General features: G+C 38.3%; 4 protein-coding genes and 1 long non-coding RNA gene across 15 annotated transcripts; 2 read left to right on the top strand and 3 right to left on the bottom strand.

The window, feature by feature from the left end:
• NOX3 (NADPH oxidase 3) lies at positions 89804–132558 on the top strand. 4 transcript variants are annotated; one of them, XR_002437100.1, is made up of 14 exons: positions 89804–90119; positions 90787–90882; positions 91089–91199; positions 92961–93045; positions 101643–101788; positions 104739–104920; positions 107152–107281; positions 110390–110482; positions 111669–111922; positions 115126–115288; positions 122594–122740; positions 123879–124027; positions 124303–124427; positions 126666–126682. XR_002437100.1 is itself a non-coding variant. In XM_021392349.1 (14 exons), exons 1-13 carry the CDS (start codon positions 90075–90077, stop codon positions 126790–126792), a joined length of 1704 nt encoding a protein of 567 aa, XP_021248024.1. In that variant the 5' UTR covers positions 89804–90074; the 3' UTR covers positions 126793–126817; positions 130725–132558. The 4 variants fall into 4 exon arrangements, 3 of the variants coding, with proteins under 3 accessions (XP_021248024.1, XP_021248023.1, XP_021248025.1); XM_021392349.1 differs by lacking the exon at positions 123879–124027 and adding an exon at positions 130725–132558 and having other exon boundaries at positions 126666–126817; XM_021392348.1 differs by lacking the exon at positions 123879–124027 and adding an exon at positions 130720–132558 and having other exon boundaries at positions 126666–126817.
• Positions 107289–111886, bottom strand: LOC110396610. The gene is made up of 3 exons (XR_002437101.1): positions 111800–111886; positions 111652–111698; positions 107289–108957 (listed from the first exon to the last, which is right to left on the bottom strand). It is a non-coding gene; the product is annotated as an uncharacterized LOC110396610 (long non-coding RNA).
• Positions 147108–172203, top strand: TFB1M (transcription factor B1, mitochondrial). Of its 6 annotated transcripts, none has more exons than XM_021391231.1 (8): positions 147108–147176; positions 148245–148386; positions 149826–149977; positions 152138–152246; positions 153931–154082; positions 158091–158210; positions 168893–169020; positions 171314–172203. In XM_021391231.1, the coding sequence occupies exons 2-8, from the start codon at positions 148254–148256 to the stop codon at positions 171570–171572; spliced, it is 1053 nt and encodes a 350-aa protein (XP_021246906.1). In that variant the 5' UTR covers positions 147108–147176; positions 148245–148253; the 3' UTR covers positions 171573–172203. The 6 variants fall into 6 exon arrangements, with proteins under 6 accessions (XP_021246906.1, XP_021246903.1, XP_021246904.1 ...); XM_021391228.1 differs by having other exon boundaries at positions 147169–147195; XM_021391229.1 differs by lacking the exon at positions 147108–147176 and adding an exon at positions 147181–147228.
• Positions 158220–167043, bottom strand: CLDN20 (claudin 20). The gene is made up of 2 exons (XM_021391235.1): positions 164592–167043; positions 158220–162669 (listed from the first exon to the last, which is right to left on the bottom strand). Exons 1-2 carry the CDS (start codon positions 164701–164703, stop codon positions 161921–161923), a joined length of 861 nt encoding a protein of 286 aa, XP_021246910.1. The 5' UTR covers positions 164704–167043; the 3' UTR covers positions 158220–161920.
• On the bottom strand, positions 172142–265058 carry TIAM2 (T-cell lymphoma invasion and metastasis 2). Of its 3 annotated transcripts, XM_021391217.1 has the most exons (26): positions 264938–265058; positions 262711–263913; positions 256749–257184; positions 251771–251943; positions 250487–250711; positions 235388–235573; positions 234077–234223; positions 231020–231082; positions 226253–226420; positions 223315–223419; positions 222765–222843; positions 221635–221727; positions 220414–220677; positions 203877–203980; positions 186875–187054; positions 185071–185139; positions 184569–184694; positions 182603–182711; positions 181810–181989; positions 180307–180425; positions 178498–178606; positions 176702–176760; positions 175768–175873; positions 174903–174990; positions 174205–174359; positions 172142–173397 (listed from the first exon to the last, which is right to left on the bottom strand). In XM_021391217.1, the coding sequence occupies exons 2-26, from the start codon at positions 263905–263907 to the stop codon at positions 172760–172762; spliced, it is 5178 nt and encodes a 1725-aa protein (XP_021246892.1). In that variant the 5' UTR covers positions 263908–263913; positions 264938–265058; the 3' UTR covers positions 172142–172759. The 3 variants fall into 3 exon arrangements, with proteins under 3 accessions (XP_021246892.1, XP_021246893.1, XP_021246894.1); XM_021391218.1 differs by lacking the exon at positions 264938–265058 and having other exon boundaries at positions 226253–226417; positions 262711–263909; XM_021391219.1 differs by lacking the exons at positions 203877–203980; positions 220414–220677; positions 221635–221727; ... (9 more) ...; positions 262711–263913; positions 264938–265058 and adding an exon at positions 201201–201349.

Below are 288358 nucleotides of genomic sequence, written 5' to 3'. Positions count from 1 at the left end.
GTTGCCACACTTGATTTTTTGTTTAAAAGTTCAGGTTTTTAGGCTATAGATTTCACTCATTTAATTGGAAGCTAGTCATCATAATATCATTATTTTCTTGCTAATGGTTTCAAAAACACTTAATGTATATTTACAAATGACTATACATTAAGATCATATGTCTACAGTATTTTTCTCCTCTTATTAGGTGAACATTAAGTCCAGTGCACATTGTAGGATGCCAGCTGTTGTGGTATTCCCTTTTTTAACATTTTGCACTCATCACTTCTCTCTGACCCAGTAGATCCGTGTGGAAGAGAAAATAATGGATTTGATGGAAGCTGCATGTTGAGTAAGTATTTTCAGGGAATGATTTTCTGCTTGACAAGTTTGCCATCTTACAATATTAGCTTTAAATTGTACTATTCTGTCCTGCCGAGCAGCATTTTAAAGAATTAGTAAAAAGAGAAAAGAATGAGTACTAGTCCAGTGATTTGCCTTGATTTTGATTAATTCTTGAGTAGACTTCAGGCACAACATATAAAAAACTTGTTGCTACAACACATCTGCTTCCACTGCGCTGTTGATTATGTTCCTGGTACCAGCGTGGCTACATAGCTAAATAAAACTCAACAAGACTTAGTGAAAAACAAAACCAGTACAGACATATGTCCAGAGGTCTGTTTAAGTGAGCTTTAATTATTTAGTTTTCAGAAGCATGTTGTCTTTTAAAATGGAAGAATCAATAGAGAAAAAAAATAGAGTGATAACAGAGTGGTGATCTCATAAAATGTGAGAAAATAGGTGGGTGACCTCAGTGGTGACAGATTATGACCCTGGAAATGAGTCAAGAAGGGAAAGGCAGTAATGCTAATGGCAAAAATTGTAATGATATAAAATAATTGTTGGCAAATACTTTGTGAGCGGAAAAAATGTTGACACAAGAATAAAATGTAGAGAGGGTGGTATTATGACAGAGGGATCCTTGATCCTGGTGATGTATGCCAGAGCTGGAGTGTACCATTAGTTTCATCCAAGGCTTTTCTTCTACTTTGATGATGAAAATTTTTGCTCTATAGTATGATGAAATCCAGGAGTTTCTAAGAATGCATGGATGTTGCTGCTGTCGTATTTTTTTATAAAATTCTGCATGTGTTTTAGATGGCTTTTCTTACAAAATTGCACTTCAGTTTTGACTAAGACCATTTAACCTATTTTATTACCCAATTAAGTTTTGTTAATGGAGCAGAAATGGTGTAGAAGTCTTCAACTCCCTGGGCAGTACTGACATGATGATTTGACACGGTTTTACATCTGTTGTGAGCACTTCAAACAAACATTAGATTCCTTACTTTTTATTTTACCTTTTCTTTTACCAAAGTTTGACATGAATATGTCTAACCATGTTGTAAAATATTAGGCCCATCAACACATGAAAAGCTTTGATCAAATGCTTCTCTATTCATACAAAGACCTCTCTTTTTTGTGCCGTGTTTTGAGGAAATTGAAAAGTCTGATAGGATAGTAGGAGAGGCTGTTCCAATATGGAAGAGTAGATGCTTTATATAATAATTTTGGGCTGCGGAGCACAGCATTATAATTTTCCTCTGGGTGAATTTCCCTCTAGTGATAAAGAACCAGAATCATAAGCTTTGTGATTCACAAACTATACCCAGAATCTCGTATAAAAATAGCTTAATTAGGAGGGCTGTCTGACAGATATGCTAGACAATAGTATCTCCAGAAGAACTTGTCAGGAATTTTGTGACAAATGGCTTTTCATCATAGAAAATGATTCATCAAACCTAAACTTTCAGAGGAAACTTTCTCTTTTATCCTACCTTTCAGAGAAAGATTTTGCAGGCTTAGAATAGGAATACTGACAAAAGTCAGGAAGCTAGTCAACAGAGCCATGGACAAGGAGCTCAGCAAAAGCACTTTTCCTGATTCAGGCTGGAGACCCACTCCTGACCCACTCCTCCTCCATGTCCTGACTATTAGATACTGACTTTCTTCAGGAGGAGTTTCTCTCTGCTGGAGGGGAGGTGATCATTGTTATGCCAATTAACATGCGAAGTAGCAGAAAACTGAGCCTTGGTCTTCTATGCTCCTGGCAACTTCTACACTGCAATATACAGCAGTTTCACCTTGTGATGGCATACTGGCTGCTGAACTGCTTTACAGGGAGAAGCTCCAGAAAGGGAGACTGATAAATAAGAACTTGTGCGTTCGTCTGCACCCAGAGCAGGAGTTCCTATGACCAAGATGAACCCAACAGCTTCCATTCCATCTTCTTTCTCCCTTCCTACTGAAAAGACTGAGATTGGAATTTCCCATCCACTGCTAATCTTCAGTGTATTTTCCAGGATCTGGTTAACAAATAGTTCTTCACTCCTAAGCTCTAACATGAAGCATGTTCTCTGATAAACCTGGATGCACTGTGTTACCATAACTGAGAGGAAATAGTTCAGGTAACTAATAATCTGTTGCAACTTGTACCACAAAGGAAATACTTCTTTCTGAAAGCTGTTTTATTCCCTTGGATGATACTGTTCTCGGAGGAAGAAATAGGCATTTGAGTGCTCCCAAGACAGCTCAGTTCTTCAATGAGCATCAGTGTTGGGAAGCCTGCATAAAGCAGTTCTAGATTGGATGCATTTTAATTTAGGATTTGCCTGCACTCCGTTCATACAGCTGTCTTTTAATTAAAAAAGCTTTCTTTTTTGTTTCTTCTTTTAGCTCCTGAAAAACTTATTTTCTCTCTTAATATACTGATATCACTTATCTCTTTGGAAAATCTTTTTCCTTTTGTCCAGATCACTGCTGCTTCTTTCTGATCTGAAAGGGTCTCATAACTTCAGCAAGAAAAAAATAACTTTAAAAAGTCTTTTCAAATGCAGTTGAATTTTGCAGATTCTGTTAAATCTAGTATGTATTTAAATGGACATTGCTACTCTTGTAGTCTCCTCTGTCCTTCGGTCTGATTTTAGAACTGAATTGTAACACAAAATTTCTCATCACAGTAATTTGGGGATAAGGAGATGGAAAGTGTATCCAAAGCAGAATTTTGCCTTGCTTGAAGGCCAAATAGATTTGATTAAACCTGTGTCTAACTAGGCACTGTGTCATGAGCTAGATCTTTTTCCACTTGTTCTTTTATAAGCTTTTCCCCATGGTAGGCCCACAAAACACAATAAGTAGTAAACCATACAACTAGAGAATATATTGGACTACCTAAAAATGGGCTGTAACATGCACAGTTTTGCTAATGAGGGCAAGCAGCAAAATCTATGTTTAATAAAAAATAGTGTGTTATAGAACTAGTGCAACTTCACCTCCCTGGAAGTGCTTCTTATGGTTTGAGCCCAATCTGTAAGAAGTTATCCTACTAAGACTTTTCTGTTTTGCTGAGGGAAATGTAACCGAACGCAGGCAACCCTCTGTATTTCGTCCTCATGCGCTGAGACCAAAAGTCTGGTCCAGGCCAAATACTGCATACAGGCACCAATATGATGTACAGCAAAATGGCGTTTATTGGTAAAAGTTACAGAACTATATAGTATTTCTTATCTTTTACTAGACTGTTCCAGAAGCTCACGCGGGCCCCTGGCTAATCATATTGAATATCCCGCTCTGTCCACTCACTTCCGAAAAGCCAGATACGGGGTAGTTATACTCCTTGTTATGAAAACAAAGAAGTACAGCGTCCCCGTCTTACGACATGGGTTCAAGTAAGTAGGACAGCCAATAGAAAGCAAAATGGGGAAGGGCCTTCTGCGTTACAACCAGAGTGCTCCATTATTCACCTAATACAACAGGGAAAGAAAGGGTAATTCCAAGGGAAAGCAGTTAGGACTCTTTATCAGTTCCCGCCAAATACTTTAGAACAATATATTTGTATTACTTTGTATTCATCTATTTTTGTAAGTAATGATTTGAGCTTAAGGCATTTTGAATGTCAGTAAAGATAAGACAGTTGTTTAAAAAAAAAAGAGAGAGAGAAAGAAAACAGAAATTTTCACATAATATCTTACATTCAGAAGCCGAGATCTAGGAAAGCTATTACATAGCACAAAGCTCCCAATAAAAATCAAGAAATGACAAAGCAGCCTCCAAATTACCATTTTTTTTTAACTGTGGGTTTCTGTCCTGATAAAAGAACATCCAGAGTTCAAAACCAGCATACAGAATAGTGACAATTTGTCTCCATTGAATGCGTGAGATCTCTCCTAACTTAGTATTCCTAAAAGAATAAGATTTATTATCTCTTTCAGTTGCACTTCCGTATTTGCAAAATATGACACTTAAATTCATTGTTAAGAACACAATAAACAGTCTCTCCATGACTATACTTGGTCTACAATAGTAACTTTTGCTTAAGAAAAACAGATGCTGTTCGGAATATGTTCAGCAGCTCCACAGACATTTCAGAGTATAGCTGTCAGAGGAAGATTCATGGAGAGGCTGTTAAAATTTAATATTTCAAAAGTGAACGCTATTGTATGCTTAGCAGGTATTTTTAGATTCCAAAACAATTTTTATTGTTTCTCTAAGATTAAATAATACATATTCTATTGGAAAAATTTTTCTTTTGCTTATCACTGAGTGAATTCACAAGAACTCATTTCTCTTGAACAGCATAACTTCAGCAAAAATTCAGGCAGGATTAGGTTCTGTATGTCTTTTAGTTCATTGTGTTTCTGCATGTATACTACTGTACTTCACAATTTGCGAAGTGTTAGTTAATAAAGTATATGTGTTTTTTTTTTCTCTGTTTTGGGCAACTCTTTTCTCTTGGTTTCTCTTTCTTCTGCAGGTATTTCATAGAATACCCTCTTAGCATATATTTACTCATCTCTGCAATATTTCTAGGTGTGATCTAGAGATATTTTATTGTCTTCTTAGTTGCTAAAGTATTTCTCAGTTATTGCAATGCTGTATATATAGAGTAAAGAGGTATTTCACACCTCCATGTTTGGTTGGGCATATTCTTCCATTCAACAGCAATATTTCATTGCAGCGTAAAGTTCCAAAATTGATTTTTCAGCCTATAATGTGTTCCATACAAAACTTTCTTAATATTGATTTTACTGTATTGTTCCATCTAAATTTTTTGTACTTTCCAATTTTCTTTAGTATTATCTTTGGGTATAAAAGGAAGTGTTAGTCTTGCTCTTTGATGTAACTTGGACTTTCTAAGTCTCCTTTCCCAGCAACATTAACACAGTCTTAAATTGGCTTAAAAGCTGGAAGACCTTCTGATTGTCAAAACAAACAAACAAACAAAACAACCCACCAAAAAACAAAATTCAGTTTACCCATCAGCTACTCTCCTCAATAGATCTATGAGTTGGCATTTTATTCCTCTCTCATCCTCCTACATTCCAATTTTCAACTCTCCTTGATCCCAGTTTTCTGTTTCTTACTTATTCAGTTCATCCTTATCCTCCAGTACCTTTTTCACAAGTTGTAGTTCCTTATTTTTTTTCCCATGGCACTTTACCCAATTACTCTGTTCTTTGCTTCTAGCCTGTGTATTCTAGCCTGCTTTTCTGCTCTATTTCCTACCACTGATACATTTTAAGGAATACAGAAACAAAAGTTAATTTTTTTTTACACACAGCCATTTAATATATGCCTGCAAAGACTTTACAAGGGTAGTAGCCATATTCATAGAAAGTATTCAAACTACAGCTGTATTTGGAGCAATGGGGAAAAAAATGTCATTTGGGGGAAAACCTTACAGATTATTTCAGGAGGTAAGAGCTAAGTAAACAAACACAGTTTCAAGGATACTCCTGTAAGCACTAGGAACCCAGCTTCTAATCTTCTGCCCTGAAAAATGTCTTTTTCTCCTATTCTCAATTTATGCAGATGGTAAAGTAGAGGTGGGGAAAAGGAATGAACAGCGAGGAGGGAAAAGGATGTATGAACCACAGAAGGAGGTGCAAGATGTAGCTTTTGTTTAGGGAGAAAATACTCATCTGGTTCTTTATGCTATTTATTCAATGCAGTTAATCTAACATTAAGGTAAAGAAAATGTAATAAATACTGAATTATTTTGCACATTAGTAAAAATTTCCAAAATGTTAGAAACAGCTTCTATTTCTTAAATGTCACTTTTCTTAATATTTTCTTCTCAGTTGTGACATGCTGTAGTGAATGTAGAGGGAAGAGCATGACAGAATAAGAAGGAAAATTAGGGGTTGTAAATTACAGATATGGGACTACAGTTAAATTGTCCTTGAATTATCAAAATTATTTTGTCCAATTCTATACTGGGCCTTAACATGTTAAGGAATGCTCAATTTTCTTCTCGCAACTACCTATGAGCACATTATGGTGTATTTCTTACGACAGTTCAGTTATTCATGTAGGTACTCTTGAGTTTCATTTTGAAGATTTTTGTGAGTCTGAAGCAAGGACTAGATGCAATTGATGGGGACCTATGTGATTTTGTTCTTGTTGTGGTACTCAAATACGTTGCACTATACTTACTGTGAGGGTGCATTCCCTACATCTGATAGTATTTAAACTCCACATTTATAAGGTGGAGGCTACAGACAATGGATGCTGAACTTTCATTGATCCATACAAGTTTTAAATATACCTATGGGGAACATTAAATTTTATGAATTAAATATATATATTTGAGTCCTTATTTTGTGAAGACTAAAGCATCTGTTTAATTTGTTCCAGGTCACTGCATGCTATTCAGATAATTTACCTGAAGCTTATTCAAGTATTTTTGCTAGATTGGGGTCCCTGCTTATATTGTGCAGGAATTTTTTTAAAGTATTTTTCTAGTGTTCAGAAGTAGCTGAGAAATTTCTCAGTGCACAGGATGGGTAAAAAAGAAAACAGAACAGTTTGACTATGACTGTCAATACACTTTTAAAAGTATGTAATGGGAAGCGATGCAGAAATCTTATTTGCTCACCTCTCATAATGATAAGAATAAAAGATTTTATCTGCAAATTATCAGATAGCAGAAAAGGATTGGTTGGACTGGATGATCTTGTAGGTCTTTTCCAACCTAGCTAATTCTATGATTCCATGATTCTATGATTATGTGCCAACTAGCTTTAATATGAATTGAAGTTATGAAAAGACACAAAGTAGTGTCACTATAATTGATGCTATGTACACTGGAGAATAAAACTTGCATGGAGTATGTTTGGCTAAATAAAGTAGGTATCAGCAAATATATTTCTTAACCGGCACTGTGCGGTGAAGATTTAAGTGAATTAACCAAATTAGTTATGATGTAGAATTTAGTCTGGAATTAACCCAGTGATGATGCTATGCACAGGAAAAGTATCAAAGAGAAAAGTTATTTTATCAGCTCTAGCATTCCTACGGCAGAAGATTCCATATTATACAAGAAAATTAGAATATGGGATTCCATTGAGTGAAAACTGCTTTAAGTACTGCAAGATTTTTTGACAAAATTCCAGATAGTCTGGTAGGAAGAGCTACTGACCTGCATAGGAAACCTTTTGGATGTAGATAGAGGACAAATGTAAACAGAATATTTAGTTGGCCAGTTTGTTTCTGAAGGCTTTAGACAAAAGGGACTAAAGACAAAAGTCTGCAGATGTTTGTTCTGATCTTACAGGTTGAAATATACACATATGCATGCATACAAACATATATACCCATACTCAGCAGCAGAACCTGTATAGCTGAAATCCAGGAAACAAAAATGCATATACCTCTGGAAATGGTTGTAGCTATCTTCTGTTCAACGGTAGTAGTGGAAAAATTATTCAATAATCTTTTTACAGAAAAGGTGGGTTTTAGGAAGAAGAATTTTCATTTACTAATTCTGTCTTCATAATGGAGCATATTCATCATAACTGTAATTAACTGAAGTCATTCAAGATTATTTATGCCCCTATTAATTTGACTAGAAAGAGGATCCTGTGAAGGATTTGAGGACATTTTGCAGTGACCTGAAAGAGGACTTGTGCTTTTCTTCAGGTCAAATGTTCACCAGTTTCATCGTTTCCTTCTGCAGTACATTACTTTTCATATACAGCAGAGCTGTTACTCACTGGTTGTTACTCAGCAAGACAGTATTTTAAATTGCATCTTTACTGTATCTGAAAGCATGCAACTGCCTCAAAATGAAATGTAGTGCACTGACATGGAGAGTCCGCACTCTGGGATGGAATCTGTCAGCACCTCCTAGGAAATGCCATGTGATCCTGTTGAAATAAAGTCCTTTGTGATCTAATGCAAGAGTTAAAAATAAACATATGAAACAAGCAATGGAGATTTGTAACAATGATTTGTATCATCCTATTAATGAATTAAAAGGAAATAAGATAAATGAAAATAAGGCAAACTTCTGCCAACTTCAGAAAAAAAATCAGCATTTTTCTGAGTTGTTTCTCGTTTATTAACATTACTCCATTACTAATATAGAAAAAATCTTAGGAAGAAACGAGATCTCTGTATAAGCATAGGATGGTGCATCCAGATTTATGATCAGAGCAACATAGGTTCTGAAAACTTAATATTTTCCTGTTAACTCAATTCTTTTTCCTGTTTAACATTAGAACAAAAAAAGCTGACTTGTAATTTGTTTGAATGAGACCTTAAAAAAAAGGAACAACAACAGACTGTATTGAAGGGACATAGAAGCACTGTTCTTTAGCACACTGAAACTTGACTGTCAGACTGACTCACAGAAAATGTTCACACCTATGTCAGCATTCCCTTTGTTACATTTTTTTATTTTAGTTTGCATTCCAGTTAAAACTTTACAAATATGGAAGAAAGCAAAATCAGCATTCTGGATGGCTCACCGTCTTCGCTGGGATGTGAACAAGTGCAACTCTGATATAAGACACGGAGGTTTGGAAGTCAAAGAGCAGATAAATACTGTACAAACTACAATTTTTGTGGATGATAAAAAAAGGCAACGCATTTAACAAACAATGAGAATGGAGTTGTTGCGAGAAGGGGGACAGAATGACTTTTCATCTGAAAAGCAAAATTAAATCTAAAGCAAAATAAATAAAAAGGCACTGTTCTCTTACAAAAGGTATATTACTGTATCATAAATGATAGATGAAAACAGCTGGAAGCTGATAAAGACCAACATTAATTTAGGACATACAAAAACATGCAAAATCTGAGAAGGAGGATTTACCTTACATGTGCCTATTACAGTTACAAGACAGACGCTGTGAAATACTCAGTTCCAGCAGAGGCAAAGTTGGTGGGAGGAACAGTACACTTCATCCCCTTATGATAAGAGGAAAAAATGAAATGACCTCTCAAACACCTAAGTACTTAATCAGGACTGAAATACAAGCTTAAAACAATAGCTTTCAATAACAAATGGGTGGTTTGTGTTAAAAATGTTAATCCCCAAAAAGGCATATTGGCTCAAGCTTGCTTTAAAAGTAGCTGAAATCATACCAAACCTTGGCATGGTTGTTGCAGAACAGGTACTGCTGCTTTTATAAATAAAATGAAAGCAACAAAATACTTTTCATTATGAACTGGCAGACTTTCTTTTCCTTATGCTTTCATCTTTGGTTTAGGATTTTTTTTTTATTTTGAATCATTTTCCTTATTTTAAGGAAGAGGAAATGCATTAGACATCATGGCCAAAAAAAGATTTTATTTCCTTATAAAATAATAAAGTTGGGAGACCTTTTTAAAATGACTCGTGTTACTTTTGTGGTCCTTCCTGTAAATATTCCAAAGTGGTGGATAATCTTAATGTATCTACCCTGACTATGGTTGCCTGGCAGATGCTTTTATGGTGCTCTTGTTCCACTGAGGTTACTAGGCTTTCAGGCTCCTGCTCAGATTCTGTAGAGAATTAGAAAAATGTTACATACATTGTTTCACTGCTGTACTCATAATGTGCAATGCAGAATATCACTTATAATTTAAGGGTCCATAAAACAGAAAGCTTATTTAACTCCTTTGCTTCAGTGGGTACTGAACTTGCAGCACCCAGTGATATTGCATTTTATAATTCTTCACACTAAAATACGGGAAACCTCAATATATCCCCTGAGACATTAGAACATTTTTTTCATGAGGATACTAGATGTTAGATAGCAATGTTAAGGTGTTGTCACAGTACCCAATTGCAAGACCATGTCAAATGTTGAAAGTAAATGTAGAGCAAAATCTACTCTTCTAAATAGTTTTTTTTACAAGCAAACAATCAAAACCTCCACAGTACTGTTGAATTAAAATCCTCCATTTTTTGCTAGAATTGCTACATTACATGTTGCAAAAAATGCCAAGAAGTCATCTTAATTTTCAGATATGGGCACCTTAATAGGACATCCAAATTGCACATTTGGTTACTTACATAGACACTTAGATGTGTAAATGCCCACTCCATGGATTTAAGTACTAATTTGAGCATTCCTGTCTCAGATTTAGACATACTATTAAAGCATCCATATTTGATATTGGACTCACAGTGCATATCTGTATTATTGATGCTTAAATAGAGTAAGAGCATATGAGCCAACTATATATTTTATATAATACTGGGTAGCTGAGTGCATTTCTATGGTGTAGACATCGGATATGATAAAACAACAATGCTGAAATTCCCAGTATATGTAGAGAAAATACCCTCAACATACCTTGGATACAGAGAATGAAATCTCTGCATTTTCAAATAAAAAATAAGAACTTTCAGGAATATCCTTTATTTCTAAATGCACTCACTGTAACAATGTTAGTACAGATATATCCACTGAACCTTATTTTCACTCCACACCGTTCTACTAGAATCTGTACAAAGATTGCTTATTGTAACAAAGATATTTATGGTTTCAGATGTTTCCCTAAGCAGCAGTTGCCCAGTGTATTGGATATTAAGCATTCCAGACATACCAGACACATAGACTCATTCAGTCAGGAATTCATGTCTCCACCAAGCTTTTTCATGCCCTCCCTTCTTGCTCATTGAACAATCTTCTTTTATGTTTCTGTGGGGCTTTCCAAGCATTCTTCCATGTACTCTAGCTTAAACATAATCTTCTCTGTTAGAAGTACTCCAGGCATAAAGAAAACATGATTAGACAAGGAAAAAATTGCAATCAACTCAGCCTTCCATGGAACTCCTCTGAGAGGCTTAAGAGCATTCTGAGAACCTTTCTATATTCTTTTAATGCGCAGAAGCACTTGATGTTAAGCTTGGAGGGGCAGTGTAAGTATCAAAATACTGCGATAGACTTGACTAGGCATTTAAAAGAAAAAAAGACAAATAAATAAAAATATTTGCATACTGACCTCTCTCAGTGAAGGAGGAACTTGAAAGCACTAGCACAGATATATGACACTGTATTTCTAAGGAAGCACTGGAGAACACAGAGCTCAGGAACAGCTCAGTGGCCCTTTTAATGGTGACGCTGCTTGAGGACCGAGTATATTGGTTGTTCCACTTCAACTACTTCATGCAAGAATGGAGTTGAAAATAGTTCCATCAGCTTTGCTATGTGCAGGTGCAGGACTCCTCCAAATGATTCCTTCTCATCACGAAAGGTGGAGCTGTACCAAGCTTTTTCCTGAGGATGTTCATTGCAGATACTACCTCAGTGAACAGTGACTTCCTTGGCTCTTGTTTTTGCAGAGTTGGAGCAAGATCTAAAATATGCATCAGGATGAAAAAAATAGAAAGTAACTTATAAAAATGAATGTGGAGAATGAAAGGATAAGGGAGCATGTTGGGAAACACACAGGTCTTGTCATCAGTTTGCAAAGAAAATAAATGGAAGTCTGAAACTAAAGTACAGGATAAGTTAGACAACCATTTTTTCACTGTAAGAAATCTTATTTTAGTCAAACGCAGCTCAAATTACAACAGAGAGAAATAATTTTAGAAGACTCAGTTTACAATTATCTTAATCAGGCAAATATAATTTAGTTAACACTCCAGTATTTGAATTAATGAACTCTAACTGTAGTTGATTTTCAGACCGTTCAGTTTGAAGTAACTGGGAATAAACAATGATTTTTAATATTTTGAAATACACAAGAGGTTGCCTAAAATACACTTCAACTAATTTCAGGCAATAGTTTTTTAAAGCAGGCAGCTAGCTTTTCTATTCTCCATAGCTTGTAGGATATTTTAATACCATTAGTTACCATGGTAAAATATATTGCAAAGCCATTTTCAGTTCTGATGCTAAAGAATACAAGTTGTGAGTTGTTTTGCTTGTAAAGGGTCTGATAGGTTATGTCCATTTTCTTCCCTGTATTTGAAGATAATAAACATTTATTTTATCACTGAAGAAATTGCCTTCATTCATTGTGCATAAAAGCAAGAGTGAACTCAATAGTGAATGTTATTCTTGATTAATAAAACTTCTAAATTTGTTTGAGAAACACTGACTTAACAAGTAACAGCTGTGGTTAAAGAAATATGTTTTATCAATAAAAACAGATTACCCTTACATTAAATATAAAGAATGTAATGATAAGCATCTAACTTTCTCAGGTAGAACAAGTCCCCAGAAAGTAATTCTTCCTTAAGTGGAAATTTGGGATCACAGAGTCTGTATGTTTTAAAAATAAATGCTTGACGTTAAGAAAGCATTTAATCAATGACATGAACATGAGAGCAGTTCTCCAGCAATAGAAATGTTGTATAGTAAAAAAGAAGATTTAATGAAAAAAATGAAGATTTTTACTCATCTATATTTTTCTGTTTTTATTTTTTTTTTTTAGTCTATGGGCCTCACTGCAGCTTTGATAATGCTGCCAAAGGTTACTTGTTCTATTTAATAGTAGCAATCCAAAATTAAATGCTTGAGTGCAAGCCTTAGCATATTTCACACATTCATAAACAACGCACATCCATAGGTGTTGGAATAAGCCTCTCTTGGCCAGCTGGAAGTTCATGTATCAGTCTGGTACTGCATTATTTCACCAGCAGGCAATAGAGAAAGCCAAACTCTTGTTCCCATGCAGACCTAAATCTTGAAGTATGTAGTTCCACAATTGTAGACACTTTTTCTTTTTAGTGGAAAGACAACACAAAAGAAAAAACTTACGTTTCATTGAGTACTGAAGAAGGTATAAAGCTTCAGTGCAAGTCTCTTGCAATTAGAATTGTAACAATTATTTGACAGTCCTTCAAAAAACTTTTAATTTTTAACCAATTTAAGCAAACTGAAGAAAAACAAACCTGTTATCAGATCAAATAAAATATTTCATTATGATTAGTGTGGTTTTTATTACTTTTTAGGGAAATTAAAGGATTTCTAGCACCAAATAGTTTACCTAAATGCTATCTGCAAAACGGAAGGGATTATTACGGTGAGCTTGGACACCTTTTAAACCAGCCCTCAAGTCCAACTGCAACCTAACCACACCACCCTAACAACCCACCACTAAATCATGTCCCTGAGCACCGTATCCAAATGGTTTCTAAACACATTCAGAGATGGTGACTCAACCACTTTTCTGGGGAGCCTATTCCAGTGCTTAACAACCCTTTCTGTAAAGAAGTTTTTCCTGATATCCAACCTAAACCTCCCCTGGTGCAGCTTGAGGCCATTTCCGCTTGTCCTGTCACCTGTCACCAGTGAGAAGAGACCAACCCCACTCTCACTGCAATCACCTTTCAGGTATTTGAAGAGAGCAAGAAGGTCTCCCCTCAGCCTCCTCTTCCCCAGACTAAACAGCTCCAGTTCCTTCAGTCTCTCCTCATGGGGCATATTCTCCAAGCCCTTCACAAGCCTTGTTGCCCTTCTTTGGACCTGCTCCAGCACCTCTATGTCCTTTCTGTACTGAGGAGCCCAAAATTGAACACAGTACTCGAGGTGGGGCCTCAACAATGCTGGGTACAGGGGCAGGATCACTGCTCTAGTCCTGCTCACCACACCATTCCTGATACAAGCCAGGATGCCACCGGCCTTCTTGGCCACCTGGGCACACTGCTGGCTCATATTCAGCCAACTGTCCATCAGCACACCAAGGTCCCTTTTGGTCAGGCAGCTTTCCAGCCACTCCTCCCCAAGCCTGTAGGGTTGCCTGGGGTTGCTGTGACCAAAATGCAGGGCCCAACACTTGGCCCTATTGAAACTCATATGGTTTACCTTGGCCCATCGATGCAGTCTATCCAGGTCTCTCTGTAGAGCCTTTCTACTCTCTGGCAGATCAACACTTCCTCCCAACTTAGTGTCGTCTGCAAACTTACTGAGGGTGCACTCAATCCCCTCATCAAGATCACTGAAAGATGTTGAATAGGAGTGGCCCCAGTTCCGAGCCCCGGGGGATGCTGCTTGTGACTGGCCGTTAACTGGATTTTACTCTATTGACCACAACTCTTTGGGCCCTGCTATCCAGCCAGTGTTTCACCCAGCAGAGCATATGCCCATCCAAACCATGGGCAGCCAGCTTGTCCACGAGGATGTTGTGGGAACACCAAGGTGAGACTGATAGGCCTGTAGCTAGCCATATTCCTGTAGAAATGTGTTCTTTTATTTAATGGAGTGCAAAGAAAATGTCTTTTGGGTTTCCTTCTTGGCACCAAAATACTTGGCCCTTGAATCCAAAGGTTTTAAAAATTTAAGAAATGTCAGGATGAACCGTTCTGACACAGGAATGTGGTTTCTTGTTTTCTTTTGATTTAAACTATTAATTAATATGACTCATATTTGTGTGTGGCTCAGACCCAGAAAATGGATAAATTCCTTTATCCAAAATATAAATAAATTACCCTATTCTATTTGTATCGTACAGGTTGCTAATTGCCAATGTCTTTTCTAAATGTGATAAACTGTCTACTCATAGAATTCAGTTAAATACAGTTCATTTTTCCTGTGTCTGTCTTCCTTGAAATAGAGATTGTCTGCTCCCTGTTTCCTTTTTCCTGACTGCTAAAGACAGGCGGTTGTCACTAAAAAAATTGTATTTTTTAAAGAAGATTATTACAGTTATAAAATGCAAGCAGGGTAAAACAGAATATATTTCAATCAGGTTTCAATCTGAAAATATCCAATTTATTAGGTATTTTTCAAAGCAAACCAAGTTTTATGACAATTTTTTTTACTGATGTTTTGGTCTTTGGAATTTGAAAATAGAGATTATTTTTTCCATGTATGGCATTAAATGTGTCTGTGTTTATCTCTGAAACAAATACTTTATTAACAGTTTGATTTGAACAGAAGAAAATGTAGGCATTGATCATCCATATATCACTCTTCTGTTTCATTCATTACGCTAGAAACTGTTTTGCAGTTGGCAAACATTCTCTCCTGACTCTGCAAAGTTTCTTTTAAGATATTAAATGCAGCTAACAAGAGAAAAACAGCTTCCTTAAACTTCTAGTCACTTTATAAAAACCTGGAAAATCCTTTGAAATGTCAGTAGTCCAGCTTAATGCTGTGTGAACAACCAAGGTTGTATAAGTGTTAAAACTCAATGAATATTAATCCAAGTCAAGTACCATGCATAGAAACATCCTTTTTCTACCTGAGACGTTTTTTTCATCAAAATACTTCATTATAATGAAAAATTAATGCTTTTAAACATGGATCTGGGAGAACAGAGAAGTAAACATACATTTTTTAATTGCAGACTGGTCTTTATTTTTTATAAAGCTCATTGTTAGTGAGGCAGTGGCTTGAGTGTATGGCATACTCAGATGCTGTCAATCAGCTAATTAATTATTAGGCATATTTCACCTTCCCTTTTCAGATTCTTTTTTCCTCTTTTTTTCTTTTTTTTTTTTCTTTTGCTTTCATTCAGGTCATGAAATTGGCAGAGCATTTTGTTTATTCACATTTCAGCAACAGATTTGGATTTCAGAAATTAATGTCTCATCTCTAATTTTATCCTTACAAGGTGTTGGTTCCTTCTGGAAGATTGTATCCAAAGCTTCTTCCAACTGAAATCTTTCATGCACAGTTGTACTCCTACTCTTCTATGGCTTATCTTCAAAACAATATGAAAAAAATAATGGTTATTAACCTAGTGGTAGTCATTTCTTTCCCCTGGCATCTTCCAGATATTACCTTTGGCTGAATTTTGAATTGTGATCACATTTTGGCAAGATAGGATTACTTGATTGCAGTCTATTTAATAAGCTACCGGAGACAATTTTCCTCCTTCAACTAATTTCATTATTGCATGAATTATTTAATAGAAGCTATATCTTCTGTTGATTTACAATAATAATTCAACTGTATTGACATTTTCTGATTCTTAAATGCTCTGTCTTGTTTCTCAATGTTCTTTGAAGGTGGTGCATTTGTATGGAACATACTATGTAAATCTGTGTGTAGATATACCTGATGGTTACCTTCAGATCTTTTCAGTCTGAGATTGAGGTTATGACAGAAACATTTCTATATTCAGAGAACTTTGATCATTCCTTCACCCAGCTCAAAGAGTATTTTTTTCACACTTTCATCTGTGCTTGAAAGTTTTGAAGCTCTTGTATTGGTGAAGCATATGATTTTTCACATTTTAGAGGAAGATTTCTGTGTTATATTGTCACCAGAATGGCATGAGTGTCTTTTTGCAAACATAAGGTGTTTCCACATTGTGAGATTTTCTTGCAACAGCTAAATAGGTAAGTAGGCACGTCCAAAATCTCAGTCATCTGCATATTAAGAGCACTTTCAAAACCTAATATGAGTTGCTACATCGAAGTTTTACAGTGCTGACAGGCTATGCCAGACATGGGAAAAGGATACTTTAGATGTAAATATTGATTTTTCTGAGATACAGACCATGATGTTCCATAACCTTTGGACTGTATACAGATTTGATGATACTGCTCCGTTTACCTGAAAATGACTGACTCTTCACTATACCTCTCCTGTTGTGCTGCCGTTTACTATTACACTTGTTGCCTCTAATTTAGCTCCTCTTTTCTTCACCATAATGATAAGCAGATGGAAAGTGCATTTGCCTCTGTGGATTTGAAACAACACTGTCTGTCTTGCTTAACGCAGAGAAAAAGCTAAAGCAAGAAGGAGAGAAGAGTACATGCTGAGTGAAAGTGCCCCAAATCAAATCTGACAATTGGATATCTCTGGCTGATAGAAGGTCCCAGGGAATGTCCTGTCATCTTGGATTAGATCAGGCCTGCAGACAGAGGCAGGATTAAAATCTGGAAAAATGCTGTTTCTTTTTTTTCCACCCCTCCCTTTCAAAAAACAATGATAAACTCTTGGCTATAGTCCTTATCACTGGGAAGGACTGCGTGTTGTTTTGACTGAAGACAAGAGTTAGGGATGTAGCTGATCATCTCAGTGGCTGAGGGCCCAGCTACTCTGATTTCCAAGGCTGCTTCTATTCCTAATCTTCCTGATTGCATCATGCTTTCTGATTTATTGTTGTGCCACAACTGCCTTCCCAAAGTTGGTGAAGGAATGAGCAGCAGGCTGTTGGGCAGCAGACTGGAAGCTAAGAGGAAAAGACTGGGTAAAAAGGGAAAGCAGGTAATGGATGGCTCAAAGAAAGATAGAACCAAAAGAAGATGCAACAACTGCAAGAAAACCTAGGATTCAGCTGAAAAACTAAAATAGCAATTGATTGGCACTCTCGTTAGATATACTGCTAGGTATTAAGTTTTGTTTTAATACTGTTTTAAACATACCACTTATCAATAACTGTAACCAGCAAGGAGCTTGAGGAAACGGGAAAACAAGGCTGGAGAACTCCAGGCTGCCTTGAGACACTGTACCAGTTGGTAAGAACTCCTAGTTTTCCACCTTGTTTCAACAAGTCACAAAGCACTTTAAAGGAGATTTGGAGGAGCGCACAGCATGACTAAGTTATATCAAGGCATACGAGTGAAAATTATCCCTACTTGTGCCAGAAAGGAGGTATAATTTGATTGCTGAAGGGAAATTTCTCAAAGCTGAATTGCAGGAGGTAGTAGCTTTAAAATCTGCTACAACTGTTTGGAGAAGCCTGTGGTATATTTTAGTGGTCTAAAGTAGCTGTATAGGAGATGTTTTATTGCTTCTTTGGAGACATTTCCTTTACACTCTACATTTCTATTTCATACTCTTTGCTAGACAGGACTTGAAAAGAATTGTGAGCTCTTCTTAGTTAAAGAGCTGCCCTTTGAGAAAAAAATAAAATAAAATAAAAAAGAAGCTTATGAGGTAAAAGCTGTAACCTGGGGAAAAAAAGATTTTTAGAAGAGATATTCTGGTTTCTGATCTGAATTTCACCACAGATACATAACAAATTTATTTATATGTCAGTTCTATATCTTTAATACAGAAGTAGGTTTTTTTTTTGTTGTTTCTGTAATGCAGAAAATTGCTGAGTTTTGTCTTCATAGAGGAGAATGGTGGAAGAAGTGGCATTGCTAATGGAAGTCTTGTTACACATTATAATGAATGGCAGGAAGGATTAATGACAGAAGAAGTAATATAGGACAGCAGAGAGATGTAAAAGAGAACTTTTGAAAGTTTTGTGGGGTTTTTTTTAAGTAAAGAAAAGATAGAAGGCTATTTACTGTTTTATGAAGATCTATAAGTCTGTTAATGTCTAAGTCAAATACCTTTCATTTTGCGGGATTTTCAGCTGCTCAAATAAAGTAGTTGGAATTTAAAACAAGCAGTTATAAAATGTTTTCATACTCAATATTAAGGAAAACTCTGAGTCTGCTGGATGTGTCTGGTATCCTGTTATTCTTTTGCACTCCTTAGCCCTAACATGTTTCACAGAGTACTGAATTAACACACTAACTCAAAATGGTGAAATTTTAGCCTCTATATATTTTTTTTTTTCAGTCTGTCTCTATTCCTGATGAGCTGGGGTACCCACAGCACAGCTGATCACACTCTTAAAATATCATCTTCCTTGATCTCTTTAATCTGTCATGGTTGCTCTGCTACCTCTCTAAGCTTTGTCTCCCAAAGATCTGCCAAAAGGATTTCTTATTCATCCCTTGATTGGTTTTTCCTTCTCTGCTAAAGAAAACAAAGATGATTCCTTTGCCTCTAATCTTTTTGTGTCCTGGCTCTTCTCCCTTACAGTCTTTTGGATCTGTGCTTGGCCAGGGCCTCACTCTCTGGGAAACTAATCCTCCACTGGATTTTCTAGGTGATTTGGTAATGCAATGGATTAATAAAAATCTTAAGTCCAAGGTCTTTTCCAGTCCACAGTGAGGGTAAGTGAATACAAACAATCAGCTGAAAATGAGATAACACTCCTGAGTAACAAGGAAGTGACAAAAAATGTATTACTGTGTAATTGCAAGTAGAACGTGGCAAAAGTAGTGCCTTCAGAATATACTGTAGAATATAACTATTGACTTCATCTTTATACAGACCTTAGAAGGCCCTGATACCCAATTAATTCTTTATGATAAAGAAGATAGTGTGATTTATATAAATCATTAAGAAAACGTGTTACCTTTTATCTGAAGTACTTACAGCTCTAACAAAAAGTGGAATGCAGAGATATCCCAGGGTTTTCCCAAAGTTCTACTTCCCCCTCCTTTTTTTTGTTTTTAATTTTTTTGCTTCTTTCCCTTCTTCAATACTTAAAAAAGACTATATCTGAGGAGCTATGTTTATAAGGTGAGGCATTCTGTTTTGCAGATTTTGCTCTACAGGACACTTTATGGATCAGTGACTTGCTCAAAAGAGTTTGTATGCATATTTACAAAGCCATATACTGCCTGTTGCTGCAACTCAAATGCAGAACATACTGTATAAGTGAAAGAAATGCAAGCCTTGAGTACAAATTAAGGTTTGATGTAGTTGAAGCACTGTCATGTTGGAAACAGATCACCAAACCAGCCATTCAACTGAACATGCCACCTCTTCTCTAACAAAATATCATTGTGAAATTAAACTGGTGAATCCCTGAGTGACAGGAAAAATTATGAGCCAAAACGATTAATTAAGTAGTTGATATCAATCTCGTTTCAAATGTTTGCAATAAGCAATATGACTGAGTGCATAGAAGCAGCATTGCATTTAAACTCCAGATACTTATCGATACCAGTAGAAAGCACTTCAAGAAATTGGATGTTGTTTGCAGTGAATCATTTCAGCAGTGATTCATCAAATGCTATCGTACATATCTGACAGAACTCAAAACCAGCAAATGTTCTAATGGAACATAATAACAATGATGACTCGTACATTTGTAGCACTTACTAAAAAGAATTCCAGGATTGACAAATTGGAGCGGCAATGTTGGCAGACTTAAAATGAAGCATTTGTACAGTATATACAGTACTCAGAGATGTGGAATAGATTCCAATATGAAATGCAGAGAGGTTTCTTAACATCTTTCTGAAGCTCCATGCCAAGATGGTGCCTAATTTTCATCCTGTCACTCACAAAACCCTTTGCATCTGTTGTTTCAACATGTGAACAGTGACCCGGTTCAAGCTGCTGCTAAAACTTGAGCATTAATTAATAAGGGAAAAGCTGGCTGATGGATAATTAAGAGCAGGGTAGCAAATTCTAGACAATGGATTTGCAAAATTGCGCTTAGAAGAAGGATGTAGGGTAATTTAAGAAAAATGAATCAATTTTGAAATAACATGTTTATGGAAAACTATTTGCAGAAAGAATCACACAGTTTAAATAGCATGGAAGGCCCCAACCTTTTACCTTCCTGAGAAAATGCACAGTAATCCTCCCAAGCTGTTGTACTGGCCTTACTCTTAAACCAGAACTCTATCTCTTCACTCAAGAGTAGAGAACCAAAAAATCAAGTGTTAAATGGCTTTTACTCATCAGTGCTACTGGTGGTGGCAGATCTAATACAGAGATAACTGCTAATCTGCCCCACCAGGTGGACATCCGTACTGAGGAATTAACAGAAGGGTTCCCTTACAGCAGTCTGTCTGGAGCCCCCTATGAATATTATGTCTGTATTTTAGGAAAGCCCACTTCATCACCAAGAATAGCTTGAGGAAGAAGTCCTTCTGCATCTCTGTGTGGACATTTTAACTTAGTTTATGAACAATTTCTGAAGCATCATGCAGTTTTCTGAGGCCTTTCTGTTCTAACTATGGTGGCCATACATTTGTCTGGAACCTGTCTTAAATCTTTTTGTCCAGTATATTTATGATTTATTTCTCTGTGATGACAAGAGGCAGTTCTCAGCATTGGCTCATCTTCAGTTACATCTGTGCTGTGGATTTGCTGTAACACTACCATAGATTTTATAAATTACCTCCAGTTTTCTAAGAAGACACATTATGTTGTGCTAATCCAGCGTACTTTGCAATCATGTGCTTATTAAAAATTCTTTTGAAATTGTTATCTATTATTTACCTTCACTTTTCTTATTTTGCTATAGCTGAACGTGATAGGGCAGTAATTCAGATCAGAGCTTTCCACAAAATAAATAAACACAATCTCATGCATAGCTCTACAGAAAACGTTTTGTGTGTCTCTGGAGAGTCTTTTCATCTACTATTTAATACACTTTAAAATATTTTAAAATACAGTATCACCAATCTGGTAATTTTTTTTTTACTAGTTGAAGGTGGTCAAGTTAAGTGGAAAAGCAGTAGCTAGGTGCCCACAGAAAGCCACCCATCCTAGTTTTGACTGCCATGTAGGATCATGTTAAACAGATCTAAACAGATTTTATTCAACAGTATTTACCACAGTTAAACTACCAATCTCAAATATTCTATGTGTAAAAGCTTGTACTGCTACACATGCAGATGCAGTTATCAGAAGACACAACAAGGACTCTGAGATGATGAAAAAAGTCAACCATATTTACTTGGCCATGTGGTGCTAGGATAGGCACAGACCTGTACAGCGGGAATTTGAGAATCATCTCTGAATCTTCTGTTGTTATGAAAACCATCTCTTAAACCACAGCTGATGTTTCTTTCATAGATTTCAGATCTTAAAGAAATTGGAAAAAAAGATCTGAGCTAATGAGTCAAAAACTGTACAATAAAATTCAGTGAGTCCCTTTATGGCACATGCCTTGGTTAAGATCACACACAAATGTCCATACACAAGTTTTTACACACACTATAAAAATGCATTTCAGCAGTTAAAGGTGTTATCAGTAATAAAGATCTTATGTGCTTGAACAGAATTTTCTTCATTTACTTTCTTCTAAGTACTAACATTTCATTTTCAAAATTTGCATTCAACAAAGCTGCCCTGTCCCTGGAGACTTTCTGTGTGAGTCTGGATCAGGCCCTGGGCAACCTGATGTAGCTGTGGATGTCCCTGTTCACTGCAGGGGAATTGGGCTGGATGACCTTTAAAGGTCCCTTCCAACTCTAAGGATTCCATGATTCTATGAAGGATGCCTTAGTGGTCATTAAATATTGAATCCCTTCTGTAAGGAGGATGGCTTCTTTATCTTCAGAAGATGAGATTTAACAGATCTAATTCTGCCAATCACATAAATGTGATCTCAGACATTCCAGCTATCTTTCACTGTGAAATATCTTGTTTTGTTTTTGTATTTGCAAGCCTCATTTCCAAAAGGTAAGTGAGACATAATTAGTTTTTAAATTCTGCTTATTTGAGAAAAATACAATTGTTATTTCCTTTTTTTCTTTTTTTTTTTTTTTACTTTTTTTTTCCTTAGTTAAACACCAGTGCTTTCTTCTGTATAGCAGAGTGCTTGCCATAGGGTGGAGGCAGCCTGGCTCCATTTTGGCCAAAGGTGCTGTGTTCCTGCTGAACTCAGCAGAGACAAGCAGCCAGGAGCTGCTGCCTCCGCAGAGATATAAATCCCATCCGAGAGGCTCTGGTTTGCAGATGGGGCTGGATTTTCTCTCTGATGACAGGCAGAGGTTGCTGGGTGACTGTTCCTGCCATAACCTTGCTACAGCTGAGAGGCAGAGACTTGGCTGGCAGCAGCAGGCTGCTGAGCTCAGCAGGGTGCAGTGGGCCCTGGAGCAGGCTGGGTGAGGAGCATACCTGGATCCTGCTGCTTCGCAATGCCTGCAGAAACACAACAGGGAAGTGGTTCCCACTGGGCTCCTCCAGGCACCCTGTGTAGAGTCCCCTGCAAGGAGAAGCAGAATCATCAAAATGTGGTGGTTAAGCAGCCTGCCTCTTTGCTAGCTGCTCTGGCCAACAGTGTGCTGTATGTACAAAAACATCACTCTTTCCAAGGTTTGAGTAGACACACAGCACGTTAACATTGCCTTCCCAGGGCTGAGAGAGTTTCCATTTTCCTCTCCTTTCCTTGAGCAACAAGGTTAGAGCCGAAAGAGCATCATTCATTTTATTTACGCTTCTGTAACTCGGGAGTAACTCCTTTGCGGTCAATAGTGGTACATCAGGATGAAAACCGAGAGCACCAATTCCTGAGGCAGTTATAAGGCTAAAAGAATAAAAAAACAATCTGCAAATTGTTCTGCCTCTTAAGAAGATGTTTTTTTCATAGTAGACATGAATTGCAAATTTAATTATTTACACCGTTCTTGTACAAACTCCATTTGAAACAAAGATCACTTCATATTTACAATATTGTCAGATACTTTATTTTGTAATTTGCTTTAGAAACAAATGCTCTTGGTATATGTCATGTGAAAGCTGTTCCTTTTTAATAATACTTTATAATCCAAGAAAAGTAAGATAATATTGCTTGATAACTCATTTATTTCTTTTTTTTAATATTTCAATTTACAATGCCAAAACACTACAGTTACTAGTATCAACATCTTTATGCACTTGACTGAAAGGTGCTGATGATACAAAGCAGAAAGCCTTAAAAGGCTATGAAAAAAATATTCTAGCATTTGTGTTCTGGAAGTCTGCAGGATGGGCTGGGAGGTGAGGGTAAAAACAGAATGTATTGAAAAATATACACTTTCATTCAAATAACTGTAATTAACTAAGTTTATAATGACATGTAATCAAAATATGATTTGGGAGAGGTGTCTTTGCAACTGTAAAATCTTTTCTCACTGAAAAAGCATAATAATAAGTGCAGTTAATGACAATCAGGATGCAGCTGGTTAATGAGTTGATGTGTTCTTTCATAACTATTTCAAGGTGTCAGCACATCTGAATATCATACTTTTCTTGAGAAGCTATTCTGCTTTAACTTCACTGATGTTAATGTGAAGGTTTTTAGCTTATTGTGCTAGGTTAAGATCCAAAGGATGTTTGTGTCCAGCATCTGCTGGAAATGAAAGGCCTGTACATTGCTGGCGGGTGCTGCTGACAGCACAATGAGACATAGGAAGATAGGACTGCAGATGACTGTTCCCTTAATGTCAGAGTAATGGAGGAACAAAGTACTATGTAGTTGGCACTACGTCTCTTCCTAGTCCTGATTGCTCTTCAGTACATATTTTGTTTCCTTCTTTCCCAGGATTTCAGGAACCGAGAAACTTTTTGACATATCTCTGTAAGTCTTGAACTACAGCCTTCCAGAAAAATTGTTCTGCTTGAAGCTGTTCTGGAGTTGATCAATACTCTTAAGGAACACAAAAACTCCAAAGTATTTCATTTAACTCTCCATCCAGAACATTTAATTGTCATTTGAAATTTCCTGGAAACAATAGCAGCTGTTCAGCTTCAGAAACTCAATATCAGCCATGAGAACTGGAAGGGACCTGGGTGAAAGAGGTCATGTAATCACTTACTTCTCAAAGCCCCTGTTAATATCTGAGAACTGGCATGTACAGAAGTAGCTAGAGAAGTGTAGACCACATGCTTATTTTCTCACATTAAGCTTTGTTATGCTTTTCCTTCCTAGCGTCTACAATCTGAATCATATCTGCAAGCCTCAGCTCTCCCATGGCAGTTTGGAGCTGGCCTCTCTGCCCAAAACATTTGGGAAATTTCCCTGTTCCCATGCAGAAGAGATCACAGTAGAGTAGGGGTTAGAAGCAGTCTGTTTTCAAGATTTGTCTCGAAAGATGGAATAGTTCCTACTTATAAATTCATGTGCTGCTAAGAGCCTGGAGTAGGAGCCCCTGCCTTTCTTTCCATACATGACTTTTTATCAAATCAGATATCAGCCTAATATCATATGAGCTCAAGCACGGCACTTATGAGGCATGTTTTTGTTTTGTGCTTTCTATACTATGAACATGGAGGTAAGAGTCTTAAATGTTTGACTGATGCAATGTGCTGCAAAAACTGTGGGTAGTATTTGGTGTATAATGAAGACTTCTTTGTTTATGGTCAGAAAAGTATCTGCCATTATAAAGAAAGGAGCAGTCTGGAAACAGCCTCTAGGAAGAGGAAAGTAAAGAAAGAGAAATGGCTCTCTGGAAACCGTGCACTTCTGAAAATTAGCAGGCAGTTCCCACCTGGCTGCACCTTTGTGGGGGAGAGAGACAGGGAGAGCTCCGGAGAATTAGTGTTTAAATGTGTCTATACAAATACTAAGCAGCATGTCATCCTTCTGCCTAGGCAGTGTCATATGCACACGGAAGGGACTGAAGCACAGCTGAGGTCTGCCAGGGTAAAGATACTGGGAGGGTAATCAGCAGGAGCAGCTCTCTGCCAAACAGACACGTACAGTACTTCTTGCTATTTAGTGCCGGAGCTCTGCATTTCTCCTCTCTCCCTGCTTTGCAGTGGACCATTCCCTGGAGACTTCAACCTGCCAGAGTACCTGCTGACACTAAGGCCTTTCAAGCCTTACATGCCCCCAAAACTGTGTGTGCATGTTGTTCTTAAACTTTAAGTATAAAGTCTGTATTTTTGTACTGTTGTTTAGCCTGTTGTACAGGAATACAGCTCCATGCTACAATCACCAGAGAATAAAAACAAAGTACTTACTCAGCAGTATTAAAGCATAGTAACTTCTGAATATTTTATGACAGTGCTTTAGGTGTAAAATTTTACCAGAGGCCGCTACTAAATAATTGTATAAGGAAATGAAATGAACAAGTGGAATGTGGAATATAGCAGGAGAACGGTAAAAATTCAATCATCCCCTACACTCCTTTTCCTTTATATTTTCTTAGTGCAAAAGAACTCTGTTATAAATTTAGAGCCTATTAACATCAGTGTCCCATTAAAAGTTAATTTTTACAACCTATAAATATATATAAAAATAAAGTTTCTCTATCTGACATGAAATAATTTGCCACAGCGGACTATCTGAAGCAGAAGAACTACAAGATGTCAGAATACGTGGTTGGGTAGATAAATAAAAATAGATTTTCCCCTTAAGCATAAAAATGAGCCAGTTCCCAGACTTTAGTGGCATATTCCCCATAGCTAGAATGGGATTACATTTCATTATTACTATTTATGGCAAATTATTCCCTGTTTCTATATGTATATAACTTGACCTTCTCTATGTTGTAACTTGGACCACAAGAAAATTTGCAGGATGTTGTTACTTAGCAGAATTTTCCCACATGCTCTTCAAACTACTTGGAAAACATGTAGTCAAAATATGTACAATAATTTTAAAGTAAATTCATGCAAAACCAAAACAGAAAAATGTGCAGTAAACTATAAATATGAATAACTGCATTTTAGAATTCTCTCTTACCTACAATGAAAATTATTTGTTGTTAAATGTTTCCTGTACCTTTCTGCTCATCTGAAGTATTTTTTGGTTGTCTTTTCATTATTCAGCCTTTCTTGCCTGTTCATCAAAGGTCTTTTTGACTCTTGAATCTTCTCTTCCCCTCTGATTTCATGAAGATAAGGAATAAGAAATCTCAAAGCTTAATTAGTTTGCCAACTGGATGTTCTTTTTCAGAATTATTGGATCAATAATAAAATTCATTAGCAAAGCCTTTGCACTATAATTTGTTTATCATATATTTATTTGTTATTTGTTATTTATTTTAAGCTTCAGAGCTAACAACCAGAGAAAATGAGACAGAGAGAACAACTTTTTCAAGCGTTGTGCATGCAGAAACAAACTTCACATTAGTATAATTCTCTGTCTGCAGAGACGTGACAATCACGTTTTGATTTTTTTAGCCAAAACCAATGAAAATATTCACAGTGTATAGCAACCTTAAGAGCTATTCTTTACCCGTGAGAGTAGCTCATGTAGTGTGTATCAGCCTGGTCCACCATTTCACCACCCTTTCAATAATCATTTACTCTACTTGATAAAAAATAAGATCTGAAACAGCTACCAAGATCTCACTCAGGTGATGCAGGCCTTTCACCTTCATGTATTGCCTCCAAGTTGCCTGCATTGTACAGAAGTAAACTCTGCAGATGATTTCACACATAGATAAAATATTTATCATAATGTGCCATTAAGTGAATGGTAATTAATGTGTGGTAACATATCAGCACTGAAAAAATCGCTCTGGTTTGAACATACCTTTATTGCCTACATGAAAAGTTTGCTTCAACCTGCTAAAATCTATCACCCACCTCTACCTCATCAGCACTGTTACCTTATAAGCATTTGCAACCACACAATTCTAAAAAATAAAAAAAAACAACCAACCAAACAAAAAAAAAACAAAAAAACCCACCACAAATATTCTCTTCCTTGAGTTGATGACCAGGAAGGTAGGAGCTGTGCTTACTTGTGGTTATCTTCTGTCTCTCATCTGGCCTGTTCTGCCCTATCACACACTCTTGTTAAGGATCAGCTGGTCTCGCAGCATGTCACCTCACCACAACATCAGGGCTTCATCAGGGCAGTAATTTAGGGAGGATAGTTCCATAAGTTGAAAGGAGTCTTTGATGACACCTTTGATTTCCTTCCCCACCCTTGGGAGTCCTTAAGCAAGGGACTCTCTGAGGTATGGCTGTGCTCTTGGATAACTCCACAGTTATTTTGGAGTGTGATAAAAGTCGATTTAATTTCTACTTCTTCAGGCTTCACAGCCTGCTGGCTAATCTGCTAATTGGGTTGGAGAAAAGGGGGAGGAAGTGGAAGAAAAGGGGGGTAGTGATGAGAGGGAGTGAAAACACATTGCTGTCAGAATTAGTAACAAGGTCACAGAGGAACAGGTCTTTCAAAAGGTTTCTGAAAGATCAAGGATTGTTCAGACCTGTTTTAACCACATAAAAAATGATCTTTCCTAATAACTTGCGGTTGCTCTCTGTACTTCAAAATAGCCAAAATAAACTTTCACATGCACCAAAAATATGCTGCTCCTCTGTCAGAAGTTATGTAATCATCTAGATCAGTTCTCCGGTTGCTCCTATTTCCAAATCACCATTTTATTATAATTAATGTGCTATTGTAATTTAAAGATCATTTATAAATATGTATAAACTGAAATAATCTGTAGCAGAGAGGTATTGGGAGTAAAAACATTATGAAGCCTATGCCTCTCCAATATAAAATATTATAATGTAAACATATTGCACATAATTACATATAATAACTAATGTGTTTCTGTGTGGTATGATTAGTACTGCTGTAACAAAAGAGTATAGGAGGAAAAGATATCAGTCTAGCTGTCAGTTATGTCAGAAAATAAATATAGATGGAGCACCTCTCTCTCAATGGTATTCTATTTACTCATTAAATGATCATTATAAACCAACCAACAACTAGTATTCAACTATAGGGTTACACAAATTAAAGAAGGGAATATAAAAAATGATCAGCTTTGTCCCTTGACTGGGGGACATGCACAAAATGACTCATTAAATTCAAAAAAACAAGAGGGGCCTGGCTGGAGTTATTTAGAAAACAAATGACAAATTATGATCTGACCATACCTTTAAAAGATTATTATTCTATGCAAAGATCTAGAAAATGGTTGGGCAAACATAAAATCTAAACCATAGTAAGCAAATACAAGATCTCATATAGATCTAGGAAACTTTCTTCAAAATTTTCCATGAGAGACCACCTCATTTTTCTGAGAATATACATGTATGGTATATATATATATATATATATATATATATATTTTTTTTTTTTAAGAAATTTCTAAACATCTCATTCTTATCTAAAAATGAAACAAAACAGGCATCGAAAGCTTGGAGTTTTTCATGAAATACAATTCTTGTTTTCCAGCCAACTTGGACACAGAGCATCTATTCCCAAAGGCTGAATCCAACTGTCCTGGAAATAGGATTATAAAAAGTCACATGCATATCCAGTTCTAGTTACAATTCAGGCCTTTCAGTCTGTTCAGGAGTGTTTGTGAAGTATAAGCATTAGAGCTGTGGCCAGCTATGCACAGACACGCCGTGGAAGAGGAAAAAATACTCCATGTTCCTGTCCACATAAAACAACTCCTGTGACAGTATAAACCAGTAAATGGTAAACAGAAATATAAAGGTAAGCCCTATTTATCTTGGCACACATAAAAGTAATTCAAGTAAATGTATAACCTGCTTAGAAGTCTTAGTCTGTTGCTGACTAAATATCCACAATAATTTTCTTCAGACATGAAAAATGTACAGTCTTTTTGAAACTGTAGACTGAAGAAGACTGCTTCCGTAATTGCTAACACAGTAATAGACATTTCCTTGCTGTCCACACCACTGGACTGTGGAAAAGAAATAGCAAACTATGAAATATTTTGTGGGAATTATACAATATATCTCTCCTCTCCCTCTACCTTCCTTTTATTTTTTTTGAAAAAAATTAACTCATGTAGGACCAAATGAATATCAATGAAGAACACACACACTTCTGTGTTTCTTTCTGCATGCAAAAGATAAAAGATCAGAAAGCAGTATTTGTTACGGTGCTTTCCTTCCATAAGAGCCGTTAATTTTGCCAGAAATGAAAAATTCCTATCATCTGCTTACAAAATCACATTTTTAAGGTGAAACAAAAATATCACAGTAGTGACACAGCTCCTGCAAGCAGAGGGCTCTGGCACAGTCTTGCAATGAGGCCTGGGGGTGAGGGAGAGAGGGGAATTTCAGTTGTGTAGAAAGACCTGCCCAGAAAGGGATCATCTCTTAACCTCTGGATGGTGGTGACTCTCCTTTGAGCTCCCATTAGCCTTTCCCCTGCTCTCCACTTAACAAAGTAACCTTCTCCTGATCTTCTTGCATGTGATTCTCCGAAGGAAGGGAAGCAGTAAGGCCTGGCAGAAGGGAGGACAATGAATTCATCAGCCTTCAGTAACGTCTCATTTCCTTCCTTGTTTCTGCTGAGTGCTCTTCCTGCCCATGTGCTACCCAAACCTACAAAAAAACTTATTCACTGTCTGAGCTATAGCAGGAACTTGTGGTGAAACCACTGGTCTGCCATCTTTAAGTCTGTCAGAGAAACGCAGCACACTTGAGATGTTCAACTGCTGCCACTGGAGAAGGATTGGAGGATCTTGGGAAACAGAAACCTGTTCTGCAATGATATTTCTTTTTTTTTGCAGTAAGGCAGAAAGTGGGCATGAGTCTTTGTTCTAATAAAACAACTTGGGAGTGTAGCCTCAGGTAATTCAAGGTTAAAAGAAAAAAAAGGAAAAAGTAAGTGTCAGAAGAAACTAAATCAGCCCAATTGATTTTTGGTCAGTTTGCCACTTCTTTGAAAGCAGAGCAGCCTGGAACACCACATCCCTCCTCATAGCCGAGGATTCAGAATTACTCTGCAAGCAGCAAAGAATGCTTTGATAGAAGAGTCAGAAACCTTTTCTGTTCAAGCACTAACAGGAGTGCATCCCCTGACTGGGAAGGTGGAAGAACCATTGCAGTCACAGCCACTTTTCCCACTACTTTGTGATAAACTGCTGGCTTCTGATAACAGCTACAGCAACTGAGTACACATTCATCTTGTGATTACAAATGCTCAGAGGAGATGCAGGGCCACATTCTGAAAAGATTTTGTTACTTGTAAGTTAGACTCAGCTCTAGGGCCTACAGCAATATCAGACTTCTGGGATTCTTTCTTTATTCTTAATTGGCTTTTAAGTTCTGAAAGAGCAATTTCAGAATGTCACATTTAGTCAACATGAGGCTCACATTTCTCAGCCCCTGTTGGAAGTGTCAAGATCTTTGAATTTTTTAGTAAATTGCATTTTGAACTGCAAATTTAAAGTGGTCATTTTGGAAAATTCGATTTCAATATTTTATTTTAAATATACTGTGAAAAATAGTATATTTGCAAAGGCATTTTTTGTAGCCAGGTTTTCCTGAAGCAAAGTTTCTAGTAGGAAATTTCAGACATCTAATTTTACTACTGACTTAAAATGTTATGTTAAATCACTTTTAGACACATCTGAAAATGAAATATGAGCCCCAGTAAAGCCACCTATGAGGAGACCTGTAACAGAAGAGGCTGCAACATCAGAGCATACAAGTCTCTCAACCTGGTATCCCATCTCATCTGCATTTGAGTTTTATTGTTAGAGGAAGAAGCTGGAAACTCAGCAGTATATGGGGGGATATTAAGGTGAATTTCTCCCTCTAATCCATTCGCTTAGGTTGCCAAATCCTACCAGACATATGAATTTAATCACTTTCAAAACTATTAGCTTTAAATCTTTTACCAGCATAACAGTGGGTATTTTTGTCACTTCTTAATGCTGCTTGTTTCTGGCTTGTTATGTTTGGTGTTTGCAGAGCTTTCATAATTTATTGCCTGATTATGCCACTGAATAGCATACACAACTCTTATTGACTTCAACGGGAGTTTCACACAGAGAACATGGCAATATAATGCAACACTTCTGAAGTACTTCCTATAACTATTCATGACTTTGTCTACATTGGCATTAAGATGTAAACTGAAGAATGGAAAATTATTCCCAGTAATTCCTTTTGTCATACTCTCCTTTAGTGCCTGTTATGAAAACAATAAGAACTTGCAACATTGTGGAAGAAAGCAAACAATTTGCCAGTTAAGGCGACCACAGAAGCAGACTAAATACAAAAAAGTTTCTGGTACACAAGAAATTCTGCAATAACTGACCTGGAGTGGTCTATAAAAGGGAAATTGTAATCATTAAGAAACCTCCCATCAGAAGAAGAGGAATCGCAAAGCAATTTTTCTGGTATTATATTGCAAATAGGTAAATTTGTAGTGAAATATTCTCACTTCCCTTCTGAACACAGGAAGATGGGTGCAATCAGAGCACTGGACAGCCATTCTGACTGTTGAGATTCCCTCTGTTCACAAAGGTAATTATTGTTCGTTTTGTTCATTTGCTGCATTCGGGAACAGATATGTTAGATTGTTGAACTAGCTTCAATACAGGCTGTCTACCAGAATACGTGAATGTACAAATCCTGAAGAGAATCAACTTCAGGTTTCAACAGATATCCCAGATGAACTCATCTGCCTGGCAAGTTAGAGCCTGTACTGTCAAAGATGGGATCAGGAGAAAAACAGAAGTTTAGTTCCAAAATAATGCAAAATAAATGGAACCTCCAAATCAGAGGCTTCCGAATTCTCTTACTATACTTTTTGATTCCCTGTTTTCCCTGAAGAACAAAATTGTGTTTTACAAGATATCTGTTGAAGAATGAAGAACTATTGACTAGCTCCCAAAAATAGGCCATAAGGAGCCTGTGAAAATGATCTTTTGCCAATAAACTGAAAGAGACAAAGTTCAAGTTGTATGAACTGTGGGTGAGAAAATCTGAATGCTTCTTACCATTTGCAAGAAAATAATTGCACTGTGTTGTGAGACTAAAGTAGTGTCTGCATTATCCCAGTGTGATTACTTTTGTTTATTGTAATGTTTGGTGTCACAGATTTCAGATATTCAATCAGAATCAAAAAGGAGCAATTTAGACAAGAAATCTCAAGGGAAAATATCCTCCTCAACATGATCGTGGAGAATGACAAAGCAAGAACATCTGACTCAATATCAGAGCAACTATATCTTGAGATTTCTTCAAATGGAAGATTTTCTTTGCAAGTCCTCCTACTGAAGAGAAATGCATTCAGAATAAGAAGGAAGTCTGACTTTGCAAGGACAAAAGAAAATGCTGGGCGTATAAATTCTTCTTAGGAACATTAAAGTTATCTTTTTGATTCGGGAGATCTGATTCTATGTGCAGAAAAAGGGAATTTCAGCAGAAATTAGATAAGACTCTGGAGACAATTCTCTATGCATGAGTTGTCAAGTCAGGAAAATCATGTGCTTAATTTATTATTTTCTTAGGTTATCAAAACAGAGCTTTTCAGGAAGGATAGCAGAGAGATGCACAATAAAGTGTGGAATGCAAGAGACATTCAGAAAGAAATAACATCAACCTGGCAAATGATGTTTACTTGTGAGAGAAGGGAAGAAAAAAATAATTAATTCTCCTGGCTCTTTCTTTTCACCTGTGCTAAATGAAGACTATGGTGAGCTTGCACAAAGGAAGAACCGCACTGAAGATTTACATTATATTCATGGAGTTTTCAAGGTTCCCTCTCAAGATACTGGCAAGCGGAGATATTTTTACTTCCCTGCTGATATTGCCTCTGTGCCATTTGAGTGCACTTAATGTAGGAGAGAAACATCCACATACCCCAAAGGCTTCCTATAGATGTGGAAGGAAAGTGAAAGGCAGTCATTGTTGAGACGTAATCATGACTGCCAAGGGCTTGTCACTTGCTTAGCTTATAAATGGATGAAGGAGGAGAAAGCCACACTTCAGTCCATGGTAAGGCAGGTCTACTGTTTGAAAAGTTCAAAACCTCAGGGAGTTAATATCCTTAGCTGCAGCTGCAAAATGCCTGACATGGGGGAAGAAATTCCGGTGAGAGATTTTGACCAGACACCCTCAGAGGCATGAAATGAGAGAGTCATCCAGCTGGCTACTGAAAGAAGTGGGACTGAATGGTGATACCAATATGCTGTTCTAAAGCGAAGACAAGAAGCCATTTATCTGATTTAACAATTTCAGGCAAACTCATCGTCAAAGACCAGAGAGATTTTAGGTAGCTCCTTTTTTTCCCACTGAACCATAACTTCTAATGTGCCAAAGAGGACAGCCAACCTGAGTTATGATCTTGTATGGGTCTTTCTCTCATTGGCTCCTTTTTTTGACTCTTCTTTCTGTTTCCTTTTTCTGATTCTCCTACAACACCCTTCTCTGTCTCATTTAGGGATGAAGTCAGACATCTACTGCATGAACAATAGTCAACACAGCAAAAGGAAAAAAAGAGAAAACACAGTGAGAAAGGGGAGCTGCTGTAGCTATAGAAAAAAATGGATATTTTATTATCATGTACATAAAGAAAGAATAATGTCTTCAGACAGCAGATGCTACCAAAACATAATATAAACACACCTGTTGTTAGCGGTATTTGAGCACAAAAGGTGCTGGTTGTGAAGTATCTCACTACATTGCCAGTGAAGTGAATAGGTGAAATTCACCATTATACTGTTGAAATCTGTGAAATTTTCACTGCTGCTGCATGTACCTGGGGGAAAAAAATGATTCAAGATGTAAAGTGTATTCTTGAGGATGGTCTGAATATGTTACAAGCTGAATTTAATTTTTAACTGTAACTCAGATGTAAAAAAAGGTCACATTTTTCTTTGTTTTATTAAACAAACAGTGCATTGAAACTGCACTGTTCCACTGATCAGCTGAATGATAACATAGGAGGAATAGTTAAAATTCAAATTCTAAACAGTAGCTTTTGGGGGCTGAAAGAATTACTGGATTATGCTAATGTTCAGCAAGTATTATAGCACCAGAACTTTCCATAAATGCAGAACAATCCTTAGGGTCTTTCAAATCACTAGTGTCATAAAGATCATTTTCAAAACAAAAAATGTATATTCACAAAAAACTCAAACATACACAGCTGTAACACCATCAAACTTATCAAGCAAAGCAGTCAAAGAGGAAAGAGCTCTTTTCTTCATTTAGCAAATTATCTAAATATGCTACCTGCGCTATACAAAATCATGTACTACAAAAGCAAATTAAATGCAGTTACATCCAGACCCTTCTTTGCCACCTTGTCTTTTGTTATTGTAAATTGGTGAACAAAATTAAACACCTAAAAGTAGCAGCAATCTCCTCACTAAGCAGGAGCTTAGTTTAAAAAAATAAATAAATTCATTTTAAAGTTATCTGCTGTCTCATTTTTAATGCCTGGCTTCTTTATTTGCATTCCAGAAAGGCTGTGCCAAAGAGGTCCCCAAAATTTGTCAGAGTTAACTATTTCACTAAACTTAAAGCTGCCACCTCTGGTGATTAATCAAATTTTGCTCTAAATAGGATTAATTCGGCTGTATCTGTGAAGGAGATTGTCAGAGTGCACATCCCTCTTCTCATCTGTCCTCGGGTCTTTTTTTTTTGCTGAATTTAAAATGAAGCTTGAGCTATAATCTTGCATGGCAGATACTGGATCGTTCCTTTGATAAACATCTAAAATGCTAATGAATGTGGGCTGCAGTTCTGAAACAGCAAAGCAAACGATTTGACAAGAATCTGGAGGGGAAAAGAAAAAAAAGGGAACTTTCTCACTTGAAAGAAAAACTCTTTTTGTTCACATAGAGTATTGTTTCCTCAAGAAAAAATTTTCTGCTCTGCAGAAAACAGAAGAAATCCTACTACATCAAAATGCAGAAGCATGAAAAACTGATGAGCTTTCAGATTGTCCTCTTTTGCATGCAAATCATATCAGAAGTTCTCATTAGCATAAATGCATGAGCAACTCTAAATGCTTTTAATTTCCAATCTCAGCCAGCACAGGAGTAATTTGTCACTGTCAGGGTGAAAATCTAAAAAGAAAAAAAAAAGAGAGAAGGACTCCATGCTAAATTGGAATCATATAAATTTTTGATTTGCTAATTGACTGATGCTGCAGTTCAATCAGCTGCCTTGAAGGTGTAAATAATTCAGTGTACAGTCAGAAATAAAAGCATAATGTGCTTCCACTGAAGGCATATTAGCATTCACTGCACCAGGACACACCTGACCATGTCTTTTTCATAGATACCCTTTAGTCATGTTCAAACTCTATGCTGCTAATTGCACTACACTGACAAACAAAACTACCACTGGAAATACCACTTTCATATTAAGAAGCATGCTACAAGAGATAGTTTAAAATATTTTCATTGCAAGTAATCCAGTGAGCCAATCCTAATATTTTCTGGAATGGTGGAATATATTTCTATGACACTAATGCAATTACAAAACACAGAAAGTGCACAAATGGAAATCCAACACTTTTATCAACTTTTAATTATCTCTTTCCCTTAATCAACTGCTTTAAATGTCATATGCAAAGTGAATTTATTGCAAAAATGCTTCTCATTAGTGTGCATATACTAAAGGTGTGTTTGTATCTGTGTCGGTAGTTGCAATAGTGTGTGGTTTGCAATGTAGGAATGATATTTGGATTGCTTTGTAGTACTTGTTTTAATAAAAAATGATATTTTTTTTGCAAGATGCTGCTTAAGTAAAACCTACATTCAACAGAATAGCTGTTTTCTCCTTACCTAAATCAAATAAGATTAATAGCCATCTCATATATTTTTAATGTAATTACTCTTCCAAAGACATAAATGAATAAATAACAAAAAGTACCCCAAATATACAAAAACCCTCCTATGGAACACAGATAAAGAAAAGATCCAGTTTATAGTTTACCAGACACATTAAGTTAATCATTAATGTCTTGTCTCATGGACTGCTGGATATGAAAATCAAGCATGGCTACACTGACTCACAAAATGAATGCTTAGTTGTGAATTATATTTTGCACAAAATTTAATTGTACTATTTTGTTGATATAGCACAAAAATCAGCAGAACAACTCATCTGATCTTCAGATATGTCATCAAACCTGTTTTCCCTGTCCACATCCTTCCAAATACATATTTAAAACATAGCGTTCTTAAAAGGTTTGGTTTATACAGTTAGTATGAACTCCTCATCCCAGGTGAAGAACAGATTTAATTTTCAGTAGAAGTCTTGCAATGTTTTTTTCCAATGGAAGTCTGGATTTCTGATAATGATAGGCTTATACCAAGTCCCCCAGTGTTTTCAATGGAGACTTAATCTGAATAGGCTGGAGGATTAAGTTCCAAGGTGTTCAGTTTGATTCAGCATTTGATTCTGCTTTCAGTGAAATCAGTGACAGCCTCAATTCAGTCATTTACACCTTTTATTTGCCACAAATGGCACATATCCTTTTAAGACAGTGTTAAAATATGAACAACAATAGCCAAGTAGTGGGAATACATGAAATATAATGAACAGAACAGAAGCAGTAATAATTCAGTTTTCAAAAGAACAGTTTCTGCTTAGTCTGATAGCTAAGGAAAGGGATAAATCCATTTTGTTTGCCTCGAACTAGAAAAAAAATATCTGAAAATCAGATTTATGAGTATAGACAAGAGTGATTTCAGATTTTAAAAGAGGGTGGCAGAACGGGCAATGGAACTGGAACCTCCGGCACCATCCCCATGGCTGCAGTGGGCTGGCTGTGCCACAGGGCCTGGGGGGCTGTGCTGCCTGCTCCTCCGTGCCACTGCCCAGCTGGGGAACTGGGGAGAGCTGAGGGAAGGAGCACTTTCTGCAGGACTGCTCCTCCTGCTGGCAGGCTCTTTCACACCCTGGGGTCCCAGTAAAAGGGGAGTTAGGGGAGGAAAGGTTTGCTGAATTACGGACATCATATTTCACTGCTTGGCTTGCCACTCAAGAGACGAGTGATCTCCTTCACAGGATTAAACAATGGGTTTAATGGGTCTTCCAGTCTCATTTAAACTGTGAGAAAGCAATTAAAATTTTGTTCTAAATGATGAAAGCACAAAATATATAAAAAAATGCTTCTTCCTTTTTAATAGCTTTTGCAGTTCTCTTTAAATATTTGTGTTTTGGTCTTTATAATTTCTTCCTGTGCATGTGCCTCGTGTTCTCCTGAGACCTATGCATGATTCTGGCAACAATGGCGGCAGCCGGCTAGATGTAGTGGAAGGGAGATTAGTGCAACAAGCAAAGTGCAGGCTTGCTCTACCCAATTGTTCCTATGTATATTTTATTAGTTCATCTGGTGTACAACTATCAGCTCTGACAACAGCATCGCAAATAATCACAATTATAGTATTGCAGTAGTTTAATACCTGCAATAATACATTTTCTTATCTTTTTACAAAGCTTTATAAGGAATATAAGAAAGAGTGGTAAATTTGGAAATACATTTTATGAGCAGAATCTTTTTCCTGCTTGGAGACCAGGGGCTCAGGCTATTCAGCCATAAATCCCTGGCCAGGCTACTGCCTACCACTGGTACAGGTCCAAGGGTGAAGCAGATTTCACAGCCTCCACACTCCTAATGACGAGCAATGCCAGATGGATGTAGGTGCAGTCATGGTATGGCAGTGTTATAGCTGCCAGGACATACACCCTTTTTGCCCCATTTCTCAAATGAGCAGACAGGGGGTATCTTCATCTGCTTTTTAAAATCCATATGTGAAATGCTGTAACTTTCCCCAGGCTGCTAGATCCTTTGCTTTCTCTCCCTCCCTTTCTTCAGTGACTTTTACTGCAACTCGCTGCATACACCTTTAGATTAAAAGCAAACTGAGCCCAGGCTCTGTTCTTCTGAATGCCCAGAAACAAAATCATGGTTCTAAACCTGGCAGGAGATGAGGGGTGTGGTGGTGGCTCTCTGCTGCCTGTCATAATGCTGTCAGTATGGCATGAGGAGGGCTTGCTCCTGCCTCACAGGGCTCGTATGGTAGCAAAGGGGTCTGACTGAGGTGCCACGCTCCAGGACAAGGAGGGCAGCTGACTCCAGCCCATATCTAGTTTTGGAAGGAGGAGATCTTCCAAAGCTATTTTCCAAGCTATTTCTTTCAAGTATTTGCTGCTGCATTGCTTGTCTGATCTCAGTAAATCCACAGGCCAGGCTGTGCTGGACAGGGAGCCTGGGGACAGCACTGGGGACATCACCAGCCAAAGGGAATCACGTTCTCAGCTCAGTAGTGAGTTGAGCTCATTGTTTTCATTTAGCCACCAGACACTGTTGTGATGACCAGGCACTCAAAATAGGACCCTTGCTTATTATCAGAAGAAAGACAATTCTTTTTTCAGTATAAAGCCTTGAGTCTGAAATGTGTTGTATGACTGTACTTAACCTTAATTTTCATCTTTCATTTTTCTTTTTTTTTCATGTATGGTAAATTCTCTCTCTTTCAGAACACTCTCAGAGCTTTTTTCCCATAGTAACATGGTTCACTCTTGCAGAAATGTATGCAAATTAACTTTTTATGAAAAATGGGGGCAGAAATAAAATATTATGCTGCTCTTGCAAAATAAAAAATCATTAGCGATTGCCAAAAGCAACAAAGTTGATCTCTTGGCAGCTTATTGTATATAATTACAAATTTTCTATTCTACTTCAGTTCTGTGAACAGTAGAAGAATAGCCCTATCACAGGACACAAAATAATTCTGACACTAAGGTAACTCACTCGTCTGCCTCATTCTGACGAACTTCACATAAGCATTGTTTCAGACAAGCCACATTTTCAGTGGTACTTTGACAAGAAAGGAGAGAGCAAACACTTTTTTATTACTTGAAAACTGCCAAGAATGCTATAAGCATACCTCAGGCAGATTTAATTGTAATATTAATTAACTGGTTCACTTACTCACTAATTAATCTGCTGCCCCCTCTTTTTCACACTGCTGTATTTCGGAAGCAGATTCAGAAGAAATGTTTTAAAGTTTCTTTTAACAAACTCTGAACTGAAAATTTGCAAAGTTATAGAAAAATTGCATTAAGATTAGAGTGGCAATGTTTAACATTCAACCTTTATTAGATCTAGTAGTTTAAAAGTAGGAGTAGTCAGCTATTTATTATCTGGATAACATGATTAGAAACAATCAAAGTATATCTTAAGAAGCAACCCTTACAACGGCTACATGCTAATAAAGGTATGCCTTAGTGATATCCATGTAACAGGTCATGCAGTCCTGTCTTCTACTGCAAGTTTTTCACAACTACAGAGAAATACAAAACCGATATTAATATTCAATTACTATTATAAAACACAGAGAAAACTCCACACAGGCTGTATCCTGCATACTGCCTTATTACTCATCTCTCCTTTAAATTCTTCTGCTGCTCTGTGCAAATAACTGCTCACACTTCTACAAAAGCCAAACTGCAATAAAAATTTTCCCCCATTAGTTGCATTCCAGTCTTGTTGATTTGGAAAAAAGACATTTCTGTCATAAGAAAGAGGAGACTGCCAGTCTGCTGGTGAAATGCACAGTATTGTTTCTTGCTCTGCAAGGTCTGATAATACTGGAGTTTGACCTAAGCCATTCTCATGCACAGAACAGGTTTAGTAGCATTTTCAATGTATCGGTTATAATTTCTTATCCCTTTGACAGAAAAGCTTTCTTAAGAGAGTTTCAATTTATAAGCAACTGGACAAAAAAAGTATTTCTTATTTTTCTTCCTGCTTTCTTGGTATGAAGATTGACCCCTACAGAGAGCATCTAAAGGAGGAGCAGGAGGAGAAGAGCATATTCACTTTTTAGTTTTTGGTAAGTGTATAACTCCAGTGCTAGTTTAGTTTAAGGGTCAAGCTAAGGTTTACAAGACAAGGTGGCTGGGCATGACATGCAAACAGTTTTAAACATAATCTTATATTCATAAGTTGATAAAAAGTATAAAAGTGCCCCTGCCTGATTTCTAATCACTTAATGTAAATGTCTTTCATCACTCTTGGCGCTTAGGATCTGTTAAAGATGGAAGATCAAACCACACATTCTAAATGACTGCCCCAAGATCTGACAACAGAATTGTATCAAAAAAGGAAGCAAGTCAATGTCTTTAAGGAGCACATAGCTGTGAGCTACCTTTTCTGCCTTTAAAATGCATTAAGAGAGAGCAAAAGTCACTATCATACATAGAATGAATGATGGAATAACATAGCTTAATGGCTTATTGGCAATCTCTTGGGACAGGCTGCATCATTTTCTCATTCAGCACAGCAAGGGTAACTTATTTCCTTAAAATCTTATACGACATACTTGCCAAGCCATGATATATTTCTTCCTCACTGGAGCTACTTAGTTAAAGAGACAAAATAAGTCTTTCTAATAAGCATTGTTAAACAGCTTCACATGGATATTTAAGTGTTTTGGCTTAGCTCTTACTCTAACGATTCATTCAAGCTTATGTGTCCAACGGTGATGAAATCAGTGTTCATTCTTCAAGTGAACCAACTCTGAGATAGCAATAAAGTTAAAACACTTAAATCTATTTTTCTGATAGTTTTTTTTTCCCTATCAGAACTGAATAAAAGTTATTTGCTTTATGGCTAAATATATTACTTTTATTAAACAAAAGGTGCTAAGCATCTTTCTGTGGGCAGTATAAAACACTGTCAGTGACCTAATTTATACTTTTAACTAAGAGAAATTACCAGAGGTTAACATTTCAGACAGAATGGGATTGAAGTGGGTCTAAAAATGTTAATGAATAATTCTTTGAGACTTCTGGGCTTCTGGTCAGATGAAGGCCTTATTCCATTGTATTCATATACTTTTGCAAGAGTTGTGGCCAAGCAAGACGTGCAAACACTATTAAATGTAACCTCATAATCACAAGTTGATAAAAAGGAAGCTAATTTTGAAATCTCACAAATTATTGATTCAAAGAGAAAAGCACCATGAAAATAAGTCCTGTAAGTTATATTTCTCCTTTTTTTTTTTTTAATACTGACTAGGAATTTAACTGTGCTGTCACAAGCCTACCACGATGATATAGTTCATCCAAAGCTTGGCCAAGAAGACCATTTCCCATTCCATTAAAAATCTGCCTGGGAATATATATTTGCGATCTGAATTCTTAACATGCAGTGCAGTAAATGGTCACAGCCATAAATCAATATGCATTTTAAGGCAAAAACTATTTATGAAAAAGATACTAGTTGATTCTTGAAATTGAATTTCAAAACAAATACATTTATATCAACTGTTTCTAGAAGTTCTTCATCTATTCTGGGGTTTGATTTCTTGCACACATTAATGGAGAAGAAGAAGGAGACTTCTTTGTAACAACCTTCCAGAAGGTCTACATCTATCTGTAAATGCCTGCATCTGTGAATGATCTAATTAATTCATTTTCTGTTCTGCTGCAGTAGCTGAATCGTTTCAGTAAAATAAATTTTTCATCGGCTATAAACAGACTTTTTTTCTAAGTGAGGTGATAGGTTTTTGTTTGTATCATTTTTTGATCTGTTTACAGAAGAAAAATTTTGTGGCAATTTCTAAATCTTTCAGATTACTCAAGATTTTTGGTAATTTGTATAGATTTGGATGTATTCAGCATCCTGCAATGCCTTGTGTTCACCTGGAAAAACAAACAAGAAGGAAGTTAGCCCACATAACCAAGAGCTAATATAGCATACCTCAGTGTATCACTCTCTCATTAAAACCTAGCCTTCATTGCAACAAGAAATTTTTGAGTGCATGAAAGTCTGAGAAAATATGATTTTCCGAATATTGCCAGACATCTTCCTTGCTTTTGGGATTAGAATTCACCATGCATTTCTACTCCTAATAACTGTCTCATTTTAAAATAGTCCATTTTTATTTTTGCAGTTTTAGAGATGCTAGTGGTAGGTATTCTTGTGAAGCAGTAGCAGCTCCCTTTCAAACTGCTAGTGAAAGTCCACTTTAACTCAGTGAAATAAGAAATGTTGCATGTGTGAGAGGGAGTTTGTCCTAAGAATTGTATCTGTCCAGGTACCCATCTGTATTGCTTTCTGGGCTGGAGAGTCTAGACATGTTAAAACATAACTTTTTGATTCAGCTGGGTATTTTTACCTCTTTTCGATCATACTATGAACATCTTCTGCTCACTGAAAAATGCATCCCAAGGCTATGAAACAGTTTAGCTATTGAAGGCTGAGTGAAGTGAGAGTATTTGCAACCATCTGGTTCAGAATCCTATAGAGAAGCTACTGACGGACCTGCTTGCTATTTAAATGGTGTCCATACCCACATTGGTGTCTCAATTAGGAAAAAAAAAGTTATTTAATTGGAAAGACAAGTTCACACATTTCCAAATTTTATGGCAGGACCAGATGAGACCAAAAAAAAAAAAAAAAAAAGAAGAAGAAGAAAGAAAAATCCTGGTTATGTCAAAACTGGAATTTTTTTTTTTCAAATTGGCACAGAAGAGACCATATTTTACTCAACGAAATTGTGAACTATCTTGAACAGAGTGGGGGAGGGAAGATAAATATTTAATTATTTTGCTGATATAAAGAAGGAAGAAAAAGCATGTGGACTCCAAAATGGCACCTTTCCAGGAACCTGATGAAAAATCTGTTATGTTTAGAAAAATAAATTCTGTGGTTTCTAAAATGCACAATGGAAGTTATAAATTCTGTCAGTGTTATTCAGATTTTTTCTCTACATTTTGGGAGAACTCCTGTTGTCTTAGCTTAAAAAGTAGCATTTATTAACTGGACCTGAATATGTCATCTGTAGCAAAGGCATAACTCCTTTCTAATCTGATTCAGAGATCACTAACTGATTTCTTTCAATTTTACTGCATGCAAATCTCTTTTCCTAAAGTAACCAATGCACATATTCTTACAAACCTTTACCCCTGTACAGACCAGATTCAATTACATTTTTAATAACTCAATGTTTAGCCATTTTCCTGCAAAAGTGCACGCTACTGTAATTCTCATAAGCATTAGGTATATGGTTACTTGAAGTTCTTAAGACAGTAACAAACTATTAGGCCAGTGTTAGAGCTAAGGGAATCTGTACTTAACAGATTACATATTAAAATAATTTCATTTTTAAATTATCCCATTATTTTTAAGCTAAAACAACAGGAAAAAGATCCTTATTCTCCAGTAATATTATAATTGGCAAAAGGATTAAAACACCATCACAGCTTCAGTTTGAGTTTTGTTCCACCAGTGCAAGATAATGTCTATTGAACATTAAAAATAATAATAAAATTTCAATTAACATCTTTCATGTGTGCTGAATTGCCAGCAGCTAGAATGGCCCACTCAGTTTGCTTGTAAAACCAAAGCCACTTTATTTCCACATATATCAGTGAATCAGTGGCTTCTTTGGCTTCTTAGAATTAAAAGGTGGACTTGCGTTGCAGTTTTTGTTTTTTTTCTTGCTGTGGATAGATGAGACAAATTATACTGAGATCTACCAGCCAGGTTTCTCCTTCTCTCACCTGCATGTTAATGGAGGAAATCTTATATTCTCTGTATTTTATATTCAATAATAAGGACAGTTAGTTGCTGTAAAATGGGATCAAAATCCTTATTGTCTTGAATATACCAAGTTAAGTTGCTATTTTCTCAAGGAAACAATCAAAAGTGTTTTTTCGGAACTGGATGAGCAACAGAATTGAATTTAAACCAATAAATGCAAAGCATGACACTAGTTCTGCAGAAAAAAAAAGAGAACATAAAAGGGAAATACATTCTGAATTATTAAGTTGCTGAATAGATGTGTACATATTATCAATTTGTTTACATAACTCTGTGTCTTTTAAGGATCTTTCCTTAGGAAACTGGGCAGCACTTCAGGCAAAAAAAGCACAATTCTCAAAGTGTTTTTTTTTCCAAGAGACATTATCTGAAGACATGTGGTAATTGCTTGTTAAATACGCACAGGGTGCAAACCTGGAATCAGACTCCTAGGCTTAGATTTATGGCAACATGTATCAGAGTTAATAAATCTCTAAATGAATGCAGTGTAGCAATGGGAGAAATCCGAAAATTTACCAGTCCTAGCATAATACCCTAGAAATAAACCAACACCTTGCTCCTGTGGCCAAGCAACATATTACCTGCTACGCTGTCTTGTCCCTGGGCTCTGCAAAGGTTCAGAGCACCAGAGAAGTGACCAGGGGCTGCTATTAATGCAGTTGTAAAATCATAGAATCATTTAGATTGGAAAAGACCTCAAAGTCATCAAGATCGTTAACCTAGAACTGCTGAATCTACCACTAAATCATGCTTCTAAGTACTACATCTACACATCTTTTGAATACCTCCAGGGATGATGACTCAATGACTTCCGTTCTTCCCTACCACCTCTTCCAAAAAAAGATTCAAGAGGCAACTGAAATGTAAGCATGGCTCTGAATTGCAGTCTGATCTGCTCATGGGATGTTATAGCTATGTGCTACTTACAGAATTGGACCAAAAAAATATTTTGTAGGCAATAGTCTATATCTCATGTTTTCAGTGTAACATCCAAGTCCATAAGGTACAATTTTTTCATCCAGTTTTGGATTCATATATGTAATATCTGTTAGCAATATGGATGGGAATGTCAGGAAATATCCAGTGAAGTTTCATATCCATAATTTCATTGTGAATTTTGGTAAATTGTCTCCTGTGTACATGAGAAAATTGCATGTGCAGATTTTGTGTTCTGAGACAGATTAAAATATTTGAAATATCACAATAGGGATTGGTAAAATTCTATTTTATATTTGAAAAACCTATATATATTTTTAGATAGAGATAGTCTGAAAAGGCACTAAGAGATAAATGAATGAAAAAATAACATTCTTCAAACCTGCAATCTATGTTTGCCTGGCTCTACAAATTCTCCGATGGTTTATGTCCTTTCCTATATTAATTTATAAAATCTAACTTTTAACATTCTGACCACTGCCTTTGCACATGCTATGAAATAATCACTAACGAATTTTCTCATGACAGTTGCTCTAATCAAAGTGGTGTTCAATTTTTTTTTCTACCCTCAGTAGGGTAGTGCCCTCACTTTTTTTTCTTCTCCTCAGTAGGAGACACAGTTGTACTACAAGATCTGTAAATTGAGTGTCCAAAAAAAACATATGCTCCAGCAGCTAGGTCATTTTTGCTTCTCTTTAAACCAAAAGAAGAAGAATGACAGCAATGAGATGAACACAGAGGCAGCAGCTTCTGTTTGCCAGTAGGGCAGCGTCCTCCGTTACATTTCCTAGCAGTTGGTTAAGGGGGCCCCTTATCAAAGGTCTGACATCTTTATACCTTGTGTTTAGGTGTCACAAAAGGGTCAGTAGGTGCTGTAGTACTAGACGATTTTATAGGGTCGAATTACACTTCTTAGACATTATTACTACCCTATATACCTATAGTGTTCATCTTACAAGATTAAGATAGACTCATAGTTCTATGTGACTTAAATGAGCATGATCTAAAAGCTTTGGGCTTCAATAGGTTCTAAAAAATCACACACACAAACATGAGATTCATGTACATACAGACATACAAAGAGAGAGTTCAGAATAAACTCTGTCCATGAATTTAAATTAATTCTGGACAGGACCTTAATGTTTTCCCAAACTAAAAGTGTGCAAAAATGAAATTACTAAGCAGATCAATCAAAGTGCCTCATTTCTGAACTTCATAGTTTTTGGTCATTGGTCATTAATCTTTTGTGTCATATTTAAATCATTCACATGTTGTGATAATATTTCTGTGAAGACTGAGAAGCATTCCTAAATAATAATTTAAAAAAAGACGTTAAGAAAACAATTAGTTAAAAACCCAAACCAAGCCAAAATTTGCATGGGAACAAACAGGGAATGTCTTACTGGCAGAAGTTTTTGTGTCTAGGCTGGACTAACTGGTCAAGAGCATACAGAGATAAAAATCCCATGCAAGTGAAGAATGTAACAAAGAACAATGTTTTATGGACTATGGGAGTATGAGAAAAGCAATTGAGGATCTTCATCTTGGCTGTCAGCATCTTGAGCAAGTGCCATAAATACAGGCTATGCCTCCCCCTAATAGCCTGAAGAAAACTTTTGTGAGTCCAGGGTCTGACAAGTATAGAGCAGCAGAAGAAATCTTGAAAAAATCACAGTTCAGTGGCACAAAAACATTGTTTCCTGCCTGGTTCTATTCATTAGTTGTTGGTCACTGGATACAGAAAAAGAAAATGAAATCTGATGCTTTGACATGGTTTGCTACAAGTTATTTAGCTGGACAATTTACAAAAATTAAATTATTTGTAAAATAATCCTTCAACATTAAGTTCCCATTGAATTTCATGTGTAAAACACATGGACTTCTGTCTGATCTAGGAGAGCATTTCCTATTTAATACTGCATCCTATTTCTAACAGTTACAGAGGCAGCTATAAAACTGGAAAACAAAGAAACAAAAAACCAATTCCCACAGACATATGTGGACCTTTAGCACTCTATATTTATTACATTATTACATTAGATAAAAATCTTTTTTTATTATTAAAAAAGCACATTTTTTTTTCCCATTTCAGTCTAAGACATATTTGATTTAAACAACATAGGCTCATACTTCATACATGACTAATTTTTTTCTCACAAAGGAAGGAGAGTCTTCCAAAAGTTTTCTTCTTACAAAATGTGCTTTTATTTCTATGGAGCAAAATACATCTACTGCTATTTTATTCAATAATGATCTGTGCATGCTCAGCCCTCACCAGCTGGCCATGTGATTAGTTCTTCCAGACAAATAGGATTGTTTCTCCACTCCTGTAATTGATTCTGATGTGCAGGTCTGGACATTGTTTCTGTGTTGTGCCACTTTGATTCGTCTATTTAATTGAAAATGCGTTATGTTTACAGAACATCAGAGGGAGTATATAATCTGTTCGTAAAAGTCTGTTCAAGCAACTTTTAGCCACAAGATGGCAATGGTGCTTATATTTTTTATTAACGCTTAGATGATGTTCTGTTATATAAAGTGTAATTTGGTTTATGCTAAAAAAAAAATGATTAAGATTTCTCTCCTGAGTAGTTTCTATGAATCTCCAGTGATATGCCTAAATATTTAGTGATGGCCTTGAGACCGCCACACAGTGAGTTACACTTTGGAAGCCATCCAGTTACCTCTGCTCGTCACCTTTCCTAGGCCAAAGGAAGTCATAGTGGCACAGTGAATGCAGAGACACAAAAGTTATCTCATTGTGAGACACAGTGAGTCCAAGAGCCACAATTCATCCACTTTGGACTACATCTGAGCTACTACAGTTCTGCTAGTCTGCTTGGCACTATGCTTTGTCATGCAGATAGACTTTGCAACCCAGGTGGTCCTGCCAAACATATCTGCACCTCACTCTTTATGTTGGATAGACATAAACTGGCTGCCTTGCAGAAAGTAAAGCCAAGAAACACCTGGGAGAAGCTCTGTGATGGCATATAACATATTTTCAGGTGCCCAGAGCTGTTCCCTGGTCCCCTGCACCATGTCCCTTACCATTCCACTTCTCCCAACCTTGGGCAAAGCAGTTCCAGCTTTAACTGTCTCTGACAGTTTAAACATCCATGTCCTTTACATTTGCTGCCAACTGACTGGCTCAGTTGGTTAGAAGATTTTCTGTCCCAAGGTACTTGCCTCATTCTTTTCAGACATGATCTAAAGCCTACTGAAGTGAGCAGAACAGGTACCAGCTTTCAGCAGGATTTGAAACTGATCAGTGCTTCTGACATTTAGTTTCCTCCCTATTCCATTACCTACAGTTCATTCTTCAGCCACCATGATTAATTAATCTAAAAATACATATTAAAACACAAAATAAAAAATGAAACATCAGAGCAAACAGAGGATTGTAAAAACAGACTCTTAAACCTGCAACCACAACTGCTTTACATTCCTCAGCAAGGGTTTTATAAGTTAGTTTATTTAATGACTTGTTTCAGTTTTGAGTATACAATTTTAGGCGAGGAAAGACATGCTCTTATTTTTTGCCTAAAACATGCCTACAGTACAGCTCTGGGAAGAAGTTAGCAATACAATATAAAAACACTAGAACATAATGAACATCCTTGCAATGGTCAACACTGGTGGACATAATCTTGTCTTGTCTGTTTTATTTATGACCTCTTAAGGTCATTAAGTACAGTATGAAATGTCTTCAGACTGAGAATGCACCCATTGTGTGACTTAGGAACATGAAAACGCCCTTCACAGACAGAAACAAAGAGGACAAAATGGGATCATAAGAAAGAAGTCTTGGTTCAATTTTGGCCATTAAAAAATCAAACTAACAATAGGAACTCACAATGATGTATGAGTGAATCTGACACTTGCATAGGGCAGAAAGAAACAGGATAGGAGTGGAGACAGATATCTTAAAAGATGAAATACTAAGAGGTATTGTACAGAGTGGTGGGGTATTGATTCCAAAGGTAAGAATGGTAAAGAGAAACATCCAAACCAGAGCTGCTTGGGCTCTGGTTCAGAAAGGCATCATTACTCTATACATTATTTAAGCATATGAACATATAGTTCATTGTTGCACTGAACAGAAATGTGTTTAATCACAGTTTTCTGAATAAAGTCCTAAATAAATATTCAGAGGTAGGAGATGAGACAGCAGAGGCCTGAGCATTGAAAACAAAGGTAAAGTAGTATTTCAAGGCAGTAACTGCAATGCTGAAATCCAAGGAGAAGTCAAGGAGAATGAAGAAGACAACTGATTACAAGCATGGCATTAGTTACCTAAGTATGAGCAGTGTTAGCATTATGGAAAAGGTCTGATGAAGGTCTTTTAAGAAGTAGAGGAAGAACAAAGGGCAACAACAGCTTAGAGAGAGGTAGGTGTTGAGCAGAGGGTTGGGAACAACAGTGCAAAGGAAGTTAGCCTGTATTGCAAAGTGGTGGCTGAAATGGGAACGGGAAGGAAAAACAGAGAGAGAGACACTGGAAATAGAGTTGTTGAAAAGGGGGAGAGAGGTGAAGGGATACCTTGCAGCCTAGCTGGCAGCCAATAGGACCAATCTGGGACGCGCAATGTTTCAGTCCAGTTCATGGCACCCTGTGCTGGTGCTTGCAGAAAAGCAATGCCTCCTCTTTGATCTGCTGCTGCCACAACTGATGGTGCTGAGGGACAATGATTGGGGATGGAGAAGAGGCTTCCTGAGAGCCACTGCATCCTCTTGCTTTTTACACAGCAGCCTTGCTCCATGTATAGCCCATCACCTTCCTCTCCTTCTGCCTTCCTTTGTGCTCCTATGAGGTAAAAGATTCAGTGAGGTTCTGAATAAGTTGACTTACAGTTTAAGCAAGATTGTTTATTAACATTATTTATCAGAAAACTTCTCGCGTTATCTAAAGACAGGAAGCAATAGATGTGCTCTGCAGTGCTGGTTCTTGTTCACTCAGTCAAAGGCAGCTGGCAGTCTACCTCAGTACAGGCTGCAGACTCCAGCTACATGAAAGAAAGATTGCAGCATCTCACTCTAAGCCTGAAGAATCAAGAATGGATTTTCAATCTTATTTCGCACCCCAGCTAGTTCAGTGACCTAAAGTAGCACATTTTATACTACAGCCTTCAAAATGACTGGTAATTTTGGTGCCACACAGCCTGATCTTAAGAGATGTTCAGCTCCAATTTCCAGCTTAAAAATTGAAGACTATATTTGAAAATTGCCTCTGGCCCAATAGCTATGTTTGTAATAAGGAGTTAGCTTATTTCCCAAGAATGCTGAGAATTTAATTACATAATGTCTGTAAAGCAATTGAAAGAAAAGCACTATATAAGTGTTAAGCATTATAATTGTATTAAATGTGTATGCCCAGTATTGCAGAGAAGGGATGTGATTATCTAATAAGCAATGACCTCTCATCACCAGCAATAAGAGACCACAGCGTTGTACTGGAATAGGCTGAATGAAATGTCAAGTATATCAAGCAGCAATTTCTAAGTTTTCATTGCACAGGAGGTTAAAAGAATTTCTGTTAAAACATGCATTGTACAATCAGAATATTCTCAGTACTAATGGTTTTACAAATAGTGATACAGATATTAACTGGAAGAGCTAATTGAAGGCTATCTACTGTCACCAGTGCAGCTTTAGATGAATGAATTTTAATCTGACCCTCAAAAGTCAGTCTAGCCGAATAATAACAATGAAAAATGCATGAGAACAGCAATTTCAACATGGCTGTTTCACAGACAAGCTTATTTTATGCATCAATAGGAAATAAATCAAGAAATTGGATGGTCTTTCTGAATGTCTTTCACTCTTCTAAGTAAATCCATCTAGCTAGCGTAACCATCAGTTCTAAAGACTGGAGAATAAACAGAGAAAGAATATTGATTGATTGCTTTATTTGGGATGGAATTCTTAACATCATCTTTTCTAGCAATTTGGCTTACGGGGGTGAAGCATACTATCTTGATGCTATGAGCTTAACTGTAATATATATTAATTGCTAGCATTTGGATTTCACTGATTATCTAGCCAAAACCTCCATCTTAAAAGAATACTCGTGCAAACTTTACTTAAATACCATGGCCCAGGAAATAACAATTGATTAACAGCAGTTTGTTGTACAGCTTTTCTAGAAGGGGGTAATGAAGTGTTTTTAAGAGACTTGTACGAAATGTACTATAAAGTATGCATCTTAATTAGTAACAATGGGAATTATGTGTTGTCACAGAAAAAAAACATAGAAAATATGATTCAAGTTTAGGTGCCTAAAAGGTAATTCCACCTATTCTGTCACTTCTTCTCTAAAACAATTTTCCAGTGAGTACATAGAGTGTGTAACTATTAGATAAATAAAAACAACATTGTTTTTGTTGTGACATTTGTCTACTCCTCGTAATATTAGGAATCCAGGTTTACATTTTGGGCCCAGTTTCCAGCACATATTTCATCTACTTTTGAGGATGGCCCAGATCTTTTTATTAACACAGAGCAGAAAGGTTCTTATACCAGTTTTTACCAGTGGATTTAAATGGAGTTCAAATAGCCAAACTTTCATTAAAATCGCAAAGCCCTAAACAGTAGCTTATCAAAACCTGCAGATCATACTTTGTATTTAAAAAGAAGTTTGACAGATTATACTTGAAGAGAGTTAAGTTTTGTTATAGGAGAACTGATGGAGCCTCAGAATCAGTCTTTAACACAAATTAATATATATATTTCTGTGTCAGAAAATCTATAAAATTGAGATAGTGAAATCATTCAGATTTATCAATGATTTTCACTGGAATCCTCAAGTATGCATATACACACTGAACTTCATGGTGATTCCCCTTCTACTGAATGAAATGTTGTAATTGTTCTATTAAGCATAGGCATGTTAGATAATTGAAGCATTATACCTCAACAGATGCACAGGAAATGACTCCTGGATGTTACTACTTCGCATGAATGTGTGCCTGTACATATACGGAACTGCATGGCTGAGACTGAAGATTATTTTTGAGTAGTCTTATAAACGAAAGACCTGTCTCATTTGCCCCATCTTGCGTGTTTCTCCATTCATGTGGGTAGTTTAAACATAACATCAGAATGACAATGGAAATAACTTACTGTCCATGGAGTTTGAATTGAATTGTCGAGAACAGATCTAGGCAATAATAAAACTGTTATTTTCCAAATCTTTGGCTGAAGGCTGATCTGAAACCCTCCTGGGTTTTAACTCCTAATATCTCTCTCTCTTCTGGCCTGATATTTGCAGATTGATACAGATGAGAAAGAAATCCTCACAAGCTATTTGAGATAGCTGAGCCCACTGTTTTCTGAGTAAATTCCTCCACGAAACTGAATGTGTGTGTGATAAATCAAGAACCCACCAAGAGAATGTACTAACCAGGAGAATGGTTGGAGGAAGTAGTCAATGACACTTGGCAACAAAAAAGTGTGATTTCAAAGACAGCAATAACAAGTGGACAGATAGGTTTGTCCTTAATGGAACAAAATTGAAAATAAACATATAAAGTTACTATTGCAATAAAAACATTTGAAAAAGCCTTGCCTTGGAATTGCATAAATTTAGAAGAAAACCAGAATAAAACTCCACAAAATCCATCTTACAGGTCATGCCATTAAGTTGCATCTAAGAGAAAAGACAAAGTTGTATGCCGCGTGTTCATATCGTATCATGCCACTAACATCACTTTCATCAAAGAGAGTAGGTGTCAATATTAGACCTCTCCACTGAATGGAGAAATGTATTTTTGAGTACAAACATCCTCTATGAAAAGCCTTGTCCCAATGTATTAAGCAAAAGTAACACTGGAAATTGAAATAATGATATTTGTAGAAAATCTACTGACAGATTTGTACAGCTGATACAATTCAGAAGCATATCTGGGTTTTGTCTTGGTACATATCTATTTCTAAACATAGTACCATGGCATGTGAGACAGAGTAACTGCTATCGACAGGAAAATCTTTGTCATTGGAAGAAATCACTTGGAAGGTCATGGAAAAGATGATTATAAAGATGTTGAATATTAGCATGTGGGCCTTGCTTGCTGCTGTAACGAGGGTCCAACGTTGCAAAAGATTGAAAATCCTTATTCTCAGTTTCATTAAGAATATTTTCAGAGCAAATATAGTTAGCATAGTAGATCTTCAGTCCTACATTAACAGATTAGATTGAACGATTGCACTGGACTTTCATTTCAATACTTTTTGTGTTTGGAAAAGGGAAGATCAAAATATGATAGCTATCTTAAAAAAAAAATCAACACAACAGGAAATGGCAAACATGCCCATACATACCCTCCAATCAAAAAAGAATGCTACAATGAAAATATTGTAAGTAAGTAATTAATGGGTGTTATTGGAATTCCCCTTGGTGGCCATGCGTCCCATCTTGTCGAACTCAAACTCATATACCACAACTGACTATTGTCTTGAGAAAATCTTCCTAGTAGAAATACCTCTCAGCCATTCTCCATATTTTATCTCCACATGGAAAGCAAATTTAAACTAGCTGAACATTAACAGATAAAACACATCTTTCTTGAGAAAACAATTTCCAACCCACTGAGATTGTCTTAAGGTTTTAAAATTACACAGAACAACTGAAATGGAAAAACAAACATGAAATAGTGTTCTCTAGCAGATCTTTTCCCACGAGTTTCATTGGAAGACAAGATTTTTGGAAAAGTTGAGGAAGACTTAGGAGAAAGAAGGTCACATTATACTACAAAGTGTTTGTGTATCTATGCATAAACCTGCAGCATAAATGACAGAATTGTAAATAAACAGAAAATCAGGAAGGAATAAAATGTTGATTCTCTTTGAAGAGCACACATTGTTTGCATAACCATGCCTCTCTTCCCTCAAATGGGTTCAAATGGCATTTAAAACACATTCAAATGAAAAACGGGTTTACTGAGTAAAAGATTATTACTGAATCAAGATTAAATAATGATCTCCATGAAAACGTCTTGGGAGATTGAGGAAGATTCTTGAGGAATCTCTGTGCATGCTGCTAGGTAAAAAAAAGTGGGAAAGAAAAACTTCTTACTGGCAGCATGAATATACAGTCAGAAGAACAAGCCATAGATTGTTTCATCTATGTAAAACAAAACTACAAGGGACTTTAGGCAGTAATCAATCCAGCAGAGCCTGGCATCAAACAACCATAGAGTGACGTGCACTTGAAACTAATATTACTGCTAGTCAGTTATTGGAAAATGATTTTTGAAGTAATTTAATGGTGTTACTCAGCACTGTGATAAATCATACCATGGCAATGGGCACCAGATTTGATCTTCGAGATGAGTTTATTTCAGTTAATGGCTCAGCATATGTAATCAAGGAACTATGTTGATTTGCAAAGATCTGGGATTTCATGCTCTCGTCTAGCAGCCTGGACAACACAAGCCAAAGCAAAGGAAGATAGTTAAGAAACTTACCTTAGCTTGCCACATCAATTACATCAATGGAACCACAGGCTTCACTTACACAGGTATATAAGCAGAAGACCTAAATCATTAAACTCCACTTGCCTAATGCTCAAAGCTATGCAACCTGTGATTAAGTAAATAAACAAACAAACCTTCAAAAATGTATAAAGGATACAAATGCCACTAAATCATAAATGTCTAAACACTGAAGTTCTCCAATATAACAAAAATGTTGGATGATCTTCAACATCGTGACCTGATAACTGAAACTGGCATAGTCTAGAACAACCAAAGTCTATTAGATTCATAGCTTAACAAACTCACCTATATATATAAAGAGGGAGATAATTTGGCAGAGGTGAGAGCAGAGTAAATTTGACATCACTAGGTGGTTTGTTCAGTTTGTTGATCCTTCATTCCACTGAGCTTCTTGAAACAAATAATCCAGTGCTGTAACTTACATTTTAAATCAGTGTGTTTTGATGCTTACTGTTTCTTTCCTTGTTTACTTTTTTTTTTTTTTTTTAAACTGCGAAAGACTCAAATACTTAAGCTGGATTCACTGCAATTCCTAGAAGGATAAACACAGCCAAAAATATATTGTTCTTAAAATACTCTACCTTCTAAAGAATGGTACTTTTTCCCCCTCTGCTTCTGACAAAGGTGAGCTCTTGAAAAATGAGAAACATAATGCATATAGTTTGTTAATGACTAGCAGTTATGAAATTTCTTCTTTCACGTATCTCCATCTGGACATGAGGAAGTAAAAAGAAAGAAGAAAATATAAAACATAATAGAAATAGTACAAACCGTTTTTGTTTAAACATTAAGCAGGAGACATTAAGAAGAGACATTATTTTTCAAAGAGTGCTTTGGCTTCCTTGATTTATGGAGAAGATTCTCCTGGAGCCTGGAGAGAGCCACAGGGCAAAATTACTCTTGACTTCCCACTTGTGAGGAGCCAGCCCCTCTGCCTAACTTTAAATAAAGTTGCTGTAAACACTCTGCCAGTGCATTTACAAAGGATGTATGAATTTCTGATGGGACAAGCACATTGTAGAATTCCTAGAAACATCACTAGCATGATTCTTCAGAAGAATGCAAGGTGGTGTCTACACACATTCTTATGTACGGTAATCTCCTTCTTTCCTTGAGGGCACACACAGAAGAAGCTACCTTACTCAGTGCAGATGGTTTATTATACCGCAACATCCTTTGTTTAACTGCAAGAGACCTGGGGAAATAATAAACATGGAACAGTTATTTTCCACTTACTACTGAATCTTTAAACTGAAGACAAATTTATGTCACCACATTTACAAATTTTCAGCATCATGAGCTCATCACCCTTCACACCTTTTATAATAAGTATTAATTTGGAAGTCCATCTAAGAAAAGTCATATTTTAAAAATGTCTCTGTTGATTGTCTATAAAATAAGTTTAGAGGATCCCCTCAAAATTAGACCAACATAATTGCATGTTCAATAATCCACTAAAGTTTTAATTTTTTTGAAATTGTTGACACATAACCAACATCTTGTTCCCGTCAAGTCAGTATTGTGAGAAAAACCTGACTGACTCGATACTCTTATTTTGATTTTAATGTCGAAGTCTGTTAACTACATTTGTCTTTTTGCTGTACAATTTCTGCACTTTGCAAGTTCTTTATATTTCTCTAGAAAAATAAAGGGTGGAGTTCAGGTATTAACATGCCAATTTTGGAAATATTTCCAATGGACTAGTATTTTTATCTTCAAATCAGCTAAACAGTCTACTCTTTAGTTAAGTATATATCTTACACATGACTCCATAACAAACTGTGTTGCAGTGTTGCATTGGTAAGGCTCAGCTTCATTTTGCTTATTCAGCATGGTATCATTAAAATCACAGTATTAACTCTGTTGAACATCATGCTTCTCTATCAGACATATTAGATTCAAAAGACTTTACCTCATATTTTGTCAGTGTCAAAGCAGTATTTTTGACTTTGTCCAAACACGCTCGAGTTCTACCTAACAAATCAATGCATCATAATGCTGATTAACAAGAGAAGGTGGCTTTTATGTCTATCATCTTTATTCTATTCCATCCCACAGTGCTAGTTTATCCCAAAGATTTTAATTTGCCTAAAAAAATAAGGTCTTTGACAATCTGATGTCCATTCTTCTCTTACTAGCCTTAATAAAACTGCTAAAACCAAAACCTTCACACAGAAATGAATCCCACTCAAGAAGAAATACATTCTTCAGAAACAATAGCATGTGTTCATGAATATAAAAAAATATAGTAGATTTAAGACAGAGTGGAGGATCTTGACTTACATTTTCAGGAATATCAGAACTGTAGTGTGGCTTCTACCGAGCAATCTTATTGTGTTTCCATATATGAATAAAGATTCTCTGTGGTCTAAGATCTGAAGATCTGATTAGCAAACCTCATGAAGATGTTCACAGTTTAATACAAGTGACACTTACTTGCCTACAGCGATTTCTCTAGTAGGTGAAGTAACTTAATGAATAATTGAAACAGTGTTATTTGATACCTGCTCAATTATTCAATGCTAAAGAATATAATTTTTTGTGTAAACATTGCTATCCTGAATTTGTTTAGCTGTACTGCTAAGATCACAGTGATATCTTTACCTGCAGTGACAGTGAAGAAGCCAAGACTGTTTTCTGATGGCTACTCTATGTTTTAGCAGAGGAGAAGTATTATTTTCAGAGATATTAAAAATGGGAGTGCTCATGATTGTGGATCTGGGGTGTGTTCAAGAATGCATAAAGAAGGTCAGAGATTTAACAGTGTACAGTAAGAAATTTTTTGCCCTTGGCATTGCCAGTTGTATCTTACAGAAAATTTCTAATTCATCACAGAGCACTGGAGCTCAGCATTCCACTCAGTTATTGGTGACTGGATTAAATTTCCAGCAAAACTGTAAGAAAGGTAAGATGCAATAATTAGACTGAGGATTTGAAGCAACGACCAATGTACAGTTTTGAAGAAAAATGTATTTGAATGTTGTAGGTTACACAGGCAAACTGATGAACTAAATATTATCTACCGAAATACAGTTTGCACATTTATATAAAGGGAGAAAAAGCTTTCAGGCTTTCAGCTAAAACTGAGAGGTTGTCATTTCACATCAGGTGTTTTTATTCAATCCAGCAAAATGCACACACTTAAGAAATAGTTTTGGCAACTGAAAGTTCAGATATGCAAACAGAAATATGTTATCATTTGTATAGGGTCCTGCAAGAATGTTTGAACATTTGAAGGCAGGTGATCTGAAAGGTCTTTACATCTTTTATGATTCTCATCCATTAAAAGACAACTTCCTCTGAGATAGAGCAAAATGTGAAAAAGCTTGACTTAAAGAGATGAAAACCAAACTTACCGCTTCAACAGTTACCACTCACCACGTGACACTTTAAATGAAAGGTCTGATATTTTTCCAAATATGTATTTTAAATACTTTGCTTTGTTTTTCTGGAATAAGCTTTTCTTAATTCCAACAGGAAACCCAGGCCTTCACTCTTCTGCAGCAGATAAATTAAGTTTTCTCATCTTTACACTGTGTATAGCAATCAGACTCTAAAGTGGAAGTCCCCATTGCTTAGTGTGCACCCTAATGATTCTGCAACTCTTTTCAAGGAGTTTCCGGCACTAACTTGGCTAAGTGCTCCCTTCTGAGAAGTACTTTTTGACACTATTTGCTCTGTTGAAGTTAAATACATGAGTTGTTTTATATACATAGCTGACACGTATTTAATAGACACAAAGTTATGATGTCACAAACTTTTATATGTTTAGGCTTAACTTTTGAGTTAGCTCCAAGAACCTGAGGTTCTAGCAAAACAGATTTGCTTACAGTTCATCAGAACATGCTGTTTAAACTTTGAGATTTCTTGCAAAGATTGCGGACTAGCCCTATCATTGCTTCTCATAAAAAGGACAAAATATTGCAAGGAGAAGCACAATAGGACAGTTTCCTAAAATAATTGGATTGTCTCTGATGCTTTCCTAAGTTTGACAACAGCAGAAGAAGAAACAGCGTACTGCTTCCACAACTTAATCATAATGCCTTAATCCAGGACAGCAATAATTGAGTTTTAATGTCCTGCACTGTTGCTTGTCATAAGTTCTCTTTGTGTGAAACTGTGACCTCTGCTAGGCAAGATTAATGGTTAACAGTGTATATAATATTTATTAAACCTCTTTTTATATTGCTTGGCAATCTGTGCTGCCATCAAACAACTTAAAATAATTGACATTTAGCGCTTCAACCTTCTTTTGACTAAGAAGCATGACATTCATGTAGATAGCAAACATTTGGCAATTGCTGTAAATGTCTCCAAATTTAACACCATGACCTTTTCTCAGGTAAATGTTTTGGGATAAAATGTAAATAGTGATTTGCTGTATGTCAAATATCATGGAACGTCAAGTTCACTGTCTTGTTATTCTTGAGAGGTTTGCAAGGTTGATCTTGACCTGTTGTTTCATCTTTTAAACTTTCCAGTGCAATACATCCTTGATTTTTTTTCGTTTTTTTTTTCTCTCTTTTTTTCCACTCTATTTTTGTTATTTGAACACTTGGATAATTTAATTGTATATATCTTTTTTATTTATTTATTTTTAGTTTTATAGTTCTGTTGACAAGAACCCAGTATAATTGCCATAGTAAAATTGCCCAGTAAAATGAGACATCAGTTTTAGAAAGGTAACCTTGGTAATGCTGCATATTTTTAAATGAGTGTTTTTTAAAAGGATTATTTTATTCTTCGCTTGTCTTGTTACATACTCTGTACTACAGAAACAATAAAACAAAATTCAAACTAGGATAACTGGATGAAGAAAAAATGACTAGAAAAACACTAAATGTTGATTTATTTGGGGTCAAAAAGTCACTATTGCTTCATGACTGAATTTGCTCCAGAATGACCGCAGGAGGTGTCTGATTGTATTTAAGGTGAGCAGGTATAAGTACACAAATGATTATTTGTGTACTTAACCACTTTGGAGTTTCTAACATGGAGTTATCACAAGGATAGTCACAAAACAGAGTACATATTTGCTATGATATGCCAGTTATTGCTGTTCACTGTTATCAGTGTCCTGTTGTCACCTTTCTTTTCCACAGGGTAATCCTGTTCCTCTCTCTCATTTAATGTTCTGCTTTCTGAATATCAGTTTGCACAAAAAAAATCCAAATAAGGCACATAAAACCTCAGTGAGAGCTGCACATGTAAAAGTCATCATTGTTTCTAAGATCCTTTGCAGTTCCTTCCCCTCATACCTCCACAGAGGGCTGTGGGATGCATGAGGAACTTTGGTTTTCATTCAAGGGCCAATATTTCTTCAGAAAATTGCACACCCCTTATCTCCTACAGTTTCTGTCAGAAGAACACTGTCAGCCTCTATTCCTAATCGTTCACCCTGCTGAATATGGTATGTGCCAAGAAGAAACTCTTTGCCAACCAACACAGTTCCTACCGGTTGCCAGCAAAACTTCCTGTTCTGTCATTATAAGACAGCAAAATTCTCTGCATAGGAAGCCAGCAGTAGCCTTCCCTGTTTCCAGATGTGTTTGTTATGATAATTAAGCTTGCAAGCATCTATTCAACTCTCTGTTGTCAATGTAATATTAATGAACATTAATTAAATAAAGAAACAGTGCAAAATAAGGAAACTGTTTAAGTGAATAGCTGTAAGAAAATGCAAAGAATGGACTACCAAGACTTACTTAAATGGGAATATATTTGCATTTGTGTTGATGAAAAAGGTATAAATAAAAGTCATCATACTGAGAAAAGCACAGAGCAAAAGCCATTCAAACTAGCCATCACATCATACATTTTTAACAGGTGGCCAAGTGGTGGATGTGTGATAGCAGCTAGAAGAAGTAATTCATGTTGTCATGAAACACGGTGTAACCTGAGAACAGTAACAGTCTGCCAGAATAGAAGTTGAACACATCTGCAGAGTAGAAAGGAGCAAAAGCCCCACCCTAAGAAACTCGCAACTCAAAAGATAGAGTGCAGAGTGCTGATTTATTGCACGACTCACATGACAGCTGATGGGACATTAAGGATGAAACATATTCTGCCAGTCTGTCTGTATCGACAGACTATCAAATAACATGTGTGGATACGTTTTTTAAACAGTAAGAAATTAGCTTTGTGTTCTAAGTGACATATTCAGTGACTGAAGATGTCTATCAGCTAACTGCAGATTTGCAGAACAGGCAGTGTAAAAATCATTATCTCTTGACTCAAACAACATTCAAAGACACTGATGAGCAAAAGAGTTAACTCCATCAAGTCACCAGTAGTTATGATCAATAACCAGAGCCATAGGACTCGCTCTCAAATTGTAAGTGGCAAGAGAAGATAAAAGCAGCCATATGCTACAGTAATAATGACCCAATAGTCAATAATAAGGTTTCAAACATATAAAAGTCTAGTTGGATTTCACCAGCCTCCCATTTCCTTAGATACTTTGTTTCTAGATCACATTTAGAAATTTTGACCTTCCCTATTGATTAAATGGCAATTTCATATGGCCAATGATTAGATAATCCAATCTTATCTGACAAAAGTGATCAACTGTATATGAAATAAAGGGCAGAAGTTGTGTAATTTACAATACAAATGAGATGGTTCCTGTGGTTCTGATTAAATAAAACAAAAAAATCAAATTAAACAGTGATCAAATTACAGGGGTGGCACTGTAACAATATTAATTTTTCATGATTCATTTAATTTAAGACAGCACTTAGCTAAAAAATAAATAAGAAAGAAAACCCTTTTTACTCCTTCCTTCTTTGAAGTTAATTAGCCTTGCTTAAAACTATTTCTTAAAGTAACGTGGTGCAAAACACTGAGAGATCTTTTCAAAGTCATCCATAAAGTGATGACAACATTCTCAGTGATGAATTTAACTTTAGAATAATGCTTCTCTGTTCAAAAAAGATTTTTCCCAGACTTGTTCTGCCTTTTCCAGAGAAACAGCTTTCCAGTACAATACAAAAAAGGTATCTTCAAAGGATCATCCATCTCAGTTTACCGTGTCCTAAAACTCACCAGACAATTAATCCTGGAGAATTTACAGATGAGGCAGCTCTTTCCGAGCATCCATTTGATCTCTGTGTCCATGAGCAGGAGGGTGAGGGGACAGAGGTGGTTCCTCCAGGACGCACCCCTCCTGCAAACCTGGAGGACAGATACCAGTGATCCCTGATGTGCTTCAGGCACTAGAGGCAGCAGATACAGCTGTAGGTAGGTATGTAAAACATTACGGAAGCCTTGGTTGCACTAACAGAGCTATTTCTGGAGATAGATGGGCTACAGCTGTGCCTGTCAATGTATGGGAGGGAAATACCACGAAGCTACCTCTGAGGAGGAGGCATCATTAGGCAGCTTTGTGTGATGTAGTCATTTGCCACTAATATGTAAATGAAAGTTCTATGACTGGAGAATTCACCTCAAGCTTGTACCTAAAATGACTGCCCATTTTTAATAAACAGTTCCATGCTAAAAGGTAACAAGATTGTCAATGTGTCTCTGATATCCTGATCAGGAGGTCAGTTGTGCACAAGGATTCACTTTTGACTGTTTGGAGTCAGAAATGAAGAAATAAAAGGATTAAGTATGTGGTTCAAAGCTACACTATGGATAAGATGGTAGATGGATTATTTCTAGAAATAATACAGGTGCAAGTCTGATAGTGGAAGACAGGATGAAATAAAAAGTGGTTAATATATTTTTTTGCATCCTTTATTAGTATAGAGACAAAAACAATACTGTAGAACAAAAGAGTGGTTTAAAAGATAAATGAAAGTGGTGAAAGTCTGATGATATGGCTTTAGTAACTGGCTTCCATTTCTGAGAAATGTGAAATGCACTAATTAGATATAAGGAATACAAGGTTTTCAGAGGTCGCTTTCTAGCTATTTTACCAATAGTTTTCTTCATATCTCTATGTCAAATACTCTTCAACTGTTTGGCATCTGAATAATCCATTACTCCTAATTATAACTTTTTGCCCTGTACTAAGAGGGTATTCTCCTCTCTTATACTCTAAGCTGGTTTCTAGTTGTCTGGGAAGTTCTGTAGGTTGTGCAAATATTTGTCTTGACAGTGGAAGAGAGAAATAATGATTCACATACAAACAACGTGGAATCACTTTGACATACTACACGAATGTCATTTCCCTTCCTTTTCATTGTTTTCTGCTATGAGCTGCTGCCTCCCAGGCAATAGGAGGGAAGGCAATAAGGTGAATAAAGATTAATCATTAAAATAATCAGTTAACACTAAAGATTCCGTAACTATTATTTACTTCATGAGTGATAAAATGTATGTGCTTTTGAGCACAGAGTTGAAATTCAGGACGAGGATATTATTCAAGTAAGAGACTAGATTTTTTGGGTGACACCTGTAAGAAGCTATGTAATTTAGTGAACTGAAATACTTATGAAATTCCGAAGGCCCTGAAGATCCATGAATGTAGATGGCCTGAGTAAATTGGGTAGTGGTCTGTGGGCTTCAATACAGTTGCCTATAATAGAATTTGTTTTCATAATGACTGCAAATAACATACAAAAGGAAGAAAATTACAGTTGCAAATTCAAGCACATCAAAGTTGACACAGTCTTAAATCAGCTCCCATTTATTATATGTCATGATACATCCTTTAATGACATGATAACATACCCCTAACTCATTAAATGTGCAGAATGTTCTGTGATTAAAGGAAGAATGTTTTACAGAAGGGAAAAAAAGCACCCTCTGTTTCAACATAGGATGAAAGCCCAGGAAAGATGGCTGTACCTGTGGTTCTGTCACAGACTGCATTTGTGATGCCTATTAGAATGTAGATAAAAAAGGATTTGAATATGACTGCACGACCAAACCTGTATTTGCTAATTTTTGAATACATTGTATTTTCAGAAGTATCTTTCAGAAGTATCTTTCAGAACCTTTTCTGCATGAAATATGAGTTATATGCAAGAAAACTACATCAAGGTTATGAGATCCTCAAGTATTCATCTACTGGTGGTAAACGCTTTCTTATTTCAGTAACGCTGAAACAGGTAACAGTTCTTAGGAACAGTAAGCTAGCAAGAGTTGCTTTACCACAAAACAAAATCAGCTCTTACAAAGAAGTGCAGACCAATCAGGAAATGGAAAGATTCTTGCCATTTGAGCTCATCCAATGCTGGTTTAATGACTCAGTTATGAAACGATATAAACTTACAGAATTCAAAATACAAGCATACTTAAATGTTTGATCTTTCCTGATAATACTTTTCTGTACAAGGCTTTTTGTTGTCAGACAGCCCCTGTCTACGTAAATTCTAATTCTAGATTTAAAAATACCTTACTGCAAACTAAACAGTGCCTTGGGTAGTTAAGCCATTGTGGATATTTCTTTTTAAAGTGCTTTCTTTCTTGTTTGTTTCCTAAGTATTTGCAGAGCCTGTGCCTGAAAGCCAGGAAGAAAACACTGTTTCAGTTGTAAAAGATACTTTTTATACATGAGACACTAGATAAACATGCTAGAGTAATTGGTACACTGAATAATGTTAAAATGCATAGAAACATGGATTTGAATTCTCTAACTACCATCTCATTTTATACAGAAACTTATTATACAGTTTTCAAAATGTTATTTAAATTGTAATTGGCACTTGAATAAAAAGTTTAGTGACAGTAAAAATTTTCATCAACTGTTAGTGAGGTTTAAATGAGCATTGAAGTAAGTAGACATTACAATAAAACACTATGAGTTCAGAAATTATAAAACAGAAAAATCTGTTTTGATAAGAATTATTTTTTCTCCAAGAAACTCTTTTACTTCCTGAAGCTTAATGTTATTGCACAATGTCATCTCTATTTTGTTCTGTGAGCCAGAATGTAAAGAAATGCACACAGGTATTGTTTACAAATATGAAAAACAGATGTTTTTAAACAAGAATACCATGGTGGGTTTTTTTTTGTTTTTGTTTTTTGTTTTTTGAATGTTGAATAGATCTTCTTTCTTAGTACTGCAAAAAGCAAAACATTCATCATGGAAGAAAATTATAAAAACACATATGATCACAATTCTGATTTGACAGCTATTCTGGAATAATATAACATACAAACTGCAATTTGCAATTATTAACACCCAAAGAAACTGATCTACCAGTTTCGTTTTTTTGTTTTTTTTTTTGTTCCACTCAAAGTATCCTGGCTCTTATAGAGTTTAATATCAGATTTTAAAACTCATTTTAGAGTAGTGCTGTCTATTTAACTTATTTAAGACTTATTTTATATCTCTAACTTCCTCTCATTATCTTATGATTGTAATTCTATCTAAATTCATTATTTAAGTCAACAGAAAAGAGTGAAAGGGCATTGAAATGTGGAAAAGAATACAAAGGCAGCACTCTGCAAACACAATAACTGCAGGCTGTCTATTGTTAATCTTAGTTAATGTGATCTTGGTTAATGTGGACTTACCAGGATTAGCAATTGCAGCTTGAATGTTGAGTTTTCAGTATTGCTGCAAAATACAAAAAAGATTTAGCACACGCTGGAATATGGATTTGAAAGTAAGAAGCACAGGTAAGTTATTCAGTAGCAGTTTATGGAAGATTTCAAGTGAAAAAAAATGGTTCATCTATGTTATTATTTCCACAGAATGGGTTGTTTCCCCACTATAAAATGTTAGCAAGAGCAGCTGAGGTTTTCTATGGTTGCACTAATAATATACCAATTTTATCTTTTTTTTTTCTTGGTTTACAGCGAGTTCAAATTAGGCTTCATAAGTCATAACTTCCTAAGATGAATGAAGATCCTTGACGTTATATTTCTAGTGAAATTGGTATTCAGAACACTTTCACAGCTGAGGGTTGCTTGTGTGTAGACAAAAAGCTTTTCATTTTCTGAGGATGGCTGAAAATGGACCAGAGATTCTGAAAACAATTTGCAATTTATACCTGAAGGGACTAGTTCATATTAAGTGCATTTAATTTATGGATTGGAAATTGGGCTTCATGAAGCTGTTTCTGGTACTTCCCTAGCTGCTTGCTCTCCTCTTACAAAAAGCAGCCAGCTGTAGCCAGTGACTACAAGGAATGCTTTTGAAGGCCACTGCAATGGATGTTTCCAGGAGAAAGCTATGCTGCTGGATGAAGCAATATTTGTTTCAGGGTTGTGGGCACAGCAGAAAAGGGATATTTCCATCCCACCTGCTTCACTCTGGACCACCTGCAGCTGAACCATGTCAAAGAATACAAATCTACACTGCCAGCATCTATCTTGAACTCGGGTAGTGTAACACAGATTGCAAAAATAGCATAGATAAATATTGCAGATTTATACGTAGAAAAATGAGACTTCAGGAACTCTGTTAGCTAAAAAAATGCTTTCAGTGAGAGATTGCTAAAAGCATATATCTTTTAATTGGGGAGCACAAACTGCTTCCGAAATGGCAGGGGGGACTCATTGTTCCTGTCCCAACCCCAGAGAACATTCTCTGCATCGAACAGCTCGTAGTCTGAGCTTACTACACAGTAAAAACCATTCAGTGTTTGGTAGGTGGGTGGGGATCTTGATATTTTTTCCATCCCAGGCTTCCTCTGGTACTGAACTGAACGTCTGCCAACCTTTGGCTGAGCACCTGCAGGACAGAATGTGTTTATTCAAGTGCTGAAACTATTCTTAGACAGTGTTTGTTTTTAGTAGACTTTCTGGTTGCTCTTGATTGCTAAATTAGTTTACATATTGATTTGCCACCCAGTTTACCTGCAAAAATTCTCTTACTCTTGGACCTCAATGAGTTTGAAGATAAATCATGATATATATACGTATATTTTCACTAAATGTGTTTAATTTAAATTTGAGAAAAGCTTGAAATACCCTTCTTAAATTCATGTCCCTATTCAACTTAATCAAGTGAAGGAGTCCTGATATCAAGAAGTTAACCCACTGTATCTCCTGGAGGCATGATGAAACACGCAGCAATGTCCTTCATTAAATAAGGTGGGGCCAGGAAACTCTCATACCACTTTCCTTTAAAGCCACAAAACTTTTTCCTTATATCCACTCGTGTCTCTGTAAATGCTGGAATACATATAGAAATTTGTAGTCCAAGGGCATCCAGGTATTATGTAATCACTAGATCTTCAAGGATATCAAGCTCCTGAAACTCTGTTGAATCCCAGTAGCTTTAGTGACCTAAATAGCTTTGAAGATATCAGCGGTTTACGGGTGTTCGGCCTGGTTCCGTGACAAAGGGGACGGGGGACCCACTGGCCCATGCCCCGGGAAAAGGGAAAAGGGAAAAAGGGTAAGGAGATGGCCCTGAGAGCAAAGAACAGCGGCAACAATCTGAGGAGAAACAAACTAATTTACTAAATAAAATATCGGAATGCAAAACAACACACTATAATACAATATAATTACAATTTAAGCGGATAAATCCAATACAGAGAGAGAGAATGTTCCAAAATCAAGGTAGGCCTTACTCTACTACCGATGATAAGACGGCTGGAGAGCGAGGTGCTGCCAAACGAGAGACGGCGGGAAAAAGGGCCGAGGTCTCGTGATCTGCAAGTTTTTATACTGCGAGCTTTTATCTTTTCCCTCCGGCTGGAAAATGGTAACAGAGGAGCAAAGTACCGTGGGGAATGCAGTAGTCCTTCTCTTCTGAGAACCAGGTACATTCACTACATGATGTTATGATGTGGAATACCAATAACCGAAAATCATAAAACCATGACAGAAGATATGGTTAGAGAGACTTCCTATTTTTCTTCCATCCTCACATGACAAAAGTCTCCATTCCCTATGAGAAAGTGAGTATTACTGTGCAATGTTACTAAAAAGGAGACTCCTGAGTATAAAATCTCTTGGGAAAGCAATGGAGGAAGAACCTTGCAGGAAGGGTGTCCCAGATCATAATTGGTCTCTGAGCCCTCAGACGGCAGTGGAGAGACACTGCAGGAGGCCAACACTGGATCTTTTTGTCGGAACTAAATCTATATACATTGTACACCTCCTTGTGCAAGTGACACAAGGAGGCTCTCAGTGTATGCAGAAGACATGAAGTTCTTGATGCCTCAGTGCTTCCTTATTAAAGTAAATATTCCCAGAATAGGGAATGAACATGATTTCCTGATGGGCAGCCATACGTGATTCAATAAAACCGCATTTTACCAGAGTTTTGTTCTGACAGAAATTCTCAGTGTAAAAGAAAAAAAAAATCAGAGTAATCAATCTATTTTTCTACAAAGCACAGAAATGGTATTCTAGCGCCTTCAGTGTATTCTGTGTAGAGATGTCATGATAACTCCAAAATAAAATAACCAATAGACCTATGCAGACATTCTAGACAGGCTAAAAAGCTAGTCATAATGAGCTCACTAATAGATGTAACAAATGTTTGTATATTTTCCCATGCAGTGCAGCTACATGCGTGGAACTGCCTTACTCTGAGGTACCAGATATCTTTTGCTCTTGACCAGCACCAGAACAGCATTCCAAGCTGAACACTCAGACAAAATACCACATTTCATAAACTACTGGGAAAAATATTTAGCGAATAAATAAAGTTATGAATATATATTTATAAATAGAGCTTAGAACATTTTACTTTTAGCTCCTTTTCAGCGATCAAGCAAAGCAGTTATTAAGTGCAAAGAAATTACTAGTTTTAAAATGTGGTTATTTTGAGCACACTTACCCAGTAATAACTGTACTATTTAAGTTAAAACACATGCTAGTGAAATGACTCTGAATTGCTAATAATTAACAGGAAAAATATAAAAGTAATCTTTTACCTTCGATAGCAAGCTGAAGATAACTAGTTTTTATCATATTCTAAATACATATGTTTATTATTAAAAAGTCAAGCAAATGTTCGACAAATAAGATTACAGACAAACACTGAAAATCAGAAAGATGTATCCATTTACTTTTTCATTGAACCAACGTTGGAATTTGTTTTCAAATTAAACATTTTACAGTGTACTGCATTCAAGAATATAAAGAATTAAGTGCCAAAAGATGATGGCTAACAATTTAACTTCTAGTATGTGATCTGCATTAAATAAAACTGACAGCAACATCACTAGCAGCTTCAAAAGGAACAAAATCAAGCTGCTAGCTGGCAGAATCAGATTTCTTCCAGCTGCCAGGAAAATTAAGGTCTAAAGCCTCATCCATACTGGTCAGCATTTGTATAGAGAAAGCCCTAATCATGCACTGTCTATACAGACAGGTGCACAAAGCTTGGTTCAAAGCACTGGATTATCTCCCAGGTCTCAAAGACAGTATCTTCTTTTTACAGCAGTTAGGAAGTAATGACTGGACGAATGTGGGAGCTCTGAAAATCTAAACAGATGAGACTACTTAGGAGCAGAATACTTCACTACCGTATTTCACCTTTCATGAAACACAAGGAAAATGTAAATTATTGGAAAGATGCATTTCCTTTTCCCAATAAAAGCAATATTACGGCATTTAGCACTAGCTTTCAGTGAAATCTGAACAGCTCCCCAATGCAAAGTACACATTTCATTATTCCAAAGATTTCTCAAGAGCACTTCTTTCCTTAAAGATCCTAGCAGTGACCCTAGTAGATTTTTTGCCAGTAAAAATACTTTGTTATCCTTACTAATCTCACAGTAGAATGGCTTAGTAATTCACTCTTTGCTACTATAGCCTATTACTACGTTAAGTACTTGAATTATTTTCCCCCACTGAAACAAAAAAACAGAGATAAATCTACTATAGATTTTCACTGCATTCAAGTGTTTCTTAAGGACAGAAACATCCCTCTGTCCTCTTCTCTGTGCAATCCTTACTTAGAAGCACCAAGAGTTTTGATAGAATTGTTTCTTCTCTCTCTCTCCTTTTTCCCCTCACATCTTTCCATGCAGAAAATTTACAGACATGGAGGATTCCAGCTTACAAATTTTGCAGTTAAATGTCTTGCTGTGAATGCATGGTCAGTAGATGGATTTGATTTATGACAAATCTGAAATGATAGCATGACAATGTTGTTATGGAAATGCCTAACATATGAAGCCATTTAACATGGTAATTTTAAACATATCTTCTCTGAGAACTATGGATCAATTCTCAGTTGCATCACCAACAGACATATGGTCTGAAATCTGTTCTGTGAATGTGAAATTTTGCCAATGGAATTTATAATTTTTTACAGATTGGATTATTTGTTAAGGCATTATATATAATTTGTTCTTACTGACTTTAAATACTAGCAAAAAAACCCACACCTTTCAGCCTCTAAAGAAATTTATGGGACTTTCGCAAATTAGCAAAGGTATTAGAGGTTCATTCTACCTCCAGTTTAAGCAAATAAGTTGTTATTAATGAGAGTCTGTGATTGCAGCTGTTGATTGAAAAATCTATGGGATGTAGACTGGCCATTACTGAGGCAGAAGTTACTTTGTGGAAGCCAAGCCAAGTGATTTAAATAGTTCAATAGATGTAGGTCATCAGTGGGAGATATGTTTCCAGTCCACACACTGTTTTATTTATTTATTTTTTTGGAGTAGAGAAGAGGATGGGTTAGAAGAAGATGATAGTGGCAACTCTTTCTGAGCTATCAGTAGAAATAGTGAATCTGATCTGATATGGGGACATTCATATATACATTCCCTAAAGTGGATGAAGTTAGAGGCAGAGGAGGTAGAGGCTGTGACTCAACTTTCAAGTATTAAGGATTTTTTTAATACCCACTCATCTATTGAAATTACTGCCTGGAACTACTTGAAAAAAGTAAGAAGCCATAATAGAGCTCTCTGCAAAACTCTGCACGATTCTCAGTCATAACCTGATGTTTCAGAAGACCTACTTCTGAAGTAGGAGAAGCAGATGAAGTGTCTTCTCCCTTCTGAAATCCTCTGCATAGGGCTTATGCTCTTGATCTTTTGTTCTGAAGACACTTGAGAGGTAAAACATTTATTTCTAAATGACTGCATGTATAAATATAGAGCCCTAAAGTCAGATATTTTTTTCAAGAAGCAAGATGTCTCAAGAAGTGCCCTTTGCCACAGAAGTTAAACTGCATGTACCACAGTTGTCTCTTTTTCTAGATACTAGTAATACAGAAATTCATAATACTTTCTCATTATATTTGGCATTGATCTTATCCTTAATTTGAAGCATGTGGTGCAAGCCAGAGATGTACTTCTGCAATAAGTTGCCCTTTAAACAAATAGACTTCAAGTTTATAGAAGACACAATATGAGTAAAAACAACCACTTAATTCCATTTCGCTTAGACTTACTCTTAGGGGCAGCTTATCATAGTGAATATCAACTTTCTGAGTCAGAGGAAGTGTACATTCTCCAACAAGAATGATTTCTCCTCCAGTGGACAAGCTGTGACCGGCAGATGTCTCCTTCACAGTCTACGAGCTGCAATTCAGAGGAAGACCAAGGTAGGCAAAGAGGTGCTTTATTCTTCTGATCTGCACATTTCTAGGCATCTGTAATGATTCTTAATACCTCCTGCGTTTTACAAGTCAATGAGGCTATATGCAAAGTACTGTAAGTTTGTACTCTTTACTTACACTTTCTTGAGCACAGCCTACAGTCTGGTGTTAACAATTTCTGAAATGCACTGATACCACTCACCTAAGCGAACAGCTAAAGGAGGTGAGGCTCATGAAAAGCAAAAGGTGTCAGAGTTTGGTATCTTCTGCTGGTATGTAGTTTTTGTTTTCAACGGATTTACTTTCATGGGGGAAAAGATCTTTGAGGTTCCCACATAAAACATTTGTTTACAGACCTCAGCTGTATTATGGCATCTGGCTCACACCCTAGGGCTGAGGAGGTCAGTGGAACACTTGCTTTACAGCCCCAGCCTGAGAACTTTTCCGTCTCAAATTGGTGAATACTCTTCTGCTGATGTAAGTCTTAAACTTCCTCTCTTTTCTTCTCTTTTCCTTCCACAAAAAAGGGAAACCTCCATGAACATTTTTAGCACCCTCAAATTTTTTCAGGTAAAACAATCTGCTTTTGGAGTCTTTCTCAAGCAGCGCACAACCTGGCTATTTCTCTAGACACAACAGTGTATACAGGGGACTCCCAAAATACTTCTGTTATTACAAGAAAAAAAAAATCTGTGATCACATTTATGCACACCAGGAGGAAAACGTGTGACTGGATAAATTTGATTTCCTACTGCTCAGTTCATGTAAGCTGACAAGACAGCAGGCCTGTACATTTAGGCAAACAGCACATGTAGAACTAATTTCAAACTAAATATCTGAATACTATCTTAACTGATGAACATCAGTTACATGTTTGTACAGATTAACTTCACCATAATACTAATATGAAGTAAAAAAAAAAAAGCATACAAAATACAAAAATGCTCAGCAATGAGCTCAGTAGTGGTTCAAATATGTCTACATGTTGCATTAGAGGAAGTGTTGAAAGGAAATGTATATAGATACATGTGTTTTATTTGGGGGGATTCTTAACTAATATTTTCTTTTCATATCAAAACAACATCATTTGATCAATCATACCTCTTCAATGAACAGAAATGCCAGAGACAAAACATAACATGTTGCACATAGTATGAAAAAAAAGAAGATAGGCATAGCCTTATTCACCAGACCTATTCTGTGAAACAGGGTGCACTTGAATTACTTAACTACCAGATTTCAAGAAAAGCTGTCAAGTAGCTTTTCATCTTACTAAGACTATCCATGTCCTTGAAGGTATTAGCAATTCAGAAATTAAGAGGCTTAGAACATCATGTCTTATATTTTACCTTTACTTTACTTTTATTTTTTATAATGGACAGTGACATATTTGATGTTCTAAATGCCAATTCTTCACTCGCTTCATATAATTCTATTTCGTCTTAAAGTACAAATGCCTTCACAGTGAGCTGAATGTCGCTGATAATAACTTTGCTCTGCTTAAGTCAAAGATAAAGTTACCAGAATTCAATCACAACACTCTAGGAGCGCGCTTCTGAATTCTATGTTAATACTGAGTAATTAACAGAACTCATAAACTGACTTACTGATGGAATATAAGTCACAGCGACAATGATACAATACCACATGTCAATGCAGAGTCTTGAAGGCCCACCTACACAATTAAATTGCTGAAAGTTTGTGAGACATGTTTATGATCATTTATACCAACAGAAATAACTTCTTAACTCCAGATTAGAGTAAACCCCGTACTCTTTCAAATATAAGATACCTCATAAAAACTATTGGTATTAAAAATAAATAGAAACAAATACCTGGGCAGCCTGCTGTAGGTGGCCCCACATGAGCAAGAAGGTTGAACCAGAAGACCTTTCGAGGTCCATTCCAGCCTCAGCTGCTCTTAAATCCTAAGGAAAAATTTATTGACTGGTAGCTATTTCTGATCTCTTGAGGAATTGGTCTTATATGTAGATTTGTAGTTTTGAACCTAATAATTTAATTCCAGCATTGACCCATCCTTAAATACAGATCTCTCCCTAACCACTTCACAATGTAGTTAAGATGCAAATGAAAAAGTAATTTCAAAAGTCTCACGTTTAAAGCTATCTTAATGAAATCACTTTTTATTAATTCACTACCCAAACTAGATAAAGTATTGTGACAGGATGCTAAACTGTATAAGCTATTCAAGTTTGATCTGGCAGGTTATATTGCTACTTTTGTTTTTGTTTTTGCTTTTCCCCATAATTTAGAAATTACATCCTCTTTTTCCTACCAGATAAGAGGTGAGGATTATTCTATCTGATCTATGCTGTATTGATTAACAAACACAACTAAAACTTACTTTCTTGACTTTGCTGTTTATCATGTTTAGTGGACTTATACTGCTCTATATTGGCACTCAGATGGTACCAGAAATCAACAAAGTCAGGAGTGTGTACTTCTGATTTGACTTTGAATCTTGCATATTGTTATGTAATCAGAGAACGAATATTTTACTATGTGCTCTTAATTGTAATTTACAAAGAATGAGAGATCCTTCTATGACTACAAAACTAGATGATATCACTGGACAGAAAACTCTCCAAATTACATTTAGTGGTAGAAATCATATGTATGTTCTTTCCCATCTGATATTAGCCATCAAAGGATTACGTACTTGTTTCATGAAGAGAAAAATATCTTTGTATATCTAAACTTCTGAATTTAGATTAGTACTTACAGTGATTTAAGATCACTTTAGACAATTAAATTCAGGCAAAATGAGCCCTGTGGCTAGTGTAGGACTAACTTGTGAGCTGTGAACAAAACTGTTACAAAAAAAACCTCTCGTGGACATCTTCCTTGTGCAGCTGTAGTGGACATCTGTGTGCAATAGAAAATAAATTCTGTAAGAGTCTTTGCAAAATTTCAGTACTGTAGGTTTTATGCTTTTAGCAGCCTGAGCACAAGATGCACCTCAGAGTTACCAGATATTTGCCTAACATTGAGAACTACGTATCCTACTTCTACTTTGTAAAATCTTGAATAAATGGGTGAAATTACTAATGAATTTACTAAGACACCAAACACTACATGTGGAAATTCTGTTTTGATAAAAATAATTTATGAGTTCATATATTATCTATAGATAGTGACAACTGGCCATGAACTAAGGAATGAGATACAGAAATGCCTATTATTACTCATCTGAATGGACAAAGATAAGATATTGTACTTCTAGAGAGATTCACCAAATTAAGATTTCCTTATCATTATATCCAATTGAAAAATGTATGTGCACTTTGACTCAGGTAGAATGAATAATCATATAAAAGCCTTCTGGATAATTTGATAGTAAGCAGAACTAAAAAAATCAGTGTTCCTGTTAGAATTCATTGGAAAGAAGAGTTCCAGTAGCATTCTCAAGCATTAGGAGTTCTAGAATATTCTCCTAGGAAACAGAAAAGTGCATTTAATTGTCTTAAAACAGCTTTAGAGCAGTTGCATTGGAGATACTAATTAGAAGACAACTTAGATACTTTTCCACCTTCTGGTCTACAGGTGCCTCTTTGCAAGGTGACAGTTTCAGCCTCAGTTGCTGTTAACAGCTGAGACACACACAGAAGTGTCTATAGGCCATCACAGAATTTAGGGGGGAAAAGTGGGTGGAGCAACAGCTATTTTTAGCAGTTCAAGAGGCTGACACAGATTAGTTTCATTAACTACTTATTGGTGGGTGGGCTGAATCATTGTGTAAATAACTTAGAGAAAAATACTGACATTCCCTATCAATATTGCTCTGATAAGCAGTTCAAGATGTCACCTGACATTAGCAGCTAGATGATTTCCTATAGCTCTTACTACATATTTCTAGAAATAAACTCAAAGAGGGCTCACTTGTAATTATCGCTCCTCTTGCTTTTTTCTAAGACACCTGAGATTTATGCTGAGATTAGAACTCGGCAGTCTCAGCGTCAGTGATATTTACTGAGTGTTACAGTGATTCAGCTTTCATTTCTAATCAATAGAAGTTCACTGGAGATCTTGTGCCAACCCAGTGCTAATTCCCCCGTCACACGCACTGTCAGTAGGCAGTGTTTGTACTTTGTCCTCTAATTGTGCCTAGGAGACAGCCCTAAGGATGGACTGACAGAGAAATTACACAAAAACTTGAGTGGAGGAGGAGGAACAGCTTCTCAAACTCATCCCTGCATGTGCAAAATGACGCAGGCTGGGCAAACGAAATCATATATTGTTTAACCTTCTTTTTCAAGCCTCAGGTGCCTTCAGGATGGAGTTTTTCCTGGTTGTTTTTTTTTTCCCCCTCCTTTTGTGTCCAGGACCATGAATAAGAAAGATGCAGTTTAGGGTAAGAAAAACAAACAAACGTGGTGAGGAGGACAAGACAAAAAGATCTGACAATCCTTGGATAGTTAGCAGTTTCCTGTAGTGCTAGCTATTATTAAAGAAACAAGAGCAAAATAACTAAAAAGAGCTAGGACACTCAAACAAGAAAATGACTGTACATCAATTTAATGACATTCTTTTATGGGTTACATGAGAATACTAAAGATATATCATGGGAAATATTCGTGAAACATAGCTCCATTTATGCCCACAGCACGGGTAGTTTTTTGAAATAATTCTTTTGACCAGCTTTAAATGTAGTAGAAAAATTTAATTTCAAGAGCATCTTGGCAAGTAGAGCAAGGCTTCCAGAACAGACCACAACAATACTAATGTGGGACAGGCTATCAATTTTTCTGCATTAAGCTGCATTGGTTGCAACTAAATTAGGAGAGAGCTTTAAAAGCATGTTTATTGTATTAAGAACTTATGGAAGCCATTAGTAAAAAGTATTTTCCAAAAGCAATATTTTCAGGATTTTTTTCTGTTAATGTTTTTATTAAAAAAAAAAAAAACTCATACGAAAATTTCTGTTGCTTAGGAGTACATTTTTTTTCCACAGGGATTTTGATTTCAAGTCAGGAAAAAGCAGCAGTCGGAGATAGGTTCCTATGTGTGCATTTTAATGCAAATATATCTAGTAATCAATAGGGAAAAGTGATAAAAAAACATATATGCGCTAGAAACAGAATTATTTCTATATAAAATGTTCTCAGAATTTCCCGTGAGAAGACGGTAGTTTTAAAAAGTAAGTTGCAAATGCCATCCCTAATCAGGAAAAAAAAGTATGGCGAATTTTTCACAGTGTATTTATGTATTTATGAAAGGCATAGAAAATAAAGATTTAAGGATGCATACACTGTCAGCTTTGGAAATAGTTCACATTAATTAAATATGTGCACATATTTCAGCAATGACGCTGAAAATGCCTCCATGAGAGCCTCTGTTGAGCGTTCCTTGTCATGTGGTTACCAGGGGCTACAGCATCACCCCAAAATCGTAATCCTCAGGAGCTTCAAGAGAGCCCAAGCACTGTTTCATGCCCCTGCTCACTCAGAGGATGCCTCTGTGCTGGTTAGGTTCTTCCATCGAGTTTCCTCTCCAGAGACACTTTGCCTTCCTATCTTGTTCTTATCACCTCACTTTTTTATCGCTCTTTCACTGTAATACAAATTTGCCCTTTCCTATTATTGCTGTCAAACCTGAGAGTTGTCTGGTTTCCACTTCAGCTCTCTAGAAGGCACACCGTAAACATGCAGTGAATAGGGAAATGAAGTTAGAGGTAGATACAGATGCACCATAGATTGACATAATGCATTACATTCACTTACATCCTTACTTTCAACTCAGAAAAATGAAGCCGCCAAGTCACCCAAACACAAACTTCCAGAAAACAGCTCTGCTCAGGCTGTTTTAGCCTTCTCAGTTTAGCATTTATAGCTAAGGATACATGCAAAAAGATCATGGTTTGTCCACTTTGCCTTTGAAAATGCTTGTAGCTTAACAAACTCACATAAAAGAAAGGTCAAACTCCTCCTGCATGACTTGTTCTTCTGCTGTTCTTCAACACCCTCCTTCTCCTTTCAGCCAGAGACTATTTTTCCCACTATTGCACTTAGTCCTGTTTTTCAGTCCAGTCCTTTTGATGCACTTTTTTCCAGATTAGATGCAAAAGCACTGTTGTTTTTTTCCCATTGCAGGAAGCCAGTACAATGTACCCAGCTTTACCTAAGGTGTGATGGAGCACTTCCATCTTGTAGAAGATACAAAGAAATGGGTATTCATTTGCACAAGAACTCTAAGACTATCAGATGCATACTTTTTTTGTTTAAAGACAAGACCATTTGAATCTAAAGCAATCCTCTCCTTCCAAAGAGCAGAAGTCATGAACAAAAAATACATCAAAAACTGAAACTGTGCCACTGCATATCCCATTGTCCCTGTAGTCTGTCTCCACCCCCTGTTCTTCTCCAGGAGGTAGATGCAGGGCAAGTAGGAGGCTAAAGGATGTTCATATAACTTGAGCTCCTCCTCTGATTGTGATATTTTGGCTCTTAGAGGAGATGCAGAAAACAGCCTTAGATTGTCATCCACAAAAACAGGCAAAAGGAAAGATACAAGTAGTATCTTTCAAATCTTAATGACCCAGGCAAAAAAAAAATTGGCTTTACGTTCAAGATAATATGTTGAAAAATCTTAGTATCAGCCTTAGCTTCCAAACCATATAAATAAGTTCCTTAAATCACCCCCCCAGCCAACCACTGACAGGTCAGGGCAAGGGCAGATTCACAGGCCTGTGGGTGAAGGATAGATCAGGTACAAAACAGGTCACCCTCAGTCCTTCTCTAGCAACAATAAAATCCCTTCATTTTATAGTCCTTTTGGTACGTACCTAGCTAAACGTGTTTATCTAAAATTACTCACATCAAATCTATGAAATACATGGAAAGTTACAGAATCTTTCAAAACAAGAAAATTTTAGGAAGAAATTCAAAGACCACTTCAATGTCAATAAGAAAGTGATTAACCTTGAGTGCAGATAACTTTTTATCTTGACTTCTCATGCCCTCTCTTCATATAATAAGGAAAATTAAAGTTTTTGTAAACTCACAAGCAAACACACAGTCACAACTACAGAATATTTACCAGGCAGGTATACGTACAGTTGCAGAGAGATGTCTCACATTTATCAAACTTAATTATACAGTGAAAAATTCAGATTATGAACTGTTTTCTTTTCAAATTCAGGGTGAAGACACAGTGATAAAAACATAAAAATTAAAAACCACTCAGGACAGCTAAGCTGTTTTATCTATTTTATTTAAGCCCTGATAACTTTTCTTTTCAAAGCTAAAATCAAGAATTTAAAAAAAGACATTTTAATATGTTTTAAATGTAAAATGCAAATATAAACCACTATTGCCAGATTTAGTATCACATTTTTTACCAATACGAACTGGACCAAACAGTATTCTGAAATAGAAAAATGAGTATCAACAAATTTTCTGTTGGCTTTGAGGATAAGCAAATGGATGAAACAGAATAGAAGAAAAAAAAATAGACAAATTGACATTCAGTGGATGTTCAGACAGTGTAATTTACATGTATAGGAGACAGAGGGGAGTCATTAAAGGAAAAGCAAATTATGGGATAGTGTAAGTCAAAATCTGTTCTCTTAGAACTTTAATTAGCCACCCTCATCATGGTTTTTCTCTTACAGGCACTTCTGCCCCACTGCATTCAAACTACACCAGTCTTGTGCGGCATCTAAATTCAGGGATAAATTACATGTTTTAATAAATACACCCGTCTTCTGACAGGCTCATTCTGCAGCTTGTCACTCTTTATGATGTTGCTAAAGTTAGGGCAGCTTTGATGGAAGATTCGCTCACTTACTGCAGCCCGGATTTATCTGCCTTGGAAGCATGATCTGAGTCAAGTTCCTTACATTTTGTGAAACTGCAGTGGAAATTTTATGGCAGTAAATATTAATTTTTAAGGATTATTTCATTTGATGAAATACACCAATGCATACTGTTGTGCGCAGCATGATTTATATAGTGTGTCTGATATTGCATTTATTTCATACTGCTTGGGCTGCTTCAGAATCCAATGTGCCATAGGCTGTCATTTTTAGGTTTGAATTAACAGTTCATTAATATGTGTGGGACACTTCATGTTCGTCAGCAATCATTCTGTGATGCCTTTAAGGTCTGGAAAGCATCACTAGATCAATTTACACTTGATTTATGTTTTCAAGGCTGTCACCACAACATATTGTTTATTTATTTGTAAACTGAAAACTGAGACTCTTGAGTGCTGTTCTCGTGCAAAGGATAAAAAATATTTTGAGACTGACTTTGCACAAAGGTTTTTCAAAGGACAACATTGTTTTCATTCCTGATCTTTGTGGCCATTTTCTTTATCATTCCCAATTTTTGCACATCATTTTTTACTACAGTCTCCAGGTGCATTTTCTTAAATTGGTTATAACAATGCTATAAAGCACTCCATATTCCTACTCCCAGCCAGGACTCTCACAACAATACAGCCAATGTCTCACTGCCAACTCATGGTAATAGGAATTCAGAATGAATCAGGTTTCTGCTCAAAACCACGAACCTTTCTGAAGCCACTACTTTCCAGGAAACAAACCTCCATTCTGTACATAAAAGTTTATTGCTAACTACATAGCTCGGCATACAGTCTATTTTCTTTGCCATGGCCAAGGCTGCAGGGTGAACCAACCCAGCACCAGAGCCAGCACCAGCCACAATGTCAGGGATGCTAGAGCAGGTCTCACCACAAAGTACGGCAGCAGTTTCCCATTTAGCAATTACTAGTAATGGCAGGTGGGTGGTGGGGACAGAGATATTAGAAGACAAATAATGAATTATGCAGTAAGTCTGTTATCATGTTTCTTTTAGTTTCTCACTGCCATTTTCAAGTTGTCTATCAAAACACAGTAAACAAACGTCATCATTTTCTCCACTGGAATAACAATTAACAGTGCTTATTTTACATTGTAGACAAAATAGCAAATTGTGAATTGCTTATGAGACAGGTGTCTGAAAATTCTGTTTTAGTCGCGGCTTACTAGTAATCACCGTGTCTCCTTTGGCAAGTGACATCATCTTCCCATTCTGATTTTTCTTTTAGTGATAACAAATCTTTGTCACGCAGTGTCTAATGTAAAGACTAAAAGGAAATGTTTATACAGTACTTTAAGTGTGACAAGAGCTACCAAAAAAAACTGAGTGCATATTTTGAATGAAAAATACATTATTTCCCACCTATCAATTGAGTAACGATGCAAATGAAACGGAACATTTTAACTGAATTTCTGTTAAAACAATTTAAAAATTGGTGTGATTTGTAAATAGACTTCCCTCAAGGTTTTGTTTCTAAAAAAAAAGTTCATCCAATTTTAAATTAATAACATTTAACTGATAGTCCTTTAAGTGTCTTTTAATTTCTCTATTCTCAAAGCATAGTCTGTTCTCAGAATTTTTACGAGAACTGAAATGAGCAATATTTGAATATAAACTCACTTTAATTTCTTCTGTTTTAAAACACTATATTGGGAAAACCTTTAATAAAATTGAATTCATTAGATTAAGCTGTAACTACAATATAAACAGGCATACATTAAAGACTTTAATCACCCCATCCTTGCAGTTACCTTTATGTTCATACTGAAAATAAGGCGAATTTACAGCTCCACAGAAACTGCTGGCAATTCAAATGTAGAAAACACACACAGTGCTCATATAAGCGTGGAGAGAAGTGATGTAGGAACTGACTTTCCAAGGCCCTGGTAGTGGGGCAAGGGCCATGGAAAGAAGGTACAGCTGGGCTATGTTTGTGGGGCTGGGGTGGCAGAGTGGTAACAAGTCATAAGGGACATTGCTGGTCACTGCCTGGCTGGAGCAAAGCAGCAAGCTCATGCTGCTTGCATTGCATTTTCAAGAAGGCACCATGGTTGGAGAACAGCATGCACACAGTGGGGAGAGGAGGAGAAGTCCCCCCACCTTTGCCCAGATTTGAGGAGAGGTGAGAGAGGTGCAGGAGCTAGCTGGTCTGTTGCTTTCTTTTCCACGTTCAGCTTTTGATCCCTGTTGATTGGAAACCTCCACTGCAGGTGAGAAAGAATGAGCTTGAGGTCTTATCTGAAAGGAAGTGCTAAAAAATTTCAACTTTGAGTGTCAAATTATGAGATGTGTTAAAAAACTGCAGTGACCTGGCCCTTTGAGATGGATCTGATGTCCTAATACTTCAGTGCTTTGTCCATAACACATTAAATCAAACATGTCACTGACTGTAAGTAAAATACTTTTTGCCTATGCACACTGTTGCCATGAGATGTTGGAGAAGTCTGACATAAAACTAGTTTTAGTTACTAAAAATTGCAGGACTTTTAGAAAAAGAATGGAGTTTGATAAAGATGTGAGGAGAAAATGTTGAGAGGAGAACAAACGTCTGTCCCTGGAGGTGTTCAAGAAACATTTGGATATAGCATTGAGAGACATGGTTTAGTGGGGTTATTGGTGGTAAGTGGATGGTTGGACTGGATGATCTTATAGGTCTTTTCCAACCTAGCTAATTCTATGATTCTATGAAATAGCTAGAATCAGGCATCACTTGGAATCTTTTGTGCACAAGTATTTTATTGCTTAGACCATGAAAATATTGTTTAAATGTCTGCGTCACCTTCACACTTTGTTTTATATGTTGTTTCTTCTCCTCTTGGTGTTCTTTATTTTCTTCAGTACCTATGCCACTTCATGGCTTGTTCTCACAACGGAGAGATACTTTATAGACAGTGCCACTGGCTTATTTGAATTTAAGGTAATGGAAGCAAATAACATTTTAGTGGCTGAGAAATGAGTCCAGAATACTTACAGCTTATGCTTTTATATATTGCTATACTGCAGTGTTAAAAATGATGTCCTGAAATTACTTTAAAATACAATTTCCACTTTGAACATGCTAGGAAATACTGTCTGCTATATGAACTCTTAGCACTTGACCTTTGCTCTTGTGAGCAGTAGTGAATAGCCGTCTGGAACTGCTGTAAGTATTCCTACTCTTCCTGCAAGAGCATATGACAACTGACACCAAGGAGAACATTGGAATGGCCCATTAATGTTCCTATGTTGGGCAAACTGTATTTTATTTTTAATTTAATATGGAATAGGATTTAATGCTAGACTCAGAATTAATTTGGGAAGGAATATAAAGTCCAAATGAGAAGTCATTCACAGACTTAAAATCATTCAGATAGCATACAATTTATCAACTCTGGTAATTTTAATGCTATGCAAGTGAGAAATTTGCATGCTGATGTGTTGTTTTTTTTTTTTTGTTTTGTGTTTTTTTTTTTAAAGTATCATTTCTGGCAAACAGTCTTTAAACATACCTATATACAAGTCTTTATATTAATTTAGTGAAAGTCTTTATTCATGTCATTGGTACTCATTTTAAGGGTATATGAAGTCTCTCAAGGATCTAGGTTTCCTCCTTATCATTGCTTTCAACGTCTCCATTGAAAGAATCTGCCTAATCAAAAACTGCCATAAAATATTCCACTGAAAATATTCAATCCAGCACTTGAAAACATTTCATCCTCATAAAAACTGGCTGCTAATGGGATCACAAAGTTCTGAGTAAGAGCCAGAAATAAAATCAGACTAATCTAATAGCTTCTTCATGAAAATTTTAACAAAAGAAAAATTAATTTAGTTAAATTAAGTAGCCTTATAGCCTAGGATAAGAAACTTCAGAATACTCCAGTCACTTTGTTCTGGTAAACTAAGTAGAGATCACATATACCGCAAAATGGCTGAGGTGGGATGGTCCCTCTGGAGACTGTCCAACTCAACCCCACTGTTCAGAGCTGGGTCACCTGCAGCAGGTTGCTCAGGGATGTGTCCAGATGGGTTTTGTGTATCTCCAAGGATGAAAACTCTCTGACCAGCCTGTGACAGTGCCCAGACACCCACAAGGTAAAAAAGTGTCTCCTGATGTTCAGAGGGGACCTCCTGTGTTTCATTTTGTCCCCACTGCCTCTTGTCCTGTCTGGTTACCATGGAGAATAGCTTGTCTCTGTCTTATTTGCATCTTCCCTTCACACATTTTTTACACATTGAAAAGACCCTCCTGAACATTTTCTTCTCCAGGCTGAACAGTCCCACCTCTCCCAGACTGTCCTCTCATGAAAGCTGCTTCAGTTTCTTGAACATCTTTGTGGCTCATCATTGGACTTGCTCCAATAAATCCATATTCTTCTTGTACTGGGCAGTCCAGCACTGGACCCATCACTCCAGATATGACCTCACCAATGCTGAGCAGAGGAAGGAACATCTCTGTAAACGTGCTGGACCCCAGATTGTCCTGACACATGAAGTTGTTACTCCCTAGATACAGAACTTGACATTTCCCCTTTTTGAACTTCCCAGATTATTGTCAGTTCGTTTTTCTCCACCTCCTAGGCACCAAACTTGCTATCACGGAAGTCTATCAGGATGGTTAGCCACAATTTCCCCATGCTGACTCCTCCTAACCACCTTACAGTCCTGTAGGTGACTGGAAATCATTTCCAGATAAATTTACTCCATCACCTTCACAGTAATTGAGCAGAAGTTGAACCGATTACAGTTCCCCAGCTCCTTATTCTTACCATGCTTGAAGATAGGAGTGATGTCTGCTCTCTTCCAGTCCCCCAGTTATGATGAACTTCCAAAGACAATTGAGAATTGCCTTGTAGTTATCCCAGCCTGCTCCCTCAAAACTCATAAATGTTGTCCAGTCAGGTCAATTGCATCTGTAAAGATAAATAAATGTTACTACAACTCCAAAGAAAGCAATTTTCAGCTTTTAGTGCTTGTGCTCAGAATATTTTACACTGCTACTTTTCAATTCTCTCAGCAAAACCTGAATTACTGCCTATGTAAAAATGAAGCCCGAACCCTGCTGCATTGGAGAAGTACTGCTAATAGCAGGATGTACAAACAAATAACTAGGGTGCTTGAACTAAGTATGAGGCTCACCTTTGACAGACAAATTTCTTCACATTTGCTTCTTAGAAGCAAGAGTATATGCACATTTTGCCATTTTAGCTGGAATGAGAATTTGGATGTAGAAAGTGTAAATAAGGGTTAGCATTACTGCTGTGGTATGATTAAGGTATGTGAGAGGAAAATACATGCATGAGAAGTCACTGTTTGCTGCAAGCTGAGTATTCTGATCAGCACTGCAGAATACGAAGAAGCTTTCAAGGCTAGGCTGCATGGGGCTTTGAGCAACCTGATGTAGAGAGAGGTGTCCCTGCCCCCAGCAGGGGGCTGGAACTAGATGATCTTAAAGGTCCCTTCCAACCCAAACCATTCTATGATCCTATGATTCTATGATCTGCTTGCAGCTACTGTGAGCTGTGGTGAGCACAAATGTCTCTGCCCTGCTTTTTAATCATGGGAGAAATGCCCTCATGCCACGCTCTGATGATATCTCATTAATTTCTGTCCCACTCTCTCTCCAGTCACCATCACCTTGTTTAGGATATGCTGCACAACTGATCACTCAACAGGGAAATATGTGTCTGTGTGTGTTTGGGAGGACAACTATCTTCCCCCTCTGTAACCTCACATGCCAGAGCAGAGCCCTTGCTCTTACCTTGGATTATCCCCAGCCTGGCAGAGCCAGCTTCTGTAAGGGAAAATGCTGTGCATGTGTTCCTGCAAAACTGTCACAAACTGCAGATTGACTGACTTAGATGCTGTGCCTGGTGCAGGAGATGAAGAGCTGGAGGAAGGTAGGCTGACGTACAACCTACACGTGCTCTATTGAGAACAGAGCTCTATGAAAAATACATCTTCTATTATGGGATTTTTCAGGTCTGCTGATACTAGAGAAAACATGGGTTGTACTGGCATCCCCTTGTTCCTCCTGCTCCTTGTTCTTCCCAAGTCTTGCTTCACCTTTAATCTGTGTTCCACATCTTGCTATCTTCAAAACCAGTAAAAGATAAATCCATCTGGATAACTCATGGACACATCTTGTGTGTTGATTTTCTTGTTGTTGCTTTGGTTTTATTTTGTTTTTACAAGATTTCTGCTGCTTTGGGGGGCTTGTTTTGTTTTATTAAACTGAAAAACATCTCATGTGGGAAAACCAGCATTTTACACAAGTAATTAGGAAGGTATGCTGCTCTGCTTCTGGAGATGCATCATCAAGAGCAGGGAGATTTTGGCACTTATTGAAACAAATAGCTTTTGAACATCTGAAATTGCTCCTGAATATATTTTGATTACCATGTAAGCATGGTAATAAAGGAGTCTTTTGTGAGATAAAAGATTTGGACTCAAGTATTAATATTGCTAGGCTGTGAGCTTATTATATCCCAAGCTGAACCTCTTAAACACTTTCTCACTGATAAACCCCTTCTACCAGCTTGTGGAAAGACTCTGAGTAGGAGTTGCCCTGCACAATGGGGTAATGAGTCCTGCTGCAGGCAGAACAAATAGCGGATCCCACAGTGATCACTGGTAATCTCCCTTCTAGTCTCCAACAAGGTCTTTGATTTTGATCCCAGACTGCATGTGTTTGGCTGATGCTTAATTTCCTTTACTTGACTGTGCTAGGTGTAGATGGCATCAGCTACAGTTCCCAGTCCTGGTACTGCCTATCATTTGAGGTAGCCTTGACACTAATGCAAACACAGGGAAAGAAATCTGACCTGTGTGTCTGTTTTATTCCACTGGTTTGTGGAGTTCAAGAGGAGTAAGACCTAGCAACAAAATATGTTTATTCTTTCTAAAGGACTTCTAAAACTTAATTCCTGTTTTCTACACAGACATAGAAGTCTTTCTCCATTTTCTTCATTGTAAACAATGACTGTGCTTATAGACACAGTCCTTGCATATAGATTTTGTCTGCAAAATCAAGTTCCAGAAATTAAGAAAATATTGGGGTCGTGCTCCAGGCAACTGATCATAAGCAGAGTATAGAGGAGACCAGAAGTCAATTCCTGTTATCCTATTGCTAATTCTGGCACCCGTGTCACAAGAGTTTTGTTAACTGCATAATTATTTTTGTTCAAGCCTACTTCTGTGGCCAAGATTTTTAAGAGAATTCATATATTTGGTTAAAAAATAAGCGTGCAGTTACCAAAATATGCTGTAAATAAGGAGCCAGATGCCCTTGAATTCTCCATATTCAGTCAATGCTCTCCCCAAAGTCCTCACTCTTTTTTTTGTAATTTCATGAATTTTAGAACAATCTGATGATTTTTAAATCTTTGACACTGATGAGGCTAATATTACTACAGTCTTTTAGAGCTTTAGAGATTTCTTGAATGTTCTCAAACCGCAAAACAGTTCCCTCATCTGTAATGTGAGTACAGTTCATCAAAAAAAATCTATTAACATTAATGAGACACTTAAAAAAACTATAAGAAAATCTCTAAAAATGATTTAGCTTTTTTTCTGCTACCAGTTATTCAGGCACTGTTTATAGATATTCAATAAGTTTCTTTACAAAACTGGAATTAGGGTGTTGAAGAACAACCAAAGCTGAACCTTGGCCTCTGTTCATCCAAACTGTCTTCAAAAGAAAAAAGAAAAAAAAAAATAAATTCCACTGCATTTAGCACCAGCAGCTTCTCTCTCTCCACAAAAGCTGAACGGTTCATCAATTAGATTTTGTTGCTCCTTCATCCATTCCAGACAAATATTCCTCTCATTTCTTAGACATTATAAGGATTTTTTAACTAAAAATAATATAAAAATTAGGGAACCCAACTCCTCCATTTGATATAGTCTAATACAGAGTGTACACTCTGATACAGCCAGCATGAGAATGGCTGTTAGATGGTCTGCATAACTGAAGTACCCTGAACCTCTGCGTTACTTGTTCACCTACATCCACCTCTTTATGTAGCGTAGTGAAGTTTACTGAATTAATTGAGGTTACAGAAGTAAAGCCAGGCACACAGAAAAACTATGAACAGCATAGGGCAGAGTTCAGAATCAACTGAAATTATTTTGCTTTTGAAAAACAAGGCATGCATATCTAATAGTAAAATTAGGATAGCCAGGCAAAATGAAATACATATAGGTACATGTAGTCTCATGTTAATAATCAATTTGTTTTGTAAAGGGCAAGCACTGTTCAAAGTACTTTACAAAATTGCTAACAACCTCAGACAGAGATTGCTGTCAAACAGAACTAACTGCAATAGAGATCTGTAGCAGTAATTGATATAAACATTGACATTAAAGCTGAGTTACTTACATGGAGGAATTCAGCACCTCATAAACCTCTTTCCATGCAAAAACTGACCTTTCAAGCTAATGACAGACTTGCTTGTCTCTTGCACGGAAACTCAGCATGCCCAACACTGCTTTTGTCCAATCTGCCAGAACAAACCCATTTTCATCCTTGTCCTGTTTAGGACATTTGCATCTCATGATAACAATAAAATAATAAAAAAAATAAAACACGGTTAGTTCTATAATCAACAAAATATCCTTCCTTGAGTCTTGTCTGAATAGTTTGCACTAGAAATTGGCTGAGATCACTGCAAATCAGTATAATAAAATGATGATGATCTGTTCCTTTTTAGAAAATGTAGCAATAAAGAGCTTTTGTGTTAGCATTACGTTTTTATTGATAGATACCATATAGAAGACCACACACATTATCATTGTGTATGAGAAAAAGCATAGCTGTTTCAACAGACAAAAAACAAAGTGCAGTTGATTCATCGGCTCCTTTAAGAGCGCTGGCATCTGGACCACAAGCACTTCAAAGTCTAATGCTGTACTGAGATGTGCTGCTTTGAAGTACAGCTGCTGATCTAGACAAATTTTGGAGCCTAAACCAGCATATGAATCTGCTGTACTCAGAAAAAAAAATCTATTTCAGATGCCAGTTTTGACTCATTTTAGAAAATTGCTGTCTGGATCGGCTGTACTTCAAAGCAGAGCATCGCAGTGCAGCATTTCCCTTTGAAGTGCAGCTAATCCAGATAGTGGGTTTTCTCCCTCCCCCTCTTTTAAAGTAGTTAAAATTGGCATCTGACCTTACCAGTATTTCTCCTCATCCTCTGTGTACTCTTCTTCCCCTCTTCCTTCTTTTCTTTTCCTTTGCCCTCTGAAAAATACAGCAATAATTTCTATCATCATAGCTCCTGAATTATCAGAGCTACCATAAAGAGGTGGTTTTGGGAATAACCTCTATCAACTCACGTAGTAAACAGTGGCCAAATCCTGCACATGGCTTGTCATAACGTTTGTTAATAAATAATTCCTCATTGTACCATCTAAGAAAAATAAAGCTCAAAACAAATCTCTTGTAAATGTTTGTATTCAGAATATTCATAATCACGTTTCTATAGCAACTCTTTGTTAACGGTCATTAGTACTGGAACAAAAAGAAGCTGAGCTTAATAACAATTGACCTTTTAAAAACAAAATTTTAAGCTGTTTTGTAACTGAAAGTCTTTGGGGCCAAGTCAGGGAGTCCTGATGGAAAGGGTTTTACTGGGGAGGATGGAGATCACCACGGGCAGAGTTTGCACAGCTATGGTATGATCATAGAGTCACAGAATCACAGAATGGCTCAGGCTGGAAGGGACCTTAAAATCCACCCAGTCCCAACCCCCTCCCATGGGCAGGGTTCCCACCACCAGCTCAGGCTGCCCAGGGCCCATCCAACCTGGCCTTCAGTGCCTCCAGGGGTGGAGCACCCACAGCTTCTCTGGGCAGCCTGTGCCGCTGCAAATGGATGCATGGGCAAATGCAGAGCGTTCGTGAGAGCAGGGCAAGAGAGAAGCTAAGACCTGTTCAGGACCTCCTGCAGAAGCTGCTGACCACATCTAACAGCAGCCTGGGTGAGCAGCATCAGTTTCCTTTCCCCAAGAGGACCAGCTACTGTCAGTTACACAATGTACCAAGAAGGGATTTCCCTCTTGAGATGTGCAGGAAAGGCAATGAATTATTCTTCTTTCTTCTCAAGAAAACTTGTTCTTCACACTGACTATAATTATGGTGCCAGCCATTCAAATAACCACTCACTAAAGAGTCCTGGATAGGCCAACCTCATTCTCTGATAAACCTGTCAAAAGGTTTTGATCTTGCTGAGAGGTACTGAGTCCTGCTGACTCATACTTGCAGGTGGCTCATTATATCCTCACTGGAGCAAACCTCTGAGGAGAAGGAAATATGTTGAACATCCTCTAGACAAACTTGGATGAATAGGAACATCTGGTTTTGTAAATAAAAACAAATCCTGGAAAAAATTTATAAGCTTCAGCCCTGGACAGTGTTTGTGCATTGCATTTGGAAAAACATTTTATTTCCTGAGCATCTTAATTGTTGCCAAAGCCATCACTTTGCAGACAAAAAGTGGGAGCAGGGTCAGGAGCACAAGAGAGCCAAGAGGGAAGCTGCTCTAGCTGTGTGTGCAGGGAAGGGATCCCGTTTCTCCCTAACCCCTCTGTGCTAAGAACTCCTGAATAAGCATTCCCACCTCACCTCACAGATAATGGATGAAGGCAGCTTATGTTTGTGAGGCTTGACAGGGAAGCCCGGAAGGAAAGTACTTGCTGCCTTTCTCTTTCTAGCAGGAAGGGAAGGAGTGTTACACACCCAGTTACACCAAACTCTCTAAACAGAACAATAACTGCTTATTTTATCCTTGCAATCAGCTGAATGAAAAACAGTCATGCATTTTAACATTATCATAGTTGCAAGAAATCCAAAAGAATGTTACAGGGTAACCCTTTATTCTGACATTTCTGGCTCCTGACTGAATGACTTTGACAGTTCCTATAGGCTTTTTAGCAATTCTTTCTTATTCACACATAAGGGATGCTCACTTTTGCTACTAAATTAAAAGAAAGATCATGAAGAACCATGACATTCTGGTCAAACAGAGAAGTGAAAGGAAAACAAATAAACAAACAAAAAAAAAAAACCCACCACTACTACTTAAAAAAAAAAAAAAAACACAAGAAATAAATGCTAGTAAAAGAGTGCAGAGAACAATATAATGACAGCATCTCTCATTTGCTGAGAAATAACTTTGAGGAGAGGAATGTCTGGACAATGACCAGCATTTTATTTACACAGGTCATGAGACATGTCACTTGGGTGATATGTTCTTGTCAGGGGGATTTTAATTAGAAAATTCCTGGAGGGCTCCTGCTCCCATTAGGTGCTTATTAACATCTAAAGACAAAAGGAGTTACTAGAAAAGCCTGAGGAATCGACAGAGAACTCAGGTTACACTGGAAGGCAAGACTCAGCTGCTGCTAGCATAGAAGAGACACTCAGGATGGCATGCTGGATTTTGAATGAAAAACTCTCAGTCCTATTATTAGTGAGTATTTTTAGCGTTAAAAAACCTAATTGGATAAATATAAATATTTCAAGCTTGTTGAAGACATTTTATGGTTTGCTTACAGTAATACTCCCAAGCTAAATGTAAAGTTTGCTATAAAATATTCAGCAACCTTTTTATAACTGGTCTTAAAAACAATTTAAAGTCTTACTGTTTTATTTTTAATTATTTCTAAGTCTGTATACATTAGTCCTCATATAAAGGGAACAGAGGATTGGAGTTGTAATTCAAATTATATTACTGATCATTTTCAGAGGCTTTGGTGAGTTGAGTATGAAGGGTAGAGAAAGGAATTTCCTCAGCTTCTAACTCGCTCTGTTTCTGGAATTCTTTAATTTTAAGTTTTATTGCCCTTTTAGACACCAGGCTAAGCCCCGTGTTTAAGATCAAGTTTACCACCACACAGTAAATGTCATCTGTATCCTCTGTTGGGGATGTGGGGATAGGGCAATAATCCTGCATTTGCTAACAGATAGCCTCGTTCCAGCAGGCATTTGTGATTTCTATCATCTGTGATCAAGAGATGCATTGCACACTGATTTTGAAGTATTTCTCAGATACTTTTCAAAACTATAACCATATCTAGTTTTATATGCATTAAAAAATATTCTAAGTTTCACTAATCTGCAGCCTATCTGCTTTGTAGTTGGTGTGGCTGGGCTTGAATTTATATCTATTTATTGATACTTTCCACTGGTATGAAGATGAAGATGCTTACATTTATACACGGATTATGCTGGGAGTAAGTATGAATTTGATTGCTAAAGGCTCCACAAGAAGAATGAATGTGTAATCTGATTTTATTCACATCTTTCCTGATAATATTTTTTTTATGTTTAGCAGTAATTTTCTCATATAAAAGTATTATGTTACTGTAGTGTTTTCTTCCTTTTATTTTCTTCTGTTCCAAACTTGTAATCTAATTTCTTTATACTGTTATATGTACAGTCAACCTTGGCTTGGGCGAGAGCTTCTGCAACGTGCCTTAATTTTAACTGCATGCTAATCCTGTTACCAGTCAGTAGAAATCTTATTTCATTCTTAAGAGGAGCAAGCATTGTAAGTACCATTTCTCAAATAGCCATATTATCCTCTCCTTTTTACTTCTATAGTTCTGCAATATTGTCCATATCAAACATTTTCCAAGTAATCTTAAGTTTTGATAGACAAGTCTGTGCACTATTGCCTAGCTATTACCATTTAAATTGTCAGTACTCACGACTGAGGAGAAACAAATTACTTGTTTAACACAGCACTCAATGCAACACTGATTTTGGCAGCCACTGCATAGCACAGTGTCATGAAGTGAAAAGTGAGGACCGACAAATAGGGGTTGTAAGAATGCAACTCAGCCAAAAGTAGAGAATATTTAAATATCATGAGTATCCTGTATAGTTGAAAAGGGAAAATCAGTGAGAGGAAATGTACAGATAAACAAACATGTCACAAGGATAATAAGGAGTATGTCTAAGCCCTTTTGACTGAGTGGACACCATTTAATTCTTCCCTTCTGGTAAGCTTGTGTCTTCTGTATTTGAGTGGCCGTCTGCTCAGAGACATTTACATTAACCTTGGCATCACACATAGGGAGTACTTATGCCGTTATCTCTACTAGCTATAGCTTCAGCCTACAGTGAATTATGAGAATTATAATTATTAGAATTCCAATATCATGTTTGGATAAAAAATCACTGATGACTTCACAACTCTAAGAATAACTGGAATTTAGAAATCATGGCATTAATTTCTTTTATTGTAATCTAGTTCTTATTTTCAGTTCTGCTTTTTTTTTTTTTCCATCCTTCAAAGTACTGTCACATTTCAGCCAGTCTTTAGACTGGGAATCTCCACTGTTTTTTGACTGTTTGAGTCCAATGGAGCTGCGAATTTAAAAAAAAAATTGTCCTGAATTTCTGAGTTAATTTGTGAATTAATATAAAATATTTGCATCCCCACTTAAATACTGAGTAAGAACTTGGAGAACTGGTACTCTTCTCACAGATGATCAATATTTTGATTTTCTGAACAACATTCTGCACTCAGCAGGGAGCAACTTGGCTGGTTCCATCGTGGCCAGCACAAGACTAGATGCAGCAACCATCAGAGGAAGCTCATGGCACCCTGCAGTGCTCCAGATTTTTGGATGGCTTATTAGTTGGGAAACAACATGGTTACACGCCAGGATCTTTGGCATTGCACTGTTCCAGGCCAAGCAAGTAATCCAGCCAGCCAGCACATATTTCAGAGGCTGAGTTGGGCCTGCAGGTGCTGTTGAGGTTCCTGCAGACAGTGCTGTCTTTGGCTCACTGCAGCCCAGCCCAGCCCCAAGTGGGCTCTGTGCAGAGCCGCTTGCTGGCCAGCAAATCCAATAATGGGAATGTGGCTCAGTACCACACAAGCATGCAAATGTCTGAAACCTAGACAGTCTCACCATCCTAGTGTCTCCTCTTCCTGAAAGCAGTAAAAATGCTCTCACTGCAATTTCTGAGCTTGCAAGCAACAGTGGCCCAATCTGGTTGTGAATATAGCCAGCTCTGGTGTTCTTATGCCAGAAAATTAGTTGTCAGCTCAGATAAGCTGCCCACGTCTCACAGAGGAAAGCAGTTTTGCCCTACCTGAATTTGAGCCCCTATGTAAGCTGAATAGTTTTAAGAAATCTTGGAGTGTTGTTAAACCAAAAACAGTTACTTGAGCCCCAAAGTTAAATTTGAACCAGAACTTCATTTTCAGATATACTGAATTCCTCTATCCTCCTTTCCAAAATGTAAGTTGCAAATAGTAATAGGAATGATATAAAACAACTTTCACTTTTTTACCAAGTGCTGTGGAGGAGCACCAAGGAGACAGCTTGACAAAAACATCGCATTTCACAAGGTGGCTGCCTATGGAATAGCTGTAAATGCAAGTAAGCTTTTTTTGTTGTTGTTGTTCTTTGCCTTTGAACTATTTTGAATTTCACAGTGATTCTGAATAATGCCATCAGCTCTGATATGTGCTATTTATGTACTAGCATTTGATAACTGCATCTTTAAGTAAGTCGAGGAGTCTCATTTGATTAACTATTTGTCATCCTTTCAACTTGGATAGTAACTATTGGTTGCTCATTAGTTGATGTGACCAGCCTGTATATTCTTAAATTTGGTTTCAGTAACTTTCATTGTACATCTGAGAGCAGATGTTTGGAGAAATGAAATAGCATTATAGTCTGATTTCCTAAGGAAATTGTGCTTATGAGTTACACTGTTCATCCATCCACTGTTAAATCTTCTTCAATAAATTTTCAATTGGGTAATAAATTTCATATAACTTTGAGAGAAGTAGTTATCTCAAAGCCATTAAATTCCTACATGTTTTTAAAAATTAGGATGTAGGTACAGGGAAAATCTGCATCTCGAGATCTCAAGTTTTCTTTTCAAGTTTGTTGGTCCCTTTGACTGTTGACCAGATGTTCATTTGCTTGGCTGGGAAGAAGACATGACACCCTCCTATTCCCCAGGTGGTTAAGGATCTGGAGAAGAATGGAGCTTGAAGGAATTTAAAAGACACAAGGGGAACAGGAGATAGTGTGGGAAAGAGCAGTGTGAAGAGAAGGAAGAACAAAAGGCAATATGAAGGACATGAGCGCATAGAGATGGGGAAGTATCTGGGCAAGGTGGTATTGCTCTCTTAGAAAAAGTGATGGAGATGGAGGAGTTAATCAGGATTATTCACAAGCCAAATACATTGGAGGGTAGAAGTATTTCCCCTAAGCTGGCTGTCAGGGTGGATCTTGGTCCCAATATACTTTTCAGTCTGTGTGTAGGAGCCGCTTTCCTTTGTGTGTATGATCACTGTCAGGAGCCAACAGCTAAAATTTGTCCCTTGTATGTAGCATTAAAGAATTCAGAGCAGAAGGGGGGCAGATGAGAATGTGCAACCTATAGTATGTTATGATGATTTACTTATCTGTCATATCCATTTATTTATCAGAGTTCGGTTTCAGCATATAGCAGATTCATATAGAACGCAACATTGCTTCTTTAATTAACAAATCAACCCAGGAATGTAAACTAACCAGCTTCTACTTGGTGTATAATTAGTCATGCTCCAAAAATAAAGCAAAACTGCACAGTCAAAGCTTTTATGTTTTTAGGTTTTAAATTCATATAAAACGTTTCCTAGTGCATTAAGATGGACAATTTGGGAAGTGCAAGTCTATTAGAAAAGCGATTACTTTATGGCCTCAGTATTTCCAAGAAGAAAGACACATATGAAATGATAGAAAGCATCACCATTTAATTCTATAACTCTCTAGAGAGAAAATAAGGGGTTGGTTGGTTTTTCTGTGTGGTTTTTTTCTGTTGTTTGTTTGTTTGTTTGTTTGTTTGTTTGTTTTTGTCTTCGGCTGGTTTGGTTTGGTTTGATTTGCTTTTCCAGAACAAAAAATGGACAAATAGTTGACAAGATAATTGAAGAAGATAACAAAATACAGGGAAATTTGATCAAAAAAAAAACCATGACAACTTAAAGACAAATTCTTCCCTACCACACAAGTGAAAAACAAATATAGCTCTTGAGAAAACACTACATCATTGTGTAGTCAGTCTTAGGTAAAGAATGGCCAGAAACATGGTTGTCTGGAATTAAATTTCAAATACAAAAAAAAAAAAAATTGATCTATAGCACATATAGTGAAAGAAAACAAGCATTCTCTCTTTTCGGAGAAAAAAAAAAGGTGCCCACAAGTATATTGAGTCCCTTGTTAAAAAACCTGACAATGTTAAAATGATGTATAAATAGATGTCATTTTTCTATCTACTGACACATTATTTATCCAAGTACCACCTATATTTCCTTTTGTTACACAGAAGCATAGTCAACTCTTATTAGACTATTGCAATTTAGTAATTCTTAGTTAAGTGAATGTTCTCCCCTGTATGATCAATAGCCTAAATGTGGCAGCAAGAAGTTAAACCAATTTGCAGATCAGATCAGTAATCTTATCCTCACAATATAAAATTGTAGACTCCTTTATTATTAAAATAACATGCATTCATCTCAGCTTGCCAGGTGGTGTTATTCCAGCATATTTATTTAATAGTGTGCTAAAAATATTCAGTGTGACACTAGTATTGTCTGACTTCTCTCAGTCAGACAGCTCAGCTGAGGTGTGCATGGCCTTGAAAAAAGTACATCTGTGTTTTTAATTTTTCATCAACTCTAATACAAATCCAAGAGCAGGCTTTAATTGGTCAGGTCGTAAAGGGATATAATTAGAGACAAGTGGAAGAGGGAAGGTGGAGGGAAGAGAGGGTAAACAATGCTATCTATAATCAAGGGCATCATTGAAAATTCAGTAAAGGGAATTCTGCTTAGTTTGGCTTCCTGCATTCTGCATGCCTGTCTGTGATAAGAGCTGTCTGGGAGTTATTCACCCACTAATAAATCTTCCTTATGGATCTGTAATTCTGCTAGAATAAAACTACTGTTTCATGCACTCTCGGCCTGATCAGTGCAAATCATTCTATACTTTCTAATTCTTAAAGAGACTTTGCAGTTGACAGCTGGTACGCTGAACCTAAAGATATCTACAAGAGATAGTAAATAACATTCTCTACAACACCATTTTCTTACTGTGTTGTCTTTGCTATCATAAGAAAGAACATTCATACCTTTTATAAAGTGGGCAGTGCTAGTGGAACTTTTTTACTTTGGTATGTTTTGAAGAACAACCTATTTGTTGCACTGTTTTGATGCTTGCAGAAAAGTTATACAGATCTATTCCTGCAACAGTGGTTGAATTATGATGTGAATAAAGCTTAAGAAATTAAGGGAAAGTAGGGGAACGACAGCGGGTTTCTTTGTAATTAGTCTGCTTGGAATGGTGCTTTCTGCTCCTCACGAATTCCAGTAGTGCGCTTTTCTTTTAAAATATGCAAAATGCAGACAGAAATACAGAGATGCCAGGTGTGTTTGGCTTCTGACAAGCACTGAAAACAACCTATACTGAAAAAAAAACAGGAAACCTTTTCACTTTCAAACATATTTGAACAGTGTTTGTAGGTGAAGGCCTTTGGTAGTCTGAGTAACTTCTTTGTGTAAACTATCAAGTTTTCAGGAAAGTAGATGTGAATAATCAAAAGGTGTTTACTTGATATATTGGTATAATACTTCCAGAAATTGCAGAAAATCAAATTTCTATTAAACTGCATTATTTCTTTTTCAGTCAAATTGGTTAGTCCCAGACTTAGTGAAAACATTGGGAAGGAAAATGCATTAAGTTAGAGATTATAATCTTCCAGATAAGATAAAAACCAGTCCAAGTCAAGCTCATGTTTGATGTTCATAAACATTCTAAAAAAGTTTTGTTTTAATCTCATTTAACTTTCTGTGTGTCACTCTTGTAATTTTCACATAATCTGTGCATTTTTAATTCACAGAGACAGCACAAAGCTGAACTGAGGGTTCTGTGTAACCAGAAATGGCACAAGGCAGTGGGTTGCAAAAGAATACGGATTTGGTCAGGGGCAGACTTGCCTGTTCCTGGCCTAAGTTCCTACATAGCTGTTCTCCTCACCATGAGTTTGAAGGTCCAGTTTTGACCCTTCAATTTTACTATGATGTGCTGTTTAACCAAAATACTTAACTGCTAGCTGAAAGCTTCAATTTGACTACCATCCTGTACAGGCATGCAGAAAAGGAGAAATCTTGTTCTCAGATAAACACATGCAATTCCTGTTTGGTTCAATGAGAGTTGTGCATGCTTCACTGAAGATACAATTGGCTGAATAAGACGAGCTAAATTGACCAGACTTTCAAGATAATTTAATCACATCTCTTTGTATTTAAGAATATGTACCGTAAACACCATGCTCTAATAGCAGTCCTTTTCCTCCTCCACTTCTTCCAATAAAACATTTATTTGATCTCAGATGTGGACCACATAAAACATCTCAGGGTCAAATACAAATTAATGCATATTAAGTGCTTCAGAGGTTCCAGATGTTGTTAAAAACAACAGTTGAAATCCTTCAGTCTTCATGCACTGATATAAAAAGAGAACTCTGTTTAAATGACTGCATGGTTTATTCTGTACTTTATATTTAGTCATGCAGAATGAGGAAAACATTGAATTGAAAATTCTGTATTGAATACCTGAAACTTTGTTCTCACTGTTAGCTTATCTAAGCGGTGCAGGGGAAAAAAAACAAAAAAAAACAAAAACTGCTACAGCTGTTGTAAATGCAGATTTCAGAAATTTGTACATAAGTTTTGAAATTGCTTGGTAAATTCTATACACTGTAGATGCAAAGAAGCTTCAGAAAATGTACTTTAGGGATGTAAAATATTTTAGCTAATGGGAATGTATCCAGTGTTAGACTTTTTAGTCTGCTACAGTTATTGTACATTAAATGAACTGCATTGAAAATGGAATTAGATCTTTGCATTACTCTTACCAGCCAGCTATAATTCACTTTTAGACTGCATCTTTTTTTCCTGGCAGCACAGAAAAACAACATCAGAAGTATTACTTTAATGACACTCAAGGCAAAATTTAAGATCACGGGAAATTGAGTTAAACTGACATATTCAGTACATTAGCTTGAATGTTAATATTTTTCAGTGTATCATTATATTGTATATGTTAATAGTTACCACAGAATAGCTTGAAAACAAGACCTATCCTGTTCATTCTGGAAGTCTCCCACTCTTGTAATACCTTATACCTGCTAGATGAAAGCTGGAGAGAATATTACCCAGAAGGGAAGATTTCCAAAGAAGATTGTGGGATGATGTTTCCATTGACAGTAACGTTTACAGTAAAGCAGAATAATATACAGTTGGACAAAACAGTGTATTTTAATAGCTTGCAGAAAAAAACTCACTGGGTTAAGTTGAAGAGAACAGATCCCTTCTTCCAGGGAAATTTGGCAACATGATTACCTTCATTAAATCTTAGGCTAGAGATCTTCTTGAGGCATGAAGTCTATTCAACCCACAGGATTTTTTTTGTTTAGGATTACAAATAATTTGCTAAGGAATATGGAAGAAACTACCATCTCATCTCACTTTCAGCACTCAGCGCGTAGCAGATAGTACTAGGTTTCCTGTCACTGCTGACATGACTAGAATTTTTACAAACCATGTGCAATCCTGCACTTTGAGGAAAGTGCAAGATTTCATAGCTTTCTAAACAACAGGAATGTCTTTGTTTTGCATGAAAATTTCCATGTGCCATATACATTTTTTACAAACCCAGGTATTTCAAAGATGAAATAGAGTAAGTTATACTATGAATACAGATTGAAACCTCCAAATCTAGTCATTGTTGCTACTCTAAATGAGCGAGTGTAGTCCAAACTTACAGTTTATGTGTTTCAGGGAACTGTGTTGGTGAAACAAAGCTAAGGATTCCAACTGTGTAAAATACATTTGATCCCAAAGCTGTGGTGAATATACCATATCAGAATTAGAGAATGAAAAAAATGGCTTGGATTGGAAGGTACACTAAAGACCATCCAGTTCCATCCCCATGCCATGGGCAGGTTTGCCACCCATTAGATCAGGCTGCCCAGGACCCGATCCAAACTGGCATTGACCATGTCTGGAGAAGAGGCATCAACAGCTTCTCTGAACAGAGATGGGTGATAAAGCCCATCCTGCAGGTATGGAAAGCCTGAGTTCCATTACTGATTGCACCACTAACCACTTGCAGATGCCGACTATCAGCAATGTAAACCCATTCAGAGATTCACTCTCAAGGTGCTCCAAACTTGGAAACTTTTCTCTCTTCTTCCCCATTTTTGGGGGACCACATGCAGTATGTTGCTCTACAACTTACCGCAGCCAGCTGTCTGGTACCCATCACTCTTGTTCTCCAAGTGAGCTCTGTCAGATGTCAGAGAAATTAGGTCCTCTTCGAGCAATGACTTGGTTCCCTTCCAACTGGTTCTGATAACATCCTTAGCAGGCCAAAACATCTGTTCTGAAGGGAGTCCCATGTAGGAACAACTCCCTCTTTCCCACTCAGCACTTAAAAATGCTGTTACACTTAAATACATAAATGGTGTTTATATACTGCTTCTACATCAGCTGTACTCCAGGGAATAGATTGCCACAACCCACACACAGCTGCCACCTCAACCCTGCAGCTTGGGTCCTCTCAGGCATTCGGGTTCTGACAGCCTGCGCCCGCACATCTCCTGCCCTGTTTGTGGTCTTGTGCGATCTTCCAGCATCATGAGGACAGGGCTGCAGCCAGCACCTTGAGTCTGGCACAGGCCACTCTGCTTCGCATGCAGCACCTAATCTGTAGGGACACAAACAAGATGTGCTGGGTCACCGAGCCCAGCACCCTCTAATGTTGGTGGTCACATCATATATGTAGTTTCATAAAATGGCCAACCTTCAGCCTAAAGCTGCTTAGATTGCTTGATCCTATTATCGTGTTTATTGAAAGGTTATTTTAGAGTCTCATTCCTTTGATGGCCTGAATCCGCCTTCTAATTTCGAGGCTCATTGTATCTTGTGCACTTTATATCCATTTGAATTCAGTCTCCATCCTGCTGAAGCTATTCCAGATTACATAAATTTACTATTCATTGGTCCAAAAATTCAGAAAAAAACATGTCAAAAAATTCTGTAGTGTGGGTGCTCAGGTTATTCTCTTGGGATGCCCTTACCTGATTATTGTCACTAAAGGTTTCATCAGGAAACAGTTCACAAGAGAATAACCAGTCAGCCTGGTGACTTGCACAGGTACTTTGGTTTAAATTTCTACTTTAAGTTACATATGACAAGTATTTAAAAACATGTCTTTCATCTCCCAGTGAGTGCCTAAGCACAGGGAAATGAGATAGAGCAGGTGAAAATAAATGGTGGAAGAGCCCCTAAGCTAACATTATGTTTTGTGTGAAGTGTAACCTGACAGTCAACAAGAGCACATCTGCTGCTCTACAAGGATCACATCAGAACTGAATGGAAATAACCTCTCTCCAGCCTGGACAGATGGGCTAAGCTGCTGTTGGAGGACAGAGTGCGATCTTTCACTTTTTTGCCTGAGCTACTTTAAGCACTTCCATGTTCTGCATTCTTCCTTGATTTGTATTCCCATGACTGCAGCCCTTTCCACATGTTGGTTAGGAACCACACAGGGAATGAGAAAGCTCACTAAGTGGACCCAAAAGACAAAAATCCTTAAACAGTTAAGCCAGTGTTTTTAGCTATAATTATACAATGACTAGTACAGTAAGGCATTATTCTTGTGCAAGGAATAACAATTAAAAAAGGGAAAAGAAGCAAGAGGAAATTAAAAAAAGACAAAGAAAAATAGAAAAAAAGAGAATAAGAAAGAAGAGGAAAAAGAAAAATACAAGAAAAGCAACAAAATGAATGAAATGAAGAAAAGAAAGAATAAGAAAAGAATAAAAGAATCTTCTTTTGAGAGCAGATTGTTCAGGGAAGCAGGTGATATTTGGTTTATTACCAATATTGCTTTTTAAAAGGTTCTTTAAATGGTCAGGGACAGGAACAGATAAAGCTTGAAGGAGAGATGATGATGGGAAGATAATTATAAAATCTTGAAATAGCGTATCCTAATAGCTCTACTGTAAACAACTATCATTGTTGGTTTTCATTCTTCAGTATTTAATGTTTTGCGTTAATTGTATCTTTCCTGTAATGGATTTTAGAATCTGTCATACTGAAAACTGTGAAACTCTGCACCTAGTGTGATTATGATTTTATCTATGTTTACCAATAGTAGAACAAAGGTTTTATTCCCTCTTTTGTCATCTTTCCACTTGGAAAAGGGATTATGAGGAAGTTCTTTCTTCACTTACGCATTTTTCTAAACTCGTCACTTCCTCTCCCTTTGAGGATCAGGCCGGAAGTAGTAGTAATGTTTGCTGCTGAGGGCAAACCAGAGCTAACCCTGTGATTCAGACCTTTTCCTTAAAATTGTAGTTCCTGTGGGATTCCCAGGCTCCACCAGCATACTGTGATGCTATATCCAGTTGTTGATATGGGAATATTTTGAAAGCATCTCTTAAGTCTCCCCAGTGCAAGTCTATGCCTAAAATGGACAAGTTAATATCCTATGTAGCAAAATTAGACCTTGGCATATATTAGAATATTCATGAAAAAAAACCAAAAAACCCACAAACAAATGTGGATTTTAATACATTTACTTTTAACACTTTAAAACCCAAGGTAAATTGCTTTATCTCATTTCTCAAGTGATTTGCCTTGGATGACACTGAAGGCTGCTGGGCACTCAACTGTAAACCTGGGAGGGAGATGACCCTGCAGCTGTTCTTCTCCTCTCTCGTTTGAACCAGTTTCTACACATTGAGCATATATCAGATAAAATTTTCCTTTTATTGACAGCTTACTCTGAGCAAAGCTTTCAGTTTATGCACAGGCTTTTTAAATAGTCTGTAGTGTGGTTTAATGGAGCTCCTTCTGGCACTGAGGATACACAGGAGCATGCCTGTAATTTTGTGCCTCTCTTCTCTCATGCAGCCATCCACATTGTTGCCCACTTGTTCAATATAGAGCGGTATCATAACAGCCAGTCGAAGGAAGCAGGGGGGCTACGGAATAAACTTTCTGGCCTTGGCAAGAGGCCAAATGAAAGCTACTTGAACCCAATCCGGACCTACGAAACGGTAAGCTGTCACTTCTTGGTTTTCTTCATGTAAAAAGTTTTCCTCTGTGAATCTTACTGTCAGGAAAACTATATTTCAAAGCCTTTTAACCAGAGCAAGAAAGTGCTGCCAGAGGTTAACCTCAATTTCAGCTGAAAACACTTACTCAGAGCTGCAATTTCAGGTTACTTAGCTCAAAGAAACTCCTATAGTATTTTAATTGGTTTGCTAGGAGACAGGTAGGGGGAAGGCTAAGGGGCATTATAAATTGTAGACAGTGAAACAAACCTGCAAGGAATTTTAAAAACAAAAATAAACTTTAAATATATGGAGCAAACACAACTTCTTTCTAGAAAGAAATAACAACAATCAAACAGCATTAACACATGACATTTCTTTCACTGTTGGTATCTGTCTCTCCTCATGGGATATCTTTTCAGTTTGAGGGTTGGTTCTGCCCTGTTACGGAGTGGGGCTGCCCTAGGAAGACCACATCCAACAGCACCCAGAGACTTGCTGCCTATGGGATGCAGTGTACTGGGAAGCCAGGGACAGTGTTTGCAGGACAATGCACATTTTTGTCCTGCAAATGAATGGCTCTGCTTACTTTGGGGAAATAATTATACTGTGCATCCTGCTTGCTTCCTAGGTTACCTCACAACAGCATGGCTAGAGATCTTCCTTACAGTACTCACAAGATACAGAAAAACACATCCTTTCTGCAATGCATGCATATAAAACATGCAAAAGTTGCTCAGCTTCATTCCTTACACTATTCATCAGACACCATTTTTTGTGTATAGTGTTGTATGCTGTTGTGTACTCTCAGGCTGCACAAGCCCTAGTAGGATTCCCACATGTATTGTTTCTGCCTTTGAGGAAATTCCCACATACTCAGCTTGCGGTAAAGGCTGTTTAAAGACCACGGAGTGGGCCCTTTTAATCAAACACAAAGTGAGATGATGGCTGGACAATCAACAGTAGGATTTCATTCAACAGTACTTTTCAATTATAAGGCATTTTATCCCATTTTTTTCTCCATTCTTCTCCAGTTTAAATGTGACTTTTGCATCTTTCTAAACAAACAAATAAAGAGTTCTCAAATTTCAAGAAAAACAAGCAAATTAATGGTCTCAATATTATGAATATAGAAGCGTTGATGTTAGTGTTGACAAAGTAGCCAGAGCAGAACAGTGAGCAAGGACTAAGCTGTGTCGCCTCTGAATATCTGGTGCCCACTCTCACCACATGTGTGTGAAATGTTTCCCCAGAACAAAGCAGAGTTCACAGTACTGAATGGCAACCCACTGTCTTCCAGTATGCATTTTTTTTCTCTGCTAAGCCTTCCCATAGTGATATAATTTAAAGGTATGCTTCTAATTAACATTAAAATCCTAAATACCCTTGAGAAAGAAAGCTAGCATTTTCAGAGATTTTTTCCAGATTTCTCAGAGTAATATGCCCCACAATTACTTGCAAATTTACAGCCTAGATTATACTCTAACCTCTAATATTTGTATTTATCTCCCACTTGTGTCTCAGTAGCTATACTCAGAATTAATAAATTATGAAGGAAAGCAAAGCAAAGATTGCTTCTAACTTCAGAGAGGAAAGTTCTGAGAGTAACAACTAAGGTTTCCTTTTCAATTCCATTGTAACCCTGCAGTAGAAATGTACTAAGAGTTTTTGACATTTTTCTGTGTTTCATCTCAACATTCAAACTAGACACTGTAGTGGAAATGTTCAAAATATCACCTAGATCAATCCTGTTAATATGTAGAAAGGTCTAAACACACTCTTCACAGGCACCAATTTGAAAATGTGCTGTGTGCCGTCAAGTGTGAATATTTGAAAGGATGATTTTACTGTAAAAAGTGATGGTAAAAATGACATTGTGGAATTTCATCACCTCTAGGATTTCCATATCAGATGAGTGCAATTTACAAACACAATATGGGTTTTATTTCTACTGTACTAAACTGTAGAACCAACTCATGATCCAGCAGGCATACACAGTTTCCTCCATCCTGCACACCAGCCCTAGAAAAACAGATACATGCTTTGCAGGCCAAGTGGGGGCTTCATTTACACTCTGCTGGCATATTTAGCTTGAGTCTCATCTTGCATGTGAGATTCTTACTGCTGTTCTTCATGATTTGCACTTTACAACTGAGATCAGCATCTGACTGTTGTGTTCAAAATATGTCTTCGTTCTCACTTCAGTTTATTTTGGTGGGTTTAGACAGTTGTAACAGACCTGTGCTGATGTCTGTGAGTCACGAACAAGAAGGAACACGCTCTAGCCCAGAATATTAATGTTTCATTTCTGACGAGCATAAAAATGTGAATATAAATATAAACATATCTTTCAAAAACTAAATATTATCCAATGACTGTACAGGCAAATGTAAGGAACATGCAAATAAGAAATGCTATTTAAGTAAGTGAGAATATGCCATTTTTATACACCACTACAGGACTGCGAAAATCTTTGATGTAAAATAAGCACAAAAGAGACCCACACATTCCAAGTGACTTAGCACCTCACTTTATCATCCTCACATGAATAAGACAATTGGTAGAGCTGTTTTGGTTATTACATCTCTAAGATTAATCTTCTCCTTTTTTCTTCTGAGACACTTTTACATAAGATAAATAGGTAAAAGTACTACTGGGACTGCCTGATTCCCTCCTTTTAATTCCTCAAACAAATCAGTGGCAGTGAACATTTATAAATCTGCCTGGGATAAGCCCAGTTGGAAATAGAACAGGTGGATGATTTTCCATGCTTTTCTGAAGGAAATGGAGGTTTGCCTTGCCTGATTGTAATGTTCTGATTTTGTTCCTATGCTGAAAATGTAACATAGAATTTGACTTCATATATAATAGTAACCACAGTAACAATATTAACAGTAAAAATATTATTAACAACAACAATATTACTAATAGTAATAATGTATGCTTACTCTAGAACACAACGGGAGAGGTACTGACTACCATAGCTGGAGTAACTGGAGTAATGATAACTGTGGCTTTTGTTCTGATCGTGACTTCATCTACAGAGCTCATCAGAAGGTCATGCTATGAGGTGTTCTGGTATACCCACCACTTCTTTGTGGTTTTCTTTATTGGTTTAATAATCCATGGTACAGGGTAAGTATCTGCATGAACTACATGGGGTATGTGTACACAGTCTGCGATGAAACAATCCAAATCTTTCACTCTGTGCCTTTCTATTAACAAACTGTTGAGATCTTTGCTTGAGACAGATTCCAAAATGAAAACCTTTTGCGATTAGTACACATTACTTCTCCAAGGACTTTTCTGTGTTTCAGTTCTTTCAAACACTCTTCTGCTGTCTCCCCATCATAAGACTTGCAGCATCAACACATTCAGACTGAAGGAATTTTCATCTCTAAGATCTGGGGCATTACAGATCAAAATTTTATGGTCTCCAATTAATAAGGAATACTCCTTAACTTCATAGCTCTTGTAAGGCATTTTTCAAGAGAGCTTGTACAAGCTTGCTAAGCTTTCTGCACTTCTTCCTCTCTCTCACGCACTTCCCCTCATTTTCCTTTCTCATCCCTCTTCAATAGTGTTACTGTGAATCTCTAGCAGTGCACATACGCGCTTATTTTAATTCAGATAAGGAGCATGATTTTGAGACAAATCTCACGGTCTTTCTCACTGTCTTTTGGTTCATATTATTGCACAACCTCAGATTGTATAATGTGGAGTGTTTGGAGATGAAACTATACCAGCAGTTTTGTCTCTGTATTCATGAGACCAAAGTAGACCTCATCCTAATGATAACTCCCAAATGCGCACAGTGTAAGGGCCTCAACAAAAAGTGCTCTGCTCTATAAATCTTCTCCTGCTGACTACCTGGTATACACATGGCCTGAAGCTATAGTAATACTTTTCAGATGTAAGGACAGTGCCACAATATCCTTTTCACATCTGTTTCATAAAACATTCAGATGGTGTTGGCCACCTCTAACGTATGTACAGACCGTTATTCTTTGACACATGGGAACTTCTTAGCCCACTGCAAAGTGTGCACGTCTGCTCCAGTTGTTCATGAAGTTATCATGAGGCAGGTAACAGGCTGGCATGATGTTTTGTGCTCTGTTATTTTCCTCACGTCCTTCCTTGTTCTTAGAGATCTGCTACACTTAGTTTGGCCTTGATGGATTCCTGAAATTGGTCTAATTGGTTAGTCCCAACTTTCGGAGGCACAGCTACAAACAGATGCTGTAAAATGTATCCTGGTCTGATTAAAAAGCATTCCTTAATTCTCCCCTTTAAATCTGTAAGGATTCAATTTCAAGCAACTATAAAGAACCCTTCTGAAGTCTTTGGTTTGTGTGCTCCCTCTACCTAGACAGCTGACTGACATTCCTTCAAGGGGACAATTATTTAGCAGTATCTAGTAGGGTTAGATGAATGTAATGCTTTCACCAAGTGGGAAGTGCACTGCCACAGAGCAGCTCCTGCTGCCCCAATATATCTCCACCACCCCATTTACAAAAAGGAGTCAAAAGTCAAGGTTTCATCCACTTCCCATCTCTTCCTCCTTCTCAGGTGACTGGACAAAAGCAACAGCTCACTCAACTCTTTTCTGTCTTTTGTCTAAACTGGTGGCAGCTGGTGATACTGCCACATAAAAGAAGGCAGCGCTTGTCTCTTGTAAGACAAGTAGGCAGGACAGGCTAATGTTATAGATTCAAAGTGAGAATGGAAGGGAAAATTCAGAGAAGCTATGCGAAACAAACAGCGTTTCTCATAAAAACCTTCCTTCTCTACCCACAGTAAACACCAGCTGAAACACATTAAAACTGAGAAGTCAAGACTGATATGTTTAGGAAATTCACATCCTTAGCAATCTCAGAAGTAAAGAACTTAGATTTTAATATGTTTAGAAAGCACACATCTAATTACAGTCCTCCAACTTTATTTGCAGCTTTTAAAAATGCATTTAGAAAGCAGCAAAGGAAAGAGAAGGTCTGTCTCCATTAAAGTTTATTGTTTTTCTAATCAGTACCAGATGCTCATATATAGAGGGGGTCAGTGTGTCTGCTCCAAAGAACTTGGAAATCATTCTGATTTTGACACAGAAAGTTAAACATACATTTTCTTTGCAAGAGCTCTCCACTCTTCATTTGCACTGATATATACCAATACCATCATTAATTTATGGCATGTGCTCAAAAAGTCATGGCAAACATAAAGGAAACATAAAGAGAGCAGAATAGTCTTGAAATGGCCTGTTTTTGAATGTCAGTTGTCTTCATGTCTGCATTCAAGTACTAATACAAAACCTACACATGTCCAGAGACATTGCAAAGAGGTGTGTTGCTGATGAATATTTTTGTTTTAAGTCAGCTAGTCCGGGGTCAGACACCTCACAGTCTGCTGCTTCACAACGTCACTTACTGTAAAGATCACTACTTGGAATGGGAGAAAGCCACTCAGTGTCCTTTGCCACAGTTTTCTGGCAACAAACCTGTGGTAAGAGTGATGTTTGTCTTCTGCTTTTAGGTTAATATCTTTCATTGAGAGGCCATGTGTTTGCCATAGGGAATGAGGGGGCTGCAATGTGTGATGCCAGTGACTGGCACTCAGTGTCATGTTTTGAGTGTAATTGCCCATTTCTGTTCTGTGACCTCCCCCTATGCACTGAGAACACAGTGAGATTTGGAAAAATATGGTGTTAGTAATAATTATTATTATTTCTGGAAGATTCTTTAGTTAGTCACAACTTCTTTTTATTTCAGAATTGGACTCTATTTGTGTTTTGGTTGGTTGGTTGGATTTTGTTGCTTTTTTTTTCCTCTCTTTTTTGTGGGTTTTGTACTGAAAAAACCCCAACAACAAAACAGAACACATTTTGTTTTTATTGTTTAGCTTCAGCAATAGCCTTAATGTGCTCATCTCATTGCACAAATATGGTCTCTAGGTGAAAATCTTTTAAGAGTAGAGATACGGAAAACGCAGTGAAACAGGAGAGCTAGGGATGCAAATTATTATTATTATTTTAACTAATAGTGCTTTAATATTAATAGCCTAATTACCAAGGGAGACTAAACTGAAGATAAGATTATGTCCTTGCTTTGGGGCACATACCTCCTATCCTCCAGCCTTGATGTCTTAAGTTAGGTAAAACGGAGAGAATTTGAAACAATAAATTATGAAAGGCAGGAAAAATGTCCCACAGAAGGGTGGTTTCACTGCAGCAAGATTGCAAATCCACAGGGGGTAATTAAGTAGCAGATTTGTACAGTGTGTCAGATGTCTAGCATCTAAACAAGATCATTTAACATTTACAGTTCAAGATTTAGCTTGCTCATATGCAAGTTTTTGTTGTTTCTTCCAGAAAGAGAAAGCGTATGAAAGGATATCTTAATGTAAAGGAGAAAAATTAGCATTCAGTATCTCGCAGCTCTGTTAATGGCTGACATAGATTTTTCTTAAACTAAACTATTGTTAGCCACTACTCAAACTGAATATTAATGAGAAAATGAATGCCTCTCGAAAAATTTCAGCTACAATGTCACCATAAAAATCAATAGGTGGCTGCACACTGTGAATACAGACACAAACTTGCTTCCAACAGCATGCCTTGACATTCATTATCATAAAGCTAACTGGAGAGAACTTCCATTTCTCCATGTTAAACCTACTTTGCCACACTTTCCTGCATACCCAAGGCCGTGCTTGCAAAGTCACATTACTTTAAATGAATTGTGATAATACCATATGGCACATCGATTGTCTGTAAGAACAGCGCTTTGCTGGATGAGTGCTGTGCTATGGTGTGATGCCTGCAAGCATCAATGGTCACAAATCCATTCAGAGACTCAGAAGCCACGGCAGCACCAGCAAGGCAGGAATACAGAAGTGACGGAGCCAAGGGGACAGCCTTGTGCCTTGTCCCATGCAGCTGGGATTGTGTGAGGTGGCACCGGCGCGCACACTCCTGTGGCCATGGCTCCTGGGGGATGCTGAGGCAGATGAGCCCCCCTCTCAGCCATCTACACTTGCTCATGTCTCTGTTCATCTCCTCCCACTGAGGATGTTTAAGCATTCCTGTTACACCCAGTGCATCTGAACTTTTATCCCCACAGTGTCTTCCATGCCATTGCTATGCTGTGTCAGTCCATTCTCATCACAGGAGGGAACACCACCTGGGTGGGAATACAGATGCTCTGATTAGATGGTCAGGAGCTGTGCTGTCTAGCAGCACAGTCCTCCTGGTGGATGCCTCATTGTCCCAAACCAGCCACTAGATATTTTGGATTGAAAGCTCTGTTGCACAGGAGTGTCACATTTGAAATCTTAGCTTAGCTCTCGCATGAGAGAGCCTGCAGCCTTAACATTCCTGTCACGTGCTTTTATTTACAGGTAGCACAAATGGAATGGAGGAAAAACAGGTCTCATCATTATTGTGCCTTGATGTATGCTAATATATTCAAGACGAGTGAGATTACCCACTGTGCAGAGACACCTGTAGTATTTGGGGACAACGGATGTGTTGAGTTTCTGCTTTAACTCAGAATCTTCTGGCTTATACTAGTTTCTTCCCATTATTAAATCATGTATTTTTTTTTTAATTTAATTTTCAAGACTTAAACTTGGGAAATTGCTGCTCCATCTTCTTACCACTTTCTAAGGAAGCCACATAATTTTATGGCTTGCTTCTCAGAAAAGATACTTTATATTCCCTGTTACTCAGCTTGTGGGGAAAAGTCGATGTTTCAGTCATTGTCATATCATTGAGGAGTCCTCAGATGGCTAAAATGTGTTGTATACGTAATTGAATTGCAAATAAAACTGTATCTCCTAGGGGAAAAAAAAAAAAAAGAGGGGGAAAAAAAACACACATAAAAAACACCTACTTATTTATTATTCCAAAGATTCAATTACATCTAATTATCTGAGCTATTATTGTAGTACAACTCTATAAAATCACCAGCTAGTATTCTTTAATAGCCAAGCAGTTAGGACTGTTCTGGTGGTCCACAACTAGAAGTAGAGCAATCCTCTGCAACATTTAAAGTAAGAGCTGACTAATGGATTAAATGGAATTATAACTCATTCCTCTAATTGAAAATTTGGGATTTAATGTTTTCTCATGTAGTTTCAGAAAAATCACAGCCGACAGTATGATGTACTCCTATCTAACTCTTCTGAAATATTTTAGATTTTGAAGAGAAAAAAAAAAAGTAAGGCTGTGATGGGTGATATTATATCAATATATGCATCTATACTTCTTCAGGTCCAATGATGTTTATATACAACTCCTAAACAGATTAATCCTTTTGCTTCATAGTAGGAATGGATATTAAAGGACTCTTGGCCAGAATACAGATGGATATTAGTAATGTTTCTGGACTGTGTCTGTGACAGAGTCCCATACGTCTGTTCCATGAGAACAACAGAATTGCTATGATAGCAACAGAAATACTCTTTTGAGAAATTGAAACAAATGAAACAAAAATCACAGAAGAGAAAGAAAATACTTACATTTTAGGCTAACTTCAGATTTAATCAAAGAATGCAACATAATTTTGTAGAAGTTGAAAAAAATATTCTTTTTTTATATTCAACTTTCTACAGGCTTGGAAGTGGGTTGTGAGTCCTGTGGTGTTGTATATCTGTGAAAGAATTGTTAGATTCTGGAGATTTCAACAGGAGGTGGTCATTACTAAGGTATGTAACACAGTTGCATTTTTGTGTAAAAAAAAAAAACAAAAAAAAAAACGTTATGCAATGACTTCCTTTGCCTCTTTTATAGACAACTACTCCATACTACGACCTTATTTTTCGCCTCCAGATTCAATAGCTCTTTCATCATTAGTACGGTATCAGCCAAGCACTGATTTTAGTTTTACATTTATTCCAATAGCAAGTCCATAAGAATATTCCATATGGGACCAAATTTGATTAACGAACTACCAGACTCACAAGGCTCCATCATCACAGCATGCACCTCTGCACAGACGCCATCTCTTTCCACAAAACTGAAACCCATCTTCCACTGTAGTAAATGCCACAGAGGCCCTCAACTTCATCAGGATATGGTTTTTACTTTCAAATCTGAAGGCTTCCAAGGAGATTAAGGGCTTTATTATCAGTCAGCACAAATAGTCAAAGCGTCATTGATACCAGTACAACTGTGACAATTTGTCCCGGTTGTAAATATCTTTGTGTGCTAAGGGTCTGTTTAATTCACTGCAGAGTGAATTGGGGCTGTTGGAGCAGCTGAGTCCATGCGTATCGAGCCAGTGATCAGAAGGCTTATCTTGTGTGAAGGAAAAGCATGCAGGGTAAATCATGCTGCTGATTACACAGGGTGGCTGTGATCTGAGCATCTCAGTATGCCATGTGTGACGCAAAACTGCCTGCTAAACTGAGATTACCTCTCAATAAAAGTATACTAGGATTGAACTCCACCAGGCTTATTTCTTTTTGCCAAGCCAACAATAATCCCATACATAAAAGTTAATTGTGTAACAAGTGAGTAAAACTGGAAAAATATTCCAACCTGTTGAGGAGTAATTTTGCACTGGGTAAAGGTTTTTGCAAAGGCTTCTATACTAGGAAAAAGTTGACAAAACATTGATTTGTTACAGACTTTACTCTGCCTCTTAAGACTCATAAAGATAGCTGCCTTGTGTTATACACTGTATACACTTTCAAGTTATTGGACAGCAACAGCACTACAATATGAAGTTTAGATCGTTATCTATAAGATATTTAGAAATTACTGTGTATCCCAATTTTAATTAACTTGTGTCTGAACTCAAGTAGAAATGATTAATAAGTCATTTGTAGCTCAATGGAAATTGTTACTCTTCTCAAAGAAAATTAAGTCATACCTTTTATTATTCTTCAGGTGGTGACACATTCCTCTGGAGTCCTAGAGCTGCACATGAAGAAACATGGCTTTAAAATGGAAGCTGGTCAGTATATCTTTCTGCAGTGCTCATTGATCTCACCACTGGAGTGGCACCCCTTCACCCTCACCTCAGCTCCCGAGGAAGACTTCTTCAGTGTTCACATCAGGGTAGTTGGGGACTGGACTGCAGCCCTCTTCAAGGCTTTTGGAGCAGAGGAGAAAGCTTTCAAGGAGTTGTGGATGTTGCCAAGGTTTGAGTATCAGACAGTATATTTTAAAGTGTTAATTTTACTTTTAAAAATAATTTTTAAGATTTTAATTAATTCTGTGTGTGTTCTTTATGGCACAGCATTAGATCATAGCCTTAGGTTCAGAAATACGCCATTCTGCTAAAACAAAAACAAAACAAAAAAAACCTACAAATAAACCCTGTCATGAACTTAGGGCAATGTCAATCATGAAAACCCAATGAATAATCCAAGTCCAAGTCAATATATATATATATATATGTATATATTGCTATTATTTACATGTCTTGATAGAGGGATACTTGCAAACTGAATTAAAACAACACTAAAAGCTACTTGCTAGCTATTTTTTTCTGGATGTTTCCTTTCTGACAGCACCCATCACCTGCCACCCAAATGCTCAGTTTGTCGCTTCAGGTTACTCAGATAATTCGTGGCTGCAGAAATCTCTGCCTAGCCTTACTTCCTTTCATCAGTCTCCCTTAGCTCAGTCTCTGTCCTAATATATTAAGGTTATCAGCATTCAAGTTCTCTCTTGTAGCATCTTAACCCAAGCAAAATGTTGATCTTTCATTGTTGAAAGTCAGCAGGGCCCAGCTGAAGTTAATACAGCCATTCAAACTTGCACCTGCTAAGTATCTGGCTCCAAACGAGATGGATTCAAACCATTTAGCAACTTGTGGTCATAGGGGGGATTTTCAGCACAGGAAACAGCCCAGTACAGGATCATTTCTATTACAGTGGAATGTGTAGGACTTAACGCTGAAGGAGCTATTTCTACCTCAGAAAATTGCTTTTGATGAGGTGGATCTAGTGAAACCAAATAGCAAAAGGCAAAACTACTTTATGTAATTTAGTGGTACTTGGATGCTAAAGAACATTCCCCTAAAAAGCTTATAGACACCATCAAGCTACAGAGGTGTACTAGACTGTGGAGGCAGAGAAGAAAGTGTTGTGCAGTTCTTGCTTCATGTCAGTTAATAAGAATTAGAAATGAAAGCTGTGCCTTTGTTAAAGGCAACTGGAAAGAGAATTTTGCTGTTTCAGTAGAACTGGAGCAGAAATAACCCACAGTGACTGACATCCAGTGTAAAGAGGGAGAAAGAGGGAAATGTTATCAAATGTTGGTAGCCTCAATGCAGCATTGAAATAAACAGCAATGTCACCTTTAAAACCCTTCTTTATAATTTTGTTAGGCTGCCTAATGCCATCATTGAGTTGCTTTCTTGCAACATAATACAAAGAATATCTCAATAGTTAAGCTAGTGATAAAGAAAAAACAAGTCTCTTTCACAGCTTTGAGTATCTAAAGATAAACACCAAACTGGTGGCTATATTCAGAAATAACATTTAGCAGAAACTAAGCAAAAGACAGAAGATATATAGCAACTGAATGATAAGGTTCTAAAAATAAAATATGCACATTGCAATTAATAAAGGAAGATTAAAGTAAAATATGTGTGTATCCTAAATATACAGGTAATCTAAAGTATATCTAGGAATAGTGTATATCTCTGTTTTTGAATCCTCTTTTGGCATACGAAAATGTAATATTTTTTGTCAATTTTATTTATCTTCCTACATTCCTGCACCCTTTCTAGATCAAATGAATGGGTTATATAGCTTAGTTTCTCTTTCCCTGCTTTCTCTGAGTAATTGTATTAGGCTAATCTCTATAGCTGTGGCACAACAATGCATTCAAACCAATGATGGGATCTCTGACATCTGATGATTTACAAACAGATGGACTAGACAAATATTTCTAAGGAATGATTTCAATATAGTCGAACTTGTTTTATAGCATGCAGAAAGATTAAATAATCTCTTTAAATTCCTTCAAGATCTATTTCTTCTCAGTCAACTAACAATGAGAATTGCTACCAAGGCCACACTGATCTATGTAGAACATTTATCTTAAAATCATTCTTAAACTCTTTACACGTATGCTCTTAATTCTAATTGTGAGTGCACAAAAAGTACAGGGCTGGACAATAATTTTTCTAAGGATATATATTAAAAATAGTTTATTTTGTTTTTATCTGGGGCCAGATTTTCAAAAGTTATCCCTGAGTTGCTGTTTTGCTAACACACTTGCAGAAATTAAAATGAGCCATGTGACAAGTACAAATGAAAGAGAAAACATTTTCTAGGATTTCAGGTACGCTTTGGGAAAGCAACAATTGGGTTTCAGATCCGTTGTGTCCAGATATTTATTTGTACCATTGTTTGGTGATTTTTCTTTCCTTTCCTGTTAAAACACTTCATTGTTCTTATGTCATCATGTTTACTCATACTATTGAAACTGAACTTTTAAGATGATTGCTGAAAAAAAAAAGGCACAAAACAACAGAAATCTGAAAGGAGAAAAAGTCTTCTTCTTCCTGGACTTAGTGTTAGATACCAAAACTATCTTCTGAAGCACTTACGCTATCTAAAGATAGACTGGACAGAGCACTCCAAAGCGTGTATTTATATTCCATGGTGGTAGTAGAATTAATCTGATTATTATTATCTTTTTCATCTCTAATGTTGTTCAAAATGAGTGCTTTAGCATCAGTAATACTTATTATACGGACTAGTAATATAAACAAATGTTTTCCTTTACAATTTCTCCTCTGTGCTAGATACTAAGTACAGTATTACCGCCAAAAATGCATTTCTGAAATACTGATTATTCTGAAAGAGCTGAGAAAATATTAGTTTCTTTGTATATGCTTACCTTTTTCTTGCTTTCTCTTTCATTATTTTAATACATATGGAGAACTTTTCAAAATAATTAAAATAATCGGTTTGTCTTTACTTTGATATATACAATACAGAAAATAAAGCTTTAAAACAGGATGCTTTTCAGTAATTTGTAATTAAATATGCAAATTCCACAGCTAAATTTGGACATGCAATTACATGACTAATCACATTTCAGAAAGCCAGAAAATTGCAATTGCATACTTAAATAGATGGCCAGGCCCCAAACCCACATGGGTGTTCCTGTTCTCTCATTTCAGAGAAAAACAGTTGCTTTGCTATTAAGTGATACCCAATGAAAATTAAATGTGTTTGCATGGGCTATTCATGTGCCGGCTTAGGCGCAGAGTTCTTTCATTTTAACAGAAGATCTGTTTTGAGAACATGTAGCCCAACAAATTTTTAACCTTTCTGCTGCTTTATATGTTGCTGATTGTTGACTAAATGTTTTGTTGCTGTAGATTGGTTGTGGATGGACCATATGGATCTGCAACCACAGATGTTTTTTGCTACGGAGTGAGTGTATGCATTGCAGCAGGGATAGGAGTCACACCATTTGCCTCTATTTTAAAATCCATTTGGTACAAGTGCTGCAATCCTAACACAGTACTGGTGCTGCAGAAGGTAGGTGGGAAAGTTTATCACTCTATTAAAAATTTCCACAAATAAATCTATTTTTCCAGGTTTCAGAGGCATTTCAGAGCTGGAGACTCACTCAAGTGCTTTAACTTGCCCTCAGATGAGCTCATTCACTCTCCAGCTGTCTCAGGAACTGTTCCGTGGTAGGTTCTCCCAACTTCCCTGTTATTTCCTGAGGAATAAGGTAGCTCAAGTCACACTGGTTTTAGTAAAAGCTGAAGAAACAGACTTTCAATTGCAGTAGGAGACAAATGTATAATGTCTTTCATAAGTAGACACATAGAGCTAGAAGACAAAATAGTCCCCTCTCCTATAAAATGATTCCTGCGAGGTCATCTCAGAGAGCCCTGAGGGTAATGCCTGCTCTGTGCCCAGGTGCAGGTTTCATGCAAGCCCTTGCGCTGCCAGTCTTGATCCAGAATTCTGCTTTCAGCACCCATCAGCTGCTTTTCTCACCCTGCAGATGTGAAGGAATGAGAAAAGGCATTTAAGATCTGGATGGGATGCATATATCAAGATGCATATTACTGCCTGTAAACCACTTTAATTATTTTCTTGGAAAAAAATATACCGGAGGCTGTAAGGAATGGATGGCACCAATTAAGCTAACATACTCTTGATGTACTCACCTGTTATACATCTTCTGCTAAGGATGGATGAGGCACAACTGGGAGAGGACAGGTGAAGGAGACATACTCGATGAGGGATAAGAACGTAACAGGGCAAAAAAAAAAAAAAAATAGCTTTGAACATGATCTTCCCTATCCATCATAGCAACTGGTACCTTGCAGACCTTTTCTTTCAGCTTTCTTCAGTTGGTTTTCCAATGTAAAAGCTGAATCAGAAATTGTTCAGCATCACACATTTAAGGACAGATATCTGAGAGGGTCAGTACATATGGAGCTGATTGCAGGACCAAGGGGCTGATCTTTTTAAATGAAAAAGTGTTAAAACTGGCATCTTAATGACAAGCTGCCACTGGGAAAGCATCTGGGACTTTAGTAACTGAGGAGCTGAGGACAGGTTCAAATTGCCAGGGGGGATCTTTGAGGCAGAAAAAACACTGAGAAAGGAGGGAAATTAGGGAAATAAAAACAAAAATATGAGCTAGATGTAAAAAGAGGTGTACTTGCAAACTTTCACGTTGTATCAGAACAATCATTTCTACTGGAAGGAGGGCTACCTGTGTGCATATACATGTTATATATGTGTATTACATATAGTGTATATGCATACATGTAAAAAAATATTACTATTATCATTGTTGTTATCTTAAGGGGAAAAGAAGTGAATTTAACTACACATTGAGTGTATAGTATACCTCAGGATGTATAGCTGCGAGAGAATCTTGGGTAAGTGTGCCTACAAGGAAAAATGCATGGTGGATTCTTCTACAGCTTTTTGCTATAGAGTTTGCTTTTCTCGAATTCATGTGAAATACAAAAGTATAATGATTTCTATATGTCCTTTCTCTATATCTTGATTTCCTTATTGGTGCAGTGGGAATAGTGATGCTTATTTTTCAGAGGTGTTATGAGGCTTAGCTACATTGGTATTTGTAAAGTATTTTGAAAGCCTAGATGAAAGGTACAGGGGAAGTTCACAGCACTCCTTAAAAAATTTAGCAGTCATCTTAGTGAGAGCAATTAATCTCATGGTAGCTCCACGTTTTTTCCCCCATTGGTTAAAACCTTCCACTTGTGGTATAATTACAAATAATTTAATCTTCCACAAAGTATTCAGCACTCTCTTTCTGCCGAGTACCATAGAAATGTCTATTAAGGAAATAAATAAGAGGTTTTTCTTTTTTTTAACTTAGTTTTGATTTGAGTACAGCTATCATTATGCTTATTGAACTAATATTTCTTAGTGTTGCCCACGTACAGTTGAGTTATAAATACTCATAGCTTCCATAATGTCTGCAGCTGTACAATTAAAAAAAAAAAAAGGCAAATCAAAAGGAGTGCACATTTATCTAATTGATTCTTCACAATTAAATAGCCTTAGAGCCTTCATTTCTCCATCATTTTTTTCTGATTAAGAAGGGAACTGCTGCTAGAAAGTTTCTACTGGCTTTAGCTATGCAGAAAATGATCTTTTTTTCATATTACTGATATGATTTTTTGGACCAGTTGCTGCTGAAATCAATAAAATTGTACTGATTCATCAGTTGAAATTGCTAGCAAATACTCACTTCCTCTTCTACTGAAAATAAAGACATTACGAAGAGTCTCACCAAAGACCCACCTAGCCCAATATCCTTTTTTCAATAGTGTATGTTTATAAGCACCATGAGAAAAATATACAGATAGAAAAATCATAGTGATACTTCTTTAGTGCACACTCTTTTTCCTTTGAGCAAGTTCAGTAATGTCTTAATACAAGATCTACCTCATTCTATTTAATAACCCTTAATACATTTTTCTTCCTTGACGTTGCGTCTAATTGCTTTTTAAACCCATGTAGATCTTTGGCAGCCAATGTATATTGTGGCAGTAAGTTCAACAACTGTCCAGCTACTCACCCTCTTCCATTTGCTTTAGACCTACCATCCCTACCTGAAGTAGCCTTCTACATTGAGGTCCACCCCAGACTACAGGTTTCTCAGTACAACATTTTGGCTTAAAGGCCTGAAAAGCTGGCCTATCTTAGCTGTCAAATGCAACCTGAGATGTCTTTGAGAGCAGTTTAGGTCTCTTGCTTCAAATTTAGGGATATGAATTTGAGCCTTGTCCTCCATTTATGGGAAAGGCCACGGACTGCCACCATTAACTGCAAGTCCTGTGCCCTGTTGTACATGCCTCTGCCAGCACTGCTGTGCCATAGCCCTCTGAATGAATTTACATGGCTGAGGGAGATCTCCAAACTTTTTTGATTTGCTACAGCCCATTCGCAGCATGGCATATTCAGGGGCAAGAGAGGTTTTGCAGGGAGGTGTCCAGCTGCAGGTGCAGGAGGGTTTTGCAGTGAGTATCTTAACGTCTAAGGGGGAGCAGCAAGAGCCAGGGATGAGGGTGCCTCTCTGGGCAGCCCTGGCTTCATCACCTTTTACACCTCACTGGTGAAAAGATGGCTTTGCTCAGTCACGGTTCCCTTCTGTCTTCAGAGCAGAGAGATTCAGACAGATGATCATCAACAGGCAATTACTAATTACTTTCTGCATGGTAGAAGATGATTTACAAAGTATATTCTTTCACCTTACAGGAAAGAATTATGAGAGCTCTTGTTTGTTGTACAAAATTCAGAATAGGAGAAAATGAATGATAAATACGTACGTATTGCAAGGTGGTAGAGTACTGTAGAAATAAGCAACAATTCAAGCCCCTGCATTACAGATCTGATTAATAGCAATACTGCATCTAACTCAATTTGTGAAAAGAGCAGTTGGAAAATTTAAGACAGTTTACTTGGGTAAGCCATCAAGCTGATGAATGTAGTTGATGGGGGTAGGGTGGGTGGAGACTAATGATACATAAATCTGAAGCAGATTTTTAAGGGTTCTAAATAAATGCACAGTCAGTTAATATTATTGAGCTTACAATAAAAAAATACTTGATTCAGAATAATTGTTTAATTATAGAAATGCACTGATGCTGGCTTTATTCTACAGTTTTAATAAGGATTAATTTTATTGTGTGTTTATTGTATTTTAATTATACATGTTATATGCTGTGCTGTGCTACAGGCATTCAGTGTAAAGAAAGGAAGACTCCTTCATAAACAGCATTTATTTTAGCTTATTATACTAGAAGTCCTTATTGATCTAAGTTAAGAGGAGACCTTTTATCCATAGGCCAGCCTAATTCACTATCTCTTTTCTTTCTTTCTAAGATTATAATGGTGGTCAAAAATACTTCTTAGAATGACAATCTTTCTTCGTTAGCTAATGCTCTCTACTGCTAACATGAAAACATTAGAGGCAGCACAATGGACACAGCTTCAGCAGAACTGCACCAGTGATGAACTTAAGGAATTTCTGCAGCTTCAGAAAGTGATATCCTTTCTCAAGGGGACTGTGCCAGAGGCAGCTTGACCTAATTCAGTCGAACTGGCTGTTACAGTGACAGCTAGGTCTGTAACCAGCTAAAACCACTCCTTCAAGCTCCATAGTCTATTCTAGAAAATAGTTCTCCATTTTCAGGACCACATTGCCTCAGCTCATCGGCTTGCTTTTCTTCCTCCTTCCCGGAATGTGCTCGGTGCTCAGTTCTGCCTACATGCTCCCAGTTGCTACCCTGAACACAATTCATTATTCTTTTAAGAGCATGTGCATCCTTTTTCACACAAATGTGCTAAATACACATTTCCTTAAAATGAACTGCTAAAAGTACATTAGAAATAAGATGATCAAGCAGAGGCTTTGGGGGAAGATGTTTCTCACTACCAATCAGCATCCACAGTGTGATACAGAATGACAGCATTTGGTGGCCTCATTTTCAAGGTGCTAAGGATGTCGAACAAGCAGCGACTTTAGGATTTGAGCATAAAAAAACTAAATAAACTTTAAGGCTATAAATTATATAATTCTTCTAATTTAAATAACACAGTCACAAAAATGAAATGCTATGAATTCTACAGGCTTGCTTTTTCATCCTAACCTATGCCATTGTAAATCAGGAGCAATCCCCTGCAAAGCAATTTTTTAAGTAAAACATTGAAATAGAATGGGAAAAAGCAAACAACCAAGATGATTCGTACTAAAGTTCTGCAGACAATCCTATTTCTGGATTGCAGATACCCTGCTTAACTCTGAATGCAGTATCTTTTCCTCCTAGGTTCATACTTCATTTATATTGCCTACAGAAACTGCAGATGGATTCTTACAACATATTCAGATCAAAGAAACATCTCAAATCACTGTTAATCTCTTTCACCAAATCTCCAGCGAAGAATAGTTTTACCACATTTTTCTTCCAGCACCTTACCAAAAGTCTGGCAACCTGGTATATGAAAACTTTGGGAAATCTTCATATAGCTTTCTGGTTTCTTCTCCAGTTTTTGCACTTCAGAAGCATCTAATATGCATCTTTATCTCATTGATCCTATGGAAATGGGCTACAATTTCCAAATTTTCAGAGCTCCCCAGAGTGACTTCCTTGAGGACAGACCTTAAAGATTACCTTTTTTACCGAGGTATAATAAAAGACAGAGGAGCCTGGTAAGCACAAATAGAGAAGTAGAAGGAAGTTAAGGGATTTTGCAACAACATAAAAAATCATGGTTACAGTAAAAATAATGTCAATCATCCCTTCATTATAGTTTTATAGCTGATCTCCATGTCATGCTTTTTTCATCTGGAATCATGTATTTTTAAGCTTCCCTCATGCTTGCAAAGTATCCCTTTGGAGGCACTATATAAATAATTACACTCAAAATTACATTGCCCACAGAGACTCATTTTCTATGAGCTGATGAGATGACTGACAGTAGTCCATCACTGTGTCCTTAGCAAAGAAATGCACAGGAAAACAAGCACTTTTTCCAACACTGGTCCTACTTCCTAATTTTCTCGACACTACTTACCTTGTTTAGCTCTTTTCCATGTTGCTTTTGCCTTTTCCTTTTGCCATGCTACCATAATGGCACAAACAGCATCTCACATTCAGTCTTGCTGCTCATCCTCCAGAAGGAGAAACATCCATTTCACCAAAGGAAATATTTACATTAGCTGCATGTCTTTAAGCACATAATGGAGGTGTACATGACAGGGAAGAACTTTTAGGTCTTCAAGTTAGGCTTCACAAATTCTCCACTCAGTATATGCAAACCATGTCTTTTCACAAGATTGGACCTCAGATTTTTTAGAAGGGCATAATGACCTTGAAGATATATGCAGAAGTCTTTTGAATGGGAGAACTTACATTTCTTCCAGATGGTTTTCCCTGTGTGCATCCGTGCCTAGGATACTGGGTGTTTTGAGGTCTGGTTCCCTCTGATCAAACAAAATGTCTGACGGATTGCATGGTAAGAGCTATAGAACTTGAGTAATAAGAACGGTAATCAAATTTTTCCTGTAACTGTAGTGCATCTGAACATCACAGTAGTGCCTAGCAGACTCCAGACACCATACATGGTTAATTAATTAAAAGATGCTTTATTTGTAGTTAAGGTAATTGACCACAGTAGATCACGCGTTTTCTGAAGCGGTCATAGATGTCCCTGGACCACTCGGATATAAGTACTGAGCAGAATAATGGTTTGGGGGAGTGTCATCTGGTCCAGTTGAAGAAGCCATGGCAAGGACTCTTGAAATAGAAACTCATCATCATATGAACAGCAACTGATCATCTGATAATCTCTCATCAAAGATACGATTTCCTATGCAAGCATTTCCCTATACCAAGTTCCCAACAAATAAGAAACACTCTACTTTGTTTGTGACTGTTGGCGCAATAAAGGAACATACAGAAAAAAAAGCCACAGAAATTATTAAGGAATGGAAAAATTAGCCTCTGGGTAACAGATCCCAGGAATCTTTGGTTTGCCATAGATAATATTATAGGACAACTTGATTCCAGCCTCTGATTTCTGTCTGGGGAACAAAGCTTTAATAATAGATTCTCCACTCCAACATACAGCATTAAAAAAATATCCACCATGTGGAAGATGAAGCTAGAGAAGTATGGATGAGAAAAGCTGTGTAAATTTTTCATAGAGATGAGGTCTTTAACCAATACAAAATTACATCATGGGACAGTGGTTCATTAGACCTTCTTGACAACTTTAAAATTACAGTTTAATGTTTTTCTAGATGTTATAAGCTCCAATTTAAACCAGATGTGCTTTAAAAAAGCAGCTAGGTATGCTCTCCAGACTTTTTTCTACAGGGTATTTGACTTGAAATACATAACTAATACCTTTTGACTGCATCAACTATTAACCTATGGAATAAGATATTGAGAAACAAGAATTCCTTTCTTCAGTGCTGAATGAAATTGAAATTCCCTTTTCATTATAACTGAAAATCAATACAAAGTTTCAAAGGATAATCAAGTTATTTGCAAGAAATGCAGGACTAGATATTCTAAGTTAAAGTAAGATATACTAGCAGGGGAAAATAGGAAACTTGTACACTGCCTATCTTCACTAACACATGAATACTCAATCTTGAAGATGAAAATAAAATTTTGTAAATGATAGAACCTCTACATCATTGAAATGATTTGTGATTATGTTTAAATTCAAAGTGGAGTAGAATTGTACATAATGTGTTTAATGATTTGCACTTATTATTAGGAAGTTTCATTGAAAGTTTTCTTCTTTCTAAATCTCTTTACACTTACCTGACAGGTTTATTTTTACTGGATCTGCCGAGACCCATCCACATTTGAGTGGTTTGCTGATCTTCTGCTCCTTTTGGAAACAAAAATGGTTGAAAAAGGGAAAAATGATTTCCTAAGTTATCATATATATCTTACTGGCTGGGACGAAAGTCAGGTAATAATGAAACTCTTATGAGTCTGAGTTAATGTACCTTGCTTTTTCAGTATGGTGACATAAAGAATGGGAACAGCTGAATGAATGATGGATGAAGCAGAGAGACAAAGAACTGTAAATATAAAGTCATCAGGCTGTCTGTTTCCCTCTCACATTTAGAAAAACAGGAACAGAGAAATCAAGCCGGTGATCCCTCCAGTCCAGTATCTTGTCTTGTGTCGCCCTGACTAACAGGTGTTCCAAAATAAAAAAGTGCAGAGTGCCTCTGGAATCTTGTGAATGGTCATATTGTCTTTGGAACTTCCTTTAAATGGATTCTAGCATTTTTTGCACTGAACTATTAAGCACTGGACGTTTTTATTATTATTATTATTTACTATACTATAATTTTGGTTGTTCATGTATACGTCCAGCATAATTTTGAACCCTGCTGTATTCAAAACATATTTGGCAAAAACTATTTACCAATTCATATTGTTTGAAAAGATATTTTCCCTGACTTTAAATTTATCATCTTATAATTTCATTGGATCATCTTACCTCGTGGTACTTAATCCTTAGACTAGGTAGCTTTAATTCAGCTTATTTAGTATTTACCTAGACCTAAACAAATTGATTTTCTCTCTCTGATTTTTTTAAACCAAACACTCAGATCACACTGTGATCAAAGTTAGGCACCTGTCAAAAACCCTCACAGGTAAGACTTTGCTCTACTGTTTTATCTGTTGCTGTCTCTATTGAATGTAAGGACTGCCTAGCTGAGATTAAAAATTAGGGTTTCTGTCAAGTAATGAAGTATGTGCATAAAACTGTATTCAGAAAAATCTCCTATTGTAAAGTATATGGCGGTCATAAAAGTCTGCATTAGCAATATCACAGGATATTACCTAAAACCAGTTTTGAAAGAAGCTATTCATGAACATAATAAAACACAAAGCTGCCGTCATCTTTCAGCTGTCAACATTTTGCCTCCACCTTGAGCAAATGTCAGGCCAAAAGTTAACTAGGCAGACAGCTATTCTTGCTAGGATGTCTGAGTTTCTTCACTCATGTGCTCCACATTTTTCTCAAGTAACTGCTTTCCTTAACACCCCTTTGTCCTGTCAGCACTGCCTTGTTATCCTGTGCTGTTCCTTAGGTGACTCAGGAGCAACCTTAGAGTTGTGCTGCCTGCCCACCTACATCGGTGCTGTTCTTGTTCCTGGAAAGCCCCAGGCCTGGAGTGGAAAAGCAGTGCTTTTGAGTGGCTACTTCTCAGATCAAATTAGGCCCTGGTACTAAAACCAGGTATTTAATCCCAACTCGTATCAAATCAAATTAGTCTCAAGAAACTGAATTCCTTTGAGGTCACAGGCACTTTCTGAAGCGTTTATTAGACTTCCTGAGTACTTCTACACTACTCTCCTCCCCTCCCTCCTCATTGTCTTTTGTTAACTACAATTTTCTTTCATTTATTAATACTTCTGCCTTTCACTGAGAAGCACTATTATTAGTGCTTTCTTCTATTACTTTGAGTATGCGCTGTTGATTTTAAAATGATGACCTTGTAAATTTGCCTTTAGGCTACTCACATTGCCCTGCATTATGATGAGAAGGTGGATGTAATTACTGGTTTGAGACAGAAGACCTTCTATGGAAGGCCAAACTGGGACAATGAGTTCAAGCAGCTAGCTGAAAACCATCCTAGGTAAGGCAGGTTGGCTTCTAACCTTGTTAGGTAACTCGTCTCTCAGCATAAACAGTGGGAGGAGGGGAGGGCAAACCTTTCTAAATGACCCTTTTACAATAATTCAGGTTTTTTTTGCTGTGTGGAAAGAAGATTTATGCTTAATGAAGCTTTTAATGAAGAAATCTCGGAAAGAGAATGCCAATAAAATCTAATTTTTGGACAAGAAAATCTAATATTTAGAAGTATTTCAATATCCTGGCCTTTGTCCAGATATAATTGAAACACACAATCCAATTACTGTTCTGCACAAAGGACAAAGTAGCATTAATTTCCCTTGAAGATGGTTATTAAAGAGATAAACTGTGATTTTTTTCTTATGATGTCAAGGATATGTTTGTTCACTGAACATATTTGGCTACTCTTGCAAGACTATGCTGTTCCGTTATTAGTTCACCTCTGCTGGCAAAGACAGTTCATTTGAACTTGGTGGATTCACTAGTGGCCTGAGAAAAGATTCTTTGTTCCTGAAAGCCTTTGAAGAAAGAATTTGAAATATTTTGTGTTCAGTGGTAGAAGATTGCAGAATCCTTGGGACTCTTTATGATTTCCAAACATTTACCTGCTAAAGCAAAATAAAGGCTTGCACTTGAGAGACAGAGATACAAAAAGAAAAAGAAGAAAGAAAACTTTTTTTTTAAAGATGAAAAAGACTCAAGAAAAAGCTGAAAGGGAGGAGATCAAAGAGAATACAGTAAGCTACAAGAATACCATAAAATTGCAAAAATAACAGTAATAGAGAAACTATTTGATAGAGGTCAAAATAAATACAATCAGGAAATAAGGAAAGATTAAAAATAGAAAGAGGCCAAAGGTAGAAAACATGATTTTTGAAAGACCTTTTATACGGGTTCTGCTGTAAAAACAGAGTTTTTAAAGTTATAGTTGAAACATAATCGTTTTGTTACTTTTTTAAGCACAGATGAGAAAAGTCTGTTTTTCTGATGCTCAGGGAAGGAGATGGGAATTAACTTCCCACACTGGATATCTTGTGATAGTTCCTTAGAAAGCCAGTGCTAAAGTGACAGAAAAATCTGTATTTTCTTCTGAACATGGCTGTATGCATTGCTTGTCAATTTTGATCTCTTAAAGAAAACACTGCATTCCTTGTGCACACTGATTCACAAAAAATACCCTACCTTTCCTTGCTCTGAGTTACAGAAAGCTCAAGAGTTGAAAAAACTCAAGTTTCTACTGTGTGATAGAAAAATTATCTTGTATGAATTTTTTAGTCCCTACATCTAAGTCCACCAAGTTTCCCATAGTACAGCGGTATCTTGCAGATTAGCAGGAATATACCACTCGAGGTTGAACCTAATGTAGTTGAGAACTGGAGCAATATGGGCACTACGTCTGGGGACTATGGCTTTGGCACAAAAATCAGATTTACAGTCACAACTTTAAAGGAGCAAAACCTTTTGAAAATCATAGTCACTTACATTGTGTTTAAGTAGGTTCATCTTCCCCCAGTAGCACAGCATGTGTGCATATCTGTGTCCGCACATGTATGTTTCAAATAAATATGTGCTGTGTACTTATTAGCAAGTTCTTTAAAGCACTCTCCAGCAAGGAATCATGTTTCCAGTTCTTTGTAACACATTTGAGCGCTTATCAACGAAACTGTTTGTTACATTAGTCATGTTCTTGTTGTTTTATGAGAACTATTAACATTTTTTTTTCAAATTTGCCATTTAAAAAAGTTGTCCACAGACAGAAAGTATTAAAATAAATTAAAGAAAAAACCTACAAAGAAACAAAAAACAGAAATACCCAACCAACCAAACAAGCAACAACTTAGAAATAGCTGAGAGATGTATGCATTTTTAAGGGAAAAAACTATTAACTCATCTGGAGAAAAAGCACTGGAAATTTTCAGCCCAAACAGATGTTTATATTTCTGAATAAAAAAGGTATGCCAGTCAAAACCAAAGAACTATGATCTAAAATAATTTGTGACCTCTACTATAGCAATCCAAATAAATAAAACAATATGCCATAATAAACACTGCAGTATTGCAATAATTATACTGTAGTACTTTGCAACAGTAACACAAAATTTTTCAAGTGTATTTCTCAAAAAAAATCATTTCAAAAGAATCATTTCAACAGATACAAAGGCAGTCAAAAGTTGCAGTTTATCTATTCTACTGCTTTTATGTGGTTTTGTTGTTGTTGTTGTTGTTGTTATTGTGATTACAGCAGTAGTATTGGAGTATTCTTCTGCGGACCCAAGAATCTCTCTAAGATCCTTCAAAAGATGTGCAGCTCATATTCATCAGTTGATCCAAGAGGAGTTCAGTTTCACTACAACGAAGAAAGTTTCTAGGCTGTACTTACCAACTGTCTAAAAGGTATTACCAAATTGTACCTTTTTCCTCACATTCTCCTGTACTCTATCCATTCTGTGGCATTCAAGCTGTAAATTGAAGCAGCTACACTGACTTTAGTGGAAAAAAAACATCCAGTGCCAACTAAAGAACTGGATCCAATCCTTAGTCTTTCCTTCAAAGAATGGAAGGGGAGGGCCAATTTTTTATTGCTTAGTCAGTGATGCAGTGAATCCAACCACATCTGTTTGAAAACATACACAAATCACTAAACTTTGAAGAAAAAGGCATGAGAAAAAAAGGAAACGTAGAACTGTACCTCACTGTTGTGTATGATCAAACTACTACTGCAGGCAATACTATCATTCCTGCTGTTTAAATCATGCTTAGCCATTCAAAGCATTTTCCTTCCTGGTGTTCTGATCTTGCACTTCTAGCCTCCAACTGCGCACACATCCACATCACCTCTTGTGTCGTAGCAATACTGTTTAAATATACACTTTCCAGTGAATTCCTTTTGACCTACCAAAGCAGGCAACATTTAAACATGCTGTTTCTGCAGTGGTACTGGCAATGCATATCATAAGCTAATATTTTCTGAAGGTTAAGGAGATTGCAGAAATTTTTGCACTCAGCAAATGCATCTCCTGAGAGAAGTAACTGAAACTGTGGGAAAAAGTTTCACGTATCCTTTAAATGCCACACTGCTTCATGAGCACTGAAGAATGGACTGTAGAAAGATACAGAATCATGTGTATCACAGATCGGCTGGCGTGGAAAAGGATCTGTGGAGGTCATCTGGTCCTGGGTGATGTGTCCCTTCTTTCACTTCTTGTGCACTTCTTTTTTGTGCTTTTTTTTTTCTTTTTTTTTTAATCAGGAGGAACTTGTAGACCTCTGTGCAGGGCTCCTACCACATTTGTCTGCCATCCTCCACAGCAAGATGGATCATCTTTGAGCTTGGAGGAGGTGGTCCTTGAAAATCATCCAATTCTCCTGGATCCCTCTTTTTTCCAGTACCATATTTCACATGATTCTTCCAAGCAGGTCCCTGAACAATCCTAAGTCTGCTCTCCTGAAGTATAAGATTGTGATTTTTCTATTTACCTTGTACCTTTCTTTGTGCATCCTGAACTCCACCATTTCACAGTTACCGCAGCCAAGGCCGCCCTGAACCTTTACATAATTGACCAGTCATTCCTGGTTCATAAGTGTGAGGTCCAGCAGAGTACTTGTCTTAATTGGACCTTTAAACACCTTTGCCTGCCAATCTTGATCAGCTCACAGCTGGCTTCTCATCCACCCATCCACCTCTATGCAGAGCTACACGTATTTCTGCTGTTCTCTCTCATAAAGGGCAACTCTCCACCTCACCATAGCATCCTGTCTTTCCCAAAAAGCCTGTAGCCATCCATTGCAGCTGTACAGTCATACGAGCTATCACACCATGCTCTTATGTTCCCAGGGAGATCATAGACCTTCAACAGCATGCAGACCTCTAATTCTTTCTGTGTTCCCCCTACACCATGTGTGCCATTAGTATACAGCACTTCAGAGAGGTATCTTGCCATATGCATTTTCCAGAAAGGGATAAGAACTTCCTTTATCGTGTTATCTTGTCACAAGTAGCTTGTTCACATGCATATACTTGGGGTGGGTTTGCTTCTGCCCTGTTTTGCACCTCTCCTGTTCACACTGTCTCGCATATTTTGCTTGCTAACTGCGCTTCCTCACTTGGCTGTTGGTCAGCTGCTCTCTCCCATTGTTCCCAGTTCAAAACTCTCCTCACAGACTGGCCAGCATGTAGGCCTTTGCCTCCCCACAGGTAGACTCCAGCTCTTCCTAGGAGCCCTCAGTCCTCAAAGGGAGTTCCATGATTGTGTAAGCCACATCCTTTCTGTCAAGGCCAGATGCACAAACAGCTGTTGACTCCCAGGATCCATCTCCAAATTTGGCATCATACAGAAAAGCCTTTTGATTGGTTCATTGTTCAACAGTCTCTGCAGATGTTGTAGAAATCATATTTGCATGCCATTTCATCATATGCCAAGCTGACAACCTTGAGAATGGTGTATCTAAAATATACCCACATATACAGCACTGCTTAGTGTTTTAAACAAAGTCCAATTCATATCTGCATTTCTTGTTTTTAAGTCTTCCTTGTAACGAATCCAGTCTTTCCTCCTAGGACACAGGCTGCTATTCAGATCAGTTATTCGTTCTCTGATAATGCTGACATAGCTCTGAGAGGTTGATACAAAACTGTGAGTGATCTCTTCACATCTGCAAACCTTCTCAGGCAGCTGCTGGAAGTTCTGAAGTACTTTTCAGGCCAGCTGCTGGGCTGTTGCATATGCTGCTGTCTGACAGCTGTGTGTCAGACACGCCATCCACAGTCCTGTGGTCCCTGCAGCCAGGCACCATCTTCTAACGCTGAGACAAGCACAAAGCTGTGCATGCCACAGTGCAACCAGTGATGCAGTCTCCAGGAGAGATTGATTAGATCAGCAAGCCTTACAGCACATTGTGTGTCAAAGTGATGAAATTATGGCCTTCATGAGATCTCAGTCCTTGCTCTTATCTTCTAGAGGATCTCAGTGACACAAGAGCTGCCATTGTGATTGTTATTTTTCGTAGTAGTCCTTCCCTTGTAGCTTTGCATTGTTCACTCTCCAAGTCCATCTGAGAGTATCATTACTGCTTTTCTAAAACTGATGTTGTCTTGCACCTTCAAGTGCTATTGATACTTATCCCTGTGACTGGAGGGCCAAGACAAGAGAGTGATGATGAATGGAGTTAAATCCATCTGGGTCATGAGTGGTATTCCCCAGGGGTCAGTACTGTGGCCTGTCCTGTTTAATATCTTTATTGATGACCTGGACAAGGGGATTGAGTGCACTCTCAGTAAGTTTGCAGATGACACCAAGTTGGGAGGAAATGTCAATCTGCTTGAGGGTAGGAAGGCCCTCAGAGGGATATGGACAGACAGGTTGCATAGCTGGGCTGAGGTCAATGGGATGGAGTTCAACAAGATTAAGTGTCGAGTCCTGCACTTTGGCCACAACAACCCCAGGCAATGCTACAGGCTTGGGGCAGAGTGTCTGGAAGACTGTGTGGAAGAAGTGGACCTGGGAGTGTTGGTCAATGCCTGGCTGAAGAAGAGCCAGTAGTGTGCCCAGGTAGCCAAGAAGGCCAGTGGTATCCTGGCTTGTATCTGAAATAGTGTTGCCAGCAGGAGCAGGGAGGTGATCATCCTCAGGTACTCAGCTCTGGTGAGACTGCACCTTGAGTACTCTATTCAGTTTTGGGCCCCTCACTGCAAGAAAGACATTGAGGCCCTGGAGCATGTCCAGAGAAGGGCAGTGAAGCTGGGAGGGGTCTGGAGTGCAAGTCTTATGAGGAGCAGGTGAGTGAACTGGGATTGTTCAGCCTGGAGAAGAGGAGGCCCAGGAAGGACCTTATCACTCCCTATAACTGCCTGAAAAGAAAGTTGTGGCAAAGCGGGGGTCAGCCTCTTCTCTCGGGTAACAAGCAATAGGACAATAGAGAATGGCCTCAAGTTGCACCAGGGGAGGTTCAGGTTGTTTATTAGGAAAAAATTGTTCTCTGAAAGAGTGGTCAGACACTGGAATGGGCTGCCCAGGGAGGTGATTGAGTCACCATCCCTAGAGGTGTTCAAGAACTGTGTAGATGTGCTACTAAGGGACATGGCTTAGGGGGGAAATATTGGTGGTAGGCGAACAGTTGGACTAAGTGATCTTGGAGGTCTTTTCTAACCTTGGTAATTCTATGGCTCTGTGATTCAGCACAGTTAAGCATGTGGAGCACCAAATTATTTCAGAACTGGGGAGGAGACAAAATAAAAAATTCATGAGTTATGTAATCTATAAAAACAAGAAACATATTTCCTTACCTCATTCCCCCAGCACAGAAGTTAAAGAAAATCTATACTCAAGTTGGACTGAGGAGTAATGGAGTTCACTAGGATCATGTAACACATTTCTCCAGCCACACAAGAAAAGTGGGAGGTAGAAAACATCCTGTGTATGTCAGCAGTTGAATAAGACAAATGACAACATTATATATGTACACATACACACACGGGAAATGCCCACAGAAGAGGACATGGCTGTACAGACAAAAGGAACAACAATAAAAATTATGTCACAGAGGATTACAAGATTATTCTACATCTCTTCTGTTAGGAGATACAGTATGTGTGAACTGAGCTTGATCTACAAGATACGGTTTTATTAAGTTTAGGGTAAGGCATCTTTATTTTAAATTGCTGAAGTTTTCTTAAATGCCTGCCTATGTGAAATGATTAATGCGGTGCATACTGTGTAGCAGTGGAGTGAGTGGAGAATTAGAGCCTCTGCCAGTTCACCTAGAGGCATTTATCTTTTATTTTTTTCCCTGGTGCCCGTGCTGAGCCTCAGGGTAAGCTGACACATTTTTTAATATAAATTAAGATTCTTTTTTTGTGTGTGTTGAAAATCTTGAAGGAAATGAGAAATGTGTGTAGGCACCAATACCAGCTGCCATTGCATGAAAGAAAGAGGTGACAATTTCCTGCAGATTCTGAATGATTGTTTTAATGGGGTTGGATTGGAAGTAACAAGCACAAAGATATTGTGCTGCCAGAAAAACAGGATATGTTCTACCCCTAGCCTCATGCAACAAGATGCAACATTTAGCTTCTGGCTCAACATGGCATCTCTTCACTCCTTTGATTTATTCTCACTTTTGCAAATCACTGTGGTGTGCTACAGGAGATGCATTTAGAGCCCTTGTTATAGTTCATTGAGTAGTACTGCTGTTATCACCACCAGAGGAAAATTTCACTTGTATCAGGACTGAGTGACCTAGAATAAAAGAAAAATAAAAAAAAAAAAAAAAAAAAAAAAGAAAGAAATGGGGAGGTTTGTTGAACTAGGATGAAACTGCATTTAGGTTGAATGAAAATCTCTTTATTACAAATACAATTTAAATCAAAATGGAAACCAGGAAGATTTGGCTTCCTGCCTTGTTTTGAATAACACTGAGCACACAGCAGCGATGATAATGTGAATGCATGTGTAATGACTCTATTATTATGTTTATATATGGAAACATCATTCACTGTCATGGAAAATGAAAGATATCTTCATGGATTTCTCTGTTCAGCTTCTTCAGCAGGAAGTGTTCAGCACTTTGTAGGACAATATTAGTAAATAAAACATAGTAATATCACCACAGGTTTATCACATCCTGTGCCAGAAAACTAATCATAGACAAGGATCATAAATACACAGATTAATTACTTTGGCTCTAACAATAGAATATTATTATAATAATAAGAGTTGTGTTATGATAATTTAAGTTTATTTACTAGTAAGTGTAAGTCAAAATATATGGTTTTACCTGTTTTGGGCTTCCCTCCTTTCTTCCTCCCCCCAATTTTTACAGGTAGTTGAAATTATTTAAGCAAGTTTGTACCTTATTTTACAATGAAAGATTAAACAGGAACTACCATTTTCAACAGGATGTCCATCATATGGGACACATACCATATCATTACAAAGACATGTTTCTTTCCTGCTTTTAGATATAATAAAAGAGCTAAGAAGAAATGTTAACTGAAAAACTGTGCAAAACTTTTCAAATGTTTGAATACTCCTGATTAGCAGGAGATTTTATAAGAACTGCCTTAAAGGTACCTCAGGCACTCTGGAAAAGTAATAAACTAAGTGACATGGTGGCTTTGTTATTTCTGTTGGTCAACACTTTTAGTGTTGGTTTTTTTCTTTTTCTTTTTTTTAGGGTGGTGGGAATCAATTGCATTTCCTCAGGAACAGTGAAAAGGAAAAGAAACGTGACACTGCTGCAACCCAGCTTGCCCTATGAATATGAAAAGAATAAATAAAACATGCATTTGAAGAATGCAAATTCATGGTGGTCTAAGCAGCATAGCAGGAGGTGGCTTCGGAAGTGCACGACTGTGTGCAGTAGAGATTGATTATCCTCAGGCCACTGGCTCTTCTGACACTTCTCAAGCATTCCAACGCCAGGCATGAATCTGCCTTGGTCTTCAGAGTCAAGAGCACTTACAAGGTGGAGGGGTCTACCAGGGACTGGATAGCCTATAGCCTAAACCTCCTGAGTGCTGAAAACTGGCTGAGCTGAGGCTTTCTCCTATCAGTCGGGTTATCCGTTCTGTAGTGGCAACTCCATTTCCTTGCGTCTGATCATAATTGTCTGAGAAATTCTGTACTTCTTTGTCTATGGAATAAAATTGAGTGTCCATTGCATTTAAGCTGCAGCCATGAACAGAAATATGTACCAGGACTGCCTACTTACATGCTACTTGCATCTGAACATGTTCAAATGAGGGTGAACTGATGATTTGCATTTTAAAAATTGAGCCAGATAAGTCTGTCTAACATGAGCCTTCTTGACCTTCAAAAAATCATCTCTTACACTGAAATAAATTTCATTCACATGATGGTTTTAATACAAGTGAACAAATGTGTTAGTTGACATGGAAACACTTTTCCTCATATCAAAAGCAAGAAAGGTCTGAAAAGCTTAAACTCATTAAAAGATATATATTAATAACCTTTCAGACTACACAGAAACAAACAAAAGTTTTACAGTATAATGAAGCACTCAAACTAGTGTATTTCAAAGGCCAGCTGCTTCAAGTATTTGCAACTATTATTTCTAAACAATAATGATTTCTAATGCAGTAAGACATTTTTATTCATTGAGGATAAAAGCCCTGAGCCTGCCAATCCTTACACATGTGCTTCAAACTTACTTCAAACAATCTTTTTACTGTCCTAGAGGACTAAATATGGTTCCCTTTGATGAACATGCATAGAAGACTAATGTCAAGTTGAAGGTTGGGTCCAGAAGGCCGATCTATCTTATTCAGCTATTAAACTACCGGACTGCCTTCATTCTTGTGTAGACTGTTTCTCTGGTACAGTAATTCTGAATATGAAAAACAAATTACAATCATATTCACCTTAAGATAAGATTTCATTGATGCACTTCAGCAAAAGGTGGTCTTGTAGCACCTTTTAAATAAAAAATGAGCTTTCTTCTCTTTCTTTTTCCCCTCTCTTTTTTCACTATTATTATTTTATTTTATTTTTGCCAAATGATGAGTAACAGAATCCGATCATTGTATTCTGTGGAAATATAAAAATAAGCAGGAGTGAGAGCAGACATGCCCTGTCCTCTGAAATGGCATTCCTGGTCTCCAGCCCACATCTGGCTGTTCCTGGGCACTGCTGCGTGGAACTTCAGAATCTCCTGTTCCACACAATGGCTCATGCCCTGGCTTCTCTGCACAAAAACATCCTTACTTCTGATGCAGTCCAAGGCTGCAAAAACCCACACAGAAATCATTACTGTCAAAATCTGAACTAAGTGGAACTTCATGAACAAAAATAAAGAAGCTCACAAAAGCCCAAATTAACACACAGTAGCTGTGGAATAGATGTATGTAAATTTGCAGAAACCCACATGCTCCAGATCTCAAAGGTGCTGATGTCCATGATTCCCTCTTACTGCAACAAGTACAACGTATTTACTCTTGGATTTACAGGAATCAATCAAGGTTTAAATAAAGAAAGAAAAACTTGAATTATAATGGTCACAGGAATGTGATCAACCTGCAACACTGAACACTCATTAATTGTACATTACTATACAATGTCATTATATTTAGATAAAAATGTTTAGATTGAGAAATGCCTACCATCTGCACAGTAATGTTAATAAAACAGTCATGCAATTTTCTGAGTTTGTGTGCTGCTAAGGAAATTCAGAGGGCTATGCAAAACGCATATCAATGAAGAGTTAGCCATATAAAGATACTCTTTTTTAGATTCCTTACCATGCAAGCAAGAGGAATATAGTTAAGAGGCACAGCTGGACAACTCTGAATGTAATATCAAAGGTCTGAGGATGAAACAAACAAATGTATGCTGTGATTCTGGTCAACACAGAAGTTACTTTAAATAGAAACCATGTGGAGAATAGCAAGATTGGAGTGAACTGGACTTTGGGTAACATGAACATGCTGGAGTACGATTTATCTGGCAGGAATATACATCACCTATTTTATTATTTAATGGAAGCTGCAGTTGTCATTACAAATATGTATCTATAGTACAAGACATCAAGCATAATCACAAATGCTGGCCACCCAAGGCATATTACAGCAGATATGTCATCCTCCTATAACATTGCGCATTCATAAAGAAGCCTGAAACATTTTAAAAATAGCCTGATGCTGGGAGGTGTTGAGTTGCAAGAGCTTTTAGTGAAACCAAAAGAAACTGTAGCTGCTTGGCATTCTGCAGAACCAGACCTTTGGAGCCCAGTCAATGAAATTAACTGGAGTTTTGCCAGAAAGAGGACAGTAGAATTTGGCTCAGATAGTCAATGTCAGTGCAGAATTATGGATTACAAATATTGAATGCTAGACTTTAAAGGAAAAAAAAAACTGAATTCCCTTCAGATGGCCTGTTTTGTTTATAGCAAAATAGCTAGTGCTTTACTACATGCTGACAGTCCTAATGCTATAGGTATAGATAACCAACTTAATGAAGACCATTAAGTGGGAAGACATCTCTTTGGGGAAGGATGCTGTTATATCCAAATATTAATGTTACCGCACTAGCCTCTAGTTCAGCGGAACATTTGTGCTTATGCCTAAAGGCATACAAGATAGATTCTTTGTTCCAAGGGGGTTAGCACATGATCAAAGCTTGGTCTAGATCCTGAAAGCTTTTTTCAAGTGAGATCCCCAAATGATTCCACCAGAAATGCATCCTAAATGAAAGAGACTCTTCTCACAGACTTATTGAAGAAACTAGGAATCTTCTTGGCTTTGCTCTCCAAATAAATCATGTCTTTAAGTAGAGGCATGAAATTGGTCATCCTCTTTTCAGGGGAGCCAGGTAAGACCAATCTAAATTTTTAGATTTGCATTTCCCATAATAACTTGTGTTACTTTGCTTTCTATCTGCCTGTCTGCTGGTTCTCTTTCCTGCCTTTCTCTTTCTCAGCAAATATTATTTAATTTGACAAACAATTTCAACCAAGATATAATGTATACAACATTAACCTTAACTCTTACATACTCTATATCACCAAAATGCTATGAACACAACAAAAGTATAACACGAGCAATGCCACTGAGCAGTCACTGTATCAAAGCCTCTGAACACACTCAACTGGGAAGCTGTACATCTCAGAATACGAAAGGCATGCCAAGCTTAAAATGTAGTGTTGAACCTTGTAAATGAGCAACTGAAATTGAGGCTTTATCAGGCAAACATCTCATCACAGTCATTCAGTAAAGTATTGCACCAAAAGAGATATTTGTCCCTTTATACACAGGGGGGATGAGACTAATAGCAGTATATTACAAACTGTTCTGTTATACATCTTAGGATTTTAAGAAATTAGGGTAGAGAAAAGAGCCACAAACATACTCAAGGACTTCAGAGAACACCGCAACTAAAGGGCTCCATCAGCTCAGCATATGAAAATTTAGATTAAGAGATGACTCTATAATAGTGTACAAGCACCTTCATGTGGAGAAAACCTAGGCAACAGCAGGCTCTTTAATCTAGCAGATTAAAGCATAACAAACAATTTCATATAGAAAATAAGGCAGTCACTTTTAACAGAGGATAGTAGTTACTGAAAAGCCACTGTTGCAGGAATTGCTAAAACCTCTCTGTCTTGCTGTCATCCAGTCAAGTTTGGGTGCAACTTGGGAAGATCCATGGTAGAAGAGTTGATGTCACACCGAGTGACATCATCTGGAGCAGCCACAGGCATGGGTTGATGGTTAGACTAGATAATCTTAGTGGTCTTTCCAAACTTAATGATTCTGTCTGATCCTGTGATCCATACTACCCAGTTACCGGGTAGGCTCAGTTCAGCGGAAGTTACTGCTGCAACTGAGTAGCCAGGTGCAAATTACTGGCTACTGCTAGTTAAATGTCAATGGAAAAAGGTGCAGTGGTTCATTTGGTGTTCAAAATGTATAGTTTCTCACAATATCCTTGTCAGTTGGAAAATTCAGAACTTCAATTTTTAGATGGGGAACTGAGACATAGAAATGCTAAGCAGTTTGCCTCAAGGTCTCAAAAGAATGGCAGAACAATGAGTAAACCACAGCCTTTCAGGACCAAGACTATTGTTTGATCTTCCTCTCCTATAAACTGTATTAAGCGTATTTGACATGGTCCTTAAAAATATCAGAGAGTAAGCTTTCTGAATGAACATGAAACAGAATTGAATAATTTTCTTACTAATGGCAATCATTAACATTGTTATTAAGCAACATGACTTCAAAGGCAAATATTTTGATTCCCACGAGTTGCATGATACATGCTTACTCACTCTTAGAATTCAGTGCAAGATACTTAAGTATTTACATGAGAAGTAGGTTCCCTGTGATCAGATGGGAGGAGGTTTAAAAAATATATTAAAAAAACTATCAGAAAAGAAACAAGATTTGAAGTTTTCTTTTAAGAGGAAGTATCCAAATATCTGAGTACAGATTTTGATGCTGGACTCAAGTCCAATACTACTTTAAGTAAAGAGCACAGGAAAATGCTTGTTACCTCAAGCACAATTACACAATAACAGGATCCAGCTCGACACCATGCAGCACAGCACAGAAATGGGCAGCCAGGAAAGCTAAGGTTTAATTTTCAACTAGGATAGATCAGAAAATTTTAAAGCTCCTCTTTAAATATTTCATGTGAAGAATATATAATAACAAAGAATAAATCTAGGCAAATAAATAACATTCTGCTTCAGTTTCCTGGGATGCACTTATCCCTTTTATGACCATTTGAGGCTATGCTGCATTTATTTGCTTTCTGATATCAGCAACCTTGCTTGTACATAGAGAATTTCCTCAGATTGCAAAGGTGGATCTGTTTATTTCTTACATCTATCCTCCATTAACAGCTTAAAATAAATTCTAGCAGAACCACATATGAAGTCTTCATCCTGACTCTTTATCACCTCTGCATTATTGGCTCTATAGTAATCCAAGATAATAGTATTTGGTTATTGCCCTGCTTAAAGGTACATTAAAGCTGCATCTGCAATAATACTATTTACAAGAGTAAATTCATTCCTTCTTATTCCATTCACTAATATTTTCTATTAAACTAATGCTAGGGGAGGAAGGATTTAGTACACTTCACCTCCTGCAGAAGTAATCAGAAAATATTTATGAACATTTGCAAGTGTGATAGGAGGAACAGAAGGCATTTTATTATGCTGCTTTTATCTTATATCTTTTTCTAGCTGGTGTTAACTACTGTACAAAAATCCAAAGCTCATCTGAGAAAATGGATCTATGAATTTTCAAAATTCTGTGTCTCTAACAAATATGAGGGAAAAAAACTAATTAATATCTTACTAGATAAGTTCAGTTCCACAAAGCACTGGGACACTGTTAAAAAAAGGAATGCAAACCACTTTAAAAGACAATATCAATCTAGAAATTCAGTCATTGGGAGCTTGCTTCATGAGCTGAAGCTAATTAATGCTCTCACGTAGGGTTGAACTCAAACCAACAGAATGCTCCATAGCTGAATTACTTTTTCAGTGTTCTGACACTTAAAATTCCACCTAGTCACTTTAAAAGGATTGCGCACATGATTAAATTGTTCTTTGGAAGGGAAGAGAAGAACAATTCAAATCTCCTAAAAAATAAAGCTGACCTAAGGTATTTAAACACAGAATGACTTGGAAAACACTTTCTACAAAAAACATCCTTTAATTATTTGCACAGTTACTCCGTGCACAGATCTGTTTAGAAGCTCTAGAAAAACACCTTTGTCAGCTCACTCTTACATAGCTGTTTCAGTAAAGAAGTTGAATTTCCTAATTAAAGCACAACAATGAAGCTGATAGCATGAACTATGCAAATTTTTTTAACCAGGATAATTTGTTCATGCTGATACCTGGAAAAATGTGAAAATAAAAACCAAGTGTAAATTGAACAGCTCTCTTTACCTTGGGAATGGGAAATAGCTGAGATCTTTCTTACAAAGGACATAGATCTGGAATATTTGCAAGCTAATTTTACATTTTGCGAAATGACTTTAATGCAGGACATTCTCCATGAATGTGCTTTCATGGTCTTCCAGTTTATATGCATTTCTATCTGCTTTTGTTTGTAATAGACAAGAATGAGATTTCAATGTGTGTTTATGCTGAGAGACATTGATCTGATGAATACAGCCATAAAACCACATCTGCTAATGTCTCTACAGCTGCTTAAAATCATAACATTTGCTCACCTAGGTTATCAACTAACTCAAAATTATGTTTACAACTGGAATTTTCATCAAATACATGAGATTACCAAAGGTAACATTTCAAAAGGAATTGAGTTAGGAGACTAAATCACGTTGACTTTTAATACAGTGCAAGCATCTAGGTGACATAAATACGTGACATATATAGATAAGTATTTTCAGTATTAACCCATGTCAAAGGTATGAAACCTTTCACTGTGTTGGGAAGCATCACATTGAAACTGAGAAAAAGCCAAAGGCCTTAAGCAAAGGAGGGGCAGAGGAAGTGTAATGATGATGATTCAGAGTGATTTATGAGGCACGTAAATGCCACAGGCATATATGTTCTTTCCATGTGACTGGTATGGTGAATGGCACAGGGCATAGCACTGCCATCCATGACTGTAGCAATGCAGTGAAGAAGACTACTGATAATAATTTAGGCAGGAAATATTCTTTTCAGACTCATATTCAGGACAATATCACTGTAGCTCAGGAATTTGTGCAGCTCATCCACAAGCATGTTTCCCTGTTGACACAATGATTTTGTATTAGCTTCTATCTGGCACCATATAAAAAAAAATGTTGCTTCCAGGAATATCTCCAGCCCTGAGGAAATGAAATAACATGCAGAAAACTTCTAGGAATTTTGACTTGGGCTTTAGACAACCAAAAGAGCCAAAATTCTAAGATCTTGAACTCTTAAGTTTGTCAACTCCTCCTGAACCCCTAAACTGGGCCTTTGAGCTGTATCTAGCTTTTTGTGTCCACGTTGACCCCAGAAGTCATGGTTGACCTGAATAACAAGCCTGATGTAAGTTTATGAGAAGCAGCTGTGGACCCTGCCATGTGGCCAAAGAGTCTGCATCATCAGATATATTTAAAAACCAACTGGACACGGTCCCAAGCAACCTGCTCTAGCTGACCCTGTTTGAGCAGAGGGGTTGAACTAAGTTATCTAAAGAAGTTTTTTTCAACCAAAACAATCCTGTAATTCTGTAAAACACTGCTGTATTACTTGTTTAGAATTTAACAAGTTTCAGTGTCATTTATGGACCTTTCTCCTTTACTGTTATATTATATATATATATATGTATTATATATGTATATATATGTTATATTATATATATATATATGGTATATATGGTAGCACCGGGAAATGTTAACCTTGAAAAAAAAAATAATAAAACAGGGATCAGAAGTGAAAATGTGATCTGAAATACTCTCATTCTGAAGGAGAGGGTTATAAAAGACAATCAAGAAATAGTTGCAGAAAATAGTAAATTTAAGCATCTTTGAAAAGTCCTAATTACTCTAGTTAGTAATATCTGCATTTTGTATTGATTTCTGGCCTTCATAAATGCTTCCTTGCCCCACTTGTCAAAACCCTCAAAAATCACACGTACTTCATCATCTTCCTCTCACTTTGGCTAGATGCCTCTTCTCCTTATATCTTCCACTGCTACTCCTTTTATATTGCAACATATGCCATGTATTCTCCCATTCACTCACCCTTTTACAAAGCTTTCTGAGTCTGGTTACCAAAAACGTATTTGTTGTTGAGGGGTCATCTGGTTCATTAGAGCAGCCTATGTTTCAAAGAAGCACCTTGTTGCTTTCTCTCCTCCGCCTCCCTGTAAACATCCACAAAGATCCCTTATCGTGCCCTTCAGATTCTTCTTCTGTGATGCTATAAGAAAAATGTTGCCTTTCTGAGACCACAGCTTGCCACACTGACCATTACTAACTCAGTGCCTCCTTACTCTCTTCATTTGTCAGTGTCTATATTTTCACTGTTCTTTTAGATGTACATGGCAAGGTTTTCCAGACAGAGGTCATATCTTCTGCTTTGCCAGTACAATTTCTGACATGCCAGAGTTCTTCTGGGGTCAAGTGAGTGTAACTACAATATAAAAAAATCCATTCTAAGCTTTGAATACAACACTGAATAATGCCTATTTAATACACAAAGCTGAACAGACACATTCATTAGCACTCTGAATGGAGTTGTGGCTCCAAATTAACTTCAAAAAAGTTATTGAAGTGAAGAAAGAAATCAGTTTACCTCATATTCCTCCATTTTCCAATTACAGTATGACAGTATGTATCTAGAAGTGAGCAAATCACTGCTATATTTTCAAACGTATTAGAATATATTAAAGCCAAATCAAACCAACAAGACATAAAGTAATAAAGTATTCTCACCTGGTGAAAATCAGCCCTGTCACCATGGCTTTAACAAAAATGTAGTAATTTACAACAGGTAAAGTCTGAGCACAATATATTTTAAGAAAACTCACACTGTTGATCAGGAGAGAAATTTCTTGTGTTTGATTTTTAATTTCAGCATAGCACTTCCCTTTTTCTTTTCAGAAAACCATTCCAGTTAGCTTCACTTTTCACTACCCACCACTACAGTAATGGTGGTGGTCAGAACACAGTGTGGTAGCTACAGCACCCAAAGGATATAAGCAAGTCAAGGTTCATGCAGAGGTGCTACGTTTTATTGTACATATTGTACATTACTGTAAAATATGGTATTTATTTATCAGGAAAAAAGCTGATGTAAAAAATCTAACAATAAATGAAATGCTTTCTTTTTCAATCATTCTTCTTACTCTTTTCTTAGCAAAATATGAATTCTGACCTAACCTACTTAGGAGCTTCCAAAGAGCAGAGCCACTGTGATTAACAGCCTACTCTTTCCTGTGGCATACTTAGTAAACCCGAACCTCCAGGTTTTGTAGCTCGGGTTTTGCTAGCTAAATCTTCCTTTCTTGTTTACTGTAATCTTATATCATTTAACTTCTGTTTTTTATTTCTGCTAGGCAGAAAATACTGCACTCATATTCCAGTAGCTTGACTCGACATAAGGATGTACAGCACAATCAGTAAACTTTTTGTTCCTTGGTAGACTGTGCAGCTCACTCATCGTGAAACAAGAGTGGCACCCAGTGGCCAGAGAGTTTGGTCCAAATTCTCATACCCTGAAGTTTCTGTCTCTGCATTTTATAAATGCCTTTCCAGCATTTTGAAGACAGAGATGCTTCCCTGCTCAAGCTCACAGAGCTCTACTTCCTTTCCCACCTATTTGAAAGACAGGCAGAGAACTGAAGCTAAAACATCTCTCTTCTGTATTCTCTCTGAATATCACTTTTTCTTAGAGACTAAATAACCAACTACGGGTATGACACACGCAGACAGGTTAACGCTTATTTCTAGGGCCCAGGCAGAGACTGACTTGCTTGACACAAGTGCAGGAAAAGGAGGAGTGCAAGGACCTTATCTGACTCCCACGAATTGTACGCCATATGAGGTAAGTTTATGTACAGAAACTGACTGGAAGTACACTTTGAAGAAACACTACAATGGGAAAGAAAAACCCAGGCTCACTGCCTGTTTTGTGACCCGCTTCTGTGGGGAGCACAAAGGTTCTGCATTTCTTCCAGCCCATGGCTGCATGTTACGAGACAATACAGTAGATCGTTACACAGAAGGCACAGGCGATGACACAGAGTGGCCATGGACACTGTTAACTTTAACAAGAGTGTGTGCTACTACAAATTTCATGTGCTTCTCAGAGGATCATGTAATTTTGCATTCATTTTTCATGATATGCAGAGTATAAAAAATTTGTTGACGTGGTATGCTATGCTGTACTTTCAATGAAATTCCTTGGGGGAGCTATTGCTAGTAGTGAGGAAGCCATTACTCTCCATCATTTTTCTTGAACTTGTGTGACCTACTGCTTAAAAAAGAAGCATGAAATTTGAAAATTCTCTGTCAGAGAGCCTAATTAAGACACAAACAACCATTATGTTCATGGAAAAATCTCCAAGGAGACTTAATGCTGGGAAGCCTCAACAAGATCAAGCTCACTGCAACACTGGTATTTCAAAATGATGCAAAATTCCAAACACTAAATGGGTGTGGTTTACAGTGCTGAATCTGCTTTTATGTCTTCAGGCTCAACTTGCAGTGTGAAAATCCCCACTTCTACAGAGGCTGGCACATAGGTGAGAATAGTCTCAGTGCTCATCATAACTCCTGGCATTCCTAAAATGGTACCACAAGCTTTGCAATAACTGATTGTCTTTCTGAATGTCCTAGAACTTAGAATGGTATGAGCAAGTGGAAATCAAAACCATCAAGTAAAAATAAACATTTTTAGCATGGAGGGCTATAGCTTGCAGTCGACATTGTAACCCAACCAGATTAAGGAGCTCAGAAATGAAATGGCACATCAGAAGAATAAGCATCAAAAGAAATCCAAATGTTTTAAAGTAAACATAATGTTTTTCAGACATCTGCTGTAGCAATGATGAAAGCCATGGATTTTTCTATTTCCTGAGTTATGTTAGGAAAGGACTCAGCAGGCTGGATAGCATTTTCTGCCAGATTTTCTGCTAATGGGAATTCTTTGTTCCTTCAGTGTTTAGTTTTTACCACACAACATTATTAAAGTGGTAACAGAAAATACTGTTCTTAATCGTACTGCAGCTTGATGATTCCTGAGTGTTACACTGACACAAGGAGGAAGATTTTACTCATAACGGGATAGCTTTGCTTTAGGGCAAAGAATGGATGTAGTAATTCTGTTGTATTTCATATTGTACGTAACCATTACATTTAAAATAACTATTTAGTTCAAAAAAGATACTCTAAATAGCTTTGCCTCCACCATCAAAGAGCAAGAAAGAGCAAGAAACCATTTTATGGATCTTCTCCACAGTTAATACTGAAAATGTTCAAGGCAGTTTTCACTTTTTTTTTTTTTTTTTGCTGCCAGTGGCATCTAAAATTACTGTGACTATGAAAATGTACCTCTCTCTTCTGTTACTTTATGAAAATCTTTTACCATCTGCTGATTTATTTTCTTCAGCATTTTATCTGGGCACAGAGCTCTTTTTCTGAGGGAGGGCAGTCACCATGGTGTTTGTACAGTGCCTGGTGCAACAGGCTCCTGAAGTCTATTTAGAATCCTTACGAGGATTCTAGTGCAATAGAAATAATAAACATTTTATTTCAACAAACAATAGGAAACACCGTAGATGAGAATTAGTTGAAGAATAGAGGTTTTGTGGTATCAAAATCCAGGTGTTCGGGTTTTTTTGTTTTCCATCCAGTGGGATGGAAAACAGAGTATTTTCTGCATCTAACCTCTTCTCTGAGTTACGTTTCTGTAACATCTTTCAATGCACTCCAGCCATTCATAAGCTGTTATCCTATTTACCTCAAGTTGATGTAATATAATTCCCAAATACATGTTTCTGTCTGAGAATTCTAATGGAGTGTGGCAGTTACGGGAGTATGGTGTGAAGCCTGCTTTCTAGAACAAGATGCCATAATGTATAACTAGTAATAATAATCCCCCAAACACAATCATTTTACACCACTGATATCATGCTTCCTTTTACAGAGGGAGTTATTTTTAAGTTGTAACAATTTGAACACAGAACCAGTACACAAATCACTATGAAGGAGCACAGCAAGTCTGTAAAACCAAGAACCGAAATTGCCAGTGAAATTCTAAATTACAGTGAAAACTTTTGATCAGTACACATCGTGTTCTGTAATCGTGGCTGCAACCTTGGCACCAAAGCCTTTAATGCAGGCAAACGAACCTGAATTGAAGCCGCACTCAAGATAAACAATTCCAAGTGATCCCCTATGAGTGTTTTTGCACAACTGATCTCAAAACCTGAATATGAGTTTCTTCAGATGCCTGGTGTACCTTTTCCTGGCATCTGCATAGAACTGTGGAAGATGGAACTGTAGATGGACATCTCCAAGGCAAGGGATGACTTTTCTACCTTTTCTACCAAATTTTTTCTGTAATTAGCATAGATTGTTATATTTCTATAAATATTTGTTATATTTCTATAAATATTACTTAAATATAAAGTTATTATATCTTGTTATTATTACAGTAAGCATTGTGCCCACACAAAATACCTGGAAACTTCTGTACATGCATCCCATCAGTAAGGAGACTCTACTTAAGCTATGGTAGCACTATTTTCCTATAGAAAGATTTGTTAGACTTGAATTTGCAAGATAAAAGTGCTCAGCCTAGGTGACAATCAAGTATGAAGTGCATTATTACAAGAACAGTATGACATATTATTTTTCATGTACTGAGAAAAATTATTAGACTGGCAATTTTTTACTTTAGAGGTAAAACAGCCTGGATGCTTCAGCTGGTCATAAAACTGATTCATTACAAGCTGTTTTCACAGTTGCTCTTCTGGTCCTTATTTCTTCAAATGTCTTCATATTTTAAGTAGAAAAATCATCATTATTATTATTTTCTTCTAAAGCTCTTCTTGGAATTGGGTGAAGTAACAAATGACATCTGAAATCCCACACTTCCACCAACAGGTGGAGCATGTATTTTATTATTTCAATAATAATGACATCAAACTCCCTCAAAATAAAAAGATAAATACATTATAGCTCACAAATTCAAAATTCTAAGTTAAGACTGGGATTGTGACATTTTATTCTAATATTCCACTGTACGTAAACAATAATTACGAATCCAGCTCCTTTTGTTACTGACACTAATTGCAATATTCCATACATTTTAATGACTCCAAAATTAGATCCTTTTTCATTTTTCTTGGCTCCACAAGCGTTCACAACAATTTTATTTTTTTTTTATCTCACACGCACAAGTTCCAACTGTAATAAACTCTGATCTCAAAACAAGATTGAGCCCACATTTGTAAAAGATATTTATGTGGTTACAGTGTACTTACCTTCTTCTACTTAATTCTATACAGGGCATTACAATACGCTACAATGGAGAAGGAATTAGAAAACAAGACAGATGAGGAACAGCTGAGATTGTTTAGTCTGGAGGAGGCTGAGGGTAGACCTCATCTCTCTCTGCAACTACCTGAAAGGAGGATGCAGTAAGGAGGACAACGGTATCATTTGTCAGGTGGTATGTCATAGAACATGAAGAAATGGCCTCAAGTTGTATCAAGGGAGGTTTAGATTGGACTTTAGGAAGAATTTTTTAAAAGAGAGGGTGATCAAGTATTGGAGCGAGCTGCCCAGTGGAAGCAGTGATTTCTCCATCCCTGAAGTTATTTAAGACACATATGGACATGGCACTGAGGGACACAGTTTGGGTGCAACTAGGTAGGTCAGGTTGATGGTTGGACTTGATCTTGAAGGTCTTTTCCAACATATCTGATTCTATGACTTAAGCAAAACACGCTATTAATGGCAAAAACTGTCTAACTTATAGCTACTTTAAATTACATCCATTCTTTGCACTGAGCAAGGAATTACTTTTTGGAACTCCTTGAACGCCTCCATTCTCTCACATCTACCTGATTATCTTTGGCTTTTTAGGAACTGTTTAGCCTTCTGGAAATATCTCCTAAGTGTCCACTTGTTGGAGTAACAGCAAATACTGGAGCAAATTCAAAGGAGGGCCACGAGGATGATTAGAGGGCTGGAGCACCTCTCCTACAAAGACAGGCTAAGAGAGATGGGGTTATTCAGCACTGAGAAGGCTCCAGGGTAGCTTACTGCAGCCTTCCAACACCTAAAAGGGACTTACAAGAAAGCCGCAGAGAGATTCTTTATCAAGGAACATAGTGAACGGACAAAGAGCGATAGCTTTAAAATGAAAGAGCATAGGTTTAAATTAGCTGTTGGGTGGAAATTTACTCAGAGGGCAGTGTGGCATTGGAACAGCTGAGCAGCGCCGGAAAACGTTCAAACAATATACACGCAGACAACAATGCACACACAGCTCCGAAAGCCACAGATCCTGACCCTAATCTGAAATTATTCCGCAGATACACGGAACAGACCAGACCCAAACATTCGTAGACAGCCGCACGACGACCACGCGCACCCAATAGCCACAACAGCTCATCCCCACCCGCACATGCGCACTTGGAACACCTTCGGAACTCGCCCACCGCGGGGCGCATGCGCAGCGCTGCCCTGAGCCGCAGCGCCAACCAGGGCGCTGCGCGAGCACATGCGCTGGCAGGACAGGCCGCAGGGCGGAGAGGCGTTTCCTTTTCCGGGTCAGTTGCCGCGTACGCCGTAAGAAACTGCAGCGCTGCTTGCGTGCTGCTCGTGAGATCTCATTTTTCACTGCAGGAGATGAGGCGTGTGCGGCGCGGCGCAGCGCAGCGCTTATCCGCGCAGCAGCCCCGTGCGGCGCTTAGCTTCCCCCCTCGCTCACCCTTCTCCCTACCCACGCTTGCGGATGGCGCGCGTGGGCAGCCCGGCCTTTGGGGAGAGGGCAGAGGCGTGGCCCCGCGCAGGGCGGGGCGGGGCCTGATGGAGCCCCGCCTGTCTGTGGGACTTTGGGGCTGGTTGGGCCCAAGGGCTGAAAGGATTGGCCTGGGCCGGGGGTGGAGTGGTTTGCCTTGGTGAACGGGGGGGAAAATCTTTTAAAAATTAGTTCGTGTTGTTGCTTACACCTGCAATTCCTGTCTTTAACTCTGCTTAGAGGAGCAGGTGACTTAGCAGTGAATTCTTTTAATGCTTTTTCATGGACAGTAAGATATGTTCTTGCTTTACATAACACCATGAACCAAACAGGCAATCCTTAATTATATGTTAAGTTGAAGGAGGAGAGATTTAGGTTGGATATCAGGGGGAATTTCTTTACCAATAGAATGGTGAGGTGCTGGAACAGGCTGCCCAGAGAGGTTGTGGGGGCCCGGCCCTGGAGGTGTTCAAGGCCAGGTTGGATGGGGCCCTCGGCAGCCTGGTCTAGTATTAGATACAGAGGTTGGCAGCCATGCCTGTGGCAGGGGGGTTGGAGCTTGATGTTCCTTAAGGTCCCTTCCAACCCAAGACATTCTATGATATTGTTAAAAAGTAAGGAAAGATTGAAAGTGAACAGTCATGGGAGGGTTTTGTTTTGTCTGGTGTTTTGGCAAACCTGCCAAATGAATCTCTTGCCCAGCTCCCACAAAGAGATGCTTACTACAAGCATTGTGTCCAACAGTGAAAATGCCAGTGGGTAATATCCAGCATTTGTCTAATGATCTGTAAACCATCTCTTGGTTTGTAAGCTCCATAGAGTTCTGACATGTGAATTCGCTGTGAATGCCAGAACCATCTTGTTGGTGTCTCCCCAGTTCCGTCCGATGGCTGCTGCAGGAAAGGCCACTGCTTTCCATTTGCCTCCTCTGCCAACGGTGGGGGAGATCATTAAGCTTTTTCGTCTTCGAGCACAGAAAGAACTATCCCAGAATTTTTTGCTGGACTTGCGATTGACAGGTTAAATATTTTATTTTATGCTTTTTTAGCTATTATAAAGTATGTATCTTGAGTTTCATCAGAATCTTGTTTCTAGCTAAGGAGATGATGTTTGCATGATGACATCTGTCCAATTTATGACAATCAAGAGACATCTTTGAAAGCTCTTTTAGCTTAGACTGCTTGATTTTGCTTGTAAATTCCTAGAAAAAGTGTTTCTTTATAGAGTAATTTACAGAATAATTTTTAGGTATATTTCTATATAAAGGATCAATATCAAAATATCAGTTCAATGCAAAACTCCAAGCCTGTGTAGTACCATTTCCATTCGAGTACTGTCATTTAAAAAGAAATGTCAAGAATTATCAAAGCGTTGCGAAGTTTTGGTAAGTTACATGTGAGTTGAGTTTATATGTTTGCTTCAAAAATGAAGGATTTCTTTCAGGTTATTATAAATAACAACAAATACTGTTACTCCTGTATTTTAATATAATACATGCTGTATTTAGGAAGGTTGGTTGTATCAGTCTGTCATAAATTTTGTAGCTTTTCAGACCAGTTACAATTCAGTTTTCTGCAGCTTCAACTCAGCAGTGGCTGACAAAGATGGCAGTGTGCAATTTGTAGTGGATTTCTTTATTGTCCAAGTGGTGGCTGGGTTTTGCAGCAGTCAATGCAGTGTAGCTTCATGTACCTGATGATTCTATTCTATGTTGTTATTCAAGCTGATAAAAATTAGGAACGTGAATATAAAACTATTCCGTCTTACAAATAACCAGACTCTTACACTGGAGTAAAAATGTCTGAATGTGTTTAGTAAAACCTTATATTAGACAGATTTTCAGAATCTCTTGTTTTTGTTACATGTTTAGAAGACGTGTAGAGTGAGCAGCATAGTTTCCCTTAGCATTCCACTCCATGCTTCCTACGAATCTCTTTGTTTCATTAGTTATGTTTTTAATCCTTACTTTAAGCCTTTTACAATCTGTTTTCCTGCTAATCTGTAATGACTTCCAATGTCGTATCTTTCTGTTCGTGTACAGTAGTCTTGTTAGAACTTTCCCATATCCTTTTTGCATCTTATTTCCTTAAAACAGGTGTTCTGTAGTGATATACCTTTATAAAGATAAGTACTGAGACCTTAAGTTGTTGAGTGCTTACTTACAGGAGGAGTAACAGTACTGCTGGTTTACAGATAAAAAATAATATTCTCCTTTTATTTGATTCTGTAATGAGCATCAAGGTACGTGAAAGACACTAAACTGGAAATAGCCTTTCTTTAAACACTGGAACAGTAAAGCAGTATCTAGCAGACATGTGATTGTGTAAGTGGGATGTGTCACTGTTTGTGTCTATTCTGAGATAAACTCATTGTTTATTGTTAGAGCGCAAGTGTGCTTATCTTAGTAAGCCGGATCCTTGGGAGAATAAAGGCTTAGTATGTTCTTATTGTCTTGCAGACAAGATAGTGAGACAAGCTGGCAAGCTGAAAAATGCTCATGTATGCGAAGTGGGCCCTGGGCCAGGAGGAATTACCAGGTCTATTCTCAATGCTGGTGTTGAACAACTCCTATTGGTTGAAAAAGATACTCGATTTATTCCAGGATTGCAGGTATCAACTCCAGAATGATTCATGTAAATGTACGTGTGAACATTTTAAGAACATAGAAAGGTTCAAAGTGTCTTTACTTAGATTGGAGCATTGAAAACAGCTTTGGTACTTTAGCTCAAATCAGAGCTATCATTTGCTTGAAATGAAAACATGTGCTATGGCAATTAATTAGTCATAACAAGTACCCCTTGTCTCTTCCTGATCTGATGCTGCAATTGAATAAAGGTTGTCTGTTTCTTTTTTTAATGTTGGGGTGTTTCAGGTGCTTTAAAGAGGCTATCCATGAAATAGTAGTTTGAAAGTTGTTGTCTTTTGATCTTATTTTTCATTTTAATCCTAATAATTTTGCCATAAAGTTTATAAAATTGTGAGCATGTATCTCCAGTTAAAACAGTTCAGCGTAGGTTTACATTCGGATACAGAAGAATAAAACAAGCATTTATTTCACATCTTCAAAAAAAAAAAAAAAGCCCACTTAAATTTATGCTCCTTTCTTTGTAGCTGATGTAAGTTCACAATTCATTGGGGCATTTCTTAAATACCATCTACTTGTATTGCTATTAAAATTTCCTGTTCTAGAATTTGACTGTATAAACCTAGCAAGAAAAACAGTGGCCAAAGTGTCTTCAGGTTTTTTTGTTTTTGTTTTTTAGGGTTTTTTTTTGTCCAAAGAAGATGTATTACAGAATTAGTCTTTCTTTTATGATAATATAGGTCATATTACCTCTTTCTTTTCCCGTTTCCTTATGAAATGCTTTATCAATAATTGAATGCCCATAAAAGTTTTTTGATTTGTTTAACAGAAGATCTCAGAAATTAAGTACAAGTCCCCACTTGTTGTTTTATAAATGTCTTTTTAGGTATTTATAAGACACTGATATGAAGCATGCAGCATTTTTCGTTCACTGTTTTTTCTGCCTGTGATCTTTATCATAAAGCTGAAGTTGGGATCCTCTTTACTGCAAAATGGAAATATAGTGAAGAGCATATGTGTTCAGAGTAACAGTTTACACAAGCTGAGAGTCTGTCAATTGTCTCACTTGTAAAGAATCACAAACACCCTGTGCCATATGCCCTAATACTTGTTAGGCTGGAAAGATTTATGAGGAAAGAGACGGTGCTCTCAGTTGGAGAGTAATTTGAATTACAATTCTTCCAGGAAGACCATTTTCAGTTTTTTTGAACCATGCCCTTTCACTTGTATGTGAAGAGCAAGAGGATCTGCATAACGGAAAATTACTCAGCTCAGGTACTTGATGCATAAGAGCTCCTGGAACCATGTTAGTTGCACACGTTGGCCTTAAAATGAAGAAAGTTTCAGTGACTTCCCTCAATTTCTAATTTCAAATTGCAAGTATAGAATTGTGATTTTTCTGCTGTCAAATGCATTTCTCAATTATGTTAAGTACGATACTAAATAAAACCTGCATTCCTTCTGACATGGAAACTAATATTAAAAAACAGTAGAACATATTTTAATAATCCTTTGTGTAGGTGGCTGCTGGTTTCCTCTTTACTGTTTTCTAAGTTCATTGATCTTACATTATCTTTCATCCTGTTTCAGCACTTGGAATGGCTTCAAAGAAAAATTTGACAAATCACAGCAGATTAGTGAATTTGTATGCAATATAGTTGCTAATGTAATGCTGGAAAACCCATTAAGTGATTTGGAGTTGTGGTTAGGTTTGTTTTTCTTGTTGAAAATAATTGCACTTAAATCACGTGGAATCATAAAACCATAGAATGGCTTGGGTTGGAAGGGAACTTAAAGATCACCCAACCCCCCTGCCGTGGGCAGGAACATGTTATACTGTAATAGATCCAAAAGCTTTCCAAAACTTGTTACTTTCATAATCTGTTAATAGTGTAGAGCTTGTTAATTGTCTTTGTTGAAGAGAATCTTGTCAGTCTTTTCAGGTTTAAACTCCCTATTAGGAATTGTGCAGCTGTGAATAGTAAGGTTTTAGATACATACTGAACTTTTTTCACTAATTCTTGCTTGTTGAAGGTAAACAGTTTTTAAGTGCTCAGTTTTAATTGTTACTGTTTTTGTATATTGAAGAAAAATATATAGCAGAGGTTTTGCTCATGCTGTGGATGATGCTGAAAATCAGGGTGTTTTATATTCACTGTAAATTCTACTTGCTTATATATGAACAGATGCTGTCTGAAGCAGCTCCAGGAAAAGTGCGCATTGTTCATGGAGATATTCTGACGTATAAGATGGAGAAGGCTTTTCCAAATCACTTAAAGAGGAACTGGGAGGATGGTTAGTATTTGGGCTTATTTTGGTATCTTTTTAAGGCTTCTGAGTTAAGTGCAGATGTATAGCTGGAGTTCACTCAGTGCTTGCGTTGCTCTCTTCTGGAGCATTTTGAAGGTAAGGAAACAATTAGAGAATCACCTTTCTCTTTTAAGAAAGAGCGGAATTTGTGTGACATTCACTTCAGTCAACATTATTGAGAAGCTTTGCAGTTATTTGCCTTAGGGTATCATGACTGTATATTAGCAACTCTTGGGAAGTATAAAAGCAAACCAAATTGTATGCTTTCTTCCCAGCTTCTTTCTCCTTGGAAGAAGACAAGCCGCCACTGACATCGTTCCACTGAAGAATTTCTGTAATTTTCTTTGAAGCTTTTAGGAAATGTGTTCTGAAAAAGTGGGCTTTCTTACTGCTTTGATTTCAACTGTATACCTTTGACAAAAGTAGAATCTAATCAGAGATTTCCTTATTTTCAAATCTGATTTCTTGTGACTTAGTTTCACCTTCGTTTTGAAACGTTTAACAGATAAATTGGAAATGACCTCTGAGGTCCTTTTTCCAGATCTCTTTGTTTAAGGTAGAGTCACTGTCTGCAGTGCCTAAAGAACAGTAAACACATCTCTTATTTAGGACATAAAAGACTGCCATTTTATATTCACCTTGAAAATTCTGTGCCATATTTGCTCTGTTGCAAAGATTCACAAAACAGTACTGACCAAATGGGTGTATGAAGGTGTAGTATGGCTTTTAAAAATCTACCTTTCTTGAACATATGTACACATAAGTCACTGTTGTCTTTGCAACTAATTAATTAGACTAAGATACACTTTACTATTGCCATATGAAAATATGAAATACTTGTAGATTTCAGAAATACACTTATCTGTCTCTGGTATTTGAGAAAAATCACGAATATCCTAGAAATATCTCAGCCTCGAAAGTGAATAATAAGTAAACTGTGCCTAAAACCCAGCTTGAATTTGATGTTGTCGTCTGCCATCCGTGTAAATAGATGCTGCAGTATCTAAGAAACGGCAGCACTTTCTTCTGTCCACCTCTACTGCAATACCTGCTTTCTGTTGTATAACGTATACATTGATGCAACGCAGAACTGAACAATACGTATAACTTTGCATGGCTAAGGAGCTATCTTGTACAAGTTACAGCTTTTTGATTTCACATAGAACTCTGCAGACAGAGATCTCTCTTTCTTTTGAGCCAACTTGCAGTTTTGACTCCCCTGAGTCTTCAAAGCCCCTGGGACAAAACATGTTGAACAGCATAATGAGTGTGGCTATTTTCTCTGTATCTGATAGTCATAGTTGAATGGAAATGGAAATGTCTAAATTATGTATTTCTGGTATTCTGGAGTAGCTCAGCTGAAATCTATTGATCAGCTGAAAATCAGCTGAAAGCTACTAATTTATTCTAATGTAAACGTGAACCAAACCTAACCTTTTTTTTTTTTCTGCAGCTAATTACCATGAGCAGTAACAGTTTTGGCAGTGTAAGACGAGTATAAGTGGAAAGGCATAATTTTAATGTGGCACAATAAAAATTGTTTTTATATTTTAAGTTTAGATTGATAGGCTCATATGTTTCTTATGTAAGTATTCTTTCGTGGCAGATCTTATCCAAAACTTTTTGACAGTTGTTTTTTTTTTTTTTTTCCCCCATTAAATGTGAACAGAGCCACCAAATATTCATATCATTGGAAATCTACCCTTCAGTGTTTCAACTCCTCTAATCATCAAATGGCTTGAAAATGTTTCCAAAAGAGATGGACCTTTTATTTATGGAAGGACACAGATGACACTGACTTTTCAGAAGGAAGTGGCAGAGGTAAGATGTTACTGTTTTCCCTAAATTTTAAGGATGGCAAAGATGATACAACATTTTTTTTTTTTAATACAAGGACAATCTTAGTAGCCTGTTTTTTTTTTAAAAAAAAAAAAAAAAAAAAGGAAAATGTTGGTTCAGTTTTCTTTTTATGTACTTGTAAGTTATGAATTTTAATGCTTGGCACATGATTTTTTTTTTTTCTTATGGAGTGATGTATCTCCTGAAGATGCTTAATCTGTTTGTTTTTTAAGTCTGATTTCTTCAGCCTTAGTAGATTCCACAGCGCTCTTCTGTCCTTAACTACCTTCCTTCTCTCACAGTCATTAATGCACCGTTTAATCAGTCTGTTTTTCCTTACATCTCAATAATGTCACGAAACACCCTGGGTGAAAGAGAAATGCCTTCCTTGAAATAAGGAAAAACTGCAAATTTGGAAGACGTTAAGCACAACTGGAAATAATGCTAAACACTTCAAACACAGGGAGTGCTTGGTTGAGGCCATGGAAACTTACTCTGGTTTGATCAAGACTTGATTTCAGAATTATGAATGGATTTCTGCCAGTGTTATGAGAGTAAAAAAAAACGTCATTTGAGTTCTGTCACAGCAAATTCAAGAGCAAATTGAGGTTTTTACCATGTCTCAGTAGTTAGATTATCAAAGAAGGCCAAATTGATTTGCTACGTATTGGTGTTAAAATTAGGTAAATTAATATTAGGAGGACTTAGCCCAGAATGCTTTCAGTTTTAACAGTTTATTTCTTTTGCCTTTGCATGAACCATACCATAAGCATGGAGATTTGTTGTGATTCTGTGATTCTTACCCAGATTCCAGTGGCTGTGGTTTTTTTGTTGTTTGTTTGTTTGTTTTTAAAAAAAAGAGGAACTGTGTGTCAGCCTGAAAACTGCATCAGTACAGCTTAGGAGATGAGCTCTGCAGAAAAGGACCTCATGGTCCCAGTAGACAACAAGTTGGCCATGAGCCAGCACTGTGCTCTTCTGGCCAAGAAGGCCAATGGTATCCAGGGGTACGTTAAAAACAGCGTGGCCAGCAGGTTGAGCGCGGTGATCCTCCCGCTCTGCTCTGTCCTGGTGAGGCCATGTCTGGACTACTGTGTCCAGTTCTGTCTGGGCTCCCCAGTTCAAAAGAGCAGGCATCTCCTAGAAGGAGTCCAGTGGAGGGCCACAATGATTATAAAGGGCCAGGAGCATCTCCCCTATGAGGAAAGGCTGAGTAACCTTCTCTGGAGATATTCAAGACCCTTCTAGACGCCTCCCTGTGTGATCTAATGTAGGGCACCTGCTTTAGCAGTGGGATTAGACTTGATGATCTCTTGAAGTCCATTCCAACCCCTGCAATTCTGTGATTCTATGTGATTGAATTTCCATCTAATCAGCTGGAAATAGGAAATAACAAGTTTCCTCTATGCAACCTAAATGTGTTATGTTGCTTTAATTGTGTTGCTTTAATTTTAAGCTTTTATAATGAAAATTATAAAAGTAAAATTTTACTCTGTTTTTTACTGTACACAAATTAATTATTTATACATGCACGTGGCATGTCTGCTGTCATTTTGAGGTCATAGAAAACCAATCTGTGCTGTTACTGCTTTAGCTCTGCAATTGAGTTTCAAGAAAAGTACTGAAGTTCTTCCAGCAGATGGCTCTAGAGAACACAAGGGACAAACGTTTGTTATGAAATGAGCCGGGTTTTTTAATTCAGTTCTGAGCTCAGACATTTTAAAAAATATCCTGTTCTGTTTTCCAGAAGGACTTCATGTCATCTGAGATTATACCTTGTTGTAAAATATGGCTCATGGACAAAGATAGAAAATGCAAAGTGATGATTAATAATAAACGAAGACTTGTGACAGCAAGTGAAAAAAGTGGCCTAGTGCTGAGATCATAAATGGACTTTGTACTTTATATAGCTGTAACCAGCTGCGTACGCTGATGGTGACTTGCAGATTATAGTGCTTCTGCACCCAACATAGCTCAAATGAGATGCAAAATGCCATGCACTCTTAAATTCTTCGTACTTAGAAAGCTGAGAAGTTAAAAACACTAGGAAGTGGAATGGTATGTTCAAGACTGTATAATTAATCAGTGTTAATTGTTGTTGACTTTACATTCTGGGACATCTTGATTCCTGTTCTAGCGCTTATTCAAACACAGAGCTTCCACTGATGCAAAAATTTCATACTTTATGGTTTGTGTTTTCATAATGAATGCTCTTTTGGGATACGCTATTTTGTTTTATGATTTGGAAGAATGGTAATCAAAACTTTCTTGTGGTACTCTGAAGTAGCTTAGCCATTGATATTTGGCAACTACAGGCATATTCAGTACCCACAAATACGGAACAGTTTAACACAGTAGAAAATAATACATAAAATATCAGTGAATAAGTTTGTTTTTTTTTAATCTGAAAGGAAAATTTCTTAAAAGCTTGATATCCTCACTGATCCTTTGTAAGCTAAGAGCCTAAATACTGTAGAAAGTGTTGGTTGTGTATGCCATGAGTTCTGTGGAAGGGTAACATAATGTAATGGAACAAAGAAAATTGTGAGAGCTAAGGGAGAAAAAACCCAACTACCTGAGTAGCTCAGGTTACAGAAGTAATATTCCTAGCGTTTTTGTGAAGTGCCGTACTCAGGTACGTTCCTGCAGATGTGATTGAAGTTATTTAAGATGTTATTGCCCAGAGGTGGATGTTCTTAAGTTATTCCCTCTGTAAACTGAAAGGCGGGAGCTACGCCTGAGACTTGTTTTCATGGAAAGTAGACTGGCTTGTTTGAATTGGCATTTGAAGAACTCTGAGTGCTGTCCATTTCATTTCCATTGCAGAGTTAAGGAAGTGCGCATCTGATTGCGTTGTTAGACTTTCTAATTGTTTTTTTTCCACATTTTTATTTATTTTTAATAAGTTTCCTCTGAAGCAATAAAAGGTAGTTTTAAATGCTTATGTAGGCTAAAAGAATCACTGAGTTTGCTTTCTGAGAAATTGTTGAAAAATATTTGTTCCAAGCTAATACTTCAGCTGCTGTTTAGACTCCTTGGAAATTAGGAAAAAAAAAGAAAAATTAAAGCAGCGAGTTTAGTTTGTTTTTCTGATATAGTTTGGGCAGGAATTCATCAGCATGGATTTCACATGAAGCCATATAATATATAGATGTTATTAGATATGTAAATTGCTCCTTTTTAAAAAATTAAGGTAGTGATAAATAAGATAAGAAATCTTCAAAATTCTTCAGAATTCATTTGTTGCCTGTAACGTTCTCCACCATGCAAGAGGGGTTTTACTGAGAGCTTTTTGTGTTTAACTCTTGTTTTTGATAGCAAAACAAGCAGAACATGTTTCATGCCAGCTTGTGAAGCGTAGAAAACCTCTTTTGTCTGGTGACTTTTTGATAACCTTTGTGAGAAATTCCTTGGGAAAATCAGAGAACTGCTAACTTGAACTTTAAGTATTAAATGCTTGTATTGTTAGGTATCTAAACTTAAGTAGATTAGACTTCCTTGCATACGTAGTAATCATAGATCAGTTTATAACAAAGACATTTTCTTCAGTATCTCATTTTGAGTTTATGGATCTTTAATTTTGGAAGAAAGGGAAAATAAAAAAAAAAACAGTAGAAGGAAAGGATGTGAAAATAGTATCAGCCAGCACTGTTTTGATTCAAATTCTGCAGTCGCAGTGGTTTAGTCTTCTCATGTTCCCATACAAAACTATGTTGACATTTATTAAGTTCTGCAGAAGTTCAGGGAGCTCCTTTCCATGTGCATTTGATTGAAGGACTGAGGTTGTAAATTAGCATGGTATCATGATGAAATGGTATTATACAGGAGAAAATAATTCTAGACGATTTGGGCATAAACTCTGATGTGAGCTCTTAAGATTTAGTTGGTTTTTTTAATTTATCTTCAATTGTAGTGATAATCAAGCTTTAATGTAATTGACAGTATTGTCCATTCAGTTTCACTGATTCATGTGTTTTGATTTTTCAACAGAGGCTCACAGCTAATACAGGAGGCAAGCAACGTAGCAGACTGTCCATCATGTCTCAGCATCTCTGTACTGTTGAGAACTGTTTTGTAATTCCAGGCCAAGCCTTTGTTCCAAAGCCAGATGTAAGTTTTGTTATGTTCTTCTGATTTTATTATTAATTTTTCAGTTAGGCAATGCATCTGATTTTCAGACAGGAAAGCAGTTGGGTGCTTCAATTCAGCATCTCCATACTACTAAGTATGATGATGTGATACACATGAAATGAAGCATCCATGGCTCAAGAAGATGCTTTTCTTTCTGGTTGCTGAGAACTTGGCTTTGATGTTCAGGTCTATTTGCAAGATCACTGTACTTCTTTGGGTGTTTCGTTTCTGGAGATGTAAATTTAGTGACAGGATAGTCTGCTAGGATTGCAGCATCTTTGAAAAGCTAATTATTTTACAATTTTCTGTTATAGACAGTTTAAGACCGTGCCTGGAAAATTTGTTGGGTCTTCTGAAAGACCCTGATTAATAAAAGCTTTTCAAATGCCACAGATCTCTATTTTTACCACATCTGTAGTCTGTGCATTTCACCTTACTCATCTTCAGCATTTTGAACTCCCTCATATTTGCTGTACCACTTAGTCACATACATCCCACTCCCTGTTTAAAAAAGGAACCATCTTTTTTCTCTCCTGTTTGTTCTTGAGAGAAGAACAGTGTCTTTGCTGTCATTTTATTTCCTGCTACTATTTTTTATTCTTTTAATACATCCTTTAGGGTTACAGGAAACAAGAATGAGTAAATTAAACTGCGTTTTGATTGCAGATCTTTCTTTTTTTTTTCTTTTTCTTTTTGTAAAAACGTTTGCATGACAACAAGTAGGATCTGTTTGCCCCAAGTACACATGGAAATCTATTTGCTGCTTCTGAAAGATTGTCTTAAAATGGTTGGTTTGGCTCTTTATTAAATCATCTTTTCCCTTTGTCACAATCTCTCTGTGGGTCTTGTTACTCCTCAGGCATATCTCTTGAGAACCTATAGAAGGTCATTTGCTTTCTCCTATTACAGTGAATTCTACAGCCTATATCTGTGCATATTCTGATGATGGTATAGAATTCTTTTTTTGAGCAAGTAACTGTCCAGACATGTTGCATTAATATTTGTGACAGCAGTCTGTTGTGAAGAAAAATGACCATTCATATGGCACTTAATTTTTTTGCTTTGCATTTTTGTTTGCATTTGTTTGTATTTGTTTTGCTATTTTCTAGCTGTTTTTTTTTAATATTTTGATGATTTTAATCTGACAGTTAAGTATGTGAAGTAGTGTTCAGTAAGGCCAAAATTCCAATTTTGTGGTTGCTGTACAAGAACATAGAAGAGCTATAGTGAAAAATCTTGTGCCATCCGTGTCTCAGCACTGGGTAGCTATAACTAAAATTTCCATTTTCCTGTATTGAATAGGCCTTAATTGATTGAGAGGGGGAGAGAACTCATGGATGTGTGACAAATGTCTCAGTATGAGCCAATCCTATAATCAGTTGTTGCTTAGTTGAATAAGTACCTCTCAAAAAAGCAGTACCATTAAACTTGAACATGTATTTATTGAATATGTTTCTTTGATTTACAGCAAATATGAATTATATTGCAAAGGCTGATAATACAAGCTTTTCAGGCAGACCTGACACTTTGTTTCCTTCTAACTCCTGTTGTAGCTTGATCTTCTGTTTTGTTCATTTCTTTTTGGGGTGGACTGACATGGTTTGAGGTGTTACTGTTGCTGGTAGAACCTTTGCCTCCTTGGAAAGCTCTTGCAGCTGTTGTGAATAATGCAGTGCTTGATTTTTATTTCATTGGTGTCCAAACAAGTTCAGGTACTTCTGTGTGAAGTTTTAAAAAGAAAAATGTGCTGCTTGTATAACTGAAGAATATTTCATTTTGCTTGGAGTTTACAATTACTACATCTTTCTTATGTAAAAACGTCTTTGGTTCCTGTTTTAGATTTCATTCACATGCGTTAGCAGTGATCGCAGCATAGTGTCATGTCAGGCCCCCATTCAAAAGGTGGAGAAGAATGGTTTCTGGAAACGAGTTGTTTACCTCATTTGCTCAGTGAATGAATAATAGTTTAACAATACCTATGGATGTTGAGTCATAATGGGCTTCTGTCTTAAGGAACAAGATGGTGCTGCACAGCATTCTGTCTTAAGCAAAGGAAAATTGGCTTTTTGCTCAGTTATGTCTCCGCAGTACTAAGTAACTGCTGATAAAAGTTATAGGAATAGTACAAAGGAAGCTCCCTGATGAATAGATAAGAAACTCAGAATGGCTACGTAATAGCTGTAATAAAAGCAAGATGAAGTTTGAAGTTTCTTTCAGAGAATGCAGATGCTAGAACAAAGACTTTTTATGTTATTAGGTATAAAGCGTTTGACTTTCTAAAATGCTGTGACAGAAGATTTATTTTTTCCAACGCATTAATTCCATAGATAATGTTATGATCACTTTATACTGTTCTTGTGAATTTGGAGGTAATAACATGAGAACTGAAAGTTGCATATAAACGTACAAAAGAAATAGCAGTTGCTTTTGTTGAAAGACTTGTCCAGCATTGTAATAGTCCTAAATTTAAGGGCCTGCATCATATCCTCTTACCTGTGCTAACAAATGGGCATCGGTCTGACTCTCATTCAGTGAAATGTTTAAGTAGGACATCTTCTGCCAATGACCAATGAGAAACAAAATCTGTTCGTTGAAAGAAGAGGTTAAAGGGTCTAAGATAAGAGATCAAAATAAAAGAGTTAACAAATACATTTAAGCGTAGTAGCGTTCTCTTTATCACCGTTATATGTTACATTTTATGCTAATAAGATGCCTGGGAGTGGGCCTGAAACATACCTTGGTGGAATAATTAAAAGCACCTAGAAGGTTCTTTTAGAAGGCCGGAAAAATTCAAGGCAGTAAATGGTAGCTGTAAGCCAAATGCTTCCAGATTTTTCATGTAAACAGATGAATAGTTTGTATCCCACATTACAGTTTGCAGACGTTTTCGTAGTCACAGTTACATTTCAGTTGTGTTGCTCCTCGCATCTAACACTGATTGTGTGGTGATAGATGAGCAGCTGGAGAGTGCCCAACCGGCATTTGATTAACAATAATAAATGAAATCCACAGCAGGTGGCGGTTCAGGGGGTGAGAGACATTTTTGGCAACATCTGAATGATACCTTCCTGATAGGCAAATGCTGTGCAGCTAAGGTTGAGAGTACAGTTTTTTATTGTTGGTTTGGTTGTTGGTGTTTTTTTTTTGTATTGGGTGATTTATTTTTTTTTTTGCCCTTTATTGTTGTTGCTTAGGAAATCTAGTTACAACTTAGAACAGAAAATGAAAGGCAGATGTGTCCATTACTTAAAAACTGTTGAATTGGGCTTCTTGGACATAGAACGGTTGGGTCTTTTCCTTACATCATAATTAAAAAGAAAAAGGTAAAATACCATATAGAGCGTTCTGTTACCAGTAGCCTGATTTACTAAATAGAAGCATCTTTGCTGTAACAAGCTGTCAGTACATTACATGTACTGTTGCTTATGCTGCAATAATTTATTTTTCTTCAGTAAACCTTACTAGGAAAGTCAAAGAGAATGGTTTGAAAAGTCAATCAAAAAAGAACTTCTGCAGCAGACTCAAGCATTGTTTCCTATCCTGTTCTTTTTGCTGATACCACTAAGAAAATACATTATGTAAATATAATTACAGCCCAGATGGAAGAAAATTTGTTTTATACATTCTTTAAAGTAATCAGAGTACACTTAGCAATAAAAAAGATCCTCAGTGGATAGAAACAACTGTGTTTACACGTAGTCCTTCAGGTTGTAACCTGCATTGCTCTCGTGCATTGCGGATGGGAGATGCTGCTGCTTTGGAGGATAAATCCGTGCTCCTTGCTGCTTTTTAAAGCAGGAAGTGCAGAAAATCGCACCTGCAACAAGCAGAAACCCTGCTGAAATGAATCCTATATAAACGGCTCCTCCCGGTTCATGTTTGCTGCTCTCTGGAATGGTCTGGTCCAGAAAATTGGAAATGATTTCTCTCGTGTACCAAGATGTTGGTACTAATCCAAAAATTCCTGCGAGAATGAAGCAGACTCCTCCAGCAAAACAAGTGTGACTTTTGCTGTCGGTGTCCCCTCCCAACTTTGTGCATTTCATCCCAACTGTAGTAATGCAGATCCCAAAGGCTGATAGGATGCAAGACAGTACCATGGTGGTTCGTGCAGTCTGGATGTAGACGGGGAGAGACAGAACAGAGTATTTCAGGGTACAGCTGAACATCCCGGTGCTGTACCACGTGCAGTCCATCCACAGTCCTTGCATCTGTGTTATAGCCGTTATGATGTTGGAACCAACATCTGCATTAACCTTCCAGTTCGGTAGCAAGGTGGCTGCGATGTTTCCAAAAACGCCAAACAAAGCCAGCATAAAAGCAAAGAACTGCAGACCAGCTGATGCCATGGTTATCTGCTGTCCCCTTTTGTCTGCCCGCTTCTCTCTTGTAAATGCGTGCAACTGGTTGGTAGCTTCGTAGCCAAGGCTGGAGCTGGCTGTGGGATAGAGAGGAGGGGGAGGAGAAGTGCAGCGAGAAAGAAAAAGAAATCAGCAAACAAAAAAAGCTTGCATTTAAAATCAGAGCTGTGTGAATGAGTAACTGAATGTGACCCTGCAAGCAGATGAGAGCAGCTGAGCAGCTGTATGCAAGGCACTTGACTGTCAGTGATAACAAACGGACAGTGTTTTAGCATTGCCTGTGAGGGGGAGCTGCTCTGTCATACGTGATTGCAAGCCATCAAACAAAACGTAGTTTACCAGAGTGGTGTTCAGTTGTAGTATGCAGATTACAGGCTTACAGGACAACTGCACATTGTAAGTGGAATGCTAGAAACTCGCAGATTATCAGCCATTGTGGAAGAGTATTGCAGTGAAAGATATAGTGTACTCACAGCATGTCTTCTGTAAGTGTGTTCACGGCTGTAGTTGCAACTCCTGTTGACTGTTTTTTAGCAGTGAGCACTGATGATACTACCTGTCAGTTACAGTTCCAAGTAACCCTTTATTTCAGCTCTTTAAATACTGGTGTTCTTTTCTTCAGTAACTGTTAGCAAATTTTTTTTTTTGAAGGTGAGTCAGATGGTGCTTAGTTCTTGCAGTATTTTCACAATTAAGTCACATATGTAACATATCTGAATAATTAATTTACTTTCACTTAGTGATTCTCAGTCCTCAGCATGGACCAGTAGTCTTAGCAAATCTCTCATAGGAGTGAATATGATGTGCTTTTGTCTATAAAATGAAATACTGTTTTTAATACTCGTATGGCACAACTTAGTTGTGTAAGAGCATTTTTTAAAATCAGAAACCTATCTGAAATAATCTGCAAATTTGCCTCACGGTGGCACTTTTTAAAATTTGTTAAAAACAGAAATACTATTCTTGCTTTAAAGGCCAAATTTCATTTAGTGGATTAGAACGTTGGTACACAACGTTCCTATGTTGGTAGGAAGCACCTGTGAAGATAGAATTGTTGCCGTTACATCGCTGGGACCATTGGGATAGTAGAGATAGAAGAAGTTTGGAAGTCCACAGTTTGGAACCTGTGATGAGGATTAGAAAAGTTGTCCTGCCTTTAGAGTGGGGCTGGATTGTAGGCAGTTCTTGTTTTTTTATCGGTGTGGTAAGCAAAGGGCAGACCTTACACTTTCTCAGACATTCTGTCTAAATATGAGCAATAGTGTTGGAATTGATCTTTGGCAATAAACATTTTTGAAAAGCTATAACAGTAGGGGATACAGCTGAAAAGAGTGGAGCACAAAATCACTGTAGCATTGTACACTTATTTCATATTTTTATACATAAGACAGCAAGCTTTTGATCAATGTTGTTAGTGGGGTTACATATCAAGTAATTCTGATTCTGTAGTGCAGGATTAGTAATAAACTAGAACTTATACATTGTACTTAATTCAGGTAATTGTTCAAGTATGTGATTACTCTGTCTAGCATAAATTTATGTGTATATAAAATGATTATAGTTAAGGTGAATATGATAACAGCTAACCTATTTAAAAACCTTATTTCCAAGTCTTGCCTATTTCCAAATCCCTTCAGCTTGTTCAGACTGTAAAGCTGCTTTGACAAATACGTATCGTTTTCTGTATCGGGCCCACGGGAAAGATGGCTTATCTCCTTTTTGCAGAAGGAACTGACATGTTCCTGATAGTTCAAAAGTAATTCAAAAGCTTCTGGGAGAGCTTGTTAGGACCTCGAGCTAGCCTTTTTATTGTTTCCTTTTACGAATTTCAGCTCCAACATGCACACGCAAACCCAAAGCAGTGCAAATGGCAGTTATAATAATAATATTTATAATTAGTGGGGTGAACTGAATTAAAGGCATGATAAATTCAAGTATAAGCATTGTAAGTGTAGTAGAAGATACAGCTATCGTACATTCCTGTTTGTGTAACACTTACTGCTGGATGTGAGGTCTGAGATGCTTTCTTCGCTGTCGATGTCCTGGAAATATAGGGTTTCTCTTGAATGGAACTGACCCTTCTCCTCATATAAAACTGCATTGGCATGCATTAAAAAAATTTCTTGGAGAGTTGTTTTTTCTCTTCTCTACAGCAAGTGCAGTACTGTTGTTTGTTCCCTCTCTTAGTTCCATCTACCAGAGAATAAAGGACTACTTTGTTTAATGAGTTTTGTTTGACAAACACTTAGAAAGGGAAAGCAAAGAGATTATAGAGAAAAATACATGGAGGCTCTTAGTGCTAACCACGTAACGATATCCAAGTGCTATGATTAAAGCTGCCAACAGCGATTAAAAGGGAGGAGAAAAATCATGAGAATCCAGAAACTCCATAGACTTATGAATTTCAGGCTGGATATGATTCATTTAAATTGATCTGAGAGCTGTAGAGGGTTTTTTTCTTCTTGTTTTGTTGTAGGTTTTTTTTTTTTTCATCACATATAATCTCATTATGAGTTTAAACTTCCTAGGAAAGAACTATGCAATGTATTTTAATTTTTAATTGGAACAGCAGCACAATTCATCTACAGGTTTTGCTTATCTGTCCTTGGTAGCTTTAGCCTTCTGTAGGTCATCCTTTATTCTGTTACCTTTCCATTATATATAAAAGAATGAAGGAATAAAGGTGCTCTGAAGCTTACACGGTAATTGCTCCCTATTGGTGAAGTGGCCTTAACAAGTCAGGGTGAGAAGTCACAAAGCTGGGAAAAAAGTCTTTCTGATTGTAGCAGTGACATAACTGAAGGTTCTGGTTTTGAGTTCTGGTTTCCCATGTCCGTGTCTGTGTTTCAAAAGATGGAATAGAATTGTGTTATTTTCATTTGCCAGTGAAGAATATTTTACATCCTCAGGTTTGTCCCTTTAGACGTTGTGACATATAATAGCTTGTCAGTTGTCACATCTGAGAGAAGTTCCTCTGTTCCCAGATAGGCACAAGTGTGATGATTCACTAGCTGCTGAGCTGATGTAATGCGTGCACTCTGGCACAACGTATTCAGTTGTTCTTAAGGATTTTTCTGCTTGTCAAGAGCTTTCTACAATACTGGGCAAACTGGTATAAGCTGCTGTAAAAATGAAAAGTAGTGGATAATATGCAAGCGCTGCAGAAATGCATGCAGTGTCTCATAAATTTGTTTGGAGCTCTTTGGAGCAGAGAATGTGTGGACAATGGTGTGATTTCCTTAGGCTTTTGGAAGGCATCTGTGATGCTCTCACAATGCTCTTGAAAGAATTAAACTGTCACAGAGTAAAGAGGAAAGGTCTCTGCAGGGAGAAATAGTTGGCTGGAAGATTAGGTGTGAGTAGATAGGTAGAAAGAAATGGTCATTGGAATTGTACAGCAAATCTAAGCAAATGCTTGTGCTGTGTAACCTAAACGGTCTGGAAAAAATGTGAAGGTGTAAAACTTTTTGCTCATGAAAATCATGAGAGTAGTAAAGATGAGGTTTAACTTTGAAAAATTGCAAAGGGACCTTTATAGTGCTATTGATTGGATGATAGAATAGCAAATTAAAATGAGGCTTTAATGCATAGCACATGGCAGACGAGGGGAAGAACACTGCTCACGTCACACACGTCTCTGAATTCATTAACCTGAAATGAGGTTGTGTAGGAAAGTTCACTGTGGTGCTTTAAAAAGCCTCATCTGGGTGGCTCTTCGCTCCATCAAAAAGAAGTGGTTAGTAAGGTAGTCAGAAGCCCTAACTTCTATGTGAGAAATTATGAATAATCCAGTGCCTCTTCATCCTGGAGCAGTGCTCCTTGTGAGGAGATCTGTGTTAAAGAACTGAGAACTTCTAAGTATCCTTGGGAAGGAAACTTCCATTTTTTCCAGTACGGTAATAAGAAGTTGTATGTTACTGCTCTTAGTGCAGTGCTACAGTTATTTTTTGCTGAGGGGGAAGCAAAACAAAACCCTCACATCAGAAAAAAAGAGCTGTGAGATCAAGGTACCTGGTGCGAGACCAAATGTTTGTCTGTAGCATGCAGACACAACACTGCTGCTGAACGCTTGGTTCATGGAGTTGCTGCTTTAGAGCTATCTCACTAGAAACTTGGGCAGTCCACTTTAATGAAGTGTAGTATGTATGTTCTGCTTGGGTTTCAGCTCCTTGCAGAAGAAAATTACAGCTAGGAAGAAGATACGTGGGTTTGCTTTTAATACAGGCTTGTTGCAAGATGCATGTATTGCCCATTGTGAGACCTCTGTTGCTAACAGTTAGAATAAGCCTAAAGGAGACAATTTTTACTGATTTAGAGCATTGATTTCATCAGCAAGGCAACAGACAATTATATTGTGCTTTGTCATGTCTTCCTCCTACCTCACTAAACATAAACCTTCTTTGTACTCGTACGCTAAAACAGTAAGAGGAGAATAGCTGTTATACTACGGACCGTACAGGATCTATTGCTAGGATCACTTTCATATTCATTATTTTATTAGAATTGAGCATTGTTTTGTAAATATTGGTGGGTTAAAAAAAGTGTTACAAATAAAATTATCCTGAGATTAATTTGTGTGTTTTAAGTGCTCTTGTGTACTCTGTATTGGTTTTCATAATTCTACTCTCTGTTTGATGCATATGGAAAAGGTTAGTGAAAAATAGCTCGGATAATTTTAAAGGAGTGGCCAATTACAAGTGAAAAGCTTTCCCTGTATCTGTCGCTATAGTGACAGGCAGCTTTCCTGGGGTCCAAAAAAGACAGTGTCTGTAGTGGAACAAACGCTGAGGAGTGCTGTTTTCTTTCAGAAGCAGAAATTATTGCCTCCTGGCCTCGAGATTGCAAGTTGAGCTGTTTTTTTTCTCTTAGAGTTTACACTGTGTTCTTCTTTCTTACCCTTTAGAATTTTCTTCTTAAAAAATGCAGCTCCTGCTCTGAAAATCAAAGGCATCTTCATACCTCACTTACGATGGGTTCTGCAAAATTAAGGGGAAGAGGAGGTCCCAAATGGTCTCCAGTGGTTTTCTTGTACCTAGTTTTGTGGGGCAAATGTATTGTTATATTTCTTGACAAAAACGTAGATAAGCATACATGCATGAAAATAAGCTCTTGATATTTCTGTGCAAGGAGGTGGTTGATCATGCAAAGTATGTATTTACCCTGTTCAGAAAGCTAAAAATGTTCTGACGTTCAGTGTGAACACAAGTTTTCATTGTGTGCTTGTGGTCTTCCTGACAGGTAGAGGCCTGCGGCAACTGTAGAGGCACAGGAGAAATTCAGAAACTACTTTGGAGAAATGTGCATTTCTCCACAGATTCTATATGTCAGGTTTTTACTTGTCATCTCACCTTTAAATAAGCTCTTGTGACTTTTTAACCATTTTTATATTTTAGTCATTAAAGCAATTTTGTCTATCTTAGTCTTATAAAAAAAGTCTTGCTTACCGAAAAAGTGGAAAAGGAAGAAAAAGAAAAAAAAAAAGTATTTCTCAGGACATTTTTACATAATACGATGTCACTATAACTGCATGACATATTGTGTTTTTTGCATGTACATCTGTGTATATTGAAGGCAGGATGTTGTTTCAGTCTGTTTTCAGATACAAGGGAAGAGGCAGGTCTGTGAACCAAGCTGATCTAGGAACTATAAAAGAAAATAACAAATGTAATTTTGGATTAATGGTGATGGTACACCGTGTAAATAGACTCTGAACACAGAGTTCAATTGTCACTTAAATGGAATGCAGACTTATTTTGATCTACCATTCCTTTGAATAGATATGAGTTTTAAAATCTTAATATACTGAAAAGTAATTCCTTGGCTCTCATTTTGTCAAAGCCCTAGAGCAACAGAAAATATATAGGGAATGGCTTTGATTTCTAATTATAATACCAATTTTCTCCAGCTGCCCTTCAGCCTGTATGTCGAATATTGTCTAATTTGTGTATCATGTCAGAATTGTCTTGTGGAAGGATCTGAAGAAAGTGCTAATTACTTTACAGATGATGTGGAAGCTGTGCTGGATGGAGGAAGTGCCATGGGGAAAAAAGTACTAAGTACTAATGGCGTGTGAACTAATTAGAAATATGTAGATAACCAAGAAAGACTAAAATACTCCAGGGCTTTGAAAGTTAAGCCAAATCAAGTGCTGTGACAGTGGTTGTCACACAGCTGTTACCTGTCAGTGTCTTCCTGTGTTCTGCCTGTTTCTTGACACCTAACCTGTAAACTGTACAGAAGTATGATGTCTCAGAGGAATGCATCTGCCCAGATACCTTCATGTTATGTCTTTCCTTGCAGGTGGATGTGGCGGTAGTGCATTTCACGCCATTGGTGCAACCAAAGATACAGCAGCCGTTTGAGCTAGTAGAAAAAGTAGTTCAAAGTGTTTTCCAATTTAGAAGAAAATACTGCTGCCGCGGAGTTGAGTAAGGAACTTGAAGGAAAAATCCTCTATTTGTTTTTATTCGCTCTTATTTAAATGTGCCATTCAGAGTTCATCGCATCTTTCAATTTCAGAACGGAGACAAAATTAGGAGCTGAATGCCTCTCTGTTTTTGTTATATAATAATTACTGTGCATTTTTGTTAGCATAATTGAAGCTGTTAAAATTACTGGGATAAAGTGGTGATCTTTCCAATTTGTGTCTCTCCGATAGGGGAACAAAATAACAACAACAACAGCAACTGAAAATCAATAGCATTTGTCGGATGAGTTAACAAATGAAAGTCTCAGAATTCTGAACTGCCGATTGCAGTCCGTGGAGAGAAAATGGGATCTGTGGGAGATTTTGCTTATTTGGAGGGATAGTGTCAAAAGGTCAAATTCTTACTTGTGTGCTTGCCCTTGTATGGAGATCTTAATGCCTCTTTAAAAAGCCCTGTGTCTCACTGAGAGAATTTACTAGGTTCTCTAACTGGTGCAGGAAAACTTCAGTCTGTTCTCCAGGGATCCTGTTAAAAACTTGAGCATAGATACGTGTCTGACTTGGTATGGGAAAAGCCCTGTGTTGGGTGTTATAGAAGTATGTGACAGAGCTTTTAGGGAACTAGAGGCGTAGAGCTGTAGTTTCGGATAGGTGAAGTTTGCTGGGCATGGTTTTGACACAGTTTGGGATGGCTGCCACCTTACTAAACTACAAGGCCTTTATGTTGCTATTTTGAAGGTGAACATTGAATTTTGCCTTCAGTTTCTCGATGGAGAAGTGCTAGGTTTGTATTTGATTTACAGTCTTCATGAAAAAGTGTCTTCAGTAGAGAGTATAATCAAGAGGCACATGCAATCAGCATGTATGTGTTATGTAGAATATTTTTGCCAGTTTTGTTTTTTTTTAAAGAAAAACAGCTATTTTGTAATGTAAAATAGCTACGAACTGCTGTACTTTCTTTTGTGGCAAGGAGGGCGAATCTGAACTTTTGGACATCACATATTCCGTAACAGATTATCATACTTCAGCTCTAACACGCAGCTAAGAAACAAAATCCTCTTACTCTTTAGCTGACCTGAAAAAAATGAGCAACTTTGGTGCATAATGGGGCTGTTACATTACTTACAAAAGATACTGTGTAAAAACAAGGTAATAGAATGAGTGTACATTTGTGTTTAACTTCTGGGACCAGAGAGAGACATGGCAGTAAGATTAAACCATGACACCCAGGAAGAAAAATGGCATGATTTGAGTTACCGCTCATGTATAAGACCTTTCATAGTCTGTGTATAAAAGGTGATCAAACATTTTTGGCTCTAGGAACGTCTGAAAATAATGGAGACATCTTTAATCAAGGTCTTGAGGCGCATTGCGCCTTAAATCAGGTTGCTCCCAGAGATCCCATCTTCTCTTGTTCTTTTAGACCCCTTTTTAGTTTTGTGCCCTGTGTATCCACCAAGAGCTAACTTTCAGTTATGCCAAGCTTGTTTCCTAGCCTGTCAAAGGCAACCTGCACAGCATTTTTAGGTTTGATGTATGTATGACAAAAGCGGGTAATTTGAAAATTGAGGGATGCAGATCAACCATGTGCCAGTTTTCCACCTTCCTGACCTTTTGCAGGCCCCGTGCTTTCAGTAGTTTGCACTTGGAGTTATGCATTTTTGAGAGACATTAAAAATGACTTGAATTAAGATTTGGGGAATTGTGAAAGAGAGATGCCAACGTATCAGGTCACAGAGTACATGATTTGACTATTTATGAACAGAGATAGAGAAGAAAATGGTATCTAGAGCTTCAGGCACAATTTCCCATATTAAAATGTGAACAATAATTAAATGTTCCTTTCTTCCTCAGCTTTTTTTCTCTGGCATTGGAATTACAGTATTAATGACAAGTTACAATAATATCTGTACCATTGAAATGAAACATCCTGAAAAAAGTTACGAAAAGTTACGTAGTTTGGATCTGATGTGCTTTGCACAAAGTTGACTCTGTTATTGCTCTTTAAATATTAGGCTAAGTCCAAGAAAGCTCTGTGACAGTATCCATACCCAAAGCTCTTTTTTAATGTTATTAATCATGAGCATACATGCACGTGTTTGATGCACTATGTACAAATATAATCTTCCACATTGTTAAAAAATGGCATTTGCAGAAAAATGGCCTTTCTGTGTTTCTATTTGCTTAGACAATGAACTGTCTTAAGATTATGTAAAAGCCCAAGAGAACCTTGTGTCTCTTAATGGAAACTGAATTGTTTGCACTTGTCTGTCTTCTCTTTGCCCTGCCTTTAGGATCTTGTTTCCTGAAAGTGAACGTTTGAAAAAAACAGAACAGTTGATGATGGCAGCGGATGTTGACCCAACTCTGCGTCCTTTTCAGCTCACTATGTCGCACTTTAGAAATCTGTGCAACACATACAGGAAAATGTGTGATGAAGACCCAAGCCTTTTTGCATACAATTACAGAGAAGAGCTACGGCAAAAGAAGAGGAAGCATTCCCCTGAAAGTAGTGAACAGCTAGAACAAACTGAAGAGGAAAATGAGCTGTAATTGCAGTGGACTGAATTGGGATTTAACTTGTTGACCTAGAGGTGTTGATTTATGTATTCTTACATCTGTTCAGGTATGGAAGAAATAACTTCAGAAAAAGTGGGGAAGGGGACTTTCCTATTTTATTTGCTCTGTTCAGCTGTAGACAAAAGTTATAGGACAGTCCACTTACAATGTGCCTACCAGTTCTTCTCACTTCAGGGGACAGAACACGCACCCAGCACAAGGTATGTTGTGAGATACATAATTAAGTTGGAATAATTTTGAAATGATACATTTTGTATGAATGTGAGTGTATTACTGCAACATAAGAAACGCTTTTCATACTCGTAGCATGTAAGATGTTGTCTGGGGTTTTATGCTCTTTTTATCTGGGAAAATCCTCTGTGCAGAGTAATTTAAAAAACAAAAGCCTTGTATAAATATACTCAAGTGACTGGCTTATGGGAGGATAAAGTGCACAGACTGCCTCAAGGTCAGCTAATACTCTTTCTCATATACAACAAAAGCAAAGAACTTGGGAGTTTAAGAGAAAAGCAGCATGATAAAAAGTAGAAAACATGGCTAAGTACAATACTTGTCTTTTACTGTACAGGCTGGTAGAGAAAATAAAAAATACAGTCAAATAAAAGATTACAGGCCAAGCTTTGATTTTGTATTTACACTATATATATAAAGTATAAACAGCATCTGGAAACATACAAAAATGAAATTTCTGCACTGTTGTGCACTAAAACACATTCAAATAACTTAATTCTGCTTTAAATAAAGCAAAAATGAAAACCAAAGAAAATAAATGCCCATGGTATTGAAAAACTCATTTTGTTACACTACTTCCCACTGCATTTCCTTCTGCTGCTCACTAGCACCTTTTCCACATAACTTAAAAGTACTAACAAGGCTGTCCTTCCCCTCCCCAAGAATACTACATAATCCCAATAATTGTTTGAAAGGGATGAACTGACTTACAGACCTTGGCAAACTTAATCTATTTTTGATCCACAATAAATTAAAATAACTTAAGAATCCTTTACAGCTGTATTTGTGGAAAAAAAAATGTACTAGTGCAGAAATTCAGATAGTAGTTTTGCTGTGGCTTCCATGAATTTACTGGTTTTAAAGCAAAATAAGTTTGTTGAATTCTACGTGGACTTCAAATGAACGTTTTAAATAGAGTGCTCAGAAAGCTAGGATTTCCCATGCCTCTCCCCAGCTTCATAAAAACAGTCCTCATTAACTACAGATGTTAAACTCTGGACGCTAAATTCCCTCTCCAAAATAGAGTTCAGGTCCAAGTTTGCAGCATCAGAGTGGCTGTCAAGGGACTGGTGACGTTCCTGCATTGCCATTAAAGTCCCCCTGTTACGCTTTGTGCTGTTTACTTTTCGCTTCACTGGGCAGAAATGGCCACGTACCAGCTTCGGATGTTCTCCCAGCTTGAAATCATCTCCTTCCTCCTTTTCTGCAGCTTGATCTCGTTCGGAGTCAGTATTGGGTTCCTCAGAAATCTTCAGCCGTTGGAACTGAATTTCAATGTCTTTAGTAGGGCTGCCCTTCTTTAGGTTCTGATAGTCGTCATCATCATCACTGAGAATATCAGATTCTTTGACGAGAGCATTGGAGAAGTCAGAGGCACAGCTCTGTACGTGTTGATCAGGAAATGAAGTTTTGGGCTCCTGTATGCTCTCTGTGGTGTTACAGCTGCTGCTCTGGGTGCTGCTGCTCAGGCTGCACTCATCAGAGTCCTGGAAGGTGCCCTTCCCCTGGTCACCATTCCACTCGCTGCTGGGCGAATTCTTCAGTACCTTCAAGGACCTTGTGGAAGCTGTGCAGAAGAAGAAGGCAGTTACCTTCTCATCCAAACATCTGGTTATACTGTCCATCTCAACAACCCCCTTCCAGTCACAGTGTACATAGTCTCATCTGAGGTCAGCTGTGTCAGCATTCTGATACCAACAGTTTAATTAAGCATCAGATTTTTTTACTTTTACCTCATCTGGAGTAATATGCTTGCCTTTATGTGCAGTGTATATACATATGTATATATATATACACATATGTACATATGGGCCAAGTTGGAGACGTGAGTTGAACTGTCCCTGCGATGTAATGGGAATTTTAGTCAACTGAACACATAGAGAACTAGAAACAGTAGTAGCCAACTAGTAGATAAAAGGTCTGAAGCTTGTGCTTAAGTAATTAGGGTATGTGCTGGGATGCAGGTTAAGAACATGGAAAGAAACAGGTGCCCTGTCTTCTGTTATTTGTTTTAGCTTTAAACGTTAGCCGGGATGAGACACTAGAGAGAACCCAGAGGAAAGAACACAATATTCTGCACACCAGAGGGAGTCTGCTTCTAACCACCAAAATTGGGCCTTAGTAAGTCTTCCCTTATGACAGCTAATGACAAATCAAACACGAGAATACAGTGGGAGACAGCAAGCTTGCTTATCTCCTCTAGCCCTTGTCATACACCGAGTTGTGGAGAAACTACTGCAACTGCTCAGCCTGAAAAAGAAATGGAATTTGTGGGTCTGGCACACAGCACCATACAGCCGCTTTAACAGCTGTGAATCATCTGCCAACTCTGGATTCCAGGCTTCATTTTTCCCTTTGAGAACCTGTTTCTTACCCAGTTTAGCTGTTGCGGGCACACGGTTCTTAAGTGGGATGAAGCGATCTTTGCAGGTTTTCTCCAGAGGTAGCTCACATTTTATGTGACGTCTGAAATTCTCCCGCAGGATAGAACGGATCACCTTCACAATGTTAGTCTTGTTCTCACAGTCACTGCAAGTTTAAAGAACAGATAATCTTAATTTTCACATCTAAAGAAAGACAGCTGAAATCAAATTTGACCTCCTGCTTTCTGTTGTGCTTTACAGCAGTGGTTTTTTTCAGTCGCTTTTCTTAGTAGTAGTTTAGCACTAAACGTTGTTCTGTGGTGTTAGGCATTTCACACACTTTTGAGTTTTGAGATCTTTGTTACTTCCTTTAGAAAAACAGCCTGAAAGAAACTTCAGGTCCCAAAGGATCACCCTTTGAGTGGTGTTATCAGAAGGCAATTTCTGCTAACCAACTAAGGGTCTGGTAAAATTAGTCTGCTTCTATCGTACTGGAATTTGTGCACATTTCTGACATTGGATTACTGCATCAAGTTCAGTGTAGTTTCAAACTGTTCTATCTTGTGCAGTTAAATTCAGGCACTCAGTCAGTGTTTAAAGATGGAGAACATTTAGAAGTGCTGATATAAAGGTCACAGGGTAGAGGAGTCTTTTACTTTTTTTTAAAATTTCATTAATGTAATTTGTCCAACTTCCATATGAAGCTTACCTGCTGCATAACTGAAAGATGGTTTCTGGCCTGCCTTCCAGTTCTGACTTTGTGTGTATCAATTCCCAGATACAGCTGTTCTCTGTTCCTGTGCATAGAAGAAAGTGTTATTTTTGTATATACTTCACAAAATCCTCAGCATTAGAAAGACCCACGTAGAGTTCCTCTTCTGAAAGCAGTGTTAAAATAGATATGGGTGGATCCACAGAAGACCTCACCTGCGGTAGAACCCAAAAGAAAGTTCCCTGAACTCTCAAGTTCTAGCAAGCAGCCTTGCAGGGCTACCTTTGAAAACTCTACCTTCTCTCTTGAAGAGTTGCATTCCCCTATTCTTATGCTTCTTGCTGCCTTCCAGCCTTAGAAGGCCTTCTCCCATTTCCTCTAAGACACCACATGACACTTTACACAAGGTTCAGAACTGGATAGGATCATAAAGATCAACTCAGAGAAAACAAAAACACAGCCCTCTGCTACACCAGTTATGCAGTCAGCTTACCACATTTGGAAAAATGCAAGACTCAGCACACTGAAAAGTGTAAGGGCATCACCAGGATGTCAGGCAAGGTAAATCCTCATCCTGTTCATGTTATCTTTTTCATTGGGAATTTCCATTCTGTCATACCTTCGTATCACCCTGCGTCTCCCTGAACTCAGAGAAGAACAGGAATAAAGCCAGCATATGAAATTGAGGAAGTCTGTTTATGAATCAGGTCTGTGTCCTCTGAGGTCAGAGACAACAGTAGATACTACTTTCTCTATGCCTGCCTGTTTCCAGCAGCTCCAAAATGACATATGGAAGAAGCAGTACTGGAGAATCCCAGAAAACTATTCATTCCACAGTATTCAGTACAAGGGAATTAATTACCTGCTGTGTTCCCAAGCCGAACTTGAAGAGCAGATAGAGGAATCAGCCAACGAAACTTAAATGGATCCAAGTCACCAAAATTGTGGGCAGCACGAACATTAGCAGGCTGCAAAAATAAAAACAAGAGGATATTTTTAAGAAGCGGTTCTTTTTTGTTTTAATTTTAGACCCATTACTAAAGAGAAGCTGCAGTTCATTAGACTTTTTCCTTCACCACTCTAATGTGTGCTTGTAAATGTAGCTGAAATGGTGATAGACACAGGCTTAGAATTTGTAGTTGCTTCAGCTTTTAAAAGCACTCGTTTTTAATGGATAAAAGATATAGAAGTGCTACTAGGGAACAAACTTTCCACGAAGAAACAGTCTAGGGACTGTACATTTGCAGAAAACGTTAATCATGTCACTGCTGCTGCTACTATTCTTTAAGTCCCTTCATCTCTTATGATTTGCAGGTTGCGGTACGTTGCCACTGATACTCAGGATATACAGCTTGCTGCTTTAGTATTCCAGTTTTGTAAATGGAGCCAGAGAAAGTTACATTTATAATGCTCCCTTTTCTTTCAAAGTGACCAAGGGTCTATAAACAGACGTCTTCAGCCCTCACAGTGTTAAGGTAGGCCATCATAAAAGCCATCTGGAAGAAAATGATTCCTGTATAGCAATGTTTTGTCCCTGACAGAATGAATGCATTGCTCACATAGAGGAGATGCTGCCACTTAGTAAACAGCATTAACAACAAACAAAAAACCCTACAACTTATTGTTACATGAATACTGAGCGCTTGTTTTATCTGTGCTAGCTAAAATTTCAGCCCAGTGAGAGGAGGTGGCATTTTACCACAGCCACTCCCCCTTCAACATGAATATGATCCATCCTACACTGCAGCAGGATCCTGTGCATAAACATCCACCACCACAACTCACACCAGACTTACCATTTTCTTTTTCAGTTTGCAGTTCTCTTTATACACCAGTATCACAGCCCTCTTAAAAACTAAAAAAAAAATAAAAAGGAAGAAAAAAGAAAACTCTCAATTGCAGATATAATATTCAGTGGAAATAGTATCTTGAAGAAGCTGAATATTAAAAGTCATAAGACGAGATAAGCAAAGTGATTGGGAAGCATCTGCTCTGTATTAAAGCGGTGAGTTTTTCATCCCACATTTGTTCATGCAATAGCAACATTTTTACTTGGGTTTTGTGATGAACATTCAGGATGAAGCCATTCTGTACCCGCATTGCAAAACTACTAGCAGCCTGGCTCCTGCAAGTCTCCACACAAACAAATAAAGCTGATGTAGTTTAGACATAAAGGTTCAGGTTTTCTTTTGGATGGATGCCTTCAAGTGGAGTGAAATGCCAATACTAAGAGAGAACTGTGAGAAAGGATGATAAGTCTTCCTGCAAGTCAGCTTTTGTTCAGTTGGAAACAAACATCTCAACTCCTACATCTGAAGGAATTCTCTGTCTTCCACAGCATCTGACTGGAGTGGCTCACTAATGGTATCTAATCTCTCCACCTCCAAAGAGGCAGGGGCATGTTTTCTCTAATCAATAAGGAGAGAACAGAGAACTAGGGACACTCAAGGTGCATCTGGACTATGGGATAGCTCCACAGAGCAGTCCTGGATCCCAGTTTGGATGAGGGCGGTATAGCTCTAAACTTACTCATGCATCTACATTTCCTTCCAGTGGAAAAGGAGAGAGGGGCAGTGATATGCAGTAGGCTGTCATGCCTACATAGAGCCACGATGCAGCCACAGTGAGCACAGCATTTACTCTAGAGCTGGACGTAGTTTCCTTCAGTTCCATGCACTAAGTGCACTTTTCAATCTGCAGTAGACTTTGAAGCGGGAATAAAACCAGGTTTCCCAAGTGGCAGACGAGCAGTCTAAGCTAGGTATCAGGCCAGAATCCCTTCATTTATTTATGCACATCCTGCTGGGAACTCCCATTTCCTGGACTCAAGTGACTGGCATGTGTGGATCACTGAGAAGCTCATCCAGGTGAACATGGGGAAGTAATTCACGCTTGTTCTTCTGTTTAGAAGCACTCTCTCCCCTAATCTGTCATGCTTAGAGAAACTTGGAAACTTAGGAAAACTTGTCTCTTATGAATCTGGAGTTGTTCTCTGGGTCCAAGGACATTTTAAATAGATGTTTTTTTAAATAAATAGACAAGTGCCTAATATGTTTCACTGGAACTTTTTGATTACTTAGGTAATAAACGATTAATAGTATTAGGTAATAAACGATTAATAGTATGTATACTATTCAGTAAAACTTTTGGTTCTGTGCTCTGATTTCCACTTATATCATCTGAATGAGGACTGGCCTACAACACATTTTGATGCAACAGTTGTAAAACAGGCTAGCCTGTATTCCCAAGAGTGAAATAAATCATCGTTTTCCTACCAGCTTCATTTGAAAGACTTCTTTATCATATTATTCTAGACAACGTTGTCGCTTGAAAATCATTGATTTCCATACTTTACACAGAGAGCAGATGAGGTTGGCTCACAGAACAAACAGTAGCAGCAAGCAAATTAAATGGAAAATTTTCACTTGTTGTATTAGGAAATATAACGGTTCTGCATATGCTTTCAGATGCAAGTCTAGCCTAGATAACGCATGGTTACAGGAAAAGAAGATAGTGGCTTTAATCTTGTGGGAAATTTTAATTTCTTCATCTTTAGATCTGAAAGAGCAGTGTCGTAAAGGAAGACACTTACCAAACACTGTAAGTTCAAGGTCTTTTCTTGCTTTGCCCAGTGATGGGAAAGGATTTAGCCAGGAAACTGTAGAGTGCATCAGAAGTTCTCCCATGGAAAGCTCGGTCACCTGAATTAAATTAAACAATAATCAAGTAACAACAGTTAAAAATTTAAGTAGTATACATCAATGCCGTGATCCATGGGTGGGAGTAAATATTAAAATGAGTACACATTGATAGCATTAAGGATATGATTTCTGTATTTACTGAATGTACACAGTGAGAAAGACAGTGTACTAAGGGAGGAAAGTGTGAGTAGTCCCCCTAGGTTGCTTTGAAAGTAATACCTCCTATTTATTTCAGTGGAAACTACAACAAATACAAAGAGCACAGTAACATGATTTGATAGAGCAAATTCTCAACTACCAAAAACTACTTTTCAACATAGTCAGCTGATTCACATGGATGACCTGATTAATAGGCTCTCTACTTTGTGGTGTGACAGCTGTGCATGGCTGTCTGGACCATGGCTCATCTTTCACATTGCTGTCACCACTGCTGAAACACACCACCCACATCCACTGTTTGTCTCTATCAATGTTTAGCAAGTGTCAGTGAGTGTCAATGAATGTCAATGGGTGCAATGTTTTCCACATGGAGGAATTCAGTGACACACCATTGCTTCATACACACTTCTGGATGCCATTTGTCAGACTGTACCTCTGCTGCCATCTGCTGCAGGGCAACAAAATGTAGCAAAATATTGGTGGGAAGGGTCAACCTGCACACCCATACTACTAGCATCTGCTTCTGACGTTGTGGGCCAACAGAATAAAATAGGAGGCATTACTTTCAGAGCAGCCTTTGCCAAACAGATAATAACCACAGAAGTAACAGTACGAAAGTTATGGAAGCTGCATAGAAGTTCTTAATAGTTTATAAGAATATGAAGTTGACCTAATGATCTGTCATTTACATATAGCCAGTTGTGAACTGGCTGATTTATTAGCTGTAGATGTCTTTATAGAGTTATTAGTATTAACGATACTGCCAGTGGCAGAATTAATGCAGGTCTTGGTCTCCAAGAGTCTTCTTTCTTCAGTGGACTACAATGTGAAACTGAAGAATATCTCAGCCTGTCAAGTTTGTTTCCTATAAATGATGAGGAACTAGGTTGCCAATGGAGGTGATTTGGCTTTAACTGTGAGGAAATAAAACAACTGAGTTGGCATCTTCATATCCAATCTCCACCTTACTGATTTGGTCTGCTTAGTAATTGTTTGATGTAGATGCCTAAGTTGAGACCTCGCTGCCCCAGTTCTGTGAGATGCGTGCACACAGTTCATTCAGCTAATGGCTTTTGCTCTCTCAAATACCCGTGGATGCCTCAGCACTAGAAGCGTAGAGAATGAGAATAACAGACATTAATGTGAAATCCCTAGAATTGCCACTTTCATTTATATGGGTGAAAAAAAAAAATCTTAAGAACTTAAGAACTCTGAAGTATAAAATCTGAATGCCTTTGGGCATGGATAATCTCTGTAGCACTTGAGAAGAGGAAGACGTCTTTATTTTTTCCTACTGAGAATTACGTCTACGCCTGCTTGCAATTCTTGTCAGTCCAGAAGGCTGTCTGAAAATTTTTACTGTAACCTGCTGACAAAAAGAAAACTTCACAGGCAGATACAAAATGGAAGTCAAAATATTAAAGGAGAATGAAGGACGCGCAGCACAAATAAGTTCCCAAAATTACTTCAGGAAGAGATAAAGACCCCCAACAGCTAGAAGGATAATGCTTCAGGAGTTAATAAATTGTTTCTTCTCTTACCTCCTTCTCTGTTCCGCTTTGATCTGCAACCAGCTGATCAAATACAGTGCCATAATCTTCATATATCTTCTGCATCTCATTGATGTGACTTGCTACTTTTTCCATTGCCTTCAGCGCTTCTATAAGGTTTAAAAAATTCAGAGACAGCTATGTAGTTCAATTGCATTTTCTAACCATGACATTTTATGTTGAATTCTACTTGAGGCAGCCAAAATCATGCAGCATTCCCAAAGTTTGTTGATCAGAATTCTAGCTTCAGATCAGTGCTTCTCATAGCAGCTGCAGAAAGTATGCTTCCCGATCAAAGTGAAAAATGCTTATCTGATCTCTTAAGTGCCTGAACAGATAGCAATAAGTGTTCTAGTGATGAATATTCATGTATTTGGGGTTCATAACAACACTAAACACAGTTAGGTTTCGCATCTTGTATAAATGGGGCCATTAGGCTATCCAGAGTCATAAACAGCCATAGTAGAATAAATAATTTATTGAGCTTTAATGGAAAATAATAGAATTTGGCTCATCACAAAATAGATAGATAAATATAGTGCAAGGCTGCACAAATTCATCACTGGTTGTTATCCATGAAATTAAATACTGGTAGTCAGGTTTTATTTACATTTTGTTTTCTAGGCAAAGAATGACACTAGATTTCATTACTTTTTTGTTAATCCACAAAAGAGTTGGATAAGGGCACTTAATTTCCCTAGTTCTGCCAGCTCTTAATGTTGCAGTCTTTCAGCAGTTTGGCATTCACCCTTGACCTGCAAAAAAGTCACCCTCAGCCTGGTTGTAATGGCAAAATATAGTATTAGAAGCTCCCTTTGAAGTCAGTAATGGCCTCATGACTTTTTGCTGACTGTATTTGCCCTGAATCTATTTTGTTAAAATGAAAATAGATCCATGAAATTCATCTCTGGACTTTCATCCTTAAGGTGCTGGCAGACATGAACTGATATTTGTCAGGGTGAAGTCCCAAGCATTTGAGTCTAGAAAAAGAATCTAATATATATATGAGGGTGGTCATTCTCTCTGTGTGTGAAGACTGCAAAGCTTTGACACAGAACTCTTCCACACAAGCAAGAATTACAGTCAAGCCTCAAACAACTAAAATTTCCGTATGCAATGCTGTTAAAATTTGACACATTTCAGGAACTGAATAACAACCACAAGATGGAGCTTTGGGCAGCGTTTCCCAAGTGGAAAAACAACACAATGGCCGGATAAGCTCCTCTCACAAGAACTAAGGAGAAAGACCCCAGTCCTGTTTGTTGTGACAAATTCTGGTTCTATCTATTTCTCAAAGGGACTTGGAGACATACCAAGTGGGATTTTTTTGCTAAAAGCACAATAAAGCTACTTACTTTTTTTAATGAGAGAGAAGGAATTCTAAGTTTTGACGAGTTCTGTGCTATCTAACAGTTTGGTTACCAGCATCTTCAGAAAAGGCTGGAAATCAAACTTAACTCATATTCATTCCTGTAGAAGAATCCAAGAAGTTACCTGTCAAATGATAGTGCTCCTCACTCTCGTTGTCTGTTAGAGACACCAGCTCTTTCAAAAGCAGAGGATATTTCAGCACTCTCTGAACAGGCTTTATGAGATATGACTCCAGCGTAGAGGAGTGTTGCTTTGTGGGATTGCGAGCATCCAGAAAGGCCTTAAAGGCACTGTCTGTTTTGGCTAAATGTAAATGAACAGGTTGGTCAGTTGAACGTGGAAGTCATAGTGTGAAAGCACAGAACTGCAACTTGTAAACAGCATCAAAAACCTCACCTTTTTCAATAGATGCTTTACACTATTCATTTCACTATCATTTCCTGCATTAAATAATGTACAGAAGGGCTAAGAGAGCAATCATCTAAAGGTGACATTATTCCTGCACTGCAGAACTCTGCATCAAATTAAGAAAGTGATAGAGGAAGTAATTCCTCACTTACTCTGCCATTCATTGCAGCTTTGATTGACATCCATCATTTAACATGCGAGCATATACAAACCAAATATAGCTGCTGCTTTTTGGAGTACGAACTAAATCTGCAGACAGCACAAACTTGTGGCAGATGCTTCTGTTGCTATTCAGGCTACCGCTTAGTGGTTACAAAAGAAATCTCATCCCTTCAGTTCTATACCGTACTTTAGCAGAACTGCAGATCTCAGCTATTTCTATTGAAAGATATCCTATTAGTCCTTCCTTTGTACCAGTATTCGCTGCAGGTCAACAGGGTTTGTTACAGTGGTTGACTGAAGTTTGAAGTCATGCAAATGAATTGTAGTGATGAAGACAATTAATTACCTCTCTCAAGAACTTTCTGAACTTTGATGTGGTTGGCACAAAAGCCACTGTACAGTTTAAAGTGGTCAGCATAATACAGAAATGATCCTCCCAGGGAAAACAGCAATTTCTGAAATCAACACAATCAAAATATTTACTTTATTACCAGAATCCTAAACGAACATTCAGGTACATAACACAGAGACTCAATGGTGTGAGTATCTGCTGTCTTTCTGTATATATCCTAGATTATATATATATACACATATATATATATATATACACACCTATGTATATGTGTGTATATATATACACATATATAGATACATGTATGTGTGTGTATATATATATATATATAACATCTATATTACATGAATACATTACTCAGAGTAGCTCCATGATGCTTCTTTGTTTCTGTAGACTTCAGCCTATTTAGGCAAAGCCTGCAATTTTCTCAGTTCTCCCTTAGCAAACACCACCACTGTAGACATTGTCTTACTGTATCTTTGAGACAGCACAGGAAGAAAAAGCTACAGACATGTAAGAGGTACGCTGTGCTGGGAAAACACATGAGCACTTGGAAGTAGGGCATGAAAGCACCAAAAGTGACAGTGTAAAACAATCACAGGGTTGCTTTCCAACTGTTTTCCTTCTTTTGGGCAGGTGATAATTACAGGGCACCTCTGCTTCCCCTGGATGAAGAGGAGGATGGGAAGATGTGGGAGGGACTGAATCACGAGGGAAATCTTTTTAGAAAAATGCTTCTCACAGCAAAGATAAGAAAGACTAGTAGTGAGGGAGGAAGAGGTGGAGGAGGAGGAGGAGGAAGAAGAGAGCAACCCTCTCCCATCTTTTTAATCAATGTTTGCTCCACAGAACACAGCAAGGGTCAGGGAGACCTGCCAGCAGTCTCTCCTAGCTCTGTGACAGCATCAGCATCTCTAGGGAACCTTCTTCCTCAGTTATGTCAGGTACTGAGTGGTGTGACTGGGAGGAAGACAGGACAGCCAAGGCACAATCTACAGTCATCTGCACTTCATAGATGTGGCCCTGTTAGACCTCACAACATGAGAAACTCATGCTGCATTTAAAAGGAAAAGCTCCCAGTCTGCAGCAGGTGAACTGGGCACAGCGGGGAGCACAAGCACATCCCCTCTACTCAGCTCTTGTGAGGCCCCATCTGGAGTACTGCGTCCAGGCCTGGGGCACTCAGTACAAGATATGGAGCTCTTAGATCGAGTTCAGAGGAGGGCCACCAAGATGATCAGAAGGCTGGAGCACCTCTCCTATGAAGAAAGGTTGAGGGAACTGGGCTTGTTTAGTTTGGAGAAGTCTCCAGGGAGACCTCATTGTGGCCTTCCAATACTTGAAGGCAGCGTATAGACAGGAGGGGGAACAACTGTTTACAAGGGTGGACAGTGACAGGACAAGGGGGAATGGTTTTAAGCTCAGATGGAAGATTTAGGTTAGATATTAGGAGAAAGTTTTTGACGCAGAGGGTGATGATGCACTGGAACAGGTTGCCCAGGGGGGTTGTGGATGCCCCGTCCCTGGAGGCATTCAAGGCCAGGCTGGACGTGGCTCTGAGCAGCCTGGTCTAGCGGTTGGCAACCCTACACTCAGCAGGGGGGTTGAAACTAGATGATCTTTATGATCCTTTTCAACCCAGGCCATTCTATGATTCTATGATATGCAAGGCAGAATTCAGCACAGCAACAATAACCTTTCTACAGAGTTATGTGTCGTGTAAGCACTGCTACTTCGTAGCATACTCAAAGTCTGCTCTGCATATTCTGTCTTACATCCTTTGCCATGGTAAAGAGGAAAAACCATGGAAAATAGCAGTTATCTTCCACTACTGATAGGTGTCAGCAATCCAAAGTAATGCTTCAAACATAAAAGCAACCGTATGAAACAGAATTTTAAAGCCAGATTTCCACAAACATTTCCAGACCAGTTTTAAGCTATTAAATAACCACGTATTTACCCGGAACTGAGATGGTGTCTCCAATGTATTAAAATCTGAGGAAGATGATATTCCATCTTCAAGGGTCTCCAAAAACACCTTCTGAAAATCTAGCATTTCCGGCAGACTGCCGAACAAGGACTCCATCTGTGAAAAAACATCAGGCTATGACAAGAGCACTCCATACAACTACCTTTGGTCTTGAGAAAATAGTCCACCAAGGAGATATGACACACCAAAAGAGGTTGCCAGACCAGTAACGTATTCATTAATATTTTTCAAATGCATTTTATTAGAAACTTGTTATAAAAAAGCAGAGATTTCTTAGCAGTTAAATCAGAAGTGCAGCTACCATTTTTAAAAAGTGAGTGACGCATGAACCAGAAAGACACATACAGGTGTAACTCCTATTGTTATATTCATTGTTTTCCTCTTCTGTAGTGCTCTCAGCAGATAAAAAAAAAAAAGCCAAGGTCTTAACTCGTGAAAGAATGGAAAGTGCATATTTCAGTAATTCCCTTACCTCATCTTGTGTAAGGAAGGTTTCATTTTGAAGAGGCTCCAAGTATAGCTCAAAGAGGCAACTTAAGTCCTGCATGAAACAGAATGTATTCACTTTTTACGTAACTGTTTGAATTTGTTCTTTATATGACAACTGTGGGAATACAGGTCATTTCAGGAATAAGTTAGAGATACAATTCCACACCTGTAACAAAGTCACCTGTCTGTTGTTAGCGCTAAAGTGATTGCTAAATTAAAAGCAAATTGATTTCAGTGTAATGTTTCTGTTTCATCCTTCGGGCTTTATAGCTTGATTTTTACAAATTATATTTTAGTATAGCATGAGGAGAAAATGTTACAGATGGTGGCTTTCTGAAGATCTGTGTATGTGAACAGCATCAAATATTTTAGTTGTGCATGTTAGATAAACTGTATAAATAGTCACTCATTTAAACATCAATAATATTTGTCAGGACACACGACATTTTAAAATCCTATTAGATATTAAAGCATTCAGTTATATCGCCAGGTGGTGTGATTAGGGGCTTTTTCAGTCAGTTCTTCAAAGAACTGGTGCCACTTTGGAAGACTTACTATCCCACACCAAAGCATGACAGCAGGGTTGGGGCCCACACTGCAGGGCTCTGTGACCCTGAGAAAAGAAATGGCAGAAATTCTTCTGGAGAAGGAATAACGAGCATCTCCGTGAGAATCCCCATAAAGAGCATTTACAACCAGCGAGGATTTTTGCCTGGTGCTACCATATATTACAGCGACCTCTGTGGTTTCCTTTGTTCAACCGATTTCTCCATAAGAAACACCAGCTGGAATACACAGGGGTTCATGTTCTGTAAAGCTTCCTCAAGCTTCACAGCATATTGTTGTATTAGTGTATGGGTGGATATTTTAAAAACAAGAGACTGGAAGTGTCTATTGTTTCCCATACACATTACTGCAGTGAGTACTGATATCAGCAAGTATGGGTTTTGAGATCAAGTAAAATCTTAGTAAATTAAAAAGTCACACAGAGGGGGGTGATGCATTGGAACAGGTTGTGGATGCCCCATCCCTAGAGGCATTCAAGGCCAGGCTGGACGTGGCTCTGGGCAGCCTGGTCTAGTGGTTGGTGACCCTGCACACAGCGGAGGGGGTTGAAACTCAATGATCTTTGAGGTCCTTTTCAACCCAGGCCATTCTATGATTCTATGATTCTAAAATAAATGATTCTTCCTTGCTGAACGTCAATGAAATCAAGCTTTTCACATTTCTTTTGGCATACATCACACAAATTCTGTGCATATAAAAAGAGGAGAGGCATATCCAAAAATAATGAGCTTATCAGTCAAAAGAGAATTAACTTAGGTATAATGTTAGAACCAACTGGAGTTGCACCATCTAGCTTTGCTGATTCAAAAATAATAATGCACTATTCTCCACAATTAAACTTCTTTATAATTTGTAGGAGATTAATTCTACCAGGATTATTTTTTTTTCCATGTTGAAAACTATGAAAACATCCCCTGGAAGACTCCAGTGTTAAAATCTTGCAGGTAACTACTCCCTGCTAATTACCTCTTTCAAATATAAACACAAATTGAGCAGAACTAAATGACTAGGTCAAATCCTACAGCAAATATTACAGCCTATTGCAAAAAAAACCCCCACAAAAACAAACAAAAAACACAACAGGAACAATTACATAAGCAGACTCTGTATCTTATGACACTAGTTATATAAAGATAAACATGAAATATATTAAGAACATCTACAAGTCATGGTCAGCTTTAAAAAGAAGGCTATAGCTAGCCAGACTTTCTGTTTATTACCTTGACATAAGATTTCTCAGTATCCATAAGTTCTTGGATTACTTTCCTCAATCTATCTGCATCAGAAAGGTGGCGAGCCAGTGGTCGTGGAGGCGGATCCTGGTTGTCCTTCTGCCCTTCCATACTGCTCGGCTGGACCTCTTGGAAGTTCCGGCACAACGCACTGATCTGTTCTGCACTCTGTTAACGAAAAGAGATGAGTGCTGATGTTCTAGAATACAAACTGTACAACAACTATTTTTAAATTCCTCAAATTTTGCTCATCTTCCAAATTCACGAGCCAGCACGCGCTTATTTTTGTCAAATACTTATCCTGGATAGCTCTGAACAGCTTGAATTTGTAACAGATCTAGATCACAACAGTAAAATTAAGTGAAAAATTTCTAGTGCTTTTTCAGTGTAAATCATTTAAAGTCATGGGATACAAACTTGTGAGATGCAAAAGGTGGGACAGCACACAGATAAATCATATGATTTGATTCTTATGATGCCAGCATCACACTGTTTTTCATCTCTCTTGCAACACTCACTGCATCAAAATAGAAAGAATTGGTAGATAAAGATCTTTTAAGCATGCAGAGTCCCTGGATGACCACCACTCGTACCTGAGAGCAGCTTTTGCAGGCAATAATCTTTAATGCTTAGTATGAAAATCATTCCACTGTTTTCTTCAATGTATAACATTTTCCTGAAAACTACAATATTGCCACCGTGACCTACCTCTACCTTAGCATCTGTTGATATCCACCTTTTTGTACCACGTGAAACAATTTCTCTTCAGTGTTTCTCTCACACTCTCCCAGAGATACTGGACAGTCACATATGCTGTGCCACACATTATCTTGTACTTAGTGAATGCATTCAAATGAGGACCAGATGAATGCTGCCTTATTTCAAGTGGAAGAGAGCAGAACTCAAGTGCATTTCAGAACTGTCTTGATGTTCACTGATTTAGTCCAAAAGCTGTTTCAAGTAGTTCTCTGGCTCTCCTGATTTGCTGATTATGCACACAGCTGGGTTCACCAAGGCACTATGTCATCATATGGGCAAATGCAGGAGTTATTCTGAAACTGAACTAAGCTATACTAAACCCTCCGTAATGTAGAGGCTAAATGTACCAGCAAAATTAAACCCCCACCATTCATGTGAGAAAACACAGATACATCCTGCACATCTCTATGATGGAAATTAATGTTAAAATGCCAAAAACTTGCCATTTAGTCCATGTCAGTTTGTAGCTTCCCAGCCCCCCAGTTTGGAACAATGTCACCACCTCTAAAAAGAGTTAAGTTATTCTCATCACTAAGATGTGCAACTATCTTCCACAATCCTACGTAATGACAGTTTTCAGGACTCTGAAATTTACATCTATAGTGTATTTAGAGCATTCATTAGGACCTGACAAAACGCAATGCGAGCATTTGTGGCATTTGGTGGAAATGCAGCTACATACTGATGGAATACATTAAAGAAATCACAGTACTCTTTGCCACTAAAAATAATTCATGTATTGGAAATAAATCATGACTTCATTTAGGGAAATAGAGAGGTATTTAAAAGCAACTTCTAAATAGCTGAATTCCGCAGCAGTTGAGTTTATTTCTTTGTTTCTGATGTCAGAAAGTTTTGTATTTGTATCAGAATGACTCAGATTTGACACTCTCTGCAGCTCAAGGCGTGTGTGGGCAGCTTGATTTACATCAACATGATGCCTGATCAAGGATACTAGATCAAGGATTCAGGATGGCCTATTCAAAGAGAGCCATAAACAGCATCGTCAAGCACAATTTCACAAGTCACTATAGCACAAAGTGATAGGATAGGCAGATGCTGGAGAACATGCTCCATGTTCTCTATCCTGCTTAGTTTTGGGGCTAGAGCTGCATCTACCAAGAACTAAGAACCAGTGGATAAGAATGCATAAGGAAATAGATGATACTCCTCAATATAAACAATATTTGAACAACAAAGCAACGTAACTTCGGTATCAGAAGTCATTCTGTAGAACTTCATAATAAAATGAACAAATGGAAAGGAATAAAAACAATTCTTCCTCTCCGTTTCTTTCCAGAAGTTCCTTATCATCCAGGTTGAGGCTCCCATCCTTTTTTTTTTTATGCTGCTCTAGATGCTGGTTTCCACCTCCCACACAAAACAATGTCCTGCTCTTTATTATTTTTGCTGTTTAAAATAGATCTTTCTAGGAAGGCTCTGAGGACAATCCCTAAGAACCTAAGAACACATCTTTTATATCAGATGGGTGAGCAGGAAGGGCTCAGACTCTGCCCTGTTACTGCTTGCAAGCCAACTTGGCTTTTTGGGTGTCAAAGTAGAGTTTTGCTGTTCTGTGCTATTGAACCAGGAAGCCACAACAGAGCCCCAAGATGGTACTACATCCACCGTAACCATAGAATAATCCAAAATTTGCTCTGATAATGACATTGCAACATCTAACACTGGCAGATTTGACTCTCAGATCCATCTGGTCAACTCCTCAAGCACACAACTTCTTTTATTTGCACAAGGCCATGACTGTCAGTCCTTAGTAAAAAGTTACTTATTTCAAACTTTGACATAAATTGTAGTGCACAACTTGTCAGAATAAAATCATTTTAACTGGTGGAAAGAAAAGCCCAGGTTTTTGACTGTGGCCAAGGCTGAAGTGTAGCTGGGTAAAGAGAAGAGCTGTGGGGAACATATAGTGGAAGCAATAGAGTTTCTCCATAGTCCACCACTTTAGCCGACACATGACACATTCAGCGGCATTTATTGGAGACGACAAGCAGGTTTGGCTTACCTTTGGCACTGGACAAAAACTTAGACTGCCAGTGCTAAATATGAATGAATGGCAGAGGTGGGAAAGAAAACTAGAGCTTATGCAGGGTTTGTGGAAAAACAAGTACTTGCATTCTAGGGTGAATCAAGCCAAGCAGCTCTGCTCTGTTTTACTGGCCCTTTCTACAGATTTTCCAGCAAAGCTGTATAAACTTTCTACCAGACCTAGCAGCTGGGAGAGAAGGCTCTTGCCCCATACTCCCTTCAGCCTCTAAGAAAATGGAAGGATGTGTAGGAAGCAGCCTTGAGAAACTTTGTTTCTTTTCATCCTTGCACGTCTGTGATTCATACTTCAGTCCTGTATCTTTTAGCTTGGAGTGCTCCTTATTAATGAGCATCATTCACAGCAGTCTTAGAAGGGAAAGTTCTAATTCTCTGATTGTCAAAATTGTCAACTTGACCCATAGCTGCCAACAATCACAGTGGTGCACACAGCTTGTAAGATGAAGATGAAGCACGTCCTATTTTCAATAATATTCATGAGAAGAAACGTTAAGGATTTTTCCTTCAAAGTGAACAAAATATACTCTTGCAAGGAATGTCTTACAGATTTTCTTTGCTCCTTGCAGACAGGCATATCATCATCTGAGGCAGTGCTATCCCCACCAGAGTTAAAATCTCCATAAAATTAATTGGTAAGAGGGGAGAAGACATTAATCAGGAGTGGTTAAGCATTAGCACAATGATTTCATGGCTACTGTGTAACTTTCCATTGAATGATACTGATTGAGCATAAATGCTGCACAAGGTCAATTAGTGTTATGGAGTCTCTGCTCACTGCTGTTTCTCATACTCTCACTAATACACCTCGTGTACTCTGTCAGTAGGGTCTGGTGTATTGGCTCATTGCAGTTCAGTGTAGGTTGTGGTTTGGTGTGAGGTGTTTTTGTTGCTTTTTTAAATGATATATTTTTTAAAGTGATGGAAAGGAAAATTTAAGGAGGCTTATAAAACTCTTCAGGCTCAGGAGGATTCCTTGGGAAGGTTACAGTGATGCACGTCCTTTGACTAGTTTCCAGATTCCTGTACCCTTGTGGAGGACGCTGGCCACACTTATGCGGAGATCACTAATCCTTTGAATTCATTATCCAAGAGAAAGCACAAGCTCAGAAAGCATGCTACTGGAACAGATTAGTCTCATGGCTTTTAAAAATGAGAAGATAACAGCTCGGTGCTGTCTGATGTATGTTTTTTTCAGGAAGTACGACTGAATGCTCCAGTCAGCAGAAGAAACACAATTACATGGAATTTTGAGAAAGAACAACCAGCCAAAGACATTTTTACATCTCTCACTTTGTGAAAAAGGAAAGCCTTTGGAGGTGTCCATCACTTTCCTTTTGTATCAGAAGACATTTCTCTCCAGAATAAAGGCAGGCCTAGCATCCAGCCTGTTTCATATACCTATCATTCTACAGACTTCTCTGTCATCCCTAGTCTGGGCAATACTTCGTAACCAAGCAACGTAAAAGGCTAGAAAGTAAGTCTTAGTGGCCCTAAAGACTGCTGAAAAAGACCAGTACAGTACATGCACTCCTCTAAACTGTTTGCTAAGACTGGAAAAAGTACAGCTCAGTTTTACTGAAAATTGCTTTGTGGGTTTTTCACCATAGGTTTCTGGGCGAGGCTGCTGCTCAGCTTTGGGCAATAGAAGCTGAATAGTAGATTCAGTCATCACAATTACTTTCTGGTCCTTCTTTTTTCATAGCTTCATCGCCAACTATTCCTAATGGACACTGCTGAAATTCTGAGAATCTATCTTGATTAGCAGTGTTTCTTGCATACCTTTTAATTACAACACTAAAAACTGCTAAAGGGAAACAGTTAAGGATAAATTATGTCTTTCAGTCAGAATTTCAATTTCAGTGAGATTTACATTAACAAAGTTATCCTGCTCTGGCAATACACAGATGTATCAACAGACTAATGTAGAAATCAGAAGTGCAGTTGGAAGAGGGCTTGGTGTTCAGATAAAGGGTACCTGTCAGGAACGTATGGCTCCTAAGATGCAACCCACTGGACACGGTGCCCAGGCTATAAACAGGAATTGTGTGGTGGGAAGTCTTTGCACTCTCTTGCTTTCTCCTTGGCTGTACAGGAGGAACATCTGGTGACTTTGGTATTCAGTGGCAATGCTAGTTATAAACCAACTCATGCAGAGGGATTTGGGCCCAAGAGTCTGCAGCAACTGGATCCCAAGGACCAGAAGTTCCCACTGAGCTGGACATCAGTCACTAAAGTCATCTGATCCGATGCATATCAAAGCCAAATGCAAAACAGAAGTCACTTCCATCACGGAAGGTTAAATCCTGACCACTCAAAACATAAGGATGAGGGGGAAAAGCATTAAAAAGAGCAAAGAGAGAGGAGCCCTGATGCCCAACTCGCTAAAAGCAGACTCTAGACAAGTAACACGAAAGCACAAAATGCAGAATTTCCCAGACTATGACTCTATGAAAATATCATCATTCTATCCTTCCCCAGGTCCTTATCCTGATGTTGTCAATCTTTAACACGGAAGGCTCATATATTCTTCTACCATCTGTATAATATGTTTACCGCCTTCTTATATTTTCATATTTCCTCAGTCGTTCCTTGATCACAGCTTTTATACTTGCCACCCGTTATCCAAAATTCCAAATCATTTGTCAAAAGCCAGAGAAAGAGTTAAAACATTGCTGCAGATATTTCCAAATTTTACTGAAGAATCATGTTTAAACCATCCCACTCAGCCCTCTCTCTGACAGAGGCAAGAAATAACTATTTGCTGGAGTGTACACAGCCAACCTCCCCCCCCACCTGCACACACCTCAAAATATTCAGAAAGCCCAAATCTTCTCCAGCTTATTGCCGATACGGACTCACCTACTGATTGTACTAATGACCAGGCTGGGACAGCTGCTATTTATGAAGCGCAAGGGACCCCTGCCGCCCAGTCTCTTATTTCAGCCTGCTCACGAACACCCCAGCCCCGGACTCACCATAGAAAACATCCTGTGCAGGGAGCCGTACGCTGCTGCTGCCTGCTGCTGTGTTTTGCGAGCCAACGCTAAACTCTTCGCTCTGGTTTTACTCCTCCTGAAGGCGGGCATTGTGACTTGTCAGTACAAACTTTGCCAAAGGAAAGGCCCCTGGAAAGGAAGGCAGGGATGCCGTGGCCTCCCACGAGCACACCTCTCTGCATTCAGCTGCAGCCTGCCAGCGTGCACAGACACAGTGCAGAAGTTTTCCTTTTGTGCTGATCAACAAAAATGGGAGACACTGTCAATGTCCCGGTTTAACTGGGCTGAGCAGTGCACGAGGCAGCCAGGCCTTCCATTATTGCTACAGAGGCAGTGAAAACCTGCCAGAGGAGAGGGATTTTTATAAATAGCCTGATGTAGCGAATGCTGGACAAAGTGCAGTCATGCCAAGGGAATGTGGGTTTTATCTCCCAGAAAGGTACCTGTCTGTCTCTGCACCCGTGAAATTCACTGCATAAACAAAACATCAGGTGCTGTGGGAAAATTAGCCAAATACCTAAAAATATCTGGAGGGTGCTGACAGCTCTGAAAGTCAGCGTGAATTATCAATGGCACTGACGCCTTGTCAAGGGTATATGCCGCTAAATGATGCGGCATATAAATGCACTTAACAATGATAAAATGAAAAACAAATAGGCAGCTCCATGGAAGATTTGTTCAAATAATTGTGCTTGCCCTTTGTTTGAACTTTCTCGTTCTAATTACACCAATAAAAGGAAATTTAAACTGTGCTCAGTAATAAATTTGAAAGTAGAAGTACCCGTGCTGATAGATTTACACAAAAACAATCAGGTCCACAACCAGACTATTCTAAACACAGCATAACTTTAAATAAAACATGATAGGATATTACACCATGGAGATGAAGAGTTACAAGACTGACAAGAAATTCATTAATAAAAGGAGAAGAGTATCAGCAGCAGAATAAAACACAGCAACTCCCATTTTCCTCCCCTTATGGCGCACTGATACTGAGATGTAAAGCTTTTTTCTGCACTGCCCTTGCCACCTCCTTCCTCTTTGCACACTGGCAAACCCTTTTCTTGCACCCAAATGATACCCTAAGCTTGGGTGCACATATCCTTGGTTATGAGTGTGCTACTTCACACGTTTCAAGGATATTCGCCTTCCTACAAGCAAGGGAATAACACAGCCCTCTCCTTTAATTACTGCAATTAAACTTACATCCATCTCTTTCCAAATCGTTAGTGCAACTTGACAGCTCAGCATTTGCCAAACCATAAAGCTCAGCTGCTGTGTGCACCCTATCACAAGAACAAGGATGCCGGCTCCCTGAAAAAACAAGCTGCTGACAGAGCACTGAATGTATCAAAGGAGTAGGAACTATTTGTTTAAGCACTGGGCTATTTTGGAGAGCGATATCAAATTCAGTGGGCGAGGAGACTGTGTAGCAGAAAACTGAAGGAATGATCTCGGTGGAGTGAGGTTTTCCAGGATGTACAGCCTGGTTTAAAAGTCCAATTACACAGTCAAAGTATAATAGTGCACAAGGTTACTTTTCTTATCCACCATTAGTGGCTGCTTCTGCAGTAGTCCACAGAGACTAGGAATCTACAGACCATATCCAAAAAGAAGACAACATCACTAGTTTTTGGAAATTAAATCCGAAAAAAAATCCCAGAGTTCAGGTCACCAGGTCCACCTTTATCAAGAGCAGAGCTACACTGTATGGAAGGGCATTGTTTCTCCTTTTATTTTTAAAAATCAGCATGAGTTCTAGCAACTTCAAGCACTGTTTTTGTAATAGATATGTGTTAAAAACACAGCACGTCCGCTGGGACCAGAAAAAATGGCTGCTAAACTTCAGGTCCAAGCAATATTGCCAATCTCGATGAAAAACAATGACAGGACTTTTTACTTCCATATTAGGAAATTATTCTTCCCCAGATTTGCTAATTAAGCCTGAGTTATTAGCTAGCCATATGCCAGCTAAAAGATGTTACCAATTAACAGTGGTTTTTTTTAACGTGCATTCATTAGGAAAAAACACAATATTTTAGTAATACTTCCAACTCCCATTGAGGAACTAGGATCGACCCAAAAATTAAAAAACACAAACTAAAACAAACCAAATGAATGAAAGCATCTTCTCTAGCATTTATTCTCCAGAAATAAGCAACAAGCACTCAAGCTCTCCTGAAGGATATGCCTTCTAAGTAAAACTTACATGCAAAATAATCAATCACCTTGAAACACTTTTAAGATGACTGGAAAAATGACGCAGTCCTGTTGTTTGTTCCTGTGTGCTTTGAGTAACACTCTTTCCCTTTGCAGACATCTGTTTTTCATCTTTCCATTTCAGAGGCAGCAGGCTTGATAGTTACCATAACAGTAACATCCTTTGCGATACAGGCTTCCCTCTATTGTCCCAGTGCCTGTAGATGCACTTATCTGCAGGGATTTTGCTTCCCATCCTGCTTTTGCCCTCAATCCACGAAGGTAAAAGGTTAATTTAGCTGGTCTCCAGATCTCTGCAGGGATCTACAGGGACTCTGCTTGTCACTTTTTATAAATGTGGGTGGGTGATTTTTCTGAGTATTTGTCTGTCATTCTTATTATGCAAATAGCATGTTTTAAAATGTCTTTAAAAGATATTTCCAAAACATAATTGACCAAATTGAAGACATTTTCCTTAATTCCAGAAAACAGTTAATGTTCCAAGTGTTTAAAATGAATTCTTATTTAATTTTTCATTTCAAGTATCTCAAATGCTGTTTTTAACATTTTCACTCAAAGTGTTTTGTGCTGAATACAAAAACTTTTTTCAAGTTCTCAATTAGAAACTATGGCAACCAAGACATTATCTTTGCACTTGCATTCATCTTTCACAATAAATTTTTGCAGTGTGCTTTCTTTAGAGTCAGAAAGGGCAACTCTTAACTTTTTAGGCATGTTGAACCTTAAATGTTAAAAGGTGCAATAATCCCACCATAAAGACAGAGACAGACCCTTGAACTCTACATTGATAGTGCTATTGACAGCAGGTAACGAAACATGAAAATCTGTTGTCAGTTCCCTGACTCAACTGATGCCATAATTTCATAACTCCTCCTCCCTCTTCCTCCATTTCAGTTTCTTTATCTTTGATTTTGCACAGTTTCCTGCAGGTAGGGGATTTTTTTTCAGTTTTGGAATTTCAGATCTACCTTTGGCCCTATATGTTCCTGATAGAAGAAAACAGGAATCAAAGCCTAATCAAAATATACGTGTGTACCCAGGATGCAGCTGTTGTCTGAAATACTGTACTGCAACTTTGTGTGACTTTGAAGTGATTTTGCATCCTGTGGTTAAATGCTGGGCACATCACATACCTTGGTATGCGCTAAAATTGTGGTTAAATGCTTCTGAATCACAAAGGGAATAAATGCATGTTATTGTCACCACTGTAATGGAACAGTATCTTGGTCTTAAAAAAAAAGAAGAAAAAAAAAAAGAAAACACATGAATAATCTATATCAGGGAATTTTCCCAGCTCCCTGAGTCTGTGAGAAGTACGATTAGGTATCTCTGCCTTCCATTTCAAAGTGAAATGCTGCCATCACGTCCTGTACTGCAGGCAATCGGGGTTGCCTTTGGAGGCCCAGGGTGGGCAATGCTAATGAAGATTCCTCTCCTTCATCACTGAAGTCAAAAGTATCTCCAGAGGCACTGCTAACCATATCTTGCGGCAACCAGTACTGTTCCTCACATGCTTCTCTTTTCACCTGCAGATAAGTCCCATGGATTTTTCCCAGCAGACCACAAAGACAATCTGCATTTAAAACTCATCTCTCACCAGCTTTTTTCATTTGCAAGCATCAACACAATTTATTTTCCTGATCAAAACCATCTGCACGTTTTACACTGACAACTGTCACAGTACTTTTGAGAGGATGTTTCCTTCGGTCAGAGGAAAAACAACAACCACCACCTTCTCCCCAGGCCCCAGCAGCACGATGTATGCAATAGCACAGAGCACAGCAACACAAGTTTACACCTCTGCATGCAAAAACCGTACAATCCCCTTTGCTTTTATTTCCAGTACGTATGCATACTGGTCTCTATCTGGGAGACTGTGTCTGGGTTACAGGCTCACTCTAGGTATGATGCCTTTCATGCTTAAAGCTTTATGGTTTCAAGGCTCTCTACTACATTAGCCAAGACCTGCATTCAAATCATGGGCCATTCACAGACGTTATGGACATACTGCTGCAGTAAAGAAATGCATGATAAACACAACAAAGTGAGAAACCAGGGCTGGGGTTAAGAACAAGCACTCACTGGTAAGTTTACAGTAAGCCTTCTGCAACCCAGTGCATCAAGTTTGGTGCTTTTACTAAGGCATGGAGTGGAATATTGAAATCTAAGGTAATTAGCATACATCTTACAAGACTTCTAACAGGCTACAATTTCACTCATGTCATTCACTAATACCCCTCTGAAAAGGGTCCTCAATGACAGCAGGGTTTCAGCTCCACATTACTGGAGCCAGCCGTTCTGCTTGGGCTGCCTACAAGCCAGGCTGTCTGCAAGGGAAGTGCAATAATTAAGAGAGCTCTCCACGGGCTTCTGCCTGTTTTCAGTGCAGAACTGTCCCCTCCAGGCAGAAATGAATCAAGGAAAACCAGTGCTGAGGAATTTGCTGTTCTCCCACGCTAGCTCTCAGACTCCCTCAATGCATCTCACAACTGGAAGGAAAATGACACTTGGATTGAACAGGAGTACACGTGATTTTGAATGGAGTACTACGTTCACCATTGTTAAATTCCTTTCATACAAAGAACAGAAAAAGGGATGTTAATTGCCGACTACTCCCCAAGCTTTTGGGTTTCATCAACTGCTAAAGTTCTCATGATTGAAATTAGGGGAAAAACCTTAATGTACCATGGATGTTGAGCAGACCTTCAGGCAGACAGTTCTCTTGCAATTAATGACACACTGTGCAAGCGCAAACTGCCTGGGCACAGCAAAACAGAGCTAGTAAGAAGCTATGGCCATGAACATCATTTACCTGTAATTGCCCCCATGCATAAAATAGGCTTGGGGCCACATGGGGCTGCCAGTAGTTTTTAACTCCTCTTGTTTTACATCTCTCATAGGGACCTCTGTTGAGCTTCTGGTCATTAAGCTTAACTCAACAATTGGTGTTTCCTTGATTAGTAATAACATTTGCCTTCCAAGATTTTTACACTCTTTGCTCAGCAAAATTGCTCCTCACACTCACTTTCTTTTTTCTTTCCTTCTTTCTTTTTTAAATTTCTCTCAGTTTTATTACAATATTAATACTTCTTTGGGGATATTTTGGAGGTAGGGATCACTACCTCACTAGCGAAGAAGGGTTGCCACTTGTTTCTCTAAGTTTAATATATGGCTCTGAAAACCATCAGAGACACACTAAACACACATACACAACCGCATCATCCTAAATGCCATCAAAACACAATTTGTACTTCTCGGTTTTGACATTTTATGCAAAATATTATTGAAAATCTTTCTTCCAACTCAGTATATTTTGGTAAATCTTCAACTTTCCCACTCAAAAATCATATTAGCAAACTGTTTAACTTCAGTGGGGAAAAATAAACACTTCTTGATACTTACCGATTAAGACAATCATCCTCTGCATACAAATACATTCAGACTGATGTGTATCATTTATGAGAGTGAACAGTTCTCATCGCTAGGTCAAAACAAACGAAGCACCACAACTGAATGTATAGGATTACATTCACTGACAGTTCCTACAGAAGGCTATTGGATGTGATGTAAATAAGGGTGTCCTCAACTATCCCATTGCACACATGGAACAGATCACTTCCAGGTAATAAACTAGAGGAAAATATCATTTCTAGCATCCCCTTGCTTTCTTCTGGAAAATGAAATACCATTCAAATCATTCATAAACACTGAACAATTATGTTAATTTTATGTTAAGATGGGACTGTATGAGTTATGATTACTAACTGCTTCAGCCTCCATTATTCCATGGCAGCTGTTGTAGATGCCCTCTTCCTCTCCCTAAAACCAAACCACCCTGTTTTCTTTAACAAATGAGAGTAAAAGCAGACTAGCAATGGGATACACATTCTTACTCTCAAGTTTGAACCCAGTGGACATATATAGTACTTCAACACTTTTACTCTTTTCTGCATAAGAAGTTGATGGTTTTAGTGTTGCTTCTAATAAAGGATTTTCCACACCAGTTTTAGACAGTTTGAAGAGAAAACAATTTTTTTTTCAACTTATGAAGATCATCCCTCTAGTACGTGGCTATACTGCATACTCAAGAGGAAAAACAATATATGCAGTGATTTCTTTACAATACTCAATGATTTTTATTACAGAAACAGCTGTGTTAAATCAGCTAATACAAAAACACAAGGATTTCCTTTTTGAAACCATGACATACATGTTTTGCCTTTGTTGAAAACACCATCCTGGGAAGCTTGCTGTGATAGGTGTTGTCTTCTGACTCAGTCTCAGTCTCCTATTTACACCACTCAGGCACCATCTGACAATCCAGAGGCTCAAACCTTATGGGCATGTTTGCACATCAGCAGTGTGAGCTGAAGTGGCAAGAATTTAATGCCAGCCCAAGAACTGACTGGGTGCAAAGAGGCCAAACTCAGATTTCCCACCATGATACATGATATTCAGAGCTCATGGAAACATCAGCTTCTTACTATACCCGCCGAAGCTCCTCTCCGGCAAATGGAGAACTGTCCAAAACTAGCATCACAATAAAGAGAAAATACAAGCTTCAAAAGCACCAAAAAGGTCATTTGGCATTATATAAAATACTCAAGCATCCTAAAGTAGATTCCGAAATGCACAAGTAGTTGCAACACATTTTTTTCTCCTTTTGTTGTAATGGCAATTTCTTTAAGAGTCTCCATACCCAACTTATTCCCAGATTTTTTTACTTCATTATTTGAAAGCAATATAGCACCGCTTCAGAAATGTTACAAAGTCAAACCTGTTGGGCATTCTGTAGAAAGCAAATTCTTGTTAACATGCAAAGTTTCTCATCACACTAGCTTCTGTTTCTGCATCTGCAATGTTAATTTTTGAAGATGCCAGCATAAAGCCGTTCTGCATTCAATGTCTATTTTTAACATGATTACAAAGTATCACACTAGCTATTTTTACTGGGTTTAAGTGCATGAAGTTATCCATATTTCTTATAAATATAACTCCTTGTATAAATGAGAATATAATAAAGTTATTTCATATATTTGCATAAAATTTACACCAAGTTTTTTTCATGATCTGTAAAATATTTGAAATGAAAACACATCCTCTCCCTCACACAGATGCATTTATAAGAAAATCCTTCTTTCCTTTTGTTAAAATTTAACTTGATGTGGCAAATAGTTGTCTCTGATGACACACAAAATATTTAGAGCAGCCAAAAATAAGAGCACAACTGTCTTACAGCGGACTCCTAGAAGAGGAGTTGCATATACTCTAAAATTTCACCTCTTAGCTACACTTACCTTTCATAAGGAGGTATTTTTAAAATATTGAAGATACAAAGTAAAGATGACTGTATTAGTACAAGATGACTAAACTTCATTTAGAGAAGACCATGGGCTAAAGAAAATATTTCTAACCAATACAATTAGAAATCACAAGGAACTAAAGGAAAAGTTGCATTCATGCTACCCTGGTGCACAGACAGTTTGATTCTTGGCAACTGTCAACATACCAGGATTTAACTGAGCACCAGGAGCAGAGACAAATAGTTCTCAAAATCATTAAACACAGCTAAACCTAATTGCACTGACAGGCATACCGATTTTCTGAGGTCCTCTATTCTTCTGTCAGCAGGACACCTACATACTACAGAACCAACAATTGCAGGGACAACTTGCCACTGCCACATAAACAGTATTTTAACAGAGTTTGTAAATGTACTGCAGCAGAATGTGTTAGAAGTGTAATATCTCTCCTTGGTAAATGAAACAGAAAATAAACTGAAAGGAGGTTTTCAATAAAGGTATAAATGGGGCATCCCAGAGAATACAGAGCTGACAAAACTCATGAGCATCTAGAATGGATAGTTCTTGACATTCATGTCTTTTCAATAAAATTTTATAATTGGAAGAACAGTTTCTATTTCTGGAATGAAATAGTCCTCTACTGTCTTTCTAATTCATTTGTTAACTCTAGGGTGAAAGACAAACATAAAGCTATTCTAAATTCATTCATTTCTTGGACTACAAAAAAAATGAATAAAAGAAAGAATGAGCACAAGTTTGAATGTACTACACATGCAACAAAAGACTTTTTTCTTTGAGATTACTAGGGAAGTGCCTTCCTGTATGTTTCAGTTAAGATGATGTTTAACCCTAGCTTGGTATAAGATAAAGAAAATAATAGCAAAAAACAGACAAAAATGTTCCAAATGAAAACATTAAAATCCAGAAATCACACATGCAAGCATTTAAGATTGTTTTTTATTTACTTACATGTTATGGGACAGAAATCAACCAAACTTCAAAGGAGTCTGCTCCCTCAGAGCCACATAATTACATCTACAGCTGTTGTCAGCTGGGAAATGAGCATGTCTGGCTGTCTCTCCTCTGAAATAATCCCAAGCTGCCTGTTGTTCCAGGCTGTGCTCAGAACCTCTCAGCGCCACCAACGTCCTCTCCACGAAGCTGCGGCTACAGATCTGCACTCCCCCATACTTTGCGTAACACCAAGGTGTCTGCACTACTGCTCTCCCACTGGCATGGATCAAGTTAGCAATGCAGGAAACAGAAGGCAAAGGGGAAGGAAAAAAAAAACAAATCCAGATGCTGTGCTTTTAGAGGCTACACAATTTCCTCAAGCTAGCTTTTATTAGCAATAGCTATTGTTCATCTGGTGAGCAGTCCCAAATTACAGCTATAAAAACAGAAATCATTTTTTTTATACCCAATCACTAAAGCACGTACAGTATATACTACTTCCTAAATTCACTGTGTGGTTTTTAATTCTCCATTTATTGGAGAAATCAGAAGGGTCAGACAAAAGCTCTGACAGTAATAGGCACTCTCCAACAGAAAGGCGGCAGTCAATTACAAACCATTTGCAGAAATTGTAGAGCTGTCACAGACTCGTTTACAGCTGCAGTTCAAGTCAGGCTGCCTTTGATTTGCCAAGCCATTTCTCCTCCCTTGCACCTCAAAAACTAGGACAACTTCAAATAGTTTTTAATGAAATGACACTAGCAGACCTGCACGCCAGCCCAAGGAGTGAACTGCAATATGGTCTGGGCAGTTACTCCAACAAACTGTGAGCAAGCCATTAATGCTGACAGATGCGATGGTTTTTCAGCCGGAGAGAGGACAGGGAGCAGACCTGTCTGTTTTCCCCTCTTTCTTTTCAAACTACAACCACAGCACATAATTCAGAGCATCAGAGCAAATGTAGCACGTTCAGAGCAACAACTACTCTAAAAGAATTGTTCCCTGTGTATTTAAAGCCTGCTGAACACTCCCTAGTTTTCCATCATTTGCTGTATTCAACACAGACAATCAGGGGTGACTGATAAACAAAGCCTTTGTTTCTCTGCTAAAGCAAAGTTGAAGCTTCAGAGCCCCCTCCCCTCCAGCAGGATGGGTGCTCAGTCCCCTATATGCCTGCATGGCATGCTGGGGGTGGCATGCAACACAGGCAAGCAGGGCACCTCACAGCACTAGAGATGCAGGGGGGACCTGGCCAAGCATCAGCCAGCTTACACAGCCAGGTGCTGCCTAGATGTCACCTCTCCTGGGCTCTCACAAAGGTGGCAGGTCCTTTGACTCTGACTGTAACAAAATGTAGATGCCCTAGAACAGAACAGTAGAGAAATCTGCATTGTCACTGGAAGTGCATCCTAAGGGGAGAAAAATCCCCCTAGGATTTATTCTTTACGGTTGCAAAGACGTTTTGGAAGCATAATCACAGTGGAACACAAGATAGAAATTATCTCCATGGGAATCCTCCATGAAAAAAAGAGATGGGCTAAAGGCCCCAAATCACCAAGCTTCTCCTTACTCTCACAGAAAACTGCATAAAGTCATCTATATTTGACTGAAGGAGACCACAAAAGAATTGCAAACAAAAAAGACCATCAGTTCCTCTGGGTACGGTATCGCTAGAGGGAAAATGCATCTTCTTCATTTTGGTCTTCTGAGATTTTACATTTTGCTTTATCTCTAGCTTTCTGCCTTTCCTGTCTTATCTCTGCCCACCTATCTAAATATTCCATACAACCAGTAATGCATTCCTGAACTATATAAACTTATTTTCTGTTATGTAATTGTGTAAGGCAAGTGTTAGCACACATGTGATTTGAGGTACAACCAACTCACTAACAGAAGTAACAAAAACACTTCAGCTGTCAGAATGGCAATGCCTACTAAAGTGCAGAGACATGAAAGCTACCCATGCTAGCAGCTGGGGGGTTCAGAATAATATGCACTTGAGCCGGACACAGAGTGCAATTTAACTGAGATAGAGGAAAAAGGGAAAAAAACTGCTCTCTGAAGACTGATATATTCAAAGGTAGACACTAACTGTGCGGGTTCCTACCTCACTCTCCAAAGCCCTGACTGAGAAAAGGCATGAGCATCCATTATTTCAGCTGAAGTTAAACAGTAATTGTAGACGCATAAAAGGTTCTCCAAATAATATAGCAGGAATCTCGAGGATCCTCAGAACTGCGTCATTTAAAGTCTGCAGTCCAGCCTGAAATTATTCACGTTAAGTAAGTCTGGCTTTGGTCAATGCAATCTTAATAAGCCCTAATAGAATCAGCATAGAAAAAAAAAAAAGGAAAGAATTAACTGAATCAGTTAAAAAGCTGTACTAGTTTCATCACTCTCTGGAGAAGTGGGTTCAAGCAACACAGAAAGAGGAATTTGACAAGTCTCCATCTTTTTGCCATTTGCCCCTATCCTAACACTTTTGGAGATGCAGCAGCTATTCCTGAGATGCTGACCTGTCAGCATGACCTCAAGACAGTAAAACACTAAATACAGCTAATATGCATGCATCTTTTTTCCCAAATTAGTGTCATATATTATTTTTTTTCCCCCCACAAAACACAGAGTGTTAACACTGAGACATCTCTACCTTTCCATTTATAAAGATTCTTATGTCAGGTATGTACTTACCCTGAAAGGTGGATCAGCCTTCTCCCTGTGTGGTACTTGGTCCAGAGTGCCATCAGTACTGCTCCTTTTCAAGCTGGATGTGACATCAGGTACATTAATAAAATCTGCATTTGAGAGAAAACAAATAATTTAGAGGGTTACAGGAGAGGAACAGGAAAAGTATTTGCTTTTATCTGCAGACACTTTCAGTGCCTAGTAGAATCTTTATAGGGTGAGATAAGGAATACAAGATTTGCCACTCACCCCGGCCATATGGAAAATAACAGAAGAGGTCAAAGTAAAGAGAAGCTGTGCCTGAAAATTCTGCTTTCAAAACAATGAGCTGGACATGTAAGACCCTGTGAAGCAACATGCATCTCTGATCTATAAAAACAAGCCTCATATTCTTGCTCAAGTAGCATTATCTATAATCAGCACACTGTGCTAAGACAACCAATGAGGATAATTAAATGCACTCAGTAGTTCTCCTTGGATGAACATGCTATTTGACATGACTTGGTCCTGAATCCCTTGAAGATTTAAAAAGAAAAGAGACTTTTGGCTTGGAACAAGTACTATAGTTGATAATACTGACAAAACCTCTTCCCATTACTAACAGTTTACCAATTTTACTAAATTTGGAGTCCAAGTACAGGGCATCTGGCACAATGAAAAAACAGAGTAGTAGGGAATGTCCTACTCTACCTATTGAGAGGCTGTATCTCATTTATGTGTAAACTCAAGATCCATCAAACAATGCTGAACATTCATATAAAAATAGTCATTTTCTCTTTACATTTCCTCAACTGGCAGCTTAAAATCTGCAGTTTTTTTTTATAAAAAACTATCAGAAGTGAAGCAAATTCCTCAGTTTTTTTTGATCAGCAGTATTATCAACCCGAGTCATTAAAAAACATAAATCAGATACCAAAAGAGTAATGAGGATTTTTAGGTAGATCATACTACCTCATATTACAAAACAGTAATAAAATGAAGGTTTGTGGGGTTTTTTTGTTGTTTTTGTTTTAATGTGCTGCTTTGTTTTCTGTCCTGTAAGCCTCTAAGATATACCTCACACCACATTTTCAAACTTTTCCCTCAACACCCACAAATGCAGGAGATTTATTTTTATACAAAAGCTGAGATTCTCATTTAAATGCTGACTCCAAAAACTAAGTTGATAATGGGCAAAAGTATTATTTATCTTGTAATAAAATCATGAGAGCTAGAAATAATGCAACTGTGAAGGACAACACTCTCTCTCCACTTGGGTGTTTAAACCCTGAAGTGAGGCTTTTTCTGCTGTTTTTATTTTTAATGTGAGGTAGTTGTTGTATCCTCTGCATCCTCTGATTTTGATGGAGAGCAACTGACCAGATTTCCCTTCCCCAGACAGCTCAGCCATGCCTTCGCTTTCTGGCTTCAAATTGGTTGAGGACAGGGACTTGCTGCTGGCCTGTCCCCACCAAGCAGCTCCTGTTAGCAAGGATTCACAAACAAGGACTGAAGCAGAGAGGAAGTGGGAATTTTAGACCTGAAAGAGCACCTTATAGCCCACAAGGAGCTTTCCTGGGAAGACAAAACATGGCAGAGAGACTTCACAGGAAAGTCAGAGAGAAAGATGCAAATGTTGCTTTCTCCTTTGGGGATAGCAGGAGGAAGTAACTCAGTCACCTTGATATGTCCTTTTTCACGTGTTATTGAGGTACCTATGTCAAGTGTGGTGTCAAGACTGACAATTTCCACTCAGATGCCAAACACTTGATTACTCTGTCCTTTCTCTAACCATTTAGGACCAGCGTTCCATCACTTTTCTCCTCTCAGTCTTCTGTACCTTTTGCTTCTGGAGTCAGGTGTAGCTTCTGATGTCTCAGAGCCCCTGAGGCACCCTTGCAGAAACAACACATTTTACACAGCTCCACCAGTCGCACATCTTCATTAAGAAGTTAATAAGAAGCCTACCTTGTCTACTTATTTTATTATGTTTTTACCCTTCTTCCTCAACCATGTGTGAATAATTTTCTTATGCCTTCTGGAGTTCTAAAGTCATATTGAGCCTCCCTTCCGTATATGGGTCCACATGAATGCCCATTGACTTCAGCCACTGTCAGCTCCTGGGTTCACAAAAAGTAAGCCAACTCCTAAAACATTACTTGATTTCATTTGCCATTTGGGCTCTTTTTACTTGTATCCTGTCTTTCAGTGCAATTTTTCCCCCTACTTTCATACAGCATGCGCCTGAGATTGTCTGCTTTTTTTCATTAGAGAGCTACCTGAGGTCATACTCTAGATCTTTTATACCACTGGGAAACTTATATCCTTTCCCTGATTTACAAAGTGAACATTAATCATAGAATCATAGAATGGCTTAGGTTGGAAAAGACCTTAAAGATCACCTAGTTCCAACATCTCTGCCATAAGCAGGCTGCCCAGGGCTCCATTCAGCCTGGCCTTGAGCACCTCCGGGGGTGGGAGGCACCCACAACTTCTCTGGGCCATATGTTCCAGTGCCTCACCATCCTCTGAGTAAAAAATTTCCTCCTAAAATCTATCTCCCCTATTTTAGTTTAAAGCTATTATACCTCGTCCTGACACTACTGGACCATGTAAAAAGTCAGTCTCCCTTCTGCTTATAAGTTCTCTTTAGGTACTGGAAAGTCGCAATGAGGTCTCCCTGGAGCCTTCTCTTCTCCAAGCTGAACAAGCCCAACTCCCTCAGCCTTTCTTCATGGGAGAGGTGCTCCTGCCCCCCTGATCATCTTCATGGACTCCTCTGGACCTGTTCCAACAGCTCTGCATCCTTTCTGTGCTGGGGGCTCCAGACCTGGACACGGTAGTCCAGATGGGGCCCCATGAGTGCAGAATAGAGGGGGATAATCACCTCCCTCACCCTGCTGGCCACAACATATTAGTTCTTTACAAAACAGGAAGTAAGTGAAACTAACCTATGTAAGCAATGAAGCAAAAGCAGAAATGTAAAAAGATGTCAGTAAGGTAAAACAATCAGTAGATACCATGAACAGATCAAATCAGAATAACAACAGCCAAAGCAGGCAGGAAAATATTATCACTTTTTCCATATAATCTATCTTTTCTTTCCTTCACTCTTGTCTTTGTTGTTGCTTTTTTTTTTTCTTCTTGTAGTCTCTTGGACTGCCAGATTTAGATCTATATTGTCTTGACCATTTTTATAGCATTTGCTATTGGCACAATATGTTTCTGATTATAGTTAGAGAAAGCAACATTAAATGTCATTTTAAATAGTAATAAATAAAGAAGTTACATGGAAAGGATCCAAAGTGAAAAAGGACATCCTACTGTACACTATATGCCAAACTAACACAGAGAGGGAAGGAAGGAAGCACGGCTTGTTGATCAGTTTAGCATCCATATCCTGTCTCCCTTTTCTCCTTTTACTCTGGAAGCAGACTTCCTCTGGATTTGTTCATACACATCATTGAACTATTCCCAAAGAGCAGAGAAGCATCAACATCAGCTGCAAAGCTAAAAAACAAGTCAAAGGGTGAAGAAAAATGTACACTGCCTTAAAGAACGTGAAACTTCAAATGCAAAGCCTAAGGACACAAGCAGAATATTGAAATTCTTGTAACTGTGTCTTCTTTAAACTTTTACATTTGGATTTAGCTCTACTACGGGATTCATATAGCAAAGGTCATCAAAAACTGTAATGTAAAACTGTTACTTTGCAGGCTGTGGTAGCCACTATCCTTTCAGGATAGCAACATAACCACAGAGAGCATGTACAACATTCAGAGAAATGTTATAGCCATGCAAGTATAAAAACTGTTTCAGTATATAACATTCTGGATCTTTGCTGAAAATTAGAACAGAAAAGTATGTAAGTAGATACATATTCCTAAAAATTATCTAAACAGAAGGTCAAATTACCATTTCCTGGCAATGGTGTTTTCTTCTTAACCATCTCTAAATTACTTACCTCACTACAATTACACTACTAACTGGTTAGAAAAAAAAACTGACTGCTTTGTTGGAACTACATTGCCTAGGAGACATCCAGCATAGTAATGTGGAGTATCCTATTACTAGTTCTTCCTATACATTACCACTACAGTAAATTTATCCTATTGATACGCTTTTAATAGACCTATCTGGAAGAAGAAAACAACTGGTGATGTTAAGTTAAACAAAACTTGGTTTCAATATTTTAACATACAATTTTTCTTTGCTGCAGCATGTGATGCTGAACTTCCCTTTGTCGTATTTACACACATAGACACTCATGTACAGTGAGTTCAAATGTATACGCCTTCCATCTGAGAAGGACATAAACCTCAGAAGCAGATAACTGCTTCTTATTTAGCAAACAGGAGAATCTCCAGATGCTAAAATACAAGTCAGCTTGCTGTAAGTAAGCTAAGTAGCAGCCTCAGATAAATGATAATATCCTCAGAATAGCACATGGACAAAACGGCATTGTGTGAAAACTACAACATATGACATGTGCAACAAGCCTTTTGCTTGCTTTCTAGTGATGAATGACCAAAGCATTAAGAACTGATGATCATTTTCAACTACCAACATCATCACCAAAGAAGAAAGTGTGGCGTGTGTATGAGGGTTTGGACCAATAAATGCAAATGTTCTAAAGGATCTTCCTCCCCATTGCCATTACTTCTGCAATATTGTGTCTTGCTGGCAGGTGGATACATGACTCTTAATCATTCAAGACAAACAGTGAAGAGAAAGAAATAGTAATGTGACACTAAAAACTGAAAGAAAACATACTTCCTATGTCATGTTTCTCATTACTAATTACTTGGTTTAAAGTGGGCATGGTCTGAACAGATGGGACAATCAGTGAGAAAAATAAACATACAGAACATTCGAGAGCTCTGTACACCTACAGAAATGTCTCTTCAATGTCTCTGTGGTGATACACGTACAAGTGGTCAATATAGAAGACATTCAAATATTTGTGAGTGATGACGTACAACGGAAACATCCTCCAATAGATATGTGAGACAATAATAATCTATGCTACAGTCCTAGTCAAGAAACCAAAGGAAACCAATTGGAAAATATCAACATCCAGCAATTCAGTTACCATAAAGAAGTCATCAACAAATTCAAATGTTACTAATCTCCTTTTTCAGATCAATTAACAAAGAAACCTTAATTACTTTCTAGTCAGTGTTGCTCTTACCACTTCAGCCACTGACTGCAAACAAAGGCAAAATTACCATGGGGAGAAAGTGGGAACTGAGAATCCTGCTTCTTTTATAATCCTTCTTTGTAATACTTTGAAACATGTTCTGTTTTAGATTTTTCTCACCAATTTCAAAAATGTGAAATACTTGTCTTAAGCATGTCAAGTGTTATCAAGAGTCAAGCACTATGTAGGTGGTGTAACCAGCCCCTTTTTCAAACTACAAGATGGTGTGTTTCCATCTGCCACTCTAGTGACAACAATAAATTGATAAAAAAAAATTCTTCTAGATCCACAAGAGAAGGTAACACAGCAAAATTAAATGTACCCATTCTCTCACTCCAAGACATGCTAAGAGTGGTGCAGGGGCATCATTTTCAGCTCTTGGCAGCAGCAGCAGTTTCGAGCATCCCTTTATAACTACCCTCTGCAAGTGAAGAGGCACTCTGACAGGTACAGACAGCCCTGACCTTGATAAAAATAAAGCCACAAAAGTGATTTGGAAAATTGGTTTTCCATTTTGCCATATTCCCAAGATTTCAAAAACCTTTGCTTGGCATCAGAATGAAACTGTGTTCTGTTATTAAATACCACAGAGCAAAAAGAAATAGTTTGACATCAGGATATTAATCCATGATGTAGGACAGAGAGATAAAGTCCCTTGTTCTGTCAGATTCAGGCAGGTATCTGAACCTGGGTCTGTCTCAGCTAAGGTAAGTTGCCTATTAACAGTAGATAATCCTTTGAGTCCTTCCTGGTGTCTTGCTTATGGTAAAAAGCTGGTCTCATAGGATACAAGTGGCCCAGGTTAAAACCTGCCTGTCTTCAGCAGGAAAAAATGAACAGGAAACCAATTACTGAATAGAAATGACCATATCTGAGGTAGACGCAAACTGAGCTGCACTCATGCACAGCAGAATACTAAATTTTCTTTATCCTACAACAGTTAAAACTTGGTGTATAAAATTGAAACACAAGAGGAAGGATTTTCATAATGATCCAGATGCTGATGGGGAAGACAGGATGATGCTACGCATCTGGCGAATAACAAGTAATTCCTATTTTTAAAGGAGTAAAAATGTTGGGGGAATCTATTGTAGGAAGTGATCTTCCTAGTAACCAAAGGCTTTCACAACCAGATGTTTAAGGAATCAAAGCTTTAAAAAAAAAAAAAACCACAACACCCTTACACCTTTATAATATCTCAAGGGATATCATTTCCTAAAATGGAAAAAAATAGGAACTAAAAAATGGCAGTACTGGCTAGCAGAAAGTACAACAGGAATTACTACAATTAAATACACTGATCATTCAAAGATAATACATATCATTAATTAAGAGCATGACAAGAATACCATACAGAAGATGCAAAATGACCTGGAAGATAGAGCCACAGTCCCAGAATGAAATCGTGCAGGACATTTTTAAGGACCAATAAGAACAATTTTTCCTATAAGCCATGGCTCATCAGTTGGAAACATGAAAGAATGAAAAGTGTGGGAGTGTGGAGAAGGGGGTAAAACCACGAAGTTTTAAGTTAAAGCTACCTAAGCAAAGATCAGGCCCACATCAGTTATAACACTGGCCAGGAATTTGCCTATGCAAAGAGTAAGGAGAAGACGGGCATTTAAACATCTCGTGGATCAATCTCTGAAACAGGCTTATCCAGGAACAAAGGATGCTAATAACTATCCTATTTTAAAATATAATAGAACAACTCTATGAACAAGGCTGTTGAAAGCCTCAACTAGCAGAGGACTGGATTCTGTGAGTCTGGAAATTCTGTTCCATTCCTTGTGTCTCTGTCACTAATGTAGCATTAATACAGTTTGTGAAAGTTAAAGCACTAGTATAGTACATGAAAACTAACTACAGCTACACAGGCACATAGAGAGAAGACTGTCTGTCAGTAGAGCACAGAAATATTTTGTTTCATTAGTGCTGGTGTGTAAGGATCCTGGCAAAGAGCATCAAAGACTAAGATAATGCTTATTTCACAAGTGGACATAGGTGATGAAACCCTACTGTCAATGGCCATCCTGCACCTCAGTTGCTTGCTGATTCCAACTTAGATGTTCATTATTAACTCTAGCTTTTTTTTCTGCTGCAGTCTTATCTGGTTGTAGTTCTCTGGCACTGGGGAAGGAAATGGTTCTCCCATTTCCCATTCTCTTAATTGAGGATTTTTATCTACAGTAGATAGATGTTTCAGATGTAAAAAATACATGCACACACAAAGCTTCAACCAATTACAATGGTCTTGGTCTAGTCTGTATAAGACAGATATCCAGATCCCTGATTAGGGCAATTAACAGCATTTTTAAACACTGGTGCTGTCTGGCAGTTTCAGATATATGTTCCAAAACAGCAATAAATTGGATAGCAACTTAGATATAAGAATATCAGTATAAATTTCAAGCTTGAAAAAGTTAGAATTCAAAATTATAAGGAATTATAGAAGGTTCTATCCTCTGGGAAAGACTGTATTCAGTATTTTCACTAATTCTCTAGAAACTGTTAGTGATAAATAATATCTATCTGTAGGGTTCTACTACAAAGAGTTTCTGTTAACATGCCTACACGGTTAGGATGGAAATAAAAAAATATATTTGAGCAATAAACTTAGCTGAGGTATGGAAAGCTGCTTTCTTCATTGCTGCGTGAATGTTACTATCAAGAGAAAAGCAGATTTACAAGAGAAAATAACAAATATTTCTGAAACCCCTGGTGCAATGAATACTAAAGCCCAAGTCAAATCTCAGAGAAGTACAAAGTCTTGGTGGTCTTAATTCCTTCAGACCCACTGAAAAGCAGGGAATGGTGACTGAAGCATTCCAACATTGCCTAGAGTCATGAAATATCAGTGTGCTGAACTCTAAAAATGCTCCCTTGGAGAGTAGTACCCATAACCTCAGTTAAATAACTAGCCTGGCAGGTAGAATGCATGTGCTATTTATCTTGGTCTGATGTTACTAAGTATATTTCAGGTTTTCAACAGTATATTTACTCTTTTGTAGTGAAGTTAAGAGATAGGTATGTAAGCATTTCCTTCTGTTTCCTGTTTCTTTCTGAAATACTCCAACAAATATCTTTCAAAAAGTAACAGTTGGTTCCAAGGAATTATAAAATGGCTTTAAAGAGATGTTCTCACAATCTTTGCTGAAGAAGGCATTCAAATTTTGCAGGAGAGAGTTCTGGGTTCACTAATTCTGTTATGAATAATTCATATGTCTTGCTTATTTCAGGATCAGATCTTTGAGTTCTTTGGTTCACATTATCCCCTAAGACCAGGATGGAAAGAACTTTTGGCAGGCCCTTTATGCTCCCAGGGCACACTGCTGACTTTTGTTCAATTTGCCGCCAACTAGAACCCCTAGATTTCTTTGTGTAGGGATGCTCTCCAGCCCCTCATCTCCACTAGGTAGTAAATGTAAAACAGTAAGGTCAGCATTCCAATAGCATGGATCCAAAGTGTAGATTCTTATTAATCTCCAGTTAAGTTTTACAGAATTATGGAATTATTCATGTTACATAAATTCCAGTTAAAATTACTGAAGAGAGCTAAGTGTTTAGCTACTGCATAGTGCCAGTTCAATTGTTTCCCTGCAGTTGGTACTCACAGGCAAGTATTACTACTTAAGCGCTCAGAATCCACTGCTGGAGTAAATTCAAAACAATTCTGCAGGCAATAACTGTGGTTATTAACTGTGCTTTTCTGCTTTTCTGCTGCTTTAACCAACATTTCAAAAGGTAGTGAAATACTAAATTTATTACCAAATAAAAGCCTCTTCCTCTCCCATTTAGGAAATTTTCAAGTTCCTCAGAAAGCCTCTAGCATATGTTTAGATACTGACTATCTCAAACTCTTGCTAAATTAACACAACTTGACTCTACTAATACTAGTAAATAAAGTTTCTAGAAAATGAAAACTAAACAAATTAGAAAAACACACCAAAAATACACCCAATTTTATCATTCAGAACATTTTCCTTTCTGCAAGATATATTGGCTTCTATCACTTGGTCGTCGTAAGCATTTCATAACTGGCTGGAAGGCATGTTCTCAGTTCAGCTGACTCTTTGGTGTAGCTAGAAACTTCACTCAGTAATACATTCAAGATGTTAAATCTGGAAAGATGATTATAATGCAATTGTCATAACATCAGTCTTCCTAAAAAGTGTTCTTAAAAATGTGATTAAGAGATGCCTGTCACTGACAAGACTGTTACCAAACAAGGTTTGCAGTTACTGGCCAGACAAGAAGGCTCTACTCGCAGCCTCTCTCATCCAGATGTTTTGGTTTCTGCAAGCAAACTGTTGAAACATCAGCAGGTGCTCTGTATGCTTGCCAAAGGACAGCACAACCAGGGTTCTTCTTATTGCAGATCTGATAAAGCCTAGAGAGAGAGAAGCTCATTCTTCAGGCAAGAGTCTGAAATACTCAAGTAGTATATGTCTCCCTTGTTCTCATCCTCCAGCAGGAAAAGAGATGCTTGTTGTTCAACCACTGCACATTTTCATGTTCATAAAAAGCCAGTATGTTTGTGCAAATATTCTTGTACCATACAGCTTTAGCTATGTTGGGCCACATGCTGAACAGTGGCTTAGCTCCAGTCAGCCACCTACTTCTGCAAGTGTGACTTTCTGTAGGCTGCTTTATGTTCTTTTCTTCTTCTACTTCTTTTTTTCCCAAATATCTGCATAAACATCCATTTTGAAATTAGAGCAGAGTCTTTTAGAACCCTTGGGAGTCCCTTTGTTGGTTAACTGTTCACCATGAAACAAAGTAATTTGACTCACGTATCAATTCAGTAATCAATAGGAGATACAAATTAGCAACATAGTAGGAAATAACTGCCTATGTTTCTGAAGCAATGCCTGATTAGCCCCTGAATTTCAATATGTTTTTATGGAGTTATTTAACTTGCTAAACTTTCTCTGTACAAGTATCTGCCAGTCAGACAACTGTTCAGGCTTTCCAGTTTTAATTTTAACACTTTGCACTGGCTTCTCAAATTGCCACCAGAATACATGCATTTCTTAAGTGCACATTTCTAAACATCTTAGAGTCTCACTGAAGGTTGTTGAACATGCAAGGGTGCTGCCAGTGGCTCTCCTCTTGATTGCTGTGCTACTGCTCAGTCGTTATCTGTGCCTAGCAGAGCTGGACAGCAAATGGAGTTGGCCAAGTGAACCACCTTAGAGGAACATTTTCTCCTCCATCTCAGAAATGAAATCAGACAGTAAAAAGCAAAAAAAGAAGAAGTAATTTAACAGTTAAGCAAGAATTTGGGGCTGGCTTAGACAGTTTTTATAATTACCCAATCTATTTTACCTCTATGAAACATACAACACCATCTGCTGTTTGATATGTTTTAAACATGCCAGAGGCATGTGGATGTCTCTATCATTATCAATGCTGTCTGTATTGTCAGTCTACAGGATTCAGTAGGATGGGTAACATCATAATTTATGCCTATGTGTTGCCACGGAGGCAGAAGGTGCAGCTACACAGGGTTTAATGGAGTTTACACCAGGAAAAAAACAACTTTGGGCCACTGACTTCATAGGGATTAAATCATAGCAGCATTTAGCAAAGCAGAACAGAATGCTCTGTCAGTAGAAAAGCACAATGAAGAGCATTTAAGGCTGTCCCATTTTAGAGCATAAACAGTCTTATAATTTGCAGCATGTGCATCTAGGAGGAAGCAAACAGGAGTGTTTGTCAAGTGCTAGTAAGAGCTCATTAAACCACCGTTCTTGGGAAACATTCTGTATTACACAACATGCAGCAGACAAGTGCTCCTGTGAGGAGATAAATGCTTCTTCGAATTAACTGCTACACTGTTAATAGTCTCAGGTGTCGTTCAGAGCTACAAATGTTCTTTTCCCAGTGATAGACCAGAGCACTACTCCAGAATACTTGCATTAACACTGGAAAAGCAGTCGCAGTGAAAGCCACCGTAACATTTTTCCAAGGCAACTTTGAATATACGCCTTATCTCTGAGCTCGCCTTGACACCCAGCCTCAGCATGTCCTCTTGTGCTTGCATAGCTTCCTGCTGAAGTAAATAGGGTAATGAGTGAAAACAGAAACTCAAAGTCATAGATCTTCACACTGATAACCAGTCACGCTGCACAGACAACAGTATGATTGTGCCGTGACACTGTTTTTCTAACATGTTCGCATCATGTAAACCATCAGACGTCTGGTATTGAAATCATCAGGAAAGAGCCAGCAACATTCAGGGACCTGTAAAACTAGCACACCTTCCTCACAGATCATCTAGCAGGGCTGTGGGAGTCCTCAGAAAGCTAAGAAGCAATATTCATCTCAGAGGATATTCATCAAAAGAGCTTCCTGTGACAGAATAAAAATAAACGGCTTTGGTTCCTCACAAGAACAGTCTCACAGCACCAGGAAGACCATGCCCCACAGCAAGTTTAAGAGAATTTAGACAAACAAACAGAAGGTAATTTGCAAAGAACTACATGAATAGGTTATATTGAAAATGTTTTCCAGTGTAGTTTTTACTTTTGTTTGCAAAATGCTTTGAATCTCAGCTTAAAAGAGGCTTACAAAATGCTCTGAAAATGATGGGCAAACTGCAACGTACAAGGCACAAGGAGCTAGTGCTTGTTATTGCAAGCAGCAAGTTACCTTCCCTTTCCTTCTGACTTTCCTTCTTTTCTTAAGGGACATGCAGGTCTTTCAGTCCCGAAAGGGCAGAAAGAACATGCAGGAACTGCTCCTACATTACATGTCAAGGCTCAGACACAAGCACAGATAGCTGGCTGCAGAGCCAGCCCCTGCCTTCTTTCTTCTCCCTAGGCTCAACAGTACCTGAAAGATGCTGAATGGAGAAAAGTTTTCTGGAGGAGTTGTGGTTTTCAAATTAGCTTTACAGAAACATTGAAACTATCCCTTGAAATACAGTTGAAATAGTAAGCACCCTGGGAGTCAAAATTAGACTTGAGGTCAACTGCTGTACTCTGCTTCTGAGTGCACTTGCAAACGTTAAAATCAGAAGTGGATTCTTTCTCGTAAAACAGAAGAGACACTTCTCATATGAGAGTTTAAACCACTGATCCTCCTCCTGAAGCAGTTACATTTTGCATAAATGACTGGTAGATATTTCATAGATGAAGTGCTGACAAAGAGCTTTCCACCACCAAAAGCAACTCTCTTTGCAAGCAGCTCTGCCTCCCATGCCTTCCCTGTTCCCATCCGCAGGTCCTGCTGCTTACCTGGCTCTGACCATGGTCAGACCTCTGTGCCCACCAGTTCAACTCACTGAGTTTGCAAGAAAAAAAAAAAAAAAAAAAAAAAAAAAAAAGGTTTGTCCTAAATTATCTTCGTTGAGGGCTTCTACAAGTGTCACTGCCAGCACAGGGGCAGGACCAGTGCCGGGGGCTGGACAAATGGGCCAAGGCAGTGCGGAGAAGGAGGAGGAGCAAAGCCTTCCCCTTTGCAGCCTTATGTTTTCTAAAAAATAATTATCATCATTTTTAAGATAGTTTCTTTGCCATTTACCTCTCTGATCCTCCCAGACAAGAACTCTTCCTCATGAAAACTTGTTAAAGCATATCCCAAGTGCCATCATCCCCCACTTTGCCCACTTTGTACTTCTTTTATTTTTTTAATCAAAACTATTTACAAATTAAGCCTGATTTCAACAGTGTCAGCTACCCAGAAATGACAGCTTTTTTTGGCAAAAGCCCACTTGCTGGGGAAAAAAAAAAAAATTGCCCAACTCTGACAGCAACTCACACGCTTTAATGGGTTTTCACACCTACTAAAGCTTCTGCCTCCTGCTTCAGCACTCTATAGACATACCGTGAACGCACATGAGGCCATCTTGGAAAACACAGTTTTCAATTCTTGTTCCTTCTCTGCTGTTTATTCCTTAAATATCCATGTCATCTTAAAAAGAGTTAATTTTTCCTCTACAGTCATAAGAATTCTACACCAATTCTCTCTTTTTTTTTTCCTACTATACGAATATTTGTTTACTTTCCTTAACACTGGATCCTGGAGCAAGTTTAGCTGCTCTGTTGTTTGGTTTTCCACATTTATAACTGTATTTTTTTAAAATATTTCAGCTCATTGCTTTTCCAGGATGAGTTTATTGCCAGACAAGTGGCTACGCAGCAACACAGTGTTGCCATGTGGAAGGTCAAATGATGTGACCACAGACAGCTCCAAGATACTGCCACAAGGATTTGGCACCCTCTTGGAAGGAATGAATCAATCCCACAGTAAAATTCCCTGGGAATGATTTTTAGGAGTGGAACAGTCAGTGACTGGAGAAAGTCAATCACTTCCCTTCTGTACAGTAAAATCTGCCAAAGTTTGGCATGAGGTATGGTTGAGTAACCTTTACACAGCAGGGTATGTATGAAAAGGCATTAATCAAGGTTCTGCAAAGCAGTTACAAAACCGCAAATAAATGTGGACAAACTATTTCCACCTGAGTTACATGAAGCCAGAGATTGAAAGTAAAATGTCTTTTGCTTTTGCCTGGTTGTTGTCATCTAGCACCAGACAGGGTACTACCACATGACTCTCAGAGTGCTGAAAATTTCCATTTTCCAAGCACTTTGTTAATTTCAGCTTATCAATCCTCACAATATTCTAGAAATATAAATAGAATTACTAATTTTTTAAAAGCAGGAAGGTGACAGCAGAAACATTAAGGCTTTTAATTCCAGGTATGTACCCTGGGACAAACTGTACTCAATTTTTGAAAAAGGAACCCCTCCACTGGAATTGACTGACTTTCAAAGGCACTGCCTTAGATAACAGACTCAAAATGAACAAACAAATATCAGAAATTATTTCCAAAACTGTGTTCTTAAGAGTGATTAACTCAACGCTATCAAAGGAAATAGAACAATATTAAAAAAAAATGATGAGAACTCGGCCTCCAAATTCCTGCTCAGACTACTAAGTACCCCTCTTCTTATCTAAAATCTTATTCAATTCTTGAGTAAGGAAAAAGAACACAGAACAGTTAAACCCTTTAAGATTATCTATTAATTCAAAGCAATGCCATTTTCTTCTGTTTTCATTTGAACCTCATCAGATGATCAGACACTAAGCTCTGATACTTGGTAATTCAATAAACATGGAAGTCCTTCTCACAAAGCTTAATTTTGAACTACTTTTCCCTTTCAGAATAAAATAAATCTCCCTTTGCTGCTTTTAAACAGAAAAGCAAATATACTGTGTCATTTTATACACTGGTGCTTAGTGTATAATACATACTCCAGTAATTTCCTATTATAATGGACTATTTACACAGGTTGCAAATTTATCCCTGAGGAATGATGAATCTAGTGGATGGACACATACATTTATTATATTGAATACTCCAGGTAATGCTGGCTTATGATATCAAGCCAGAAAACTGAATGATAGCCATGGTATAATTATGTAATTAATTAGCTCTATCATAATTTTTGTTTTATTACACTAACTTTTATGTGCCACCAGTCAATTTAATGGCATTTTAAATTGAACTAAGGCCCCTGAGAGAGATGCTACTTACAATATCGCAAATCTTGTATTCAGATTACTTTTAATTTCAAAAGATGACCTAATAAAATTGCTTTATAATTAAATTCATTCTGACAACTTCTCCTATGCAATTCTTTTCTTCTCTCCCATTTTTAATTATGAAAAAAAAAATCCAATCAGAAAACACTTGCCACCATAATTATATACAAAAAGCAGAGATCCTTTTTTCTACCTCTCCTTGCTATCCCTTGCACAACAGTGCACTCTGGCTAGCTTTCCTGTAGAACTTTACTAGCATCCCCCAGAGCACAGTGAGAAAACTGCACCTTTTTCATTCAAGAAACTGGAGTTGAATTTGCTTGTATATTGTTTGAAAAATAGTCAAGACATAGAAAAGATGGAGAGCAAATCCCCGAACACTTACTGTTTCAGACAGGCATTTACATGTATTCTAACAGTACAAGATGCATTCCTCATGTAAAGTAAGGTCAGTTAAAACAAGCTGGATCACTCCATGGTGCTTCGTAAATACACATCACAAAATCTCTCTTACTGAAGCATGCACACACCTGAAGCATGTCTCACCTGAGACATGGCAAACCCCCCAGAAGGGTTTCCCGCACAGCACACTCCCTGTGTACATCTGTCTGCCGCAGACCGGTGACACAGAGGACTGCACACTGCAACAGTGAGCTTGAATGGAAAGGATGCAAAGGTTTCTCTCCAGTTAACCTCTTACAGCAATTCCATGGCAGTGGGTCATCTTCTGTTCGTTGCTGAGACTTGCTTAAGGAAACTGATGGAGTTTTGCACGCTACCAATCCCTAGGGCCCTTCTGGCTCAGAGACACAGATATGAAGGCCCCTGGAAGTGACCAGTTTTACCCACAGCCTATCACGCAACTCCTCACAGCACTCCTGGGTGTTCCCTTCTGCAGACGCCTCATGCCAGAGACAACCAAGTGGCCTTGCACAAATCCAGGAGTGTTCACACTCAGGTCTGAGCCAGTTCTCTAACAGTGGGCTCCTTTGTAGGACTCTCTGCCCTAGGGAGGGGAAGGGTGACCATGCCCCTCCATGTGCCACCTATTTCCATCTGGAAAGGCAATCCAGGAGTGAGCACTAGCACCTTCTTTGGGGTTGGCAGGGCTGTGACATCTTCAAGGGGCAGTCCCTACCACAGAGGCTTTTGGTACCTTCATTGTCTAGTGCTCCTCATATGGAAACCCATTACATTCTGTCCCTGACACAGTACCGTTAGGATACAACTGAACTTCATTGAATGTTTAGTACAGCAGTACTGTACTGAATAAGAAATCCAAGCGGGTATGGTAGCAAAACAGTCTCTGTGAAAACTGTTTTCCTCTATGCAGAAATTGGCTATAGTCAACTGGAATACACTAGAGGTAGTATCTTAGGGTGGGAGCAGAGCTAAATGACTCATTTCTGAGGTGTTAATGATTATCACATTCGGGGTACCCTTAATTTAATGTACATAGTATTTCAGAATTTATAAAGCATGTTAAACACAGCAATAGATCTGCCTCTGAAAATCATCACATCACTTCAACCACCCATGCCTCGGAAATGGACGTACCGGAGACACGCAACATCACAGAGAATCGTGCCCAGCAATAGGGAATGGTGTGGCCAAGCAGATTAAAACAATGTAATCTTCCTGCAGAAATGCTCATATCTCATTTTATTTCTACTTTCTAGAAAATAATGAAATAACAGACCATATATGAAGCATAAATCGAATGTCAATGGTTTGCATTTGGGTTTCTCACTGAGGCACAAGCAGAAACAAGAACATAAATGAGTTCTTAAAAAATTGCTCTCAACTTCTTACCATTTGCTGTGTTCTTTCTGAAGTTATCTAGAAACTCTTCCAGGAGCTGTGACTGGTTTGGAGGAGGCAACAAACTTTTTGGATATCTGGAAATGTCACCATCTGATGACCAGGATGCACACAAAGGTTGCTGAGTCCCACAATGGCTCATTCTCAAAGTGAGCATTACACTTCTCTCTGAAAACAATAGCTCCATCTGCCTGAGGTCAAGATCAGACACAGACTCTCCATTTATGCTCAGGATTTCATTGCCTACTCGTAGCCCTGGGAACATGTGAAAGGAAAAGAAAAGGAGAAAAACAAGGATGGAATATAAAACAGAAAAGTCACAAACCAAACCTTATGCTGTTTCACCTTTTATTTTTATTTTCCACAAGTCTGTTAGAAGTGATGGAAGTTCTATATGTGCCATAAAAACACAGCTTGATCTTGTGTCTACTTTGATACAAGTTGCTTATTCCTAAAGATGCTAGAGAATTCAGAGTGGGAGGTGAGTGCAACTTTTGAAAAGATTAGAATCGAGTCACTTCTCATGACTCAGATATCCTGAACTCATTAAAAAAGATGGCCCATCAGCATACAGCACAATAATACGTATAACATTACTCCAGTCTGAAAGAACAAGAAACTAGTCACATAGATCCAATCATTCATGTAAAACTGGAATAACAGCAGATGGAGTCTTTACTAAGCTTTTGTATAAATTTAAACAGCAGCAACTGCTGTCTTTCAAGATTTGCAGCAATTAAGTGGTCATTATTCTCAGGTAGCTATTAAAACTTTGTTTTCCCCTCTCTGTTTTCCAGAGAACCAGAATTAACATGATCCTGCTGAGCTCAGAGAAATGTATAAAGAAAACTATTATCACGAGGGAGGCTACTTTTCACTGTTAGCAACAGTGTAAGTCTTGGGTCTTGGAGACTGTCAAAGCCCATGAGGTTCCCAGTGTGAGAAAATCTCTTCCTCCAGCCTGTTCCTTCATGCAAAAGCACTTGGTCGGATCGATGAATGCAAAATTTGTTTCAAAGGGTGAATTCTCCTAATTATATTGGAAGGATAATTCAGTTATTCTGTGTACATTATCTTTCCTACTATTACATATTTTCCATGGTCATCAGGAAAGAAAACTATGAATAGTAAAATCCAAGAGCCATTTCAGATAGCACTAGTAAATGAGTTATGATAATGGAGTGCAGTGTTAAATGTCAATATAGTACATACCTTCCCTGTATGCAAGTCCATCAGGGAGAACATCACTTACAAATATATGTGTGAGATGCTGATTTTCATCAACTTGAGCTGTGACAGCAAAACCTGAAGTAAAACAGGTTTAAATCAAATAAACTTTCTTGGAAATAACTCTTTTATTTTGTGCATTTAGTATAATTAACATAATCAGCAAGTTAATAATTCTCATGAGAAAGCACCCACAGACCATAGAAAAATTATCTCATTCTCAGCTATTTTTAGGACAGCAAAAGTTAACAGGACTTCTCGCCTTCCAGGAAATGTCATGCTGTGCCGTAAAAAGACAAATTACAGTTTGAAAAATATATATATTTTCTACCTTAGCCCCACAGGACATTTCAGTAACATAGCTCATCATTACAGCATGAGTTCCATGTGTCTATCAGACAGAGTTGTTTTAAACAATTCCAGAAACTGGAAACCCAAACTATAAAAGCAGCAAATCCAAATCCATACAGACCAATGAGTGAGCCCAGGAAAAAAAAAAAATTCATCCCAACAAACATGCAGTCAAAAAACAGCACAGGGTCACTTTACAAAGATACCTTTCCAAAGTATATATTTACTCTTAGGCATAAGAGTACACCTTAGGCATAAGAGACACCTCCTGTCAGAAGGTTAGTCAGAATTGACCTCCTCTCAGGCTGTCAGAATTAGTACCAAAGTACTGTAGTATTAGTGCTAAATCAAGTAGTACAAGTAGTAGTACAGTACCAAAGTACTGTAGTAGTACTGTATCTGTTGATACAGTGCCGACCTGTGCTGACGCAAAAAAAAAAAAAAAAAAAAAAAGGGCAGACCTTGACCACAGTCTGGTTGATAGTATTAAGCCTGGCAAAGGACATTTCTCTTCTGACAATTCCACACTTGAATAATTTATCGCATGCAGAAGATTAGACAATGTCCAATTTCCCAAACAGAGAAATAAGAAATGCATTTGCCAGAGTAAAATAACCAATCTGAGTCTTCTTTATAAAGCCACAAGTCTTTGCAGACTCAGATTTTGACAAAGTTGGCTCTAAAGATGGCAGAAAGCTCCTGAAGAGAGAAAGCAGGTAATGAGAATAATAAAAATTCCTGAGAGCTGTTTTGTTTAAACTTACCAAAATCAGTTATGTTTTCAGTCTTTGTAAGATGAATGTGATAAACATTTAATGGGCAAATTTCTATTTCATCATACACCTGTTGGAAAAAAAAAAGCAACAGAGGTGATAAAATTATGAAATTGTAAGCATCGAAATGGAAAGGTACATCATAGGAAAGAAATGAATACCATTTGCATCAATAAAGAGGCAAACTTTGGTATACTTATACAGAGAACCGTGCTACTCTGTGCAAGCATCACTGAAATCAGTGGGATCAAATGCAGAGTAAACCAGATATAGACAATCCAGTCTGGAGTTGAGACTGACACTTTGTGTCTGTACCAAAATCCCCACTTAAATTTTCAAACAGTTCTTGAAGAGAGTGTTTGTAGTGCCTAGCCATCTGAACGTCTGCACAGGCATGAACTGTGTGAACAAGGATGGCAGAATGCAATACATGAACAGCTTTAAAGTCTTATTTTAGATCTAAATCACACATATTCATAGGTGATAATTCAACTGTAGCTACAGACATCACTGAGCTTTATCTAAAAGGAGTCACACTTTCCTGGTCTACTATGTATTCGTATGGTTCAGGAGCACAATACTTAGTATTTTCATCAACCAGCCTTCTGAGTTGTAGACCATAATGCCTTGGCTCCAGTTGTTTCATCTAAGGAAAAAAGAATGGGGTTTGGAATTTATTATTTATTTCCAGAATCCAAGAGGACAAAGAAGTGACACACAAGCACATGCACAACCCTTAAGAAGTCATGCAAAAGTAACTTTAAACAAGCCATTTTCTAGCTATTTTTGTGGTATAAACAAAACTAGCTGCCTTGCTTCAAAGCTGATGTTGAAGTGCAATTTCCATTTTCCCTTAAAATTCACCCAACTCCTTTCATAAGTACTATGTCTTCGCTATTAGATTAACTGCACGTTGCTATATGTTTCCAAAGGTAATCATAACTGTTCTCTGTACTTTTGAAATTACACTCAGAACCATCCTTTTCTAGAACTACTTGTAATGACTGAGTTCTACTTAGCAACTTTTTCTTCTGATACAGAAAATGTATATGAATATATGGGCTGCTAGAAAAGGGGATCGGGTGGGAAGCAGATCCCCTAAGGGTTTACCTTTATTGGATTCTATTTTTATTGCTGGGTTTCATCTATGATCAGTTAGTTTCACCCATTGTTTTTCACCATATGACGTCAAAGCCAAAATCTAGTATCAACAGGAAGCCAGAGGGAGATAGGAATATTCCCAGAGAATATTAGCCTCAAAATGCCAAGCCTGTCAGGTAGGAGTTTCTCTGAAAACTAGGATGCTGCTGAGAGCACTGCACAAAACATTTCATTTTAACATATTAATAAAGCAAACAAGAGAAATGACTAAAACAGGAGGAATGACAGCATCCCTTAGGATTATTTAACCTCATTTACTCATCTCTGCAGCTAATGAAAACTAAATCTATTGAATAACTGGTAATCACTTGAGCATTTTATTATGTATAACAGTTTATGAGTTACATGTGTGCAGTATCCTAAATAATTGTATTCAAATGCACATTCTTTCTTCTATATGTGCTACCCAAAAGCCTCAGATGGAAAACAGAAATGAGAAAATTATAAAACCCATAATGCATGAATGAAGAAAAAAACCAAAAACCTTTGAAATGTATCCTTATAAACATAGTGTTCAAACATGTTTTGTTAAGAAGACAGATTCCTTACAATCACCAGAGCAGAATGAAAATATAAGAACCAGGACAGATGAGCACAAAGCAGTCAGCTTTAGAGAATGCTTATGAAAAGCTTTACACACAGAAGAGGAAGAAAAAATAAAACAGAAACATGTTTTAGAAAAAAATCAAATAATTTAAATCTAAATTTTCATCTGATACAGACATTGAAAAATTAAAAGCCAGCTTTAGAATTACAAATATTTTGGAATTATGGAGTAAGAGAGGTAAGGAATTTCATTTTCAACTTAATTTTATGTTTACAAATTTTATTTCATCATTCAGAGGTATTTCTTAAATGTTATTTTAATAACTTCCAACTGTTTCAGCTGTACTGTGCCATCTGCTGGTCAAACATCTCTTAAAATTCATTTGGCCTGAGCCGTACAACGAATTTTTGAGAAGCAAACTGGTCAATAAACAGTTTCTCCAGGATTCAGTATCCACCAGCAAAAGCAATGAGAAGGTAATTTCTCGTCAGTGATGCCTTGTAGACACACTGTGACTTGTCTAAAAGAGCGTGCTTATTTTGATTTAAAACAAAGTTCATCCTAGATTTTTAGAAACTTCTACAATTTCATAATTTCTTTATATATTTTGTTTACCAAATTATCATGTGGAAAGAGCCACTTAATTGGGGCCTTTATGTCATTAGAAGCCCCAACCTTCAACCAGTTGAATGAGCTTACCTGAGATTTTGCACTAATCTACGCCAGAAACTACAGATGGATTTTGTACTGAGTAGGACTCCTCTTTTTTTTTCTTTTTTCCTCTTCAGTAGTGAATTAAATAAACTATATTTACCACTTGTTAGAAAACAGGAAAACATGATTTGGGTGTAAAAAGTTAGCTCTTTCAAAGAGCTTGTTTGTGTAATTTGATTTGAATCATGAAGTCAGAGCTAAATTCAACTGACACAAATGAAGACAGAGGTGCTAGGTACATTGTGATGTTCTAGAGGTGGTAATCTTTTGTCAGTAGTTAAAATCAGTATTTTCACTCTACCTTCCATCTGTGATTCAATTTTCTGTCCCAAGACGTATTACAGTCTCTCAAATTTCTGGTACTGACTGTCAGAACAGAATGCATTCTTGGAAATTCTCAGGTAGGACTCATGGAATCATAGAATTAGCATGGTTGGAAAAGACCTACAAGATCATCCAGTCCAGCCATCCACCTACCACCAATATAACTCCACTAAACCATGTCTCTCAACACTATATCTAAATGTTTCTTGAACACCTCCAGGGATGGTGACTCAACCACTTCCCTGGGCAGCCCATTCCAGCGCCTGACCACTTTTTCAGAAAAGTAGTATTTCCTAACTTATTACTGTACTTATCATACTTAGTTAAAAACCAAAAAGAACCCTTTAAGAAACAAACATATCTGATAAGCATTGTCACAGCAGTCTTAAATGTCTTATCCCCATTTGTTAAGTCAACTAGTCTTCATTACTCTTCTGTGACTAATTTGCACAGAACAACTCAGTTTCATGCAGTGACAACTTGGAGTGGACACATGGGGAGATGTCTCAGGGGCTGATCACCCGGCAAGCTGTCATCGCTCTTTAAGAATTCAGTGTGCTCTGTCTCGACCAATGTTTCTTGAAAAGTTTTCTACACCCCTGTTACTTTGGCTACGACACACAAATACTGCTGCTAAAGGAAACGCTGCAACCACTCAAAATGTGCCTTGATGCAGAGACAGGGAGGTTTGAAATATATTATGTTCCTTCTGAAGTGCATGAAAAATGAATACCTTGCATGCCAGAGACAGAACATCTTCCACCCTGTGTTCTGGTTTCAGAGTTAAAGCTACTCCTTGACCATCACAGAAGTGAACATACGTTTGTGTTTCCCAAGCATTCTCCTTCTGGATGCTGTCCGGTACTGAGCAGTAGACATTCAAAAATTCATCAACTTGCTGCTAGAAACCAGAGGGAAATGCAAATCATATATGAATGTTGCAAAAATAATACTAAAAAATGTACATTTACATTGGCAGTTTGCAGTGCATATGTACCACCATATCTTTAGACACTGTACTGTGTATATTCTCATGACAAGTAAAGGACAAAGTTCTGTTACCAATTCTCATTCACTGTCAATGACTTGATTTTCTTGATAATGGAATGCACTTCCACTGAATTCCCATTATGGGCTTTTATGCCTTTATCTCATATTATTTGTTGGTTTAACTCTAACTGAAAATATGTAACTATCTGATATTATACCACAGTGGAAAATATTTCTTAAGAAAAGCTGAGTGCTACAATTTTACCTAATTAACAAATCTGAAAAAACATAATTACTGTAATTTTGACAGAAAAAAATGATAATATAATAAACTTCCAGCAGAGAGCACTGTAGAGCAAGGCTTGCCTTAACATATTAAAGGACTAAAGCAAGAGTATAGTGTTATTCCATTTATTGCTTGAAATCACATTAATTCATACCTAGTAGAGTATTTGTTTGTTTACCAATCTTGTTCACATTCACATTCATTCCAAACGGACTCAGCTTGATCCAGTACAACATCCACCCTAACTAAAATCCCTGTCATTTTCTCCCTCTTCATTTTCATGCTTTGTTCTGCACTGCACTTCAGGCTAGACATTTCAAAGGAAGCCACACAAAGAGAAGAAAAACACTGTGAGCACTTCTAAACCTAAAGTTTCACTTCTCTATTTGGGTCTGCCTATTCAGCACCTCACTTCACTGCCCTCATCAAGGCATTTACCTTTACAAAGAGGTGCTTCCTGGATTCCTCCTTACAGCCAAAGGAAACTGACAATAACCCAGGAAAGCAGCAGAACTGTGACCCAGGACTGATCTTAAGGCAGTCTGAGCTATCCTAAGGAGTGCCTACCTTCTGACTGCATTTTCTTTGTTAGTTTGTTTTCTTCTCCCTGTTGGTTTGGGTTGGGGTGTGTTTGCCGCCTACAAAAAGCTCCTAGATTGTGCAATTCCTCCTCCTGACTCTGCAGGGACACAAGCCCAGTGGTCTGCTGCAATTAAAAGCTGCAGTAAAATGACTGCACAGGGACTGCTTCCCTTGCCGCAGGCAGCAAAGTTATTGACAACAACAATCTATCACCAGCAACAAAGAGACCAATATTATTTTGTTTTTCTAAATAACAACTGTGGCTGTAAAAATGATGTAATAAACAGTCCTATTCAAGTAATTATTAAACAATGCAGAAATTCAGGTTGCAAATGAACCACAATAATAATTTTATGCAAGAGTAGTGCTGGCTTTGGCACAATTATTTTAATAAAGCAATAGCATTCAAGAATCTTATACTGATTGCTCAACTGTCATTAATAACTAGTTAAAAATGAAATATTGATTAGCATAGAACCACAGAAATCCTACTAAAGTAGAGCAACTCTTATACATAGCAGTTCTGTTATGCCATTGCAATTAATGGAGTGATGAAATCTACACCGGGTGAAGTTTCACTTCGGTGGCTGCGGCTCCAGACTGCTCATAAAACTGCTATAGTTGCAAAAGATAATTCCAGTGAATCTGTGGTCCGCTCAGAAACCAGTCAATCAAGTGCCTGGGAGCAAATGATGATCTTCCATAGCATATATAGCAGGAATGAGAAAGGGCAAGGCAAGCATACTGCGAGAGTTGAGACGGAAATGGTCAGACTGAATTCTCCAGCAGCTTCCTTTGAGGAAAACTGAAGCTATGTTGACTTACTTAGATGCTCCCACCAATTCAGAGATTTGTAATTACCAAAATGGTTTACTGTCCTGCAATAACAGCTCTTTGTCCAACAGAAATAAATCTCACTTTTGTAATGGATTGAAAGAAGAAAAAAAGCAAAAACAAATCTATCAAAACAAAAATAGAGGATGAAGGTGATGAGAAATAGGTTTAAGGCCACCTTCTTCTGGAAACATTTATGACAAGACAAAGTTCTTCCTCCAATATAAGATGTTCCCCCTTCCTTGCCATGTACACTAGCGCTCAAACATAAGCCACAAGATAAACTTGTCTCTGTTATTAAACAAAAATATGTTCCTTAACTGCAGTCAATACACTGTTGCTTCATCCACATTTTCCATCTCAGAAAATCTGACATGAATAAATTTTTTTCCTGTTATGCCCGCAGTGACTAATACTACAATAGTTCATTCATTCAATGCCACATAAAGTTAAAACAACCCATCCAATTTTCCAGAAATATATGCCAGGATTTGCAGACTGTCACACGTTATGCCATAGGGTTGCTGCAAGACCAATAGGTTACTTCATAATTACCCTCACTATTTGTCTCTATTTTTATCATCCCTTTCAGGGAAAATATAGCCGTCCAGGCAGGGTTCCCTGTTTATAATTCACTGCATTCCTCAGGTAGCATTTTATAAAAGTTTTTATCCTGTTTTGTTTTTTATTGAAATTAGCCAATGAAAAATGGGCTAATGCCAAAGTAACGGTTTTCAGAGCAATGATGAATCATTTCTGAGTTGTCGTGTGATTCATGAAAATGTCAGGATCTTAAAAATGCCCACACTGTATTTAATTCCCATTAAAAAAGGGTTTTGAAATACAGTTCAGATGGTAATGTTTTTCTAGAAATAAAGTTGAGATCCAGAGCTCCACTTCAACACCTAAATTGGAGAACTTATTGAGTCCTCAAACAGACCCATTTAACTTTGTAAGTGGCCTGTCCAAAGCCTGCAGCAATGTTGACCATATGCTAGTTGCCTCTGCCCAGACAGAGCAGAGGCAGACCTTGACCCTTTCCAGACTCCGCACCAAGGGAAGTGGATGCCATACTTCCTGCCTTGTGCCACCTCCAAGACTGGCCTGCGTCTCCTCAGAGGGGTTCAAGAAGAGTGAGCCATGCCAGAGAACACAAAGCCCACAGTGGACCTGGCTGCATCAGGCGATGCTGTCGACCTCCCAGTCCCAATGGGGTCAGTGCTAAACTGAGAGACTCTCATCATCCCTTTGGGAAGAACCTTCAGGAGCTGCACCCAAGAGATTTTGCCTCATATCAGTTTTAGGAGGGACCAAATCTCCCCAAGATTTAAGAGGACTTGACAAGAACGAATTGTCTTTTGCTATTTCTGAGGTGTGAAACTGAGGCAACCTGACTCCATGGCCAATGGTACATTTTGGAGCAGTTTGTGAGTTTTCTCTACAGGAGATCATGTCCCTCAGAAATCCCATATAATTATAATTTATTTGGAAAAGAGAGGGGTGATTTAGTATAAATATTTTCTCACTCCAGGAAATAACAGGCAAGAGGTCAAGCAACAAAGGGAATTCAGTTGTTTCAGTACTCTGCTTCAAAAGACACACAAAAAGTGAAGATACTTTCAAGAGGCAAAAATACAGCATTACAGGATTAGCTGCTGTCAGATGGAGATGCCTCTCAGTGATATAACTTTTGCATAATTACACATTTCTTTATTACCTAGCCATTACATGAATACCCTTGATGGGAGAAGAAACCACGTAGCACATAACAGTATCCCAAAAATCCAACAACAGAAAAATCTATGAAACATTTTGAACTTTGACCAAAACTTTGCCATGAAATCCATTATAACTGTTCACTACAGTTAATCATTTTCAAAAACAAGATTTTATTCTAAAAGCAGATTTTGACTTTTTGTCTAAGATCTGGTACATATATTCTGATGAAAAGGAACATTGCTGTGCATGCTTTTTTTTTTTTTTTTTTTAATTCTTCTCCTAAGTTTTTAACTACATTAAAGAATATATCTGTTTCAGGAAACAGAAGAAGAATAGGGATAGAGAGTAGGTGGGAAGAACAATCCCTTTTTTTCATCTGGCATATATTGCAGTTCTATACACAAAACACAGTCCAAAAACTCTGCGCTGAATATTTAATCCTTTACTTGGAGCTTATCTGTGCAAGCCTACCAAGGGAAGAAGAATCTGTTTGTATAAGCTCCACAGTAGTTAGACAACATGAAGTGCTCCTACATGTGTATGATTATGGACTTGAGTGTCCTGCTCTGCTTCCAGCCAGTGAACAGTGATGCTGTCCCCAGAGAGACTGCAGGAACCAAAAGGGATTGTGACTGATGTCTTGGGCCGTGTACATTAACTCACTTCTCTGCTGATATGCCTGCAGGACTTAAATTAGATTCATTTGCCTTAACACTCAAAACATACACGTTCTGTTGAACTAGACAAAGGGGAAAAATACAGCTTAGAATTTGCTGTAACATGAAGGCAAAACTTTCAGACAAACTCAGTTCAAAATCTGTCTCTTAGACACCACCTTACAGACAGCATATACCAGTAAAGACTAGTGCTGTAAAGAAGTTTCTAGGGCTTTTTACTTGTTAAAGACTACCATGCATGTTGAGAAACTGAAAGTGAGCAGACCTATAATTCTGCCATCTAACACTGACTGTACTTTTATGAGCCTGGGAGGGGTTTCTGAACCAGCCTCACAACACACTTACATATTCAGGAAATATATTTGGGAATTTAAAAATAAGATGGTGCAGAACAGAGACAGGCTTCTCTTACCTCAGCAGAGTTGGCTGAATTCTGGACACCAGCAAATCCATGTCCTCCAGCAGAGTCAAAAATCTATTAAAAATAATACAGATAAACAAATAGGCTTAAAAAAATTTAAAACTTAATTGCTTATGTGTATTGGGCAAATTCTTTGAATAATTGAAAAAAAACAAAAACTAGATGAATATATCTAATTCCCAAACCAGGGATTGTTTTGCACTTCTGATAGCCTTATTCTAATGGGAGACAGTATTAAGGAAACAGGAATTCTCCCTCTATATGGAAAATTTAAGTCAGTTTCCTCCTTCAGAATATGTGTACACTTACATTCAAACATGTATAAAAGCATCCATATATTCCTGTTTCTTCTTATCTACTATTTAGCAGTAACTTTAAAGTCAATGACCATCATATCATGCACTCCTCTCCAAGTTACAGTTTCACCCTTTGCTATATCATTAGGTACAGCTACAAATCTCATAATAATTTAAAGAAGCAACTTCAAATTAATGTTGCAGCTTTTGAAAACTTCATCCCCTACAGTTTTTCAGCTCATCTACCTGAACAGTTAGCCTGACACTGTTGATAGCAATATAACTTTAGCTAGGACGGCACACTTGGCCCCTACCAGCACTAGCAAGGAATGAAAATAGCTGACTATTGCCCTTCTTTGGAACTGATGAAAGCAGAAACTGCAACCTACATTTCCCATGCATGTAGAAAGTTGTAGTTTCTACAGAGAGGCTTGTAAGTAGTAGTTAATAGTATCTCACAAAGATGTTAGGACTATTCATGCAATTAAATAAGAAATCAATAGCTAAGGATACAATCAGATATTTTGGTGATAAGAGTTGTATAAACATAAGGACAGATCTACATAGTTTACATAAGAACTTGAGATTTGCAGGTACTAACATTGCTGTCCCAAAGTACAAATATAAATTGCACTTTTAGTCTCCTTCTGGAATCAACAAATCAGTACAATACCATCTGACTTACATTTGACCTTCTTTTTTTTTTGTCCTTGAAAAAAAAAACCTTTTGGATAATCCAAGACAATGATAAACTCTTCTCTAAAATTTCACATGAAATGCAGTTTCTGACAATGTGTATAATAGGCACTACTTTTGAACTTCCTCTTTCTTTTCTTACCCACAGATGTAGTCAAAGCATTTTATTGTTTATGATTTCTCAAAATAGTTTATCATTTAGACTGAAGAAAAGCAGATAAGCATTTAAGAAACTGAGGATAATGTGAGCCTAGACATCCCCCATCTGCTACAGTTCAGCTTTATTAACTGGTTTCTGAAAGACTGAGTCACTTCACCAATGTTTACGACAGCCTCCTGGAATAGAAACTCTGCGCCCTATTTTTTGAATTATTATTAACAACATAAAAATAAGATAAAATTAAAAACTTCTCTGATGCAACAATGTTCAAGAACATACCATCTGATTTTGAAGCTAGTGTACTACAGAGAAAACCATACTAGCTCTAGTCAAATGAACTTTAATTAAATCCATGAGTGCAAGGAAATTTTAACCTACTTTTTGCAGCAGATGTCGGAGCACAATAAGGAGAGAACCAACCCCGACTTTCCTGCTTAGCCCAGTTTCCCAGGGGGTTGAAAAGCTGACAAGAAAGGCAGCCCGAGGCCTATTCTGATACACAATTACGTGCATATACACCAGTCTGAGCAATGACATGGCTCCCTTTTCAGCCACTTTCCAGGTTCATGGGTCAGTTTTTAATTCATGCTTTTAAAAATTCTTCACTTTTATGGGTGTGAGTCAGAGCAGTGTTATTAATATGCAACACTCAGGATTTACATTTCCTTAATTTTATTGTAGGTTGTTTAAACAAAAAATCAAATAAATACAAGAATCTGAGTTCTTGGATGAAAATGAACACTTTTTAGGGCCAGCTGGTTGCAAGTTTTGGAACAGAGGGTGAGGACGCACTGGGGAACCATCTGCCTGTGCTCAGGAAAGAGCAAGGAGGGCAGCAGGAGCCTCTTCGCCTTGTCGTGGAAATGAGTTTCCCTGTCCCTGAGCTCCACAGAATCCCCTTCACAGGCTATAAAGCATACAGGAGGATGTATCATGCAGTGAAGGCAGTGAGACATATCAGCCCAGCTGGAAATGAAGCTAACGGGCACAGCATTCTTTCCCTCAGGCCTGTTATTAATAAAGAAATAGAGATGTAGAACTCACAGACCAGCCTCACCTGTCACAGAGAACATTGAAAAATATATGAAAAGGGCCACCTGGAGAAAATCTCTCCATCAGTTCCGTCTTTCAAAAGACAGATTTGAGCTTTTATTGTTATTCAGTGTCACCATGTAACACATCTCGACTGATATGCAAAAAATGCCTAACAGTCACCCAAAGAAGCTTCATCTCAATGTAACACACAGATAAATATTTACCTATTAAAAATATAAACAACCAGACCAGAAAATCCTGGTGTGTTATTTTGCAATATTAAATCTGTTTAATCAGCTCTGGGACTTCTGTAATACAAATATAGATAGGTTTGCTTTGTATACCTCCTGTGAGAGGAAGTGCCAAAGGCCGCTATCTTTGGATCAGTCTCTCCCTTTTTTCCTTGAAGATTCACCAGTGTTATTCTGTATTAAATTGCAATAGTACTCCAGAGTCCCAGATATGTGTCAGCACAGCACTGAATTAAGGATTTGCATATAGGTTATCTCCAAATAAATCCTACTTCGAAACAATTTGCGAGATGGCCAAAAGATGAGTTTTCTTACAAATTCAGAAGAGATGGTCTCGTACTGCAGATAATAAACTAACCCACAGGATCAAAATCTCTGATTCATCATCCTTATTTAACACAAAGGAATCCAAAATCAGATATATACCAATGCCTCTTCACAAGCGATGCTCTCATTACAAGTCTATAATGTCTACTGAAAGTGCAAAGGCAAGTCCAATGGACAGATGTCTCCTTCCCCAGGCACCAACAGCATTTGGCAGGATAAGCCCCAGTAGAAACAAGCCCTTCTCTGCTTCCAGTATCCTAAATCCTCAGCAAATAAGATTTACCTGTGTTACGGAAGGTCGCTTTTCTTTCCCTTTTCTTGCCAGTGTGTCCAGTCCTTTTAGTGAAGAAAACAAACCCTTCTTATTTCGGACTCTTTGAGACAGAGACAGTGTACGTTTCCTGAGAGCTGCTTCATCCCTGGAGCAGATCTATTTAAAAACAGACAGGACTTCTTTATAGTACTTCCATAAGAGCAAAATACTGATAGTTATTTCAACCTGAGACACCAAATGAAAGTTTCTTCAGTTTATCTCAATGCAATATGCCACGATGCTTCTTTTGGTATTCACATGGTGTGACAGCATAATTTTTTTTCATAAGGCAAAATTAGAAGGTCATAGGAGGGAAGGAACTGGAAAATTTTGCTCTGTACAGCAAAAGAAGTTAATGAAAAGACTCTGAAAAAGAATGATAATCTATTATCCAGATAAAGAATTGCTAGAGGAAGAAAGACTTAAAGTTGGCAAACACAGGAGGTAAAAGTGCTATACTATTGTCTTATTAACAAGCAATGACACAAAATACACAGATAAAAAATAGTGGCTGAGGGAAACACATTCTCTGTTGAGACTTTCAAGGCTACTATTCAGTCTGACTTCTCATGCAGAAAACATGCTCTATTTCTCCCTGCAGAGACCAGCTTCACAGTCCTGTAAAGGTTAAAAAGAAGAGGCATGCCTGCTGTTGTCGTAGTTTACTTGGAGCCAACAAGGTGACGACAGCTTACAGCAGCTGAGGAGCTTCCTCATTCTTCTTCGCAAACACAAGCCATCGTTTTTAAAAGTGACTTGCAATTTTGGATTGCCTCCAGTTACTGTCTGTTCTAAGAATACTTTCCCTTCAGGAGGGTACTGTTTCTAAAAAATGAAAAAAAATCTTCTGGGACCTCCACAAAAGATCAACTCAACCCAGAAGGACCAGAATTACTCTTAACAACTAGTGCTTTAGGTCCTATACGCTTTAAACTCCAAACTCAAATGGGTCAAAATCGCAGTGACAGAATTTCAAGACTATTACTTGTTTACATTTACATCTAGTTTTACTTCTTCAGATATGGGTCAAAAGTGGCCAATTCCAGAGTTCTCAGAGACCAAAAAAAGTCATGGCCATATCCTCATGGGTTCAAAGTCTGTCTCTTTGGAAGAATATTTGTTGCAGCCAAGGAAGAGGCAGAAAGGGTATGAAGGGAACAAGGCCATCTGAACAATGCATGAGGGTGCAACTATTATTTATCCTAGCACAGTTCCACATGTAAGTACAATAATAATGATGGTTTTGTGTGACACACCCATGAAAAGTACATTTGTACTTACCAGTGCATGGAAGGATGACACTGAGAAAATGCCAAGCCTTCCCAATGCCAGTTTTGAAGGACGACTGGCAGCAGCCAAAAGGCTCTTTGGGTTCGGGAGCTCCCCACCTTGCAAACTGGCTAGGTAACATCGCATTCGGAAAAGGTCCATGTTAAATTTTTCCAGGTTCTGTTCCCATTGCTGGATCTGTTTAGATATAAAAAGGGACAATTAAAAGGGGAAAAAATGTCTCTGTGGGCTGCACTGAAAATTTGAGCTCTTCCACAAACCCACAGTAAATTACTTTCATCTGGTGCTATATGGATTAGATTAGTTATTCCCTGCCAAAAGACATTCAGTCATATTGTGTTACATCAACCCAAAAGATGACTCGAAATAAAACAAAGCTGGTGGTCTTAAATGCATACTGACAAGAAGAACATACCATGAACTTCGGGTAGTTTGATAGCCACAAAAGCAGTTACATAAAAACATAACCTTGTGGTTCATGAAGGCTTTTCTTTTTTTCTTTCCCCCCTTTTTCTTTCTGGAGATTAGTTTTGTTTCCTTCATTTTTATGAGCTTAGATTGTATAGCTGCCTGGCTGAAAGCGAGGCTGTATAGCTACACTAATTTACTACACTAAGTGAAGTTGCTGTACTGATAGGTTCAGCTCATGCTTTACCATTTTCCCATGGCCTCTCTATCTGAAAACAGGAGACAATACTGGCAATGTGAGCATGGACAATTCTTTGTTTGACTAATTCTTCAAGCCATGCTTATGCTCAGGCATAAAACAAAAATAAGTTATATACTCTGTACAAATTACTGGATCACAAGTAAGAATGTACACATACCCTCATAACATTTTTAAACATATTTAACACAGATAGATGCAGATGCATCAGACGGCAAAATCAAATTTTAAGATAAAATTAGGAAAGTGAAAAGACTCAAATACATACTAGATGAGTAAGCTTCTAAATTAAGACTCATATGACACCAAATTGGGAGAGCGTGTGGATCTGCCGGAGGGTGGAGAGGCTTTACAGAGGGACCTGGATAGACTGGATCAATGGGCCAAGGTAAACCGTATGAGTTTCAATAGGGCCAAGTGTCAGGTCCTGCATTTTGGTCACAACAACCCCAGGCAACCCTACAGGCTTGGGGAGGAGTGGCTGGAAAGCTGCCTGACCAAAAGGGACCTTGGTGTGCTGATGGACAGTTGGCTGAATATGAGCCAGCAGTGTGCCCAGGTGGCCAAGAAGGCCGGTGGCATCCTGGCTTGTATCAGGAATGGTGTGGTGAGCAGGACTAGAGCAGTGATCCTGCCCCTGCACCGGCATTGGTGAGGCCTCACCTCGAGTACTGTGTTCAGTTTTGGGCTCCTCAGTACAGAAGGGACATGGCGGTGCTGGAGCAGGTCCAAAGAAGGGCAACAAGGCTGGTGAAGGGCTTGGAGAATATGCCCTATGAGGAGAGACCAAAGGAACTGGGGCTGTTTAGTCTGGGGAAGAGGAGGCTGAGGGGAGACCTCATTGCTCTCTTCAAATACCTGAAAGGTGATTGCAGTGAGAGTGGGGTTGGTCTCTTCTCACTGGTGACAGGTGACAGAACAAAGGGAAATGGCCTCAAGTTGCACTAGGGGAGGTTTAGGTTGGATATCAGGAAAAACTTCTTTACAGAAGGGGTTGTTAAGCACTGGAACAGGCTCCCCAGGGAGGTGGTTGGGTCGCCATCCCTGAATGTGTTTAAAAAACATTTGGATGTGGTGCTCGGGGACATGATTTAGTGGTGGGTTGTTAGAGTTAGAGCAGTATGGTTAGGTTGTGGTTGGACTTGATGATCTTGAAGGCCCTTTCCAACCTGAGCAATTCTATGACAGAATTTAAGTATTTTGCATAGATGCACACTCATCTATACAAACACAGATACTTAAATACTACACTAAGGTCAGATTTTGCTTTTGGTTTTCTCAGTTTACAGATTGGCAGTTGCAGCTAAAGTCTGCAAAAATCTATACATTAATATGGATTAATAGTACAAGTAAGAATGCAGCTGTGTTTAATGTAGTAGACACATTCACACTTGAGAAGACAGAAAAGATGTCTACAATAGGTTAATGTACATTAACTTCATGTGCATTAACTGAAGGTCGTTAAAATCCCCTGACAGTGCTTTTATTCAAATGTCAGTTCAGACCACTGTAAGCTTGTTAAACAGGTGGTTTAGAGTTGTGGATAAAGTTTATCACATTATCACATACGTATTGCCTTCACACCTTTTGCTGACATGCCCTGCCTGTCCCTGGGTGAAAAGAAAATTGTCACCTTAAATTTAAATTAATCAATGTTGGAACAAGCAGTTTTATGACTTAGAGAACGTGCTGATAAATACCATAAAAATATCAGGTGAACTTTACAACTGATAGGTTCCTCTAGAAGCAAAATCAGTTCAGTTTTCTTACAACGTTGCCAAATACCACAAAAATCACTACAGGTGACAGAGATATTACCTATTCTGGCTTCCTTACATATGTACTCACTAACTGTGGCATCAGCTACAGCTACACTTGTGGAAGCATTAGGCGTTGAGGGTAAATGAAGGAAAGGCAACAACGCACTGGAACAGGTTGCCCAGGGAGGTTGTGGATGCCCCGTCCCTGGAGGCATTCAAGGCCAGACTGGACGTGGCTCTGGGCAGCCTGGTCTAGTGGTTGGCGACCCTGCACTTGGCAGGGGGGTTGAGACTCGATGATCTTTGAGGTCCTTTTCAACCCAAGCCATTCTATGATTCTATGATTCTATGAACAACGAGAGCAACTCATAACAGTCCAGAGAAAATGGACAGAGATATATATGTAGGTTGCTCTGAAAGCAATGCGTACTGTTTATTTGCATGGAAACTACAACTGATACAAAGAGCACAACAGCACTATTTGATAGAACAGCTACAAAACACTATTTTTCAGTGTAGTCACCACCATTAGATGAGCATTTTCATCAGTGGTGATCAAGAGCCTGCATGCCATGCTCATGAAAATCTGCATGGCTATCCAGAACATGGCTCATCTTCTACACCACTGTTGCCACTGCTGAAACACACCACCCACCACTTCACTGTGCTTACATCCACTGTTTAGTCTCCATTAATGTTCAGCAAGTGTTGATGAATGTCAATGAGTGCAATGTTTTCTACATGGAGGAACTCAGTGACACACCTTTTCTTCATCCACACTTCCATGTCAGACACCATTTTTTCAGACTGCCCCTCAGCTGCATGGCATCAAAATGTAATGGAATACTGGTGGGAAGGTTCAACCTCTACCTGCCATACTACCAACATCTGCTTCTGACATCGTGGGCCAACGGAATAAAATAGAAGGCACCAATTTCAGTGTAGCCCTCATACATAACAAAGACACCTCGTCTAATCTCATGCTACACATTCAAAATGTGCATCCTTTGTGCTCCATAAAGAGCAATCATTTTTTTCTTGGATTGATGTGAACATTGCCCTTTATTTTGCATTCTTTTTTTCTCTCAGATACTCTTCATCCAGTATTTTACTGCTTGCCTGTATCTTACACATGGGTTGAAATCAGAAAGAGGCTTTGTGACTAGCTCTTTCTCCATGTCAACATCCAATTAGAATGAGAACATGGTTGGCAGCATTTCACAAAGCCAAAGGCTACAAGTTGAAGTGAAGTTTTTCTCTTTGGAACGATACCTCCATGAGTACAGAGTCAACACCTCAAGAATAGAGCAAGGCTTGTTCTGGGTGCTGCTGGACTGAAGGAGCATCCTGTTCCTGTCGAACACAAGCTGAACACAGGCCTTCTTGTGTTTCTGAGGCTTTCTTCAGGATCCTGATTACTCATTTCAACTGAGTTGTACTTTAAAATAATCTAAGAAGGGGGAGTGAGGTACAACACAAGGACGTTCTGAAGAAATAATTTAATTAAAGTGTTTATCAGTCATTCAGGATGCTAGCTAATCAGCTCCAAAAGCATCGGTAATCATGATGTTACATTTAATGGCATTAGCAAAAGCTGTAGGCAGGGAATTTCTGAGATTGTCTTGTAGTCTTATCAAAACCAGGGATGTCTGGAAACAATTGGAGACCACGAACCAATACCAGCTGCTATTTGTCTAAGCCTTTTAAACTATGATAATTCTTCTGAAAGATTTATATTGTTAAGGGCTAGATGGGGGAAGCTCACAAATAAAAAAGCAACAACTTCAAAGCACAGTATAACCTGGTCTATGAAGTTAATTTACAGCCTGCAGACTAGATGCTACAATCTTCATTCTGCTTTTGTGTGAGGCAAATCTCTGACCCACGTGAGAGGACTGCCCAAAGACAGCTCAAGGACTTAGCTTCATCCTGCACAGACAATACAGTCCTTTTGAAATCTGTTCTAAAGCAAACGGGAAAAAGCAAATGCAGCAGACAGCAGTGAGAGTGGGAATGGGTGACAAAGGCTAACAGCAGCAAGAAGAGAGTCCACAAAGAGATAAGAGATACCGCCTGAAGTGAGGCACGCCAAAACAAACAAGCATACATGAAATAACACCCTGTGTGACCCGCTCAGTTATTGCTGCTTGCCTGCACTGCAAGCTTGAGCATCAAGGGCATCCAAAACACTTCTCTCTCTCTCCTAGTTTCAATCACAATTTAAACACCTTTTAGTGAATTTCTAGGAAAACCATTAAAGGAGGTGAGTCAAAAGGCAGGCTGTCATTCTCAGAACAAGCAAATGTGAGGCAAGGATATCTGGGTTTTGTGGCAGCAAGAGAATGGGAGAAAGACAAGGAGGGGCCACCCAAATAAAACTATTCAGACTGATAGGATCACTGTAAAGTAGAGAGAAGAAGGAGAGTATGGGAGAGAGTTAAAAAGGAGTAGAATGCATGAAGCCCAAAGAGTTAGGGCCATGATTGATTTAGTTTGGGTCACCAGGACAAATTAAGGCCAGGAAGCCTGAGTCAGGGACAAGACTAATTATGCTGGGAGTGCTAAGTAAAAGGGCTACTTTTGGTAACAGAGACATATATCAGGAATGAGATCTTAAGGGTTAACACACAATGTGGTACTTTTGGCAGTAATTTAGCAGTAACGAGCTTTTTTCAGATCATAAACAGACAATTCTCCTCCAGGTTAGTGAAAAATCTATTAAGACACTAAGAAACAGTTGTAAATTCATTACCTTATAAATTATGCAAACAGATGAGTTGAAGGAAGGCACTAGAAAGTGAACCTCTGCATATTTAGTAACCCTACTTGGTTGGTTCTAGGTAAACTCTAAATTGGGAGCTTAGGAAAGCCAGAAAGAAAATACGTTCAGAGCAGATCACACAGACCAGGGGTTTCCAGAACGTGAGCTGGGGACCCATTCAGTACTGCTTTGGATATTATAAAATGTTAACAGGGAAGGACAATTCTTATCTGCTATGAAGCCATCCCGGTAGGTGATGTATCTAATAGAACCTCCACCACAGCACACCTCAGGGCTGTTGCCTGTGAAAGACATGGCCCAGTAAAGGCTGTGCTGGTAGAGGAACTCAGAGACAAGCCCTGGCTCCTCGCCTATCCTATCACACAATGCTAACAGCATCCTTTGGGGGTGGGAGGAAGGACCGTCTTTTTCAAATATATATTCTCAACAAAGTAAGAGAGCTCAATGTAATAAAACCAAAACCAGCATGAACTGGCTGAAAGCAGTGCCAGAAATGACACCAAATCAACTCAGAGTAAGAATACTTACAGGAATGAGAGGAAGGAGGGAAGGAAGAAGCCTCCTGAAGCTCTCCTAATAACGAAACAGCATTTTTCCACTTTGCACTCACTTAAGGAAGCACAAAAGTAAAGATTCACAAAGAGGAAGGTGTTCTCTCAGTGAGTAAGCCTTTAAAATGGATTTGATTTAGTAACAGTTCTTAACACCATACAGAAACATCAGCTCCTCCTGACACAACTATCTACAGCAATAAGAAATTCAGAATGTTCCCCTATACAACATCTTCTGCCTAGATTGAAATGTCTCTAAAAGATGATGCAAGGAACTTTGGATTTAAAAGAAACTTCTGCTGCTGTTTCATATGATCAGCTTTTTAACCACATTACAAACAACACCAAACTCTTTGCATTCCAGTCCCCAGTTCTCAGACACAATTCATATTGCACCCATCTGGATAAATGAGTCATTCAGCATCTTGGGACAGGGAAAAGACTTCTATTGTCATTACTTCCTAAAGAGAACTTGGAGAAGCAAAAATACCACTCTCTCAGAAATTCCATTACTTTAAAGAACACTACAGATATACTGTTAATGCTTTAAGAACAAATAAATTAAAAAATGGAACATAATAGAGCAAAACAACAATGATGTGCAATTAGCAATACCCTTTATTTTTCATTCTGCCTACTTACTTAATAAACAGTTAAGAAAATTTCTTGCAATATAACGACAGTAATTTATTTTTATTATGTTGGCCCATGAGGTGCATGTTAATGGTGTGGCAGTAGAGGTTGAACCTTCCCACCAGTTTCCCTTTGTTCCCATGTGACAGATGGCAGCAGAAGGGCAGTCAGACAAAACAGCATCTGACATGGAAGTGCAGATGAAGCAAAGGTGTGTCACTGAATTCCTCCATGTGGAAAACATAACACCCATTGACATTCATCAGTGATTGCTGAACACTGATGGAGAACAAACAGTGGATGTGAGCACAGTGAGGCAGAGGGTGGTGTGTTTCAGCAGTGGTGACAGTGGGTCACCTCTGCTGGAACAGATGTTTACAAGTGCAGCATGCAGGCCCTTGGTCACCACCAGTGAAAATGCACATCGAACGGTGAAGACTATGTTGAAAAGTATTGTTTTGTAGCTGAGAACGTGCTATATCAAATAGTGTTATTGTGCTCTTTGTATCTATTGTAGTTTCCATGGAAATAAATAGGAGGCATTACTTTCAGAGTGACCTACATATATATCTCTGTCCATTTTCTCTGCACGTTTGTGAGTTGGTCTCATTATAAGCTTTTGTAAATACAATCTTTCAGAGCAACATATGTACATGCATATCTATAGCCAGGGACGTAATTCAGACAGCCAGCAAATCCAGCTGCCCCACTGCACAAACCAGCAGATAGGCCTTCCTGCACACACCCCTGCAACAGCTTCATCCCACAACCACTGCTATGCAATTCTACATTTGCTAATAGTTTATTCATTATTTTATATTAAATCTTCCCAAAACAAAGATCGAATTTCATCCGTCTGCAAAATAGTAATTACAGCAGCGAAGAGAATGGAGATGAACTTCCTTAACTTCTCTGGCTGCTTATTCTCTTCATTCCTTAGTGACTACCAAAAGAGAAGGATTTTACTAATAGTGTAGAGGGGAATCACACCACACAGAAGAGTTAATACTCAAAAAGAAACCAAACCAAACCAAATCACCCAGAAAGCAGAGCTCTATTCTAGTTAGTTCAAAGACCATTCCAACTGAAGATCTGTCATAACAAGTTTAAATAACTTTTTTTTTTTTTTTTAGTTTAGAAGAGTGTGGAAGAAAGAAAAATCACTGGATATTGCAAATAAATTAGAATTTCTATGTGGAGAAACTGGCAAGTATTATTAAAGTTCTCTGAAAATATTCTATTTCAGGATTGTTGCTGTGAGTTTTCACCTAGTTTTGGACAATATTTCATAGTATGCTTCAGAGAAAAATGAAGACATGCAATTTGGTCTTCTGAAGGGAGCCTCGAGAGTAAAATTCTTAAAACTACACAAGTTGTCTTTCTGTACGTGTCAGTGAGAGAAAAGAGAAATAGTCAGGTACATTTTAAACAAAATGTAATGAGGTTACGAGGTGAAAAGGGAAAGGAGGAAAGGTACAATTCAGAGAAAACAGAGTAGCACTTTACTGATCCCCTCATTTTGCTTTATATGGTAACAAATAAACCACTTTTGGTTGCAGGATGCATACAAAAATTTCCATAAAAACCATCTCCAAGTATGTGTCTGTCCTTCTCATTAATGCCTCATCATTTCAGTGCTTGAAAGTAAAACTTCTGCTTATTAACCTATCTGATAAAAAAGTCTCATGCTTACAGAAAATATGAATCAAATCAGAAAACTCCAAATAGCTTGGAAAACATTGTTATACCAACAATAAAACATCATACCAATATATTACAATTTGAGAAGTCCAGAATGCTTTCAAGCAACCATTATTCAAATTACTGTACTAAAATGAGACAATAGAAAAGACTTATGTACAAAGTAAACAAAGAAATACACCCAGAGCTGTGGTGCCCTCACTGAGAGGCTAATTTACCATCCCATGAAAAACAGTTCTACGGGCAAAGGCAGCTCCAGCTTTGAATTAATGTGCAATATTTTATTTAAAAAGCTCCAAATAAATGCCATGAATCCTTTTCACTAACTTCAGTGGCAATTAGACAAGGCTTCGTTTTCACAGCAAATGCTGTGAATACCTCTACCAGGTAAAAAAAAAATCGGAAAGTTAACATTTTTTAAAGATACACCCCATGGGCTTTGAAATCACGCTCAGCGCTGAGGGATTTTTGAACTTGCTACTTTTTGTCTTACTATGGTACACCCTGGGGAAATAAACCAGCGTCACCAAACAGCATATTTATTGCATATATTAATATAAACACACATGACCGCAAGCAGTATGTGCACACTTGGGATTTTCAGCCATATAACCAGAGGCCTATTGGGAATAGTTGCTGTACACATACTGCTCTGTTTGATCTCTTCCAAATTGCCCAACTGCACTGATAGCTATATGAAGGGCTGCTATTTTCTCTTACACTGCTATTAAGTCCATTATTATTACTACTGGATCAGTAAGCCTGAACAGAGGGAAACCCTGATCTAAGCAGCAGGTCTGAAGACATTTCTCGGCCAGTTTGATGGCATCAAGTTTCTAAAATAGTCGTTTATATAGAAAATCAACATTTTCATTCTAACTTTTTGTTTGCACTTCGTCTATGTAGCACTAGCTTTACCAAACTCTAGCCTGCAAATCCATCAAATTTAAAAAGAAGCATCAGAAGAACTTTTCCAGTCCATTTGCTGGACACGAAAAAAAAACATGTATGTACATTTAAGTACACCGGTGATTTTAGAAGTCCAGGTTTCCTTACTGTAATTGCTTTTCATAGAATCATAGAATTGCTCAGGTTGGAAAGGGCCTTCAAGATCATCAAGTCCAACCACAACCTAACCATACTGCTCTAACTCTAACAACCCACCACTAAATCATGTCCCCGAGCACCACATCCAAATGTTTTTTAAACACATTCAGGGATGGCGACCCAACCACCTCCCTGGGGAGCCTGTTCCAGTGCTTAACAACCCCTTCTGTAAAGAAGTTTTTCCTGATATCCAACCTAAACCTCCCCTAGTGCAACTTGAGGCCATTTCCCTTTGTTCTGTCACCTGTCACCAGTGAGAAGAGACCAACCCCACTCTCACTGCAATCACCTTTCAGGTATTTGAAGAGAGCAATGAGGTCTCCCCTCAGCCTCCTCTTCCCCAGACTAAACAGCCCCAGTTCCTTTGGTCTCTCCTCATAGGGCATATTCTCCAAGCCCTTCACCAGCCTTGTTGCCCTTCTTTGGACCTGCTCCAGCACCGCCATGTCCCTTCTGTACTGAGGAGCCCAAAACTGAACACAGTACTCGAGGTGAGGCCTCACCAATGCCGGTGCAGGGGCAGGATCACTGCTCTAGTCCTGCTCACCACACCATTCCTGATACAAGCCAGGATGCCACCGGCCTTCTTGGCCACCTGGGCACACTGCTGGCTCATATTCAGCCAACTGTCCATCAGCACACCAAGGTCCCTTTTGGTCAGGCAGCTTTCCAGCCACTCCTCCCCAAGCCTGTAGGGTTGCCTGGGGTTGTTGTGACCAAAATGCAGGACCTGACACTTGGCCCTATTGAAACTCATACGGTTTACCTTGGCCCATTGATCCAGTCTATCCAGGTCCCTCTGTAAAGCCTCTCCACCCTCCGGCAGATCCACACGCTCTCCCAATTTGGTGTCATATGAGTCTTAATTTAGAAGCTTACTCATCTAGTATGTATTTGAGTCTTTTCACTTTCCTAATTTTATCTTAAAATTTGATTTTGCCGTCTGATGCATCTGCATCTATCTGTGTTAAATATGTTTAAAAATGTTATGAGGGTATGTGTACATTCTTACTTGTGATCCAGTAATTTGTACAGAGTATATAACTTATTTTTGTTTTATGCCTGAGCAACTTGGTGTCGTCTGCAAACTTACTGAGAGTGCGCTCAGTCCTCTCATCAAGATCACTGATGTTGAAAATGATCAAAGATGTTGAATAGAAGAGGCCCCAGCACTGAGCCCTGGAGGACACTGCTCGTGACTGGCCGCCAGCTGGATTTAACTCCATTGACCACAACTCTCTGGGCCTGGCCATCCAGCCACTGTTTCACCCAGCAGAGTATGTCCATCCAAACCATGGGCAGCTAGCTTCTCCACAAGGATGCTGTGGGGGACAGTGTCAAAGGCCTTACTGAAGTCCAGATAGACCACATCGACAGCCTTACCTTCATCCACTAAGCGGGTCACCTTGTCATAGAATGAAATCAGTTTTGTCAAACAGGACCTACCATTCATAAACCCATGCCGACCAGGGCCTGATCCCCTGGTTGACCTTTAACTGATCCACAATGTATCCTGAGATTATCCGTTCCATATCCTTCCCTGGCACCAAGGTGAGACTGACAGGTCTATAGCTACCAGGATCATCTTTCTGGCCCTTCTTGATGATGGGAATCACATTTGCTAGTCTCCGGTCAACCGGGCCATTCCCTGTTACTCAAGACTGTCGAAAGATGATGGAGAATGGCCTGGCACCCACATCCACTAACTCCCTCAGCACTCTAGGGCACAATCCATCTGGCCCCATGCACTTGTGAGTGTCCAGCTTTCAGAGCAGGTCCAAAACCATCTGATCGTGGATTCTGCATGACCTATTCTGTTCCCCATCCCCATCTCCCAGCTCAAGGGGCTGTGTGTCCAGGGCACAACTAGTCTTACTATTCAAGACTGAGGCAAAGAAGGCATTAAGTACCTCAGCCTTATCCTGATCCTTGGTCACCGTGTTGCCCTCAGTGTCCAACAAGGGATGGAGATTCTCCCTACCCCTCTTCTTACTGTTGATGTATTTATAGAAATATTTATTGCTGTTCTTCACCTTAGTGGCCAAGTTCAGTTCTAGCTGGGCTTTGGCTTTTCTAATTTTCTCCCTGCACAGCTTCACTACGTGCTTGTAATCCTCATAAGTTGCTTGCCCCCTCTTCCAAAGACCATAAACTTTTCTTTTGTTCCTGAGTTCCAGTTTAAGGTCTCTGTTCAGCCAGACTGGTCTTCTACCCCGACGACTCGTCTCTTGTGACTTGGAGATAGTCAGCTCCTGCACCATTAAAATAACTTCCTTCAAGTATTCCCAGCCATCCTGGGCTCCCGTGCCCTCCAGAACTGCCTCCAAAGGGACTCTCTCAACCATGCTCCAAAAGAGGCCAAAGTCTGCCCTCCTGAAGTCCAAGGTTGCAGTTTTGCTGACTCCCCTCTGTGGTTCAACAAGGATTGAGAAGTCTATTATTTCATGATCACTTTGCCCCAGACAGCCTCCAACCTTTACATCCCCCACAAGGCTTTCTCTGTTAACAAACAGCAGGTCCAGGATTTTGCTTCCCCTTGTTGGCTCCTTCACCAGCTGTGTCAGGAAGTTGTCTCCCACACACTCTAGGAACCTCTGGGACTGTTCCCTTTCTGCTGTATTATAATTCCAGCAGATGTCTGGGAAGTTGAAGTCCCCCATGAGAACAAGGGGTAGAGACCTCGAGACCCAACTGTCTATAAAGTATCTTATTCACCACTTCATCCTGGTTGGAATGAAGGTGATGGTAACATCACTTTCACGTGATGGTAACTGTGAAACAAGAGAAGATGTTGCATGCTTGTAAAGCCTTGTGATTTATTAAGTCTTCAGCAAAGAAGCACTCATTTTAAATCAATATAAATGTGAAAGAAAATAGAAAGTTGAAGTTGGGTGGTTGGTTGTTTTTCTGAGAAAAAGGAAGGAAAGAGGCAAAAGATTTAGAAATCACCATTTCCAAGATAATTTCCCAGTGAAAATAAATGTGCCTCATCTTTTTACATTAAAAAAAAACTGTGATCCCTCTGCAGTCAATCACAGTATTTCCTTTGACTTCCCAGAACGTATCACCAGTGAAGTTATCTGAAACAGCATGTATACAATATACGTCAGTCAACTCCTACATGATTGAAAACACCACCGAACACAGAGAATACAAGTCCAAGTATTTATATTCCTCTTGCGTCTAAAAGTGGGCAAAAGATAACTAAACAACTCCAGTTCAAAAAAACTTAGCTACACATATGGAAACATTTCACCTAGGAATAATGCTTTTTCAAAATTGTTAGCTTAGTAAGTATATTAAGAGTGCTTACTTACTAATGATATTGAGATTTTTTTTTTCAGAAAACCATCTCTGAGATATTAAATCAATGAGACATTTAATCAAAAGATTAGGAAACACAGTTATCTACCTACTTTTCTGTGATCTTGCTGACAAAACTTAAAGCAGTTGTAAGGAGACATTTTATAGAGATCAAAGGGTTTAAGATTGAAGAAAAGACTCACTGTGAATTTACTGTTTGCTAACTAGTGGTTGTTTGCAGATGATTCATTTCACTCTTTTTCTTGCTAGTTTCCCCTCAGTCAACATTTTCAGAAATTAATAGAAGATTAGCAGGAATAAATCTTCTGCAACCCTAGTGCAGAAGATTTTTAGCAGAATGCCGCCAGCTCCTTCCAGGATCAGAGCTGGAAAACAATGGCAGTTGTTCAAGGACAGAACATCTAACTAGCAGAAATGAAGAGACCATCATTAGTAAATTTCACCTGACTCTAAATAAACTACTGGCATCAGAATCTAGTGAGTCAGTGAGTGTATACAGAGATTTTTCTTCAGTGTGTCACATATGATAGGCCATATTAAGCATTAGAGAATCTCTAGAAATCTGCATTTTTCTGTGTCTCAAAACCCACAGCAATAAAAGGATGCCCAGCTCATCCTCCGTTCACCCCACTAGGCTCTGGACCATGAAATAAAGTGACATGGAAATTATGAACATCAGACCACTCCAAAAGCTTATGAACATCTGCACCACAAATCTCTACACAAACCTATTTACTTTTCTGAACTCTGCTCATACAGCTTCAGACTAAAGTGTGCTACAAAGAGCTTGATAGTCACATCAGTACCAGTCAGTCTGCCCTTGGTCAAGTTCAAACCAGTATAAGAACTGTAAATAATATAAGCATTAAGTTCACAAAACTAAAGGTGCTCCACTAATCTAAGTAATGTAATTATTCTATACAGGATCAGAAGAAATAAACTTGGGTTGCTACTCAAGAGGCCATAATGCACAGCTTAAAGTAATGCTAGAGAAATAGCTACTCTGATCGAGAAGGTACGGCTCTTGAATAACAGTCAAGGAACTAAAATTATCAGATGCCTTCTGTTAATGGCCTAATAAAAGATATAGCGACTTCAACCCACAGGCTTATTGGGCTAAACTACTAGACAAGCACAGTATACATAAAAGACTGTGAGCACTGAAGCCTTTTCCCAGACACTTAGATGGTCAGTGAACAAATCATTTGCCAGTTGTTGCCTACACAGCTGTGGGCATGGGCAATATGTCAGCATCTCAAGATGTGCTTCCATTAGGCGTCACTGGAGTGATTCCTGGTTCATTTACTGGAACTAAGAGCAGAGAAAGGCTTTATGTCTATGCATCACTGCACAGAAAATAAGGTGATCATTTTAACTGAAGGACAGTTCTAGCTATTCATCAATCTGCTATGACTATTTGTCTTAAGCATGGCTGGGCTGAACTACCAAGGCACACACAGACTATGAAAACTAAATTTCAACAGGAGGCTGAAGAGGTACTCCAGTTTTCATTTTAGAAACAAACCATAGTGGTGAAGATTCTTCAGCATTAAGCTGCTGCTATAGCTAAGATTCAGGTATTCCTACCACCATAATACAAAAATGAGATCAAAATAACACATTAGGCATTCAGAAGCCATTTGCAGGAAGAAGCAACTGATGATTCAGACCAATTCTTGCTGCAATGAAACAAAATTAGCCTAGATGCAAGTATGGATGTAAACATACTGACTATTCTGCCAAGTGTAAAAATCTTGGCTGTCGGATATTAGATCTCTAAAGCTAAACATGGATGGACCCAAGCTTATCCTGATACAAAAAATTCCATCTGTACAACCAGAGTGTTACAAGAAGTGCTATTAGTGACTAAGGGTTTCCCTTTTCTTTGAGTTGATAGGAGAACAACACTCCAGAGGCTGCCAGTACTCATGGAAGTGCTTTTCCATCCAAGATGAACTCTGGTCTTGACTTCTAGTTCTCATTTGAACTCCTATGTGGATTTTTAAGAAGCCTAGAGGATCCCGAAATTTTAGTAATGGCTAAATTTCAGCTGAAGCATATGGTTTTGCCTGCCTTAGGCCTTCCTCCAATTTTATTTGGATAAAGCCTACATCATATCTTAAGGTGCAGAAATGTATTGCTATGTACCTACTCTAAAATCTTTCCCATAGTTCAATTATAAATTAAATTATTCACAGAACATACTGTATTTTCTGTGGAATGCTATATAACAGCTAGATATTATTAACATCTAAGTGTATCATAAAACAAAGCAGTGAAAATTAATTACACTTTTCCAGAAGAGAAAAGAAATAGCTTTGTGCTCATAAAACAGACCAGTCTGATCTTCAGCTTTGAGTGCTGGTCTACTTCCTGAGTAGCTGCTCTGGATTGCTGTAGAAACCTGGCAATAATTGTGACTATCATACCATGCCAACTATCTCCAAGGCAATTGCTTTCAGGCCTACAAAGCATTAACAGTCAGAGCCTAAAGCAAGAAATTATGATAAATGTTCTCCCATAATAATAATCTGTAGCAGAAACAAGCTGCACTATTTCCAGTACCTGATTCTCTATCGCCTTCCTGTTTTTTGGATCACTAACAATTGAGAGCTGCAACTCTGCCATCTTTTTCATCTTGCTGTCCATATCAATCTTCTGGAAGAGACTCTTGGTCTGATTTTTCAGTAGCCGAACTGTGTCCTCCTTCCCAAGTTTCTTTGCAAAGAGGGAAGCACAAGCTGAATGTATGGCAGTAACCCAGTTTTCCAGATCTGTCTGACTTGTTGCCTGTGGAACAAACCAATGGTGCAACATTATGAACAGGAAAAAGATTCATTCAATTCATTCATTCCAAAATTCATTTTGGTTTCAAAATGAATCTGCAGCCCTAGGACATGAATTGTTTGATGGGTTCCCTGAGACCTGAAGCATTTTTTCTCAAAACTTCTCAAGTAAGATTTTATCTTTAAAGCTACACAAACAAAGGAGCTTTTTCCACACTGTCATGACTGGTACCCAACCTTCAGCTTCTGCTTCTTAGACCTCGATCTGAGGGCTCTGGGAGCACTACAGAGCCCATGAGCTGTGGGCAAGATGTGACTTGCATTCTTTAGCCCTTCAGTTAATTAAGGTGAAAGTTGACATTTCAAAAATAAATCTCCCTCTTGTGGAGGTAACATAGCAACAGGGATAATTTTAAAAGTAAGGTCTGAGGAGAGGTGTTTGCTTACTTTAAAAATGCCAAATTAGTGTAGTACAGCACAGTAAGGTAAGAGAATACATCTGCACAAAAAGTCACCAGAGATGTTTACAAGTGTGCCTATGAATCAACATGTTTTTATGCAGGCGGTTCCACATAATACTGCTCTTTATTAATATTTCCAGTGCTGCAGTTAAGCAGCCAAGAACTATTTTTAACCTTCTTTTTGAATGCTTCACTCAACTGAGACATTCTCTGAGGCCAGCAGATTCAGGGCTGAGTCCATCATTCTGTAAAGGCAGAATGCTGATAGATGTGAAAACATTTGCTAAGACATCTGATTTTCTGGAAGCCTGTAATAATCAAGAACCAGAAAGTGTCTTGTATATTTGTGATCTATGTTCTCCTTATTTCTGAACCGTAACCGACTGAGCCAACTTGTGTAATATCATATACTTGAAGTCACATCATACACTTGCATCAATACTATAACAGTAATACTGTAATAATGTAACTGTAGTATTATTTTTAAGTCACAGACATGATGAGACTGAATGTGTATGTAACACATAATCACATACATGCATGTGCATACTCACAGACACAACCTATAATGGAAACAATTAAAAAGTTATGTATTCTGTTACCTGAAATAGGTAGACATCTCCAAAAGAATTGCTGAGACAGAACACATTTTCCTTCTTGGGATGTTCTGGAACAGACTGTACTATACTGTCTTCTGCAAACAGGGCGTATCGAGGCAAACTACTCTGCTCCATCGAATTCCTTCCATAGGTCTCATAGAACAGCAGAGTACAACCTTAGCAGTTCAAAGGGACAAGAAATTTGAAGAGAAAATTAAGCTCTGGATCTATCATTCAAGTTCTCTTAGATTAATGCTTCTGTGAATTAAAATTCCCGATGACGGAGAATATTAGTTCCTCTCTTTTGAGCTAAAAAAATAAGTAGGATCCTCAAAACAGGGAAATAGTAAAAGTTAATATTGAATTTGCCAATGTAAAGTTAGAACAGACATCCAACAGAGATGCAACAAATACGCAGGATTAAAAACAAACAAACAAACAAAAAGAACAGGATAGCTCAGTAAACTCAGCCTATTAAAATATTTAAGCTTGTAGAAAAATTCCTGCTTAGTTCAATCAGCTCATGTGTTCAGTTGTTATTTAAGAGAATCAACTCTCTCTCAATAGCTATTTAAGAAACCTTTGTAGCTGTAGAAAAAAGATTTGCAGAAATGTTCGTCTTCCAAAAACATGCAAAGTGAATAAACATCTCAAATTTAAATTGGACTTCCTTCAATCTACCTGCAAACTGTGAGCTTAGACCATGAACATTATCTGGATAATTTAAAACAACTTCAAAGGGTTGAATGTGATCGTGTTCATTCTCATGGGTACAGTAATACGTAAGATTTGCAACTTACATCCAGAAAACAAATTTCATTCTTGACGATGACAATCATGAATGCAAGGACAGAAATTATTTCTGGAGGACAGAAGGGTAGCCTTGGTCCCAGTACCCAGAACTATGACTACATTGCCTTTGGCAGTGAAGCTGGCTTAAGAGCTGCCTGTCGCTCCTCTGTTCCTTGCCAGCCATTCACTGCTGCCGTGCATTACATCTCACTATCCTCTGAGATGTGCTGATTTGCCTGCCCAGGCAGCCACAGTCTGAACTACGTTACTAAAATAATCTCATTTAAAATTATCTTGGCTTTCTGAAGAATTTCTTAACCTACTTGTGCATCTATAGAAAAGAAGTAAATACACCTCACTTTCATCTCTGTGAAACATAAGGTTAATAATAAAGGAGTTGATCTTTTCTTTTTCATAATTGGAACACTAATTAATACTAGGCTATGGCTGGATGTTTAACCTGGAAGAAATAAGAAGAGATACTACAAATATAATTTGAAAACTGCCTAAGCAATTAGAAAACTCTGAGGCTGGTGGTGGATTTTCCAGAAAGGAGAGCCTTTTCTAAAAGATACACTTCGATTCACTGAGGAATTAATTTAAAGACTTACAGCCGCATTATGTATTGACTCAGACTAAATGATCGCAATGGTCCCCTAGGGACCAGAAATCCATGAACATATTACTGTTGTAGCTCCTATACATATTCAGTGGAGAACTTGAAACTCATCCAGTACAAGGATTAAGTTTGTTAGGGCTACACCATTGTTACCTCTCTGGTCTGCTTTTTCTTGTTGTTTTTCCTTCAAATCAAAGAGACAACACAACACAAGGCAGCACCAAAACTTACGCAAATATACCTAGGTAGTGTCTATGAAAGGAATGTTGCAAAACCTGCAAAATAGAAATTTTTCCTTTATACACGCATATAAAATAGCTAAAACCAGACATCGACCTCTGTTTTAACATTTCTCTAACTTTAGTACACTTAACATTGTACTAAAAATCGCAAAAACATCTTCCAAATTCATGTAATTTTGAGGTATAGGTTACTCAAAAGTTAGATCTGAAATCAGAACCAAAATCAAGGATTTTGGGGATCCTTCTGCCTGATTAAGGAGAATGATTTGCCTGCTAGGGTTTGTGGGGCACATCTGTTTTGAGAAGTTATGAGCTCCCAAATCTAGAGTTTATGATAATGAAAAGCCAATCAGATGAACCTCATCACATTCTCCAGTGCTACTGAACATAAAGCAGTTACAGGAAAAAAAGGAAATCAGAGGTTACTGAGCAAATCAGTTGACAACTGAAAGGTTTTAAAAGGTAGGCATCCAATAAATAGTAACTCCTGTGCACTACTTCAGTGCATCTATTCCTATTGCTGCCCAGAGCATCTAGCAGAATATCTTATAGAGTTGGTCCTATCCTTCCCCCTTACCCAATCTCACTTGCTCTCCTTTATGATACAGAGACATCTAGACATCTCTGCAGTAGGAAAAGAGGGATATGGTTTGTTACTGCATATCAGACATATCACTTCTTCAGTCATTCCACCATGACAGGGCAAACAAAATCAACAAACCAAAGTTTTCTCTTGCATTCTTCAGCAGTAACTATACAACCACTTCCACTTCTGTATTCTAGGAAAGTGTAAATTAATTCTATTTAAAACTTCCATATTTCCCCTCCGTATTATCAGAAAGGTAACTAAAGATACGTTGCTTTTTATTGTGGAAGTTTACATGTACAAAAGCAAACAAGTAAGTAATAGTTGAAGAGTGTCCATGTGTGTTTAAGTGTATGGCACCCCAGGTATATCCTGGGGTGAAGCACTAGCTGGTTTCATGAACTCTAACAGACCCACTGGGACTGATTATAGTTCAAATATTTTGATCAAAATGTGAACTGAGGGGGGAAGTGCAGTTGGAAACCTCATTAAAATAAATTAATTAGACAAGACAGATGGGAAAGAGAGATCCCTCGTGTTAAAGAGTTATTATTCAAGCTCATGTCATGATGGCCCTGAAAGTGAACCAAAGGTCTCAGGACACGTCTACTTTGAAGTTTGGCAGGTAAAAATGGTTATAAGCCTTCTGCGTATTTATAATTTAGCACATCTCAACAGAGTGCAAAGAAACATCCTGTTCTCTGCTTGCGTATGTGGCTATTTTAAGTCATATTTTAAAATCTCTTGGCTACTTAAATTTCAAGAACAAATTAAATACAGATTTAGTCAAAGTCCTGCATAAGGGAAAACTAAAGCAAGAGACTTGATCTTGATGCAGCATATTATGAAAACAGAACTACGCCTTGATATCCAGACAGGCAAGTTTATTTTGGCACCAGAACTCTCTACAGGACAATAAAGGTATGTGATCAAGGAAATGAGAAATGTATATTTAAAACTATTAGCAAAGTGGAGGAGATTCTGCACCATGAATGCAGCCATATCATTCATCTTAAGAAGAAAGCATTATATTCAATACTTCTTACAATGTTAGAAGCTAATAAAGCTTTTTCCAAATAATTTAACTATTTCCTTGTTATGGCTGGGTAAATATAGGTAGCAAGAGGGGATGTGACTTGTTCAAGGTCACCAGTAAGCCAATTTCATAGCGAAGAACCAAACACAAAGAACTTTAGCTACATTATCCCAAAAATGTACAGACAACTAGGATATAACATAACACAGTTTCTGTGTTTGACAGATTTGTTAAGAAACTGCTAGAATTTTAGAGGAGGCAGATGAAACTCATATTTGTACTCCATAACGCAAACATACAATAAAAGGGAGGCATTCAGATATTGTTTTTCCTTTTGTATATACTACTGCTTGTAAGCATGAATCATGCTACTTGATGATCAGTATAAGTGATTTAAACTGTTAAAACTGCCTACATTTTGATCCTTTGATAACAGGTCTCTGAATTGCTATATTCTTGCAAGTTTGCTTCTTTCAAATCAGAACTATCAAGGGTAACACTCTCCGCACTTATTTGCTGTTCATTTTTCTTTGATCTACACCCATGCAGAATTTTGAAAAGGGCAACCTGTGGGAAAGTTGTTATTTTCTCTCCTCCAGTCTCAGATATGGTAGGAAATTATTAAGTTTGATCATTCCCTTACTCATTAACTTAGCACTCATTTACTGAAAGGCAAATCCTTTGGATATAATTCAAAAAAAAAAAAAAAAAAGAAAGAAAGAAAGAAAAAATAAGCCTATGAACTCACCCAGTAAATTCCTTTTCCTCCCCACAATAGATGTTATTTTCCTTCTCACACTTCCTGACACCCATACACTTCTTGCGGCACACCTACCTGCTCCATTACTCTGAGCCATCAACACATGCTGTTAGTGCAGAGCTAAACACAGTAATCACACAGCAGCCCACAGGCAGCAGCCTCTGTGAAGTGGATTGCCTTTCCACAGCAAGGGAAGAGGGGGTAGAAAGCAAAAGCTTCTGAAAGGCAAAAGCACTCAGCAATGCTGAGCAGGCCATGTGAAAGATCATCTGCAAAAAGAAGGGAAACTGAGGAGGCCTGGGAGTGGCTGCAGCCACAGAAGCAAGCTGAGCCTTGGGCACCGCAGTCTTCCCCCCTGCTGCTGCTACTGCTTCTGCCCTGAATGTAAACGTTTCTCTGTGCAAGTGCCTCAGCATGGAGGCACTGACCTCTTTGTTATGTTGCCACCTGAAGCACTGGCAACAAGCCGACTGTTTTTACCTTAAATTACCTCAACTTTAAGTAAACTTTAGAGCAGATCCAAGGAAACAGTGTGCCTGTGCCAGGGAATCAGGCATCAGGGACCTTTTAATCCTTAAATTTTGACTTCCTCTGATACAGAGATGTAACTTCTGTATTTTTACCAGTTTTGGTTCAATTTAGTCTTTGACCTCCAAACATCCCAAAGCATCTTCTAAAACCCCAATTATGCGTAAATACAGGAGCTGGGAAGTTAGATGAAACAATTCCTGCTATGGTAAGAAACGCAAGTGCACATGCAGTACTAAATAGATGAACACCACCCTGATTTAGCAGGCTGGTTTGACACGTGCTTCACTTTAAGTGTGAGAGTAGACTATGTCAAGTTACAGGAATTGCTAATAGGAACCATCACGTGTGAAAAGCTGCGTAGACACAACAGAAAAAATTGGTGCTGCCAAGACAGAGGGAAAACACGGCAGTTTACCTTTAAGCGTTACCCAGTACTGCTTCCACTTTCGCCGCGTGACCAGCTCCAGCTTCTTCTCTTTCTGCAAAGTCACCAGTGGCTTGAAGAACAGCCACCCTGCTTTGCGCACCACTCCTTGCTCCTTCTCGTACAACAAATCCAGTTGCTCCAAGGAGCTGAGGGACTCGCTGCTGGAGTCCTCAGTTTCTGATGAGGTCTCAGTGTTCTCCATGTTCGTCCTGCTCATCTCCAACTCCCGCATGAAGTTTTCATAAATGTTCTGCCTCAGGGCATCACTGCTGACCGCATTGGTGGACTCACTTCTCTGTGACAGGATGTGACCGGAGCTGGGTGACCACAGCAGTGTAGACAGCTGTGATGGTGCCAGCGTGTCAGTGCTGAAGTTGTCCATTCTGCTGTCAAAGTATTCGCTCCCATCTTTACATTTGGGTTCCTGCACATTAAAGGAAGTTGCCAGAAATCAGTCACCAGTAAGTCTGAGTGTAAGCAGGAATAATATCATGGCAAGTTGCTTTATTACACGGCTTTCAATGCTTTGTTGACCCTGTTCGTGCAAGGCAGCTACCTTTACCTTCAAGCATATCAGGACCAATTTTATCTCCACTTTCTCTCTGTCATACAAAACGTGCATAACCAACACAATAAAAGGTCAAAAGTTTAAAATATTTTAAGCCTGTTAGCATTGATTGATTGATAAAAATCTAATCTAATATACGGTTAAAAAAAAAAAAAAAAGGCAGGCAGGCTTGCTGACTGGCAAGAATCCAGCTTCCAAACTGCAGAGGTGTTTATTTTCTGACTTGCTGGAAACCCCAAGGGAGCTTGACTACCTCATCAAGCACCCATGGGCCTTTCCCCTAATTGCATTGTGTAACTTTGTCCCTGCACTGAGAGGCTGGCCAACCTAATTTGAAATACTCAAGCCTGATGACATGTCGTGCTTTGCTATACGACCACTACTGCATGCCCAGCTCCTGCTTCTGCCTGTCCAAGTGGGATCATGCTGGCAGTTTGGGCCTTGCCTGTCACAAGCCTTTCCCAGTAACAAGCTGCCCACTCCCATCTCTCCCAAGTGGTCAGGGTTTTCATACCACACAAAGTTGAGGCACACTGTGCATCATAGGAAGCCATCTGCTGTGCTTCCAATTTACGTGTTACTGATGGTATTTAAAATTAAGATTTAAGAGGATATAGCTCAAAAAGTTTGATGTCTTTTGCTGTGGAGAAAATTCAGGACTGTTGCTTGAAATGTATGAAGGAAAACAAAAGAAGAGATGTCTACAAAAATCAAAGATGTAAAGCTATTTATCCTCTGTAAAAATAAAGCTATTATACTTTTAAGTTTAGACTCTTTCTGTAGTTGCATTTATTTGCTCACAGATAAAGTAAATAATCCTCGGTCTTCCACAAGCTGCTTTCACCAGAAGCTTTGAAAGCAACTACTTTATTTTTTTTTTTTCCTTTGCTTCCTACTCGATGCTCTCGAAAAAGCAATGTTATGTTTTGATGGTAGAATGGCCTCCACAAGGTCACATGGCACCAGGAGCCATGGTAAGCCCACACCCAGGTGAAAGTGTCACAAGGCAAGCCACTTCTCAGGCTGTGGGACACTGCTGCTGATGGCCTCCCATAAGCCACACTCAGTTGAATACTATGACCCTTTACAGTACATTTAACTTCAAGTCTGGCTTTTCAGATCACCCTGATCACCCACAAGGGTCAAATTCTCACAGTAAGGCAGCACTTCTTTCAAACCTCGTGGCAAAGCTTTCATCAGTGCTCTCAGAGTGTAGCTCATTGAACATCAACAGTTTTGCCAAATGTGCCTGCAGGAAAAAACCTGAAATTCAATGAAAGGATATGCACTTTCCAATGTATACAGCTTGACAAGATATGTACCCATTTCCATTGGGGCCCATGAGAATAGATGAATAAATCCAAGGCATCAGTGACTGTAAACAATTTTCCACAGGCAAGCTGAGAGATGGTTGAAGGGGGTGGAATCACATCTGTAAAGTGTTTATGCCCACAGAACAACTGTACAAGATGGATCACACAACTGCACCAGCCATGTGCAGTTCCGTGGGAACGGGAATCTTTCTCTGCCTACTTTTTAATTACTGTTACTGAACATGTGTGCCAAAATTTTGTGTTTTAGTTGTTTGACTATTCTCCAGAAACAGACAGTGTCCTTGAGAAAACATTAACGTTCACTTAACGAGGCATATCTATTTCTTTCTATCCCAAATCACTAATAAGAAAAGCGAAGAGAGAAGCACATAGAAGAAGATGACTTCTATGAAGGGCAATACTGGTACAACACACACTAAGGAAAGCGAAGTAAACAACCTAACCACCAACAGCCACCAAGCACATCTTAAGTTTTCTCAGAAAGGATATATAATGAATGAAACGTTGGAATTATACACGTTTTGCCACGACAATATCATTTGTATTTGCTAAAAACGAGCAGCACTGGCAGAGTCACACAGTCTCTACTGGTCCCCAGGGAAGCTGTCTCTGTAGCAGTATCTGGTCACCGCTGCTCATGGTGCTTACCCTGCTCTTTTTCCCTCTGTTGTATCTGACGACAGAAAATTCCCACTGTATCTGTGCAGCTGCATTCAAGCAGACCTCTTAATGTCTGAGATATATCCTGGACTAATTGCAGATAAAGCAAAAGATAAAGCGGATAACTAAGATACTAATTAGACAAAGTGACGCATGTAATAATTAGCTGTAAGGAACAGGGCAGGAAGTAACACAGGCTGTTAAATGCATTTAAGACCCAAGCTAAAAGTGGGACCTAATGCCTGCTTTCAAGCCAAATAAAGAGTTTACCTCAGTGCACTTTTCTTTTAAATTATCTTTACACCACCAAGCTTCATGCTCTGGCTTATAAAAGCCAGTGCATTTAAGAAACGATTCCTCTGAAGAGGCTACTTACTTCATGCAAAACCACATCTGCACAGATGTTTCTGGTGGCTGGTTTTTGATTTCACACAGTGTAAGCCCTTTCTCTATGCATTTTACAGACAGCCACATGCACAGTCCTTATACCATCATCGTTAGAAGGAACTGACTGCGACGAGTCTGCTTGGGCCCTGTCCATGCACCTCAAATGCTCCACACAAACCTCTGATGCTCTTAAAACATATTATGATACAGCATCTTCCAGAAAGGATTAAATCAGTGAGGAAGTGTCATGCAGTACAGAGCCAGTGATGTCCAAAAGCAATGCATTAGGATATCATCCTGCAAAGAAAGCTGGGCGATGGCACAGAACAACAGCAAATCTTTGACGTGAGATGATGATTAGAAAGGCAAACTCAGTTCCAGGATATATCTGATCAAGTATCGGATCAAGCCAATAAGGAAGCATCCACCTCACCGGACAGGACACAGCCAAGGGATCATCTGGAATATCCCATATCTGAATCTGGTTATGAATGATTTAAAACAGGTGCAGAGAAAGGGTGCCAGAATGAAAAGGAAACAGACTTCCTATCTTAAGACAGGGGACCAAAGAGAGTCTGCACAACCCAGAAAAGGTGGGCCAAGAAGAGATACAGTTTCTCCCTTTAAATAAATCGTAACAGATTAAATAACAGAGAAGGATAATTAACATAATGGATAATACTGGCATCAGAAACAGACTGGCTGGGACTATATTTAGTCTGCAAATTAGATGACAAGTTTCAAGCATCTGAGTAAGAGGGTTTGGAAATAGCCTTCAATGGGGTAAAAGTCTACTAGATTCTCAGCTGAAATTTGTTCTGTTATGAAGGAGGTTATACTCCGCTGCCCTTCTGACAGCAGGAGACTGGTCCCAAGTCTCCTGATCATCCCTTCTGGCCTTGAGCCCTCGTGCAGCAGGAGGCTTGGCCAGCTGGAGGGCCACCCACCCAACCAAGTATCAGTACTTTGGTGTACCAATAAGGATATATTCCAGCTTTCTCTTATGCTCAGCCTAAGTGACTCACAGCAATGTAATAAGGAAGGGACACGATGTTCAGAGTAAAGCAGAGAGGCTGTAATCATGGTGATGAACAGAGCTACTGACTGGGACTAACCAGCTGCCAGCAGAATCACGCACAGTGCTTTTGCCCTTTTGAATTAAAGGAGCTGGTGAGAGTGCGGTCATCACCACACAACAACACAACAGCCCCTGGAAGAGATTGCAGGTTATTCAAAACATGTGAAGCAGAAAGAAACTGACCAAACCTCACAATGAGGGAAAATCATAAAACACCTGCTGCCTGCTTTTTGTCATGCCTGCATTTGGATACTTGTCTGATAAAAATCAGTGACTATTTCCTATGCCTTTTTCTAAGAAATCATCATTTACAGAGCTGGAGCCAACTTCCATCTATCAGAATCAAATATGAGTTTGATGCAATCTCACTAGCAGAATTTCCTCACTGTGCCTGAAGGAAGCTCACTGCACAGTGAATTCAAGGCAGCTATGAATCCTGCATCACAAATACCATTCTGAAAACGTCATAACTAAGTAATACATGGCAAAGGTCTGGGATGCAGAGATCGTATGTAAAGCCAGGCTATAAAATCCAGAATAGCTGCAGATGTCAAAATCAGTGAGAATCCTGGTAGAAAACACTGGGGCCCACTTTACTGATTCCTGTTTTTTCTGCCTTCTCTTTCACACTGAGTAAGAAGGTGAAAAGACAAAATCGGATAGAATACATGAGCATCAGCTCTCTTAAGTAGTGACTCAAATATATGGCTTTCATTTTCATCTTCCCACTTCTCTAGACCTTACCTAGGATTTATGCTAGCAAACCTTACACTAACCTCATTTCTGAGCCTAAGGGTCCATCAGAGTTTTACACTGCAGTGACAGATGCCTCAAATCAGGAAAAATGCCTGTCCAAACTTCCAGCAGAGGGGACAGTATTTGCTTTACATGTCACAGAAAGAGCATTATATGATCTTAGCCGCTCCCTAAGTTGCAGAAGTAACTTCTTACTCTTACTCTCTTAACACTTCTAAAGCGTCCAGCAACCCAATATCGCTAAAACAAAGCAGATCCTTTATTTAGAGAAGCATAGTGACTGTTCTTGTATAAAAGACACTAGTGAAGATTTAAAAAAAAAGTTTCTGCCCTCCAAGTCAGTGTTTGAACTCACATAGAAGTCCAGGTGCTGTCTGGCATTTAAAGAGCTGACTCTGGGACATATGACTGCAGACAAGAATTTCATTCCTGACCACAGGAATCCTAAATTCCTATTAATGGGATTAGTTTTAAATTCTTCTAAGGAAACATCCTTTCCCTCCCTCTTGCTCTCCTCCCATTTCCTTCTTCACACCACCAACTGCCGGAAAGCCAGATGGCAACTCAAGCTCCTCCATCTGGCGAGCTAAGCTCACACACAGGGAGGAGGAGGGCACCCCATGTAAAAGCTTAATGGGAGGGAGATGCAGAGACAGCAACTCTGGCCAGTGGTCTACAGCTGCTTGCCTCACTACAGGTAGGCCAATGGTGAAATCAAAGTCAGTGATGAAGCATATAATACAAATGGAGAGTGTTTGCAGAGGTATTTTTAACATGCTGCTTTTCAAGTTTACTTCCACTGCTCCTTCCATGGTCTTTAAATAATGTATGCTAGGTTGTATTTTCATATTTGAAACAAAAAGAAGGCTTGAAAACTTCATAAATAATGCAATGATTTCAAAAGCTAATACACTGAGATATTAGGGTTCAGAGATTCAAGTTAGCTAAGAAGGTGACAAAATAGGAAGGGGAAATTTTTGCACACAAATGTACTTATTTTTTGTTCTTGTTGCTAACACATATATGACTTCTGGGTTGGAAAATTTCTCAGAATTACATGAATTACAAAAAGAAATTGGTAATTCATTACTCTGTTAGAAAGACAAACACGATACAAATCTACAAACCAAATTCCAGACACTTAAGCTTGGGACTGTTTGCACATACCTGCAACTTCCTTTTCTTCCTTGAGAGACTTCCTGTCCAATCACTGATGCGCCTCATGCGACTTTTTAATGTATCCTTCTTCGATGCATCCTCAGTGAGGGGCTTGGACTTTCTACACGGGAGGGTGTAAGAGGAATAATGCGCAGGACTTCCCTGCTCTACCCTGGAGGGAACATCAATGTCTGAGGCAAAAGATACACGGTTGCTTAGGCTACCATGAGTGTCGATATACTCATCAGACAGCCTGATCCCAGGTGGAGGAGTGCTTTCCAAATTTGTATCCTTATAGAGATCTCGAAGTGAGGACAGAGATGAACTTTGATTGAAGGACTTCTTGTTGTCACTTGCTGGGAAACTGGCATGAATGCTTGTATCTGGAGTGCTCCTAGTCAAATATGGACCCTCCAACTCACTGATATCCCCAGCATTTCCCCAGAGAGAGTCATACCATGAAGACTCGGAGCTTAGGGAGCTTCCTTTACTAGATCGAAGCCTTGAATCGGTAGGTGACAGACGATGGTTTGAAGAACAGTCTGCGCTGGAGTTCCTCCTGACATCAAGCAGGTTGTTTGACTTAGATTCCAAGGTAGGTGAATACCTCAGCAGCTGGACTGGCCCACTGCACTCCTCATTCGGTACTTTGCTGTTGCTACTGTTGTGGAATTCTACTCTCAAGCAACCATCCAGCTTCCCCAGTGTTTTAATAAGTACTTTGGGACTCCTCCTGTCCTCTGACGGGGAGGCTGATGCAAGACTCTCATTCTTTCCATAGCAATTTAAAATGTGCCCATTGCATTCCCGAGGAGCAGCATGATTACTTCCAGCTTGAAGGCCAATATAGTGGAAACCGTTATCAGGCAAAAACACTGCATTATTTCCTGGACAGTAGTCCCCTGAGGCGTGTGTCCTGTGTTTGGCAAGGACACTGGTTTTAGAGGCCTTCACCACAGTGTCACTGAGTCTAGCCGAATAAGGCTGACTACTCTTGAAGTGCGAAAGGCAGCTTCTAGCAAGAGACCTTGACTTGTAGTTTGAGCCACTAATGGTATGTCCCCATCCATGCAAGGAGCAAGACTTCTCATCTTTAGCATGAATGCTGCGAATTTTTAGAGAGCAAGGCTTCTGCTTGGAACCAGCTGAAGCAGCAGTGTGATTTTTTGATCCCTGAAGACTGTATTGGCTTTCTGAATTCCCCATTTTCCACTAAATTAAGAAGAGTTTCATTAGAAACAATGGCCAGAAGATGAAGCAAAAAGTAACAGACCATTTTTATTCTTGGTACAGGAAAGTGCCTTTTTTAAAAGTTATATTAAACAATTGTTTCAAAAAAAACAACTAACAACATCAAATTCATAATTGCATTAATTTTAGGGGCAGCCTAGGAAAGCCTATTCTCTGTCTGGTTTATTACCCCTCTGTTTTAAAGCTGGAATCTAAACCCATTGAAATCACGTCAACACCTTTCTCCACCCACGTCCTTGGCAACATCTTTTTCTTATAACTTACAAAACCTCTGGCTCCCAAGAACAATGGCATAATGAAAGGGAGACAGCAAGATAATCATTACTTAGATGTAAAGTGAACTGTACTTTCAGAGAAATCCCTTCTGCCCGGAGACAAGCAAACTGCAGTTTCAGCTTGAGTGGCTTCTATGCAACCAAGTATTGCCTCAATAAACTGTTCAGCTAACTCCAACTTTATGTTTAAATGGAGTCAGCCCAGGAGAAGATGAAGGAAGAAAAAAGAACTCGGTTAGTGAAAAGCCTCATCTTCCATTACAGCACAAAACTGCATTATGTTCATTCAGCATGGGGTAGTTTGATAGTTCACTTAATAAAACACGCTTCAGCTTTTTACTGAATTCACAGGGAACAGTGCACACTGGAGCAGGGAACCTGCCAGAGTGAGATAATTAAGATTTTGCACCTTCATAACATGTACTCAAAAGTAAAAATGATCATTCTGTTCTTTTCACTACTTGGAGTGAATCTCCACTGTTTGTAATTTACAGAAAGAACATCAAAATCCGTTTTCAATCAGAGCTATGCTTCTTTGTCAGATCTCAGACTGTCACTCTTAGGAGAATTAACTGCAATCTCAATCAAAATTTTGTCAAAACGTTCCATTGTGATTACAGAACCTTATTTTCTAGAATTTATGTATCTTGTAATATCCTATGTTCCATCCCTTATCACTTTTAGACAAAAGCAGTGTATAAGAAACATACCTGTAGAATCTCTCTCTCAAATGTAGGTATGGTTACCAGTTAGCATGTTTTGCATTGCCTTCATGGCCAGCCACTACACCTGCCAAAAAAGCAGTACGGAGATGCATGCAGGCCTCCTAGAAAATACGAAAGACAAAAAAATAAGAAAAAATAAAAATAAAAACATTTAAAAAAGGATCTCAGTCATAGAAAACACTTTTTAGTTGAGCTATAAGCAAAACAAGTACTAAAAAATAATCAGACGGAAGGCACAAATGAATAAAAGAGATTTAATTTAATGGATTCTTAGACTTCAGACACCAATGTTAATAAACATACTTTAACAACTGATGCTGAATTAATACAGTTAAGTCACTGGGTAAGTGTTTTATTTACTAATCCTTTTCCCCTCTCACTTATGCATTAGGGTGCACTTTGAGCACCTTCCATTTGGTTTTTGGAACACCAATTACAGATCACTGGGTTGTGCAGTGATCCACTATAATTTGGAACAAACTGATCAGAGCATGTTCTGCAGGATCTGTTTATCCTTCCTTGTCCTGTCTCAATTCCAGCTATGACCCCTGCAGTGAAAGGCCACTGCATGACTCACTCCACAAACCACCCAGCAATCTCTCCCCTTAAGTTTGTACCAATTTTAAGCTGCTCTGTCAGGCAACAATAGAAAGGCAGCACCAAGCACTGCGCACACCAGAACGTAGCAAGACCCAAGTTTTTCCTGAGCATCCAGATGTATCAGTCCTTAATTCAGTACACAGAGGCTGCAACTCAAAACAAGGATATAAGCTGAATCTCACAGAAGATACCAGTAGTGTGAGGAATAAAACATTCAGTAGGGGAAGTTGTACACGAGCTCTGGCGCAGTGTTCATAAGGACTTTGTAGATTTTAAAGGAATTCAGTGGTAACCTAGGTACTTTGCTAACCTTACAGAAAGCAAAGGAAAAGGTTGCCAACTAGAATTAAAAACAGTCTCATCAACAAGCTTCGAAAAAAAGTCAGCAAACGAATGATTTAGAAGAAATATACCACCCAAATTCATGACTGTTATCACAAAGGTATCTGACAAAAAAAAAGTCATAAATTTCAGCTAACCCTCGAAAACAAAACAAGACATTTGTTTAACTTGTTTATTCTTTCTCAAAGTTTGGAAGGTTGCTAGTTAAGACACACTTGCCTTGAAGGTTTCATTTGCCTATGCTAATTTTAGCCACTTATATGAACAACTTAATAATATCAAATGTAACTAGCACTGAACAAAAGAGACTCAAAGAAAGGTAAACAGAAGACAACATCAACTTCATGAAGTCCCAAACTGCTGAACAAATTGCATCTGTCCCAGCAAAACTGCCTGCCTCAGACAAGGAGGCACAGTCTGCATTCAGAATTCTTCTTCTGGGAGCAAAAACTACATTCAACAAGAGGGCTTTGGGGCTTATATCTATTCATAAGGGAACACTGAACCCAATTTGTCTGAAGAAACAGGCAAAAAGACCATCTGGTCTCCATAGCAATTGTGCAGTGGTTAGGTAATCCTTTTAACAGAGTGGGTAGCAAGCAAGCTGCTGTCTTGAACCTCAGAAGTTAGACATTCAATTCTTTGAGCCTCAAGCTGCTGCTACAGCATCCATTGTACACATCTGATCCAATACACAATTCACATAATGGGTGAATGAATAAATTTATCTTGGGGTACAATGTCTACAGAACAGTGTCTCGGTCTGTGCAGAAATCAGTTAGCTGTACAACACAACAGTCAATAAATCCCACAGAAACACCCCCAAGGGATTTTTCTCAGCATCTCAGACATCCACAGAGTTACAGCAGGCTAAACATTCATACACACTGTAATAACCAACCATGGCATCTTCAGGGCTACACAAAGACCCTCACCCTGAAAATCAGCTGGGATGCCTTTCTCTTGCCTCGCACTTGCGTGAAGCTCTTTTCTTTCTGCTAATTACAATAGAGGTGTAGGGGGAGCAGACTTGCTCTCAAAGGCAGTACAACACCAGGGCACAGAGGTGGTCAAGCAACAACTCCAGCTGCATTTTTCTTGAACACATGCACATTTTACACTGATTTAATTTTGGAAGCTCTGGAAATTACAGGGCAGGGGACTGCATTCCCCTATATTTCTCACAGCAACCTACTACCCAGAAGACAAAGTGCTTTTTTTCTCTGTTCATTTGCAGAGCTAGAGGGATTAATACTTAATGTGAGCAACACCAGAGTCTATGAATATTTTCTGTATTTATAATCAATATATTTAGAAAGCAGCTCACTGCACCTGAAGATGACTATTAAAAGATTATTTGCTTTCAATTATACCCACATTCCCTAAAAAAGAAGTTCTTAATCTTCACCCTGGTCCCCCTTGACACATTTAAAAAACACAGCTATGCAAACATACTAATCTGGGAACCCCACCATCACCACCACACCCAATAATTAACACAAATCATAACCCCAGAGCTAAAAACGCATTTCCCTACCTTTATGCTCCTGCACATACAGTTCTCCTAGATGTTTTTGGCTCAGAAAAACAAACACAGAAGCTCAGGAGCCAGCTACCTATATTCCCTCATTAATAGCACAGCAGCTAAACTGCTTCATAAATGCTGGAGAGGAAAACACCTTTCTTAGGATTGAGGTGTACACACATATATGGCAGCACTCTGCAACTGGATGGGTGCTCATCTCCCCAGGCCTCATCTCTCAAAATGAAGGTTTACAAAGCTTGACTCACTAGCTATATTACAATCAAAAGTGAACCATAACAATAATGTGCCAGTATTAGGTATGCTTATTAGAAACAAGGAATTTTTATCATAAACTCATAGAACACTTTGGGTTAGAAAGCACCTTAAACACCATTTAGTTCTAACCCCCCTGCTATGGACAGGAACACTTCCCACCAGACAAGGTTGCTCCAACTCCCATCCAACCAACCTGCACTCTTTTAGTTTAAAGCCATTAGCCCTTGCCCTATCAACACATGCCCTTGTAAAAATCCCCTCTCCAGCTTTCTTGTGGGCCCCCTTCAGGTACTGGAAAGCTTCTATTTGGTCTCCCTAGAGTCTTCTCTTCCCCAAGCTGAACAGTCCCAGCTCTCTTAGTCTTACTCCACAGGAGAGGTGCTCCAGACCTCTGGTCATCTTTGTATTTCTCCTCTGGACTCACTGCAGTAGGTCCATGTCCCTCTCGTGTTGGGGGCAACGGAGCTGAATGAGTACTCCAGGTGAGTTCTCACAAAGCGAAGTAGAGGGGGACAATCCCTTGCCCTGCTGGTCAAGCTCCTTTTGATGCAGCCCAGGATAGAGTTGGCTTTCTAGGCTGCAAGTGTACATTGCCAACTCATATTGAGCTTCTCGTCAACCAACATCTCCAAGTCTTTCTCCTCAGAGCTGCTATCAACCTATTCTCTGCTGAGTCTGTATTTGCGCTTGGGATTGCCCCAAATCATGTGCAGGGCCTTGTACTGGGCCTTATTGAACTTCATAATGTTGATGCAGGCCCATGTCTCAAGCCAGTTAAGGTCCCTCTTGGATAGCATCCCTTCCCTCCAGCCAGCATGTTGACCACATCACACATGTTGGTGTCATCAGCAAACTTCCTGAGCCTGCACTCAATTCCATTACCCACATAACTAAGCTGTTAAACAGCACCAGTCCCAATACTGATCTCTGAGAAAAGACACTTTGTCACTGGTCTCCACCTGGATACTGAGCTGTTGACTGCAACTCTTTGAGCGCAATCACCCAGAAAATTCCTTACCTGCTGAGTGGCCCATCTGTCCAGTCCACGTCTTTTCAATTTAAAGACAAGGATGTTGTGCAGGACAGCGTCAAATGCCTTGCGCTAATACTACAAACCTATTGTAGAAGGCCAGCAAACTTATCAGATATGATTTGTCCTTTAAGGAAGACTGTAGCATGTTATCAATCACCTTGTTTTCCATGTGGGAAGTTCTTCGTTATCTCAGTCTCTGTCTTTGTCTTTTGTGACTTGGTTATAAATTGGTGACAAATTTGAGTCAAAGGTGGTGGCACTCCTGCACTAATTTGAGCTGCTACAGCAAAAGCATACCAAACATAATTACACTGCTGTCAACCATCTGCCTTCAGTACAATCACATTCATCAAACTGAGACTTTCTAAAACTACAGGTTAGAAAACCACAAACTCCAAACTGTCAGGAGGTGAATACAAAGATGTAAATAGATTGAATTCTCTGCAACTGCTATGATGAAGATAGTGGCCCAGTACCAACTATGGAAAGACAAGAAATTGTGGCAGCTTCTTCCAACGGATATTCCGATATTTGTGACTGAGAGTGACAATGTGACCATCCAGGATGCTGTAAAAGTTCAACTAGTATAAGAGTTAGTAATGCTAAGCTTTAACCTGGAGCAAGGAGTAATGTTCATGAGGCATGAAGCCACAAACCAAAGCTATCTCTGCTGTATTTTGATGTGTTTATTCCTCTGGATGAATGGTGACAATGAACCATCACTGGTAGATGTGATCTACATCAAGTCATCTACAAACCATTTAATCTCTGCAGAAGCTTCCCTGCAAATCTACTTATGAGTAGAAACATCTCACCAAGTATTCTACAGTAATGAAGCAAGAGGAAGTAGGCAGAGTCATGTATGCTTTTTGCTGTATTTGGAAAACATACTTCCTAAAGGGCACTTAAGGACTCCTCTCCCAGCTGCAGAGTGTGACAGCAATATTCTCCTCCAGAGTAAGCAAGGTAGAGTGAGAAGATACAAATGGAAGTGGGGAGGAGAAGAGACAGAAAGTGCCAGGGTCCCTGCAAAGACTCTCCGGCTGCGTGTTTCATAAGGGCACCACAGGAGACTGTCATCAGGATTTGCAAAGCTGTAATAATGGAGAATCTGAAAGTACTTCAGAGCAAGAAAAAGCAAAACAGATCTCTCTCCCTCACTGATATGAAATGACCAACTTGTTACTTTTCTTTCCAGTTAGAAACACTGCAGGCTGTGATGCAGAGCAACTATTTACATACAGAGAGAGAGAAGTATACATACGTCCAGAAAAGATGTTTTTTAATTGACCAAACAATTTCTGTTTTTCCTTTTAGACAACTTTTACATTCCCTTTAGCTCTTAACACTAGACTAAAACACTAGTCATTTTAAATTGTTTATGAAGTCTTAGAAATTTCCTATAATTATCTACCATATACTAACCTGCCTTGCACAGTCCTCAGTGAATTCTTACAGGGATAAAGCATTGCAGATGTAAAGTTTAAATTAACTTTTAATCTACTTTGGTTTTTAATATGAAAATAACACAAAATGCTAGAATGTAAACCTGTCCTCACCTTCCCGCATGGCTGCATGTGAACAGATCCACAAAATTAACGAGGGAGGCACGATAGCACAATGCTGTGGCTGGATTAAATATCAAGTTTCTTACTGGAAACAATTTACTGTATTTTTTAAAACTACACAACTTCGTCACAAGCTTCCACAAATCAGAAGCAGATTTTTTATTCCTGCAGTCTCAATCACATTCCTATAACAAAAATATACCATAATAATTGTATCGTGGTATTCTTGGCAGGATATTTTGCATTATATATCACTGTATTCAAAGAATGAATAACTAAAACACCACAAGTATGTCTTAAAAAAAATAGGATAATTTTGCCTTAAAATCTTGTTTGAATCCAGAACTCCTAATTCACTCATTAGTCTACTGTATTAGGAACTGTTTGGTAGCTCAGAGATAGAATAAAAACCAATGTTTCTTCTCATTCAACATAAGTACTCATCACGATCCTAGACACTTCTTTTTGTACTGTTAACCATACTAACACTGCAAACAGATTTCTAATTTCACATTTTAAGCAAGAAAGTGATATTTGGATAAAGTGATATCTGGCTCCTTCTCTAAAAGTAGCATTGGTCCCAACAGATGTACACATATGTATTGCATCAGAATGACATATCTCATACCTGTAGTTCGATTCCTTCTTTTACTCAACCCATTCTTCTGGGTCCAAGGTATTGGCAATTAAATTATATCATACAGCTTTCAAGTTAGAGCAATATGGAAGGTTGAATCAAGCCTGAAGATCCTTATCACATTATACAAGTGCTGATACAATCTAAATCTCTAGAGACTTATTTTTCTTTGGCAGGTAAAACAAATTTCACCATTTTTAAGTGTTACTGAATTTATGCACAGTGGCTAAATGCATATCCATTTAAATAAAAGTCATTAAGCTTAAAAAAAAAACAAACGTGAGCTCACATCTTGGCTTAATGCAGTAGCTGTAATAGTTAAAGAGTTGGTATGTCAAGGTCCATTCTTCTCCTCCTCTTCTCTCTGTGAATGTGCTGGCAGGCCCTGGTGCAGACTCACACAGTGCTTTCAAGGGATTTCCAGGCCTCGAATTTTGGATGGGGAGGATGGTGCATTTGAAAGGGGCCAAAATGCTCCACATAGCTCCAGCCTCACTGCTGGCACAGATACTGAGGCCGCCCTGGGGTGGGAGCAGCAGCACTTCAGAGATCGAGAGCAGGTAAAGTCCCCAGAGGTCTCTGCCTCAGTCCTCCTTACCTGCTGCAGTGGCAGGAGGCAAGACTGGGGCTCTGTGGCCAAACTGGGAGTCCCAAACACAGCCAGGGACAACTGCCCTTCTTTTTTTGTCCTCTTCAGTAGCAATCATCTCATGCTATCAAATACAAACCCAATCAGCAAGGCAGACATGGGGCTGAGAGTTGGAGCATGCCACCTATTATGCAATCCACTTCACAGGAAGAAGGGGAAACCATGATTTGTTTGGCGTAGTCTGTCCTACTTCTCAGTCTACGTGTCCATAAGCACCAGAGGGTGCCAGCTCCAAAGTAAATGCTTTCCAACCATCAGCCCTGGGACTTCCTGAAGAGGATAGAATGTCTGGGAGTCAGAACTGAACTGATGGGGTCCTTCCAAAAATTAAAAGTGGATCTTGATGTTAGCATGCCAAGAGCCCTACAGCAGTAACACAGTTTAGGGCTTACTTCCTACCTCTGCTGAACTAGCATGTTATTTCTACATTATAAGAATAAAAAGTGCACTAGAGATTACATCTAATTGCTAAAAGACTTGCTTTGCAGCTTTGCAGCTACAGAATGCCACATTTCTCTCTTCCATGACATAAGGATACCCTTTTCCTCTTAGAGCTGATCAGACTATAAAAATTCCATCCCTCGCCTTCTAACTAGTAATTTCCTATACATTATATAATTTTACCAAATCATTCATTCCAAAGGGAAAGAAAGACACGATTTCCAGAACGAAGTATGAAGTCACCAGAGTACAAAATTAACTCGGTGACCACATCAGCAACAAGCATAAACAAAGCAGCAAACTTCGGATGCATTGCACAAGCAATTAATCACCATCCTCTTAAAAAAAGAAGGGGGGCAAAAGAGACACTTCTCCATTTCTTGGGCATTTCCATCTTTTCTTTAATTCTCTTGTGCCACTGAACACAGCATTTTCACAATTTCTTTAGAAATATGTATTTAAAATACAAGCAGCACTAAAAATCTATCTAGAAAAAACAGAATCTGTTCAGGACCTACCTCTGCCAGAAGCAGCAGTTCTGTTTTTCTAAATAATCCCAGTTCAGGCATAGTAGTAGTGCTCACTGAAACTTTTCCCTCTCACACTTCACAAAAAAACATCCAACGTTTTGCTTGGATACACTGTCTATTTATCATGAATTAACTTAAAATTTGGGTGAGAAAAGACAATAAAGAAAACAAGAAAGATTTGGAGTTTTAATGTTGTTGAGTCACTTTACCATTGCAGAAACTGCAACACTAAAACACACTTTCTCATGCTCTGCCTTAAGAAAATCCAGCCCTGTTGCAGCAGAGCTGTAAAATGATACAGGCGGTAGTTTATTTAGCAATTCAGGCAACCAAGTTTGACAGATGACCAGCAAGAACTGTTTTCTGCAGGCAGACCATTCATCTCAGGCACAGCCCACGACTGTGGAGGAAGCACAGTGGCTGGGAGATTGGGCATGGCATCAGCCCACTCTGCTCCCGAGGGCTTGGTGGATGCTTCTCCCTTCTCCTCCCTGCTCCCCAGCTCTCCCAGACCGAGCCCCCTTCCCTCTCCTGCTTACCTCCCCCAGGGTGCTGGTTTCAGCCTCTCTGCTCCACGGATTCTCCAGCTCTGCAGCCGGACACACATGCAGACTCATGGGCTCTCCCTGCCTGGGGCAAGCCAGGAAACTGTGTCTAACACTTCAAAACACTCAGCCGTTAGGAACTAAAAACAGCCCCTGCCCGCGCAAGGCTGGATATATTTTTGTCTGCAGGCTACACACCCTCCTGGAGCTCAATTTTTTCCATTGGTGGAGCAGTGCAACGCAGGCTTCACCAGTGGGTGGTTTTCCACTGGCTACCCAAAGTGGTTAGGCCAGCCGGCCGGCCTGCTGCCATGCCAGGTGGCCGCAGCCCTGACAGAGCTCCTGTCTGACCCTGCGGGCAGCAGCCACCGCCTGCTTCCACAGCAAGGATGCGGAAAGGCTGCCCACCACAGGCCAGCTGGCTCAAAGGGCGCTCTGTGGTCTCTTATTTTCTTTTTGTTTTAGTCCTTTTTTCCTCCCTTCCTCTTAAGTTCCATAGGAGTGAGTAGGTATTCCCAACATCCTCAGGTGAGACACACTGGCGAAAACCTGCCTCCCACAACCACTGCAGGAATGTTCTAGTCATGAAAACCCTCTCTTAACAGCAGCTTCCAGTTGCATTTAATTGCGTTTTATGCAGCTGCATCATGTACACAGCCACAAACTAACACTTCCTCTCTGATGCTTTCTTTTGTTCTACTTTTTCTAGTATCTTATGGAGTAGACTTGCTGCTGGCCTCAGATAAAACAATACTCATTAGATGCAAATGACATCTCCAAGTTTAAATGTACGGATCTAGGCCATGAAATCTTTATTTAGGTGCATGAACAATCTTACTGCTATTAGAAGAGCTCAACACTTCATTGGCTACAGCAACAGTTGCAGCCAAAAAAAAAAAATACTGCATTTATTCAATTATTCTAATAAAATCACAGGGTTACTTTTAAGTGTCAAGCATGAAACTATAGCCAAGTTACATTGCAGATGACGTACTAAATTGAAAAGGAACACATAAGCACTGTAATAGAAACCATTAGAAACCCACAAAAGCTCCAAATCAATATTTCTGCCCACAAAAACAGAATAAATATTTGCACAGTAACGTAGGAATTGCCACCTAGAAGTAAAACTGACCTGTGTTCCACTGTTTCCAGTATGCCAGCACACTCACTGTTTCCTCTCACTGGAGAGGTAACTCTAAGACTCGGCAGTTTTGGAATAACTGGGAATAAAATCCCAATTAATCTCCAAAGCACATTTAGAGATAACTTCTCCACTGAAAAATGATGACTTGGATCTCTTCTAAAACTTCCCAGGTTAACAACATAAACAATAAATATGCTCTCTTCACCACAGCAAAGGTCAAATCCTTTCAACTCTACAGACCTCAATTTTTTTTTTTTTTATAAACAAATTCCAGGTTAGCCTTTGTAAAAAGTAACTGAGCAGTACATGACTTAGATTATATTCCTAAATCTATGTCTGAATGTACATCTGGGAGCTCTGCATCTGCTCATTTTCTGTGAAAAGCAAGCTATTTTCTCTTTCCTGTTCTTAACACACTAGTATTCTATTCACAGTCTTGCTGTGGTCCAGCTGTTTCCCTAACAGATCAAGTGCTGGCATTAACATCATGACCCTTGTGAATGCAAAGACCACTCCTGAGTCAAAGCAGTGCATCTCACTCAGGAGCAATGCTTGGCCTCTAGTCCCACTCCCCAGTAGCCCACCTCTTTGTTGATTAAATAAATCATGTTTGTATGATTCCTCAGAAAGGGTTAACATCTGCTCATCCCTGAAGCCTTTCATCAGCACCTGTTTTGTTGAATTTATCTCTCTAAAACATGGATGTTCAGAAGCATAAATATAATTCCCAAAGATGCTTTTTGAGCATCTCATACAATAACAGGAATTCTTCCATAACACAATCAAAAATACCTGGACTGACATATCCTAGAGCACAGCTGAATCACATCAGTGGTGCACAATCTTCCGGCAATGGCTAATAAAGCTGTCTGTTCCCTTTCTCTTTCATTTTCAGAGGGTGACTCCCAGATGTCAGCAGGCATTCCTGCTATTAGTGGAAAGCACTCAACCCTGCACTTTCTCCTTTTCCAAGTGCATTGTATTTTATCATTCCAGTCCTCAGGGTTGTTCAGCTCTTTACTACGTTATTTCTAATCTACCTGTGCACTTACTATGCCTCCTGCCAGTTTCATCTACATATCCCCACTTTTTGTTTCAAGTCAATCAACACTTAAGTTTGGTCTCAAGATCCTAGTTGATACCTCAAGCTCTTTCATTTTTCCTTCTACCTCTAAAGTACTTAAGTGACTACTTTTAGCATATTGACATTACATTTTGAAGGTGTATTTTTCTGACTTCTACCTGACTTACACAGATCTTTCACACCATCCAACTCGGAGCTGCTGCATGCATCTCCTGGTTCCTTCTCCTGCTCTGCTAGAAGCTACCTGTGGATCATACAGGTTCAGCTGCTCAGACTCATCACAGTCTAGCTCACTGGCTACAGAATGAGGATCTTCCAAAAATGTGTCTCCACATGCAACTCTTCCTTCTTCTCTCACCCTCTGCATTGCCATTATCAGCTAGGAACAACCTGATAATGAACTATCCTTGGAAATCAACAAGGAGCAAGCAAGCTCTGCTCTGAATACAATAAATTAAACTCTTAATACTATCTGAAGTATTTACATGCCCCACAGACTTCCAAAAACAGATCATTACAACACTGCTGAGAAAGAGAAAGGTGCCATTATCCTCATTTTCTAGAGAACTGTTAGGTCACATAGGAAATTAAAGGGTATTGCAATATAGTGAAAGGAAGCTATGTAGTTTCTGTTACTGCACATCTCTGCTAACTTAACAGCTCTTAACATCTCTGTTTTGCAGTAAAAACAAACTGTAGGATGTGTAGAAAAGTCCATAAGGGGAGTAAAAATATAAGCTGTGCCTTTGGTAGCTGGCTGGCTATATAAATGCTCTAGATTAGCATACAACCCTCATACCATATTTTAAAACATATGTCCTACAGAATGCTTCAAAGCCAAGAACTTACTTTCATACATGGAGATAAAGAATTATTGAGATTAAGCAGGCAGCTATTTTAACCCATTCTTTACACTATTTTACACTGAAGGTGCTAAGAGATCCCATTGTCACCACTGTTTTGTTATCTAAGCAGTGGAAATCTACTAAGAAATACAGAGAAAATACAAATGTCCCCAGCCTTCATGCTAAGAAAGGAGACACAACTCCTTTATATAAATATCAGCCTAATGTTATAGACTGACATCTCCATAAAGTATCTTTTCCTAGACACAGTCCAGTCTGTTTCTGAAAGACCAGTTCTCTCCTTTGCCTCCTCCCCTCCCTGTGTGGCATACCTGACAAGGAGATGACTGACCTGCATGCATCCCCCTGAGTATACAAGGTTCTTTGGCCAAGATGCAATAAATGGACAGAGTTCAGTATCTTGCTGATTACAGCTCAGACACAGACTAGTTTCTCTGCACAGTCAGATTTGTGTGTAATCCAGGGGTTAGCAATACATTTTCCTTCACTTGGTTTCAGAAAATAAAATGCTCTTAGGAGTTAAAGAAGGCTGGGTTATGAAATCAGGCTTCTCAAAACAGAAATCTAACGGAGCTCTCATGCAGGTAAGGTGTGGTATGCAAGGTGTAACTAAGCTGCTAAAAAATAATTATATGTTATTGTCAACAAGATAGTAAGCAGGGGTGAATTTAGAAGCCTTGTTGATTTAATGACTAAAACATCTGAATCATGCATCATCTGCTAGAGAAATACTCTTATTAAACTGCATTCAAAGTCTGTCCTCCGTGTCTTTGGCTTTGGAGAGGAACTGTGGAAAGAAACGAAGCAGTCTCCCATTCACCCATGGTGAAGAAAAACCTTACACCATACAAAATTTCTTCAGATCTCAATTCAACTTCTGGGAACATCTCATCCTTCTGCAAACCAGTGCTCTCTCACTTTGCTTCCTGGTTTCATTTCCAAATGTTTGTCAGATAGACGAGGACAAAAATAATTGAAGGTCTTTAGTATTTAGTTAAGGTTTAGAGGAGCTTAGGAAAAAGATGAAAAGGAGCCAACTTGTTAGCACTTCCTTCACTCTGGAGCTCACAGACCCAAACAGCCCATTTCAGCTACTGAATGACAGCACCAACATACACCAAACAGCTCTGGCTATAGAACAGAATAGGTGCTAAGCAACAAAAACTGCTGCCAATGGGCAAAATTTTTCATCTATCACAGAGGTTCACATTGCCCTAAATGGTTACAGTCTTCCTGGTAGAGGCTTCTGTGCTCTGTAAAATGCTGTAATACAGGAGACCAAAGGCATGCTCCCTGTCCCCACCTCCTCAGGAGCCAGTGTGCTCTAGCCCATTGCCCGTTTGTTCAGGAGCTCCCCACACACACCTCGCTCCTCTCAAATGGGTTTTCCCAGCGTCCAAAACACAGAGAACCTATTGATATTTAAGGCATGCAATAAACCACACCTTATGTTTAAATAAAGATGAACATTTTCCTTTATTTTTGTCACGTGGTTCTTTAGGGCTGCACATGAAGGCTTACTATTTGTTGTTATAATCTATTTTCAAGAGAGTTATAGGAGAACAGTTGGGGAATCTAACTGCTTCTGGCTACTGTCATATTAATTTCAGTATAATTAAATGAAGAAAGATGGCAAGCATGTGGCAGAAACATTACTGAAAAAATATAAAATCAATTAGGAGAGAAAAAGAGATGAACTATGCAGCAAACCCATCTTCTCTCTTATGATGACTGAGCATACTAGATGAGGGGAGCTGGCCTGCCATGGCCAGTACTGCTTACACATATTCCTGGCTAGGATCAAATACCAGCTCCAACCTCTAGCACAGAGCTACAGAGAGACTCACCCTGCAAGGCCTCAGTGGCTCACTGCTTTTGTTTTCTTTTATTCAGAAAGATTTGTTTTTGAAAAACAAGGTGATATACTAGATCAAGACAAGAATCCTCTCTGAGTAATATTTGCTACTTCCTATACCACAGAAGCAGCACCGATGTCTTTTTAACAAGCATGCCATTTCAGGGATACATTTTTTCATACAAATGGCAATAACAAATCTTAGTTAATTAGGGAATTGCTAATTGTTTCTTCCTAACTACAATTAGAAGTTTATCTACTACAACAGATAGGTGTAAACATGCTCTCAGTTTAGGACTGTTACTTTGCAGAAACACAACTTCAAAATGGAAAAAAAAAACTCTCTAAAATATGAGTAGAAACATTTTTAAAATGCATTAAGTTAAAAAAAAAATTAGAAGTGAAGCCTTCACGCATTCTGTTAAAAGAACACATCTATTAAACATGTAAAAACATTTGAAGGTGGAGCAATTCATCATAATATACTAGGGTATCTTACAACATAAATATTTATAAAGCACAGATGTTATTTCAAATAGCATTACTACCATAGCTTGTTCCATTAACTGATCCAACAGACCAGCTAATTGCTTGTGCAAGACTATTTTCTATCACCCATATAAGACAGAAGCACAAATATTTGCAGGGAGTGAGGAAGTTAAGAGGGTTTTTCTAATCAAATATATTAAATAATGTTTCAGTATATACTGATTGTTGTTTCATCAATTAATTTGGAAAAATCTGTGGACATTAGCATCATTACAAAAGAGTAAGTATGGCAAAGATTCTAAGAACATGATGTCACATCAGTGTTTGCTTCAATAGCACACACCAAAAGGCGTGCAAAATAGATCTTACCAAAGTTCAACTGAAGTAGCCCAGCATGAGCGTACAATTTTCCAGGAAGTTTCAAGTCATAAACATTTCCCCAGTTTCTCAGTTCCTAAGGTTATATGAGTATACAACAAACTCTGCTTAAAAATGCATCTAATGTTTCTGTTTGCCTTCAACATGCAAAGCAAGGGATTGACACAACAGAAGGAATATTACAGAAATCAGAAAGTTTGTTCGCTTATTTTGTGGGATTTTCTTTAAGCCTGGATTGTGTTTTCTCATTGTTATCTGGCAAACGGAAGTAAAGCTGGTACATCACAATATTAGGAGCTTATTAGAATATTACTAATTTAATAAAAAGAAAGGCTGGAGTTATGAGCTAAAGCAAGTACGGCTAACGTGTTGATTATACCCACATACTCTGACTGAAGGGAGCAATGTGCAGATCTTCTTAGTCGCTGCAAAGATATTTGCCTGCAGCAGATCTAACAATAAAAGCAAGTTCAACATCTGCCGGGGTGTCCAACTGTTTGACAATTTTTCTGGTCAGAGGGAGCATTGTTTAAGCTGACAGGTTCCTAATGGTCTGAATTATTTAGCAATTCTCAAAAGACTCTTTCTACTCATTAGAGGGGAAAAAAGCAAAACAACACAGCCAGGGTTCCCTCTCTCCTCGGGAGCCGATCATGCTAATTAAGGAGAACATCACAATGTGTCCCATTTTAATCACATGAGTTAAGTAGGCAAGAAGACTCCTTTATCCCTACCATACAATAAAAGACGGAGGGCGCCAGCTTCTGCAAGGATGCACACGGCAGTAAATCATCTCAACATTCTTAAAAACCTCACTTTGAACAAAGAGGACATATGTTGTTGATAAGCACAGCACCTACCAAGCAAAGTAAACAAGAAATTCTATTAAAGAGGAATTTGAAGCATGCTGTTAAGTCTGAATGCTAGATGAGCAACAGTAAACACCTCAACATACGTAACGGAAAGGCGGAGCAAAAAAAAGCTTTTTACTGATTTTTCTTCTCATCTGTCACACAGTAGATAACAGGTATAAATAAACAAATAGAGCAGCATGAGGGGTTACAGGCAAACCATGCTCCTGCTTAAGGAGGCAGATCATTCAAAGATATTCCCAAATCTAATATCTACAGAAATGAAGGGAAGGAAGCAGAATAACAGCAGCTTTATTTTTGATGGATTATTTCTCAGTCACTTATCTCAACAGTAATTGAAGGCATTCTGCAGCAGTAATTATCTCACGTAATCTTAGCCTTACAGAACATGGAAAAAATGCAAGTCTCAGAATCAATGGGACTGTGTTTTTTTCTTTTTTTTTTTTTTTTCCACAGCATCAGGAGACCCTTAGTAATTTGGAATTGCTTCAGAATTGTAGTACCTGAACAGAGTTCCTCACGTAAACTTTTTGAAGAATCTTAGTGCAGAAATTAAGCATGTCTGCAACAGAACTCTTAGAAAAACACTGACCATGTGTGAGAAGAAAGGGATTTACATATGTATTCAAAGTCTATAAAGGAAAAAATGTAAATATTTAGTGGATTACCATATGGAACACAACAGCTATATGGAATTGCCAGTCTGATGGAAGGACAAATGGAATGAGTAGATTCAAAATTACTATTATTACTCCTGTTCCTAGGCAACCATAACGCGGGTAAGAAATAGCAAAGATAAATGACCTTAATGCATATAATACGAGTTCAAATACTCAGGAAATTCCTTTTCCATTATTTAAAAAAAGAAGTTACAGGAGATAAGTCTTTCAATTAACATGAACAAAAATTAAGCCACTGGTTTATGTAGAAAATTTTTTTTTTTGTCATCTGTGTTTAAACATTTCCAGAAGCAGAAGATTCATTCAGTGAACTAAATGGAAAGACATAAAATATTTTGCTGGCATGACACTGTGAATAAATAACTAAAAGCCCAAAAAAGCAAAGAGACAACATGATACAGGCCTATTCAGCCATAAAAGTCATTTCCAATAACCACATTTCAGCATGCAGCTTAGATCATATGTAGCATTTTCTTGTTTCAGAGCATGCAAGATTGATTATTATGGGCTCAATTGTCCCGTACACGGGCAAACAACATGTAAGGAATAATTAAATCTGCAAGACTACCCCCACAGAGTCTCCTACACATGCTCCTACTCAGGCAAGGGAAAGGAGGGGTCCCTCCAAGAAACAAAAGCACAAGATTATGTGAGAGGTCTGAGACCATCTGCACAGTCATGTGGCAAGAGATTTCTTCCTCCCCTCACTGTGCGTAGGGCATCCTTCCCCACCTCTAGTCTGAGCTGCATGTGGGGTAGCTGAGCTGAGCTTTAGTTCCCAGCCCAGTGACAAAAAGGAATAAGAGACTGGGGGTTTCTGAGGTCCTCATTCCCCATACTTACTGCCTTCAAAGGTAAGCCACTTAAAGATGTAATCCTTAATACCCCACATGCAGAAGTTTGTCGTGTCTGGGTCATCCTGAAATTCTGCACAGGCTCATTTGTACTCCCGCTAGGCAGTCACTCTGCTTTTATCCATCTCCCAGGGACAGAGGCAAGGGGCTTTCCCCCTGAACCAGGGAAACTACAAGGAAAATGCAAGCCCTTACCCACATCTCATTGTGGCCTTCCAATACTTGAAGGGAGCATAAAAATAGGAGGGGGAATGATTGTTCACAAGGGTGGACAGCAATAGGACAAGGGGGAGTGGTATTAAACTGAGACAGGGGAGATGTAGGTTAGATATTAGCAGGAATTTTTTCACACAGAGGGTGGTGACGCACTGGAACAGGTTGCCCAGGAGGGTTGTGGATGCCCCGCCCCTGGATGTGTTCAAAGCCAGGCTGGACGTGGCTCTGGGCAGCGTGGTCTAGTGGTTGGCGACCCTGCACTCAGCAGGGGGTTAAAACTCGATGATCTTTGAGGTCCTTTTCAACCCAGGCCATTCTATGATTCTATGATTCCATGATATCCCACAGATTCTTGTGAATTAACAAGTGGAGCACTGGCATTTTCTGTTTCCTATTTGCTCCCAGCTAATTTGAGTTCCTTTCTCCTTGCCTGAGGTAGAAAGCTTGGATCGTAGAAGAAGAAAAAAAAAGTCCTTGACCTAAATAGCATATCTTGCTAGGGTCTGGCAGCCTCCAGGACTCTTTCCTGGCATCTGAGAAGGGGGGTTACAATTAACGCTTCTGCTGGCTCACTTTTTCCATGCAAAGCCTGGAGTGGAACTCCAGCATTTTTCCACATATAACAAAGCATTAAGTCTATTTACAGCAGAAGCAACCCACAAAACAATATTTGGATGGTCTTTGACTTCAGTATTCCTGAGCATTTTACAGAAGCAGAATTGCTTTTTCCAAAGTGCTCTATTTTCAAGCCCACGTGAAGTCTATTCAGAAGCAGTGATTTCAGAGTCCTGCCTGCTCTCTGACACCTTATCAAGCTGCCTTTCAGCTTCCTGAAATATTACAGCTGACATAAATATATTGCTAAGACAGAGCTTGATTCAAACCAACCACAGAGAATAGAAAGGCTCCCACTGACTTTTGTGGGCTTTGGATTCGGTCGAAAGCAGTGAAAGTGCCCAGAGGATGAAGTCACACTGATCTGCTTTTAGACCTCATTTCAGTATGGTCCTTAAAAATAGGCTTAATTTCAGGTACTACGCTCTTGAATTTACACTTGACTGGCAGGTACTATGAACCAAAATTCAACTTAAGTTTGGAGTATTACGTCTTTACTTACCTGCAAATTCTATATTAAAAAGAAACAAAACAAGACAAAAGTAAAAATCAAGAGAATATTACTTCTAAATAAAGCAAAACTGTCATGTCTAACTGTGCTAACTACTAAAAAGGAACACTTGATTCACCCAGCACATCCACCACAAAGTGAGCTTATTGCTGCTGACACAAGCTTTGCAATATAAAAGACTGTCTACAACCTCTTCTTACAGGCCGTGTTTGTGAAATGCAAGATGACCTCAGGGCTATCTCCAGGAAATCTTCAACTCATCTCTATTCATCAAAAATTATCAGCAATCATTACCTTCCAGGACCAATCAAATCTTGTTAAATATTCTCTAGTGGTAGATAAATTGGTCAAACTTCCAATGCAAGGTTCATGTCTGGACCTCAATTTTGAACAATATTCAAAAGCTAGGAATGTCTGGATCTCAGAGTTTCATTTAAGTGTGTCTGGAATAAATCAAATCTACAGTCTAGCTTGCATTTCAGCTCTACATTTTCCAAGTTGTTCCAATGTAATGTTTTAATTTGGATCGATTGATACTTCTAGTAATTTAAGGTGCTCAAATCTCTTCCAAACTCACGTGTTTAATGAAATCCTTTTCTTAAAATGTGAAACGCTTGAAAAAACAAGTTTAACTCAAGATCTGCAACACGTCCTTGTGAACTACCATTTTCCAACCACATTAACAACTGTGAAATTGTGTATGTGTGCATATACCAAACATAAAGAGAACCTCTTATTTTCAGTGATGCAGGTTAAGATCAGCTGCTAGCGCTCAACATCACCAACAGAAAGTCTTCCCTGGTGGGGACAGCTGCATGGACAGTGTTGACAACACTATACTGTTTTTTAACGAATCAGACCAAGCCCATCTGTTTGATGTGCTTGGGTGTTGCTTTTTCTACTGTTGCTTAAGAGAACTGTTACTACAGCAGAGGCAGAGTTCAGAAGTATGGCAGAAAAACATAGGAAAGAAGGAAGGGGACCAGAAATTTGTCAGAGCTCCACACCTACAGCTGCCAGAGTCTCTGGAATGTTCAGTCAAGAACAGAAGCAGAGAGACATATTCACACAGCCTGGCAGCAGGAGCTAAGGAGCCCTTAAGCCCAAATGTTTATCAGCATTTGCTAGGCACAGGCTGATGAGAAAAAGGAGATGCTGGCCAGGACCTTCACAGAAGCCTGACCAGAACCTTCCTGCTCTCAGCAGGGCTACAAATCTCCCCTAGGGCTAAAGCTCCCCTCTGCCTTGGCACGGAGAGAAGCCCCACTAGAAACCCAGTCTAGCAAATGTAGCTCACTGGCTTAATAATACTTAGCGCCTTTTTCGATGCCTGCTTTCTACAGGTTTCTGTGGTGGATTCTTAATCATTACAAGATTGTGAGAGAAGCAGTTGGTCTATTGGCACATAGCAGTTCATTTGGCAATAACAGGCAAAATGTCTTTTCTTCATTGTCTCTGAAATACAAGAAGCTATGAAAAAACATAAATAGATGAATGTGCATTTCTTAAAAATGAGATTACAGATCAAACTTGGTTCCTCTGAAGACTAATCTCTCTTCAAAACAGACTCTAGAGAAGGCTGCCTCTTATTTTATAAATGCAGGCTGGGCATCAGATTTGACGCATTACAACTTGTAGCACTTCCTGCCTGCTTTGAAATAGCATAAATAAAAGCAGAATATGGAAGGCTCTTGAAAGACAGCCTCTGTTTAAATCACTTTCTGTGCAACGACTGAGGGGAAATAGCAGTTCTGGTCTCCCCTTTGCCTTCCGTCATTTATTCTTATTGTCTGAGAAAATAATAAATAGTTATAATCAAGCTTGTCTCAAGAATGATCAGGAGCGAAGCCAGGCTTTTCAAAATCCTGGAAGCTGGGTTAAATAAATGTCTGAGTTCAAAGAAAAGACTCAGAGGATGGCATTTCTGGCCAAGCATAAAATATGGGCTAAGAAAAATCATATCGTGTCATTAATCTGGGAAACAGAACTCCCGGTGACAACAAAAGTAACGGTTACTAACCTGGAAATACTGTTTCCCTGGAGAAAGGCCCTGAGCGGCTCTTCTGCTATGCACACATTTATACATTGTATTTAGAAGTATCAATTTATCCTTCATTTCTGCATTACTGCATTTCTCACACTGCACAGAACTAGGTAGTTACTTCTGGAAGCCCATCAACAGCAGCCTTTTTCCTGTGCTTGGCTTTTATTGTTCAACCATTGTACTGCTTTTTCCGCTTTCCTCCCTGGAGACCAGAAGCATAAGTTTCTTTCACTTTCCCTTATGAGCCTTGCTCAGTATTATTTTTCTTTCTTTTTTTCTGTTACTATGTTGTACTGTATGAGAAGATGTAGTCATTTAGATTCCGAATGAGGTGAGCGATGAAACAGTAACCTTATCCCACAGACCAAAGGCTCCCCGTCTATCCCAGAAGCAGAGGCTAACGTAGCAAAAAGATGAGCTTCTCAGCAAAACTGAGTGCAAAAACTCATGAATTCAAGTTTGGTTGATTCTAAACCATGAAGTCATACATTAGATTTTTTTTTTTTCAAATCGACAGTAGGTTTTCCTTTTGAAAGATAAAGTCACACTTCTGTGGTACTTTAAAGCAAGTTTGTTGGTAGCACCTACAAGACCACTTACTTGACAGGCAAAGAACACCATCCATAATGATGGTTTATCAGTCCCTTTATATCAGAAATAACTCCAATTAAATCTCTGCAATTATTCTTAAGCAAAATCAGAAATGGCAGGGAAAGGAGCAAGCAGGTTCTTTCACTGCATTTCATTCATCTATTTCATAAGATTGCAACTGTTTGCCTGCTTCCTCTGCATTCTCAGCACAGGCTGAACCAGCAAGCACTCTAGCACGTGTGTGAATTGAGAAATACACATTTCAAGAGCATGTGGAAGACCTGTGCAACTTAATTGAGTCAGGTAGGGAGCAGTAGGATAAAAAAAGACCTTTCTATTTCTTTCTGAAAAAAAAAAAAAATGGTCATGTCAAATTTTTCTGAAGGCAATGGGGGCTATGAGAAATTATGGGATGTCTTTTTTTGTTGTTCTCTCTTTTTTTTTTTTTGCTATTCAGCTTTCAAGTTCATTCTGTCCCTTAAAATGCTTAGTGTAAAGCTGATAAATGGAAGAACAAAACAAATACATTTCATTTACAGAACACTAATGAAGCAGGAACTCCATGAACTGAACAAATTCAAATTGTGGCAAACCTTCCTCTCGCAAAAAAATATCCTCAGCTGATGACTGAAGTATCAAAATTGTCTCATTCTCCCACTGAAAATGCCTGAAACCAGATGGGGTTCCCCAAAGACATATGGTCCGAGTTTTTACTCATATTAAAGCAAAATTCAGATCTAATCATTTTAATCCACCATAGCTAATCCTATCTATCTCAAAGCTCCCCTTCCTCTGCTCATTAAATGAGTAGTATCTTCTCTGTTTTTCCCTGCTTTAAGAATTTGAGATAAGTAGTCCTTAGGAGCAGCAATTCACTCCTCTATAGAACACATACATTCCTCCTTCTTCTGCTTCTGAGAGGGAAGTCCTCCATTTTGCCTTCTAATCTGAAGCTGTGCCTTAAAAGCACTCATCCCTCGTTGTTTATTTGCTTGTTTGCAAAAACCACATCTGTGGAAGCTTTAGTTACACCACCAGCAGACAGAAGAAGAAACCCACACCTACAGTAATACAGGTCATTAATCAGTCCATAAAATTATTGTCAAGATATGGACTAAGTTCACACACTACTTGGTGTTCATAAAGTTTTCACTGAACATCTGTTGAGACTTTGGGAGCCTACAGCACTTAATACAATTGATTTAGCTGAGATTCGATTTAAAAAAAAAACTAAAAAAAGCTCATTTTCATGTATCTTAGTGTGCCTCCTCTTAACTTGCTTTAAAGAACATCTTCCACCTGGCAAATTTTAATCTTTTTCCTCAAATCTGTCTTCAAACACTCTTTGCTGTCCTACTTGCTCCTTTTATTCTGCAGTAATTTCCTCTTTGTCCAACATCACATGGCTTCCAGATCATTTAATTTAGTTACATCCATCTCAAACAAGCAAAAAGCTAGGACACAGGTTGGCTGCTGCAACAGGCCCCAGGGACAAAATCAGCTGTGCAAGACTGCAGTTCAGTGGTGGCTTCATTGAAGACAGTCCTTCTTCTTCACTGTGAAATAAATAGTGTTTGCTCAACAGGATGTTAATGGTTGCAAAGGAAAGGATATTTTACAGTCACACACAGACTGTTACCTACTGCAGTGGCAAAAATTAAAGATTTAACTCATAGTAGATGAGGGTAGATCTTTTTTAATCTTACTTTTGTTAGTTCAGATAAATAACTGCATATTTTGATAAACTCACTCGACTCTCACCATGTAGGCCACTACATTTAAGATGTTCCAGCCAGCCAACTGAAACAAACACATTGTTTATCCAGTATAACACCAATTTCCAAGAAATAGAATTTGACACATAAGAAGTTTACAAACCATGAAAACATCACTTGTAAATGCACACATAGAAGCGTCAAATTAAGAATTCACTAAAATTAGTTACAATGATAGAAACATTTAAATAAAAATGATTTTGGATAATGAGACTTACTGATATGCAAAAAGATAAGTACTATGACAGCTCCTCAGCTGCAAAACTGATTTTTTAAATGTAAATAACCAAGGAGAATCAAGCCAGCTTTATGAAAACAACTTGTGTCCAGTGCAAAGAAAAAAATTCAACACTTCGGGATCACCTGCTCAGGAATCCGAAAAAACACTGAATCCGTCAAGTCCTCTCTCTGATTTTACTATTGATTCTACCCTAGAACTCACATTTGAGTTCCTCCTAGAAACTTATATAAGTGCAATTTCAGCAACAGATAACAAAAAGAGGGGAAAAATTATAAAATTGATAAAATTGTTATTTCCAAATTAGAGTTAAAAAGCAAAAGTCAGAATAAAATGCTGGTCACCTCTGTGGCCATAAAGGCTGATCAAACACACTCACTACTGCCATACATAAGTCACCCTTGAAATGGAAGCACAAGCAGCTCCAAACCCTCCCATGCTTTTGAAGCTCTGCTTCCAAATCCATACAGAGTTTGAATACAGTGAAAATCCACAGTTAGAGACATCAGGTGTTGGTCTGACTTTCTATCACCAAAAATGAGTTCCCACTTTAAACTTTTGGTTCCCTACCACGGAGGTAAGTGGCTTGGTCGGTTCTGCCCTCCCTTCCCACTTGTATCCCCAGGCCACCCATGAAGGTAATGCAAACGCATAACAAGTATTAGATGAGATAGCATTTACCCTTCTGTGCCTGCACAAGAGCTGCAGCCGATCGTAGGGACTCTTTGCAGAGACACTTTGTGAGGAAGCAGCCCCAGGAACAATTTTCAAGGCTGCTCTCCTCAACGTGGAACATCACAGGCCACAGCTGGAAACTGAGGTCAAAAGGAGGCTGGTCCACAGTCAGTTTTCAGCATGCTGGAAGATGAACACCTGCAGCCAGAAGCACCCAGCCAGCAGGCAGGGGAGGTAGCAGAAGTCCAAGGTCATCCAGTGAACACTTTTGCCCTGGCCCTGAGATATAGCGAGGCCGTAGTTCTCAGAAAAGTGCCTGCTGAAGGGGGAAAATGAGATGGAAAGGAGGAGCAACAGATCCATCCCACTG

The sequence above is a fragment of the Numida meleagris genome, chromosome 3 (assembly GCF_002078875.1).
Source record: "Numida meleagris isolate 19003 breed g44 Domestic line chromosome 3, NumMel1.0, whole genome shotgun sequence".
In the NCBI taxonomy this organism is placed as follows: domain Eukaryota; kingdom Metazoa; phylum Chordata; class Aves; order Galliformes; family Numididae; genus Numida; species Numida meleagris.
Note: the sequence above shows the minus strand (reverse complement) of the source record. Positions and strands in the feature narration are given on the sequence as shown.

Bases quoted from the DNA above. Each gene is read 5' to 3' on its own strand.
- CLDN20 (XM_021391235.1), bottom strand. From the start codon at position 164,703: ATGCATGCCAATGCAGTTTTATATGAGGAGAAGGGTCAGTTCCATTCA. The intron at 162,670-164,591 runs GTAAGTGTTACA...TCTATCCCACAG, and splicing joins CTCAGACCTCACATCCAGCA to CCAGCTCCAGCCTTGGCTAC.
- TFB1M (XM_021391231.1), top strand. From the start codon at position 148,254: ATGGCTGCTGCAGGAAAGGCCACTGCTTTCCATTTGCCTCCTCTGCCA. The intron at 152,247-153,930 runs GTTAGTATTTGG...AAATGTGAACAG, and splicing joins AAAGAGGAACTGGGAGGATG to AGCCACCAAATATTCATATC. The intron at 158,211-168,892 runs GTAAGTTTTGTT...CTTTCCTTGCAG, and splicing joins CCTTTGTTCCAAAGCCAGAT to GTGGATGTGGCGGTAGTGCA.
- NOX3 (XM_021392349.1), top strand. From the start codon at position 90,075: ATGGCATGCTGGATTTTGAATGAAAAACTCTCAGTCCTATTATTA. The intron at 104,921-107,151 runs GTAAGTATCTGC...TTTTGTTTTAAG, and splicing joins TTAATAATCCATGGTACAGG to TCAGCTAGTCCGGGGTCAGA. The intron at 124,428-126,665 runs GTAAGGCAGGTT...TTGTGATTACAG, and splicing joins CTAGCTGAAAACCATCCTAG to CAGTAGTATTGGAGTATTCT.
- TIAM2 (XM_021391217.1), bottom strand. From the start codon at position 263,907: ATGGGGAATTCAGAAAGCCAATACAGTCTTCAGGGATCAAAAAATCAC. The intron at 187,055-203,876 runs GTAAGTACATAC...TTTCGTTAACAG, and splicing joins AGGCTGATCCACCTTTCAGG to AGTGCAGAACAGATCAGTGC. The intron at 174,991-175,767 runs GTAATTAATTCC...TTCTATGCACAG, and splicing joins TCGGCTTGGGAACACAGCAG to GAACAGAGAACAGCTGTATC.